At 45.6% G+C, this 288,358-nt stretch overlaps 1 protein-coding gene across 3 annotated transcripts; it reads left to right on the forward strand.

Moving 5' to 3' along the window:
* The first annotated feature begins 13,047 nt into the window (after positions 1-13,047).
* LOC147702567 (uncharacterized) lies at positions 13,048-198,909 on the forward strand. Of its 3 annotated transcripts, XR_015297538.1 has the most exons (7): positions 53,804-54,110; positions 72,064-72,408; positions 138,453-138,541; positions 140,620-140,821; positions 186,482-186,530; positions 196,916-197,891; positions 198,287-198,909. XR_015297538.1 is itself a non-coding variant. In XM_086931234.1 (6 exons), exons 2-6 carry the CDS (start codon positions 72,162-72,164, stop codon positions 197,007-197,009), a joined length of 681 nt encoding a protein of 226 aa, XP_086787360.1. In that variant the 5' UTR covers positions 13,048-13,130; positions 72,064-72,161; the 3' UTR covers positions 197,010-198,909. The 3 variants fall into 3 exon arrangements, 2 of the variants coding, with proteins under 2 accessions (XP_086787360.1, XP_086787359.1); XM_086931234.1 differs by lacking the exon at positions 53,804-54,110 and adding an exon at positions 13,048-13,130 and having other exon boundaries at positions 196,916-198,909; XM_086931233.1 differs by having other exon boundaries at positions 196,916-198,909.
* The last annotated feature ends 89,449 nt before the right edge of the window (positions 198,910-288,358 follow it).

The raw sequence follows: 288,358 nt of genomic DNA on the forward strand, positions 1-288,358 counted from the left end.
TCGTGAAAATTCAAAAGTCTCGCAATAACGGGCCACGGTCGGGCCCCCGGTGGTGGTTTTTGCATAAGGGCTTGGACTTCACATTCAATTATAAAGCACTGCAACAGGGACAACTGAGGGATCCATCCCCCAATCCACTATGCCAGGAATTGTTCCATATTGTTACCTTCGCAGCCCTCCGCAAAGCCTACGAAGCAAAGGTTGTTTGTCCGAGCTCTTCCTCCCACATCCTCCGCCCTGATCACCAGACCCTTCGTGATGGGTTCCAGGGAGGCCACCCTGGCATGGAGGGACGCAGTTGTATCTTCCACTGTGGAGATGTGGGTTTCGGCCTTGGTGATCTTATTCCTGCTCTACGCAAGTCCTGACGGATAAAGGCGATATCAGCCCCCACCTCGCCAATTTTGGCCTCAAGCATCTCACGGGAATGGGTTATCGCCGCCATCAGAGCTGCATTATCTGGCCTGGACTGGGCTTGGCTCAATGATTCAGGCGCTTGGGCCGCGGTCCCGTGTACTGATCCAGGGTGCTCTGCTTCGGTACCTTCTCTCTGGTCATTGTGATGGTGGCAAGTGGGCGATGACCTGACGTTGAGGGTTGCAGCACCACCAGGTATGTCTTGTCCTGGACCAACAGCTGTGGTCAATCTGCGACAGGGCGTCCACCTCTTCGTCTCGTATCTAATTAGAGGGCAGACAGGCCCGAGGTGATCTTCACACAAGCCGCACCAGGACTAGCCTGGCCGCATCCGTGCACAGGTACCTCTGCACTCCCCTAATGGGTGCCGTCCAGACGGTGGATTGGCCCCTCACCGAATATCCTCCGCCAAATAAGGGAAAGGGTCCATCTTTTCACTCGTAGTCAGGTCTTTAGCCTGCGGAGAGCCCCAGCCAAGCCAACGAACCCACAGCGCTGCACAATCCTGAAGCTCCTGATCAACATACACCCCACTTCTTTCACCGCAGGCCCCAGCGCACTCGCTGAGCCCCGCCTGCTGGCAGTGAAAAATATGGTGGTCGCGAGTGACAGCTGAGGTCCCAAGAATAATATTGAGGGGGGAGGAGGAGGAGCCCCACCCCTGCTGTCCCAGTTGCAGGTGCAGACAGGCCTCGCCAGCAGCCTCCATGCTGCCGATGCCAGTATTGGGCCCAATACACTCACCAGCACATCCTCCAGGGCTTCTGCTACTTCTGCCGTAAAAAAAACTGCATTGGCATCCTGTACCAAAATGGATTCTGTTCAAGTCAAATTCTACATGGTTGGCCCTGTTAATTTGTGGAACAAGTTTAATCTCTATTGCCCTGTACGATTTTTGGGTTCTTCTAAGGCTAATTTCTTGTTGCAGCCTGAATTCACCTCTGGAACAGCCTGCCTATTTCTCTAAGGTGAACTGCTGACCAAAGCCAATTCGGGAAGTTACTTCAAAGTTGGTTGTTCACGCTGTAATTTAGTATCTAGATGGGAGATGGGTCCGTAAGCTCAGTGCCAGGAGGGCTTCTTAGTCAAGCACTTTAGAAATTACATATTATTATTGTATTATAATTAACAATGTTTGTCAAGGGTTCACCAGTGCCCAGGCTACTCCTAATGCCCATGGATATTAGTAGGGTACAGGGCTGCTGGCAGTGATGCAGAGAATTGTAGCGAAACATTCTCTGAAATGGTTGGATTTTTTTCGTGGTCCCAGAAAAATCATTCTTCACAGGCCTTTATCAAGAAAACTCTGATCACAGTCAAGACTTTAGTGCCCTGGTGGTGGGGTTTCTTGGGAGGTCAGTTGGAGATGCTTAGGCTCACCGCTAATAGTCTGCATTCTGAGTAGCACAGGCACAAAAGTGCAAGATGAGGTTAGCAGCTTCCTGCTGTACCGGGCCCAAGTGCATATACTTGGTTTTGGAGAAAATTGAAGAGGAGCCCATCTTGGCGGAAGCCAGTCAGAGACAAAACTGGATTTACTTGGTTTTCCTTGAGCTTGCAACACAATATATGGTACTTTCCAAAAGCCAGACATATGCAAAACTCTTCCGGGTAAAGGGAAGGACACAGGAAGCAACGGTGCTCTTCCTGAGCTCTGGAAGAACCACAACATGAGCCACTGCACAAGATGACAGACGGAAAGGTGGTCCCTCAGAGGGGAAACACAGTCTCCATACTCACATCTCTGATACAAGTGGTTACAAGCATGAAAAGACTTCAGCCCATCTTCCACAACAAGGCCCTCATCCCCATGTGCGGGGGGCACAAACATGGGGTTATTTCTGGATCGCCGTTACCAGTAGAAATCAAATTTTACACTGACCTGGTGGTTTTTCCAGCACTGATCCTGTCAGGCGCAGGCCCAACAAAATACCCAACACACAGTTGGTCTCTTGGTCACAGACCACGGTGTGAAAATCCTTGCAGACAGGGTAAACACCAAACATCCAAGGATGGTACAGCTGAGACAACATAAAAAACAAGCACTGGCATAGCCAATAGGTCTCACCTTTGGGACCTTATAAGTGTTTATCCAGTTATATTGACTTTGCCTATGTCTTTAAGCTGTGCTGTACAGAAGTCTACATCATGCTGAAAAGTTATAATAAAGAAGTGTCAGAAGCATTTTTGTTACCTTCTATATGACCAAGAAAGCATTATGTACAACTGAACAACCATATTAAAAAGTAGTAACAATAAATATTGTCTTGAATTTTTGTTGTCCTTTCAATGCTGGCAACTTCTATCTGCCTGTCCCAATGGTTGCTTGTTATGTTTTTTTTGTTATGGGGGGGGGGGGCATAAATAACAGGAGGGTGAAGGTTGGGAAATAGTAATTTTATAACAGTCAGTGAGAGAGTCAGTCAGTCAGTGAGAGAGTCAGTTAGTTAGTCAGTCAGTGAGAGAGAGAGAGAGTGTCAGTCAGTCAGAGAGTCAGTGAAAGTTTCAGTGAGAGAGAGAGTCAGTCAGTGAGAGAGAGGGAGAGAGTCAGTGAGTGAGAGAGAGAGCCACAGAGTCAGTCATTGAGAGAGAGAGTGCGAGAGACAGTCAGTGAGAGAGTCAGAGAGTCAGTCAGTGAGAGAGAGAGTGAGAGAGTCAGTTAGTCAGTGAGAGAGTCAGTCAGTCAGTAAGAGAGAGTCAGTGAGTTAAGCAGTCAGTCAGTGAGAGAGTGAGAGAGTCAGTTAGTCAGCCAGAAAGTCAGTGAGAGAGTCAGTCAGTCAGTGAGTCAGTCAGTCAGAGAGTCAGTCAGTCAGTGAGAGAGAGAGTCAGTCAGTGAGTGAGAGAGAGAGAGTGAAAGTCAGTCAGTCAGTAAGTCAGTGAGAGAGTCAGTCAGAGAGAGAGAGAGTGAGAGTGTCAGTTAGTCAGCCAGAAAGTCAGTGAGAGAGTCAGTCAGTCAGTGAGAGAGTCAGTCATTGAGAGATATTGAGAAAGTGAGTCAGTCAGTCAGTGAGAAATTCATTGAGTTAGTCAGTCAGTGCGAGACAGTGAGAGTGTCAGTCAGTAAGAGAGAGAGTCAGTGAGAGAGAGAGTCAGTCAGTTAGCCAATCAGTCAGTTAGTGAGAGAGTGAGAGAGTCAGGTAGTCAGTCAGTGAGTGAGTCAGCCAGTGAGAGTCAGTCAGTGAGAGAGAGAGTGAGAGAGAGTCGGTCACTCAGTCAGTGAGAGAGGTAGTCAGTCAGTCAGTCGTTTCAATGGGATTCAAAGTGTAAGGTCCCAGTAGAGGGGTAGTGTCCTTTCTGGCAATGCTGAAAAGCTGGACAGCCCCCGGTGCTTGGGGGGGGGGGGGGGGTTAGGGCATGCTTTCAACAGATGCTGTGGCTGCAGAAACATGCGCTGAGTGGGTTTGCCATCACTGCAGTGGGGCTGCACAGAAATGTTGGACGCAAAGGCTTGGTGGAGCCCATGGCGTATTGGGGGTTTGGGAGAGGGGTTTAGCAGCTTAGAAACAAGCCATATCATTTGCTTAGCTATCTGATTGCCCACTTGTGTATGTTCCCTGCAATACATTCTCCCATTGTGGGTAGCCACAGCCATCTAAAAAGGTCGATGGCAGGGGCATAGGAAAAAGTGAAAACACAAACGCAAAAGCTTGTTAATTGATGGTCCTTTGAAGATCGGTGAAACACTTTGAATTTGTGTGAGGCATCAGTCTCAGCTCAGGCAAGCCCATGACAGCTCATGAAGTGCGTCTGTCCTGGAATCTGAAGCTGCACCTGCCCAGGCTATGCAGACGAAGGGGAGGGGAGGAAGGGGGAGGCTGAGCGTCTTTCTTGATGGATACAGTGCATTCCTTGCCACTCTCCATTTATCGCAGCAAGCCTTGCTGCTTCAGTCCCTCATGCACCTCCCTTGTGGTAGTCCTAATCACCGCTGCCCCTGGTTGAATTCAGCTCGGCTGCACCACCGTCATGGTAGCACGGGTCATCAGTGTCCCTGGTACAATCAGTTCCTCCTGCACCTCCCTCATCACCTCATCATGGTGGCACAGGTCGTCTCTGGTACAATCAGTCCCTGCCGCACCTTGCTTGTGGTAGAAGGTGGCTCATCACTGCCTCCATGACCACACTCCTCCTGTCTGTTCACATGGCTGTAATATTTCCTCCTTTCCCCCAAGAATAGTCCGTCTCACCAAATAAAACAAATTTATTCTTGGTTTACTCTGCTTTTTGAAATATAATAAATCCAAGCTAAGACTAACTATTTTTGCAGCTCTTTAGTAATCAACAAAAAAAGGGTACAATGAAGTGCCTGAGAACGCCTAATATCTCATAGGGCAGTTGGCCAGCAAGAACCAGGAAGCAACAATATATGTTCTTGTCAACAAGTTTACAAACTTCTCCCTCCACCCCCAATTTTGAAAGCAAACATTTCAAGCTAACCTGACGGACATGGATGCCGCACCTTGCACATTGTTTTATACCACTACATTACCTTCTGTAGTAATAAACGTTATGCGCGATATATATGTTAAACCAGCAAGTGTGAGGATTATTATGAGACCGTAAATAATTATCACATAACACGGCAGTCTCAGTGGGACTGTGCTGCAGAGAGCTGGTGGTACTTACTTGCTCGACATTCTGGCGTGCATGGAAAGTAAGTGCGCCTCCAGCAGGTCCCTCTTCAGCATGCGAGTTCCGGCGCGGCCTTTAGCTCAGTATTTATCCAGATTCAGATTCTAGTGAAATGAATAACAGTCTTAACAACCCCAGCTGTCCAGTGAGGGACGTGGATGCTAAAAGAAGTTATATTCAGGGCCGGAATCCTCTTGGACCTCTGCTTTTATTACCTCATTTCTTTATGCGCAAGGTCAGCTTTGCAAAGCTCGAGAACTCTAAATCCGATGAACCCACAAAGAAATTACAAAAAAAGAAAATGCTGATTTTAGTCATGCATTATGTAACGTGCTCCCAAGAGGGGCACTTTACAGTAGCAGAGCGAAATTCAGCCCCAACGAGGCGTCCTCTGCAGGTAGAATAAAAACAAGCACGCACACCCTGATAAAAAACAGATGGTCCAAGCGCGCCGCTGCTGGCTCAAGAGAGCAAAACGCTCTGGAAGTAAACATTTGACAAGAAGCTGGGACCTCCACACGCCTTTGGCTTATTGCTTACTAAAGCCAGATGCAAAGGCCAATCGCGTTTGAGGACCACAAGCACGAGCTTCTACTGAAGCTGAAGTGATTCCAAGAGGTCAATTTCCCACGCAGCGCATGCGCGCTGCCATAGGCTCGACCTAATAAACACATAAAGTATTATAAAGTCTATTAGAAATTCAAAAAGTGTATTTCTTTAATATTTGGAAGTTTTTACATTAATAGGTCACATTATAGCACAGCACTGAGAAGTACTTTTATAAAGTGTTTGTTTTGTACAACTGGTAGTCTGAACTCACGTATTTGCAGCGGTTTATCCAGTTTTCTGATTTTACTTTGTACAAATCAGCCAGCTGGTCGAGGGAGTGCTGCGGGCGGTGGGGTGGGGGAGGGGCAGGGTGGAGGGATAGTGGAGTCCGACCTATGACGGACAGGAGTAGGGTAAATAATTAAATAAATAAACTAATTTACCTTACGCGCGCTGCATCGCTGAGTTGGCGATGCAGTGTGCGCAAGGTAAAATGTTTTATTTATTTAATTACTTACCTTACTCCTGTCCATCGTATGTCGGACTCCAATACCCCCCCACCCTGCCCCTCCCCGGCCCGCCACTCTGCAGCACTCCCTCAGCGAGCCGCCACTGAAATCAGCCAGTAAATGAGCTTCTATTTGTCTTTGCGTATGTTAAGACATTGTTTCTATCTCTTAATGAACTTTTTAAAACATTGCACCAACTCAACCAAAGGTATTGGAGTGCTCTACATGAGCACCAGTTACAGTGCACAAGGTCACATGCATTATTTATAGGCACAGGGAGATTCAGTGATTTGCCCAGAATCACTGGATGTTGAGCAGATGCCAGGACTCGAACCCGTTTCCCAAGTTGGGAGCTCTGAACATAAGGCCACATCCTGGGTAGAGGAAAGTCACGTGAAACCCCTGCTCGATATAGGCGTGAGGTTCCAACAAGACCTCGAGCTGAGCCACACCCAGGCTTCAGGCTTGAACCTGACTCGGGCTTCCTGTAGCTCGCCCACCTCTAATTACAAGTATTGGTCAAAGTGGGCGGGATGTGCAGGGCACGGCATGCCCCTACATCTTTATTTATTAGTTTCCTTTCCTCTGATTTTTTATTTTAAAGATGCGTCCCAGGATGCCAGAAATCGTCAAGGCCTATAGATAAGGCTCGGCATTCGGAGACGGGCGGGGCGGGCAGAGAAGGAAAAGGATCAGCCAGGTTCAACAAGCGAAATGCGCTCGCAAAAGGGCCAGATTCTGAGAATCTGGCCCTTTGCGAGTGCAATTTTTGCATTTGGGATTCATCATCCCAAATGCAAAAATCGCTAATAAAGAATTCGCAAATTTGCGAGGATTAGCATTTAAGGAATCTCTATTAGAGATTCCTTAAATGCTATTCATGAAACATTTAAAAATTGCGAATTCGCAATTTAGGAGTGCTATTTACCACGAAGTCAAACCTCGTGGTAAATAGCGAAAACTTAGAAAAATGCATTTAAATGCATTAAGTTGCATGTTACACACACACATGTCCTTTGGACATGTGTGTGCACAACATCAGTGTAAATTCACATTTCAGGGGTGCTACAGGTTGTCCTTTGGACACCCCAGGCACCCTTGAAATTGCATCCTTATTTGCGATTAGCTAATTGCTAATCGCAAATAAGGATTAGCTCCCCATTCATTTCTATGGACCTTTAGGCCCATAGGAACGAATGGGGAGTTATTCCTTATTTGCAATTAGCAATTTGCTAATCGCAAATAAGGAGGCTGAAGGAATTGCAATTTATTTTGCGATTTCTACATGAATCCCGATTTGCAAGTCCTTAATAGCGATTCCTTAATAATCGCTATTAAGGACTCGCAAATCGGGACTTTGATTAATCTAGCTGTATGTCTTTTCCTTCTTGCCCAGAAAAGACTAGGGCAGTGTCCACTTCTGCTCTGCCGCTGACAGCTGCCTCCCGTATCTTTCTTCCTCTTATTCCCTCTCTTTCTGTCTCGCTCCTCCTCACTCACTGAAAACCATGACTTCAAGAAACTGGTATTACCCTGTCTTTCCTCCTTTCGTTTATTTGTCCCCTTGTGAAATGGATCCAAAAAAGAAAAACACTTTTGCTGGAAACGTTGTATTTTTCTGCCATTTTCAATTTCAAATTGCAGCCTTGGGATGGAGAGAAATAAAATGTTAAAAATATGACAAATAAATAAAAAAATAACTAACGCGAGATAGAGGGGTCGCAAAGTGGCCAGAATGATTTTATTCACACCCAAACACATTAGCGCCACTTTACAGTGTTTGCCAGTGAAGCTCTACTTTTCCGTCTCTCTTTGAACAGCATTGTTTTCTCTGGGTGGGAAAGTGCACCATTCCTGGAGGTACTGAAATACCTGCTTGATGGGTGAATTGGAAAACAAAGGGGCATATATACAAGCCCCTATCGCCCCTACAACATCCCTTTTACTGACGTTGTTGTGGAGATAGGGGCTTAGCCTTATTATCAAGGCAGCATAAGCCACTTAACGTTGCTTAACGCTGCCTTGTAAATAAGGCCCCCTTTCACACTATGCTTGGCGTGAAAGGGGTGGGCAGCAGGTGTTGCGGTGGGCGTACCACCGCTTTTGACGCTGCCCCCTATGTACAAGGGTGGTGTATATAGGAGGCAGCGCCAAAATTAAGACCAGGGAAAACCTGGTCTTACGTTGGCATAACAAGGAGAAATGCATTATTTCTCCTCGTTTTTGCCTTTTCAATGTGTACTGCCTTGTGCAGCACACATGGAAAAAGCAAAATGCCTTGTTTATGAACAGGAAGGTCCCCCTTCCTGTACATAAACAATCTTTTTAAAAAATGTAATTTTGTGACTTACATGTGTGCTGCTTAATACATGTGTGCTACATTAAGCAGCACACATGAAAGTGACAAACTGGCATTTCAGGATTGTTTATGTGCAGGAAGGGACACCTTCCTACACATAAACGATCCTCCCCTGCACGCATTTGGATAGAATTCAATTTGTGTGATGCAAAGTGCTCGGACACCCTACACTGGTATTAGTGGCACTGTAAATGTTCTGATATTTTATTATTATGAAATTTTTACCCATGCTAACAGTCTCTGCAAATATGTTTCCTTATTAGTACCAGCGTAACATTCAAATGGAGTAGTGAGAAAGGTGACAAATCAACCTTTGCAAAGGGCCTTCCACTTCATACCAACACAAGTCACATTTTTCTTAAACTTTTGATCTGTTTGAGCTACAAACAATTTATTAGTTAAAATTATCAGATTATGCAGCAAATGATGTATTATGTGGCAAATATGGCAGAGCCATGATTATATGGAAAACATTTGCAAACTAGGATATTTTGTTATTCATGTTTGAACTGCTCTTGTGGAAAAAGGGAGAAGTGCTGATGACAGAACCTCCATGGCTCGGAGACAAATGGCTTGTGATTCCACTTTTAAGTGTATTTGTGATGTTTTGTGATGGAAAAATATTTCACTTTGTAGATGTATTGTAATGTCAATAACTCATATTAAACCTTACATAAACATGTGTATCCACTGGTTGAATTAAATACCATAATAAGCAGTAACCGGTTAGTGAAATGGGAAACAAATACTAAAAATTGGGATATTTTGCTATTTCTGCCACACCTCTGACTCCACCCACTGACCCAATCCTCGGGTTATTCTCGCCTTCTGATTCCCTGCCCTCAGTTCCCCTACTTTTTCCCCCCACTTCAACCATTGCGTAGAAGTGCTGTACTAATAATATTCCTAAAACTATTTCTACGTTTTTTTTTACTACTGTGTAGTCATGTTGGTCCCCGTTCCCTGCAATGCCTGTGCAATACACGAAAAGGACAAAACAAAATCTAGTAACATAATAGTGCTAGGGTAAATGTGGCACCGGTGCGCCGGGGCTGCTTCGAGGGATTCTACTGTAGATATTTCCAGTGCTTTAAATGGGCCAGTACTGTCCGGTACTGAGTACCGGCACTTTTTAGGCTTCGGCTGGCGATTCGCTGCGCAGCAGCGTTCGCGCAGGCGAAAACTTTTGTTTACCAGTATGGGGCTTTGTCCCGCCTCTCTGTTCCATTGGCTAGCTCCATAAATGGAGGCTAGCCATTGGAACAGAGATATGTCCGTCATTGTCCGAGGCTATTCGTGGGCGTTCCGTAGAATTTTTCTCTTTTTGCCCACGTCATGCGGCGGTGGGCGTTTTCTTTTTCTTTTTTTCTTCGGCATCCTTCGTCACACCAGCCGGACGGCTCTCCCTGTGAGGACGCAGACTCGACCCGTTCCCACCGTGTACTGCAGCAGGAAGAGCAATCAACGGCAGGGTGTGAACATGCGCTGTGCGACCCTCTCCTCCCGCTGTCCGTGTGCCCGTTCCCGCCTCCCCTCCTGCTGTCCGTGTGCCCGCGAATACCCTACTAATCAAGCCATACCTTCAGATGTCCATCTGCTCGGATAATCTTAGCCATAGTTTTCCAGCGCTATTAAGATACAGTTGATAACACCTATCAGTTTAATACCTAACCAATATTACGAGCACCCACAAGTCTTTCCTCTTCTGTGAAGAGAGACTCGAGAACCGGCAGGCATTTAGCTGCTGCCTGCTGCAGGACGTCACGCAGCGCCCAGCATGATCCCATCTCACTTAAATAGATGCCCTGTTTGAAGCGGCTCGTTCTCACCATTCAGAGAGGAACGCCCTGCCGCTTCGGGTAGGTCCTTTTGACGAGTTAGGTATTCTTAGACTTTGAGTGTTTTGGCTCGTACACACCCCTCGGGGTCACTATTAGCTTTCAGTTTAGAAATAATTTAGGACTTGTTTTAAATGGCACGAGTCTTATCATTTTGCTGGTTACACCCACATGTATGGTTAATTATATCTCACTCTGGCAACCAAAAGAGGCACGCTGTTAAGTATTCACGGCAACGGCGGCTGCCCGACAATGCATTCATTAGTTATACCGATGACCCCGGACTCCACTGCCAATTACTTTGTTTAACTACAGTTGATTAGGCACTGGCAGGCGCTAGTAACCGCTCACAATGCTTAACAGTAGGATTTCAGTTCAGAACTCTCGTTTTCACTTGGTTTAAATGGCATTGGTCTGTATAATTTTCTCCGACACCCGCATGAATGGACAATTGTATTTCACAAAGGGCGCGCTGTTAGGTATCTGCGGAGACGGCTGCTGCTCGACAATTTATTCAGGAGCTATCCCGATGACCCAGGGATTCCGCTGCCAGTTACTTTGTTTAACCACCGCTGTTTATGCACTGGCAGGCGCTAGAAATCACTAACAATACACAACAGTTTCCACAGTAGGATTTTACTTCAGGTTTCCACCAGACGGCACAGGATCCTGTTCATGCATTTTGTAGCGCCATGACCCAGGCACTGATTCTTCCGTAAATAAATACTTTCGTTTGCTCACTATCATTAAGAACTATGATTTCTCTCTAGGCATTCAAGCCTTTTTACTAGGCGTTTCTGCATGCAGCATGCCACCTTCCATTTAGGCGCTGCTTTTTAGGTTTGAAACAATTTGGCCCTGCAGTTTGCCAAGCCCGCATTTTGATTAAATCTCCCAAAGCCATCTGACCTTGAGTTGTCATCTCCGATAAAGCATGCGCCTTCTGATTTTCATGAAAACAGACAAAAGCAGGTACAACATCCTTTCAAAAAGGGCTTCAAGCCAACTGTAGTAGCTATGGCGGATTATTCGTTGCCAGGGCAACAGCGTATCGCTACGTGCTAATGGCCTGTCCGACTTTCATTAGCTTCATGTAGGTTTTCATGTACTTCTGCCTGATGACTGCTTTGTTGTCCCCCAGGACTTTGACCATGGCGGAGATGACGGGCCGCAGGTACTGTCCAGTGCTAGTGGGAGTTCAAGCGAAGGATTCCCTATATGCCAAGGAGCTCCAACAGGTAACTGTGATTTCTTTCATTATTTAGTTGTAATGTATTGTATATTCGATGTTTCAAATTTTGAGCCTGCTTTCAGAACTAGAAGCTGCTAACGGAGAGGCTTGTTTATCTGTGAGCACCAACTCTTCATATTTTAACATTAGAAATGCCAACACAAATTGCAGTGCCTCTTTGTCGTAAACCCAGGGCAGTGCTACCACTCATGCTGTTACAGATTCTGCATGTCTGGGCTGGCTACTTTCTAGCTCTGATCGATTTACGTGTGACTGGTGGCAAAGCAGCTAAATTGTGCATACAAAATCCACGGCAGGTGACTCACACTGCTCCTCATCACAGACCAAAAATAAAATATCCATATTGATTAACATGCATCTATTTACATTTTGTAGCAAATGTTTTAAATGCGAAAATAGCATACTGGAAACCTTCTCTGTATACCTGGGCCCACATCCGTGTTTGCCTGCTTAGAAACCACACTACTGTGTTGAGTTAATTAGCACGGTGCGGCCGGCAAACAAGATAACCGGGTGTCACACTTCAGCTGCTGCCTCTTTTGAATAGACTGTTTGCATGATTTATGTCAACATTTATCGCAGTTAGCTTTTGCTCTGGGTGGGTGTGTGTGGCTCTGGGTGGGTGTGTGTGGCTCTGGGTGTGTGTGTGTGTGTGTGTGTGGCTCTGGGTGTGTGTGTGTGCGTGTGTGTCTCTGGGTGTGTGTGTGTGTGGCTCTGGGTGTGTGTGTGGCTCTGGGTGTGTGTGGCTCTGGGTGTGTGTGTGTGGCTCTGGGTGTGTGTGTTTGGCTCTGGGTGTGTGTGTGTGTGTGTGTGTGGCTCTGGGTGTGTGTGTGTGTGTGTGTGGCTCTGGGTGTGTGTGTGTGTGTGTGGCTCTGGGTGTGTGTGTGTGGCTGGCTCTGGATGTGTGTGTGTGGCTCTGGGTGTGTGTGTGTGGCTGGCTCTGGGTGTGTGTGTGTGGCTCTGGGTGTGTGTGTGTGGTGCTGTCTGCTGAGCTCGTCCGTAGGGTATAATAGGTCTCACATTTGCGAGAGATTGAGCTAATGGCAATGTAAATGGCAATGCCATTTATTTATCTGTTTTCAAAACCAACACATAAATACAAATGTTGTCATTTACAATGCCAATAGCTCTAACTTTTCCAAAGGCGAAACCATTGCATTGTAAATGCTTGTTGATTTTGAGAGGGAGAGGACAGGCACTTCTGGAGAGAAATGTAATACTTTTAATTGGAGAGTACCGGCATTTATCAGAAACAAGCAGGTGCTCTGTTACGGAGTACCTGCACTTCTATTTTTCCATTTAAAGCACTGGATATTTCATTCTCTATCTGAACTTACGTCTGGGGTCCCCATGACTTTTGAAGTAAGGACCTTTCTCAGAAGCGGTTCAGTCTTTGTCGCTGGGCTCAAGTCACAAGCCTCAGAGCTTCCTGGGGGCTTGTAAAAATAATTCAGTGTGTTTCCCCAGCGAGCGACACTTCCTGCTTTTGGTATCGTTTCCGCACTGAAGTTCTCACTGCGGGTCGTACGTAAACCAGTCATCTGAAAAGGCGACGAAATGGACGGAAATTAGAGGTTTTTAAATGTTCTTTAATTTTTTAGAATACGTTGTTATTTTTACTAATTGTTCATTCTAGCAAAGTCCTCACGCTTAAAGTAGTTTCAAGGTAGCATTTACTATAACATACTCCTTCTGCCCTCAGTTCTTTTGATAGAGGATTTTTGTGAAATATTTACTCACATTAACAATGCGAACTAGTCAATTAAAATCATTTCAGTATACCGGCCTTCCTCTGGAAAAATAGGAATTGCAGACGCCTTTCTTTGCGGTTGTTCTGCCTGCATCCAATGGCACAATGTATCTTGACCCATATTACTTATTTTAAATCTTTGCAAAGTACAAATTGCGAGCATGGAACGCGCGGAATAAAAAGAGGAAGTACACAGCTGTAAGTGCAGAATTTGTATTTTCATATTATATTAAGAAACTCGTGAACTTTATGTTGTACATACAGACTCGGGTTGTGCAGGCTATTATGACATTTAGGTATTGATATCTTTGTGACGGTTATGGTTAGCCACGAAAATAATTAACGAAATAGTGACCTCGGAGGAAGTGCCATTGTTTATACTGAAGGACATTGTAGTATCTGTCTCATTTCTTATTAAGCAGAATTATGCAGACCAATTTTCAATTTGAGGTCAGCAACCCACAAGGGCTCAGACCACCGTTTATGAAAGAGGGTATGTTTTTATCTTTCTCTTTCCAAGGTTTGGCAATGGCTGAATCAGTGACAAAACAGAGGTACCTCTGTGACTTCTTATCCTTCACCGTAGATAATTCATGCATTTACTTGACAGATTCTTTCCCAATTTTAATGTAAATTGGTAGCAAGTGGGGGCACGTGGAAACATCTTTGAGGTTGCCCTGGAGGAATGAATATCTATGAGTTGCAATGGTCTTTAGATTCCTGTACTAGCAACTACAAAAAACACCTCTACTAGCACCACGCATCTTCGGAACAATACACAATAGTTAATTAACACCCTAAATTATCAAAAAAATTCCCACAAAGTAATTTTCCGTGCCCTTGTTTTGGAGACAAGAAGACTGATCATGTGTATATGTTTTACATGTTACTCTTAAGGAAGTTTCTTGATTCAAAGGTTTGCCTTTTGCAAGGACACAATAGAGATACCATTCTCAGCTAACTGCACAAGTAGGCTTTTTGGGGTGGAAATATAGCTTCCAAATGAAACTTCGTTCAGAACATAGGAGTTCCTGCAGGGCGGTGACGTGGGGAGGGGGAGGGGCAGGGTGGGGGTAGTAATATATCGATTAGGGAGTTTATCAGGTAAGTAAACATATAAATAAATAAAACGAATTTAGTTGCGCGCACTGCATCGCCAAATGCGATGCAGTGCGCGCAACGAAATTGGTTTTATTTATTTATATGTTTACTTACCTGTTAAACTCCATAATCCATACATTACTACCCCCCCCTGCCCCTCCCCCTCCCCACGCCACGTTGTTAAGCTGCTTTACCTGGGTGTGAGTGCTAAGGTTATGCAAGAAGGGCTGTGCCACCTCATTGTGGGAAAAGGTACATGACTTCTTGTTGTGACAGACTTGAAATTTCACAAGATTCCAAATTGATGCATAAATGCCCAAGTCCATTAACTGCAGGGATGCTTCCGAGAACCAGGCTTCCTTAAAAGTTTTTACATTTTCAATAGGATGGGATTGTTCTGGAAGCTGGTGGAACAGACTTTCATATTTGGATGAATTCACTGAGAAGAAATGTTAAAGTGTTTGTTATTGACAGAATGTTTAGAAGACCAGTCTCACAGCTCTAAAATTGCATTGTCCTGGCATCACCAAGATGATAACTGGTGGAGAAGATGCCTTGTAAATCAAGAGTAAAGTAGTTTGCAGGTGACATAGCCTACTTTGAAAACACTTATTACCTGGCCAGGAATCCATTTTAGAGTGATGAGATCAGTGGTTGAAGTGGGAGGGATCAGCAGGGCCCACTTGACAGAGTTTGCCAGTGGAGCACTACTTTCTCGTCTTTCTGTGAACCACATTGTTTTCTCCAGGTGGGGAAGTGCACTGTTTCTGCATGTACTTCAATACCTGGTTTATGAGTGGAGTGGAAAATGTTTAATGTGACCCTTTTCAGCTGTTTTCCTTATTTTAGTTTATAAATCTATGTTCAGGGATGTGGTCTTTTTAAACCATACTGATTATGTTTTGTAAGGATATAGCAATGGACATTGAAAAGGGTCCCATCCGGGCCCTGTAGTCATGCCCTTTCTTTTCCAGCAAAAACTCTAATTGAGTTCCGAATAATGAGTGTAAAAGCGTTAAGGTAACCATGTTGTTCCCGCTTACATTTCAGAGACTTTACTTAACCTTGCATTCTCTGTGAGTGTTTGCTTTTTCCAAGATGTTATTACTTTTGTTTTTCAGGGAGCATATTACTCTTGTCTGGTGCATGATTTGAATTATGTCGCATTCAGGTGTTTCTAGCGGGGGCACAATTGGGTTGTAGCTGAAGGCAGTGAGAATTTCTCCCAGTGGGGCAGTATGGTGATCAGTGCGGGAGAGGATGTGGCACTATGGCCAGAGCTGCAAATTTGGAACTGGGGAGCCAGGTTCAGCCTTCTTGACCAGTGCACCAGACCACTCTCTAGAGGGAGCACATTCCCATCCTAGACCGTAGACGGCCATGATAGACCTTAGAAGCCCTGGTGTCTTAGCACCAGTAGGTGTACCCTAGCGGTGGCAAGTGTGGGTTAATCTTGAAGACCGGTCGACCACAATCCATTCTGAAGTTCACCTCCAGTCTTGCGGTCAGGCCTACGAAGCAGTACACCCTAGAGTGACAGTGACTCTGTCACTGAGGTTACAGGACTCTTGAGGCCAGTCTGCCTCACCTATTGGTACCTCCATTGACCTTGTTTCAGTAGTAGTACAACTCACCAGGGATCGGCAATGCAGGATTTGCACACACACCAAAATACGTTTACAAAGTTCATGATCTTTCTGCTTCATGCACAAGCATTTTAAACATGTGCTGCCTGCTTTGTGGCCACAGGAATCATGTAGCAATGGAGGACAAAATGATGTCGCAGTATTGACTAAATTATGCAGCAAAAAAAGGCTGCAGCGTAATGCGATACATTTTCTGATACTTTATTATTTTTACATTTTTTCATATACTAACAGGTCTCTGCAAAGATTTTGCCTCATTAGTACCAGTGTAACATGGAAATACAGCAGTGAGAGAGGCGACTAGGCAACCTTTGGAAAGGGCCCTCCACTTCGCAGCAACACAAGTCAAATTTTTTAGTAACTGTTGATCTGTTTGAGCCATAACTAAGTGCCGCCAAAACAACTCATTTAAATATAAATAGAGCCTGTACCTTTTAGGTAGCTCTGTGTGTAACTGCTCTGTTGAATTTTAAATGATATCACCCTAATATCAACATTCTACGGGTTCCTTTCCTCCAAACACCGACATGGTCACAGTGGCAGACTAAAGGGTGTTGGAAAGTCTTACAACAATCGAAGGTGATTTATCAAACTAGATACATAGAAATTAAAATTTTATATGCTCTATTCTTCACAGTAAAAATTGCTGAAGGAAAAGTGACTCACACCTGGAGTCACCCAGAAACCTAGCAGGGTTTGGACCTCTCGACTGGTATGCGCCAAGGTGGTCGACTGAGGGTAAATAATGGTTTGTTGTGTGTGGTTTGGGATCTCTCATACTTTAAAGCCTCTCCCTTTTTGGCTTTTTTATATGGAAGGATGACAACTACGTGTGTTTTTTTTATATGTTTATTTCAGTTGTGAAGACAACGCATGTCCTAATGCAGTGGCTTAAAAATTTGTGACGCCCTGAAGAAATTGCCTAAATTGGAATTGGCAATGAAACATGTCGGCAAGTGGAGTATGGCTAGATAGGCAGTAGCCATTCTCACTTTTTGAACATTCCGCAACCAACACGAAAGTGACAGAATAAAGCTAAGTTCCGTGTTGTTTGTGGTTTTTATATGTTTGTTGTTTGACACGGATTGTGTTTTTCGTTGTTCCTACACACTGCATTCACTCACAGGACCCGAATGCCTCAACACACGACTGTCCTTCTACACACCCACCCGCCAACTAAGATCCTCCAACCAAGCGCTTGCCACAGTTCCGCGCATCCACAGATCCACCATGGAAGGAACATCCTTCTCCTACCTGGCAGCCAAGACCTGGAACTCTCTCCCCACTCACCTCCGCCTCACACAGAACCACATTTCCTTCAGAAAGGAACTTAAAACCTGGCTATTCGATAAATAATGCACCCCCTCCCACAAGCGCCTTGAGACCCTATGGATGAGTAGTGCGCTATACAAATTATAGAACTTGAACTTGAACTTAAACACTGTTTTGTTTGTTTTTTGGGCACCAGTCTTTCTTTTGAGCTTGATGGTGCCAATGATGAGATCAGCGGTACAAAAGGGAGTGGTGATGGACGGAGCATCTGAATCAATCAAACACTCACACCCAGTCAAAAGATCTGGGTTTAATCCATCACCGTTCTTTAGCCCACTCTGCCACCCCAGTTCAGACATGGCTATATGCAAATCAGTCTGACCCTGTGCCTCATGGGAACAGTCCAGCCCGAACTGCCAAGCCATGTCTTCCCTGGACCGGAAACAAGCTTCCAAGGACCGGTTTCTGGCATTCCAGCCGTCTTCAGCCCGGCTTGCTTGAATCCAGTGGCAAAGTGAGCAAGGGACTCACGTCTGAGCATACCCTGCCACACTTATGGCGGCCAAAAGCGGTACAAAAAGGGGTGGTGATGGACGGAGCATCTGAATCAATCAAACACTCACACCCAGTCAAAAGATCTGGGTTTAATCCATCACCGTTCTTTAGCCCACTCTGCCACCCCAGTTCAGACATGGCTATATGCAAATCAGTCTAACCCTGTGCCTCATGGGAACAGTCCAGCCCGAAATGCCAAGCCATGTCTTCCCTGGACCGGAAACAAGCTTCCAAGGACCGGTTTCTGGCATTCCAGCCGTCTTCAGCCCGGCTTGCTTGAATCCAGTGGCAAAGTGAGCAAGGGACTCATGTCTGAGCATACCCTGCCACACTTATGGAGGCCAAAAGCGGTACAAAAAGGGGTGGTGATGGACGGAGCATCTGAATCAATCAAACACTCACACCCAGTCAAAAGATCTGGGTTTAATCCATCACCGTTCTTTAGCCCACTCTGCCACCCCAGTTCAGACATGGCTATATGCAAATCAGTCTGACCCTGTGCCTCATGGGAACAGTCCAGCCCGAACTGCCAAGCCATGTCTTCCCTGGACCGGAAACAAGCTTCCGAGGACCGGTTTCTGGCATTCCAGTCGTCTTCAGCCCGGCTTGCTTGAATCCAGTGGCAAAGTGAGCAAGGGACTCACGTCTGAGCATACCCTGCCACACTTATGGCGGCCAAAAGCGGTACAAAAGGGGGTGGTGATGGACGGAGCATCTGAATCAATCAAACACTCACACCCAGTCAAAAGATCTGGGTTTAATCCATCACCGTTCTTTAGCCCACTCTGCCACCCCAGTTCAGCCATGGCTATATGCAAATCAGTCTGACCCTGTGCCTCATGGGAACAGTCATGCCTGAACTGCCAAGCCATGTCTTCCCTGGACTGGGACCAAGCTTCCGAGGACCGGTTTCTGGCATTCCAGCCGTCTTCAGCCCGGCTTGCTTGAATCCAGTGGCAAAGTGAGCAAGGGACTCACGTCTGAGCATACCCTGCTACACTTATGGCGGCCAAAAGCGGTACAAAAGGGGGTGGTGATGGACGGAGCATCTGAATCAATCAAACACTCACACCCAGTCAAAAGATCTGGGTTTAATCCATCACCGTTCTTTAGCCCACTCTGCCAACCCAGTTCAGACATGGTTATATGCAAATCAGTCTGACCCTGTGCCTCATGGGAACAGTCCAGCCCGAACTGCCAAGCCATGTCTTCCCTGGACCGGAAACAAGCTTCAGAAGACCGGTTTCTGGCATTCCAGCCGTCTTCAGCCCGGCTTGCTTGAATCCAGTGGTAAAGTGAGCAAGGGACTCACGTCTGAGTATACCCTGCCACACTTATGGCGGCCAAAAGTGGTACAAAAGGGGGTGGTGATGGACGGAGCATCTGAATCAATCAAACACTCACACCCAGTCAAAAGATCTGGGTTTAATCCATCACCGTTCTTTAGCCCACTCTGCCACCCCAGTTCAGACATGGCTGTATGCAAATCAGTCTGACCCTGTGCCTCATGGGAACAGTCCAGCCCGAACTGCCAAGCCGTGTCTTTCCTGGACCGGAAACAAGCGTCCGAGGACCGGTTTCTGGCATTCCAGCCGTCTTCAGCCCAGCTTGCTTGAATCCAGTGGCAAAGTGAGCAAGGGACTCACGTCTGAGCATACCCTGCCACACTTATGGCGGCCAAAAGCGGTACAAAAGGGGGTGGTGATGGACGGAGCATCTGAATCAATCAAACACTCATACCCAGTCAAAAGATCTGGGTTTAATCCATCACCGTTCTTTAGCCCACTCTGCCACCCCAGTTCAGACATGGCTATATGCAAATCAGTCTGACCCTGTGCCTCATGGGAACAGTCCAGCCCGAACTGCCAAGCCATGTCTTCCCTGGACCGGAAACAAGCTTCCGAGGACCGGTTTCTGGCATTCCAGCCGTCTTCAGCCCGGCTTGCTTGAATCCAGTGGCAAAGTGAGCAAGGGGCTCACGTCTGAGCATACCCTGCCACACTTATTATTATTATTATGCTGTTTTATTACGCGCTCAATTACTGCCGGAGTATCCTGGCGCGAAAGGAAAAAAGAAAACAGAAAAAGAGGAGTAGGCTATACAGAAAACTAAAAAGCTAACTTGAACAAATGGGTTTTCAAGGCTTTTTTAAATGGACCAAAGTTTGGGGTAGCTCGCAAAAATAATGGAAGGTCATTCCAGGCAGAAGCGGCCTTAACCTCAACCGACTGCCCTCCCAGCCGAGAGCGCTGAAAACGTGGGACCTGCAGCAGATGTTGGGCGGCAGAACGCAAAGGTCTGTTGGGAGAGTAACAGCTGAATCGTTTCATCAAGTAGGCAGGACCATGGCCGTTTATAGCTTTATGCGCCAGTGTAAGAATTTTAAAAACAATCCGTTGTGGCACTGGCAGCCAGTGCAATCTCTGCAAGTGGTTCCTTACACTCACACGGCTAGAGATATTGCATAGAAGTCTGACGGTAGCATTTTGAATTACTTGGAAACGCCTCACCAGATAGACCGGAGAGCCACTCAGCAAGGCATTGGCGTAATCAAGACGCGAGAGAATTAATGCCCTCGCTACTGACTCTCTTGCTGTGGAAGGAAGATAAGGAAAAAACTTCTGTAGCGCTTTAAGGGTCCCAAAGCAACACCCTGTCAGTTTCTTAATGTGCGCCTCGAACCGGAGGTCTTCTCCAAACCAGACTCCTAAGTTCTTAGCAGGAACATTTACTGAACAGGGCTTCGGAAAGCCAGCTGGCCAGAGTAAATCTCTAAAACTAGGGGGAAAGTGGCCATACAACAAAATTTCTGTCTTATCCTCATTACATTTCAATTGTGCAGCGGCTAACCAATTGAAAACTGAGGAGAGACAAGACTGAATCAGAGCTGTGTCAAGAACATCACTAGGCCACGTAAAAAGCAGCTGCGTGTCACTTATGGCGGCCAAAAGCGGTACAAAAGGGGGTGGTGATGGACGGAGCATCTGAATCAATCAAACACTCACACCCAGTCAAAAGATCTGGGTTTAATCCATCACCGTTCTTTAGCCCACTCTGCCACCCCAGTTCAGACATGGCTATATGCAAATCAGTCTGACCCTGTGCCTCATGAGAACAGTCCAGCCCGAACTGCCAAGCCATGTCTTCCCTGGACCGGAAACAAGCTTCAGAGGACCGGTTTCTGGCATTCCAGCCGTCTTCAGCCCGGCTTGCTTGAATCAAGTGGCAGTCAAGCTATCCAGGCTGAAGAAGGCTGATAGCCAGAAACCGGTCCTTGGATGCTTGATTCCGGTCTAGGAAAGACATGGCTTGGTAGTTCGGGCTGGAGTGTTTCCATGAGGCACAGGGTCAAGACTGATTTGCATATAGCCATTGTCTGACCTAGGGTGGTGTGGAGTGCAAAAAAAGATGGATTTAGGCCCAGATCTTTGTACTGGGTGAATGTAAAACATTGTTCTGTATTCTGTTCATCAACTGTGTTTTTTGCAATTTTCACCCCGAGTGGGCTGGGTATGCTCAGACGTGGGTCCCAGGCTCTCCACATCACTGGAGTCAAGCTATCGAGGCTGAAGAAGGCTGATAGCCAGAAACCGGTCCTTGGATGCTTGATTCCGGTCTAGGAAAGACATGGCTTGGTAGTTCCGGCTGGACTGTTCCCATGAGGCACAGGGTCAAGGCTGATTTGCATATAGCCATTGTCTGACCTAGGGTGGTGTGGAGTGCAAAAAAACGATGGATTTAGGCCCAGATCTTTGTACTGGGTGAATGTAAGACATTGTTCTGCATTCTGTCCATCAACTGTGTTTTTTGCAATGATGAGATCAGGGCAATCCTGGTAAGTACCTGCCAGGTTCCCGTTGGTGGTTCGCCCGTGAGGCGCCATCTCGCTCACACACACTTTTTTCTATCTACCTGAATTGGGCACGTAGGTGTGTGTTATTTGTTGTCTCACAACTGTTTTCATGTTTCTCAAGGGATTGGGCATATGTTTTTAAACATGGCATAACATGGATGTACCTCCTACCTCACTAATTAAAAGAGAGGAGTTATTTGCAAAAGTTTTGCATGTGATGGTACACCATCAAGTGATTTATTGTTAGATGCCTTTGTGGTCTAAGTCTTGTTTTGTGAATACATAATTGAGTGGAGGGCGACCTATGACCATTGTTCCCTCTAAGCTCCTTGTTGTTAACTATAGTGTGGACGGCGGCTCAGCCATGAGAGCTTTTGCTTGCCCAAGAGCTTTTCTCCCTTGATTTTACACGTCATTCCTTCTTTTGTTTGAGTGTCCCTCCACATTTAACACCCATTTGACAATCGCTCTATACTATGGACAAAAATTGTCTAGCATTCACAGATGAACAGATAGCCGCAATTTTGGCAGGACCCTCACTCCTCTCTGATTCTCCATTATTAGGGAATACAACAGTCAGAGAGGAAAGGGAAAAACTTAGCAATCTTAAAAAGAAACAAGTAAGGATTGCCCTTCATGGGGCGTTAATGTCCGAATATTATACATCAGGGGCCTCACCAGCGAGTCTCCTGGTGAGAATAGAACCTAGGATTTTTTTGGATGATAAAAAGTTCAGGTTAGACTGGAGCTATATAGCCAACAAATGCACCAGGGATTGGCTAATCCTTATCATTAGCACAGCTCAACGATTGAGCGAGGAACTTTTGAAAGAAATCTTAGAACTAGAGGAAAGCATCAGTCGTGACAACACCCTTACTAACGCTAAAGAACATCTAAGCAAAATACAAGACGACCTGAACGAATACAAGAATTACATGAACAACCAAAAAATTAAGGGACTCCAAAGAAATCTTCAAAAATATTCACATGAATGGGCATTCCCCTACGTTACTGACACACACTACCAGTCAGGGCCAGAACAAGTCAACCAAAGTGGGCCACATAGAGGGTGGGGTGGCAGACAACAACAAAGACACACCCATGCAAACTGGACATTTGACAATACATCCAGGGAGGACGAACAAGATAGGCCTCAAACCAACAGAGTAAGGTTTAACCCCCAGGAACAAAACAACGCTGACCTAGGGGTACTACTACGCTCTTTTTTAGGCCAGGGCCAAGGGGCCAATAGGGGACAGGACAAGCAGGAAAAGGAAGAGGGCGTGGCAATCGACCTCCACCTCAATGGCAGGCATTCTCCCCACGACAAACCCGGAGCAGGGGCAGACAACCCCTATAAACAACATAGTGGTAAATTTGTCAAACCACACCCTGTCTGAAAGTGAATTAAGAGTGCTAAACAAAGGACTAGGCTTTGTCCCGACCCCCACCCATGATTCTTTTAAATGCAGAGTTGAATTCTTCGAGACAGTTCGAAAGATCAAATAAAAAACATTCTTTGCTAATCAACCACAGGATAACCAAAAAGGGTTTAATACTAACTTAAGGAAAGCTTCCACATTTGTGCCATCTGGTGGGTCTTAGGGTCCGGAAATTGCAGTCTTTGAGTCTAAAGTGCTTCAAGACATAGAACTGCTAGAAACTAAAGAAATGAACACCAACCACAAAAACATGTCTAGGTCTGATTGGGACGCTGTCAAGAGCTTGCAGAACAATTGCGATCTGACTATAAAAAACGCGGATAAAGGGGGAGCGGAAGTTGTGCTTAACACGTGTGATTACGAAACAGAGGTCTACCGCCTACCTAATGTCCGTGCAAATTACCAGCCATTAAATAAAGATCCTACCCCTGAATTACTCACCATCATAAAAGGGATGGTAGGAGAAGCAAAAGGAAAGAATTGGATCTCTAGGAAGGAAGCAGAGTTTCTGGTGAATACCAGCCCCAGACCTCCTGCGTTCTACATCCTTCCAAAAATTCATAAGCCTGCCCGGCCCCCCTCCGGGCAGGCCCATCGTGTCTGGGATACAGTCAATCCTGGAACCGCTATCGCAATTCGCAGACTACTTCCTACGAGAATCGGTGGTCACACAGAAATCCTTTGTTAAGGACACCATGGACATCTTAAATGTCATCAAGGATATGTCCTTTGATCCATCTACTGAGATATTGGTAACAATAGACATTGAGTCCTTGTATTCCTGCATTCCTCAGGACGCCACGCTTGTGGCAGCAGTGCGCGCCCTGAGGTCGCAGGAATGGTGTTAATGATGCACCACAAACTTTTGTTTTACAGTGCATTGAACTAGCCCTAACTAGAAATTTCTTTAGTTACAAGGACAAGATGTTTTTGCAGACTACAGGGACTTCTATGGGGGCTACCATGGCAACCAGTCTGGCCTGTATATACGTAGGCCAGTTTGAAGAGCACGTCGTCTACTCCTCCACCAATCCCTTCAGAGACCATGTGCGTCTCTGGAGGAGATATATACTGGGGAGGAACCCAGACTCCTAGAATTTCTCAACTGGCTGAATGTGCAAGACCAATGTCTGCGTTGCACGTGGTGTCACAGTCGGGAATCGGCAGTGTACCTTGACTTGGACATTATAGCCAAGGACAGTGGTCTCCTGACTAGTGTCCATCTCAAACCCACCAACAGGAACTCTTTACTGGCATACGATTCATACCATCCAAGGGCCTTAAGAGATAACCTGCCTGTGGGTCAGTTTCTCAGATACCGTAGAAACTGTTCAACTACGGACATGTATAATGAGCAGGCACAAGTTTTATGTGAGCAATTTGAGAAAAGGAATTACCCTGTGAAGATTATAAAACAAGCCAAAAAAAGAGCACTTAATACACCTAGGAGTGCTCTTCTTGAGGTTAACCAAAGAGAAAAAAGTGACTGTCTCCCAGTGGTAATGACCTTTGATCCATTGGCCACGAAAATAAGGCAATTCATACGTAAGCATTGGTCCTTATTGTCTAGCGGGGATTTTAAAATGCCACTGCCGAGGTTTGCTTTCAAGCGTTCAAGCAATCTAAAAGATAAGCTAGTTCACACTAGGACACAAGTCAGCAATGCGTCCAAAAACAGTACAGTCCCAAATGGACATTTTCCCTGTGGGGGTTGTTCTGTTTGTCCATTGACATCGAAGACGACAGTGGTCACTTTGCAATCAGGTAAAGAATGGTTTTTAATCCAGTTCAGCAATTGCAATACCACGAATGTGGTATACAGGCTTGAGTGTAAATGTGGTTTACACTACATCGGACTTACCACCCGCAAGATTAAAAGGCGGATACAAGAACATCTCAGTACAATTAGGTCAGGTAAACTCACCACTAAATTGGTTCAACACTGCCACACCAATAAACATTCTTTCAAGTGGGTGGTGTTGGAGAAAGTAATAGGAGATTCCTGCACGGTAGAGCGGCTGCTCACCACCAAGGAGGCCAGATGGATCTATCAAGAAAAATGTGAAAGGATAGGTCTTAATGACCTCCTTGAATGGAATAAAGTGCAATAAGTTCCACCTTTACAAATAATATGCTATGTGTGGGTTTGTGTGCACATACACATTGAGACACAGTATCCCCTGCGTTTACCCCTCTGTAGCGCAGATATGACAGTCTATGATCCATTGGAGCGTCCCTTTTGTTCCTCAATGGACCTGTCCCATCATTATACAGGTTTTACCTGTTTATTGATCTTCCCTTAATCTCTGTTAAAATGTTGGGATTAAACATCTTCATTATATCTGGGTGCTGAAACAGAAGTTCGTGTTTAATATCACATTTCTTTCAACAGGTTTTCCCTGTAAATAGTACCCTTTTCATAATATGACCATTAATATCTGCATTGTTCCCTACTGCACCTTTACCATTAAACTCTGTCCCGGCGCTGCACATATAACAGAGCTTTGCTGTGTTTATGAGCAGTCCGCGAGTTCCCGTGTGATCTCTTGCCCTCCCTTGAATTGCCTGGGTTTTTGCCCATTTCAAGATGGATGACCCGTTGTCTCGCGAGACTACGCGAGCCTTCCGTGACGCTCAGGAACTATTTTTAACTGAGGCTGACGTTCCGGGTGCTCGCGTGTGCCGAGTTAATGCCGGCTCAGAGTTCCTTACCGGTAAGATGTATATTATCTGAACGGGGGGTTTGGCAAGCCTAGAAAGGGAATGGTGAGAATAGAAACCTTGGCACATGGTCTAGTGTGACTTTTACCGCGTTTTGGGATCGCGATGCACCATTACTAAGTGCCGCCATAACAACTCATTTAAATATAAATAGAGCCTGTACCTTTTAGGAAGCTCCGTGTGTAATTGTGAAATTGAAGGGTGGGAATAGAAACCTTGGCACAGTGGTCCAGTGTGACTTTTACCGCGTTTTGGGATCGCGATGCACCATAACTAAGTGCCGCCAAAACAACTCATTTAAATATAAATAGAGCCTGTACCTTTTAGATAGCTCCGTGTGTAACTGCTCTGTTGAATTTTAAATGATATCACCCTAATATCAACATTCTACGGGTTCCTTTCCTCCAAACATCGACATGGTCACAGTGGCAGACTAAAGAGTGTTGGAAAGTCTTACAACAATCGAAGGTGATTTATCAAACTAGATACATAGAAATTAAAATTTTATATGCTCTATTCTTCACAGTAAAAATTGCTGAAGGAAAAGTGACTCACACCTGGAGTCCCCCAGAAACCTATCAGGGTTTGGACCTCTTGACTGGTATGCGCCAAGGTGGTCGACTGAGGGTAAATAATGGTTTGTTGTGTGTGGTTTGGGATCTCTCATACTTTAAAGCCTCTCCCTTTTTGGCTTTTTTATATGGAAGGAGGACAACTATGTGTGTTTTTTATATGTTTATTTCAGTTGTGAAGACAAAGCATGTCCTAATGCAGTGGCTTAAAAAATTGTGACGCCCTGAAGAAATTGCCTAAATTGTAATTGGCAATGAAACATGTCGGCAAGTGGAGTATGGCTAGGTAGGTAGTAGCCATTCTCACTTTTTTAACATTCCGCAACCAACACGAAAGTGACAGAATAAAGCTAAGTTCCGTGTTGTTTGTGGTTTTTATATGTTTGTTGTTTGACACGGATTGTGTTTTTCGTTGTTCCTACACACTGCATTCACTCACAAACACTGATTTGTTTGTTTTTTGGACACCTGTCTTTCTTTTGAGCTTGATGGTGCCAATGATGAGATCAGGGCAATCCTGGTGAGTGCCTGCCAGGTTCCCGTTGGTGGTTCGCCCGTGAGGCGCCATCTCGCTCACACACACTTTTTTCTATCTAACTGAATTGGGCACGTAGGTGTGTGTTATTTGTTGTCTCACAACTGTTTTCATGTTCTCAAGGGATTGGGCATATGTTTTTAAACATGGCATAACATGGATGTACCTCCTACCTCACTAATTAAAAGAGAGGAGTTATTTGCAAAAGTTTTGCATGTGATGGTGCACCATCAAGTGATTTATTGTTAGATGCCTTTGTGGTCTAGGTCTTGTTTTGTGAATACGAGTCATGAGTGAAGACAGGACCCACTCTGAGTTCACGGAGTCCGATGAGAGACAGGAAGTAATGGGAGAAAAGGCTACCTTGGGAATGTAGAGAGAGATTGAAGACAAATACAATAAATCTAAGGGAGAATAAGAAAGAGGGATAGTCAGGAAAGAGTGAGGGATGAGGAAAGAGAGATAGATAGAGATAAGAGAGAGAGTGAGAGAAACGAGAAGTTGCTCCTAGTACTAGCATGAATACAGACAAAAACACTTCAATCGTTTTTGGTTGTTGTATGATGGTTATTATACTATGATATATGTATTAGAGCACACTAACACCAGATAGGGTATCCTGGCACTGAGCAGGTGTGTGCGCGTAGCCTATCCTCAGTCAGGCGGTATTCTTGTGGAACGCAAGAAGAGAGGAGAAGGTTCTGGTGTGCATTGAGATGTCGTTCAATGCTTTAGGAACAATGTACGAGAAGGCCCAGCCTCTGGATCTGTTTGTATGTAATCGTGGGATACATGCAAGTAGGAGACCAGCAGAGCGGAGGTGTCTGAGTGTTGGCGGAAGTTGATGAGATTTTTCAGGGTGGTGGGGCCTGTGTTGTGTAGAACCTTAAATGTGTGAGTGACGAGTAGACCTATGCATGTTTGTGTATCAGCAGCCCATCGTGTTCCCTGAGGTGTGGTGTAAAATGTGATCTGGGTGGGAGGTTGGAGAACAGTATAGTTGTCACATTCTGGATGGTTGACAGTCTTCTGGTAAGTAGCTTAGTGATTTCTGTACAGAGGAGGTTCACGTAGTCCAGTTTGCTGGTGACAAGGATGTGAATAAAGTGTTTCTGGTGAGTGCGTATGAGCCATTTCAACATTTTCCTCAACATCTTTAGTGTGTAGAAGCAGGTTGCTGGGATGGTGCAGACTTGTGTAGTATTGAAATATTTGCTATCAATAATGATCCTGAGGTTCCTGGTGTGAGTGTTGAGGGTGGGTGCGGGTCCAGGGGTGGCCAACCACTAGGTGAAGTCCCTTGGTAAGGTGTTCTTCTCGAAAATCACTATTTCTGTCTTGGCGGTGTTGAGTTTGAGAAAGCTGGGCTTATTCCAGTTGGTGACTTCGGTCATGTAGGCACTTGTCACATGTCACTTGTTTTGGGAATTTTGTCTGAGAAGAGTTTGAGGTACATGCCATTGGTGTAGAAGAGGATGATGAGGCCGAGAGCGCCTATGACCTTCGCCAGTGGATTTATGTATACATTGAAGAGAATAGGACGGAGGGACAAACCTTAAAGCACTCCACAGATGAGTTTATGGGCTTGAGAGGAGCATGGTCTCCCATGTCCCCTTAATCCAGGACCATGCAGCTAACATTTGTTGTGGCAATTGGAGCTGTTTCTGTACTGTGGTTGATCTGAAACTGAAATGTATAGAATCGATGAGCTGGATGTTTGCTGGGGTGGTTGGCAAAATTTCTGTTGATAAGACCTTGGCTAGGTATGGTAAGAGGGAGATTGGTATGTAGTAGGTGAGTGCTACTGGGTCTGTGGAAGGCTTCTTGAGCAGGTGAGTGACAGTGGCATGTTTTCAGTAGGCATGGAAGGTAACTGAGGCGATGGAGTCATTGAGGAAGTGTGTTAGAGCTTCACTGAATAGTAGGAGTCTTTGGGTGATGAAGTGGTGGGCAGAGAGCCTTGCCTGGCCCAGGTCTAGATGGACTTTATGAGTTGGTCTCATTCATGGTGATGACTGGTCAAGAAGTTAGGGTTCATTAGCAGATATGGGAAGCTGCATGGTGAAGGTGATGGCATCTGGTTGAGGGTCAAAATTGCAGTTAATTGGAGGTGATTTTGTTGCAGACAGAATAGTTCAGAGAGCTTTAGCAGAGAACCTGTCATGTTATGTTATGTTATGTTATGTTATGTTATGTTATGTTATGTTCTGTTAGAGAGTATTTATAGAGTGCAACTGTCACTCCAAGGAGTATCATGGCACAATAGTCGATTGAGTTGGGGGTATAACGTAGCAGCAATTGAGAGCTGGACTGAAGGGGTTAGTTCAGAGCTCTACATAGTGCATCTGAGGCAGTGAAAATCCAGGTTTACAAGAACTTCCTAAAGAGGGTTTCTGATTGAATGACAGGTGCCCAGTGTAGAGTTTTAAGGGCGGCGGATGCAGAAGATTTAATAGGCCATTTAAGTACTAATCTTGCTGCAGCATGTTGTACCATCTGGAGTTTGTGAAGGACTGATTTATTGGTACCTGCATAAAGGCTTACAATAGTCGATTCTAGAAGTAATCAAAGCTGTTGCAACCATCTGCCTCGTCATAATGGGAAGTAGGTCGAAAAACTTATTTTGTGATTTGATTAAGCAAAAGCAGGTGCCTGCCGCAGAAAGCGCTTGCTGATGGAAAGACAGGGCAGAATCGAATCTACCCCCCAGGTTTCTTGTGGCAGTTATGGTGTTAGGGGGAGGAGGGGTGTCAGCCGACCTCCATCGGCTAGGACAGACATTATTACCCTTCCCTAATGGCATGATTTCCTTTTTTTCAGAGTTGCATCTTAGATGGTTGGTCTTCATCCAGTAAAAAACAGCTGTGAGGCATTGGCAGAGGTTTTCCTCAACCAGTGTAGTATTCTTGTCTAGGACAAATACCAGCTGTGTGTTGTCCTCATATGAGATGGTCTCAATGTTAAAGGATGATATTAACCAAATCAGTGGGGCCAAATATGCATTAAAAAGTACTGGGCTGAGGATAGAACCCTGTGGGACCCCGGAGAGCAGAGGCTTTTCTGCAGACTGATATTGCCCGAAGGTAATGACTTGCCTTCAGCTTTGGAGGAAAGATTTTAACCAGGCGAGGGCAAGATGGGAAATGCCATAGACTTCGAGGCGGTCGAGAAGAATGTTGTGCGAGACCATGTCGAAAGCGGCTGATTGGTCCATTAGAACCAACACAGCTCTTTTTTCCTGGTCAATAGCAGTTTTAGGGATTCTACTGTATACAAAACTGCTGATTCAGTGGAATGCTGTGATCTTAAAACAGATTTGGGTGTAGGATATTTGCTCCTTCCAGGTAGGTCATAAGTTGTGAATTGGCCAATTCTTCCATGATGTTACTTAGACAAGGAAGGAGGGGGATGGGCAGAGATTAGAGAGGGTGGTAGGATCGGCAAGCTGTTTCTTTTGCAGAGGTCTAACTGCTGCAAGTTTCCACTCATTAGTAACCTCCCCAGTACGTAATGAAGTGTTTATTATGTTGTGGATGATTGGGTTGACAGTATCTATCAAGGCGTGTTGAATCAGAGGGGGCAGGGTTCAAAAGTTGACCAACATTTGACAGCCAGAATAGATTGACGTGTTTGATCTAGACTGAGATTTTGAAACACTTGGATGGATGGTCAGTCACTGTCAAGGGTGATCTTGAAGGGGGTAAGGGACCAAAGGGGGGGTCTTTTTTCAGCAGCTGTACCTTTTTCTCAAAGAAATCTGCAATGCGGTCACAGAGAGCCTGTGAAGGGAGAATCTCTTGTTTGAGTGACGTGGAGTTTAAAAAGGAACTCATGATTTTAAAAATAGTTTTTGGGTTAGAATTTGCCTGTTTGAGCATTTCAGTGAAGTACGATTTCTTAGCAATTTTTATACTTTGATGATAATTTTTAAGAGCGACCTTGAAATTGCTACACACTTTCTGATTAAATTTAAATCGCAATCTGCGTTCCAATTTTCTGCAGTGGCTATGCATTTCTTTTAACTCTTTGGTATACCAGGGGGCCGAGGGCTTCTTTAGCAAACAATTTTTTTCAGGACCAGAAGCAGTGATGTGATCCTTCAGGTTGGTTAGCTATGATGTGAATCGTTTGTTGTCTTCAGTTGGGTCTCCTGTTAGTATAGGATGAGTAGCCTTATCCTTCCCTCTAGACTTTGGAGTTAAGTTGTTATATGCGTGGCCTGAATGTTTTGTCATAGGCTCACTTCTGATTTCCAAATGTATCAGATTATGATCAGACCAGGCGAGGCTGGCTGGCTCCTTAACAATAAGGGTCGTGAGGTTTGAGCAGATATCATCCAAGGTGTGACCTGCATCATGCGTAGAGGTCAGTATGTGCTGCTTTAGGCCAAGCGTGGCCATGGTTTCTCTGAACTGAATTGTCCCAGGGTCACTGTGGACATCTAGGTGAATATTGATATCTCCTAGTAGGGTGAAATTGGCAAATCTAAGAGCGAGTGCACTCACAATGGCACCTATGCTTTCTAAAAAAATATTATTGGGGCCTGGTGGGCGATAGACCAAGGCTCCTGAGAAGGCAAAGGAGTCCTCTAATTGGAAACAAAAAACAATAGTCTCTGCTCCTTTAAGGTCAGATATCTCAAATACTCAGCATTTCAGTTATCTGTGGTAAATGATAGCCAGACCTCCACCCCGATGTTCAGGTCTGTCCAGCCTATGATAAAGGTAGTTGAGGGTGCAGACAATGTCTGGATTACACCCGGTTTTTAGCCATGGTTTTGTTATGAAGAGACAGTCTAGGTTGTCTTTAAGAATAAGATCATTAGTCTGTTGGGCATGTTTACATAGTGAGCGGGCATAAATCAGCCCTCCTCACAAGTAGGTCGGTTTGAAATTGTTACTTGTCGGTGTAGTTTGAGTAGGTTCAAGAGTTGTACTGCAGATTCTACAGCAGATGGGACCACTCCGTTTAGCCACATCGATGGAGTATTTGCAGTAATGAGGGCTATTATGAAGAGAGTTGCTCACGTAAAGCATGCCCTTTGTGTGAATTGGGCAGCATTTCTGGCAATGGACGTGTTCCGGCCACGGACGGGTGCAGACGGGCTTGCCTTTGGGAAGCCTTTGGCGCACTAGTGGTGCGCCCGCTGTGCACATCCGCTGCGCGTCGGGGCCATCCCTAATTTAAATATTGGAAGGGAGGTGCTCGGGTAACGAGACTAGACCGTCTCCTTTCCGAAATGGCGACAAAACGATGGCCTTCCGGAAGTGAGGAGAACGAGAAACTAATACTTTCCTCCACTCAAACAGCCCAGGAAGCTGTGGTGGACCAGGGGAGATTGCAAGGGGCCAGCAAGTACTCAGGTAGCATTTTAAAAGATTATGGCATGTTTAGAGGTCAGCACAGTTAAGAATACAATTCATTACACTTTGCCAAACAGTATAACGGAATCAGTGCAAAATCAGATTTAAAACAATTTAAGATTTTTAAAAAAACAGATAATCCGGTTCCCAAATGCAGTACCTGCCTGCAACTTATCTGTGAGTGAGTGATGCTGCTGGAAGTGGCTACTGGCACAGTCAACTCTTTAATGATGATAAAGATTTCTTTGCTACATTAGTGTCAGCGTTGATGTGGTGTGTGAGTGCCATGCGCTGGGTAGTCCGGATCTGTTGGTGGTATCATCTCAGAGCTGTTTTGACAATGTATTTGTCTGCAGGTCTTGGCTCATTCTCCACTTGTGCTCCAGTTGCTAGCAGTGATAATTCATCAGCCTGAATTGCTCTGTGTGCCAGCTGATATGCAGATGAGGGGAATCGGCACATATAGTGATCCAGGTTTCAAGTTTTTGATGGCTTCTGGCAGGCAGTTGGCATGCTTGGGCTGGTGCATGGAAGGCTTGGGAGTCCAGTATTTTCAGCTGCGGTGGGCACTGCCAGTGGTGGTAGGTCTGTGGTGGTACGGGACGGGATGCTGAAACTGATGAGGGCATGGTCTGTCCAGGTGATTGATTATGGCTTGTCAATTTGATGTCGTCAAAGGAACAAATAATTAGCTCTAGGAGATGTCCAGCGGTGTGGGTAGGTCTGGTAGCATGTTGGGTGAGGTCAAAGTTTCTAAGGTTATCGAGGAGGTCAATCGTGTTTGTGTTGTACTCCAGGGGAAAATTCAGGTCTCAGAGGAGGAGGAAGGCGCTGGAGTCAATTACAAGGGGTGCGACAAAGTCTGTGATGTCCAGAAAGACCTTAAAGGCAGGGCTGTGGAATGAAAAAACTGGGGGGGTCCCTCCAAGGTACGTGACCAATGTAATTAAGGGCAAGGTTTAAAAACATGTAAGCTAAAAATCTGTGCTAAGGATAGTGTCGCACCCAACTGGTATCTTGCTGCTTCTGTCACTGCATCCAGATATATAATACAGCAAGTAACATTACACCTACTACAAGCCAGAACTATTGGCTTTGTCAATGGTTGTTAGTTGCCTAAGATAAATAAGGAAGAACTATAGCTCCATTGTATGGAACATTGAGAATGCTTCAGTTTTGACATAATGAGACTGAAAAAAGATAACGAGTCTCTTTGAAGCTACCGCAAAGGCCGTGAAGGGTGGTATTGCTGTAGAGTTAAGATTTCTTTTTCACCCTGAGGGTGAGGGCAAAAATAGAGAACCCGTCCCGATAGAGTCCCTTCTCAGGACCTGCTTCTTAGAACTGATGGTGCTGAGCACCGGCAGGACCTGGCCCACTTAAAGCCCTGGTTACTGGTAAGTCTAGGAGGAGGTAGTTTTATGCACCTGCTTAATGGCTGGTCAGTATTGCGGCCGCCATTAAGTAGATGCGTCCTGGGAGGCGGGAGGAGAGCAGGCTCACTGATGGGTCTCGGAGTGCACAGGAGGTGGGAAGCAGGAGAGCGGGAAACAAGGTATGGAGAGCTGGGGGAGAGTAGATTGGGAAAAACACACAGCCACAGAGTCATTGACAAAACAGCAAAGAAAAGGCACAAAAACAAGCAAGAGGCACAAACAAGGGAAAAAGACAGAGCGAAAGAGGCATCAAGTAAGAAAGAAACAGAGCAGAAAATAGAGCAACAGGGGTACAAATCATAGCAAAGAATGGAGCAAAGTGGCACAAAACAGGGTGAAACAGATGAGAAAAGTGATACAGAACAGGGTAAAAACAGAGAAGAAAATGGAACAGAAAGGCACAAAACAGAGCATAAGAGCCCAAAATAGGATTAGAACAGAGCAGAGCAAAAAACAGAACGCAGAGAACAAAAAGGCAGAGAGAGAGAGATTGCGAGAAAAAGTCTAGGGGAGGAACAAGGCAGGAGCCTCAAGGTGCAGGACCTGGGTCCAAGAGAGCCTTACAGTACGTCCTAGAGGGGCGAGGACGGGCTCAAGTCCTAAAAAAAGAAATTGGGGGCACTCACCAACTTAAGCACAATGGGTTTGACATCACCGCACATGGGTGACATCAGAACCCATGACCTCACAGGAAGTGACATCAGATTTTAAGATCTCACATATGTTGACCAGGTCTATTATGAGTACATTTGCATGTGTTACAATATTTTACAAATTGGATTTTGCATTGGGGTTGTGCCAAAATATTGATGCAACCCCGGCGCAAACTTTGGGGCTCAACTTATGCATTTATGTGTTTTTTAAACCCTGCCAAAAAGAAATTGTTAACAAGGATAAAGGTGGCAATACATCTGTTCTGCTTTATTGATTGAAATGTCTGTATTTTAAAATATCTTAAAGGGTTAAGGCACCTGCTGTAGAGATCTTTGTGTGCCAGCTAAATCTCAGGGAATAATGGTAAGGTAACTCTGTAGGATAACTTATTTGCTGGAGAGATCTGTGTTTTGCCTAGTCCTAGTTTGAATCAAAGTACCATAAGTGTTCATGTGTCTGCTGCAAAGCACATTATGTAACACACAGATGACATATTTTTATTGTATTGAAATGGAGAAGTGGGTTAGTGCTTTTAAGACAGAGATCCTATTGTTAATTGCAGTTCATAAATTGTCATCCTTCTAATACGATTCAGAAAAGGGAGTGGTGATGAACAGAGTGTCTGAATTAAGCAGACCACTCTTACCCAGTCCAAAGATCAGGGCTTGATCCATCACCGTTATTTATCTCACTGCACCATCCCAGTTCAGAACCTGGCTATATGCAAATCAGTCTGTCCCTGGCCCAGTGCATCATGGGAACAGGGCAGACTAAACTACCAAGCCAATTCTTCACCAGAAAAGAGACAAGCTACCGGGGACCGGTTTCTGGCATTTCAGCCGTCGTCGGCCCGGCTTGCTTGAATCGTGATGGTGAAGTGAGAAAGGAACTCATGTCTGAGTATACCCTGCCACACCTATAGTGGCCAAAAACGATTCAGAAAAGGGGGTGGTGATGAACAGAGTGTCTGAATTAAGCAGACCACTCTTACCCAGTCCAAAGTTCAGGGCTTGATCCATCACCGTTATTTATCTCACTGCACCATCCCAGTTCAGAACCTGGCTATATGCAAATCAGTCTGTCCCTGGCCCAGTGCATCATGGGAACAGGGCAGACTAAACTACCAAGCCAATTCTTCACCAGAAAGGAGTCAAGCTACCGGGGACCGGTTTCTGGCATTTCAGCCGTCGTCGGCCCGGCTTGCTTGAATCCTGATGGTGCAGTGAGAAAGGGACTCATGTCTGAGTATACCCTGCCACACCTATAGTGGCCAAAAACGATTCAGAAAAGGGGGTGGTGATGAACAGAGTGTCTGAATTAAGCAGACCACTCTTATCCAGTCCACAGATCAGGGCTTGATCCATCACCGTTATTGATCTCACTGAGCTGGGGTGGTGCAGTGAGCTAAAAAACGGTGATGGATCAATCCCTGATCTTTGGACTGGGTAAGAGTGGTCTGCTTAATTCAGACACTCTGTTCATCACCACCCCCTTTTCTGAATCATTTTTGTCCACCATAAGCGTGGAAGGGTATACTCAGATGTGAGTCCCTTGCTCATTGCACCATCAGGATTCAAGCAAGCCGGGCCGAAGACGGCTGAAATGCCAGAAACCGGTCCCCGGAAGCTTGTTTCCTCCCCAGTATAAGAATTGGCTTGGTAGTTTGGTCTGCCCTGTTCCCATGATGCACTGGGCCAGGGTCAGACTAATTTGCATATAGCCAAGTTCTGAGCTGGGGTGGTGCAGTGAGCTAAAAAACGGTGATGGATCAAGCCCTGATCTTTGAACTGGGTAAGAGTGGTCTGCTTAATTCAGACACTCTGTTCATCACCACCCCCTTTTCTGAATCATTTTTGTCCACCATAAGCGTGGAAGGGTATACTCAGATGTGAGTCCCTTGCTCATTGCACCATCAGGATTCAAGCAAGCCGGGCCGAAGACGGCTGAAATGCCAGAAACCGGTCCCCGGAAGCTTGTTTCCTCCCCAGTATAAGAATTGGCTTGGTAGTTTGGTCTGCCCTGTTCCCATGATGCACTGGGCCAGGGTCAGACTAATTTGCAAATAGCCAAGTTCTGAGCTGGGGTGGTGCAGTGAGCTAAAAAACGGTGATGGATCAAGCCCTGATCTTTGGACTGGGTAAGAGTGGTCTGCTTAATTCAGACACTCTGTTCATCACCACCCCCTTTTCTGAATCATTTTTGCCCACCATAAGCGTGGAAGGGTATACTCAGATGTGAGTCCCTTGCTCATTGCACCATCAGGATTCAAGCAAGCCGGGCCGAAGACGGCTGAAATGCCAGAAACCGGTCCCCGGAAGCTTGTTTCCTCCCCAGTATAAGAATTGGCTTGGTAGTTTGGTCTGCCCTGTTCCCATGATGCACTGAACCAGGGTCAGACTAATTTGCATATAGCCAAGTTCTGAGCTGGGGTGGTGCAGTGAGCTAAAAAACGGTGATGGATCAAGCCCTGATCTTTGGACTGGGTAAGAGTGGTCTGCTTAATTCAGACACTCTGTTCATCACCACCCCCTTTTCTGAATCATTTTTGTCCACCATAAGCATGGAAGGGTATACTCAGATGTGAGTCCCTTGCTCATTGCACCATCAGGATTCAAGCAAGCCGGGCCGAAGACGGCTGAAATGCCAGAAACCGGTCCCCGGAAGCTTGTTTCCTCCCCAGTATAAGAATTGGCTTGGTAGTTTGGTCTGCCCTGTTCCCATGATGCACTGGGCCAGGGTCAGACTAATTTGCATATAGCCAAGCTCTGAGCTAGAGTGGTGCAGTGAGCTAAAAAACGGTGATGGATCAAGCCCTGATCTTTGGACTGGGTAAGAGTGGTCTGCTTAATTCAGAAACTCTGTTCATCACCACCCCCTTTTCTGAATCATTTTTGTCCACCATAAGCGTGGAAGGGTATACTCAGATGTGAGTCCCTTGCTCATTGCACCATCAGGATTCAAGCAAGCCGGGCCGAAGACGGCTGAAATGCCAGAAACCGGTCCCCGGAAGCTTGTTTCCTCCCTAGTATAAGAATTGGCTTGGTAGTTTGGTCTGCCCTGTTCCCATGATGCACTGGGCCAGGGTCAGACTAATTTGCATATAGCCAAGTTCTGAGCTGGGGTGGTGCAGTGAGCTAAAAAACGGTGATGGATCAAGCCCTTATCTTTGGACTGGGTAAGAGTGGTCTGCTTAATTCAGACACTCTGTTCATCACCACCCCCTTTTCTGAATCATCCTTTTAATACAGCACAGTGAGTTATGAAGGGCATGTGGCTCCTACACCCTGTAATCCTCATTGTGTCATGTAATACCTCCTTTATATTGATGTAAACACATATGATTTATTGTAAATGTTTAATCTATGTTTGATGTGAACTGCTCTGACACTGCATTGGGAGGAGTTGCAAAAGCACTATATAAGAAATAAAATATTGGTATATACATTATTATTTTGTGTAAATACTGGGACAGAGCAGCACATCTAACATTCTTACAGTGCCTGCATATCGCTTATATATAGGGACTGAACGAAGTCAAAAGCATTTCTCTCTTAAGTACCAGTGAAGTGATAACTGTGAGACTTTATTTCCCCTCTATTGCATCCTTTTCTGAATCATTTTTGTCCACCATAAGCGTGGAAGGGTATACTCAGATGTGAGTCCCTTGCTCATTGCACCATCAGGATTCAAGCAAGCCGGGCCGAAGACGGCTGAAATGCCAGAAACCGGTCCCCGGAAACTTGTTTCCTCCCCAGTATAAGAATTGGCTTGGTAGTTTGGTCTGCCCTGTTCCCATGATGCACTGGGCCAGGGTCAGACTAATTTGCATATAGCCAAGTTCTGAGCTGGGGTGGTGCAGTGAGCTAAAAAACGGTGATGGATCAAGCCCTGATCTTTGAACTGGGTAAGAGTGGTCTGCTTAATTCAGACACTCTGTTCATCACCACCCCCTTTTCTGAATCATTTTTGTCCACCATAAGCGTGGAAGGGTATACTCAGATGTGAGTCCCTTGCTCATTGCACCATCAGGATTCAAGCAAGCCGGGCCGAAGACGGCTGAAATGCCAGAAACCGGTCCCCGGAAGCTTGTTTCCTCCCCAGTATAAGAATTGGCTTGGTAGTAGGGTCTGCCCTGTTCCCATGATGCACTGGGCCAGGGTCAGACTAATTTGCAAATAGCCAAGTTCTGAGCTGGGGTGGTGCAGTGAGCTAAAAAACGGTGATGGATCAAGCCCTGATCTTTGGACTGGGTAAGAGTGGTCTGCTTAATTCAGACACTCTGTTCATCACCACCCCCTTTTCTGAATCATTTTTGCCCACCATAAGCGTGGAAGGGTATACTCAGATGTGAGTCCCTTGCTCATTGCACCATCAGGATTCAAGCAAGCCGGGCCGAAGACGGCTGAAATGCCAGAAACCGGTCCCCGGAAGCTTGTTTCCTCCCCAGTATAAGAATTGGCTTGGTAGTTTGGTCTGCCCTGTTCCCATGATGCACTGAACCAGGGTCAGACTAATTTGCATATAGCCAAGTTCTGAGCTGGGGTGGTGCAGTGAGCTAAAAAACGGTGATGGATCAAGCCCTGATCTTTGGACTGGGTAAGAGTGGTCTGCTTAATTCAGACACTCTGTTCATCACCACCCCCTTTTCTGAATCATTTTTGTCCACCATAAGCATGGAAGGGTATACTCAGATGTGAGTCCCTTGCTCATTGCACCATCAGGATTCAAGCAAGCCGGGCCGAAGACGGCTGAAATGCCAGAAACCGGTCCCCGGAAGCTTGTTTCCTCCCCAGTATAAGAATTGGCTTGGTAGTTTGGTCTGCCCTGTTCCCATGATGCACTGGGCCAGGGTCAGACTAATTTGCATATAGCCAAGTTCTGAGCTAGAGTGGTGCAGTGAGCTAAAAAACGGTGATGGATCAAGCCCTGATCTTTGGTCTGGGTAAGAGTGGTCTGCTTAATTCAGAAACTCTGTTCATCACCACCCCCTTTTCTGAATCATTTTTGTCCACCATAAGCGTGGAAGGGTATACTCAGATGTGAGTCCCTTGCTCATTGCACCATCAGGATTCAAGCGAGCCGGGCCGAAGACGGCTGAAATGCCAGAAACCGGTCCCCGGAAGCTTGTTTCCTCCCTAGTATAAGAATTGGCTTGGTAGTTTGGTCTGCCCTGTTCCCATGATGCACTGGGCCAGGGTCAGACTAATTTGCATATAGCCAAGTTCTGAGCTGGGGTGGTGCAGTGAGCTAAAAAACGGTGATGGATCAAGCCCTGATCTTTGGACTGGGTAAGAGTGGTCTGCTTAATTCAGACACTCTGTTCATCACCACCCCCTTTTCTGAATCATCCTTTTAATACAGCACAGTGAGTTATGAAGGGCATGTGGCTCCTACACCCTGTAATCCTCATTGTGTCATGTAATACCTCCTTTATATTGATGTAAACACATATGATTTATTGTAAATGTTTAATCTATGTTTGATGTGAACTGCTCTGACACTGCATTGGGAGGAGTAGTGCTAAAGCACTATATAAGAAATAAAATATTGGTATATACATTATTATTTTGTGTAAATACTGGGACAGAGCAGCACATCTAACATTCTTACAGTGCCTGCATATCGCTTATATACAGGGACTGAACGAAGTCAAAAGCATTTCTCTCTTAAGTACCAGTGAAGTGATAACTGTGAGACTTTATTTCCCCTCTATTGCATCGTTTAAGGCTCTGAATAGCTCCCACCCAGGTGCTCCAACTAAAAGAGGGATAATGGCCCCTTAACCCCCGCTTTTGTCGTGGACCAGCTGGAATCTGATAAGCCTCTCCTCCGCACTTTGCTGCTCGGAACAAAAGCAGAAATCAGGCTGGTGCTGATGAAAGTGTGCCAGTGTCACCAGGACGAGTTCAGCATATTTCTGTGAATTCCGGGAGAAGTTGGAAAGGAACATGACATTCCCCTGATAGTGACCAGCTTTGCAGCTGGGTAGATGGTGTCTACCCTCTGAAATTAGTATGTCCATTGTGTGTGCCTTTAAAAGATGATTCAGAAAACCTGACACCTACCCATATTTGTGGAGTTTACCAGACAGGAAGCTAGGTCTTGCTGTCTTTTGCATTAGGCTGGATTTAAAACCTGTCTGGTCTCTTCTGTTTTTTTCCTTAACTAAACCTTATAACGTTTTGTGCTCAGGTGGCTTGAATGTAAAAGCTGACATAAAGTATATATGTTAGATTGTAGTTGTCTCAGCTTTGGCTGTAAACTGGTATTGATGCCTACTGACTCCCTTCTGTAAATTCTCATGCAGTACCCTATAATGAATCCTTAATCTCTTACGAAGGCGCAATTTTCTTTAATGTATAAAGAAATGTCATTAAAAGGCTAAATGCTTCCTGCGTCTACAGAGAACCAGGATCATGTGGACATTTTCCTTTTCCCATAAGACACAGCTGGAACCAGCAGTGGGCATAATAGAAATTGTTTTATGTGGGCTGGAGGACCTTCTTGAAAAGCACTAAATAGTATTATTGAATGAGCTCCCTCTAATTCAAACGGCAGGAAGTAACAAATAATGTAGCCTTATAGTCCTCTGTTGAGGGCTAGAATGGTTGTCAAAGGCCCTGAAACCGAGATATAAGCCTGAGCCGCAGGTGAGGGCCTATAACAAGGGTGAGGGCATTTAACAACAGGTATAGCCTGAGGCAGAAGGGCTATAAAACTATTAGAATAGGTCACACACTGAGGGTAGAAAGTTCTAAGTTAAAAAGGGAGAAACAGAAAGAAAAACCTTAAAATGTTGGAGCAGAAGGCTTATACCAGCCATAATAAGCCCACAGCCACTCAGTGGTCTTCAATGGAGCTCTCAAAATTCCAATGTGCTACTTCGCCTACCTGATTCAGGGCTGTGCTCTTCTCCCCACACACAGCTCCAAAACCAGTGTAACTATTAGACGTCTCAAACCAACACTTTACTTCACCTGAAGAGTGCAGAGGACCTGACCATACCTCCAGAGGGTTGAGCCAGCGAGGTAACCACTCTCTTTCCATAGAGGAACAAACTGCATAATGACCATTCCCTGGACCTTGCCCTGCCTCTTTTCCTATCTGACCCCCTACCTGCCTACTTTTCACCTGTGAGAACCCCAGTGAAGGTAGAAACTAAATACAGCTCTGAGCACATCTTCTGAGAACCATGGAAATGCTGCTGACCAAATGAAAGTCGAACCACAGAAAATATTTGACCAGCTGGAAGACAACATATGCTGCAAATGCAGGCTAGCCAAGGACAATGAACCAGCTTTGCAGACTCAGTCTCACCTGCCACATAGAACCAGAACTTTTCCACCACAACCACCTTTGGTGAAGCACTACCTCAATCTTGGAAGGGCTTGTGGAAGTCTGTTGTCATCATTTCCACCATCCCAGCCTTCTAACAAGAACACTTCCTTGTGCTACATCCGTAGCACATATTTGCCACTAGCCATCTGCATGATTTTGAGCAGAGGCCCAAAAGCCACCCCTTGAGTGGAGATGAAAGCTCCAATTCATCTGCATTGGGTCGCATCACGGTTCCACATGTATGCCCATGCCACCAGATTAGAATTTTCGAAGATTGAATCTCCAGCAACCATGATCCTCGGCAGTTCTACATCCAAATATATGAGGGACCTATGGTGGAAACAGGGCCGGCTTTAGGGTGGTGCGACCGGTGCCACTACACCAGAGGTCAAGCTCGGGGAGGCGACATTTGTGCTCATAAATCGGCACCATTCACATCGCACAAAAGCTTGCACTACGCACCGTTATCCCTCTTTCATTTCCATAACATGGCTCCTCGTGGAGATAAAAGGACACCTATGTTCATGAATGCCATTGAGAGAGCGCAAACTGAACGAATTGTAGCAGTGCATCACATTTACACGTAGTACGCACTATCATGAAGAGAAATGCCATGAGTGCTAACATTATATTCACTTATATTCCGAAATGTGTAGTTAATCCAGAGATTTATGTAGAAGTGGAACTAATGCAGAAATGTATACACATGTATAACCTTATTAGACGTGATTAATCCTGAACCCATGTCGTGTGGCTGCTAAATTGAAAGAATGACATGCTGTAAGCACAGAACGGAGTAGGCCTCAGGGCCAGAGCAGAAAGGGTTTGGGAAAGGTATTCATTTTTTCACGACGTAGGTTGCACTAAATGATATTTAGTAGTTAGGTATGTAATAGGTTTATATTATATAGATGTGTTTATATAATCATAAAGCAGACTATTAACATGATGTTGATTAATGAAGGATTTGAAGAATATAATCACTATGAGAAATGTTGTAGGCCTGAAATGTTTAGCCATGTTTGATTTACACGTATTAGTATGAGCCAAGTGCGCCGAGACGAAATGTTGCAAACTTCTGTTAGAAGTTTATGAGAATTGGGATCCTGGCTGCAGATGTCTGTCTACAAATGGGAAGGGGGATCCAATTATATGCGGAATGAATAGAAGGTTGTTCAGGGAAATGAACCAGACCTGGAGGAGGGTTTAGGAATGTTTGAGGGGTATCAGCGGGCCGGAGAAGAGTCTGAGAAGCAAGGTCAACTCTAACGCACGAGGCCTCAATGAAGAAACCCATGGAAAAAGCCAGAAGCTACATCACGTGAGGGGCGTCTCTCGAGGGGCGTCTCAAATGAGATTGTGTTTTTGTATTAGGGACAGCACCCCTGGGTGGAGTTAGAGCAGACGCCTGAGGACCCTTTAGAGAGCGGATGGGTAGGCAGAGAGGGGTCATGACCGGCGATTATAGGTTTTCATCTAAAGACTAAGAGTGGGTGATCTCCCTAGGGAGTCATTCACCGCTGACACCTTTTGGTAGGTTGGGATTCTGTTAAGTAGGTATACCATCCAGAGCAGGGTAGGGACAGCCTAACCTGACTTTTTACTCCGCCTGTAAATGATTGAGAGATCACAATATGTGTCCATGCTTGCAGCTCTATTAATATTGGAGCTAGTTTTGGTAGTTTTCTTTGCTCGTCTGAGGGTTTTCAGAGAGCACATGTATGTAATCGTACCCATGTATCGGGTGAATATTATGCTGAGATGCTTGTACTTACAACTTACCCTTACTTTATAATAAATCCTTGAAAGCTAGAAGTTGTTTGTGGTTCTTCCGAGCGGAGTCCATCATTGATTGAACTAACCTGGTAAGAGATGCACCTTCTTTCCTCAAAGACAGGCAACAAAGGTTCAGTCGACCAGAACGGGGTTTAGATCAAACGTGATAAGATAGCGATCAAAATCCCGCCCCCGCAGTTGGTAGCTATAGAGGATGGTTGTCTTCTTGAGGAAGGTGACCTAGGCCAGGTTAGATTACCCCAAGGTCCCTAGAGATCGATGATCGGAAGAACCGCCCGCCGAAGAAGGTCCGGATGACGTAAGACAGAAAAGCAGCAGTATCGGTCGAGAGTGAGTATAAAGGGTCATGCGTGTTAGATTGCGGTGTTTTTGTGCTGCATCTATGTTGTAATGTCTGGCGGAGTTGAATGCCTGTAGAGTGATTGTGGAACAGGTTGTGAGCGCGCGCAACCGGTGAAAATCTTAAGTTTAAGGCGAGCTTAAGTGGTTCGGGTGTATCGGACATCCAGAGTAATTGTCAAACCAGAGTGAAGGGGGTCATGAGGTACCATTGATCGCCTGCAGGACCGTGATAGGGGGAACGTAAGAGTGAGTGTGTGAGTAACGGACGCTGGTCGGAAGTTACTGTGTGTAAGCAACCTATCAGAGAGACGGAGGACGTTTCGTCAATTGGTATGACAATTACAGATAGACTGTGGACGTACAGTCAAGAGAAGTGACGGCTTGGTCGGAAGTAGTCATTTTTCGGCGTATGAATGGGACGCATGCATGACCGGGAGACGAGTTGAGAAAGGAGGGGTGCTGCTGCAAAGCGGAGACGAGTGACGTCAGGAAGTGCCGCGCTGGGATTGGCCGGCCGGAGCAAGACCGCGCTGTGATAGGCCAGCTAGCAAAGCCGCGCTAGGATTGGTGGATTGTCATCAGGAAGTAAACAGAATAGTGAGGCTGGAAATTGTGCGTATAATCATGAAGTGTTTTAAATGGTTAAGAGCGGTGTTTAAAAGAGAGAGGCGGAGATCTTATGAAGGGGAAGAAGCCCCGCCGGAGGGTACGCCGGCTTATTATATGGCGGCAAATGTTGGGCTCCATACGATAATGTGGATATCAGAATGGAGTAAGATTACAGAGGGAAATGAGGAACTGACGTTTCCAAAGTATGGGACGTTCAGATTAGAGGTGCTACATAGATTGAAAGCAGTCATGACCTCAATAAGACCCATGCCTAGACCAACCCAGTTTGAAGCTCTCAATGCATGGATTAGGGCAGCGCATGAGAGGAACCTGAATAGACGACAAGAAAGGGTGAAACGATCGGTAAGAGCAGTGCAGGATGCCAAATGGGATGCGGATGCTAAAAGATGGAGAGTGCATAACATTGAAGTAAATAAACTGTACCCAGTGTTAGAAATGCCAGAGAACAAAAGTCCATTAGAAGAAGATGAAGAGAGCGAGACAGATGACAGCCTGATAAATAGGTTACTGACAGATAGGCCACCCCCGTATCACAAAGAAACAGGAAAAGACGAGACAGAAAAGGAGGGGGGGGCCAGCATAGGGGAGAATGGACCGCTTCCCAGTACTGATTGGGATCCCACTGCAAAGAAGGACCTGCCCCAACCTAGTCCGGTGCAGCAGGTGGTCGGAAGGTTTGTGGTACAACGGCCGGAAACGGAGTGTGCCACATCTTACGCACTACCAGATGCCCTGCAAGTACCTGTTACTATAGGCCCTATAGTATCGATTTATGACCCAGAAAGAGCTAAAAGGGAGGAACAGGTACGGAGGGACAGGGAAAGAGCAGGGATGGCAAGGAGGAACGATACGATCAACTCCCCAAGTCAGTTGCCAAGACCGAGAGAGTGGAGCACCCCAGTAAATACGGCAGGAGATCAGACAGGAGATCCGGGGGGCCCTAGATGGCCGGAGGATCTGAGGGGATCAGGACGAAAATCCTTCCAGGAGCTAAGTGAGTACATGAGGAAGTGGGACGAGGCCGTAGAGGCTCACAAGAGCATCATAACAGCGGAAGCTGGTAGGGAAAGCCAGGATAGTAGGACCCGGACTCACTGTGGGGCTGGTGAAAGCAGTCCAGAGTGGGACGGGAAGGAACAGGACAGGAGAGGGGACACTTGCCCTAGCAGAATAAGAGGGAGGTCAGAAATGGAAAACAGGGGCCCCGAGTGTGGGGGGGTGTCTCGCGCAATACACAGTGAAGGAGACCGGAGGACGCAGGAGTATAGAAACAGTTTCAAGTGCACCCACTATGTGTCTGGGAATAGTGGACAGAACGGGAGTTGCGAGAGGTCTCGCCAAGATCCCTGTGATTACGGACAGGAACGCAGTCCAGGTAGGCATGGGCGGAAAATCCGTTCCGCTCGCGGATTTTGCGGATTTTCGGGAAATTCGCAATCCGCGAGATTCGCGAATCTCCCGCAAAATCCGCAAATCCGCGAGCAGCGGATTTTGCTCGCACTGCTCGCACTGTTCGCGTGAGTTCGCGCCCCGCGAATAAGTGCAAAATTGCAGAAATACGATCTTAGCAAAACTGAAAGTAACTACTTACCAGGTTCAAAAGTTCAGGCTCATCATTAGTAGCCATTTCCTGTAGTGCTTCCTGAGGGGCCCCTCCAGAGTTCAGTTGCCAGTTGAAACTATTATGTGACCCTGCTCTGAACCTCAGAATAGTTACACATATGCCACAAAGGTCCTGAATTACAGCTAAGGGAGACAAGCAGGAGCCAGGCTGGAAGTTAAAATCCATTAATCAGCCCCTAATTCATTATTGTCAGTTGGGGCAGGGCAGGTGTTGTAACTAATTTTGCAACAATGAAAGCACTTAGCAAGTGCAAAAGATCACTAATCAGGGCGCACTAAGGAAGCAGGTGCCAGCTAAAAAAATATTCTGTGACACATTAATCAGCCCCAAATTAATTCAGGTCACTTGAGGCAGGGAAGGTGTGCTTTGCTTTGCCGAAAATAATGTACACTGGACAACCAGAGGGTGTGGTGATGAAACAGAGGGTGGCATGGGTGGGCCAGAGGGTGGCATGAGTAGTCAGAGAGTGGCAGTGGTGACAGAGAGTGGCAGTGATGAAGAAGAGTGTCCCAAACAGGCTGGACACGTAGAAACAACAAGTTCGCAAAACTTGCGACCCGACAGGTAAGTTCGCAAATTGCGAAATTGTAAAAACCCTCGCGAACTGGCAGAAACACGGGCGAACACAAAAAAAAAAAAAATCCGCAAATTCGCGGGAATTCGCTGATTTTGCGGATTGCGAATCCGCAAATCCGCAAAATTCGCGAACGCGAGATCCGCAAAATTCGCTCATGCTTAAGTCCAGGGGATATGGGGAACCGGGAAGGATCTTACCAGATACTGAGTGACACTAGACTACGAGAGAATGAGGGCAGGGTAGAGAACCACGGTGAACCTTGCCATGAAGGAAGGGGAGCCAAAGAGAATGGACAAAATGGGATAGGGGGAAACAGGCCTGTGTTTCATCACCTCCCCAGGCAGGATGGCCGAGCGTGGGATTTAGAGAGATGGGAGGAAGGTAGGGCTCTCCTTAACTCTCCGGAGCCCAAGCGTAGGGCTCGGAGTTGGGATGGCAGAGAGGCCAGTGAACCCCCTTCAAAAGACATACTGCGAGCAGAGATAAAAGCCAAGAGACTCGATGTCGCCAGCTTAAAGTCAGATCTGGATGACATGGTAGATGGTATCTTGCCCCTAGAAAGAATGGAGATGTATGAGCAGGATGAAATACTGTTCATGGCAAAGGACATCACCCGGAAGGCGAGAGCGATCCATGAGAAATTAGTTGAACTAGCAGGCAAATATATGGTGGACCTGTCACGGACTAAAGCGTTACAGGGTAACCACAGGCTACATTACTCAGATCGAGACTTAGATGAGAGAAGAACAATAGGATTGAAAACACACATAAGGGAACTGATCACGGGAATAAGAACGTGGAGGGCACTGGATAAGTGGGAGGAAAGGTGGTCCAAGAAGGGGACCGTCAGGAGAAGCATGCTTGGTATGACACCAGGAGGATTACAAAGAGTAGAGGCATACCCTTTGCGTGAGGTTGCAAATGGGAACTATGTGCATGTGCCATGGAGTAGGGGGGACTTAGCAGCCTTTACTAACTCTTTCCCAAAATTAAGGGAGAACCCCGTTGAGTGGTATAAGCAAGTGGAGAGGTTCGTGAAAATCTCCAAGGTACTGTGGATAGATCTGAATACACTATTTGATATAGTGGTACCGGGAGATCTGTGGACCGCATGTAAGGTTAGCGCCGAGTGGCCCACAGCAGAACCAGAAAGGGATGCAAAGACTAATGGGCCGTCCGAGACAGTAATGGTAAAATACGAGAGAGTGATGACTTGGCTGAAAGACAAGGGTACCAGATGAGAAGTCTGTGGTGACACCAAAACCCACTGTTGCTGGTGGGAAAGGAGAAAGTATACAGGAAAAGGCGTTATTAGCAGCAGAAGCCCGCAGATTACATATGGATGAGTCCCAAGGTGACTTTAGGTCAAACGCTTATGCTAAACTTCTGTACGAATACGTGGATGCCATGGAGGTTAAGGACTGCTATGTTTGCATGCAGTTGCCGGCGTCTGTAGATGAAGGCATTAGATACCATCACCTCCCGCTGACTTATGGCATTACATGTAGCTTGTTGCTTAGTATATTTTATGGGAGAGATAGTTTTGAATACTATTTCTCCAATTATGATTCAGTGTTACCAGAAGTCCCAAATTACAAACAAATGAATAAATGGGACTACTGGAAGAGTGAAGAAAGATTGGCCAAGTTTTTCATTCCTTGGATTACCTTAGATACTTCACATGCCCGCAGAAATAATTTGACATGCAAGGTGTCAGAGGTCGAGAAAAAGTTTATAGGGCAGGTGGATGATCGATACAGAAGGCAGAAGATTTTGAAAAAATCAGGACAATGGAAAACAGATTGGACCGAGGAAGAGAAGGCACACAAGAGAAAGGGTAGTAGTGGTCCAATAGCTTTGGATAAAGCGCAGAGAGGAAAGTTATGTCTTCACAGAGCCAAAACGTATTATGAAAATGTATACGTAGGAGAAGTCAGTTGTGAACATGCTTTCAATTTAGAATATTATACCAAAGATTTCTTGAAAGGAATGCAAGTGATTCCAAATGTATATTTTGTGTGTGGAAGAAATGCTTACGTGAGACTGCCTGACAACTGGTATGGCTCATGTTATTTGGCAATTATCTTCCCCAAAATATACCATGCCCAAGACTTAGAGATCATCGAGGGCAAGGCTTCAGTAAGGGGGAGAAGAGACCTGGGAGATGCGGAAATGGTTGGAGATGTATTTGGAGCCGTATTTCCTCTTTTAGGACTGATCCTCAATGATGTCAAAATTAGACGACTGGCAACAGTCGTAGATAGGTTGTCTGCTAGCACTGCAAGGTCCTTAATGCTGGTGGAAGGAGAGATGCAATCGATAAGGGCCATGGTACTCCAAAACCGTCTTGCATTAGACGTCCTGCTAGCAAAGGAGGGCGGAGTCTGTAAGGCTTTGAAGGTCCAGGAATGTTGTACCTACATTCCAGACAATTCAAAGCCCCTGGAGAAAGTTATCATGAATATAACTAATATCCACAAGGAGATCGAAGACCTAAGTAGAGAAAATGTTTGGGAAAAGGTGGGCCATGGAATGGGTGCCGTTGGAGGTTGGTTCGCCAACTTGGGAAAGAGCTTCGTGTGGTATGTGCTGAAACCTATCATCATAATATTGATCTGTGTGATCATGTTGTGGGGATTGGTGAGGGCATACAAATGGTATAGATCAAAGAGATTGGAGAGAGCCCAGAGAGAACAGCTACAGAGATTAGCTGCAATACAAGACAATCAGTATAGGAGCCTGAGGGCTCTGGAAACACAGAAGCGAGGAACATTAGCAATTAGTTCAGTTTAAATGTTAGTGATGACCCCTGGAGGTCATCAAAGGGGGGAACTGAGAGAGCGCAAACTGAACGAATTGTAGCATTGCATCACATTTACACGTAGTACGCACTATTATGAAGAGAAATGCCATGAGTGCTAACATTATATTCACTTATATTCCGAAATGTGTAGTTAATCCAGAGATTTATGTAGAAGTGGAACTAATGCAGAAATGTATACACATGTATAACCTTATTAGACGTGATTAATCCTGAACCCATGTCGTGTGGCTGCTAAATTGAAAGAATGACATGCTGTAAGCACAGAACGGAGTAGGCCTCAGGGCCAGAGCAGAAAGGGTTTGGGAAAGGTATTCATTTTTTCACGACGTAGGTTGCACTAAATGATATTTAGTAGTTAGGTATGTAATAGGTTTATATTATATAGATGTGTTTATATAATCATAAAGCAGACTATTAACATGATGTTGATTAATGAAGGATTTGAAGAATATAATCACTATGAGAAATGTTGTAGGCCTGAAATGTTTAGCCATGTTTGATTTACACGTATTAGTATGAGCCAAGTGCGCCGAGACGAAATGTTGCAAACTTCTGTTAGAAGTTTATGAGAATTGGGATCCTGGCTGCAGATGTCTGTCTACAAATGGGAAGGGGGATCCAATTATATGCGGAATGAATAGAAGGTTGTTCAGGGAAATGAACCAGACCTGGAGGAGGGTTTAGGAATGTTTGAGGGGTATCAGCGGGCCGGAGAAGAGTCTGAGAAGCAAGGTCAACTCTAACGCACGAGGCCTCAATGAAGAAACCCATGGAAAAAGCCAGAAGCTACATTACGTGAGGGGCGTCTCTCGAGGGGCGTCTCAAATGAGATTGTGTTTTTGTATTAGGGACAGCACCCCTGGGTGGAGTTAGAGCAGACGCCTGAGGACCCTTTAGAGAGCGGATGGGTAGGCAGAGAGGGGTCATGACCGGCGATTATAGGTTTTCATCTAGAGACTAAGAGTGGGTGATCTCCCTAGGGAGTCATTCACCGCTGACACCTTTTGGTAGGTTGGGATTCTGTTAAGTAGGGATACCATCCAGAGCAGGGTAGGGACAGCCTAACCTGACTTTTTACTCCGCCTGTAAATGATTGAGAGATCACAATATGTGTCCATGCTTGCAGCTCTATTAATATTGGAGCTAGTTTTGGTAGTTTTCTTTGCTCGTCTGAGGGTTTTCAGAGAGCACATGTATGTAATCGTACCCATGTATCGGGTGAATATTATGCTGAGATGCTTGTACTTACAACTTACCCTTACTTTATAATAAATCCTTGAAAGCTAGAAGTTGTTTGTGGTTCTTCCGAGCGGAGTCCATCATTGATTGAACTAACCTGGTAAGAGATGCACCTTCTTTCCTCAAAGACAGGCAACAAAGGTTCAGTCGACCAGAACGGGGTTTAGATCAAACGTGATAAGATAGCGATCAAAATCCCGCCCCCGCACCATCGCTGATTACGTAGATTTACTGCCAGCTTCCACCCTTACTGCTCTGTATTCTCAGAACAACTGCTTGGAGCTGTCTGGGAGACAAAAAAAAGTTGTGTTTCTTGTCGTGGTTTAGCAGTGGCACACAAAGTGAGCTTGTTCTTGGTAGTGCTGTGAGGACAGTTTGGTCACATTAATTGTTCCTTCAAAGAGTTTTACGTGACGTCCTCCTGTCTCATTTTAAAAATGTACAAATGAAAATCATTTCGATAAAAGCCATATAGTAAGTAACGTTTTACTCGGTACGTTGTTTAAAAGCTATACAGACCGCAAAATTCAACTTGTTGCATTGTTTCAGATTTGCTGCATGCTGTAAAAGGTTGGACCATTGAATTAAAGTCACACAGAACAGGAAGATTGCAATTACATAACTGAACTAAAAACAATAACTTTTCTGTTTTGATGAATGGTATGGTGACATCAAGTTTCGCTTCCTTTACTTTCAAAAACATTTCAATAAATATGAACTCCCAAACACCAATAAAAGTTTGCTTCTTAAAGTTTATTTTTGCTAGCTTCAGGACAGGAGAATATGCCTGCAGCAAAGAATCATACAATGCAGATTACTGACCTGTATTTAAGGCAGCTAGCTCAGTGGGTTATTGCTTTTGTCACAGAGATCCTTTTGTTACTTGCAGTTCATGGGTTACAATCCTAATAAAGCACGGTGACCAATAAACTGTCATCGAAGAGTTGCATGGTATAGGTTAAAACATTGTTTTTTCCACCAGTCTTTTATTATCCTAATGTTCCTAAAAAGAGTTTGTTTAGGTAGAAATAATTTCTCATTAGTGAAGCCAACCCCATTCACTGCGTAATGTTTAAATCTCTAGACCAAATGTCCTTAAAATATGCTGCTTACCGGTATGGATCACATGTGATTCCTGCATCTTGTAATCCTCATTGTGTTATGTAATGTTTCCTATTGTCTGAATTCCTCACATACAATTCATTGTCTCTATATAATGTGTGTGTGATGTAAAGCGCTCTGGCACCCTACACTGGTATGAGTAGTGCTATAAAACAAAATGTATGTAAGAGAGGTGCTATGGAGAGATGAGGGGCAATGTTGTAGGGTGGTAGTACGAGAATCTGTGGAGCAGGAGGTCACAGGAGGCGACAAAAAAGTCTGACGCACCGGGCGCTAAAGCCAGCCCTGGGTGGAAAATGACAATTCTGAAACCCCAGATTCCTGGGATAGGTCTACATTTGTCTCTAGGGTAGCATTTAACCATGAGGGGCCCAACCCTCCCAGGAGCACTGAAACATTATGACTGTTATTGCAGTAACCAAGATATGCAGCCTTTTTCCTTCCCAGTGGTCCTTAAAAATAATGTTGAGGTCTACACCCTCGGGATCCCAGAGACGTCCAAACAGCTGATCTTGACTATTGAGAACTGAGATATTAGACAGTTTTGTTGTTTCTTTGCCCCAACACTGTGCACAATGGCCAACCCTCAGAGGATCCCAGAGGATCATAGAAATCTGTCTGTGGCTCCTGGGTGGCTAGTGATCTTTAGAAGTTGGGGGTGTGATATCTTCCCAAAGTAGCTGTGAGTGGGCAAAGTGAAAAAAGTCTGACTTTCTCTGCGGGAAATGTATGAAAAAATATGATTAAAACGTGCACTATTCAGCGAAAGTTTTAAATGCTTTGACTGAAAAAAACCCATAAGCTATGAAAGGACATTCATGCATTATCCTATTCATTTTTCCACAGGAATCTTGCAGGCTCACCGGCCATAACATAATTATGAAAACAATGCTTACAAATGCCATTATTTTTCGAGAATGTTTTCAATAAAATGCCTAAAAATGTATTGGTGACAGCCAGTCCACAAACTGAAATTACACACACCCTGCAATTTACATGGCATGTGCTTACACTTCTGTATTTCAATTCCTTTCATATTTCCATCTGGCCCCTGCCAAGTCGATTCTCAAACATAGATTGTGACAGACAAACTCGTTGGAAGGGGCAGGGTGCAAAACACACAAATCTCCAAATCGCAGGCAGTTCAACAGAGCTAAACAGACACTACAGCTCATGCAACACTGCTGATCAGCCAGCAGGGAGTTACACAAATGCTACAGATTAGGATTTCCAACAGAGCTATTGATTATAACACCCACATCTCCTTAATATATATGTTAGGAAATGTAATCATGTTGTCCCTATCACCTTGTTGATTTATGAAATACGTGCTTTTTTAGGATTACATTTATTATGAGAAATCAAACTGAGTTCCTGCAAATTCTATAAGAAAAAAATCTTATTCTGAAATACCAGGTATTTATTTTTTAGTACATGCATGTTCAATGTCAATTCATCGTTCTATAATTTTTAACAAGTAACGCACTTGCAATAATGAAACATACGGAGAGTTTCTGTCTTGTGCCACCGTTTCAAGCGATAGATGCCCACAATTTACCGACAAGACAAACAGCACACTTGCCTGCATATGGAACATTTTGCCAACCATGTTGTAGCAGAAAAAGAAAGAATGTATTTTACTTTCATTTGCCTGCCCGTTAACCTTAATGAGGAAATAAAATATTTTGAGCAATAGCAGCTTTTTTGAAAAATAATACGAAGTCTGTCTCCTGGTCAGTCAAGAGTCTATCTTTGAGGCGCTTGCAGAAACTTCAGTCTACAGAAAGTTCGATCGTGTTCTCGCTAAGAGAGCAAACACGTCTCTGACGCGCGCTGCAGTCTGGCCACCGGGCAGAAAAGAACGCTCATATAGACCGGAAGGATGAAAAGTCATTCAGCAGAGAGCTCTCTCCAGGAGGCAGAGGCCTCAGACACATCATGTGGTCCTTCTCAGGCTGCTGAAAGGTCGCGGAGACGAGTCACTGGCCGCAGCTGTGCGAGGAAACCCCTCCTTCCATTCGGGGGTCTGACCGCCTTCAAAGTCTAACACAGACAGTAAACTCTGTTGAAGGCGCCCTCGCGGCCTCTCTGCGCGCCCTCGTCCGGGCGGCTCCCGCACCATGCTGCGCCTCCTCTGCCTCCTGCTGCCTCTCGGGACAGGTAAGAGCATCGACGGATGGACAGGCGGGGGGATTCACCGGCATATATGGAGATAACGTGGCTGGGGGTCACAGACGCATATGAAGGACGGTAAAACGACCTCTGGCAATGCGGGGTGGAGGGGATCACGGATGAGCAACGCTAGGGCGTGGTGGATGTTTGGGGTTTTTGTCTTTTGAAAGGTTATTTTGGACTAGCAAGCTCATCTAAAGTGGGCCAGAAAACTGCCGCCCCCTCTTAGAATAATAAATCACCTGCAAGCAGCCAGGTGTAATTGAGCCACCAGCCCCCATCGTGCCCTCTGGAGCCAAGACCCTGAGAATCGAACATGATTCTCAAACTCAAGTGGGTGCTGGCTGCCACTGTGCTGAGTGTCACACGATAATCAAGGGTTTCCCACTAGAGAGCCCAGTAACACTGCAGGTTGTCACACAGCAGTGCACTCTAAGACTGCGAGGGTGTTACAGCAGAGTGCTGTCCAAAAGTGTCGTGGGAGCCAAACACGGCTCCCGGGTAAAAGCAGAGTATCTGCTAACAGTGTTCGGAGTTTTACACTAGTGTCTGTTCGGGATCACACTAGGGTCTATGGTAATGCTCACTGTAGGGTCCTGCTAACACTGTGCTGGGTTTCCCACTAGTGTCTGCTCGGGATCACCCTAGGGTCTATGGTAATGGTTACCGTAGGGTCCTGCTAACACTGTGCTGGCTTTCACACTAGTGTCTGCTCGGGATCACCCTAGGGTCTATGGTAATGGTTACCGTAGGGTCCTGGTAACACTGTGCTGGGTATTACACTAGTGTCTGTACGGGATCACACTAGGGACTATGGTAATGGTCACCGTAGGGTCCTGCTAACACTGTGCTGGCATTCACACTAGTGTCTGCTCGGGATCACCCTAGGGTCTATGGTAATGGTTACCGTAGGGTCCTGGTAACACTGTGCTGGGTATTATACTAGTGTCTGTACGGGATCACACTAGGGACTATGGTAATGGACACCGTAGGGTCCTGCTAACACTGTGATGGCATTCACACTAGTGTCTGCTCGGGATCACCCTAGGGTCTGAGGTAATGGTTACCGTAGGGTCCTGGTAACACTGTGCTGGGTATTACACTAGTGTCTGTACGGGATCACACTAGGGACTATGGTAATGGTCACCGTAGGGTCCTGCTAACACTGTGCTGGGTTTCCCACTAGTGTCTGCTCGGGATCACCCTAGGGTCTATGGTAATGGTCACTGTAGGGACGACTAATACTGTTCTAGGTTTCACACTAGTGTCTGCCCGGATCACACTAGGGTCTATGGTAATGGTTACCGTAGGGTCCTGGTAACACTGTGCTGGGTATTACACTAGTGTCTGTACGGGATCACACTAGGGACTATGGTAATGGTCACCGTAGGGTCTTGCTAACACTGTTCTAGGATTTACACTAGTGTCTGTTCGGGATCACACTAGGGTCTATGGTAATGGTCACTGTAGGGTCCTGCTAACACTGTTCTGGGTTTCCCACTAGTGTCTGATCGGGATCACCCTAGGGTCTATGGTAATGGTCACTGTAGGGTCCTGCTAACACTGTGCTGGGTTTCCCACTAGTGTCTGCTCGGGATCACCCTAGGGTCTATGGTAATGGTCACTGTAGGGTCCGACTAACACTGTTCTAGGTTTCACACTAGTGTCTGCCCGGATCACACTAGGGTCTATGGTAATGGTTACCGTAGGGTCCTGGTAACACTGTGCTGGGTATTACACTAGTGTCTGTACGGGATCACACTAGGGACTATGGTTATGGTCACCGTAGGGTCCTGCTAACACTGTTCTAGGATTTACACTAGTGTCTGTTCGGGATCACACTAGGGTCTATGGTAATGGTCCCCAAAGGGTCCTGCTAACACTCTTCTGGGTTTCACACTAGTCTCTGCTCGGATCACACTAGGGTCTATGGTAATGGTCACCGTAGATTCCTGTTAACACTGTGCCTGGTTTCACACTAGTGTCTGCTCGGATCACACTAGGGTCTACGGTAATTGTCACCGTAGGGTCCTGCTAACACTGTGCTGGGTTTCACATTAGTATCTGCTCGGGATCACATTAGGGTCTTTGGTAATGGTCTTGGTAGCGTCCTGCTAACACTGTTCTAGTAGGGTCTTGCTAACACTGTTCTGGGTTTCACACTAGTGTCTGCTCGGATCACATTAGCGTCTATGGTAATGGTCCCCGAAGGGTCCTGCTAACACTGTTCTGGGTTTCACACTAGTGTTTGCTCGGATCACACTAGGGTCTATGGCAATATTCCCTCTAATTTTTCTTTCTCATGTGCGGCAATAGAATGTTGGTGTGCACACTTTTCTAGCTTGTGTGCCCAATTAAGTGATAAGATGTGCAACAAGGCAAGTTGACCAGCTACCACTTTAAGGTAAATAACACGCATTGGCACTGTAATAGGTCTTGCTTTTAATTTAAAGTTACTTCTTAGTCACTGATTGGTTTAATCACTGAATAAGTCATCACACATGTCACTCATCCATGCACATGTGCATCCATAAATTACTTATTCATTTTTGCATTCACCACTTAAACATCCACAATACAACACATACTCAAGTTATCCACATATGCAAAATAAATTGAAAGAATAAAAGTTGAAAAATTAAAACATGCTATTGCCTGAAAATGGCAAACGCAAGCTTGCAAATTAAACAAAGCAGCAGGTGGACATCTTGCAATGGCATAGTACTTAGTGGAGGACGTCCTGCAATGGCATTGTACATTGAGCCAGATTTATCTTAGTGTTGCAATGCCCTGGCACCACGCAAGGGGTACAAGGGTGATGCAGTACTAATGTCATATTTATCACGCCATGCAACTCCACCCCGTATGGCTTGATAAATATGGAGTAACGCAAGGCAGCGAAAATTGCTGCCTTGCGCTACTGTGCCATGGTAGGCATTCCATGTGTGGAGCGTGGGTGTTCCTATGCACCACCTGTGGATTTTGGCGCATTTCCAGATCTACCATTAGCAGTGGCAATGTTCATGAATCAAAATGCTATGCCTCCCCAGAGGAGTAACGAGGGGAAATATGTTTTTGCCCCTCGTTTTTCCTCTTTCTACATATTCTGCAGCACATGTAGAAAGAGGAACATAACTCTGAGGATTGATCTTGAGCAGGAAAGTGTCCCTTTCTGCACAGAAACAATTCTGCCTGCAACATAGTCATCCATGCAACACTTCAACATCTTGGTCATTATTTGTTCACTCACTCACTTCATTCTTCACTCACTCACTTGCTTATTCACTTGTGTGTTAACTTACACTCACCAAGTCACTCTCATCTGTTCAGTCACTTACTCATTTGCTCACTCCTTCACTCACCTCATTCAGTTACATAATCGTTCAGTCGCTTACTGATATCCATTCTCTTTTTTTCTTGCGTTCCCACTCACTCACTTACTTGCTGCTCACCCTTTAATTGATTTTTTGCATGCTTATTCACTCATTAATTTGCACACTTGAGTTCCACTCCATCACTGCTTCAGCCACGTACTCATTCACACATTCAACTGCTCGCCAACTCACTTGATCAATCACTTGAACACTCACTCCTCCTTCATTAAGTCGTTCAGCACTGTTTTACTTATGTACTCACTTGTTCATTCCCTTACTCGCTTTGATAGTCATATGCTCATTCCAAAACCCACAAATCCATTCACTTGCCCATTCACTCATGCATTCACTCCATTTTTTATTCTTTCACCACTCGCTGTTTAACTTGCATACTCACTAATGTATTCACTCAAATAGTTACTTTATAAAGATTATGATTACTTGAAATATTCTGATTTGCAAAGTTTCTAATTGAAAGGATAAATGCAGTATGTATATATGGTTAGCTCTTAATTTTCATTCCCGAAAAGCAAATTTTGGGTTAAAAAATCTATTTAACATGAGTTCCTAGTATTTTTCATAACTCTGAGATTCCAAGGTATATTTTTTCCATTTGAATGTTAATTTCCAATTTAAGTATTGTGTGTAAGGCCTATTGTTTGGGAAGTCCGCTGTGAGTCCTTGCTTTCAGGCTCACGATCCAACGTACTTGCAGTTTTGTTTTTATAATCAGGTAATTCATATTCGGAAATCACTCCTCAAATGCCCCTGAATGCCTGGTGATCTTTCAAGTACTAAGTGCCTGGGCATGAATTTTAAGGCGCCACTTAAAGTGTACTCTCTGCTAAGCCTCAAAATATTTGCATTTTTTGTTCATATTTTTTATTTCACTGTTTACTGTTGGCAATAATCTGTTGCACCAATAAAAGAAATGAAAAGGTGCACTTGCATGTTCCTTAACTAACCTGGGCCCCACAAACCCTAGAAAAAGCCATGCTTCTGTGTCTGTAATCACTGTTCAGAAAGGTGCTGGTTGGAAAAACATAGCAGTTTCTGGAGGGGGAGACCAATATGAATGGCAGCACGCAGTAGAGAGCGTTTTACAGTCACTGCAGAGGTCACTGACCAACAATAACAGCTGAATGTGCTGTACTGGATGAAACCAATGTCAAACTGAGATCTTTGAAAAACACATGTGAAACCACAGCCTGGAGCTAGTGACACCAAAGTGGAACAAATTTAGAAGAACTGGAGAAAGCAAGAGGTGGTCTGGTGAGAGGCAGTGATGTAAATTGCAGCATGCAATGTATAGTGTTTAGCGAGTCACTGCAGAGGTTCATGGCCAGAACAATAGCAGACAGTACTGCTGAACTGAGACCAGCCTGTACCATAACCCTCGCATGTGCCTATTCAGTGGGCACCAACACATACTTACTCGCCGGTCTGCATTCTGCATACCTTTCCTGCCACTACTAGGAAATAATGTCAGCCAACAATAGCGGTTCTTAGTGGTGGTCATTGTTGGCCGCAGATTTATTAATATCAAACACATATTAAAAACATACTGGTTGTGCAATCTTCCATTTGCGAACTCTAGCCATCAATCATGCACATCAAATTACAGATTATGACACCATCTTATGATAACAGGTGTCTGTCTTTTTGTGCACTCCTCAGTTCGTAAATGGCACTTGTACACAACCAGTTCCTTGTCAGTCTATTGGTGTTCCAGTGGTTGGTTGGCCACGCCCTTCTGCGTGTCGTGGAGGGGAGCTTATCTGTCTGGAGTTAGGTCCCCAGCTCGCTACCATTTGCGCCCTGCCGTCCGGCCGGGTCTGGGCCGCGAGTGCCGTCTCCTCCTGTTACTCCCCTCCATTGTGCGGCCACGTCACCCTGCCGTGCGGCATTCAAAAGTGAGTGGCCCTCCTCCTACACACCGCCCGCCGGTGTGTTTGGTTAGCCAACCATTGTAGGATTTCCGCCACGCCGCAGGGAGGCTTACGTCTTTCTGCGGCTCCCCCCCTGCCCCTGGTTCGCGGCTCCCCCCTCTTTTTTTTTTTTTTTTTTTAAAGACAACCTGCGAGCGCCATTGCGCCCCACAAGTTATCCCAGAACACCTCCATTCCCTTGTCAGAGAGATGCACCCCATCTTGTCCATAAAGTTCCGGGCGGCCCGGGTGGATGAGGCCGTGCCGGATTGATTCCAGGCCATTGGTAGAGCAGAACTTGTGCATAGCGATATTCAATTTGCGCCTCGCATTATCCACCGCCTTGTTGGAGTCAGCACCTCTCCAGTGCCTCCTGCTGATCATCTCTGACCAGACCACTGTCGTGGGGCCCAGCCATGCCGCTGCTTTGGTGAGATCCTTTTGAATGGCCTGACCCACTGCCTTGCGTCCCAATCGTGTTAGGTTGTTACCCCCAAGATGTATGAGCAGGACATCGGGCAGTCACGCTGAGTCCGCCATGAGGCCGTCCAGGGTCGGCAGTAACTGCTCCCATCTCATGCCGGGCTGTCCTATCCAGCGGATGTACGTCGCCTTGGGTCTGCTTGCCTTGTGCCCCGATCGCCGCCACCACGACTCCATTCTGGACACAAATGAATGTCCCACCACCCAGACAAGCCGCGGGCGTCCCCCTGTCAAGAGAAAGCGTTCCATTAAGGTGGCTTGCTGCGCACCGGGTGTGGTCGAGGGGGGGCAAGAACCCTGCCGTGCGGCATCCCAAGGTGGCTGCTCCCCCCCGACCCCCCCCCCCTTTTTTTTTTTTATACGAGGTGTGGGCGTATATATGACTTGTAGGCCCTGGAGCGCCATCTGCCCACGGCCTGGATCCTGTCCTCCGGCATGCCAAGCTGCGATGCCGAGGTCGCTGCGCCGATCCTGAAGGAGTGAGGGGCAAGTGATGATGCCTGGAACCCGGCCTTACCAAGACCCTGGCGCATTACAGCCGTGAATTGGAACCTGCTCAGGTTCCTTCCATCCTGATGTATGAAGAAGGGGCCCTCGCCAGCCGGGCGGGCCGCCATGTATTTAAATAGCCAGCATACAGCGCAGAGCCCAGCCTCTGGAATGCAATGGAGACGTATCGTCGACCCCTTTCGTGCCCTGTCCGTCTTGGACTGTCTCAGCGTGAGCTCCACGGCCCTTACCATTGGTTTGATGTCCCTAGCTTGTAGGCAACGCTGTGCCGGGCCTGATTTGCTGGGTGCCACTATCTCACTTATTCGGAATGCCCCAAAGAATGCCGTGGTGAATGCTGCCCTGAACAGTAGTAGCTCGTATTTGTCTGAAATGATGCTTGTTAGGGCACCCAGTAGCTGCCCCAGCTTGCCGAAGTCGATGGGGCGCCTGCTGTCCTTCCTAGTCCCTTCAACCCTTCACCAGCCTTTCAAAGCTGTCTTTAGGTAGGCAGAGGCCGTGGGGTCCTCACCTGTGTAGAGCCTGGCAAAGTGGGCAATGGTGGACAGGTGCGCCTGGGCCCAAGATCTTGTTTTCTTGGCATTGAATGCCCATTGCACGAATTTTTCAACTGCTGTGCGAGCCTCTGCCTTGTCTTCAAGTGACTTTATGCCCCCAATTCTCATTACTGTGCCCACGTATTTCTTGTATCTCCTGTTTGCTCCAGCGGTGACCGAGTGCCCTATTAATCTGGACAGGTCAACCCCCCCAGGTCCCACAGGTATGGTGGAAAGGGGGTCATCTCCCTGGTCGCCCCGGGTACAAGTTCTCTGAACCGCTTCATTTGGGACCGGGACAGTGCATCGGAAGCCGTGTTCTCTGCCCCTGGCACATGGTGAGCCTTCAGCTCCAGGTTCCCATCCAGCTGTAATTTAACCAACTGCCGCATTAGCCTCAACATGTCAGGGTAGCTCGCTGCGCCTCTGTTAATGGCCTGCACTACTCCCTTGTTATAAGACCATAGGGTGAGTTTCAGGTTTGTTATCTCCTCTTTCCAAATGGTCAGAGCCACTATGATTGGGAATAGCTCGAGGAAAGTGATGTTTTTTGTGAGCCCCTGCGCATGCCACCTGTCTCGCCACTGGCTGGCACACCATCTGTTTCCCAGGACCACCCCGAAACCCAGGCTCCCTGCCGCGTCCGTGTAGAGGGCTATCTGCTTGGCAGTCACCCACCCTTCTCTCCAGATCAGAACACCATTGAACTCCTGCAGGAATTCGTCCCACACTTGCCTGTTTTACACCCGCACTCAGCCGGATGTGATGGTGTTTGTGGGTGACGCCGGCTGTCAGCGCAGTCAGGCGCCTGGAAAAAACCCTAGCGGGCGGGATTTCCCTGGCCGCAAAATTCAGTCTACCTATCACTCCTTGGATATCCCTGAGGGTGGCTTTGCTCCGACCTCGTAGTTTGGCAATTTCGTCCCTGAATTCCTGTACTTTGTCTGCGGGCAGCCTGGCGGTCCCCGCCATGGAGTCCAGCTCTATGCCCAGGAACGTAAGTCTCGTGGTTGGGCCTGTTGTTTTCTCTTTTGCTAGGGGGACCCCAAGTGACCTGGTCAAAGCTTCAAACGCTGCCAGTGTACTAGCACACATCGTGGATCCTGCTGGGCCTGTGAACAGGAAATCGTCCAGGTAGTGCAGCTTTCCGCCTTCCTGGTGTCTGTCATGGAGGGCCCATTCCAAGAAGGTGGCGAATTGCTCAAAATAGGCACAGGATATGGCACAGCCCATGGGCATGGCCTTGTCGAAAAATATGTCTCCCCCCCATTGGAAACCCAGCAGATGGAAACTGGCGGGGTGGACCGGCAATAGGCGGAAGGCAGATTCAATGTCCGCCTTGGCCATGAGGGATCCCTTTCCTGACGCTTTAACTAATGCGATCGCATCGTCAACTGATGCATAACCCACCGAGCAGGCTTCGGGGTCAATTCCGTCATTCACGGACGATCCTTCGGGATATGGCAGGTGGTGCATTAGTCTAAATTGACCCTTCTCTTTCTTGGGGACCACTCCCAGTGGAGAGACAACTATACCTGCGTGTAGTTCCTTTGGAAGGGGGCCCTCGATTCTACCCAAGCTCTTTTCCTTCTCTATTTTAGCGCTTACCACCCTGGGGTGTTGCATCGCTGACTTCAAGTTGTTCGCTCCCTCCAGTGGTAACGGGCCCTGGAATGGGATAATGAAACCTTCCTCAAAGCCTTCCACTAGCACCCTGGCGTCCACTTTGTTTGGGTATTTGTTTGCTAATCTGCGCAGCTGTTGTGTATTAATGGGGGACCTAGCCAGCTGGCAATATTGAATGTCTACTAGGGCCCCGCCTCCACCAGCCTCGGGGCTAGTGCTTCTTGCTCTTCTCTTTCTTTTGATTCGCGCTTGGAGCCTTTGCACGCCGCAGCGGCGTGCCTGCCCCCGCAGCTCAAGCATGCGTGCTGGAACTTGCAAGAGGAGCCCCATGAACAATCCCCTGCATCGTATCTCCAACATATTGCCTTGGTTGTGGGTGGGGAGTAGGATCTCCCCGAGGAATGCTTCTGATAAGATTTGTTCTTTCCCTTTTGGAAAGAGCTCCGAAAGGACTGGTCATTTCTGCCTGTCCAAGCTCTCACTTCTTTGGCTGCGAGCATCTTGTGTATGAACCCTGAGACATCCTCCTCATTCCACTCCATCTCTGGATGCCTCTGCATCTTTAATCTAAACCCTTTATCGTATTCCAACCAAGCGTCCCCAGGGAACTGCCTCTGTGCTAGGTGGATGTTGGCCTCGTATAACCATAAATCAGCAGCGCAGTGGGGGAACCTCTCTACTATAATACATGCCATAATTCTGAACGCGTCCAGCCAGTTCTCAAAATTACGCTCCTTTCTGGCCCCGCGCCTTTCTCTCTTGTCATCCTCCTTCCTGTCGCATGTAGTCAGATCGAGGCCCTCTAGCTGTATTTCTAGCAGTGAAAATATATCTATAAACTCCTTGCGCCATATCCTTTCCTTTACTGCAAGAGGAATAAGGCATGCTAGCCCAGTGGCTTTTGTCGTCAAGGAGGCCGGACCGGGGGACGGCCTAACATAAGGGTCAGTGCCTAGCCCACCCAGCACTGGTCTCCCAGCCGTAGTACTGTACCCCCAACCGGGTAGCGGAGAGACCTGCTCACCCTGCGCAGACAGGCCCACCTGCTACTGCACCCTTGTCTGACGTGCCCACCCCGGGTCGACCATGTGCCATGTCATGCCCCCTGCTTCCTCAGCGCGCTGTTCCCTAGGCCCTGCAGCCCCCTGCCCTGTGCCATTAAGTAAGGCTGGCGCCAGCGATTTCAAGCATTCTTTTACAATGGTACTAATATGCTCACCATTTACTCCTCTGCCGGTCATCTCGCCCTGGTTGGCGTCGTCCAGCCTCGGCGGTGGGGGTTTCTGGCGTACCTTCTTTGGGGGGTTTCTCTTGTAAGTCTTCTTCAGCGGCGTGGTCTTGGGCTTCTTGGGCGCTGAGGGGCCTGCTTCTTCCTCCGCCTGGCCCTCTGGCCTATTCTCCTTCCCTTTACTCAAATGAGGTTGGAGCCAGTCGTCGCCGTGAATTGCTGATATCTCGCGGATTCTCTTTAACACCTCCGCTACTTCCTCTGGCTGATCCTCCGCCATGGTGTCTTCTTACGGCTGTGCTGCCCCCTCGCGTCTGCGTCAGGCCGTTTGCAGTGGCACCGCGCAATGCGTGTGCTTTCCGAGGGCTCTGAGCACGTTGTACCCCTTTTGTGGTCTGCACCGCCTGATGCGTGAGCTTTCGACGGGGAGACCGAGCGGGCGCGTTCGCGCTATGCGTTCAGCTCCCCCACGTGGTCGGCAAGGAGGTGTGGCTTGCTCCGGTTGTGAGGCGTCTTTAGCGGGCTGTTTTCTGCGCCGCTGGATCGAGTCGATGGGCCCCGGACTGGTTTTGCGGGCTGATTTCTGCGCCGCTGAATCGAGGGAGAAGCTCTGGGGCCGGCTAACACGGAGAGGTTGGTCTAGACCTCCAGCGCCTATCGGCCGCCGCTTTCCACCCTCTATCCCACTTTCCCCTCCGCCCGTTGGTGTAGCGGCTCAATGCGCGCTATGTGCGGGGGGGGTGGGAAAGCCGGGGGAAAGTTGAGTCACTTACGCTGCGGTGGAGCTTGGCTGGGCTGCCGGGCTCGTACTCCGACTCCGCCGCCTCCTAATCTTCCGCGTTGCAGTCTCACGGAGCTGGGCGAGAGGCTGGAGCGGCGCGCTACTCTGCGGTGCCGTCCAGGGCGAAAACCGACGACCGGGGGGGGGGGTTCGCCTTCCTTCTGCTTCGGCTGTCACCTCGTCGTCTCCTGCAGCCGCCGTTCTTCGGTTCCTCCTTCCTATTCAAACGATGTTGTTGTCGCGCCGCTCTCCCAGCTCCTCGAAGACGTTGTGCTTCTGCTGGGGAGCGGCGGCGCTTAAATCCTCACGAAACCCCTAGGGGGGTCTCAGGTGTACCCCCCTGATTGGGGGGTTCAAACATAGCTTGGTTGACCATTGGCCGCCCCTTGGGGGCGCCCGGGTCACGGGGTCACTTCCTGTCGGGGTGGCTGGTGCGCACCCCGCTTCCGCTGGTTCCTGGCCGCTTCTGGGCGCCCAGACCCAGTTCACCCCCACTGCTGGCACCGCGTGGGTTATGGCGCCGGCCCTCGAGCCTCCCCCCCCCTGCGGGAGGGTGCGGCAGCCTCTGCCATACCGCCTCAGACAAGCATGCGTGACCCACACCACGAGGTGCAAAGACAGAGAAGGTGAAAACAAAAGGTGGGGGAGCCAGAGGTCTGTGTATGTGGCAGACTCTGCCTGGGCTGCAGGGAGAGCTTTAGGAATTCACTCCTGCCGTTTTAGGCCTGCCCTGCAGGTATTTAAACGACTTCCATTTGCATTTCTAAAGACAAAAAACACGTCTGTAAAAAAGCATTTGGAAGCGCAGTGTCATCACCATCAGCCGCACTTCAAAGGCTCCAAGGAAGCATTGAATGAATGCAGTGGAATCCTCTGTAGAGCGCGCTGATTTTAGGTGTTTGCACGGAGGGAAACTAGGCTTGGGCGCCCACTCAGGCGCGCAGTTTACAGGGAACCATGGTGTATGGTAATGGTCACCGTAGGGTCCTGCTAACACTGAAATGAAATGAATGAAATGAAAAGGGGTTTTGTTGAGCGCGACTACTGCCCTAAGGTGTCCAAGCGCTAATGTGCTGGTTTTCACACTAGTGTCTGCCCGGATCACACTAGGGTCTATGGTAATGGTCACTGTAGGGTCCTGGTAACACTGTTCTAGGATTTACACTAGAGTCTGTTCGGGATCACACTAGGGACTATGGTAATGGTCCCCGTAGGGTCCTGCTAACACTGTTCTAGGATTTACACTAGTGTCTGTTCGGGATCACACTAGTGTCTATGGTAATGGTCACTGTAGGGTCCTGCTAACACTGTGCTGGTTTCACACTAGTGTCGGCTCTGAATCACACTTGGGTTTATGGTAATGGTCACTGTAGGGTCCTGCTAACACTGCCCTGGGTTTCACACTTGTGTCTGTTCGGGATCATACTAGGGTCTGTAGTAATGGTCACTGTAGGAACCTGCTAACACTGTGCTGGTTTCACACTAGTGTCTGCTCAGAATCACACCAAGTTCTGTGGTAATGGCCACTATAGAGTCCTGCTAACACTGTGCTGGGTTTCACACTAGTGTCTGCTCGGAATCACACTTGGGTCTATCGTAATGGTCACTGTAGGGTCCTACTAACACTGGTCTAGGTTTTACACTAGTGTCTTTTCCGATCATGCTAGAGTCTAGGGCAATGGTCACTGTAGGGTCTGGCTAACACTGTGCTGGGTTTCACACTAGTGTCTTGTTGGGTTCACCGTAGGGTCTATGGTAATGGTCACTGTAGGGTCTTGCTAATACTGTGCTGGGTTTCACACTAGTGTCTGTTCGGGATCACACTAGGGTCTATGGTATTAGTCACTGTAGGTTCCTGCTAACACTGTGCTGGGTTTCACACTAGTGTCTGCTCGGATCACACTAGGGTCTATGGTAATAGTGACTGCAGGGTCCTACTCACACTGTGCTGGGTTTCACACCCGTGTCTTGTTGGGATCACCCTATGGTCTATTGTAATGGTCACTGTAGTGTTGTGCTAACACTGTGCAGGGTTTCACACTACTGTCTTCTCACGATCACACTAGGGTCTACGGTAATGGTCACTGTAGGGTCTCGCTAACACTGTTACAATTTAAAAAAGTATTTCTATAGCAAGCAGAAGTGTCTCATCTTAAGACATAAGAATATTTTTGTACAGTGCACACCCTGAATTCACGTATTGCAAGTTGCTTTCATATCTGATGAGGAAGAAAATGGAGACTCTGCAAGCTAAAATATTTACCTAGGATAACAAAATTTGGTCAAGCAGGGAAGCCGGGACTGGTCCCAGATTTTCTGGTTTAACATTTTGTAATTTACCCCTAGATGGCTACCACTTTCTTTCAATTTTAATGCCAAAGGTTTATGCTTGTTGCAAAATGCAATGCAGAGCGCGCAAATGAAATTTGTTTTAGTTATTAAATTGTTTACTTACCTCCGTTCATCCATATTCCGGTGTTTCCTGCCCCCCCCCCCCCCCCCCCCCCCCAAAACTGAATAGAGAGCTTTTCTTCTGACACTGCGTTGTCTCTGTACTGTGGGGCAAAGGGCATGATGCTTCACTCCTTCGGCTGTTCGGGTTGTAATGGAAATGGCCGGCCATAGGTGGCGCTTCTGCAGGCTGGGCTGGTTGTGAGTTCACATAAGGGCTTTCTCTCCGATTATAATCAGATGAATAAAGACTGACATGCCCATATGTGGGTGATTGCAATCCCATAATTGCAGTTAAGAAAATAGGTGTCGGGGGGCGGAGCCAGACCGGCGGCCAAGATGGTCGCCCGGGCTCCCGGCTCCGCCGGCTCTCCTCTCCCGCCGCCTTATCTCTTCGTCCACCCCGCACAGCTCTGGAGCTCCCGTGTGTCGGAAGGGGCGCTGAGCAGATGCGTCCGACCCGAGCGCTTTCCGTGCCTCGTAAGCGGAAGCGGAGTTACGGACCTCCATGATTCTGGCCTGCGCGAGACTTCCAGCCAGGACCTAGCGTGACTACGCCGCCGCCAGCGAGAGCAATGACAACGGCTGCATGGATCCAGGAGATATCGGTCAACCACTGAGCAGGTCAGCCCGCCCCTGAGAACTTGGCTCCAGCGCTACCCCGTATACCGGGAGGTCAGAACACATGCTATTTCTCAGCGCTGGTTTGGTGTCTCCCCCCCCTTCTCCCCTTGATGGGCTTGCTCGTCCACTACCTGCCGCTGGCTACTCGGATGGAGCGCTGTTTGCCTGCAATGTACTGCTTCCTCCCCGCATTTCAGCTACGTGGGACTGGCTGCGGCGCAGTACCATCGTGGCGCCTTTTGACTGTGGGGGCCCGAATGTGCCATATCTGCCACGCAGTGGGACGAAGACACTAATGTGTAGTAACGTGGGGGTACTGACGACACCATTCCCTCTTTATCGGACTCGGGGCGGGCGGCTCTGACATTTGCTTAAGCGGCGTTAGGGTTGGGGGTCCCCCCCTGTGAGTGGTGCTTTGGTATGGTGAGTCCACAGACGGCGTTGGAAGCGTGCACGGTGGATTGAGGGGAGTGGAGTGAAGTTTCCCGTGCGCTGCAAGGACGGAATTGGAAACGGACTGCTACAGGGGGGGGGGGGCCTGGTGTCATCAGAATGAGGAGAACACTTTGCCGCAGATATCTTGGTTGTGAGACTCTGTTCATGTGGCCCCTGCTCGGCCTTTGTTGAACAGGTTTTGTGGTGGGACCCTGCTCAGTCTTTCCTTGGCGGCGTGGAAGAATGCTTCACGCAAGTAAAACTCCCTGTATGCTTTTAATTGATTGCTTTTTTGACACCTGATTCCACAGATACGTCATTTAATTGGAGCGTCCACCGGCTATGTTTGATTATTTTCCCTTTTGCTCGCCTTTCCTGGTGTCGAGCTTTGAAACTGCGAAATGGCTGCCCTGGTTCTCCTACACATTGTTCTTTGGATTGCAGACGGTTAAAATGGCGGCGGATGCTCCTGATGGTGCTGCTACTCGGAACATTGCAAGGCATCCTATTCCTTTTGAGTTGGTCTGCCCGATCACTGTGTTGTTCTACTTGCTTTCTCCCGCTTACAATGTTTACGATATGTTTCTGACTCGGGCCATAGAAGTGCATGTACATCAATGACACTCAGTTCCTTGGTTCTAGCATGGGAGGTTTCCATCTTGCCTGGGTGGCTTGCGGGGGTGGGCTGTAACTGTGATTTTGAATCAATCAATCAATCAATCAATCAGTGACACTTGTAAAGCGCGCTACATACCCGTAGGGTCTCAAGGCGCTGGGGGGGGGGGGGGGGGGGGGGGGGGGGGTTCCGCTACTGCTCGAACAGCCAGGTCTTCAGCTTCTTCCTGAAGGAGAGGTGGTCTTGGGTCAGGCGCAGGTCGGAGGGAGGGAGTTCCAGGTCTTGGCGGCCAGGTAGGAGAAGGACCTTCCTCATGTAGTCGCTCTTCGGATGCGGGGGGACGGCGGCGAGGGCGTGGTTGGCTGATCGGAGGTGGCGTTTGGGAGCGTAGAAGTTGACTCGGCTGTTGAGGTAGCTCGGGCCTTGGTCGTGTAGGGCCTTGTGTGCGTGGGTGAGGAGGCGGAAGGTGATTCTTTTGTTGACGGGGAGCCAGTGAAGGTCTCTCAGATGTCCGGAGATGTGGCTGGTTCGTGGGATGTCGAGGATGAGTCTGGCTGAGGCGTTCTGGATCCGCTGGAGTCTCTTCTGGAGCTTGGCGGTGGTACCGGCGTAGAGGGCGTTGCCGTAGTCCAGTCGGCTGGTGACGAGGGCCTGGGTGACGGTCTTCCTGGTCTCGGTGGGGATCCACCAGAAGATCTTCCGTAGCATGCGTAGGATGTTGAAGCACGCCGAGGAGACGTTGTTGACTTGCCTGGTCATGGAGAGGGAGGAGTCCAGGATGAAGCCCAGGTTTCGTGCATGGTCTGTCGGTTTGGGTGCGGTGCCCAGGGCGGGAGGCCACCAGGAGTCGTCCCAGGCGGAGGGTGAGGAGCCCAGGATGAGGACCTCCGTCTTGTCCGAGTTCAGTTTCAGGCGGCTGGTTGTCATCCACTCGGCTACCTCTTTCATCCCTTCGTGCAGGTTGGCTCTGGCGGCGGCGGGGTCGTTGGTCAGGGAGAGGATCAGCTGGGTGTCGTCGGCGTAGGAGATTATGCTCAGGTTGTGTTTGCGTACGATGGCCGCGAGGGGGCTCATGTAGACGTTGAAGAGGGTGGGGCTCAGAGATGATCCTTGGGGGACGCCGCAGATGACTTCGGAGGCCTCTGACTTGTACGGTGGAAGGCGGACTCTCTGTGTTCTTCCGTCGAGGAAGGAGATGATCCATTCCAGCGCCTTGTCCTGGATGCCGATGTTGCTGAGGCGCCGTACTAGGGTGCAGTGGCAGACCGTGTCGAATGCCGCGGAGAGGTCTAGGAGGATGAGGGCCGCTGTTTCTCCCTTGTCCATCAGGGCTCGGATGTCATCGGTGGCGGCGATGAGGGCGGTCTCGGTGCTGTGGTTGGCTCGGAAGCCGGACTGTGAGGGGTCGAGGGATCTGTTCTTCTCGAGGAAGGCGGCCATCTGCTTGTTGACGGTCTTCTCGATGACTTTGGCTGGAAACGGGAGGAGCGAGATGGGGCGGTAGTTCTTGAGTTCGGTGGGGTCCGCTGTGGGTTTCTTGAGTAGAGCGCTGAGTTCGGCGTGCTTCCAGCTCTCAGGGAAGGTGGCGGTGTCGAAGGATGTGTTGATGATGTCTCGCAGGTGGGGTGCGATGACAGCGTCGGCCTTGTTGAAGACGTGGTGAGGGCAGGGGTCGGTCGGTGATCCGGAGTGGATGGAGTTCATCGTGCGGATGGTGTCTTCGGTGCTGATCGGGGTCCAGGCGTGGAGGGTGGTGTTGGGGGGCGGTTGTTCGGTCATGGTGTGCGTTGGTTGGTTGTTGAAGCTGCTGTGTATGTCCGCGATCTTGTTGTGGAAGTATGAAGCGAGGGAGTTGCAGAGGTCTTGCGATGGGGTGATGTCGTTGTTTCCTGCGCTGGGGTTGGAAAGCTCTTTCACGATGTTGAAGAGTTCCTTGCAGTTGTGTGCGTTGTTGTCCAACCGGTCCTTGAATGCTGTTTTCTTGGCGGCGCGGATCAGCTGGTGGTGTTTCCGGGTGGCGAGTTTGAAGGAGGTCCTGTTGTCCGGCGTCGGTTCCCTTCTCCAGACTTTCTCGAGGGCTCGGCAGTTCTTCTTGGAGCTCTTGAGTTCGTCGGTGAACCATGGGGCCTTCTTGCTGCCGGGTCTGCTAGGCGGGGTCCTCAGTGGGGCGAGTTCGTCCGCGCAGTTGCTGATCCACTTCGTGAGGTTGTCGGCGGCCTGGCTGGGGTTCGCTGAGCTGGCAGGAGGGTGCTGGCTCAGGGAGGTGGCGAGCTGGTCTGCTGTGATCTTGTTCCAGCTTCTGCGGGCGGCCTGTTGCTGGTGGTGGTGGGTCGTCGTTCTCTTGAAGAGAATCTGCTTATGTTTTTGACATTTCACCATCCACTGAGATATTGATGCAGGGGTGCGAGGCGGCGGGGGGGGGGCGGGGCCGGGGGCCTGTACTGGGGACCCTCCATGTTTCTTTTCCCCTTTCGTGGGGTTTCCGTTCATTTCTTTTCTTTTCCTTCTCTTACTTCGTGTGGAATATTGTCTCTTTCTCTCCTCTTCGTCTCTTTCTTCCTACAATTCGGGTTTAGATACTGGGCGACAGGCACGCTGCTAGGCGGGTAGGCCGTAGCCGTATGCAGGGGTGCAGGGTGGGGGGATGGGGGTGGGGTATTGCTTTTTGATTCACCTTTTAGTTCTATGGCAATTATTTTTCATGTTAATATTTTGGTTTTTCTTTCCTTTCTTCTTTTCTTCTTCTCCTTTTTTTTTTGTGGGTGTGATTAGAGGTAATTCTCCGTGCGTTTTCCTAGTTCAGTAAAAGGGTTTATGTTTTAATGCTCTATGACGTGGCGGACAGGTACTGTTTGGGTGGGGATATGTAATGTTTGTTGAATATCCTGATTTTATGTCCTGATACGAATATCCTGCCTATGATGGTCCTGCCGTAAAAATCCTATTTCAGGTGTAACCCTAGCATTGGCAAGGTCTAACTGTGCGACATCAGATCCTGCTTTCTCTTAATTTAAAAAAACAAACCTTCTTAATCCTGTGACCATGTTCTACTAAACTCTCCTGAGCTACGCATAGATACTGTGAGGTGTACTTTGCATTGATCCTGCTCTATATTGTTTGCTGCACTACCTCTGTACCTTTGTTCAACCATGACGGTTGGTAGACTTTGAATGTAACTGTGAAATGCTAATAAAGGTTTACCAAAAAATAAAAAATAAATAAAAGAAAATAGGTGTCTAGGTACCCCGTACAAATGAAGAGAATAACTTAAATATAATGTGTTTCTCTGGTATTGTTTATCGCTGTGATCTAGCCCCTCTAATCCTTCATTATGTTATGTGTTTTTCAGGATTGCCTGTTTCGGGGTCACCAGCGCGAGCAGTTGTGGGTCAGTCTGTCACTTTGCCCTGCACATACCCTGTTACAGGACACTCGGGTGTCTACTCCATGTGCTGGGGTCGTGGGCGCTGCCCTAATTTGGGGTGCCCCAATGAAATCCTTCGCACCGATGGCAGGAGAGTGACACAGAGTGAACCCACCAGATACCGGATGAAAGGGGACATCCCAGGCGGGGACGTGTCTCTGACCATTGAAGATGTGCGCCCTTCAGACGTGGGGACCTACTGCTGTCGTGTGGAGATCTCAGGCCCGTTTAATGACAAAAAAGACGAGCAGACGTTGGAGGTGGCTGCAGGTGAGCTCTGAAGGGCAGGTATGAGAACCACACTTCATGACTCAAGTGGCCACGGGGCCAGCCCAGAGCCTTGTTCAAGAATCACTCTCTGGTTTGCGGGTTTAGGGAGTCGGCGGTAATTAGTGTTTTTTTATGCCAAACGGTTGGTGTTTTGAAGCTCTTCAGAGGCCTGTTGTTGTAGATTATTGGTGTGAGTTGCCAATTGTGGCATCTCACTTCGGGGGTTGAAGACAAGAGACATTTTAAGGGTTGTTCCCCTTTAACTGTGGCTTGGGCTTGTCCTTGAGGCTAAGCGTGGGTGTGACAGTCAGTCTGAGCTTCCGGCAGATCTACGCCGGCCCCACGGTCCTCAGTCCCATTCCACCGGCGCGAGGGCAGGACAGGCAGAGCCCGAGAGGAGGGATCTGTGGCAGGTGGATTCTGGAAGCACATATCTGGCGTTTAGCCGAAGAGCATTGACCTCATAATCCACAGAGGATTTTCTGCCATTAGGCAATCCTGCCCAAACCTCCATCAAGCTTCGCTTTCCTGGCGCAATGGAGGGTGCAGCAATGATGCAGGAAGTATATAGTACTGGGTCAGTCAGTACAAGATGGATTGGGGATAATTCCTGCCTTCGTGACGTGTCTCTGGCGCACTCATGTCCTCAGGTCTCTGGTAACTTTGCTTCCTTTGTGTTGTAGGGGAGCGTCTGAGGGCAGGCAGCCAATGTTTAGCACAGGGTCCAATAGAGGAGGCAACAACATACCAAGCACATTGTTGCAATTAACTATTACTGATCCCTGACATACGTCTCCTCCATGCACCTGAGCAACTCCCTCCGGCATAAGCCTCGCCAGAAAGTCTGTTCTGCTCAGATCAGCATTTAACCACTTTTGAAATAAATACCATTCTCGTACAATGTCCAGTTATCGCGAGCAGGGTTTTAAGTGGTCTGGTTCCCGCCGTTCAAAAAAGCATGTGTCGAGATGGGTCCCTCTCGGGTTCTCCATTTTTGCCATCACCCTCAGGGTGGAAAAATAACATCTCAATTCTGCAGCAGTACCATCCTTCACTGCCTTTGGGGTCACTTCGAAAAGACTTGTTAAAGTCCTTTCGCAGTCTCATCATTTCAGAACTGAAGGATTGCCATATTATATTTAACTAAGTGATAGTTGCTGCTTATGCAACTTAAACCATTGACAAAGTCAATGGTTCTGGCTTGCTGTAGGTGTAATGTTACTTGTATTATATATCTGGATGCAATGACAGAAGAAGAAAAATACCAGAAAGGACGGCACACTATGCTAAGCACAGATTTTTTGTTTACGGTTCTTGAAGCCATGACCTTAATTACATTGAGCCTGCCGCTGCTGCCGCCCGTTCTGGCTGGTATCCCGCTACTGTATTATTGTACCCCCTCTGTTGGTTTTGTGCCTTCTGTCCCATTGTACACCCCTATGCCGGCCTTCTCTCTGTTGTCCCTTTTTTGCCTTCTGTGCCCCCTCGGTTTGGTCTTTGCACCTTTTTCTCCATTGTACACCCCTGTGCCCCCTTCTTTTGTTGTCCCTTTTGCCTTCTGTGACCTCCACCCGCCCCCACCTCCAGGTTTCCCACCGCTGCGTCCCCTGCGGCTTGGCCCCCTGCAAACCCATTCGCCACCCCGCTCCTGCCTCTCAGCTGCTCCTCCCACCCACATCCCCTCATATGGAGGCCACGCAGCGGCCGCGCAGCGGGCCTGCTTCTGGCGCACCAAAGGCACGCCTAAGGCAAGCCCGTCTGCACCCATCCGCGCCTGGACCGCGCCCAGCACCCAGCGCCAGGACCCCTGGCCCCGCACACACCATGACGCTCGCCTCCGCTATGACTCCAGCACCCTCCACGCACTCAACACCGGACGATCTCGCACCTGCTGCCAGGCCGCCCTGAAATGCACCCCAGAACACTTCTCCTGCCGGAACTGCATGTTCACCATCGGCCAGCACGCCAGCCCGCCCTCCGAAGAACCCAACTCCCTCAGATGCATCCTGCTCAACACTCGCTCCGCCCGCAAACACACCGTCGTACTCTGGGACCTACTCAACACCAACGCCCCAGATGTCGCCTTCCTGACAGAGACCTGGCTGAACCCCTCCTCGGCACCCAGCATCCCCATAGCCATCCCGGAGGGCTACAAGATCACCTGCAAGGATAGCACCAACGGAACAGGAGGAGGAATTGCCATCGTCCACAGAAACACTCTCAAAATCTTGACAGACGCCGAAGACACCCTCAGCACCGCCGAACACCTACACTTCCAGATCCACACCGACCCCAACACCACCCTCAGAGGAACCCTCGTCTACAGACCCCCCCGGATCCCAACCACAGTTCAGCAACTCCATCACTGACTTCATCAGAACACACTACCTCCTCCTTGGGGACCTGAACTTCCACCTTGAGAACAACAACAATGCCAACTCCTCCACCCTGATCGGCAACCTCGGACTCAGACAACTCGTCACAACACCCACTCACTCCGCCGACCACACGCTTGACCCCATCTTCTCAGTCAGCGCCCACGTCTCCGCACCACCGAACTCCACTCGACCGACCACCGCTGCATCCACTTCACCTTTCGGAAACCTACCACACACCACCACACCCAGCAGATACCTCGCCGCAGCTGGGGCAAGATCACCAAGGACCAGCTAACCGCCGCCCTCGCCCAGAACCCACCCGCAGCCCGAAGCCTCAAAAAATGAATCAACGACTGTGCCAACACCCTCACCCCGCTCAAGAAGCCCCAAAACACCCACAACAGCAGGAGAGCCAGCTGGTTCACCGAAGACCTCCAGGCCTACAAGCGAGCCTGCTGTAAACTAGAAAAAAGCTGGACCGCGAAAGAACACCGGATAGCTACACAGCCCACAGAAACGCCACCTGCCGACACACCCAACTCATCAGATCCGCCAAAAGCACCACCCTCAGAGAATGCATAGACAACAACGCACACAACAGCAAAGAGCTCTTCAGCATCGTGAAGGAACTTTCCAACCGCAGCTCCAACACCAACGACATCCCACCATCACAAGACCTGTGAGAATCGCTGGCCACCTTCTTCCATCGCAACATCGCAGACATCCACGACAGCTTTGGCGCGTCACCATCCCGGCAACCACCGACACCCCGGCTCCCACGACCACCACCCGCACCAACCGCCTGCTCTCCTGGACCAACATCAACGACATCATCAGGATCATGAACACCATCCACTCCGGATCCACGGAAGACCTCTGCCCACACCACATCTTCAGCAAAGCCAGCAGCACCATCGCACCCCACCTCCGGAAAACCATCAACATCTCCTACGAAACAGCAACCTTCCCGCAGAGCTGGAAGCACGCAGAGATCAACGCCTTACTAAAGAAACCCAAGGCGGACCCCAAGGACCTCAAGAACTTCTGACCCATCGCCCTGCTCCCGTTCCCGGTGAGGGTCATCGAAAAAGCCGTCAACAAACAACTGACCAGCTTCCTCGAAGAGAACAACATCCTGGACCCTTCCCAGTCCGGGTTCCTCAGCAACCACAGCACCGAAACTTCCCTCATCGCCGCCACCAATGACATCAGGATCCTGCTTGACAATGGAGAAACTGCGGCCCTCATCCTCCTTGAACTTTCAGCAGCTTTCAAAACAGTCTGTCACCGCACACTAAGAACACGCCCCCACGACACCGGAATCCAAGAGAAGGCCCTGGACTGGACCACCTCCTTCCTCTCCGCAAGAACCCAGAGCGTCCGCCTCGCCCCCTTCCGCTCCGAAGCCACCGAGATCAAGGCTCATCCATCAGCCCAACGTTGTTCAATGTCTACATGGCACCGCTCGCCCACGTCGCCCGACAGCAGGACCTAAACATCATCTCCTATGCCGACGACACCCAGCGGATCCTCTCGCTCACCAAGGACCCCCACACCACCAAAACCAACCTCCACGAAGGTATGAAGGCCGCCTACGACTGGATGAGGAACAGCCGACTGAAACTAAACTCTGACAAGATGGAGGTCCTCATCCTCAGCTCCTCGCTCTCAGCCTGGGATGACTCCTGGTGGCCAATGGCACTAGGAGTGCCCCCTACACCCACTGACCACACATGAAACCTAGGGGTCATCCTTGACTCCACACCCTCCATGACAAAGTAGGTCAACGCCGTCTACTCCTCCTGCTTCAACACTGTCTGCATGCTTCACAGGATATTCAAGTGGATCCCCTCTGAAACTAGAAGGACAGTCACCCAGGCCCTCGTCAGCAGCAGGACTATGAAAACGCACTCTAGGCAGGAGCCCCAGCCAAACTCCTGAAACTGCTCGGAAGCATCCTGAACACCTCCGCATGCCTGATGCTCGACATCCCCCACTGCAGCCACATCACACCCCACCTGAGAGAGCTGCACTGGCTCCCCAGCAACAAGAGGATAACCTTCAAGCTCCTCACCCATGCGCACAAGGCACTCCACGACACCGGACTAGCGTACCTCAACAGCCGACTCAGGCTCTACACCCCCGCCCGCCAGCTCTGCTCCGCAGCCCGCACCCTCGCCATGTCCCCCGCATCCGAAGAGTGACTGCTGGTGGTAGATCATTCTCCCACCTCGCCGCCAAGACATGGAACACCCTCCTCATCCGCCTACTGCAGACCGAAGACCTCCTGACTTTCAGGAGACTCCTCAAGACCTGGCTCTTCAAACAGTAGCAGCGCCCCCCCACCCAGCGCCTTGAGACCCTCACGGGTATGTAGTGTGCTTTACAAATGCTATGATTGATTGATTGATTGGCCAAGCCACTTTGAAAGACACCCCCCTAGTTTTTTTTATCCCATTTAAAGCACTGATCGTGAGAGACCGACAAGTAACAGAATAGGGTGACCAACTGTCTGTAAATTTCACGGACCGCCCGTTATTTTAGTATGATGTCTGCAAGGCATCCATAATTTGGGGCCCCCAAACTACAGACATCATACTAAAATCGAAAACGTAAATTTCAGTAAGGAATGCTGTTTCCCTGCATGAGACCCCATTAGTTTAAAATATTTCACTTGGGGCCTCTTGCACTTATCTTTTAAACTGAAGAGGCTGCCTGCAGCGGCCCCTCCAGGACCTTGCGCAGACTGTGGCATGGCCCATTGTCATTCTGAGACTGCAGCTGATTAGCACTTACAGAATGACAATGGGCCCTATTGTAGTGACAGCATGTGGTCTGCCTTCTCCTGCATCGGACTAGGGCAAAGCATTCTGCTTTTGTCTTAGTGCCATGCTGGAGAAAATAAAAATAAAATAACTAGCAGCGTTTTCACTGTAAAAGTCAGATTTTAACATACAAATAAAAAAATACTATTTAATGTTTATTGTTACATTAGCAGAAATCTTGATTGCAGAAAGGGCCTGATGTCGCTTTGCAAAGCTGCGCACATACTGAAAAATTGTAAAGTGCATGATTGTCTCAACCTTATATAAACGTATTTTGACTTTCATTTATTTTGGTTGTCTATTTACTTACTTATATATTATTGTGGCACCTCCTCTGATATGCCTGTAAAACGTATGTTTTGTCCCACATTTTTGTCCTGAATTTTGACCTTCTGTCCTGAATTTGTGTCCTGAATTTTGACCCTTTGTCCTGAATTTTTACAAAGACCGTCCTGAATTTGCACCAATGCCACAGTTGGCCACGCTAGAATGTGAGCCTGTCATTGGTGCAAAAGATTAAGATGATTTTAGTGAAAACATTCTCTCATTTGCTCTGGGAATGAGGCCCACTTCATGGTACATGAAGTTAAGAGCCTGAGTTTGAGTCTACATTTTTATAAGACATGGCTCTGGCATACGAAGAAGTTTCCACTCATGCTGGAATTAGTAGTGTAAGCAAGGCATCTGTAAGACCTGAACTCAGCATTTGGTAACATCTAACTTCTGCCATACTCTGCAGAATAAAAATAGTGGATGTAAATTAATCAATCTGAGAGACTGGTAACTACCAAGGGCACATTCCATTTACTTTGATGTCTTTAGGTTGTCTGTAGCACTGCAGTCAAGAACCACCTATATGCAAATCATTGTAGATCCAAACTTGAAAAGGGACAGTCCCACTTCATGTGAATGGAGGCCGGGTAATAAAAAAACGTGTTGAATCTCACAGAGGCCACTGGGCAGGAGAAGTGCAAGTATGCCTCAATGTACAAAACTAAGGCACTTTGTGCCAACACACTTTTAGGACGAGTGCAAATGGTGCAGATTGAGATTTATGTTTTTCCTTATGAGCCTGGTCTTGAGGTGATCACTCTAGACGAAAGGTATGGAACCACTTTTTATGCCCAGGGAGTTTTAGAAGAGAGGTGGCGTGGGGTGATTCCATTATCATGTGAAGGGCGCAGCAGGGTCATTATCCAAGAAAGCAACATGGATGTCATCAGCTGGCATTCCGTCCAAGATGAATGATGATCATGCCTTCCCATTCCATGAGCAGCAGGTAGGCTGCCACTGATTGTTGCTGGGTGCCCCCGGGACATATGGGCAAGTTAAGAGGCCTAAATTGGCAGAGTTTATGATGGTCCTGGAGGCCATTCCTCACATGCAGCTTCCTCCAGCGTCAAAGAGGAGCAGTGAGGTGATTCTTAAATCTCAAACTTTGGGTGTAATCATCATACAAGCTACAAGCTTGCGGTTCTTCGCTGATTGCTTGACCATCTCCTCGAGCTGAGGGCCGAACACTTTGGAACCCCCAAAGGGCAACCTAAGGAGGAGCGACTTCTGGGAAGACTCAGCCTTCCTGGAACGCATCCAGATATGACGTTGTGCAGCAATTGAAGCACCAGATGCAGTCACAGCGACACTCAAATTGTCAAAAGAAAGATCCGACAAGTATCGCACCTGCAACTCCATCAGAGACAAAACAGGGGAGGCATCCTCACCCTCTTGCAACAGAAGGGACAGGGACTAAAAATCCTTGAGGAGGGACTGGGCCATGTAATTTGAATAGGCAGTAGCAGGGACAGAAAAATTGAAAGCAGCAAAGGAACGCTTCACCGCCCCTTCAACACACTTATCCACAGCATCTGCAGGAAGGGCACCACCCAAAAGGACCAAACCTTGAGAGGAAAGACCAGTCATCAAATTGTCGACCTTCACAGCGTGAGGAAACTCAACAGCAAAACCCTCCAGACCGTACCGCCTAGACAAGAAGCGAGGGAAGGCAGATTTATCCACTTCCTTCCACTCGTGATCCAGCACCTTGCGCACAGCACCATGCAATGGGAAGAAGTCAGGAGCCACCTGGTGATACTGCGTAAAGAAGTCATCCTCCAGAACATCCCCCACAGGAGGAGTGAAACCCAAACTGTCCCGCACCCTGAACAAAGCGCCTCGGACACCCTCATCCTCACCAGGACCCATCTCATTATCAGGAGCGGCCTGATGATCTAAAGAACTATGAGGATCCTTGGAAGGAGGTCCAGCAGCGTCCCTGGCCTGGAAAGCAGCAGCCACCGCCTCATTAATCAACAGGCGCAGGGCATCAAGAGGAGCAGCAGAGGAATAGGTACTCGAGTCCATAACTGCAACAGCAACGTACCAAAACAGGCAGTCACAGAGGACGAGTGAATGAAAAGAAGGACCCCATCTTAAAGCAATGACGTCCCAAGGACCAGAGGACTCGAGCTCCCGCAGGACCAGAAGAAAGGGGCCAGCTTTAAAAAAACAGCCGGCTGCCCGAATTTTGTACCCAGGATCCATCCCGCAGAAGCGGGACCACAAAGAACCACATGCGCCGTCAAGAACACCTCCGCAACCCCCGCCTGCTAAAGCAGGGCTCCCCGGGACCAGCAAACAGGAAAACGGCCGCTAAAGCTGGCTGCCACCCAACAGGTGAGCGCACATGGCAGAAGCAGTCGCTAAAGCGAACCGCGCACAAAACCGGAACATCAGGCAGCACAGGAGGGCACAAAGCATGAAGACAAAGGGGGCCGCTAAAGCAGGCAGACGCAATTCAAATAAAAGAAAAGGGAACACTTACCCATAGCTCAGCTAGGCACCAGGGCAAACTGCAACGCAGCAAAAAAAAGAACAGGAAGTTTCTCTACTGCACTTCTCCCTTTATTGTCACACTAGCAGCCCGTCCCGACGTTGTCCGGGTATGAATTGCTGCCGGCCAGTAGTATATTGTTTTGCAGGATTTCTTTTTGATAGCATTTCTTATCTGTGACAGGCCTGTGAAACGCTCCGATTCACAGTGCACTGCTGATGCACTTAAGAGTGCGCGTTCAGTAGTGTGTGAACTCAAGTTTCCCTACTTTATTTTTCCTTGCAATATTATATAGCGCGAACTTGACAACATGGCATGAGCACAATATACATTACAGAAGAACACATTCATTTGTGATAGGCACGGGGAGACAAAGCGATTAGCCTGGAATCACAGGATGTTGAGCTGATGCCGACATTCGATCGTAGCTCCCCAGCTCTGAAGTTCGCAATTCTAGAACTTGTGGTGGGAGGTGTGTCTAAAAGTGTATGTCGTGCTGGCCATCAATGAGAGACACCTGTGCATTTTTCAAATGGGTGGCGAAAAAATCTGAGTATGTTGCTGGAGATGTGGGCCACCGTGCCACCAATGTACTTACCGGGGAGGGTAAAAACCCCTTATTCCACAACTTTCTTTCCGCATACCATCACTCGCATACTTCCATTACGAAAGTACCATGACTCCGCAATGCCATTATAACGCATGGCATTACATTTTATATGCTTTTACCACGCATACATTTACAACGAAATTCGTTGTAAATGCATGAATGGTAAAAGCATGTTTTTTTAAATGTTTGGATAAGGTAAGTATGGTTATAGGGGTATATGTTTTGGGGTACTGAGGTATATGTTTTGGGGTGTTTGGGTATTTTAAGGGTTCAGATATAGTTTTGGGTTATGGGGTACAGGGGTAGTTTTAGGGTTTAGGTATGGGTTTTGGGGTACAGGGGTATTTTTAGGGTTCAGGGCTAGGTTTGGGTTTTGGGGTATAGGGGTATTTTTAGGGTTCAGGTGTAGGTTTGTGTTTTGGGGTACAGGGGTATTTTAAGGGTTCAGGGATAGGTTTGGGTTTTGGGGTACAGGGGTATTTTTAGGGTTTAGGGCTAGGTTTGGGTTTTGGTGTACAGGGGTATTTTATGGTTCATGGGTAGGTTTGGGTTTTGGGGTACAGTGTTATTTTTAGGGTTTTGGGATAGGTTTGGGTTTTGGGGTACAGGGTATATTTATAGGGTTAAGTTGGGTTAGTGTTTAAGGGTGTTGGGGTATTTTAAGGAGTAAGGGTGTGTTATGATTATGGGGTGCAGGGGTATTTAAAGGGAGCAGGGTGGGATTAGTTTTTAGGGTGTAAAGGGTAATAAAATAAAATAATAAATAACAATAATATAAATAATGCAATTTAAAAGAATAAATGTTTTAATTAAATTAAAAAATGTGCATCTATCTATCTATCTATCGATCTCTCTCTATATATATATATATATATTGGTCATGTGATCAAGGCAGGGATCTGCCGAAACACGTCGTGAGGATTTTGGTGGCGTTCTAAGAAAATAAACTAAATAGCACCAAGTTGGGTCTGCCTCGTCTTCTTATGCGAATCCGGCTGGAATTTGTGGTTGGAGCGAGCGTTATCGGAATATATATATATATATATATACTAGCAGCCCGTCCCGACGTTGTCCGGGAGCAATCAAGCTCTCAAACATCACCGCTCCTCCCCGCGCTCAGGCTCTCAAACATCACTGCTCCTCCCCGCGCTCCTGCACACTGCAACCCCACACTCACCTACCTCAGCCCACTGCGGGCGCCGCTGCTCCTCAATTCACCGCTTCAAGCCGTCAAACCACCGCTCCTGTCCACTCCACGCTGCCAAACTTCACCGCTCCTGTCCGCTCCACGCTGCAAGCCCACTGCGGGAGCCGCCGCTCCTCAGCCTCTGCAAACTTTACCGCTCCTGGTTGCCGCTCCTCCCCACGCTGATGTCAGCACGCACGTCGTTAGCGCACACGGCCGGCGCTACTTCCAAGGGACTACTTTTTTTTATCGTCAATTTTTTTAATAACATTTTTTATTTATTTATATAGCCTATGTCCATCTGCAGACCCTCACGATTCCAATGATGTATCGTGTGTGTGGATTGGCGCTGTGGTTCCCGAGTTTACCCGCCTCAAAGGTTCAACGTTCTTGCTTTATTATAGTAGTATAGATATATATATATATACACATATATCCAAACATATATTTGATGTTTTAATAATGTACTTTTACAATGTATATGACTTTACCACACATGCATTTGCGTTATAATGGCATGCGTGATAGTCATATGCGTTGTAAAAGTTTTAGAAATGATGTCTTTGCGGAGTAATAGTCCTGCGTTATAAAAATTACGCAGTGATGGTATGCGGGATGTTGGTTTGCGGAATATCATCACATATTCCTGGGAGAGGGATAGTCCCTTTCTTGCTATTTCCGTGGAGGCGGGCCTTGTTTCCCGATGTGCATGGCGCAAGGCCTGTGCGCAACAGAAGTGGAAAATCTCCAGTGTGCGCTTCAGGCGTCACCCGAAGTTAAGGGAAGATTACATTTCCTGCACAATGGCCCCTGTTTGCGCTCCTTCCGGCCCTTGGGAATAGCGCCATGCCTGACCTCCATACAGTAAAGCAGGTGCACGTCACTGGGAGCGCGGGGCAAGCACACCTGGAGCTGGAACGTACAGAACCTGGGAAGAAAAAACAATGAAATATTGGGCACAATGCTCGCTTTTTTTTTCTCCGTAATCCCGCGCCCCACACACGCCCCCAGCACACGCCCACAGCACACGATATGAGACATAGCTTGAAGGGCGGGACGTACCACACGCCCCCAACACACGCCCACAGCACAACGCAGACACGCCCACAAGGGACTACTTTGCTGGCACGGTTCTTTTACCTTTTAAATGTATATGGTGGGCGTCTGCATAGCCTATGTCTTTCTGCTGCAACTGCCCTTTCCAACTCTGTATTGGGTGTTGTGATTGGTGCTGTGGTTCCTGAGATTACCCGCCTCAAATGTTTGGGCCCTCTCTTTATTATATTAATATAGATGATGGTGACGCCATGTTGGGGGAAGTGCAAAAGCTCGGCTAGGTAATAGGTTTCTGTATAGCAGGCTAACTGCTCACTGTTAAGGAATGGGACGGGGAGACAGAACAAGGAGGTAATGGCGCTGGGTGTGTGGTTCGAGACACGTATTAAGGTGTCAATCACAAGAGCATGTACAATAGAAGGGGGTTCCCCAAAGAAATATATGATGTAGGCAGGAAAGGAGAGGATCAAAACAGAAATAAAGAAGAACACCCTGCCAAAATAAGTACCCAATGGTCCTTCAGAGGATCCAATTCTGTTAAAGAAGGAGCAACATTACCAGGTATCAGAGCCAAAGATTCAAATCATACTATTTATGAAAAAATACATTTTTATTGATTTTTGTGTACCTATTTATAAAAAGACATTCAGGGATAGGATATTCAGGGGTTTAAAAAGGCAATCAATGTGATATTTCATATCAAGTCAGGAAGAAATTACAAGAGAAACATTTCATATACATTATAACATTATCATAATGACAAAAAACACAAGTGTGTTGTTAATATTAACACAAACAATGAGAGAAGAGAAAAAGGGTACACTTTGCCATTAAAAAACACATTTGTGTGGAACAGTATATCGAATGAATCCCTATAAGTTGACACTCGTTTGGTATCTACCATTCCAGTCCACTAAACGAACTGTGTGACAGATGCGTTGACGCATTTCGATGGTGTTGTCCAACTTTATACCATCTTTATCAAGACATTAATAAAACTCTCATGGCTGGGCATATAGTTGATTCTTATCATAATCCTGTCCACTTGTACACTATTGGTTGTCATGCAGGGAGGCAGACGCACTCCGGATAACAAATACTATTGTCTGGTTTCTAGTATCAAGATGAAAAAGTTTGATAACTTATCTCATTAGCAGTAGGTCCAATGCTTACAATTACACATCTTCAAGGATGCCACGGTTTCACTTGGCAATTAAAAACCTTTTTCTAAAACTCTGAAATAATCTGCTTAAAACTGGATATAGGTTAACGCTGGTTGCGATTATCCAAATTTCAATAAATAGATTTTTGCATTATTGAATGTATGCCCTTCATAAATTTGGCCTGCAAAACCGGACTGAGAAGTTCCTTCTCGCTCTCCCTGGCTTCTTCGATAACGTAACAAAACTAAAGCAGTTTTTAATGTTTCTGGATGTACACTTTAATGGCTGTAAAAACTGCATAAAGAAAATATATGGATATTCAACACAACAAGAGTGATGACAGTGGATACTCAATACCAGCCAGCACCTCTGTTTTGTTTGCACATCAGTCAGGTAAATGCAATCTATTTCAGGCGTGCTCTATGCCTCTACACCATGCCACCCACAGTGCTAGTGATCATATACAGAATCCTCTATATATAGACAGCTATACAAAACAATGACAGAGCACAACCAAGACAAGTATATGCTTGACTATACACAGTCAAGGAAATATTTAATATACAAAAATGAAAGTACATGTAGCACTTTGTTCAGCATGTAAATCTTCACCACTCTTGCCTAATTGTTTCAGCAATGGAACAGTGGTGAAGATTTACATGCTGAACAAAGTGCTACATGTTGTTTCATTTTTGTATATTAAATAATTTCCTTGACTGTATATAGTCAAGCATATACTTGTCTTGGTTGTGCTCTGTCATTGTTTTGTATATGGATATTCAACAAGGCATTAGTTTGCAACATTAATGCTCATTCTCACTCTTGGGAGGTAATAATTTTACTTTAGACTCTGGGAGCAGGTAAACTCTCCACTTTCTCAGGGCAACAGAATAGTCCATGCATGATAATGTCCTTGAGTGGTTACACTGGACAGACGGTCAGATACAGTCAGCTCTACCCACGAGTCGTGCCCCATAATGGCATATTCTGCTTCTTCTGATGAAAACCTCACCATCAGTCATCTAATACATAACAATAAATGTATTCACAAGCTAGGAAGGACATCTGAAAAGCACAGCATCTTCAGTGGGAAAAACATAACGTGCAAAACAACAGAAATTAAATGTGAAGGCCTGTTAGCCTTTAGCGTGTAAAATACGATATTCAACATGGCCGTAGAAATGTTGCTAACTATAATTTACATGTTAACTCGGGTGTGACTCATAATGGCTAAATACGGTCACCTAGTACAAATTATAAGATTAATATGCATGTGCTATTTAACAATATAAATTACACTTTGGTAATTAATGTTGTTAATTATGTAAATGAAAAAATAGTGTTCCTCCAATCCCCCTGATAGATAGCATGCCATCACATCAAACACAAATGAATCTCCAAGGAACACTTTATAACTCAGCCGATTCCTTCATTTTACCCTTAGAGTTCTGCAACACCTTCATCTCTTTGTTAGCCTTACATGTTTCTCTTCCATCTCTTTTTCTGCCTTCTTTGACCTTCTTCTTTCTTCCCTTGCTTGCAAACTATACAAAACAAATTAACAAATTAAACTAAAAAACAATAATCAAAATAGGCCTTAATACAATGACTAAAAATCCATTACTAATGCTTCAAGGCCAGCTACCTATGACAGAAACCACTTTCCCCCAAGTTCCAAAAACACTAGTTGTTTCTAAAGTCAGAAATGTTCTTTCCAAATCCCTCTATCTCTTTCCTCTTGTCAGGAATATACGCACAGCAATGCTGTACTTTCAATGTTTTACAGACGCCACCTTTCTCTGCTAACACTATGTCAGAAGTTGCTCGATCTTGCAAAACCGAAGACCTAAGAGCTACCAAGTCTGTATCTACTGCTAACAAAGCACCAGATTTTCTAGTTGCTAATTTGTCTACTGCAGTAGAAAGCTTTCTAATCTTATCACCATTTAAGACCACAGCTACTGAAGGAATAATAGCACCAAAGACAAATCCCACTAAATTCGAACCATCATTATTACCACATCCAGTTCTATGTGGTGAATTCCCCTCAAAAACCTCTAACTTATTCACAAGATACATATTTGGGGGTACTAAAGTTAAAAAGCATGTACCTTCCCAATCAGCGGGCAGTTGAGAATAGCCATCCTGTCCACACACAAAGTATACTCCAGGGATAAAAGAATCTTCCCCAGTAATAATCTGAACAGGCCCTCCAAAGATTTCAAATGTGTGATCACATTCCCATGTGTCGACTTCTCGTGTAGGTCCCTCTTTTGTAAATGCATAACTTTCTATTCTGCCGTCTGTTAGTTTCAATCTAGGATGCACCCTCTTATACTCATCATCTTCCTTTTTCCACACATTCCTTAAAGCATCTGACTTTTCTGTTGCCTTTTGAAACACGTGAGCCCTCCTTTCTTCTAAAGCCTCAATAAACGTCTTCTCTGTTAGACTCATAGAACACATCACCTTGCGTTCATATGCTTTAATTATAACTATTCTGGTAGGGGGCCTAAGGAAATACCATACTGTTTCTATCTCTTTATCTTGTGGTGGAGGTGTTTCATTCTCTTATGAAGGGAAACTTCTGAAAGGATAAAATCATAGTTGGAATAATAATACTCAAAATGAATCTGCCCATAAAATAAGCCAAACAATATACTACAGGTGAAGCCATATGAAAGTGGAATGTGATGATCGGTTACATCCTCAGCAGCTGAAGCATGTAATGTGTGCAGACATAGCAGTCCTTACCATTTAGGGCATATGTTTATTCTTGCACTAATCTAGAATAAACATTTGATGTTTATTCTAGATTTCAATCCCCTTCTGAACCATCTAAATGTGAAGCTTTAAGTTTTATCAGATCTATTGAATGTGTAGGTGATATAGGTGTTGATGTAGACCTACGGGTACCTATCTTAAGAGTAATACTCATAATAACTAAAAGGGTTATTATTACCAGCAAAACAACTGTTAATGTCACAGCAATCACTGTCCTACATCTAGTTTCGGTAAGGAAACACATGTTTATCTACAATCAGACCTTAAGTAGAATATAGCAGCCAGCATACTTGTAATATTCTGCAATTGGTTCTACTTGTGCAAAACGAGCAATGCTCTTTGTTGTTTATTTGCAGTTATTTCATTCAGTTATATATATAGCAGTCTTCGTGAGACATCCATAACCCTATCTTCTTCTAAAATGATAACCCTACTCTTCTACTGCACCATTGGCCCTAGGGAATCTACTTAATTATACATATTTTTTGTTTGTTAACTTTTCTTTAAAGAAATAATTGTAAAGTTAATTTGAAGTCAATTCAGTTTGTATACCGTTAATCAATGACAGGATAATACTTAATGCCAAAGTTTGATTAAGTTCAGGAATCAATCACTATTAATGTGGCACATCATGGGGGCTCAATTGGTTCTGTTCTCAGTTCATTCGGGTCATAAATTGGCAAGTCGGGCATACTGTCTGTGCAATAAGTCAACTCAGGTGCTGAATAACTGCAATAAGGTTCTCTTGCTCTCTTTGATCTTCTAGGTGTTTGTTGATCTCCCTCAGTATCACTCACACCACCTGACTCTGTCTCTTTGATGGTTTGTGGTCTGCGTTTAATGGACACACTAGATTTCAGTCTCTCTCCTTGGCCACTTCTCTCTCTCTCTCTTGGGAGCTCCCTCTAGTCGCACTCATTCCTTCACTGGGGCCACTCGTCTTAACCTGTGGTTGTTCTGTGGCATTCCCCCTCTCTGGTCTCATCTCTTCCTTCACTTGAGGAGCTTCTATACCACTCTGAGATGTTATGGATTTGGTCAGCTGGGAACTCTTGTGAACAATTCCCCATTCCGGTCCTTCTAGACGGTCAGGCACAGGAAGTTGCAAATTTGCTTTAGGCGTTACCACTTCTTCGAGCAGGTATCTTACTCTCTGGGTGTGGAACGCATCTATCCAGTTAGGCACTTCAGTGTTGGTGATCAGAATCACCTGGTACGGTCCTTTTCACCTCGGCTCCAAACACAACTTCTGAACGACCACTGAATGAGCTTTTTCACCAGAACATAGTGCAACAGCCAGTCCTTTGCAGTGGTGGTTAAAAACCATATCATCTGTGATATTTAAAAGCATATTTGCAGGCACAGCAGGCAGTCTCATGACACGTTCAATGAGAATTGCATGAGGTGACAATCCTGTTCTTATGTCAGGAGTACTTTGAAGACTCATCAACACCAAAAGCAGGGCATCTGGCTATTTTAAAGAAGTAGATGCATATACATTGGCTAAAAAAGACTTAAGTATCCCAATAATCTGTTCAACAATCCAGAAATCTTCTGGTCTGCAGTTACAATGAGATTCCACTTGTAGAGCCACACACAGCATTCCATGAATCTCATTTTAAAAATGAGTCCCACAAGCTGGCTCCATAGAGACCGGAAATCCAAACTGTGGATGAGTTCTGGCAACAATAGTTTGGCTATAGTAAGACTGTCCTACCTCCATGTTGGGTCGGCTTCCACCCATCAAGAGAAAATGCACACTATAGCAAAACCAAAGGGGATGATGGACAGAGTGTTGAACATTGCAAGCACTCACCCTCAGTCAACTGATCTGGGTTTAATCCATCATCATTCTTTAGCTCACTCTGCCACCCCAGTTCAGACATGGCCATATGAAAATCAGTCGGACCCTGTGCCTCATGGGAACAGTTCAGCCCAAACTGCCAAGCCATGTCTTCCCTCGACCGGAAACAAGCATCCTGGACCCATGTCTGGGCATACCCTGCCAACTTAGGGTGAACAAAGCAAAACCAAAGGGGAGGCACACTATAACCAGGACATATATCAGCCCATTACAGACAGGCATATCATAGGTGTCCAACTGCGTCCTGTCAAAGGGTCTGCCTGATCTGCACGTGTGACTTATGTTTATTGGTGTCCTTTTCTCTGCAATAATTTACTGGCAAGTCACACCTCTAGGACACAGATCGGCAGCCATGACTCTAAATCAGGAGTTGAATCACTTCTGTTTTAAACAAGTTGACCGCAGCATCTCTTCCTATGTATGCGGGACCATGAAAGTGTCTAGTCATTGGGAGCAGCAAACTATCAGGAAATACAGGTCTTCCATCAGCTGAAACAAAGATTTAATTTGTATTTTTTATACATCTTGCTTGACCCGCTTCTGACACTTCCTCCTGTAATTTATTAACTCCCTCCCAAGTATCAGCTACAGAAATTGGTGTCCTCATCAGATTCGTTTGCACACTCCCCGTTAAATGCACACACCACAATAGCCCAATACTGAGGAACTTTGCTTGCATATCTATTGCCAGACGTTACATAATCATTTCCACTCCTGAAGGCTACACATTTATCTACAGCAACGTCTTGGGGCAACTGTAAAGCCTCCAACAGTTGCATCATATATTCTCTAATCTAGATAGAGCATCCGGATGAGGTCATGAATCCTCTTTGTGACCACATCTGTCCAAAGTCTCTGTCCACACCAAATTCAAAAAATATGTCACAGCTCTTTAAGAGTATCCATGCAACCGAGAAAGCACCAAAAGGGAACAGGCCTCCTTCTCACTGCGAAAGTGAACATTTTCATGTCATCAGGCATTCATAGTTCTGGGGCCTGAACAAAGACTTTCTTTCAGCTCCGGGAAAGCTTTTAAGCAATTGTTGTTCTATGGACTGGGATCAGGCACATTTTTGTGCATCGTTCTCAGTAAAGGCTTGGCTACTATGGAAAAGTTGGGTGTCCACTGTCTACAGTATCTCACCAGTCCCAGAAGCATTCTGACTTCTCTCTGCATTTTAGGTGGAATCATTTTCATGGTGGCAATAATTCTCCCTTGTGACACCTTCCTTGCTCTGTTCTTAATAAAATGTCCTAGGTACAGCACCTCTTTTTGCCAGTACTGCAATTTGCTCAGGGACACTTTATGTCCATTCTCAGCCAGATGATTTACCAGGGAAATTGTATCCTGTTTACAGGTTTCTAGTGTATTTGATCCCACTAACAGGCTGTCAGTATACTCAACAAATACAGAATTACAGTTTAATTGTAAAGACTCAAGATTTCTCTTTAGGATCTGATTGAAAATTGAAGTGCTCTCTGTATACCCCTGTGGGACTTGGCATCATGTCAGAACTTTGTTCTGGAATCAAAATGAGAAAAAAAAATGTCTTTCCTCATGTAAGGGGTTAGAGAAAATGCCTGACACAAATTGACCACTGTGAACCTCTTAGAATCACATGGTATCTAAAACAATATCGTAGCTGGATTGGGTACCACAGGACAACATGGAACAACAATATTGTTAATCTTCTTTAGATCCTGCAAACATTCTATACCAGCTAGCCGCTAGAAAACCCATAATTGGTGAGTTACATGGGCTTTCTACTATTTCTTTCAAAATTCCCTGTTGTATCACTGATTCAATCACTGGAGTAATACCAGCCACTATCTTGGTATGAGAGTGTATGGTGGCTTTCCCAGATATTCAGCATTAGGTCTATGGTTATTTAGACAGGTTCTACACCTTTAATACATCCAATGTCTTTTCCTGAGAAATCCCACACTTCAGGTTTCACAGTCTCTCTTAAATCGGGAGGTAAGTCCTTTGGCATCCTAAATCGGGAGGCAAGTCCTCTAATGTTCTCATAGGCAACAGCTCAACGGCAGTATCTTGTCTGACCATTTTGAATTCAACTTGCTCATGATATGTTTGAAACACAACACCATCAGGTGCACAGTAAATAGTGTAATTTACATTGCACAAACAATCTCTCACTAACAGTTTCACTGAACTTGAATCACATAACAAATTTGTGGTCCTCTTCAAATTTCCCTATCTGAACAGGTACATTCTTAGATACAGGGTTAGTTATTTGTGTATGTATAACACTTACAACTTGGATCTTCTTTCCTGAAAGTGGTAGGTTAGGGACGTCAGCTGTTCTAACAGAGGCATGGGTAGCACTATTGTCAATCAAAATGGACAATTGGTGGCCATTCATCTCACCCTATGTAAATAGACCACTCTGGTCTCCTTCCGAGACTGCTCCAAGCATGCAACCTTCCTCCCTCCTCAGGCATCGTTATTGTGACTGATATGAATTAAAGCTCCTATTCTGAAACATGCAGTGATGGCTGGCAGGGAAAGGGGGCTGAGGGCGGCAGCGTGGGGGGGAATATCGAAAAAATACGTACTTCCTCATGCCATTTACGCCTCTCCCTCCTCTGTCATTGCAGAAGAGTCCAGAAGCACACAGGCTCCCCTAAGCCAATCACAACAATGCAATGCAGAGTTGTGGTTGGCTCCCCATAGCCAATCACATCGCTGCAATGCAGCATTGTGACTGGTCTGAGTGCCGTGGATCAGCAATCAGATGGGGCCTGGGGGCCTGGGCATGTTCTCCACCAGGCTGTGTAATGCAGCCTGTTGGGGAGCATGCAAAGTACGCATGACAGTTTGGCCGGGGCTAGACGGGCAGCCAAGCAGTCATGCACACTTACTGTTCACTGTCCACTCCTCTTCCCTGAGGCACCAGATCGGCCCTGCCCTAACCCAGCCCCGCAGCAATGAAAAAAGAAATGATCATCTTTCAATTATCATTTTATTGTTTCCTTTTCCACTGTTCTGAGAACAGTGGGGCGTCGCTCCTCCACCTTAGCGGAGGTGCCGCAACTGGAAACATTGGATACTGTTCAAATGGGTTCTGCATTTGGAAAGGATTTGGGTTTGCTCTTGGGACTTGATTCGGGTTGAACCTGGGTTTGCCCATATTCTGAGGGGAAATCGAAGCCTGTCGGACTTGCATCACTTGGGCTTGTGAGTGATTTGCACTCGCTGGGTCGGACCGTTCTGCATTTGCTCATGTTGACATTTTACATTTGCCGTTCACCAACTACTCTATTCAGGTTTTGATGACACTCTCTCTTCCAATTACCAAGCTTGTTACAATAATGACAAGGAGTTGATCTCTTCAATGTTGCTATAAATACTCCAGAATTTGGATCAACTGAGAAACAGTGATCTCTACCTTGTGGAACACCATTCCTACCTTGCATCATTTCACCTCTACTCTGATAACCAATACCATGCATTCCACCAACATTTCCCACATACGGCTGATTTTGAAATCATTTCTGTGCCACCTACATCTGAGCAAGCATGAACCTTTCTTTAAGTCTCTTCTGATTAGTTACTTCTTCATCACTGCAGTCAGTGCCTAGCATATCTCAATATGTCATCTAATAGCTTGGTTTGCCACCAACATACATTCTGCTGAATATGCATGCTAATCTCTGGGTGCAATTGAAGAACGAACGGTGACACAAAGCTCCCCCTATCTTCCCAATCAGGGTTCTCCTGACCTTTGTGTTATTAAAACACCTGCAACAATAATTCATAAAAGGTACACACTGATTCTTTAGCTTCCTGAGACATCATGTTGATCTTAATCCAATCAATATCCCTTGCCAGGACCTTCCCCTTCGAAAATTTAATAACTCATTGTACTTTGCCATCACTGTAGGAGATGGTGCTTGAGGCCTTGCATCCCTTGAAGCTTCCTATAAGAGGCCATTGTATGGCTATCTTACACTCAGGCCATAAATCACTTGGTACCACAAGTCAAAAAAAGTATTCAAATATGTACACAAGTCCTTCTAAATCTTGACAAACCTTTCAACCTGAGTATACCATTGAGCAGGATTCTCTCTCAATTTGGAGAAATTGATCATGAATGTCGCAAGATCATCTTGACTCCATGGGACATGAGCATGCCCTTCACCTGGTGTCTTTCTCATAGGGAATGTCTGAGCCTTATTTTCATCTGGGGATACTGGAGGGGGTTTCCCATTCACCTCTACACTGTCTGATTGCTACTTTTTCTTTTCCTGTTCCTGTGCTAACTTGCTTTCTAACCTGTCAAAATCACTCCATTTCTGAATGCATTTAACCAATGCAGTAATATGTAACTCATCCCTGAAGATGGCGTAATGATAATCTCATCGTCATCTAGTTGTGCTCTGAAACGTTTCTGCAAGGGAAGACTTCTGGAAAGGTCTACATCATATTTTCATGCTAATTCTGATAGTTTCTCGTGTGTCATAGCTGCATGCTTAGTGATCTCTTTACTCAAATATATCAGCTCATGTTCCTGGTATTGATTCAAATCTGAAAGATCTAAACATTCCCTGATAATTCTACCTTTATCTTTGATACATCTAAGGGTCATGTTCAAACTGGAGTCGTGGATGGTTACTCAGTTCCATTTGTACCTCTACTCTTGGGTAGACAGTCACAATAATGGGATAATTTTAATTATCAAAATGCCCGTCCCACTTTGGGCAATTGATGTAATGAAAACAATTTTCCCTCCTCTCAGTATGTTTTGTGTTGGGCTCCAAGCAGTAATCTGTGAATTCTGCAATGTTAGGATAAAACGTGTCGCAGTCACTCCTTGTACAGTCTCTGGGACTTCAGGATTTGGGGCAGTGGTCTCTGAGACAGATACAATGTGAAGGACATGTTGCATTCGTGCAGAAACAAGCACAACAGGGGCCGGAACAACTGGGGCAACTACAGCAGTAGCTGTCTGAGTAGATGCAGCTGCAACAGAAAGAGTTCGAGGTGATCCCCCATATGAGTTGCTTTTGCGTCAATAGGGGCTGTGGCAACAGGACTACTGCCAGCGCTAACTTAGTCTTTATCTACAGACTCAGCAGCATTAGGCAGTGGACGTGCAGACAACAAGGTATCCAAGAGATCATCACTACAGTCAATATTAGTGCTTTACTTTTCTGCAACATCAGTATCTTCGTCTCCCAGCTTTCTTTTCTTTTTAGACTTTTCGGTCATCAATGCAGGGTACTTGCTAGTTCCCTCAACATCTCCTCCACATATGCTGTTCTTCATCCCACTTAGCATCTGCATGATTCACACTGCTTTTGAAGCACTATTCTGGAGTTTCCCTTTCTCCTTTGCATGTGCAGCACACTCCCAAGCATTTAAAGCCTCATAATGTTCTGGTCTAGGGGAGGTTTAATGTTACACAATAATCCCCTCAAGTTCCCAATGACTCTTAAATCAATGGTACCATATTGTGGAAATCCTAAAGGTTATTCATTCTCAGTGATCTTATGCCATTGAAGCAGCTACAAACACATGTCAAGCCCTACATTGTTGCCATGTAATGACATGGTGTACCTTCTGGTGGAGCTTCCTCACCCTCATGGACAGGAACTCATACATCACCCCTCATCAGATCTCTAAGGGCTCTGAAACATTTAATGATTCCAACAATTTAGCAATGCCATGAACAACTCTCTATTCAAATATGAAGTGTTTTAGTCTGAATCACATTTCAGTACAGATCAACACTTGCATTCAATCCCCAAAAAGTTCCTTTCTCCCTGGAACTATCACAGCGCAACACTGAATGATGCAGCAGCCAAACTTAGCGTGAGACTTCGCACCAACTGACCTATCCCAGTGCCGCACTCTCTGACACAATTTTCAATCCTTGCAGCGGTTCACCCTCCTTTGCAATTTTCTCATACCTCTACTTCAACAAACAGTAAAGCAAGAACAAATAATAAATACCTCATCTGCTCTGCTAAACAATTCAAATTAATCTCTTACTCAAGAAACAGACAGAAATAACACTAACCAGCTTCAGCAAGCACACAGGTGAAATCTTGACCAGCTAGAAATTTCCCTGACTAATGATGCTTTCCCTCTATGCAAATAGGTTTCATAGGATAATCACTATTAATGCATTCATAACAATCGATTACAAGTTCCTCTCTGAATTGTGTGATCAATGGTTCCTCATGAACCAACCCTACAAAACCTAGCAGACAAGTTATCTATCCCAAGATCTTGGATGGAGATGAACCCGATAACGACTTCAACTGCTTATTATCAAGTGCATGTGCACATTTACACAATTAGACTGTAGGCATCACTACAAGACAAAACACAAAACTTTGACACTATGAAATCTTTTTCTATTTCTTCTATTTCTATTCTTTCTTATCTCTCTCTGCCCTTGTAGTATCGGGTTCCCAAGGCCTACATGCTCCGAAGATAACTCACTTACATTCAAGAACTGTTGGCACGGAAACTGAAAAATTCAAAGAACAAGTTTATTAAGACCCCATGGGGTGGGGGTACATTCCTACAGCACCCTTCAGTAATGCAAGAAGTATCACACCGAACATCGGTGTGACCCATTCTTTTATACAGTTTGCAGGTAATAAAAAGATAGGCGGCACAAAGTTACCGAGCGTTATGTACATATAAGGTCATCTTTTGGAACACAGCCAGCTCATTGGAGGGTTACAACCCCGCTGGTCAGTTTGGCGGCACATTCCTGAGGGATGACTGGTCAGTGGGGACTGCGCATGTACGGGTTGACCAGTACTAAAAATAGCCTGTTGCTGGGCAAACTCGAGTGGTCAGTGGCACGGACAACAGACTAAAGGGCACGCTAGCCACGAGGCCGCTTATGATCTAAGATGGCCGCCGTAACATACAAAATGGCGTTTTCAAGTATAGCCAATTTAAGCGGGAAAAATGTGTAGCACAGCTAAGCGCTAACTCGGCCATTGTCAAATTACGACAGACGACCCTTTTAGCGTTTAGCTGAAGCTACCTCATAGTGGACATAATCAGGGTGCTCATCTTCTATATCGATTAGCATTATTTGGGCTACTTCTTTATGAAGCATCATTTTGTCATGAGCAAGAACTCGTCTTGATGGTATACAAGCTGATAAGCACATTGAACATAAAGCTGGGCCACATTGAATACATAAGCATACAGAGAACAGTATCCCTACAATGATACATAGAATCGTTAACAGTTTCCAACCCCAAGCAGTAAGCATTGACCAAAACCACCCTGAAAGAGTCCACGTTCCATTGTCCGGGTGTATTTCAGCAGCTATCTTATGCAATTTAGAGATAGCATCATAAACGGATGGTGAATTGTCAGGTACGTAAACACAGCAGCTACTTCCGATAATTCTACATGCCCCCCCACGGTCAGCTAGAACTACATCTAACACCATTCTATTTTGGAGTGTAACAATTCTAGAAATCTGGAGTTCTTCCGTAATGTTCCCAAGTGCAATGGCAGTGTCATTAGCTACAGCCTCAACAACACGGGTCAATCGTCGTATTTTCCGACTATTCAGTGCGGCCCCCACAAAGGAAAACAGTCCCAAATTAAAGTCCACATATTGCTGTAAGGCAGTATCGGTTTGGTCGATATCGTCCAGAACAACAGTCCGTTTGACACGATTCAAAACAAAGTCGTGGTACAAAATATAATCATTATGGTACATTGGTGGGGCGATGAATACAGGGGGTAGCACAAAAGATACATAACAAGTGCCTAACCATCCCAACAGAAGCTGATGATAACCTTTCGTTCCACAAATGAAATAAGTATTGCGGGATGCTACAAATGATATGCCATTCGGACTATCAAAGGTGAGTGTGGTGTTGCATTCACTTTTCCCCACCGGAATTGACCCTTTATTTCGTATACACAAATCAGCTTTAGTAGCAATGACATTAATAACATGTGAGCTGGATACATTGATATTCCGTTGATTGCTGTACACACGCGGGGCAGACACATTATCGGGGCGGTACTCCTCCCATTCAAATCGAGTACCCTCAGCCCGTGGAAACCCATCCCTGTCGTGATAACAAATTTTATTCAAACGGAAAAGCACCCCCCTTTTGTTGGCCATCTCAGAGTGAAGAGGAGAGTGTACCAGGCATTACAGGATCCATTATGTGAAAACGGGAGAGGAATGAGTGGAGTGCCCCCTTTCTTCTGGTGCCCAGGCAACATCCCACACACCCAACAATTAGACGTATTTGTCATGTTATGCGTATGATGCAGTATCTGAATAAAGCTATTGTTCAAATAAGTCTGTCGGTGCCGTTCTTCATGATAGGGCAATGTAAAGTGAAAATGTTCAGATGGAGCCGGGGTAGTCGGCAGTAAATGTTCACGTACAGGCACCACAAGTTCAACTACTCAGGCTATCACAGCTATTACCACAATTGTCAAGACGAAAAGGATGTCACCAAGTATTCTTTTATCTCGTGATGCAGAAGACGCCATTGTTCAAGAAGTTCTTAATGTCTCAGATAGTTCAAATTGTTCACAAAGTCTCAAATATACATATGTATATACCTAAAAAAGAAAAATACGGTGCTGAGCTCCGAGGTAGCCGTTGTTTTCTTCTCCGGGGTCAAGACGGGTGTCGCTACTCTTGGCAGAACTGATCCCCCCCCCTTGAGATTCCCGGTTTCCGTTTCACAAACCCCAGAGCGGTAACCAACCAGTCTCGAAAAACCAAAAAATTTCTTCTTTATCGTGGCCGCAGATTATAGCGCTCTCGTCCAGAAACAGTGTGGTCCGGGAAGGCTCCCTCAACTTCGGCCGATGTCACAGCTGGGCTCTTTTCTTTCTCCAAAATTTCCTTGTAGTCTGTTAGCACAGCAGGATTCACCAGATCAGGAGAGACACGACGGCAGTGAGTTGAGTGCACCCACCGCTTCCTATTGGTCACTCGTACAGCTGTCCGGGTCGCCAGAAGGACCTGCTCAGGGCCCCGCCACCTCGGTTCCAAGCTGCTCGCCCTCTCAAACGATCTGATCATAACATGATCACCAGGGCGAAGATCATGGCCCTCTCCAGTAGAGTTGTCAGGGAGCGCTTCTCGAACCTGTTGATGAATAGAAAGCAAATCATTTGTTAATCGTGCCAAATAATCGTTCATCATTATACAAGGCACATCATGTATTAATCGCGGCTTGGGCACCCCCCAAATATTCATAGGCCTTCCAAACACCACCTCATACGGTGTGAGGCCAGTTCGCGAGTGGGGCACTGATCTGAGAGAGAGTAATGCTAGCGGCAAAGCATCCGGCCACTTCAACGATGTGGATGCCACAATCTTAGCCAGTTTAAGTTTCAACGTGGCATTGTACCGCTCAACAAGACCCGCCGACTGAGGGTGGAACACAGCGTGAAACTTCTGCTGAATCGCTAGCCCCTTCAGCACATACTCCACAATTTTCCCAACAAAATGAGGCCCATTATCGCTCCACAACAATTTGCAAACTCCGAATCGAGGGAAAAACTCCTTAAGCAACACCTTAGCTGTTGTCAGAGCTGTATTGTCTTTCGTGGGGAAAGCCTCTACCCATTTGCTAAAAGCACATACCACCACTAAGACATACTTCAGATTGTTGCAACGCTCAAGCTGGATATAATCCATTTGGAGTACCTCGAATGGTGCAGAAGGTGGAACGAACCCTCCTTTCGGAGTATGGGTCCCCTTTGCAGGATTGTGCTGCAAACAAACCAGGCAGGTCTGCACTACTCTCTTGGCGGTATTAGCAATCTCGGGATGTTCCCAAACTCGTGTTAACAGTCGAGTGATTGCAAGAGCTCCCACATGCGCCAACCCATGTGTCATCTGGACCATCGCTTGCAAGTAAGCCGCAGGCAACTTCCATTTCTCCATGTCCTTGCTTCTCCAACAACCTTCATCATCTAGCACCCCATCTGCTGCCCATGCCGCAAGTTCTGATTCAGTAGCTGATTTCTGAATATCTAGGATCTCTGCTCTAGCATCGCTCCATCGCTCAGCCTGTGATTGTGTCACGTACATGGGGGAGTCAGTTCGGGACATAGCCGTTTGTCTCGCTATGCTGTCCGCAAAGGCATTTCCCTGACCCACTTTATCAATGATCTTTTTATGGGCACTACATTTTATTATCGCTACTTTCTTTGGACAAAGCAACGCGTTTAGGAGATCACGCACTAGTTCTCCGTGCATAATGTGTACTCCGTGAGAAGTCAAAAACCCGCGTTCTCTCCAGAGTAGCCCAAAGTCATGTGCTACTCCGAAGGCGTACCGGCTGTCTGTGTATATGTTCACACATAGGCCAGCACTCAATTCGCAGGCTCTTGTCAAGGCTATCAGCTCCGCTGCTTGAGCCGATTTCTGTGGTATTCTAGCTGTTTCCACCACTGTCTTAAGTGTCGTGATCGCATAGGCTGCGGAAGTCGTGCCATCTGGCAGCCTCAAACACGATCCATCAACCCACAGTTCCCCATCCACATCTGGAAGCGGCATATCCTGTAAGTCGACACGACCCTTTGTCTGTTCCTCGGTCAGAAAAACACAGTCGTGTTGTTTGTCTTCCTGACCCTCCTCGACCGGATAGGGCAATAAAGTGGCAGGGTTCAGGGTAGCGCATCTTTTCAGTGTGATATGTGGCGCCAAAAGTGTAAGCTCATATCCTGTTAACCGTGCACTCGTAAGATATTGAGTCTTTGTTTGATTTAGCAGGGCATCTACTGCGTGGGGAACTAGCACCAACAATTTGTGCGATAACACTATTCCCTCACTCTGCCTTATGGCTACTGCTGTTGCTGCCACTGCTCGAAAACACCCAGGCAACCCTCGTGCTACAGGATCAAGAATGGCAGAGAAATACGCACATGGCCTCTGCTTATCCCCGTGTGCTTGCACTAACACTGACAACGCGCACCCATCTTTCTCGTGCACGTACAATGTGAAAATCTTCGTGTAATCTGGTGTGCCTAATACAGGGGCAGAGCAAAGGGCCTGTCTCAATTGTTCAAAAGCATTTTGACATTCATCTGTCCATTCAAGGGGCATTGGTGTAGCTTTGGACAGTAACGCTAGCAAAGGTTTTATAATGTACGAAAACCCCATGATCCACTGCCTACAAAAGGACGTTAACCCTATGAAGGCACGTACATCTCTCTGTGTGCGGGGGACTGGTGTGTCTAAAATCGCCTGAATTCGGTCTGATGTTAATGCACGCCCCTCCTTAGACAAAAGATGACCGAGGTAGGTCAACTTGGGTCTACAGTATTGAAGCTTTTTCTTAGAAACCTTGTGATTATTCTGTGCCAGAAAAGAAAGCAACGCAATCGTACTCTCCTCACATTATGCATAAGAGTCTGCAGCAAGCAGAAGGTCATCCACGTATTGGATAAGGACAACCCCCGACTGCAGCTCAAAGGAATCAAGCTGTCTTTTCAGAGCCTGGCTGTAGATACTAGGGCTCTCAGTGTAACCTTGAGGAACACGACAAAATCTATACGATTTATTATTTAACGTGAAGCCAAACAAATATCTGCTATCAGGATGGACAGGGATGGAAAAGAATGCATTTTTCAAGTCAATTACACTAAAGGTCGTGGCCGTTGGTGGCACCAATGTAAGCAAGGTCGTAATGTCAGACACCACCGGGTATTGGGGAATGACAATTTTGTTACTCTCTCTCAAGTCAATAATAAACCGATAGACTTTGTCGTCAGTATCTCTCTTAAGAATCGGAAGAATAGGGCTGTTACAAACATTATAAGGAACCTCCTCCACCACTCCTGCAGTTATCAAATCTTGGACAATATGTGTCAGGGCAATTTCACCTTCCCTCGAAATCTTATACTGTGGTACCCGTGGCAGAGAGGCCCCCTCCTTAACAGTAATATGAATCGGTGGAATACGCATCTCTCCGACATCCGTGTCTGAGGTCACCCATAACGTGTGCGGGAGAGAGGCCAAAGCTGGAATGTCTAGTATAGTACAAAACCTGTCTGAGTCAGGATATTTGTCATTCAGGATGACCCGCACTCCCTCAGGAGCGCACCGTATCGTTGCTCGAAAATATTTAAGCAAATCAATGCCCAGGATATTATCTGGTGTATGGGGCGATAGCAAAAATTGACCAAAACTAAAAAATTTGTCAAGACAAAGTGCAAGGGGCTTTGACAATGGGCTAGGGGAGGGTGTGCCATCGAACCCTACACATGTTATCATTTCGCCAGACAGGGGAGCCCTCGGAACCAAGTTTTTTGACAAAGCGCTACGAGTAGCTCCTGTGTCGACTAGAAATTGATCAGTAGAACCCAAAATGCCCGCTGTTACATATGGACCCTTCTGATCTACCGGCACTTCAATTGATTCCGCACCCCATCCTACGCAGTCCTATGCATGCACATAATCCTGGTGCTCCACATTCTCACCCTCCGATATCTGGTATTGGTTTCGTCTATCAAAAGTATTTCGTTCATCCTGGCCACGGCCCCTCTCCTCAGCCCTTCCACGATCACCTCCACCTCCTCTTGCTCCCGTATAACTTCCTCTTGACCTACCACCTCCACGACCACGCTGACTACGTTGTTCACGAAGTACCGGACAATCGTCAGCCCAATGCCCAAACTCTTTACAGTACGCACATTGATCCTCCGCTATATCCGTACGACCATACGACGTAGTGCCTCCACCTCGTCTACCTCTATCATACCCTCTACCCTGTGTTCCACGAACCTGTGCCAACATCACCTTTGTTTTCAATTCTTTCGCTTTCTTATCAATACTTTCTTTAGCCTCCAACTCCTGCCGCTCATAATACTGAGCCATAGTTAACAAAGACGCAGGGGTCGCCGTGGCCCAGGAACTTTCACTCGATTTCAATCGCTTTGCAATCTCCGGTAGGAGATTAGCCACATACTTATCAACAAACAGATGCCTACCCGTATCCTCTGTTAAAGATTGACCACTGTAATCATGAAACGCCTCTTCGAAGCGTGTAAAGAAATCTGAAACCGTTTCATCTGGCTTTTGTTTGCACGAAGCTAACATAGTCCAATCAATCTATTTAGAAGGTACGAGCGTTTTTAATTTATTCAAAATAGCCGCCGGGAGGTCCAAAATCAACTGGCAAGGCTTACATGCCGGTTCCCTGTCTAAATCAGCTGCAGTTATTTCTTTCCAAGTTCCCCCAAGTATCGTTTCATCATTATTTTTACGAATCTGTCTCCACATATCAGGCGGAAGAATTAACCCAAAAAACAGATCTATGTCAACAAGAGTCATCACACAAGACGAAATAGCCCCTTCCACCCCTTTATAGAATGCCGCTGGATTTTTACGGAGATCAGGTAAAGAATTTTTCAACGCCATAACATCTGCTCTGTTCCAAGGCGTATACACCCAGTTATATACAAAATATCCCTTTGCATCCTTTGACAATTTATCATCATCTGTACCTTCCCCTTTAGGTGGAACATACAAGGGTGCGGCTTCACGCATAGGCATAACATGCATCGCAGAACTCTTATCTGAACCCCGGAGAGAACACTCCTTAGACTGCCCATTAGACTCCGGCCCGGACTCCTTATTCTTTTTCCGCTCGTCCCGCAATCTGGTAGTCTCATCTCGCAGCTGGATCAGTTGCTTGTAAAGGGCATCGACATCTGCAAGATCAAATAAACCTTTATCCAGATTCTCACAGTGAACTGACACAACCTTAGGTTCTAACGTATCTGAAAACTGACGATATGCGGAAACAACTTCATCTGCCAAAGTAGCCAAAAAATACAGTAATTCTTGATTTGTCCAATTACCCCTTTCAGTAACAACTTCAGACTGAGAAACAAAATTCGTATTCACTTTACGAGCCCAACTACGTAAATGTGCGGATCTCTCCGCAGAAAACCTGAGACCAGATACACCCTTCTTTCCCGGCTTATCCCGTCCGTCATCATCCGAATCTGCAGCTGGAGCCGTAGGCGAAACGTACGGAGGCGGTGATCGATCTAGCAATGAAAAATCATCAATTTCATTATTAAGGACAGGATAAAGCGGTCGACGAATAGGGAATTGACCAGTCGTTTGCAATTTACGTTCACGTTCCTCCCTCTCTTTCTTCTCCTGAGCCTCCTTTTCCTCAAGCTGTAAAGCCTTATCACGAGCAGCCTTGCGCTGCTCTTTGTCCGCCAAGGCAACTTCACGTTTCATTCGCTCACGCACCGCTTTCTCCCACATTCGTACACAATCAAACATATTTTGTCTAGACCTTCGTTGAAACAAACATTGCTCCACAAACTGTACTTTACGCAAATCGAACGACCCATGTAGAGGCCATTGCAATTCAGGATCCGATTTAGTATACTTATTCCATAATTTACTGTACATTATAGGGGGAAGGCCAAATTTGATATACATTTCACGATTTGGTGTACCTTCTGGGGGAGCCGGCTGTGCTTCCGCTAACCTAATTGTGGTACCATTTCCAAGACAGCACATCCCTCGGAGTGTGCTTAAAACAGGCATGTTCAAAAAGTATCACGAAAGCGCGATACCGTATAAAATGGCACTTACAGTACTTCACACAAGCGTGCCGCTCAAAGGGAAAAAAACAAAATTAGAGAAACATCTCTACATGCCTGCCTATGTGAAGTGCACTACACATATAAATTCAAAGTTCACAAATTCACAAATGTTAGCTAACTCAAATCAAAGTCATAGGTCATAGAACTTCGGCAAGCGTCCGAGGACTACCTTACCGATCACAAATCATAGAACTTCAGTAAGCGTCCGCAGACTACCTTACCGATCACAAATCTTACCCAAAGTCTCAAAGGTCCAGATTCCAACTGCCAAGGTCTTTTAATCGAATCAGCCAAACGGCACTTTATCCAGCAACGCAGACGATCAAGATCTCAGTCGGAGACCGGCGCCACCTGGAAGGTCAGATCAGAAGGAAAGGAAGAAACACCGCGGGTGCCAAGACTCGGGTCACTCGGTGGCAGCGTACGCGTCCATGGCGAGTTTCCAAACCTTCGTCACGACCTCTCCTTCGGGCATCCGAGTCGCCGATGAGTCCCTTCGTGGTCGCCAATTTGTAGTATCGGGTTCCCAAGGCCTACATGCTCCGAAGATAACCCACTTACATTCAAGAACTGTTGGCACGGAAACTGAAAAATTCAAAGAACAAGTTTATTAAGACCCCATGGGGTGGTGGTACATTCCTACAGCACCCTTCGGTAATGCAAGAAGTATCACACCGAACATCGGTGTGACCCGTTCTTTTATACAGTTTGCAGGTAATAAAAAGATAGGCGGCACAAAGTTACAGAGCGTTATGTACATATAAGGTCATCTTTTGGAACACAACCAGCTCATTGGAGGGTTACAACCCCGCTGGTCAGTTTGGCGGCACATTCCTGAGGGATGACTGGTCAGTGGGGACTGCGCATGTACGGGTTGACCAGTACTAAAAATAGCCTGTTGCTGGGCAAACTCGAGTGGTCAGTGGCACGGACAACGGACTAAAGAGCACGCTAGCCACGAGGCCGCTTATGATCTAAGATGGCCGCCGTAACATACAAAATGGCGTTTTCAAGTATAGCCAATTTAAGCGGGAAAAACGTGTAGCACAGCTAAGCGCTAACTCGGCCATTGTCAAATTACGACACCCTTCCTCTCTTTCTCCTCCTTCTAACTTTGCTCTATTCTAGAATTCTATTCTATGTTCATTCTACTCTTCAGCTCCGACTGTTAGTAGCTCACCGCTGTGGGTCCTGGTATTTAAATCTTGAATAAAGAAGATTATCTACCTGAGAGAAGCAGCCTTTTTTTATCTTTCCTCGTCAGTACATATTTTGGTACCAGGAGTGGGGTAAAAGAAATTGCAACATTTCTTCCTCCTACCAACGGAAATCTACATCACGCACATCGGCTGTTTTTATTTCTGTTAATGTTAATGTTACTGCCATTTGTAAAGCGCACTGTTACCCTACGAGTGTCCTGCTGCTGAAAGATCAAATGTCCTACTGAGGTCAATACAGAAGAGGAGGCCGAATTAACTGGACTGGAACAGCCATGTCTTAAGGGCTTTCCTAAACTCCAGATGATTAGTTATGTGCCTGAGGTACAGTGGCAGGTCATTCCATGTCTTAGCTGCTCCGACCATAAAACGTCTACCTCCCCAGTTTGATTTTCTAACCAAGGGCACCCGAACCAGTTTCCCTTCAGATGAGCGCAGGGTTCTCCTCGGCACATACCAATGGAGGTTCTGTCTAAGATGCATAGGGCCGAGTCCACAGAGAGATTTATGGACTATGCACAGAGTCTTGAAGCTAACCTGCTTCTTTACGGGCAACCAGTGCAGTTTCTTTAGTTCCGCTGATATTGAAGCATATTTAGGTGTTTTAGTCAGTAATCTAGCTCCCGCGTTCTGCAATAGCTGAAGTTTTTTCAAAGAACCTTCCTGTATGTTTAAGTAAAGAATGTTGCAATAGTCCAATTTGGACATGACTAGGGCAGTAGCAACGGTTTTCTGACTATCCGATGGAAGGAGAGGGAGAATTTCTTTGAAAGATCTTAAAATAAAGAATGTGGATGAAACCACTGCATTAACCTTGTCCTTCAGACAGAGTTCATTATCGATGTAAACTCCCAAATTCTTTACCTTCCTCACAGGTTGAGGGAGAGGGCCCATTTTATCCGGCCACCAGCTAGGTGACCAGAAATTCACATTGTTGCCAAATAGAACCACCTCCGTCTTACTCGTATTGAGCTTAAGACAATTTTGGTTCATCCAGCAACCTCCAGCTGTTAAGCAGTCCTGGAACTGGGTGGCCGTATCATGTAACCTGTCTGGGAGCAGCAACACAACAATTTGTGTGTCACCTGCATATGATGTTAAATTGAACCCAAAGGATTCGATCAAAGGCACCAATTGAGCAACATAAACGTTAAAAAGGGTAGGACTAATTGAAGATCCCTGGGGGACCCCACATGGTAGCGAGAAAGGTTTAGATGTATACCTGCCCAAGGCAACCGCCTGGACCCTGTCCGAAAGAAAAGATTTGAGCAGCATCCAGGCCGCCCCTTCTACCCCGATCTCTCGCAGCCTGTCCATCAGTAGTCTGTGATGGACAGTGTCAAAGGCCGCAGAGAGATCCAACATTATCAGCGTGTCCTCCCTGATCTAAGCTGGTTCTGATCTCGTCAGTGGATTTTAGGAGGGTGGATTCCGTACTATGCCCACCCCGGAAACCGTATTTAGTAGGGTCTAGACTCTGAGAGGCATCTAGGAACGTACTTAGTTGAGTGTTCATAATCTTTTCAATGATTTTAGCCGGTAAAGGAAGTCTAGAGATAGGTCTAAAACTATTGGAATCCTTGGCATCAAGATTGGATTTCATCAATAGGGGCATTATAGATGCACTTTTCCAGGTCATGGGGAAATAGACTTCCTCAAACAGTGTGTTGAAAATAGGTGTTAAATGGAGGGCAACTGGTTCCGCCACTAATTTGAGGGTAGATAGTGGGGAAGGGTCAGTAGGTGAACCCGATTTGGCTGACATGATCATTTTAAAAATCTCCTGGACTGAGACTGGAAGGAACTTATCAAATTGGACGGACGCGTGAGCTTTTAAAGAAAAATCTGAATTGGCTGTAAAGTGAGGCTTAGTCGTGGAACCCGACAGCGAGATAAAAATAGTGTCCACCTTGTTGTAGAAAAATTTGGCAATGGAGTCGCACAGCTCTTGACTAGCCTCAATAGGAGGGGGGCCGGATATGCCAAGTCAGTGACCGTTTTAAACAGTTCCCTTGTCGAATTCTTTGCCTGGTTGATTTTATTTACAAAAAAATCCTGTTTGGTTTTAGCTAACAGCAGTTTATATTGAGCCTGGCTCTGTTTATATTCTGTTCTCGCTGTTACATTGTAATCCTTTCTCCAAGCTCTTTCAGAGCTTTTGCAGACCAATTTTTTGTCTCTGAGCTCTTGAGAATACCAAGGAGAGGAGGGTGAGATCTGTTAGTGTGTCTGGGTTTATACGGAGCCAGTTTATCCCCAGCTGATTCAAGCCAGTTATTGAACGTCATAGTTGCCATGTCAAGATTTAAGGGCTGTAAGGTAGTGAGGAAGACAAAAGGTCCACAAGGTCATTTGTTTTTATCTTGTTCCAGGCTTTACAGTAAGTGGGCTTCATTATAGGTTTTTTAATAGTCCTATATGGTAAAGCTACACTAAACAGCACCGCCTTGTGATTTGACCAGACCAGTGGGAGCAGCTCTAAAAACTCCAACTTAGCGTTGTTGGAAAAGATCCCATCCAACAAATGTCCAGCTTTATGAGTGGCCCCCTTACCTTTCTGTGTGAGACCTACACTATTCATAACAAGATCCAACAGGCCAGATGTATCTGGGTCACCATCGCTTTCCAGATGAAAGTTAAAATCGCCTAATAATGTATATGAGTCGGAGCATAATTTGTTTTCCAGCATATTACATGCTTGAGACAAGAATCTGTTCCTTGAACCTGGTGGCCTATAAATGAGGGTCCCTTTAAAAGAATGCTGATGCGAAAACTGGAAACAGGATTCCAGCGCTTCATAGTCTTCCATGGTGGAATTGGCAAAGAATGCACTAAGCGACCTTAAATAAATTATTGCTAGCCCACTACCCTTTTTATGGGGTCTATTTAAGGTGTGCACTATAAAGTTCGGTGGGGTCACTTTTACCAGGTCCGGCCCAGACGCTTGATCTCTCCAGGACTCTGTAATAAAAGCAATGCTAATTTGTTCATCCTCAATTAAGGTGGCAAAGTCGATACTATGTTTTACCAAGGAACTAGCGTTTACCAAGACACATTTGAACACCTTAGTATCCCCCTGCTTCTGAGCTCTACAGTTGTTAGCCAAGTTCGTTCTACTATGAAAAAGGGCTTCTGGTAATTGGATTTTACAGCCCTTACAGACTAAAGTGCCCTGAGGGACCTCTGTGCTGGGGATGATACAGATACAATTCTGTTGGGTAAACAAAGTATTAAGACTATGAAGCTTACCGCTCGAATAAGGCTCCAGTCTGACAACCTTTTTAACCCAACGGGCAGGGGGGCTGGCGCTGTGCCCGGGCCGTGTGTGGACGGGGGCAGACGGGCTTGCCTTCGGCGCGACTGCGGCGTGCACGCTGTGCGCGATCGCTGTGCGCTTGCGCCAGGTCTGCTTTTTACGTGCAGTTAGGGAGAGCGACTAGCGCGCTGACCCAGCCTCCTCACAAGATGGTGGGTGAACAACCTTTACAACAAAACTTTTACAACGCACTACCATTACAACGCGGTCATTACAACGCAAACCATTACAACGCATTGCGCTGGGGGGCGCTCTAGGATAGGGAATAAGTTTAATTTTCTATCCAACACCTTCCCTAGTGTCCACGGGGACTGGAGTTGGAATAGAAAATTAAACTTTTCACTATCCAGCACCTCTAAGCGCTATGCGTTGTAAAAGTATGCGATGTAAAAACCGCGTTGTAAAGGCAGACGTTGTAATAGCCTGCATTGTAACGTCATACATCCAGATGGTGGACGCCAATGCCCAGCAAACCCCAGAGAGTCCGGCTCCAAGCACTGAAAGCAGAGCTCACAATAGCAGGTAAAAAAGATTAAAAAACAGTGTTTTTCAATAATTTTAAAAAACTGCTACCAGTACAATCGAAACGGTGCTCTATCCCGGCTGTGCCTCAGGAGGACATCAATCTATGAGGTGCGCTTGCGCCATGTCTGCTTTTACGTGCAATTAGGGAGAGTGAGTAGCGTGCTGACCCAGCCTCCTCCCAAGATGGTGGACGCCAATGACCAGCATATCCCGGAGAGTCTGGCTCCAAGCACTGAAAGCAGAGCTCACAATAGCAGGTAAAAAAGATTGAAAACCAGTGTTGCTCCAAGCAAAGTATTTTACAATAATTTAAAAAAACTGCTACCAGTACAATCGAAACGGTGGTCTCTCCCGGCTGTGCCTCAGGAGGACATCAATCTATGAAGACGTGACATCAAGAACGTCCTGCGGTATTTCTTCTGTTCTATTTTATATTGTATCACTTCATTGAAACATTTGGACCCACAGCTTTCAGGTCTGTCAAATCTTTTTTTAAATAGAGGCACTGCTACTTTGTAACTGTTGCATGCTCAAGCCAGCGCGTTTAAGCCAGCGCGATCATGAGCGCGAGTTGCGTTGATGTTCCCTTAGCAACCAAAGCGTTCCCTACGCTGCCTTTACAAGCGCGAGCTCCCAAGCGCGAGTTACCTTGTCACGCTACATTTCATCTGCAATTGAAGAGCTCTTTTGTTTCAGCGCCGTCTACCTTACGTCATAAGCGCTCACTATTAAACATTCTTTAGCTTCCAGCACCACCTGCCTCTCATCATTCAATTTACATACTGCTTTATTACGCTCAAGTGTTACAGTATCAGCTTTTATACAGCATTCTTCTCAAACCTATTTATGATATTTTAAGGTTCTACGCTTCAACAATCCTACTGTGACTCTTACAGGCTCATTATCTCAACATTCTACCATTCTGCAAGTTTTATTTATTCAATTTCAGCAAAGAAAAAACATTATTTAATATTCTAATACTTTGAAGCTCTACTTACAGACTGTTTTTTACCAAAGTTTGATACTCTTTAACCTGTGACTGTCGTATAGATTTATTTCATTTTGGATATTTTACAAGAAACTATGTCATCTACAGACAGCGCTTTACATCCTTCACCTTTTCTACAAAAAACAGGCAAACCTGAAATTGAATGAAGACAATGGATTCATATTTTTGAAAATTATCTTGTCGCAATTAATGAGACAGAATTTTCTCCTGCAAGGAAAAACTCTCTTCTCTACAATCACTTGGGAGTAGCTGCACAAATGTATTTTAAGAACTTACCTTCTTTTCCTAGTCCTTCTGGTGATAGTGCCTGGAATGTTTACATTGAATCCAAAGAAAGGCTCAAAAAACAGTTTTCAGATTAACCAAATGTTCTATTGGAAAGACACTGCTTCTTTAAAAGGAAACAAGCCAGCGATTAATCAGTTGAGGAATACATGGCTGCTCTTCGTGTTCTTGCCTCAACATGTGATTTTGAGAACTATACAGATATTTTCCATCAGGGACCAATTTGTTTTTAACTGTTTCCCAAAGAAAATGCAAGAACATCTTTTAACATATCGTAACCCGTCTCTTTCAGAGGTTATTGATATAGATTTAAGTATTTAACGCTCTATAATTTCATCCCAAGCATTGTCAGGTCAAGAGGGTCATTCTCCCATTTCTTATGTTTCAGATAATTCTGAATTCTCAACTTCTATTTCAGCTATAAAAGTTAACAAAGATATTAAACATAGCTTTTGTTTTCGCTGTGGTTCCAAAAACCATATCGCAAATTTTCCCTTTTGTCCTGCTCTGGGTAGGAAATGTAGTAAGTGTAAAAGAACAGGTCACTTTCAAGAATTTTGTAGATCTCGACGTTCTTTTCCTAATGTTAGAATTCACAACATAGAACTAGAATCTACTTCCACATCAAATTCAGCTTTTTCTGTCTCTGAATGCAACAACACATTTTCTAATCTCCTTCTCTCCATAGATGAACCTTCCAATTCCATTGAGTATGAACGTCCCCTCTGCCAGGCTTTTATTAATGACAAATCCTTACAAGTCATGGCCGACTCTGGAGCTCCACTTTTTATAATATTTGGGGATACTCTATTTCTCTAAAACGCCCCGATATCTCTCCCAAAAGCTTTTGGTGAGAAAGATATTGATCTTGTGGGTTTCTTTATTGGCTCTTTACAAATTCTTGGAAGGTCTACCGAAACAAAAATTTATGTTGCAATCAGAGGAAGAGATTTGGTAGGTTGGTGAGATCTAGCCAGATTGGGTATTATATTGAAACCTGGTCATAAAAATCCCATAGTTTTGGGAGATACACCTATTCTTGCTATTGACAATGTTTTTTTTTTTTGTGAAAACCTTTATTGACCATTCTCAACCAGATACAAACACGGGCCTACAATCCCCAGGGCTGGCCGCTAAGCAATTGCAACACAGTACTACAGTGAAAACTTCAGACCCAGCCTCCCGGGGGCAGAATCATTACTCCCACAGTATTTACTGGTTGGAAGACCTACCAAATTGGAATCAGGATACAAAAGGTTTCATTTTATAATATAAGATAGAAGGATCAGGTGCCATACAATATCTCAAGCTACAAAGTGGGGGCGAGCGAAAAAGCAATGTGTCCATAGGTAATCCATTTTCATGTAAAGCAGTGGCGTTTAAACAAACGACATCCAGGATAAACAAGCATACTATTACGATTCGCGCCAGCAGTTATGCCCGCCCCTCGGCCCTGAAACATCGCGAACGTTGTGGCAAAGATGTGAAATAGAAATGGACCTAACAAGGAACCCATTACACTGACCCGGAAAAGGAGAAAAGAAAAGGCCTAGGAAAGATAAGTAAAGAAAAAGACCATAGAAACAAAGAAAAACATAAAACCCATCCCCCAACCCCCCACCCTGCACCCCTGCAGATGACTACGGCCTACCCCCCTAGCAGCGTGCCTGTCGCCCAAAAACCGAAACCCGAAATATAGAAGAAACAGAGAAAAAAATGAGAAGAAAATAAACCCCACCCGAAGAGGGGAAATGGAGGAGGGCTTTATACTACGCACTCCCGGTCTCCCGCCCCCGACCCAACCAACCCCGCCCCGGACTCCGCTAAATCAAAACAATCCCGTTAACCACAATATCACAGTGAACCACCCAGAAAACAGTCTCAGCCTTGGCCCCGTCAATGAAATTTGCGAAGTCCGTAAGGGGAAGAAAGCCCCGTCCTCAAAGTGTCGAATAGTACACAGAAGTTAATAGAACAGGGGTCCACAGATGAAAAAAGGACTGCAGGTCCCGAGGTAGTCGGCTGGTACCAACGATGCCCCTCCCCATCTCCGAAGCCATTCTTCATCCCATCCGCCATCTTGAGAGACCGACTGGGGAGGGGGGTCGACACAGTCCAAAACAGTTCACAGTCCCAATTAAAAGGAACCGAAGTGGGGGCAGCATTCAAGTGTTCCGACAGATGCAAAGCCCGGGATCCCAACGGAGTATTTGAGTCACAAAGCACAGTATTTACAGGTAATTCCACTGCGATGGGGACAACTACAGCTTCCAGCGCCGGGGCGAAATACGCCGCCGGGGCGTCAATCAGGAAGCGAGCTGGCCGCCGGGTCTCGGGCGTCAGGTCAGGGTCCGGTCTCAATCCTTTGATTCCATCCGCCGCCAACAACAGGCTGCGGGTCCGAGCTTTAACCGTCTCCTGAAGTGTCACAAGAGCCTCTAGCACCGTCCGCAATGACGGGCCACTCTGAGCCTGCTCCGTCAGCCCCCATTTTCCTTCAGGCATGGTGATCCCACGGAGAGGCGCCTTCTCCGGGGCACGATTTAGGCGGAGCGGGTATTAGCCATGAGGGTTAAACTGTTAGCGTGCAGTAGCGCGTAGCGAGACTCCAACCCAAGGGGCGCCGGCGGTATGAATGCCGGACCCCCGGATCGGGACCCCCGCGACCCAGCACAGCGTGTCTTCGTCACCTCACCTCCTATAGAGCAGCAGGCAGCAGACGGCAGCAAAGCAATTCCGAAATTTTGAATGTTCCAGAGACTGGACCCAACCTCTTCCAGCAGTCCGTTGTTGTTCAACTCGGACCCGGCAAGGCCAGCACTCGAGACCCCGGCTTCTCGGCTAGGTTAGGCCTCAAATCAATACTCGATGTTACTTCGCTTCACGATGTCGGAGAAACTCCGGGAGCACCTCATTGAAGTGTAAAACGAGTCACACACACGGATTGGGGCAGGAAATCAGGATAGCTGGCAGGATATTAGAGCGTAGGACGGAGGTCAGCGGAGCCGGGAGACTATGCGGCCATCTTGGTTGGTGTCGTGGCTCCTCCCCCCGCTATTGACAATGTTGATTTATTCATGTTTCTTCCTTTGGTATTCAGCAGCAGCATTTGAATCATCAAAGGTTTTGAACATGTCATTAGACTTAAGGCCAATGCAGTACCTGTAACCCCTATAGGCAGACCTGTTCCCATTAGTGTCAAACCTAATCTTAAAAAACAAATGGAAAAACTTACAAAAGATGGTATTATTACTACTGATTCCTCAGAATGTGTTTCTCCCATTGTCCTTGCTAAAAAAATGGTGATCTTCGCCTCTGTGTTGACCTCAGGTCCCTTAACCACAACATCATTGTGGATTGCCATCCCCTCCCTCATATCCAAGAAATGCTTTCAAATATCAGTCACTCAAAATATTTTTCTACCATTGATTTGCACGCCGCATATCATCAAATCCCCTTAAATTTTGATTCTCAAGAACTTACTACCTTTATCACTCCTTTTGGAGCGTACAAGTACTTGAGGTTGCCTTTTGGCTTAGCCTTGGCAGCCACAGTATTTCAAAAAGCCATGGATGTTCTGTTTAAAGATGTTGCTAAAGTTCAGGCCTTTCAGGATGACATTCTTGTTTTTACTGAGACGAAAGAAGCACATTTGCACACTTTACATAAGGTCTTTTCCATTTTAAATACCAGAGGAATCACTATATAACCGGAAAAATGTAAATTTTTGGTTGATGAAATTGACTTTCTAGGTCACACCATCACTCCTCAAGGTATAAAACTTAAAATTTTCCAATGTAGAAGCCATTATAAAAGCTCCTCCTCCGTCTGACAAGGATGCTCTTAGATCTTTTTTAGGTCTGTGCGAATATTATGTTAGTTGTGTACCTGATTATGCCTCTTTTGTTCAACCTTTAAGGTCACTTCTTAAAAAAGGCACCACTTTTGTTTGGACCAATGATATCGATACTGCTTTCACTACCATTAAGAATTTAGTGGTTAATGCTCCTGCTCTTAGTCCTTTCGTCAATGGTCATCAATGATCCATCACTGTAGATGTCAGTTTAACTGGTCTTGGTGTTGTTTTTGGTCAGCAAGTCTTTGATAAAGATCATTCGGTCGCTTTTGTGTCTAGATCGTTATCCAATGCTGAATCCAAATATTGCACAATCGAAAGAGAGGCATTAGCATATGTCTGGGCTGTTTCCAAATTAAAGACTTATCTTTGGGGAAATTCCTTTATTTTATACACTGATCATAAACCTTTAGTTTATCTCCTGCAAGGTGATGGATTAGGCAAAGCATCCGCCCACCTTGTAAGTATTCTTTCTAAATTACAAGAATATAATTTCACTGTTAAATATATACAAGGTGGGACATTTTTTAGAGCAGATTGTCATTCTAGTCTACCTTTACCTTTTTCTGATAACACTATTGATGAATTTGATTGTGTTGTAGCTTCTATAGATGCTTCTTCTTCCTCTAATGGCATTATATCTGAAAAAGATTGGCTTGAAGCTACCTCAACTGACCATATTTTAAAAAAGGTTTCTGAATATATTGTTAAAGGTTGGCCTCCCATAAGTGTCTCATGACTTAAAACCATATGCTCAGATTTCTTCAGAATTGTCTTTGGAAAATGAAATTTGCACTAGAAATGGTTGTTTTGTTCCTCCATACTCTCTAGGAAACAAACTAATTTCTATTGCACATGATGGACATCTTGGAGTTACGGCGACGTGTAAAACAATCAGAGAAAACTATTGGTGGCCCTCTTTGAATGCCCAAGTCTCTTCTTTCATTGATCTATGTCCTCAGTGCATTGTTTCAGACGAAACATTGGAAGACCACACATAATCTTCTTCGTCCAGTTCCTTTACCTGATAATCCTTGGACGAAAGTTTTTTTTGTTTGTAAAATTACACAGAAAAGCAATCCAATCATTACAAACATTGAATTATCTCTCACATATATGCAAAGTGTTCGGTGGTAAAGCCGAGAGTGCGGCACAGTACAGTGGGATTGCAGACTGATCAATTGACTCATAACAATAATACATTTTTGCTTTTTAGGAATACGAGAAAGTAAAAGATAAATCATAATAGAAAGAAAGAAAAAGTGGTCACACATGTACATACGATGATGGATATCAATAACGCTGCGAGCTGTATCGAGCAGACCAGTCAGCACAAATTCGTGATTGGTATAGAGCATGGCACATATCAAATGAAGCAACGTGATTTTAAGTCCCAGATCCAGCATTTGTCAAATATCACAGAGATGATGTCGGAACCTCCTGGTGTGAAAGGAAACAGTCAATGCGACCATAGATTGTACACCCAATATGACCGGAGCAGACAGCCACGTGGCCCAGTAGTGTCGGTCAGGCATGCCCTGGTGCCAAATAGTGCCAGGAGGAGTTATCAGGTGCCGTTGTGACACTGCTTACCCCACCCCCGCAGGGACAAAGGAATTATTGGATTGGGATTGCGTCTCTTGAGCTACTTTCGCGATGTATTTCCGATATGGTCCCCAGATGTCAAGCAGTCGGGAGGCTGTAGGAACCGTATCAGAGTACTCAACGCTGTTTACATTGCAGTATGCCATGCTGCGAAGCCAAGTGCGAACAGTAGGAGCCCGCCTAGCACACCAGAGCAGCGCCACTTCTCGCTTAGCTAAGAGGAAGCCAATGGATGCCAACTTCCATATCGGGCGTGGGAATTCGGCGACATAGCCGAGCAGCGCAATTTTGGGAGTGGGCTGGAGGACCATTTCAAGCATCTCACACAAAACCTGATGCACCTGAAGCCAGTAGGTGTGCAGTTTTCTGTGATAGTGCCGTTGAGTCGTATGCGGGCGGTGGGAGCCGAGTACAGCAACTCAACCGTCGCAACAAACATAGCAGGCATCCCCATTCTCCTCATAATAGATAGAAAAAAAGGCCACTCCAGGGTGTCGAACGCTTTCTCCGCATCCAGGAACACTGCTGCAGCCGGTGTGAGGGGTCTATCCTGTGTAAAACCGAAAATAGTGTCCGAAGGTTTAAAGAAGTGGATCAGTGAGGTACGAATCCGGACTGAGCCGGTGAAATTATAGTTTCCACTAGAAGTGCCAGCTGAATTGCCAGGACTTTGGCCAGAATTTTGTAATCGAGGTTCAAGAGGGACAGGGGTCTATATGAGCTGCACAACGAGGGGTCACGGCCCTGTTTGGGAAGTAGAACAATGACCGCTTCCCGGAGCGTGGGTGGAAGAATGCCCGACTCCAATGCTTCTGCGTACATTTCGACCAGTTTAGGCACTAGTTCCTCTTTGTACTCTTTATAGAAGTGAGCCGTGTAGCCGTCAAGGCCAGGAGCAGAAGAGCTGCGCAAGGAATCGATCGCCTCATTTATGAAATCCGGTGTAATGGGCATGGCTAAAAACTCCTGCATGTTTTTTTCCAGGTATACCATGGCGATTTCATTCAAGTAGGAACCCGGATGACAGTGCTCCCCCGTGAGTGTGGAAGTGTAGAGAGTCTTGTAATATGACAGGAAGGTGTTGAAAATCTCTGGAGTGGAGTGTTATAGTGTACCCTGCTCGTCAAGTACCTCCGTGATGTAAGCAGCTTGGCGTGGTGGGCGAAGCATTTGCGCTAGTAGTTTGCCTGGCCTATCTCCCTCACCGTATTGTCGCGCTGTGTGGTATTTGCCCATGAACTTCACCTCCCTATCCGCCGCATCTCTAAATTCTAAAAGCAATGCCAGGCGTTTAGCCTCGTGTTCTGCCGAAGGATCCTCGAGGACCTCTTTCTCCACTTTAAGGATATCCGCCTCAATGCGGGTCAGGGTGGAGCGAATCTCCCGCAAGGAACCCACACTTTTGGTGATGCAAACCCCACGTAATGTGGCCTTAAAGCCCTCCCATAGCGTGGACCAGGAGGTAACAGAGCCAGTATTAATGTCAAAGTAGTCGTCGATAGCAGTTCGTATGTCCTCCTTGAAAGTCGAGTCTAACAGAGCCCTGCCAGGGAATCGCCACTGTCTTTCGTAACCTCCCAATCTGGGGATTTCAAGGGACAAAACAATGGGAGAGTGATTTGAAAGGGTACGAGGCAACGTGGAAAGGCCTACAACCCAACCTGCGACACCCGGGGACAGGAGCCAATAATCAATTCGAGTGCTTGTGTTATGAAAGCCCGAGTGATGCGTATATGCTGGAGTGTGGTGGTGCAATCTAGTCTCTATGTCCACTAAAGAGAAATGGGAACAAATTTCCGCCAACACAGCACGTGACCTTGGTTTGCAGTCAGGAGAGAGGGAGGTGCTGTCCCTGTCGGGATTCATCAATATGTTGAAATCCCCACCCAGGACCAACAAGTCAATGTCAGAGTGAAGCAGTGTCAACTGTAAATCCTGAAAAAAAGCAGGGTTATCCACATTCGGACCGTACACACCCACCAATGCAATCCTGTACCCGAACAGCACACCCATAACAAGTGCATATCTGCCATCCCCATCCGTTTTGCTGCCAGTCATTACAAACGGGACCCGCTTGTGCACAAGGATCGCAGCGCCTCTAGCAAACCTGCTATAGCAGGAAAACACTCTGTGTGACCCCCACCCTCTAGCCACCGATGCCACGTCCTGCTGTGCCAAATGAGTTTCTTGCAGAAAGAGGATGTCCACCCCATGTCGCGCCGCATAGGACAGCACCTGTTTGCGTTTCCTTGTGGTGTTCAAGCCCCGGACATTCCAAGACATCAAAGTTAGTTTGGAGGGACCAGTTTGTAGACCTATCCTGGCCATAGTTCCATTGTTGATGTAGTCTGTAGCAAGCGTGCATGTGACTGAATGCTCAAACGACACTCGCAGCTAGTTTTGTTCCTACATGACCAATAAAATAAAACAAACCCCACCCGCATCCCAGCCTCCCAGGACCCCACGAGAGGCAATCCCCGGGCCATCGCTGAAGAAAATGCAAAATAACAAAAGTGAGAACCATTCAAAGAAACAATAAAACTGCAAATAAAGAAAGGATAAAACCCCAAAAAATAGCAACAACATGGTCCGCACCATTGGGGGCGGCAATGCCACTCCATACGGGCTACCGAACAGGCGGCCACCGAACCGGAGACCTAATCATTTAACATTGGTAAATCCACATTAAGACTACAGTAGATCGACGAGGGTGCAAACGGAGACAATGCAGTGTGGTCAGCCCTGGCCAGTTTCAGCAAATAGGCCAGCGCTGGACTGAGTGTCGTTTGGGGGTGGAGAGTTGGGAGGAGAACCGGTTGATGCCGCCGAACCCTGCTTCTTGTAGTTGTGGCAGAAATCTTGGGCCTCAGCTGAAGAGTCAAAAATGCGAAATCTACCATTCACATCCACCTTCAATCTAGCTGGGTACAGCATACCATATTTCAGGCCTAGGTTTCGAAGGGCGGATTTAACTCTGTTATATTTGCTACGTGCCTCCTGTACCAATAATGTGAAGTCTGGGAAGAAGAACAGCTTGCTGCCTTGCCACTGTATCTCTCCAGCCTCTCGTGCTGCGTGCAGCACAGCGTCGCGGTCTCGAAAGTTCATGACCCTGGCGATGATGGGTCTTGGTAGTTGGCCAGGTTTGGGTTTTGGCCCCAGAGACCTATGTGCACGCTCAACAACAAAGCCTGTGGTAAAGGTGTCTCTGCCAAACAGTTCTATCAACAGTGTTTTGACAAAAACGTCGAATCGACCCGTGGCCGTTGTTTCTGCCACGCCGAGGATGCGAATGCTATTTCGCCTACTGCGTGCTTCCAAATCTTCGTTTTTAATGGCCATGTCCTTCAGAATTTTCTCGACCCGCTCCAGTCGCTTAAGCGATTTCGATGCGCCATCTTCGATGTCTGATATTTGCGATTCAGCCACATCGAGCCTTCTGTCATGGGCCTGCACCTTTGTACCCATGTCCGCCAGTTTCTGTTCCAGACTGTCGAAGCGGATGTCGAGCGCTTTAAAGCCTGCGCGCATTTCACCCATCATGGTGGCGACCATAGCAGCCGCATCTCCAGAGTCCGTAGCGTTGGAGGCCCCGGCTGCCGAACCAGGCGGAGGGTCCGTTGAGAGGAGGGGGGTTTTGTCGAAGCTGAGCTTTCTCTGGTTTGGATCCCTCTTCCCCATCGCCTTGGCCGCCCGCAGGACGAAGCTGTGCTGGGAGTGGTGGCGTGGAAGTTTCGGCAAAATGGGAGAGCGGTAAAGCAGCACCAAGCTCCAGAAAAACAGTAGAGGTTCAGCGACCAGGCAGCGTCAGCCCAGGTGAGTGAGGGCCGGGGTAGACACTGCTGGCCCAGGTCCGATGTACGGTTCGATGCGTAGATTGCACCCTGAGGATGTGGTGGGGTGGGGAGCGGCCTTCTCCCGTCTAGTAGAGCAGGAGGAATGGAGGGGTCTGATAGTCCCACGAGTGTTTAGGCGGGGCTGCCGAGAATCGCGTAGCTGTGAAACAGTGAAGGTATCGGATCCTACATCTGACCAGCCCGGATCTCAACAATAGGAAAAACGGAGCAAGGTGGCTGGACAGGATTATTCAAAAAACCATTCCCCAATCACACAGCCAATATGTACCGTGTGACCACTGGATTTGTATTCCAAACAAATTTATTTTCTTTTTCACATAATTTCCACACACTATTTAAGAAAAACAGGCACAAACAGAACCACTGTCAGATCAAAAGGTTCATAGATAGAGTATCTACAAACATACACATTTACGAATTTGCAACAGTGAATTAAGCAGAATTGATTGAACACACCAAAAAAAACATTAGAATATATAATGGTCCAATTGAATTGCAGTTATATACAGTGCAAAAAAATACATGAACAAAGAACAAACACCAGTCCTAGGAACTAAAAAACCAAGAGACAAGCGGGTTTGAGATCGGAAAACCAAGCCTGCCTGTCTACAAAAGCCTGTGGTGTGATGTTTCTATGGGGTTGCTTTAATATAAAGAGGCCAGCAAGGGGTTTTATTTATATGAAGTTTCAGCACTGGTTAGGACTTGTTTAGGGGCAATCGAAGTACCTAAACCTGGATTCAATCAGCGGCTGTTCAGTTGAATTAAAAATCAAAAGGTTCTAACAATAAGAAACAGAAGATGTTACCACACTAACATCATAGGTACAATAAATGAGTAATAAAACATGAAACCAGGATAATTTGTTTGTCTGAAAAGTTATTATTTTGAATTCAAGACAAAAGATATTTCTGTACAAAAAATGAACATAAACTTAAGACAGGGTACATACATAGATATACTATGGATATTTAAGGTATTGGTTGCTTTTCCTATAACATATCCAAGAAAACAGTCCAGACTGCTGGGAAAAGATAATGAATTGATTTCCACTATTAATCAGGAGAAAATCAAAAGCTGATACAAATCATACTATGCAGAATTGGACTAGGTAAGTCGACGTTTCGGTCTTATCTTGATCATTTACAAGACCATCATCAGGACGAAGTGATAATATATACAATTGTTGACCCTTTTTTTGATTCAGAATCACGACACTTTAGACTATGTGTCGGCATCCGCTTATTTCTTTTGAGGCGGGCAATGTGCAAAGTCAATTTTAAGTAGCAAGCACTTATGCATACAGCAGTGTTGCAATGAACAGGTTCTGGTGATTTTTCCAGTTTGTATCACTGTTCCAAGGCGCTCACGTTTGTTTGTCGGCTTTGATCACAGGACGTCAATTACGAGCAGGACTGCTGAAACTTCATATAAATAAAACCCCTTGCTGGCCTCTTTATACTACACTAAACTCTGCCCGAGCCCGCAAGGGTATATTGGGTTACTCACCTTCCTATACATTCTATGGGGTTGCAGCACTAGGGTCCACAATTGTGATGTAATTTATATCCTAGCGGCACCCTTTATTGTTGCCACAGGGTGGTAGTGTCGATGCGTTTCGAACCTGGATGTTCTAGGTTCTCTTCAGGACAGGGACTGGGGGAAAGATTCTGCAAGAGAATACAGAATTGGTGTCAAAGGAGTACTTCATAGTACTGCAATGAGCCTACTCAGACTCCAGTGAAAAACAAAGAATGGTTACCTGCACGGGGGCACAAAGGTTGCCGTAGTGTAGGTATAGTGTAGTTCGCAGTCAACCCTAAAAGACATATAAAGAAGTGCTCAATGGGGGGATGATGGTCATTGGGTCACACTCGAGTGGCGCAGGGTCTGAACTATGTATAAATCATACCTGCAGTATATGCAGAACAGAACTGAGGGCGTGTGCCTTCGGAGAGCGTTCAAATAGGGAGGCAGCTCACATTATTGGCGCAGAAATGAAGGACTGGAAGAATAAAAAATGAAGAAATGCTTATGTCAGCGTGCATCCAAGGTATGTGCCACCCCCAGCTCACCAAAAATATGTGGCGCTGGACAGGATTCCTACCTGAATCTGAGACGCGCAGATCAGGGAGCACTCGGACACTGAACCCAATTCAGGCCGGTCGGAGGAGTTAGCTCGCTACAAAACAAACGTGTTTGTATCAATACCACTTTTCACAAAGCAATATGGGAGCTAATGGAAAACCTCTGCGCGCAGGTCACTTACTTGTTTGAAAGGATTATTCCAGCCTTAATTCAATCGGGCTAGTCCTGAATCAATCGCTCTCTCCAAATGACATGTAGTCTGTAGGAGAAGCGCCGAGGGAGCATAGAGTATTTAAAAAAACCGGGTCAGAGTGTCAGGGGGTGTGGTCAAAAACGGAACAGATCCCTATGGAATGCTGGTATCTGTAGTTTGCTGGCATTCATCGACCAAAAAAGTTTTAACATGTTGGGAGATTTCACAATTGACATTAAGAATGATCCCAGCACAAGGATAATACTCAAACAATTTCTCAAAATTAAAACAAAAATTGATTAAAAACATCCCAGCACAGGAGCATATTCACAAAGCCAATATGAAGTAAACATTAGCATAAAAGTGAGTATGAAACATTTTCACCAAACAAAATATATATCCCCACAACGTAATCTATCTAGATTCATTGTACAATCTGATACAAAGATGTTTTTTAACAGATCCCCAGACTGGACTGTCACAGAAACTCCGATACATTGCAATAATGGTGATACAATTCCGTTACGATTTTTGGCATGACCATGAATCTGTGCACAGGGCTGATCACGGTACCAGTCCATTGGTGAAGCCCATCGTCAATATGCCATCCCTTGGTATGTATATTTGACCCCATGGCTTAAAGTCAGAGTGTTAAACGTGTGGAGCCCAATGGAAAGGGAGCAGTATTTTAGAGTTAGAAGAGCACAGAAAAAAGTGCGGAGCGAGTGAACAAACGAAATTATGAAAATGCAGCACAGCCAAACTCAACGTCATATATCAAAGGAAAGTTCATAAGTTGACAGTTTCGGACATTTCGTTCAAACCAGAATTGGATGTATCAAACTTCAGTATAAGATACGCCTCTTTTTGAGAAAGGCGAAGGTCAGGATCTCCACTGCCACCCCTGATAACTGCCAAGACAGTCCATCTTATATCCTGACATGAATGTTTCTGTTCCAAGAAATGGGAGACAAGAGGAGCAGTCAAGTTCATTTTTATTGATTCGTGAATCGCGTAGCAGCGCCCCACGGTCGCCCGACCCCGAGCACGTACACCCCTGCCGTCTCACCGCGAGTGTCCCCGCCCGCCGCCCAGCATCCGGCCCAGGCCCGAAAATCGAGGCCCCGGTCCCGGCACCCCGCAGGCCCAAGGGCTGCGAACATATCGGGAACCAGGAGCCCCCACCCGGGTGCCCGAATCGGACGGGCGGCGCGCGAGAACCACCGCAGCCGACGACTCAGGGGGGCGAAGGCCCAGCGGCCAGGCCCCGCGCGGCACTCACCAGCAATCTGGCGCAGTGAGAGAAGATGGCGCCGAGGTCCGAAGGCCCCGGTTCTCCTCCGCCGTACACTCTCCTCAGGCCGTCTCCGCGTTCTCCAAAGTCACCCAGATGGTCAGGGCGACATCAGTGTTCGGATCCGTACGGATGTGGGGAGTTGGAACGTCGGCTTACATCTCAGCCGCCGCCGTCAGGAGCCCGCGTGGAGGAGCTTCACGGAAAGGCAGCCATTCCAATCGCCGCCGTGGCCACGCCCCCATCCTTGGACGAAAGTTGCACTGGATTTTGCTGGACCTTTTCATGTTTTACCTAGTTCTAAACAAAATTACTAGTACTTATTGACTACTTCTCGAAATGGATATATTTTTCTTTTGTTAAGTCAGCCTCCACTCAGTCAGTTGTACTTTTCCTTAAGAATGTGTTTTCTCTTGAGGGTCCTCCAAATTAATTAGTTACTGACAATGGAACTAATTTTGTTTCTAATGTCATGCAAGAATTATTGAAGAATATGGACATTATGCATCTTCAAGTAGCTTTATACAGTCCCTCTGCAAATGGTCTAGTTGAAAGGGCTAATTGCTTTCTTAAAGAAGGTAGTCAAAAAGCCCTTTCTTCTGTAATAGATTTCAATCTTTTTCTCAAAGACAAGGTCAATGCTTATCATAACTCACCTCACTCTACTACTGGTTTCACTCCTTTTGAGTTGTTGAGAGGCAGGAAGTGTCGCACTAAACTTTTACCATCTTGGTTGGACGACATTCTTTGCATTCCAGCAATCCAGATGCCAGTGTCATGCTTCGTCAATCTGTCTCTTTAGCACAGGGTAAGCAAAAAAGTTATTTTGATCTAAGAAAACATGTTCAGACCAAAGAATTTTGTTGTTGGTTCTTGGGTAAAAAAGGAGAATCTTCCTTTTCTTCTCCTTACAAGATTACTAAAGTTGGACTAAGTGCTTGTTTGTTGCAAGATGGGAAATGGTGGAATACAGGTAGCCTGGTTTCCATCTTCAACGATCAAGCTATCATTCACATGAAAACTTCTGTAACTTCTGATTTAGATGATTCTATTTTATTTGAAACTCCTCATGTCAATGTTAAAAAAGTTTTGCATCCAGCATACCCCATCCTCTTCTCATTGCAATGTTGTTACCTCTCCTGTTCCTCCCGTTACTTCTTACAATGACTCTATTTTACCTCCTAGAAGAATTTGTAAATTACCCACACACTTTAAAGATTTTGTCATGTCATAATATCTCCATAAAGGAGAAGATGTTTAATGTTCTTATATTTCTTCTATTTCTATTCTTTCTCTGCCCTTCCTCTCTTTCTCCTACTTCTAACTTTGCTCTATTATAGAATTCTATTCTATGTTCATTCTACTCTGCAGCTCCGACTGTTAGGAGCTCACTGCTGTGGGTCCTGATATTTAAATCTTGAATAAAGAAGATTATCTACATGAGAGAAGCAGCCTCTTTTTTTCTTTCCTCGTCGGTACACACAGCACCGATACGTAAGCTCCACATAAACAATTGCGATGCACAACCCTATTAATACTCACTCCTTCACCACTGCAAAAGCCCTTGGAACCTCCAAAACCTTCGATCTTCAAAGTTGGGCCATAATCTTTAGGTACATGGACAATTTTGAGCTTGGTTACGGTCCAATCAGGTCTAGATTTTCTGGCCATTTCTAGCTCCTTTTCTCCCATGATATAATCACCACTCTGCTACCACTTGATAGAGCAGGGATTTTTAAACCTCAAACGCCAGGTGATATCCTCATACAAACCCTGCCACTGGTCATACGGATGTATGTCGTTACAACGCATGCTTTTTCCACGCATGCCTTTACAACGCAGGTTTTACAACGCAAGTCGTTACAACGACTTGCGTTGGGGGGCACTGGATAGTGTATAGTTTAATTTACTATTCCAACTCCAGTCCCCGTGGATAGTAGGGAAGGTTTTGGATAGTAAATTAAACTATTCCCTATCCTACAGCGCCCTCCAGCGCCAGTCGTTGTAACGACTTGCGTTGTAAATCCTGCGTTGTAAAGGTACTGCGTGGAAAAAGTTTTGTTGTAAAGGATGTTTCCCGGTCATACAGATGAGGAGAGAGTCATATAAGCAATCATTTACATTCATTTACATAAACAGTGAAGAGTTTAAAGGATTTATTAACAAAATTAGTAACATCCAAGTTATTAATTCATTACATTTCGAGAATTTGTATGTGCTTGCCACACAGTGCAGGGATGTTTGTAAACATCAATTTTTCTATGGATGCTTATGCTGCAGGCATTTTCCACCTGCTGCACAGTGTCCCATAGAAAAATGTATGTTTCCTACTGCATTGTGTGTCGTTGCATCCTAATCAGGTGTTTGGAACCGCCAACCTATGGTTATGCGGTTCCCTCACCGAAATGGTGTAAGTGGGAGGCTACTCTGACCGACATCATAATGCGGGCCATAGTGTTTAAATGTCTGGTGCTACTTCAGCATGATTGTGCACAACTCTCACTGCTGGGGAACAGGCTGTAGCTAGAGAAAATGAAAGAGACACTGGAAGGATGGAGAAACAACCTGCGAAATGATGTTATGGGAGGACAGAGAGAACACCATCATGGAGCTTTTTTCTGGTGGCAGTGTAGGGTTCCAAGAATGGAAATTTAGATAAGCAGCATAAGGATTACTTGAGGAGGAATGGAGAATCAAGAGGGTAGGCCTGATTCTGGAGTTGGCAGGCTCGACAAACCAAGTGAAGTGACAGGAGACAGGAGTTAGAGTACAGGATGGACTTAGGACGTAACATTAGTTAAATGTTTATTGCTGATAATAAAGGGAGTGGGAGCTATATGAGTAGAAAATAGTTTAGAGTGTATGGGAAATAATAGTAATAATTTATAGATTGTGCGGCTCAGTTGAAGGATGCAAAGATAGATGTGAGTCCAAGTTTTTCCCAATTGCGCATCAGAATAGGCATGGCTTAAAACATTCCCCTCACAATGGAACAAGTCGATAAGGAAACAAGTATTTGTAAATCAATCCATACTATTGGGTGAAGGTTTAAGTGCTAATGTTTTTCTATGACTCTATTCTGTCAGTGTGCTCATCTTTTTTATTTTGAAAAATGCTTTTTGTGTTTTCCAAGCATAGAAATATAGAAAACACAGTGGGACAGTAGTAGGTGACTTCATCGATCATGCCCAGTTCAGTAAATGTTATTGTAAATATTTAGTGTTTTAGGAGGCATATTATGTACACATGTAAGGCATGATCCTACTCCAGTGCCTGTCAATACCTCGCACACACTGCCTCATCCATCACTGTTATATCAGATGATCCTTGCCACCCTCAGTCAGCAAAATTATAATTCTCTTCCAAGAGTCACATCCGCCTCCGTAAACATGTCTTCAATGGCGGCTCCTCCGCTATGGCATAGGAGCATCGCCCACTTTTTTACAAGCAGTGCAAAGTAGAAACGTAAAATGATAACTTTAGATTATTATCATTTTATGCTTTGTGATGCTTTGCGAGCGGGGTGGGTGGGTGGGATGATGCTTAGCTCTTGGAGCAGGGCAGGGTAAGAGTGGTTTGGCCACTCCTAAGTGCTCAATGACTGTTTGGTTGGCCCTAATGGGCCTCCCAAACCAGTCATGTGCACTTTCCTTGTTCTCCATGCAGGCTGCATTACAGCCTGCGTGGAGAACAAGCCCAGCCACCCATTACCTAGTTGAGCGTCGAACCAGGATGCTCACAACCAATCACAACGCTTAACTTCAGTGTTGTGATTGGTCAGGGGAGCCTGGGTGCTTACCAATCACAACGCTCAGTGGGGCCTGCTTCCTGTTCCAAAAGGAGAGCAGGAGCAGAGACATGGGACCTGCCGCAAAGGTATGTTTATTTATAATTGTTATGTTTTTTTTATCTGTGCCCCCTGTGTTGAAGCACTCCGTGCCCGACCCTCCCCGCTTAACCACCCCCAAGCAACCCACCTGCCCCTCCCCGCCACCCGCAAGCCATGCGGACCGCCACTGTTTGTCATCATAGTACACTCTAGCCATGTGTAAATAAATCTTCAGCAGCCGCCTTTCCTCCAGCTCTCTTCAATGCCTCTTCAAGGACGAATCACCAAGCGGCAGCCAATGCACAAACTAGATGTTGTTTCAAAACAAAGCATTGCATTATCCTTTCTTTGGTCATGGGGGCAATTTGAGAATACAGTGCTTTAATGTGAGTTTTAATTGTGTTTCCACTGGCCCTTGTGGGTGTAGTACTATGTTCCAAAAATACTGGCACTGTGGGTCATATATTGAACATCTGACCCCCTCTGGGCTAGACTGGGGAGCCAGAAGCAGTCCTGGCAAACATCTGTCCTGATCCTTTCCTCCCCTTTCTCACTCTCTCTCCTTCTCCATCTGTCCATTCACTCTCTCCTATTCTGGCTCTCTTCTCCCTCTCTGGTCGTTCTCCATCCCTCTCTTCCTCTGCCCTTCTCTCTTGAATCACTCTGTGTGTGCTGCAATTATTGTCTGGGAGCTTGACCACCAGTGGTCCTGGGCTTTCAAAACCAGCCTCCAGGGTATCCAGCTGACATTAAAAATGCCGAAAAGAATAAAAGGCCAGTCTGGCCCTGGCTGGGACCTGTGGCCATGTATATTGCAGTGCACTACCATTCCCACGGGATGGATAAGTCTTGTTTAGAAGCACAAGGTGTCTGTGCAGAACCTTGTACTGGGTAAGGTGAGACCTGGCATTGCTTTCACCACCCTATTATATTAAAGTGATTGAGTCCACACGCTGTCCCATAGCTGTTCCCCATATCTTTCTCCCACTGTGCCCTGACTGGAATTATCATAATAGTTTGCACGAAGTATCTTATAGAGCACTGACACAGCTCTTCCATGCACTTTGCCCCCATCAGAAACTACATCAAGGAGATTTAAACGTGTGCCGTCCACCAGGAACACCCGCCCACCGCTACTGTTTTTTGGGTGTGTGTTTAGTATAAGGGTGTCCCTCCCCTCCCTAACCCTCACTCTTATCTTCTGTTAACCCCACCGAGTCCCCAGTTCTCCACACACTAAAGATTGGAGAGATGAATATGGAAATCTCCACACTTTGGTTTGTGGATTGCATTCAGAGTTCGGAAAGTGGTGCTACTGGAATACTAATTTACATTCTTCAAAATACCTTATGTGAAGTAAGCCCTTCATGTTTGCTCCCTAATTACTGGAACGGATAGAGTGTATGTAGACACAACTATGAGTTGTTCTATTTTGAAGCTTGCTTGAATTAGGGATAGCACATCGGTATAAGGACTGGATATTCAAAAACAAGCATTTGCAATGCAAATGATCTCGCCTGTGGGACCTTATAGGTATTTAGCTATGCAGCACATTAGCCTAGGTGCTGAAACATCTACTGTTCTTTAACCTAGAAACTGCGTGACACGCCACGTATGGGAACACATGGAGAGAAATATTGCCTTCCACGGGAAATGGTATGGATCAAAGCTGTTTTCAATATAAAATCAGGGCCTTCATACACCTATAAGTATATACTAAAGTATATACAAGAGTTCTCCAATGCTCAACCTAAAAATCTATGGGTAAAGATGCTGTTGGGCAGTGGTTCCCAACCTTTTGACTTCTCAGGACCCCCCCACCTAATGATTACTGGAACCTGCACTGCTCCCACTAATCAATCTAGGATACTAATGTAATTGTTTATCTCCAATTTCAAATTCCTTCACATTTACAGTACATTTCAAATGTTCAATCAGCTTCTTTATTGATATACACTTTATTAATCTTAATATTATTTAATTTTCAAAGTAGTTGTTGACCCCCGGCGGAGGCTTGAGGACCTCAGAGGTCCCTGGACCACAGGTTGGGGATCATTGCTGTAGGGTACAACACTAGGCGAGATGTCTGTAAGCCCAAGGTAGTTCTGGTGTAAAAAAAGGGGGGGGGGCACCCACTACTTTGAAATCCACTGGTAGATTTGTTTGTGATTGGTACCATGAATACAATGCCCAGTATCTATGCGCTTGAGAGAGGGCTGTCTGGGCCAGTGAGGCGTGAAGCGAATTTCATTGCCAGTCTCAGCAGTTTGAAAAAGAGAGTATGGGAGTGCTGGAAAGACAGAGGCTTTGAGGAACGAGTCCGGGAGACAGAGGCACTGTGCTCCATTTAGAGTGCTCTATGCGACCCCTCGGCCCCAGCAATCCTGAGCCCAGACGTGATTAACTACCTTCCTGACAAATGCCAACTGCAGGAAGCAACACAGCTCCAGCTCGTCGGTCCTGAGAAAGTCTACCTGCTATTGGCTACAATCTGTCCAACAGGTGAAGGCCGCCTAGAAGTGCTGACTCGAGGTGCTGCCGTCCTATGAAGTGGGGAGATGATAGTGCGTGAAGGGGCAGAAAGGAGGCCATGGCGCCTGACCTGGCTGCAAGTAGGAACAAGCATTTACAATGCAACGGTCTCGCCTTTGCCAAAGTTAGAGCTATTGGCATTGTAAATGACAACAATTTTATTTATGTGCTGGTTTTGAAAACATAAATAAATGGCATTATCATTTACAATGCCAATAGCTTAATCTCTTGCAAATGCGAGACCTATTGCCTTTGCACCTGCCCACACACTCACAGAGAGCCACAAACACACACACAGAGCCCCACACACACAGAGCCCCCCCACACACACAGCCCTATACACACACACACAGCCCTACACACACACACAGAGCCCCCCACACACACATAGGCCCCCCCACACACACACAGAGCCCCACAAACACAGAGAGCCCCCCCCCCACACACACAGAGCCCCCCCACACACACACACACAGAGCCCCCCACCCACACACACACAGAGCCCCACACACACACACACAGGGCCCCACGCACACACACATGTGAATGGTGCAATGAAGACGTGCTCATGAGGGCAGTGAAGCTGTAAGAAAGGATGTTACTGAATAATGTAGGTAAATGCAGTGTTCTGTATGGTGTCATAGAAGACATTTTACGCGAGTGATCGGCCAGCGAGGGGGTAAGGCAGTGATGTAGAGGAGATGTTTTCTTTCGTCGATACTTTGACCAGGAATAAGATTGCGAAACTGTAGCTGGTCCAAGAGAAAGGGTTTTCAATTACAATGAAGAAAACAAATCAAGGATTTCTTCACCATAATATCAGTTATTTCCACTGTGTGAGTGGATGCTGAATGTGCCTTTAATGGCATGAACTATAGCAACGTTTTATGGAAAACCTGACCATGGGCTGTAAAGGGGAAGTGTGCACTGTGGACAGAAAGGTCACATTTTCTGAGTAATGTCTTTGTAGTGATATGGAAAACCAGGTTCTCAGGGATACAGTGGAGGAGTCTGGAAGGCTGGGCAGACTGAAGCATACTTCTGGTTATCTGCTATGGGACACACTGGTTCAGATCAGGTCCAGTCCTATGCCACTGCTCCATCTCCTCAAATTGGTCCAATCACGAAACAGCAGGCAGGCGAAGATGGGCAGCCCGTGTTCATGATGTGTTTTGTAGTTGATTATATTGCTGGACAATGAAATAGGGTTTTTGGTTTGGTTCAGTAGGGGAATGCATTGCGGATGTGCAGGTGTTCTATGTATGTAGTTTAAATCTGTACGACATCACACTCACGGTATAGGGGTGCAGGAGTATTGTGCTCAATGTCCCTATTATTGTACGAGTTTAAATGGTATGTAGAGGACAGCTGGCTAAGAGATTCAATTGGTAGTGTTAGTTGTGTGCATGTATGGTTAATCGAATTGGGAACCACTGGAATTAGTTAATTGATCATGAGGCCTCAGAGATAGTCAACTCAGCCCATGGAGATCAAAACAGTAGGAGCTCAACCACAGGCAGGGTAAGGGCGTTTTATTAGTGGCCACGGATAATACTGATACAGAAAACATGGCAAAGATGTGTGGTAAACTCTAAGTATTTTTTACAGTCGAGAGCCAGTGTCACACCCAGTTATAATCCTCCCTAATCAAGGGACAAGGCTGCCTTGGCACCCACCTCACCATTTACCTTTTTGGATGGTGGTTTGTGGTGCATTAAAAAGAAGTCCTTAGTGCATACCTCAAGGCGTTCAGAGATGTGGCCTTCTTTCTCACAGGTCCCACAGGTTTTCTTTAAAATTTGGGCTTGCCCCTATACCGATTGTATATATTTATGTTGTATAGTTGTGTAAATGCCTACGACTCTCCACTGAGTTGCAATCAGTATTCAAGAAAATACAAATGATCTACAACAGCGTAGCAAAATTCAGAAAACTATAAACGGGTCAGAAATCTTCCTTGGGCTGTGCTCTTAAAATCCTGTTGTGTTGATTCTAGCTAAACAGCATTTAGTTCAATAGAGCGAGACGAGGAACAGGGGGGTGGGGGGGCGACAAGCAAGCGGGACGAGGAACATGGAGGTGGGGGGCCGAAAAGCGAGCGGGACGAGAAACAGGGGGGTGAGGGGGGCGAAAATCGAGCGGGACGAGGAACAGGGGGGTGGGGGGAGCGAAAAGCGAGCGGGACGAGGAACAGGGGGGTGGGGGGGCCAAAAAGCGAGCAGCGAGCACAATGGAGGAACAGGGGGGTGGGGGGCCGAAAAGCGAGCAGTGAGCAGAACGAGGAACAGGGGGGGCAGAAAAGCAAGCACTTACCGGCTGGGGCAGAGGACTCGGCGACTTCTTCCGGCGGCAGTCAGGCAGAAATGGCATATGAAAAGCACCGCCATTTTCGCATTCGGGCGTGGTTTTGCAGTTGAGTGACAGATGACGTCACAGAGTTAAAAACTGCAAAAAACACGCCCCCGAATCCAAAAAAGACGGGGCTTGAATGGAGTGACACCCCTCTCCTCCAATGGATGGCCAGAATTTACGAGGCCAGCCAATGGAGAAGAGGGGCGGGTTCAAGCTCCATTCTCTGAAAACATCAGTTTCTCCCAGCGAGACTGCGCAAGCGCAGCCTTCGCTAGGCGAAACCTAAAAAGGTGGCTCCATACGACAAAATATTTGACTAGGATCACAATTTGAGACCAGTTCACAGGTCAAGTAAATTACAGTTAGGTAGAGTATATTATTAAAGTCACTAGACCTTATGATTTTGAGTCCTGCTCTGTTGCTTGATATTTTAATGAATAGTGTTGCTATCAATCAGATCCTACTAATATTTAAGTGGATGTTCCAAGTTTGGGTGTCAGTTCTATACTTCAATGGGCGTTCTTTCACTAAAATGCCATAAGTAGTTGGAAGTGACTTCACCCACTTTCATCACCACTTTCAAAACAGGCTAGCCGTTTGGCACACATGTTGCTCTTCAACATCTAAGTATTTGCTGACCAGTTTCTAGGTGGAGGGAAAGGTATATAAACTAAATAAAGATACGGAGCTTTTAGAGTGTTGTTTACTTTTTGATGCTGCAACTATCATCGTGACTCCTGAAACAATTTGCAGGAAGAGGGGTATCATGGGTGGTAACCTATCAATTGCCACACCTGGTAAAGCCTAATGGAATTCCTTGTATGATGTGGAGGCAGCATGGCTTATCTTTATTGAGGTCCTATTAGGTTGATGCACTGGCCTAGTCTGGAAATAATAGTTTGTCATAGATTAACGTGTGCAGTAGAACCTGGCATTCTACACCATACTACATATAATATACGAAATATGTAACAAAATAGAACATTTGCTAATCATTGTGCTACAATTAATGAGAACCCTAAAGTTGGTATTACACCTTGATATACTGAAAGCAATATTTCTTACCCAGTATACTTTAAAATGCTTACTAGCCACCTTTAGTCCTGTGTTATACGTTGTCCCACAGCAACATGAGCCAACCAAAGGAAATGTTGACAGGAATATAGAGATGTCTCCGCCGACACTGCTTGACAACTCGTTAGCCTCCTCCCTCGCCCCCAACAACAAATATGTCTAATTCCTGCAACACCTAAAAGTGATTTCTCCTGACACGGAGAATGTGTTCAGTTGTATTTTCCCTACTGACATACAACTGGGGATATTACTACTTTCAAAAGAAGAAATTGAGAATCAAAGTGAAACATTGCAGATTTGATCTTCGAAGCGAGTGTGGGTCTTACACAATAACGCCCCTAACCCCTTTCATCCCTTGCTCTCATGACAAGGCTCCCGTCCCTCTACCTCCTTTTGATCTCTCCCGCCCACAACAGGAAAATCCCCCTATTTAGACTTCCCGCTGTGGGCATAAATTACTTACTCACTCCTCAAACTCCGTGACTGCCCTTGTTCTCACTCACCGCCAGCTCACGGGGTTCAGCGCCACTCATGCCACGCCTGGTCCCGCGGTGCCAGCCCGCTGCCCAAGCTCCTGCGGGGGCCCTGTGGGGGTCACCGGGTTAGAGTCCGTGAACAGTAGGAGTAGCGGCTTCCCTACCGGGGAGGCAATAGAGTGCGGGGGCGAGAGAGAGCGCCATCTATGACCATAGCAAGAACCGCAAGGTATAGCGCCGCCAATGGGCGAGGTGGGCACAGTAGGGCAGATGCCTGTGGTAGTGCTTTGTGAAGACAGCACCGAAAGCGGGCACAGGGGGGCACTGCTTAACAGAACGCTGCCTCTAACCATAGAGAGCGTGGCCCGAACAGAGCGTCGCAGGAGAAGCGCGTAAGGGCAGAGGGCCATACAGCGACCATAGAGGCATTGGTGGGCTAGAACGTCTTATGTGTTCCTTGATTTGGATAATATTAGTCAGATCGTTTCCAGCGTCCAGGAAGATAATACTTTGTACTGACCTGCAAGCCAATCGAGTGTTACTGCAATCAATACCCTATATTCAGAAGCTTTCTGCATTCGTTTTTTTTGCGACGGACATGATCCTATCGTCGGTCTTCCAAACCATTCACTTCAATTCTGTTTTGTTTTGCGTTTGAGTGGTCAGAGAGGTTTGGCACGATTCAAAAAGGTGGTGGGCTACGAAAATTACACTCTAAGGGCCTGATGTGTGAACGTTTGCGAGTCTGTAAACAGTTGCAAACTGGTTAGCGAATGCTAAATAGGCTGTTTGTGATGTTCTAAGACTCTTTAACCTCATAGGAGCGTCGAACGTTCAGCGCCCAGTGCTGAACGTTCGAAGAACGGGTGCTGGCCCGTCGGCCAACGGTCGTGCGCAGCACTGGCAAGGTAGTGCTCTCGACGACCGTTGACCGACGGCAGCACTTAAGGGGATAAATTAGTATTGGACGAGGAACAGGGGGTAGAACGAGTTGGCCATTGTGTCGGCTGCTGGGGTGTTCAAGCGGAACACCATCTTCCTCCGAGTCGAAGCAGAAATGCCTAGGAGGAAGGCAGCGTCATTTTGGGATTGAGGGGCGTGTTTTCTTTCTCTCCTCTTCCCATTGGCTGGAAGGTAAAATTCCAGCCAATGGGAAGAGGAGGGAAAGAAAAGAAAAAGAAAGTAAAAAACACACCCCTGAATCCCAAAAAGACGGGGATTGAACTGAGTGACGCCCCTCTCCTCCAATGGCTGGCCTCCGTTTCGGAAGCCAGCCAATGGAGAAGAGGGGCGGGTTCGAGCCCCACTCTGAAAAACATCAGTTTTCTCCCAGCGAGAGCTGCGCAAGCGCAGCCTTCGCTAGGCGAAACCTAAAAAAGAAGGAGCTATGATGATCTAGAATAAAATCTTTGAAGTAATACAAACTCCGCTGACTACCTGGGGCAATCGTAATTTAATTTACTGTTGTTGAAGAAAAATCAAGTTCACAGGGTTCCTTTTTTAATGTAATCGTTTAACTGATGTGGGGCTGATAGCACAATTTAGATTACAATACAATGTAAATAAATAAAATATAACAGCAGATGACTATAGGTACAGGTGAAAGGAGCTGGGGAGGGGCAAGTCGAAGAAGAGGGGAAGTAAAATGTCAACGGGGAAGTGAGGGTTAGATCACACAATTCACCTCTTCTTAAGCCCAAGCCTTAAAGCTTCAGTCAGTTGAATATTAAAGTATCACACAGCCAGACTGAGTGAGACCACTCGTAGACGTCCATACCGATGCAAGGGAACCCGTTTCACCTGATTAGAAGGTTTATGGTCCGAATCACCAAACATAAGGGAGCCCTAAAAATAAAACACAGACATCTGAGGGCGACTAGCATCCCAGAGGACCATGGCAGCCTTGCGGTGCTAGCTTGCTTTCCCCGCAACACTTTGTTTTTTTTAGGGAACACAAGTGCTTTAAAAACGCACGCGCTGCCAACCCTGCCCTGCCCCTCTGATTTGCCGATTATAACTCTCCGAAGGACTTACTTACATAGACAGCCTTCAAGCTTTAGTCAGTTCAAGATTAAAGTACTAACTATTGCAGAAGTCAACAGTCACCAAACAGAATAGAATAACAATGGTGTCCAAATTTTCCACAGCAAGTCAAAAGATGAAACATGTCATAAAACGGCATTGCCCAAATACGAACCTTAGAACCAGACTTCAAAAATCTCTTCACGGATTTACCAACCTTTGCCTATACCAGGAACGAAAATGTAAGGGAAATGCTTAAACATTCCATGACAGACGACCAACAAACATTTAAAGGAACGATAGCCTGCCACAACTGCAATAATTGCAACAACATCATAACAGGCGCAATAGTGACGCACCCCAGGAAGGGCCACAAAATAAAACTAAAAGTCACGGCAACATGTGACACCATGAACATTGTCTACCTATTGAAATGCCCATGTGGCATTGTTTATGTTGGCAAAACTGAGAGAAAAATTAAGACACGTGTCAATGACCATAAGTCCAACATACGCACCAAGAACCTGCAATCGACAGTGGCCAGCCATTTTCTTCAGAACAATCATAACATCAGTCAACAAAAATTCTTAATCCTAGAAGTGGTTCTAAAAAAAAGAAGGTTGGGACAATACCTTCTCCAGCGTGAAAACCTTTGGATAAAAACATTGGACAGCATACATCCATTCGAAATGATTGAACGTATTGAACTGGCTTGTTACCTATAATCAATTTTCCAATTTCAAGATGTTGCTTTGATCCCATAATATAGCAATAGAATCATGTTGCTTTCCTATTTCAGCAATGTTATCTATAATAACCATATAAACACCATGTTACCTATAATCAATTTTTTAATTTCAAGATATAGCAATAGAATCATGTTGCTTAACGTATACTAATATTTTTTTCCTATTTCAGCAATGTTATCTGCAATAACCATATATGCATCACACGTTTTAAGATGGCCACCATAGACACATTTTATATAGTCCTTTTTTCATCACTACAACCTACAGCCAGACACTATTCACAATCACGTTTTTAGTCCCTTATTTAGTTTTATGACTATTAGATTTATAATCACAACATGAATAGCATGCTGCTACACATACAGCAGATTGCGAGCAGGGAGTAACAACGCGTAGTAAGGTACGTGAAATGCATGGCACCATGAAGATTAGACGAGCAGCACTTTCGCGTATTATACTTTCCAAACCGAACGGTAAATCAAGATTGATAACTAGCTTTAGCCGCTCACGAACCCCTTTATAAAAATAACAGCAGGTTATGTGCGTAAACTTCATTACACACCACCCTATCACTATGAAAAATGGTGAGCACAAAACTCGACTAAAGATCTGTTTTCACCAGACACCAAACACCTCATGTGGTAAAGCCCATCTTGTTTTAACTTTTCACGCCAATTAAACGAGTTTCACCAAATCTTTTCATATATCGCCACGTATTGCACTTCGTTTTTGTCGTCTTAATGTCCACTTTAAGACAACACACGCCAAATATCGGAACTTAGAGCATTTGCTTAAGAAACACAATGCACAATGTTTTTTTAAACTGCACGTAAGAACAAAATTTTATTTAAAAACACTCAAGCATGACTCACGTTAATATAATAGATAACATACATGAATGATATTTGATTTAGAAAACAGTTCCTCATTTTGCTCATGTTGATCCTAGGACTAATCCCTGATGAAGGGTATAGGAATACCCAAAATGCATTGGAAGTAATAGTCCATACACTATGAGTTGTGAAAGCAATTTGAAATAAAGAAACAAATGCATAAATATGTATGAATAAAATACATGAATTTATTTGAATTCAATAAACAGCCGACTACCATTCATTTCAAAAAGAGAGCCTTTTAGAAGTAGTGTCCGGGGGGGGGGGGGCACATTCCATGAAGGAAGTGCAAATCTGATTTTAAATAAAGACACCAAGAGTGAAGACACCGACCCGGAAGCACACATTAACAACTACAAACCTAATAAACATATTTATGAAAAATAACGTAGTAGCGCGTATTCTCACCAAAGAATCAAGATTAAAGTATCACACAGCCAGACTGAGTGAGACCACTCGAAGACGTCCATACCGATGTAAGGGGGTCCAGCTTTACCTGATTAGAATGTTTACGGTCCGAATCACCAAACATAAGGGGGCCCTAAGAAACCCCACATACATCTGAGGGCGACTGGCTGCGGCTTCTCAGAAGACCGTGGCAGCCTTGCAGTGCTAGCTTGCTTTCTCCGCAACACTTTGCTTTTTTAAGGAACACAAGCGCTTTAAAAACGCACACGCTGCCCACCCCGCTGCAGCTTTCATTTTCATTCGCACTGCGATTGAGCGCATTCATGACCTTGAGGACAGCATACCAAACATCGCTCAAGACAAAACAAGCGCTCGCCATTCTTGCTGCGTGGATGCAATTGTCTGGTAAACATTACCGAGCAATGAGCCCTCAAGTGCAAAATCCAGTCTGTGAAAATAACATGCTCGTAAAACGCGGCTCAGTAAAGCGGACGCTGGACTTCTAAAGAAAAAAAGCATTGCATAAGCACATGATGTATGTGAAGCGGGCGCCCTAGCAAGTAATTTAAATAAACACATGATGTACGTGAAGCAGGCGCCCTAGCAAGTAATTTAAAAATCAAGTAGTCCCTAAACAAAACTAACAAAGCCAGACAGTGCAATAAAAGACTAGTTGGTCGGTGCTGCTTCCAATAAAAACGGAAGTGATGCATCGGATCAACAGCCAACAGAAACAAAGATAACAAAAGCAATGCCAGACTTAGACAAATCGCAAGGGGCAGGAGAAATTCCACGAACTTTGAGCCAACATACAGATTACTTTATGTCTCGCTGAGACAGCGCGTGCGTGCTGCCAAGGTGAGACTTTACCAGTGCTGTTCAGCCTTTCACCTGGAGAACCACAAAGGCCTTGCCCTTGATAACACCTCCAATTCATCTTTTTCAAAAGTAAGTTTTAGGCACTCTTTCCCATTTTTAGAATCATTGGTTGTAGAGACCCCCAACAATAAACTTTTATTAGAGAGTAAGCTCATCTAATCATTACTAAGATAGTTAGTAAGTTAATCTTTATGACCAGGTATTTAAAGTGTCTCCAGAGATGCTTCTCCTCAGTAATAACATTCCTTTATGCATATCTATTTGCTTAGGTCCATATACATCCACCTTGACATACAGCACCAGTGCCGGTGTCTACAAGGGGTCCACAGCAGGCTACATTGATACAACCCAAGTGTCAGTGAGTATCTTAAGTCTACTATTATCCAAATTGATATTTAAAATGCATCCAGTGGACCTGCTGTGATCCACTGGTTTCTCTTCTGCACAATAATGTTGGTTGCAGCTCTATGAATTGTTGGTTACCTGCTGACACACTAGGGTAATGTCAGTAAATTTTACTGTGGTAGAGCTGGGCGGTTGCCCTGCTACTGTAGATCATGGTGTCATAGAATGTACACTCACCAGAACAGGGCATCATATTGAGTTGACCACAGACTATTTAGATAGATGGTGTTCTCCAGATAATGTTTAGATCTGGTGCTTCTGTCACCAGACTTTATGTGATCACCAGAAAAAGAGCTTTATGAAGCAGTACTGAGAAAGGAAATTAGGAGCCATGATCTTTCTCTCCACAAGCTTTTGCCTTGGCCAAGTGTGTGTATTGTCACTCATAAAGACTGCTTGTTCCACGTTTTTTCAAAGCTGATGCTTATCACAGTATGCCTCAGTTGGTTATGGTGACAAGCCAAAGATCAAACCATTGATCCACTGAAAAAAGTGATGCAATTAATCTGATGTGTTTAGGTTAGTTTTACACTGTGTAACCCCATGCAGACCAACTGCTGTTTTGGTACATGTGATCGCACAGATTAAAGTAATAGTTAAGGTTTTTATGTTGGTTACTGCCTTTGACAGACCTTTGAGGTAGAAGATTTGCACTGTGATAATCCTTGTTAACTTCACTTACAAGGGATTGGGTATTATTTTACAGACCATAAATATGTTTATGTATTTGCCATTGTACGATTGTGTGCCTGATGGTTGCCTTAGGGAAAAGCTAATGCGCAATGCAGGAGGCTTGAGTTGGTTATGGTGACAAGTCAATGAAAAAGGTTACAAGCTTTGTTACTTCATTGGAAATAGTTATATTGGATACCATATGTTTGATGTTTGTAATGAAAAGTTATGACAAAGGAGTAGGTCTGGCTTATTTATTGTGAAAAGCACCTGTTTACTATATTAGGTCTCTAAAGGCAGATTGTTATTATACAGTGTTATGGCCTGTAGAAAAGTATTTCTTTACATGAAATCTCACAGATCACAGTATTAGTCAAGGGGTTTGACACTGGTTACCCTCTATGACAATCCCTGGGTATGAAAAATTGTTCATTGAGAAAGGGAGTAAACCCACCTCAGGGTCAGCCTATCTCAGCCACTGGCTCTATTGCCTTGTAAGTGATGGCATTTTGCCTAATCACATGTGAACATCTGCCTAAAAAAGAGGGCGCTACAGTGCCAGGGCTGGTGGGCAAGTCTGTTATTCTTTAATTTACTTCTTTTACAGGACCTTTTTGAATGTATTTATTTCTACTTTTTTAACTTATATTTTACAGTGCACAGCAGCACCCTAGACATTGCCATTTGACCACCTACTTTCTGCTCATTTTGCCTGTAGTGTGCTGCATCCTGCATGTTCATTGCATCTAAACTGGGTGGCCATCTTGAAATGGCAGTGTCCATAATGTATCATTTTACCATATCAAGTTAACGGCTATGTTTAAAGCTAACACATTGGCCAACTTGGATAGGTAGACTAATGATAGACAGGTCACAATATTCCAAGAGCCCAGAGAGATGTTAGTGACTGTATTTGTCATTAATATAACGTTTTGATTGCAAGCATATGCCTGCCACGTTTAGGCCAGGACTTTTTCCTTTTTTCTACTTGTATTCCTTAAATGTATCTTGCTTATGCTTGTTAAGTTAGTGGATGGGTGGGTGTGTTAATGCAAGAATGAGTCAGTAGATGAAAGAATGGATGTATGAGTGTGAGGATGAGTGCATGTTATATGAGTTTTGGTTTGTCTAAATGCATCAGACACCGAAGAGCCAGACAAATTACAAAGAAATGCTTGTGTCACACAGAAGAACGATACAGCTGCATTTCCTAGTAATGCCATGCTATTAGGCTACAGAGCCTTTTCATATAAAGGTTTAACTTGAGATGCAAACAGATTTTAAAGTTGTATTTGCTGCACAGTATACAATCAGTATTTTTCTCTGTTTTGAACCTCCGTTCCCACTATGCTCCTGCAGGTTTCAGCTGGCACTCTTTCACAAGATGTTAATGCACAACAACCAGAAGAGTCAGACAGCTCTCCTCTGACCACAGACCAACCCAAACTGACTTCAAATCACTCTCTAAAAAACATCCAGGAGGAGTACCTGTGGAAGAAAAACACACCTATTTATGTAGTGGTGCCCGTCCTTGTGCTCACACTGACTGTGCTTGTTGCAGGTATGTTTACTTTACAGAAGGTCTTTAAATATTCACAAATCAAGCAATTTCATAGGTGGTGTATGCGTCATTTCATGTGGTCTCAAAGCTTGAGAAATATGAACCAATGAGAGTCACTGAGAAGGCAGCCATCCAGAATAGAAGCTCACTTATGTGAGACAAACTGTGGGACATTTTCCGGGGTGCAGGAATGGTGAACAGAGGCAAAAGCAGGCACGGCCTGGTGCCTGGAGGAGAAAGCTTCATAAGAGTTGACTGAGTGTCTGCTTCACAGGAAGGGTGCTTGCTTGTTCTTAGACGTAACCGAGGTGTTAGTCACCTACTCATTTTAGTCCGATTTTGAAAGTATTAGTTACACTATTCTAAGGAGAACCCAATCCCACTTTAATTGAACCCAGTGGGTTCCTGTGCTGCCCATTGCTGCCCATCGCTGCTTTATTTGAAACCAATTGAAACTCATCACTTCTTGTAGGTAACCCAAATCATCTTTTAATTTGAGCTCCAAACTTGTTTATGGTATGTTATTTGTGTACTTGTTTAGTGCTTATGCAGTTCCTAAATGAGAACTTTTGCCTCTTTGGGATGCTAGCATCGAGGGAGACTGAAGGATAAGAGAAACGGGCTTGCAGGTGTACAAAACAAGTAGAGATGGGACTCCAAGGAGAATGGGACGAGGGACGAGTTGAAATAGCCCGGGACACAAACACATTTCCTTTCATAGCTGGGGAGACAAAACCAAATTGCTTGTATAGCAGGGGAGACTTTACAAAGTTCTTTACGTAGCTGGAGAACAAGACAAAGTTCAAGGCTGCTGTATGAACTAGGGAATGACCTTCTGCACCAACTACATTTATATGCACATTGTGAGGTTTGATAACGTAACACAATCATAAATTTCATGTATTTGCCCATACCATATGCAGGACCTGGCAAATACTTGGAAAATGGGAGGCTTAATTACTAACCATGACTGCACAATAGTGTTGAAGGTCTTAGAATGATCTTCTCATATTTCAGGAAACAAAATCCACGAAACCTCCATGTGTGTCCTTTAGATTGTATATGCAAGTCCCGCGGATGCTAGGCTGATTTTATCATTGTATTTTTATATTATTGTTCTCACAATTTGCATAATAGAAATTGTGTCAACTGCAATAAAGAATAACTGAACATTAAAGAACATGTAGGGAGTATGAGAGCAGGCGAAAATGTCAGGTCTGATTGGCAAGAGCTTTAGAGAGCAAAAGAAAACGGAGAAGGAGAGGCAGAGGGAGTGTGTGTGTGTGTGGGGGAGAGAGAGAGAGTGAGAGTGAGAGAGAGAGAGGCTTGAGGTAACGAAGGAGAACATAGATGGATACAGGTACAAAACCTTCTGTTTGGGGTGCGTAAGGATGGGGTTCAAGCACTCTGCAATGGTATTCTAACTCCATGGAATATTTTTGAAGTGTTCAAAGAAGGGTTTTGGACATGAGATCTTGATGAAATGCCACAGTGACCCCAAATGTAGCCTAGTACCACTGAAATGAAAGCCTGTGGTGGTTCTAATTAAATTAGATGTAATTCCAATGTTGATTTTATCTTTTAAATGCCACTTAGTGTGATGTAAGGCCAATGCCATGGATCCTCAATGTTTAGGTCTTTCGGTCCTGAGGGCAGCCTTGGAGTTGTGAATGTAAGACATTGTTCTGCATTCTGTCCATCAACTGTGTTTTTTGCAATTTTCACCCCGAGTGGGCTGGGTATGCTCAGACGTGAGTCCCAGGCGCTCCACATAACTGGAGTCAAGCTATCCAGGCTGAAGAAGGCTGATAGCCAGAAACCGGTCCTTGGATGCTTGATTCCGGTCTACGAAAGACATGGCTTGGTAGTTCGGGCTGGACTGTTCCCATGAGGCACAGGGTCAAGGCTGATTTGCATATAGCCATTGTCTGACCTAGGGTGGTGTGGAGTGCAAAAAAACGATGGATTTAGGCCCAGATCTTTGTACTGGGGTGAATGTAAGACATTGTTCTGCATTCTGTCCATCAACTGTGTTTTTTGCAATTTTCACCCCGAGTGGGCTGGGTATGCTCAGACGTGAGTACCAGGCTCTCCACATCACTGGAGTCAAGCTATCCAGGCTGAAGAAGGCTGATAGCCAGAAACCGGTCCTTGGATGCTTGATTCCGGTCTAGGAAAGACATGGCTTGGTAGTTCGGGCTGGACTGTTCCCATGAGGCGCAGGGTCAAGGCTGATTTGCATATAGCCATTGTCTGACCTAGGGTGGTGTGGAGTGCAAAAAAACGATGGATTTAGGCCCAGATCTTTGTACTGGGGTGAATGTAAGACATTGTTCTGCATTCTGTCCATCAACTGTGTTTTTTGCAATTTTCACCCCGAGTGGGCTGGGTATGCTCAGACATGCTCAGATGTGAGTCCCAGGCTCTCCACATCACTGGATTCAAGCAAGCCGGGCTGAAGACGGCTGGAATGCCAGAAACCGGTCCTTGCATGCTTGATTCCGGTCTAGGAAAGACATGGCTTGGTAGTTCGGGCTGGACTGTTCCCATGAGGCACAGGGTCAAGGCTGATTTGCATATAGCCATTGTCTGACCTAGGGTGGTGTGGAGTGCAAAAAAACCGATGGATTTAGGCCCAGATCTTTGTACTGGGGTTAATGTAAGACATTGTTCTGCATTCTGTCCATCAACTGTGTTTTTTGCAGCCTTGGAGTTGTGGCATAGGGTGAGACTCAGCTGGGCGATAGGCTATTATTCGGATTTTGTCCCCGTTTGGGATGCACACGGAACCCCGGGCTGCCTAAGAGACAGTTTGGTGTTGCCTATAAAGAGGGCGGGCATTACCATTTGGACAGAGCTGGTGGATTCCAAGGGGATTCACCCCTGGGAATATCTGAGAGCTAAGATTGGTTCAGGGTTCTCTAGATTCAAATATCTACAGTTAGTGTCATGGTATGATGCAGAAAAAGGGGAAGTGAGAGGGAATGGGGAGATCGAAAGGTTGTGTCAATCCACCCTCCCAATAAGGAAGGAAATTTCAGTGTGGTATCACCATTTAATGGAAGCTGAGGATCCAGAGATTCCTCCCTTAGAGATGGTGTGGAATCAAACCCCTCTTGGGCCCTCAATAGAGTCCCTTTTTGAGCACTCATTAAAGGTATTATATAAATACATCACACCCGCTTGTTTGAAAAAGAACCATTTCTTTGTTATTAATAGACTCTATTACACCCTCCCAAAGATAGCCAGATTCGCTCCAGTACCACCTCCCAACTGTCCAAGATGTCTGTCACTCCTAGCCAACGATCTACATGTCTTTTTTGAGTGTCCAGAACTGGACATTTTCTGGAAAGAGGTGGGTGACTCTCTCCAAGATATTTTTAAAACCAATATTGATATCAACTTGTCATTAGTCTTTTTTGGGGATGATGGCCTGTTTTGTCAGACGGCTTCACAGGTACATAGAGGTCTATTAATGTATTCGGTCTTATTAGCACGAAGAGAGATCTGCAAGAAATGGAAAGACCCCCTACCACCAACAAGCATTTGCAATGCAATAGGTCTCGCATTAGGAAAGTTTGAGCTATTGGTATTGTAAATGACATTTTTTTTATTTATGTGTTCGTTTTGAAAATAGCCAAATAATTAGCTTTGTCATTTACAATGCCAATACTTTTACCTTTTGCAAATGTGACACCTATAGCATTTGTAATGCAACATGTTTTGTATTTACGTGATTTATCAAAGCACCGTGCAAGCTTTCACGCAGTGCCATAAACTGCTGGGACTATCCCATTAACAGCACTACTAGCCGCCGTAAACAATAAACAGGGACATGCTGTGGGAGATGATAGCAGGGGAAGGGCAGTGCACGGCCCCCCATATTTAAATATAAACAGTGGTGTGGAGGGGGGCTGCGAGGGAGGTGACTCACGGTGTTGCTCACAGGCCGCTGCAAGGGAAAGGGTGAGAGCAGCAGACACAGCAAAGCGAGTTTCACATGGTGCCTGTCAGTGGGTTGCAAAGTTTTCAGAATACCTGGTCATTCAGTACTCTCTCTACGGAATGCAGGGAGCAATGCCTTGTATAATGATAATTGCGATTCCATGCGAAGCATTGTGAGCACTAGAGGGTAGCATAGAACCAATGCGTCAGCCCAGGGGTCCTCACATTGTAAATACTCAAGGAGCCGCGGGACAAGCCATGAACTGCTGCGTCTTAAGCCCCAACTCACTGAACTGTTTGTTTGGGTAGTGGGTGTGAGGATGGAGCATGGGGGGGGCTGGGATTCGAGAGAGGATGGGGATTGCATGGCTAAATATATTTTTTTTTAAAGCACAATTGAAAATGTGTATTAGCACTTTTTAAAAATTATTTTTTGCCACCCTATACAGAATGACTACAAGTTTATGGCAAGTCTGCAATGCCCATTCTGTAAAGCATTAACAAAAGCATTGGTAGGTCTCAAAGGCACACCCTGTTGGCTTTGCCAATGCTTGTTTTGTTCTGTAGTCTTGCAAAAGTTAGGTGGTTACCGAAGTGACATTTATGGCAAGGGCGTTTCCACATTTTTGTAAAGATCACAAGACACGGACAGATGAGCATTTTTCTGGAAAGGAATGTTCTCCAGAGAACCCCGGTGACACCAGGGTCTCCGAGGCTGCAGATAACATTTTAAGATTAGCAAGAAAAATAAACGATGGCTCCAGCAATAGAGGGCACACTGGATGACCGAACAATCCTAGGCATTCAAGGTCAGGAACGCTGCAAAGGCCGAGGGCGCCTTCAATTTAGGGAAAGATGGCTTCTTTATCACCCAGACTGATGTTATCGCCTGAGCAAGCACGGCGCTGACTGCCGCTTCCCCCGTGACCCTGGGCAAAACCATGAACCTCGCTCTGCAGATTTTTGCAATCAGTAAACCTTCTTTAAAAAAACATTTTTGTGGTCGAAGACCCCAGACTTATTTTAAGATGATTGAGGCTTTAAGTTTAGGTTTGGGCACCTCTGCTAAAACATTGTGGTGAAAAAAATGTGCTACGGGTTCAGGCTGTGTGTGGTGTGTTAACGACCTTAATCTAAATAGGCGCCGCCGCGCTGCCCGCGGCGACCCGGAAGCTCTTGGCCGGCCGGCGAATCCGCTTGCGGCCGACCGGAAGTCCCGCCTCCCGAGGTCCGCGAGCTGCCGGCGCATGGAGCGCCCTGCCGTCCGGGGTAGCCCGGGTCCCCAGGAGGGGGCCGGGGAGAAGGAGTAGTGTGGCGCCTGTTGCGGGGCTCCTCTGACCTGAGGAAGCCCCGATTTACATGAGGAGACGCGCCGCGCCGTGAGGAGCCCCGCCGGAAGAGCGCAGTCGGTGAGTGGGGCCCAGGGCTGATGTGAAGTGCGTGCGTGCCTGTGTGTATGCCTGGGGGGGGTGTCGGAGGGGGGGGGAGTGTGTGCGCGCGTGTGTGCGTGTGTGCGCGAGGGAATGTGTGTGCGCATGCGTGACTGTGTGTGATTGAGAGAGAATGCGAGGTAGGGGATAGTGTGCCTGTATGTGTGCCGTATGCCTGCGTGTGCATGCGCGCGCCTGTGTGTGTGTGCGTGCGTGCATGCAGAGGGGTGGGGGCTGCCTGTGTCTGTGTGTGAGCAAGGGCTTTGCACCGCGCATGCGCAGCTACCAGACGCTCGCTCCCGAGGTGAAATCTGACCTCGTCAAAGCGCGCGTCTGGTAGCTGTCCACATTCCTAAATACGGGCCACAATAGGTCTGAAGCAGACACCTTTAATGCTCACGCATTGAGGGTAGGTCTGCTCGACCTAAAAACACACATTTCATATAATAGCAAAAAAGAAAAAACAGGCCCAGCGCTCTGAAGTTGGCCCCAGCCTGGACCGTTTTTCGGGGCGAGGTTGGAGGTTTCTTTGCACAGATGTTCTGCTGGTGTCTAGATTGTGGGTGACATACCTCGACGCAGGGCTGCAGGGGGCGGCGTGGGTGTAGGTTTACATGGGTGTGTCTCCCAACTACTGCATGCTCACCAGATGTTGAACTTGAAGAGTCCGTCCGGTGCCCAGACCAGGCTAGCGGCCTTTGCTTCTAGACGCCTCTCCGGCTTGAACAAAGGGATGTCCTATTCCAGCTGTGGTGCCAGCGCTGGCCCGGGCCGGTCATCTGAAGAGGGGCCCCACTCCCACGGGACCGGACCCCTCAAGGCTCAGAGGACACAGGCAGCTGTTGTCCTCAGTCCCGACGCGCTGGGGCGCCTCGAGACGGGCCGCGCAGCGCTACACAAAGGATGCGTGTCTGTTTTAGTGACTGGTTATTTGCATTTCATCATATTTTTACTGCCGCGTTTGAAATCTGGTCATGGTGAGAAACGTTCACAGAAAGGAGAAGGGAAGCGCAGCGGCTCTCACTGCTTAGGACTGGCTGCACGCCGCGGGGTTCACCAGATGGTGGCGCTCTGAGCAGTAGTGATCTTTTTTTCTGGATAAATGTGCCACATTAAGCAGTTTAGACCGGGGTCTAGACTCTGAGCAGAGCGCTTCAAACGTGTTAGTTTCCTTTAGCGCCTCAAGTTTAATACTGTTGTTCATTCCTTTTTTAGTTTTTTTTTTGTAAGGCATTGCGCGTCCTCGTGGCGGTCACTTCACTGCATCCAGATATCCTGAGAAAAGAGTTTGGCAGCGCTTTGGCCGAGGGCAGCTGACTTCCAGGCGGGTGACACTGATGTCATCCGTCGACATCCCTTGCTCGTCCCTTCCATCCAATAACACCGCCTGGACAGCTCTGCTTTGAAAAGTGTCTCGAGACGGACACTGGACGCTCCAGATGTTGAGGGCCCTCTGCAGTTATTCCGGGGTTTATCCTTAGGGCTTGTGCTCGATGCGCTGTGTTTTAAATGTGATCTGAGACTCAGCCGGGAGTTTCCAGGGGTGGCCTCAAGTGCTCGTGCTTGTAGTAGTTCAGGCACGTGCAGGGGTTCACCAGCCTCGTTTAAAAGGCACAACACATCTGTTTTCAGGATGTGCTTGAATCGGTGGTGAGTGTGGGGTGGCTGTAATAATTTCGACCTCTTTCCCTTATGACCAGTGTCTAGGAGTAAAACATTCTACAGAACGCAGAGAGTTGCCTTCTTAAACCCTGGCTTGACCGGGCCTAGATTTGAGGAGGGAATATGATATTTCCTTCAAAATGGGTTTGCAGGTCCTTGTGAGTTAGCGCGTGTCGATCCCTGAGTATCGGGCAGGTATTTATTTATTTATTTATTTATGTATTTATTTATTTATGCGTTTTATATAGCGCAGACTTTACCCGAAGGCCTCACAATAGGAACATAACTGATACATGAGTAGATTGGAGTGTGGGGAGGTCTGCTTCACCCATCCCCTTGTCTGACGTCTCAGGTTTGCCTCTAACGGGTGGGGGAGCTTTCCACCCCCCAGCGAGGGACTGTGGTGTCACCATCTGATGTTAGAAAATGGCTCCCATGATAGGTGTTCATTTGAATGTGGATTTGGGCTTTATGACCTGCAAATAATGGATAAAATACCCATTGCTGTATATTATATATGGATTATATGCAAGTCAAAGAGTGCTACTGTTCAATGGTTGCACAGTTTCCGAGTACCACCGTTTCCTGCGAGCGAATACTTTCTTGCCTTTCCATTTCATGTGGGATTGTTTATTAACTCTTTAATGAGTCTGTGTGCGTGTCTGCCTGTGTGTGTGTCTGTGTGTGTGTGACATTTGCAATGCAGTAGGTCTCGCATTTGCAAGAGTTTCGCCAATTACCATTGTAAATGACAATGCCTTTTAATTATGTGTTGGATTTTAAAACATAAATAAATTGCATTGTCATTTATAATGCCAATTGCTTAAACTCTAGCAAATGTGAGACCTATTGCATTGCAAATGCTTGTTCTACTGTGTAGACGGCCCTTGACATCACGTGGTCACAAGTACACTGTGTTAGTGGCCCTAGTGCACCAGGCACTTCCAACATTGAGGTAGCCATCTTCCCAGTATGCCTTGCCCACAGTTCCCGAGGTATGTCCACTTTTCCACACCATCCCGTACCCCAGGGCCCAGGCATAATGTGATTTATAACCTCTGCAATTTCATCATAGTCAATGACCTCTGTGATGTCACTTTCTGTAAATGCCATCAGGGACAAAGGTCATGTGATGTGATGCATGAGATTATGAGTGGTCAAGGAGCGGGTGCGTGTTACCAATCTCTCGCTCTCCCTGTGATTTTGGTGGAATAACGTCACTGACTTGATCTGAATCATGTGACCTTTGACCTGTATAGGCACTTCTTGCATCCTGCCTGTGGTACATCGTCTTGCATAGAACTTTCCCGAGTTCACTGGTTCCAGGCATCATATTAGTCAGACCCCCCAGGATATAGCAGCATGGATTGGCAAATTTAGCGGCACAAAAATGAAAATTTAGCGGCACAAAAATGGAAATTTAGCGGCATTTAGCGGCATTTTATTTTGGGTTTTTTGCAACACCAAACACAGATATCTTACTGTTTGAGTTATTTGACAACATGGAGCTATGTACATTTTGTTTATTTACAATTCAGCCCATTTGTTTTAGTTAAAAGTCAAGTTAATCTTGGCCATGTACGTTCAGTTCTTCTGAGCCCCCACAGGTTTCAGACTAGGCATGCTGGAGGCAGAGACAGGTCTCGGAGCGAGTGGGACGGGTATGCCCCCACGGAAAAAAAACAAAACAAAAAGGTTGCTGGGCCTGCAGGTAATGTCCTGGGGTGTTTTCACATCTCTTGATGGACATCATCTGTTTACAGCCTCCAAAGAAGAGCTGAAAATCCGGATTCTTCAGAGGTTTCAGCGCCTCTTGCCTGCCACCATGTGATTTCGACTTCTTACCGGGTGACCGTGCGAAGAGAACCGAAATCGTGTGACACACAGTCACGCCGTGTGAGCTGGCAGGTCTGCATTTATAGCCAAATATCGAGAAGTTTAGGCTGTGATCGTAAGCATAAGTAACCTCATGATCATGACAACGTGAGAGATTAAACGGGTAAATAACGCAAACATCAAAAAGTAGATTCTGCAAATGTCCTCTGATGGTCACCCTAAAAGTTTGTCGCACACTATTATCTACAAAAGCAAGTGCTCACAGGTAAACCAAATTCCGTCTTGCTAAAGTAAGGGGTGTTCAGTCGGGACTTCACTTGATACCAACCATCAAGATCAACACTGCTCAGCCTGAGGTGTAAGCAAGTCTGTTTGAGTATTTTTGGGGTGGACGACGAGTGTGACTATCGTGTAATAAAAGTATTGTTCTGCCTTTCTTTTAAACAAACCCATGAATGGTTATTCTCCCATTGACCTTAGTGCAGCTAAATGTCTTTCTCACACGAGGTTCTGTAAAATTTTCCAGTAAAACGTGCGTTAAGCTGGTCCGGGTTTTGGGGGGACTGGACGCTTTCAGTCCTGCCAAGCGTCACGCAACAGGTGTGACGCTCACGCATTTCAGTGCGGTGATCCGCATCACCGCACTGAAATGCATTGTCACGCATTTTTGCCAAGTGCCAGGCGTGCCACCAGCGGCGTTTGTGCCAGCCTCTCTGCTGCTCCGAGAGAGGTGCTAGTTGCTGAGCCGAGTTCGCAAATAGTTAACTAGAGCGCTCTCAGCTCTCTGGAGTGGCCGGGATAATCTGGATGTGCCGGCGGATGTGTGGAGGAACTAGGAAGTAGGCAGAAGCGGCGGGGGAATCTGAGAGAGTGCAGGCGAGACTCTAGTTTCGCTCGTGCCATGGCCGCCCGCCGTTGCGGGCCGCAAGAGCGAGCTGGGGTCATGAAAGATCGATTGCCCCCCCCCCCACTAAACCTTGTTGACCAGGCTGCATCATCATTAACTGACAAGTTAATGCCAAGTACTATGCATTGTCATTAACTGATGAGTTAATGACGATGCATGATACTTGGCAGGTCTACCAAATACAACAGCCGACAGAGTGACACAAATGGGTGCAGTACATTTAAGTGTGGAATGAGCTGACCTTGAGGTAGCGCAGGCGGGAACACTACTGCAGTTTGCACCGCGTTCTGCCTGGTGACTAGGCCAGGGCCCCGTGGCGTAAGGATTTGGAGATGCTCCAGACCGTCGTTTACTGATAGCTACAAGTGGGGTCACTTTACTGAACAGATAGCCCTCTCTCTGTGACACAACCAGCTGCCACCCGTCGGAAGGTCATAAGAGGAAGGGGTCCCAGTAATCAAGGAACAGTTTACAAAATAATTACAAATAAATCAACCAAGAAACAAATCTGTCCACATTGTTTTAATCACAATGTGAATGTATATACCAAATATATAATTTATCTCAGAACGTGAACATGGTTTCGCAGTGCCCCAGGTATAGTAGAGAAACAAGGGAGGGGGGAGTGATCCTGTGAGGAAAAAGTGGAGGGAAGGAGGAAGAAATTCTCAGGTGACAGTTTAATCAGTAGATATACATCATTTGTCCATACTACACAATGTGTGTAGAGATGGGGACCACAAGGTTCAAATTGTTATTTACACAAAACAACATACTCCACAAGGTTCAAAGAATGAAAACAATGGGGCGTGGAGTTGATAATGCGAATAGTTGTCGACGTTTCGACCCTCTAGTGTGCAGGTAGAGTTGCTATCCTTGCTGTGGGGTCTTCATCAGGACAGGGGTGGGGACACACCTATTTAATACAAATGTATAAATTAATGGAGGGAAACAAATCCATATATTGTTCCAAAGGAAATGCACATCAGTACTGGCATGAAGTGGTAGGGGACAGAGTCATTACTATGCCATAAAATTAGTGTGAGTTAAATAGTACGCCACAAGGTTAGTGTGCGTTAGGATAATTGGCTAAATTAATCATAAGCGCATTTCGGATGAAGGACAATAAAATAGCGCTAAGTGAACAGATTAAATCTAATGGTGTTAAGAAAGAATAGGAGAGCAGCCAGTCCGGGGTGGAAGGCAGCAAACGGACATCTCAATACCCATTAACTGTGGGATATGGTAGGCTCAAAGTATGGGCAAGACCGAGCGCTTTCTCGGTATTAGCAGATAAATTAAACTTACCACGAAGTGGTATTCAAAAGACCGTGGTACAGTCTACCGGCGCGGTCCGAATATGTCGTCAATACTGGCGATGCTGTTAATATGCAATAAAGGCGAACAATTAGACCTGGTTGAAGATAGACCAATTGGTTAAAAAATCTAGAATAATCAGAAAGGGGAACTTACCACAAAGTGGTATAGGGACGACCCCAATTCAATCTATTAACATGGTCCGAGGTACCGTCAATTCAAGCGGAACTGGAGAGTCTAAATAAATAAGGGGGACCAGAGTTTAGCACAGAGGGGCTGGGTAAATCATAACAGTCGGAGTTAGATAGGGATTACACTCACCTAAGAGACTAATGAACGCGATCAAAATAAGATCGTGTGGAGGTCTGGTCAAGTCAGACGAGGGCTTCGTAGTTATTCTGAGGATAAAGGTAGGAAATGCTGTTGAAGAACGCCCATCAAAGGGTAATCATTTCGGCGAGTGCGTTTGCACCGCGTTCTGCCTGGTGACTAGGCCAGGGCCCCGTGGCGTAAGGATTTGGAGATGCTCCAGACCGTCGTTTACTGATAGCTACAAGTGGGGTCACTTCACTGAACAGATAGCCCTCTCTCTGTGACACAACCAGCTTCCACCCGTCGGAAGGTCGTCATATCTGCCATTCCGAGGGAGGCGGAAGAACATGGCTTTTGTACGCACCAGGTCTTTACTCTTCTGCCACAGAGGGCTGTTGTGAAGATATGCATTGCAGCATGGCCCAGTCGGGTCAGCTGAAATCTTTTGACAGCCTGTATGTATTTCCAGACACTCGGCAGGAAGCTTTCATTGAGGTCGTGACTCGAAGTCATTAAACTGTGCTGTTGCGCACTATTTGAAGTCAATGGGGCCCGCTGCGGATTGGTGCCAGGTACCAGCAGTCTGGCTGCCCGGCCACTGCAGTCCAGCGCAGCAGCTAAGTGAGAATGCTGCTATGAAAGTTCCTCGAGTCCTCTCCTCTTAAACCGCGCTACCCATTGCTATTCGCAGATGTGCCCGTCCTCCATGCTCCTTGACCATCTATTGGTGTTTGCTAACAATCAGCGAGCAGTGACACAACCCAGCCCTGGCAAGTACCAGCGTCGTTGGCGTTTGCAGAGGAGAGCTGGGGGGCATCACACCCATGAGAAGTAGACCACTGAGCGGGCAATGTGCTGTCTGTCACCAGTCATGAGTGAAACTCTGTAAGTGGAATGAGGGGGGCAGTGACATCGACTATGCATTGTTGGGGTAAGTGTCACTAAGCAGAAGTTACATTACACAAGGTCACTCATTTTTTCAGTTTCTGCCTTTCTGCCCGTGTTTGTAATGGTCAGTGCCAATTCACCCATACCTTTATGCCCCATTCATGTGTACGTTTTGTTGTGAGTTTCCTGTGACTTTCTACCCCGTATCTGCCTTAAGTTGTAGGGTTTCTCATTTGTGACTGGATGTAGTTTGTGATATTTATGTGTTTCCCTTGTCTTCATTACTTCATTTTGCTCGTGAAAAAGTGTCACTCATATTGGTTGAAATGTCACTCATAATAATACTGAAATTATGAAAATGTCACACATGGCAATGTGAAACCTTGGCAGCTATGCGCTTTCCCTCACGCCTCGCCCATTTTTCCACATGCCGTGCCGAGTTTTATTTTGCCCTTGATAAAGGAAAAGGTGTCACTGCTCTCGGCGCAGGAGGGTTGAGAGGTATGGTAAACAGCTGTTATGAAGTCATTTCCGACCCACAGAAATACTAAAAATAAAAGATTAATGTCCCCCGAAGGCCGCCGCACACGGGGGACGCGGTGGGCCTCGGGGGACATTAATCTTTTATTTTAGTATTTCTGTGGGTCGGAAATGACTTCCGAACAGCTTCTTGTTCCCTGCTAACGGGATCCTGGCAGGGACGGACGTACCTCCTGTCTGTGTTCACCGGCCGGCTGTTCTCCTGCTCCGAGTCCGCTTCCCTGGAGAAAGAGGAAGAGTCTTCGTGTGTGTGTCGCTGCTGCTTCTTGCTGGTCTTCTCCCTCTCTCGGCCGCCGTCCTCGACCTCCTCTCGCGCTCCTTCTCTCGCCGCGAAATCCTGGCTGGGGAATGGAAAATGGGTGCGCATTTTAAGGCGGAAACGGGCGGAAAACGGCGGAGACGGCGGAAACGGTAAATTTCGCGGGCTTTAGCCCAAATATCGCGGCATTTCAACAGATCGGCCGATTTCGCGATTTTTTTGCAAATCGCGAAATCGCGATAAGCTGGAGGGTCTGATTAGTGGTTACTCTTCATTAAAAAAAATCACTAATTTGTTCTTGGTTGATAAGGAGATTGCATATTTTATTTATGAATCGTATAAGGCACCCGCTATAAACCTAATCACCTTTAGGTACAGGTCAAGATGCTTAAATGGAGAGATGGGGTCTTTATTAAGAGATGGGTGAGTTCTTTGGTGTAGGGATGGCTGAATACACAGTTTCAGAGTATCCACAGATAGAGACCTCTTCTAGGAAATCTTGACCTGTAGAAGACGCTGGTGGGAATCATGCGCGCTTTGAGGTTACATGTTGGGCAGTATCATTGTGGTCGGAGACGGCCATCTGAAGGATGAATATTATTATGGGTAATCGTGAGAATGGGGTGTCCTTTCATGATATGCATGTTGGAGGGAAGGACGCTTAAAGGACGCTTAAAAACAGCATAAATGTCTGATTAAGAGCACAGCTCCGTTTGACCCCCCTCTTTTCTGAAAGGGCCACGCGCATAGTGTCCACCTGCCGCCTGGGTCGCTGGCTCTAGGCGAGCTGGGGCTGGAAGGCTCGTCCTGCAGCAGTCATGCAGCCTGGAGGGAGCAGTGCGGAGGGCGGGGTGGCCTCACCTGCTAGACCGGCCCGCCCCGCTCCCCTGCCGGGGCCCGGCCCCCTGCCCGCCTTCTGCCCCTGAGCTGCGTCGGATCCTGTTACCAGGAAAGCACCGGGCCGAGTGTCGCCTTTCTTCAGCCCCTGCAGGGTCCCCCCCGCAGGCCTGCGGCCGGGTGTCCACCCATCGATGCATTACTGTCCCTGCGGCTCACCCCTGAGCAGGCGCTGCTTTGTGTAAATAACGCGGGTTGCGCTGTGATGAATCATTCAGGCGCACTGTGAGAGCCAAAAATGTCGCTTGACTGATCTTTTAAGTGCCTCGACGCTACACACAAGCTAACAAGGCGCTTGTTAAGGCAGACACAAGTCCCTTGAATCGTAAACACACAAAGCACATTATTTCAGATCCTGTGTTTTCTTTTACAGATGCTAGTTACCTAAAATGCATTCATGTTCAGAAATTAAAAAGTACATTTTATATTCCTTTTACATTTGTGTGGTCAGTAGTTCATTCTTTCATGTCACCCCAGTGTTATCGCCTGAGCAAGCACGGCGCTGACTGCCGCTTCCCACGTGACCCTGGGCAAAACCATGAACCTCGCTCTGCAGATTTTTGCAATCAGTAAGCCTTCTTTAAAAAAAATTTTTGTGGTCGAAGACCCCAGACTTATTTTAAGATGATTTAGGCTTTAAGTTTAGGTTTGGGCACCTCTGCTAAAACATTGTGGTGAAAAAAATGTGCTACGGGTTCAGGCTGTGTGTGGTGTGTTAACGACCTTAATCTAAATAGGCGCCGCCGCGCTGCCCGCGGCGACCCGGAAGCTCTTGGCCGGCCGGCGAATCCGCTCGCGGCCGACCGGAAGTCCCGCCTCCCGAGGTCGCGAGCTGCCGGCGCATGGAGCGCCCTGCCGTCCGGGGTAGCCCGGGTCCCCAGGAGGGGGCCGGGGAGAAGGAGGAGTGTGGCGCCTGTTGCGGGGCTCCTCTGACCTGAGGGAGCCCCAATTTACATGAGGAGACGCGCCGCGCCGTGAGGAGCCCCGCCGGAAGAGCGCATTTGGTGAGTGGGGCCCAGGGCTGATGTGAAGTGCGTGCGTGCCTGTGTGTATGCCTGGGGGGGTGGGGGAGGGGGGGAGTGTGTGCGCGCGTGTGTGCGTGTGTGCGCGAGGGAATGTGTGTGCGCATGCGTGACTGTGTGTGATTGAGAGAGAATGCGAGGTAGGGGATAGTGTGCCTGTATATGTGCCTGTATGTGTGCCGTATGCCTGCGTGTGCATGCGCGCGCCTGTGTGTGTGTGGGTGTGTGCGTGCATGCAGAGGGGTGGGGGCTGCCTGTGTCTGTGTGTGAGCAAGGGCTTTGCACCGCGCATGCGCAGCTACCAGACGCTCGCTCCCGAGGTGAAATCTGACCTCGTCAAAGCGCGCGTCTGGTAGCTGTCCACATTCCTAAATACGGGCCACAATAGGTCTGAAGCAGACACCTTCAATGCTCACGCATTGAGGGTAGGTCTGCTCGACCTAAAAAGGGAGGACTGGCTCAAAGCTTCATTTGCTATGGATCGACTGGAATACGAAGGTGTAGAGGATAAGCCTTTAAACATCTGGCATCCTTTTATGAGTTGGGGTCTCAATTTACAATTAATATAATTGGTCCTATGATTACACCAAGTTCTCTCACAAAAGGTAAGCCGGGAGGCCCACAGATTGTAACAGCGGCTTTGTAAGACCCGCAGAGGCTTAAAAGGAGAGATGAGGACTAAAAATAAATAAATGTTCAGGTCTGTCAGTATCTGACTTCATAGAGGAGTCCTGTATCCGTGAATGACTAAAATGGTTTTTAACCAATGGAAAGAATAATAAACTTACCCTTTACACTCATTGTAATTTGCTCCTTTCCTGGCAGTGTTAGTCGCAAGGCAAACAGTATTATGTATTTTCGAATAACTGTTCCAACACCACTAGGACACCCAAGTAATGCAATCTAACCATGTCAGTGCTGTAACTTGAGGAAAATCAGTTTCCCTCTCCCAAGTCCCCTAACAGCATCTAATGAATCCAACACAAATTCATTGGAAGGCCAAACTCTGTAAAACTCACGAGTGCTGTGAAGTAGCCAGTAGGAACAGGTGTGAGCTATACAAATCAATCAACTAAATACAAAAAAATCACATACTTGTTATTGACCTTCACCTATGCTAGATTGTTTTAGCTAAAATATAATCATAACTATGCTCATTACATTATCTTGTGGATTCATATCCACTTTCACTTTTCATTCTCATAGTCAATATAGATGTGTAACCCATGCTTTCTGTTTATGCTCATGATGTCTCTTAAGTGATCTGAACCATGGTCATCTTATCTTCCCTTCACAGCCGCAATCTATTACAAGTATATAATCCACCTGCCCCTGATATTTGTAAAATATAACATATTTAGATGATTTTTATGTGTCTATTTTGGTTAATTTTTACAACTGTACATGTAGGCGATCCGTTCTGTCTTGCTCTATCTTACGACTGCCATTATCTCCAGCAGATTCCCTTTGAAACAGGTTTGTCCTTCCACATTCTGGAAAATAAATCCTGCTACTCCGGAGGCAGAAAGGAAATGGGGAGACACGAATGTACGATGTTCAGACAAAACCTTTTACTCCTTAAAAATGGATAAGAAACTTACAAAAACGCAATTACAACTTCTAGCTACATTGTCTAAGCTGTAACATAAACTCAGTAAAAATAAATAAAATAACTATTTGAAATGATAGCTGACAACTAACCCCACCACTTCGTCCAAACAATATGAGATATTATGAGTTTGCTTCATTTTGCCCTATAAAATGACTACAACTGTTTCAGAGTAAAGCTTGACGATTTGCCTCGGATTCACTTCCAGCGGCTTTGATCAGAACTTTCTGCCAAATCCTCCTTCCACTTTGGCTAAATTGAACTGTCTCCTCCCTTGCCCCACACCAGAATCCAGGTCATTGCCAGACTGGGAACAACAAACTGCAAGAGAGAAAAGGAGAAGACAACCCTTTTCCAACCCTGCTCCCGGGATCACCAATATCATCCACATTAACATCAGAATTCCCTGAGCCCTTCTACATTTATTAAAAAGTAGCCGAGGGCCCTCCTTTCTGGACATGTTATGTTATGTTGCCTGTATTTGTGTTGCTAAAAAATAGGGGGATCCCCAATAATCACTCCACCTCCTGGGCTAGCAACCCATACAAACAAGCATTTGCAATGCAATAGGTCTCGCATTAGGAAAGTGTGAGCTATTGGTATTGTAAATGACACATTTTTTTAATCTGTGTTGGCTTTGAAAATATCTAAATTAATAGCATTGTTATTCACAAAGCCAATAGCTTACACTTTCCTAATGTGAGTCCTATTGGCTATGGCAATGCTTGTTGGTAGCAAGCAAGGACAGTGCTGTTGTGGTGCTGAGTGATGATGTGGTTGGGCTGAGTGATGTGGTGGTGTCCCAGAGTGATGTGGTGGTGTCCCAGAGTGATGTGGTGGTGTACCCGAGTGATGTGATGGTGTTCCTGAGCGATGTGGTGGTGCTCCTGAGTGATGTGGTGGTGCTCCTTAGTGATGTGGTGGTGTTCCTGAGTGATGTGGTTGTGTCCCTGAGTGATGTGGTGATGTCCCAGAGTGATGTGGTGGTGTCCCAGAGTGATGTGGTGGTGTCCCTGAGTGATGTGGTGGTGCCCCTGAGTGATGTTTGGGTTGCTAGCCCAGGAGGTGGAGTGATTATTGGGGATCCCCCTATTTTTTAGCAACACAAATACAGGCAACATAACATAACATGTCCAGAAAGGAGGGCCCTCGGCTACTTTTTATTAAATGTAGAAGGGCTCAGGGAATTCTGATGTTAATGTGGATGATATTGGTGATCCCGGGAGCAGGGTTGGAAAAGGGTTGTCTTCTCCTTTTCTCTCTTGCAGTTTGTTGTTCCCAGTCTGGCAATGACCTGGATTCTGGTGTGGGGCAAGGGAGGAGACAGTTCAATTTAGCCAAAGTGGAAGGAGGATTTGGCAGAAAGTTCTGATCAAAGCCGCTGGAAGTGGATCCGAGGCAAATCGTCAAGCTTGATGCCGATCTTCGGATCAAGCATAAAAACCTCCTTAAGAGCTATAAAGCAGCAGTGTTAGCCGAAAAACAAATGTACTTCTCTAAGCTAACGTCATCTCTCTCCTGCCCCAGTGATCTCTTTAAGGTGGTAGAAACCTTATCCCATGTCCAACACCCTGATCCCATAATACCTTCTCAAGAACTCTGCGATCAGATTGCCACTTTTTTCCACACTAAAATCTCGGATATTTATACAGCTCTCCAGAGTCATAATCTTACCCATGTCCCATATCCCTCCTTAGATCATCCCTCAGCCTTCAAAGATATCTTGACCAACTTTCCTCTTCTCTCGACTGAGACACTGGACAAATTACTAGACTCAACCAAGTCTGGCTCCCCTCTGGATCCCTGTCCCCTTAAAATCCTTAAAAATTGCAGGGACACTCTACTTCCCCCTTTGTTGGAAGTTATGAATAGAGCCATCTCCAGTGGTGAGTTCCCAGCCCCTTGGAAGACTGCCATCGTTAAGCCTCTTTTAAAAAAGGCCTCCTTGGAGCCTGGGATTCTGAAGAACTTTCGCCCTATTTCTCTTCTTCCCGCTCCAGCTAAGATGTTGGAGGCTCATTTAAACCACCATCTTAGCGCTTTTTTAGATAAGACCTGCCTGCTTGACCCATCCCAGCATGGCTTTCGAAAGGCACACAGTACAGAGTCAGCCCTTACAGTGGTGGTCAATAATATCCGCGCCAAGGTTGATAGTGGTCAGACCACTCTTCTGATCCTACTTGACCTTACGGCAGCATTTGAAACCCTGTCCCCCACCATTCTGGCCGCCCGCCTCAGTGAGACGGGGGTGAAGGGGCTGGCTCTCAGTCTCCTCACTTCTTTTCTTAACCATCGGGAGCAAAGGGTCAAACTGGGTGACTTCCTTTCCAATGCCAAGCCTTTGCAATGTGGGGTACCACAGGGCTCCGCTTTGAGCCCCACATTGTTCAACATCTACGTGGCCCCACTTGCTAGACTTGTAAGAACTTTTGGACTGGAAGTGCTCTCATACGCCGACGACACCCAGATTATGGTCTCCCTGTCCCACTCTGTCGAGACCACGGCCCTAAATTTCCGAAACTGTATGGAAGCTGTGGCAGGCTGGATGGCCTCGAATTTTCTTAAATTGAATGGGGAGAAAACGGAGATCTTGATCTTCGGGGGAAATAGGGAGATCTGGTCAGATGATTGGTGGCCCCAGACACTTGGATCCTGTCCCCAGCCTTCCTTATCTGCCCGTAACCTGGGAGTCATTTTTGACACCTCACTTGCTTTTGATAAGCAAGTAAGTAGAACTGTTGCAACCTGCTGTGGGGTCTTAAGGATCCTAAGAAAACTTACTCTTTACCTTTCTCCTGATGCCCGGAAACAGGTGGCAGTTACCCTTCTATCCTCGCGACTGGACTACTGCAATGCTCTTTACCTTGGCATGAGCACTAAACTACTCCATCGCCTGCAGGTCATCCAGAACGCGGTAGCAAGATTCGTTGTCAATGCCCCCAGACGTTCCTCGGGGACCAGGATCAGGAGAAACCTTCACTGGCTCCCGGTGTATCACCCACAAGGCTCTTCACGGTGCTGGCGCTGAGGGCATCAGGACCTTAGTGTTGACCTATATCCCAGGCAGGGCACTACGCTCCTCTGGTCAGTATCTGTTGTCTATTCCCCGAGTTGCCAAGGCGAGATGGGGTGGTAAGGCATTCTCCTCACTAGCCCCCAGACGAACGAGCTCCCCCTGGAACTCAGGGGCCAGGATTCCCTGCTGCTCTTCAGAAAGGGCCTCAAAACCCTGCTCTTTACTGAAGCCTACACTTAGGTTTCCTCTCACCTCCTTTTCATTTCAGTACCTGGCTTTTTTATTCCATCTTTTGCGCCTTGACGCCTTTTGGCAAAGTAGCGCTTGTATAAATCGCCTTTCAATGTGGTGGTACCCCTGGGTGATGTGGTGGTGCCCCTGGGTGATGTGGTGGTGCACTTGGGTGATGTGGTGGTGTCCTCGAGTGAGGTGGTGGTGTCCTCGAGTGAGGTGGTGGTGTCCGCGAATGTGTGGTGGTGTCTTCGAGTGATGTGGTGGTGTCCCCGAGTGATGTGGTGGTGTCCCCGAGTGATGTGGTGGTGTCCCTGAGTGATGTGGTGATGCCCCTGAGTGGTGCCCCTGAGTGATGTGGTGGTATTCTTTTAAATATACATAAAAGGCATTGTTATTTATAATGATTGAGTGAAGGAGCAGTGCTGTGCGCCACAATTATTAGATGTTTTTCGTGAAGTCTGGGTGGTCGAGGGCAAGGAGGTTTTAGTGTGCAAGACATGTTTTTGATACAGTGGTGTGTGCCTGTGTGCGTGCAGTGGACCTTGAAAATTAGTGACATGCACGCACATGTATATGTGCCTAAAGGCTGAGTAGGACGTGTTTATTATTAACTACAGTGCATGTGTATTGACCCCAGAAGGATGAAAGGCACGGTGGCCCACCGGGATTTGAACCTTTGGCCATTAGGTCAAACACTTGTGAAGCAGAGGCATTACTCCACAGCATAGATGCCTACTAATAGCAGGTGAGATTCCCCAGTGTACCACTGTATGAGTGGGTGTGCAGACCAAGAAAAGGAGCATTGTTGTGCGCCCTGTGGCAAGGGGTGTTATCCGTGGAGTGTATGTGTCCGTGTGCTGCTATGAGCATGCAGACTGAGTGACAGGAGCAGTGCTTTGCGCCACAATTATTAGATGTTTTTCGTGGAGTTTGGGTATTCGGGGGGAGGAGGTTTTAGAGTGCGGACATGTTTTTGATACAGTGGTGTAAGCCTGTGTGCGTGCAGTGGACCTGGAAACTGAGTGCCATGAGTGATGATGTGCGCCTTGTGGCGTGGGGTGTCATCCATTGAGTGTGTGTCCGTGACTGGCGTGGGTGCCAACTGCGGACTTAAAAGATGTAAATAAATATATTGCCCAGGTAGAGAGGACCCAGATGCCTGTCTGAAGCAGGACCGGTGCTTGTTATTTCAACCGCACAGTGCTTTTGACTTTTACCCATTCTGTGACTAGGGGGAAATGCATTGGTACATAAGGGCCTTGCTAACAGGGCAGACTTAGGCACAATTCAAACACATTCTTTGCATCGACCTGAGAATAAAGAGAGACAAATTAAAGCCCAGCCAGGTCCTATCCTGTGGTCTACAGGTTAAATTCACATACCTGCAGCAAGCGCAGGGTGCCGCCAAGCTATCTCACAGAAACGGGATATTACAATTGAAAATTAAAAGCGGAAAGGAATAGGAACAGAATTGTGGTTTGACAGAGGGCACTACTTCCAAAAATCTCGGCAGCAGGGCCGCTCGCGTACAGTCACTCCACTCATTAGCGCGCCCCTCGCCGGAAGTTCGGCAGTGTGAAGCCGGTTGTGGGGCGGGACTTCCGCCTTCTGCGTGAAGCCCACATCCACGGACTGCCAGAGAGCAGCATTGGTGACGCGGGCAGGGCTCCCATGCCTGAGGTAGAGCCCCGCGGTGGCTGCCAAAGTCAGGAGTGGCGGGGATGCGGTGAGTGGGGCTTAGTTTTAAGGGGGGAGGGGTGTGTGTCCGTGTGTGTGTGTATGCAGGGGGGGTAGGGGGCTGCGGCGGGTGTATGCATGCGTGTCTGTGTGTGTGCATGTCTGTATGTGTGTGTGTGTGTGCAGGGGGGGTGGGGGGGAGGCAGCGTGTGTATGTGTGCGCACGCCTGTGTGTGTGTGTGTGCAGGGGGTGGGGGCTGACTGTGTGTGTGTGTGTGTGCACCGTGTTTGCATGCAAGCCAAGCGAAAGCAGGGGCTGTGTGTGCGTCTGCGCAAGCGCGTCTCAGAGGCACGCTCCCACGGTCAAAACTGAGACTGCAAAAGCGCGCGTCTGACTCGTGTCTTCATACCTAGAAACGGCTGACAATAGGTTCCGAGCAGACAGCAATCAATGCTTTGCATTTAATGCAGGTCGAGTTCGACCTAAAAAGGAGGAGGGTGAGCGCGGGAATACCTTCCTAGCACCATTTATCATCCCAAACACATTAAATGTTTCTGCACTGTCATTTAAATTAATTATAACGACATAAATATTCAAAAGAATCATGAAACCATATATTTCCAAACCCAATTGTTGGCTTGAAGTAGGTGACGGAAAGAGTGGTGTTCAAGAACCCTATCCTCCTTGTGATCTCGCGGAATTTGTTGGCTGGTCTTTACTGTTCTAATAAGTCTACAGCCGACATAGTACTGTGCTGCGTCTCAATGGTAAAAGCAGAGGACTCATCCCATGTTACCTGGTTGCCCCCTATATCATCTAATTTGTCCAGCTAAATGGGACAAACATCATGCGTTGTGAATATTACCTAAAATTAGAGAATTATTTTTTCATCCCTTACCTTGGGTCTTGATGAGACCTTAAATACTTTGAAGGCCGAAATGCGTCGACCATTCCTTGTCTGTGAGAAGTAAAATCCACAGATAGAAATGAGGAATTAGTCTTTAATGGCGAATTAAATCAGGAATATAAGGAAAAGACTGTGTGTCCCCATACATTATTTTGTGGTTAGGTTTCAAACCCGTGCAAAGGACAAATGAAACCAACATTGTATATGTTAATTTTGACATGAAAACCATTTACGGGAGAGGCCAAGATTTACCGTAATTTTGTGTTTTTGTGAATTTGAAAATATATGTATATTGATGATGTTGATAAATGTCTGTTAAAAATGTTGTTTAAAAAAACAGTAAAGGAAACACCAATGATTGGGTTTGGAAATATATGGCTCCTGAGTCTTCTTGGATATATGTCACTGTAATTAATTTAAATGGCATTTCAGACAAATGTTGGGCCTGATTCACAGAACTAACTTAAGACAAAATCCAAAACTTACTACCATTTTGGTATTCACTGAAGGCACTCACTCATTTTGGTATTCACCGAAGGCACATACTCATTTTGGTATTCACAGAAGGCACTTACTCATTGATGAGTGAGTGCCTTCTGTGAATACCAAAATGAGTAAGTTACTCAAAATGAGTAAGTTACTCATTTTGGTATTCACAGAAGGCACCTACTCATTGATGAGTAAGTGCCATCTGTGAATATAAAAAGGAGTAAGTTACTCAAAATGAGTAAGTTACTCAAAATGAGTAAGTTATTCATTTTGGTATTCACAGAAGGCACTTACTCATCAATGAATAAGTGCCTTCTGTGAATCCCAAAATGAGTAAGTGCCTTCTGTGAATACCAAAATGAGTAAGTGCCTTCTGTGAATACCAAAATGGTAGTAAGTTTAGGATTTTGTCTTAAGTTAGTACTGTGAATCGGGCCAGTAGTGTGTTTGGGATAATAAATGGTGCTAAGAAGGGATCACTGAAATAATATCGACTGACAAAATATCGACTTGCCAAAATATCGTGGACAAAATATCGACAGTCAAAATATCGAGTTTGTATCTACAAACAGGTAAGTACAAAAATATCGAGTACAAAATATCGTTAACAAAAATATAGATGTAAAAAATATCGACTTTATTAAAAACAGTGTTAAATTAAATTAATATTAAATTTTAATTACTAAAATATACTTAAAACGACTTAAATTAAATTATAATAATAAAATAATAAATGAAAATAATAAAAATAATTTTTTTAAATCTTATTTTTTGACCCTGAACCCTAAAAATACCCCTTTACCCAAAAACCCAAAACTGACCCTGAACCCTAAAAATACCCCTTTACCCAAAAACCCAAAACTGACCCTGAACCCTAAAAATACCCCTTTACCCATGACCTGAAAACTGACCCTGAACCCTAAAAATACCCCTTTACCCATGACCTGAAAACTGACCCTAAACCCTAAAAATACCCCTTTACCCATGACCTGAAAACTGACCCTGAACCCTAAAAATACCCCTTTACCCATGAACTGAAAACTGACCCTGAACCCTAAAATAACCCCTTTACCCATGACCTGAAAACTGACCCTGAACCCTAAAAATACCCCTTTACCCATGAACTGAAAACTGACCCTGAACCCTAAAAATACCCCTTTACCCATGAACTGAAAACTGACTCTGAACCCTAAAAATACCCCTTTACCCATGAACTGAAAACTGACCCAGAACCCTAAAAATGCTCCTTTACCCAAAATTTATCCATATTATTTAATTACCAATTACTTATTAATTAACAATAACAATAAAGTAAATATATTAGAACATAAGGTGTAATTATTTTAATAATTAATATTATATTTTCAAAATTAATTACTTAAAAATAACACAAAATTATATATATAAAAAATTTACTCTAATTAATGTAATTAACTAATTACAATTAATTAATTAACAATTATTTACTAATACAAAATATATTCAAAATTATATTAATTAATTAACTAATTAATATTAATTAATTATCAATTAATTATTAATTAAAAATATTAACAAACATATATTAATTAATTAATTATTATTAAATTACTTCCCACCCTATTCCCCTATAAACCCACAACCCGCTACAGAATTACATTACGCAATTATTATCAAAACAAAATTCATGTAATAAAATATTTTTTAACATTAATACACACTATTCACACATATTATTACATACAAATACACTATAAAATATTATATATTATTAAAAAATCGATATTTTTGCTATCTATATTTTCTACAGTCGATATTACTTCACTTACCTGAAAAACGATATTTTTGTAGTCGATATTATGTCCAGTCGATATTTTGTCCAGTCTATATTTAAAACTCGATATTATGTCCAGTCGATATTTTGGAGTCGATATTTTGTCTCTATACCGCTAAGAAGGAATGCCTTTATTTTTAAGCACGCTATCACTTGTTAGGGTATACTGGCGCTGTAACAGTGTGTGAGGCTAGTCTGGGGAGGGATTATTAAACAGCCATGTGTTCAGCTTCTTGTGGAATTCAAGAAGGGAGCAAGAGGCTCTGGTGTGTTGTGGGAGATCGTTCTAGGCTTTAGGAGCAATGTATGGGAAGGCATGACTTCCTGATCTGTTTTTGTGTATGTGTGATGTGTGCGCTAGTGAGATTCAAAGCAGAGGTACCTAGAGTGATGGTGGAATTGTATGCACCTGTTCAAGTAGTCAAGACCTGTGTTGTGAAGTGTGTGTACACGTGGGTGAGGAGCTTGCTGTGTGCTCTTATGTATCTGGAGCCTATGGACTTCCCTTAGGTGAGGTGTCATATGGGCCCAGCGTGGGACATTGAGAACCACCCTGACCGCTGTGTTCTTGATGGTCTGGAAGCTTTTTGTGAGTTGGTTAGTTATTCCTGAGTATTGGGTGTTCCCGTAGTCCAGAGTACTGGTGATGAGGGCTTGGTTGGTCAGCATCTTCGGGGTGTTGAAACAGGATAACACAACTGAATTGACTTGAGTGGACATATCCAGTTTGCTGGACATGATACGATTCACCAACCATGAGTATGATCTTGAATCATAACTCAGGCTGCCAGTCCTTGTTCAGCACTCTGCTGCTCTCTAGCTGGCTTTGCACACAAGAACTACTGATACATACATACTTGGATACATAGTATGATACCTGACTGCCTAAAAGTGAGGTATGTAAAATGTAAATCCACTTCTAAAGAAACCAAGCCTACATCCAATTCCTTCTGAAGACTTTCTTCCTATTTTCCGCCTACCTATTTGGCCACGGTCATCAAGAGGGGTATAACAACTTAACTAAAGTACTACATTTTTATTAATGACTTTCTTGGTATCCACAAACAGGTACCAGTTCTGAATCAATTATTTTAACAGGGATTGATGACATACTAAACGTATTTGATGGGGGCCATCCCTTCCTCTTATCCTTTTGGATTTGATTCTGGTTTTCAACACTACTGGTCGTGGATCCTCCAAAACTCTTTCATACCAAATTGGGCATGGATGTCTCCGTCCTGAACTGGCTCATACCATATTTATAAGCAACATTAAACTAGGCAAAAGTAGTAGTTCTGTATATGATTCTAGGTTCTTGCATTTTTATATGCCTATTGGCTCAATGCTGGTGCCTCCTCTCTTTAATCAGTGTTTAGATCAATTTGGAAACTATTTATAGATCATGGGGTACAGCACTGAAATACCCCTGAAGATAAACCCTGCAGAATCCATTAATAGCCCAAAAGCAAGTTTAGAAAGCATCCATGTTTGGATAACAAAAAGACATTTAAAATGTAATGTTCTAAAAATGGAGTTCTTCTCAACACAATATCTAATATAGGATGAGACAAAAGTAAATAAATGTAATCTAAAGCCCAAGATTCACTCCCAAATTGACAACATTAAGAAAATTCCTCGGTTTCATCCTTAATGAAATCCTCCACCTAAGTTCCTACATCTAGTCAAGTGCTAAATTAGCCAGATTTCAAGTGTGCCAACTCAAGAAAATTCAAACATCTAATAACTTAACATGATCTCAAGATAACAGCGGAAGCCCTAGTAATTTGTCTCCTTCAATATGGTGCTTCACTACTAACATGTCTCCGAAAACTTCATGCAGCTCCTTTAACCGCATCGCTGCGGCGGTTAATTTTCCGCTGCGCTGCTTTTTTCTAAAAGCCGCGTTAGATGACGAGCTCAGCTCGTCATCAGCACACGACCACCGTGGCTGATGACGAGCTGAGCTCGTCATCAGCATCGAAGGGGTTAAAAGCAATATCTGCATCTGCTGCCAGTAATTAACTAAGAGTAAAAAATCTCCCTAATTCACACCTGCCCTCACTGTCCTTTAATGCATACCTACTGAGCGCTGCATTGCTTTAAAAGCAGGGGGGCAGATTTACAAGAAAGTGCCGCAGCGTGGCACCGTAAGCCATTTGGCCGTGCCACGCTGCTGCACTTTCAGAGCACAGGAATGCAACATATTTAGAATGATATGACACATTCCTGTGCTCTCCCCTGCGCTGGCGAACAAACAGCTGCCATGCGCTGGCACAGGCACCCTTGCACCATGGTGCAAGGATGCCGGCGTCATGGGGAGATTGTTTTTGTGCAGGAAGCGGCACCTTCCTGCGCGAAAACACTCACTACAGTCATTTTCCTCCTTCAATGCGTGCTGTAGAATGCAGCACGCATTGAAAGAGGAAAAAAACTAGAAGAAATTAAAACATTTCTCCTCGTTGCGCCTCGCTACGCCACCCATAGGGTGGCATAGCATACTGACGCATTTCCAGGTTTATGATTCCTCGTAAATCTGGAAATGTGTCTGGTACCAGGGGTGTTGCGTGGGAACTCCCACAGCAACGCCCATGGAACGCCCCTTTCACGCAAGGTGCTGCCGGTAAAGGGGCCGTATTTACAAGGACAGGAAAAGCCACACAGGCTGGCTTTTGCTGTCCTTGTTAATATGGGGCAGAGAAATGCGCTGCCAGTGCGTCACAAAAAGTGACGCACTGGCATCGCAAGGGGCTTGTATATCTGCCCCAGCATGTCTTATGTATACAGCCCTTAAGCTTAACACCCATAAATATCTGGCAAAAAAAACCTGTTAAACTGAAGGATTCATGAACCTAAGAAATTCAAACAACCTCCTCCTTGAAATACCTTTCTTAGAAATGAGAACATCTCAGCAGAACTTTATCTGGAAAAGCTCCCAAGATTCCTCAAAATTCTGCCTAGTCAAATCACAAATGCTCTGTGCTCCCACATTTACATTTGCACACACAAATTCCTGATATCTTCAAGCTCCTTATCTTGTTCTTGCTCATGTATATTCACATGAACTCCTGTAACTCCTATCTCAAACTCACCATAGGGTCTTAGTCACAATGTGTTACACCTTTCTTAAATTAACCGATTGTCCAATTACACTGGCCCCGAATTTTGAATTACTTCCCTCAGTTATCATATTCGAAATGTGTATTTCGACCCAGGATGCTTGATTCTGGTCCAGGGAAGACATGGCTTGGCAGTTCGGGCTGGACTGTTCCCATGAGGCACGGGGTCAGACTGATTTGCATATGGCCATGTCTGAACTGGAGTGGCGGAATGAGCTAAAGCATGATGATGGATTAAACCCAGATCAGTTGACTGGGGGTGAGTGCTTGCAATGTTCAACACTCCGTCCACTATCCCCTTTGGTTTTGCTTTGTTTGCCCTAAGTTGGCAGGGTTTGCCCAGACCTGGGTCCCTTGCTCAGTCTGAGGATGCTTGATTCCGGTCCAGGGAAGACATGGCTTGGCAGTTTGGGCTGGACTGTTCCCATGAGGCACAGGGTCAGACTGATTTGCATATGGGCATGTCTGAACTGGGGTGGCGGAGTGAGCTAAAGAATGATGATGGAATAAACCCAGATCAGTTGACTGGGGGTGAGTGCTTGCAATGTTCAACACTCTGTCCATCATCTACTTTGGTTTTGCTTGGTTCGCTCTAAGTTTGCGGGGTATGCCCAGACGTGGGTTCCTTGCTCACTTTGACACTGGATTCAAGCTAGCCTGGCTGATGATGGCTGATTAGCCAGAAACCGGTCCCAGGATGCTTGATTCCGGTCCAGGGAAGACATGACTTGCCAGTTCGGGTTGGACTGTTTGCTGCTTCGAGTAGACTGCTATTCTCTGTTTGTGACGGGACCGCGTGATTGCAGGTATTGAGTGCCTGGGTTTCTTCGCACTTTTAAACTTAGTGGACTGTTGACACTACTTTACATTATAAAAGTAGAATACAGCTACGTAAGGGTTTAAGGGCCATTGTTGGCAAGGCAGCAGTGGGCTAGGTCCCTGCCAGCCGTGTGTTTTTCCTAGAGAGCTAACATCCCATTCAGAAGTATTGAATCCCCTGTCCTGATGAAGCCAAAAGGAACCTCTGTCTGAAACGTGACTGCACCAGCGTCGACATTTTTCAAAGGAGTCCCATCACTTAGAGTTGTGTGAATGAAGTAAAGCGCCACTTTAATAGCTTTTGAGGTGTTATTCCTCAGGCGCAATAGGGACTACCTTGTAGTGTATTGCTCTGATTTGAGAGTGTACACGCTATTTGTTTTGTTCTCAGTAGGGGAACCAATTATTGATCTATTGTTTTTTTTATATTTGTATGTGTTTGATATATGTTGTACATGTTGTATATATTGTATATATGTAGTGTATTCTATATATATATATATGAGTGTGATTTAAATGTTTGTGTAATGAAGTGTACCTTGTGTATATATGATAACTTTATATGTATAGTTTGTTGTGACTATACTGTGTTTTCCTTCCGGTCACTTGAAACGTACACAAGCTGTAATAGCAGAAATTAATTTATCTTTAATAATAATAGTGACTAGCAAGAAATGGAAAGACCCCCTACCACCAAAAAGGGAGGACTGGCTCAAAGCTTCATTTGCTATGGATCGACTGGAATACGAAGGTGTAGAGGATAAGCCTTTAAACATCTGGCATCCTTTTATGAGCTGGGGTCTCAATTTACAATTAATATAATTGGTCCTATGATTACACCAAGTTCTCTCACAAAAGCTAAGCCGGGAGGCCCACAGATTGTAACAGCGGCATTGTAAGACCCGCAGAGGCTTAAAAGGTGAGATGAGGACTAAAAATAAGTAAATGTTCAGGTCTGTCAGTATCTTACTTCATAGAGGAGTCCTGTATCCGTTAATGACTAAAATGGTTTTTAACTAATGGAAAGAATAATAAACTTACCCTTTACACTCATTGTAATTTGCTCCTTTCCTGGCAGTGTTAGTCGCAAGGCAAACAGAATTATGTATTTTCAAATAACTGTTCCAACACCACTAGGACACCCAAGTAATGCAATCTAACCATGTCAGTGCTGTAACTTGAGGAAAATCAGTTTCCCTCTCCCAAGTCCCCTAACAGCATCTAATGAATCCAACACAAATTCATTGGAAGGCCAAACTCTGTAAAACTCACGAGTGCTGTGAAGTAGCCAGTAGGAACAGGTGTGAGCTATACAAATCAATCAACTAAATACAAAAAAATCATATACTTGTTATTGACCTTCACCTATGCTAGATTGTTTTAGCTAAAATATAATCATAACTATGCTCATTACATTATCTTGTGGATTCATATCCACTTTCACTTTTCATTCTCATAGTCAATATAGATGTGTAACCCATGCTTTCTGTTTATGCTCATGATGTCTCTTAAGTGATCTGAACCATGGTCATCTTATCTTCCCTTCACAGCCGCAATCTATTACAAGTATATAATCCACCTGCCCCTGATATTTGTAAAATATAACATATTTAGATGATTTTTATGTGTCTATTTTGGTTAATTTTTACAACTGTACATGTAGGCGATCCGTTCTGTCTTGCTCTATCTTACGACTGCCATTATCTCCAGCAGATTCCCTTTGAAACAGGTTTGTCCTTCCACATTCTGGAAAATAAATCCTGCTACTCCGGAGGCAGAAAGGAAATGGGGAGACACGAATGTACGATGTTCAGACAAAACCTTTTACTCCTTAAAAATGGATAAGAAACTTACAAAAACGCAATTACAACTTCTAGCTACATTGTCTAAGCTGTAACATAAACTCAGTAAAAATAAATAAAATAACTATTTGAAATGATAGCTGACAACTAACCCCACCACTTCGTCCAAACAATATGAGATATTATGAGTTTGCTTCATTTTGCCCTATAAAATGACTACAACTGTTTCAGAGTAAAGCTTGACGATTTGCCTCGGATCCACTTCCAGCGGCTTTGATCAGAACTTTCTGCCAAATCCTCCTTCCACTTTGGCTAAATTGAACTGTCTCCTCCCTTGCCCCACACCAGAATCCAGGTCATTGCCAGACCGGGAACAACAAACTGCAAGAGAGAAAAGGAGAAGACAACCCTTTTCCAACCCTGCTCCGGGATCACCAATATCATCCACATTAACATCAGAATTCCCTGAGCCCTTCTACATTTAATAAAAAGTAGCCGAGGGCCCTCCTTTCTGGCAATGTTATGTTATGTTGCCTGTATTTGTGTTGCTAAAAAATAGGGGGATCCCCAATAATCACTCCACCTCCTGGGCTAGCAACCCATACAAACAAGCATTTGCAATGCAATAGGTCTCGCATTAGGAAAGTGTGATCTATTGGTATTGTAAATGACACATTTTTTTAATATGTGTTGGCTTTGAAAATATCTAAATTAATAGCATTGTTATTCACAAAGCCAATAGCTTACACTTTCCTAATGTGAGTCCTATTGGCTATGGCAATGCTTGTTGGTAGCAAGCAAGGACAGTGCTGTTGTGGTGCTGAGTGATGATGTGGTTGGGCTGAGTGATGTGGTGGTGTCCCAGAGTGATGTGGTGGTGTTCCAGAGTGATGTGGTGGTGTCCCAGAGTGATGTGGTGGTGTACCCGAGTGATGTGATGGTGTTCCTGAGTGATGTGGTGGTGCTCCTGAGTGATGTGGTGGTGCTCCTTAGTGATGTGGTGGTGTTCCTGAGTGATGTGGTGGTGTCCCTGAGTGATGTTGTTGAGCTGAGTGATGTGGTGGTGTCCCCGAGTGATGTGGTGGTGTCCGTGAGTGATGTGGTGATGTCCCCGAGTGATGTGGTGGTGTCCCTGAGTGATGTGGTGGTGTCCCTGAGTGATGTGGTGGTGTCCCTGAGTGATGTGGTGGTGTCCCAGAGTGATGTGGTGGTGTCCCAGAGTGATGTGGTGGTGTCCCTGAGTGATGTGGTGGTGCCCCTTGGTGATGTGGTGGTGCCCCTGGGTGATGTCCCAGAGTGATGTGGTGGTGTCCCTGAGTGATGTGGTGGTGCCCCTGAGTGATGTGGTGGTGCCCCTGGGTGATGTGGTGGTGCCCCTGGGTGGTGCCCCTGAGTGATGTGGTGGTGTTCTTTTAAATATAAATAAAAGGCATTGTTATTTATAATGATTGAGTGACAGAAGCAGTGCTGTGCGCCACAATTATTAGATGTTTTTCGTGAAGTCTGGGTGGTCGAGGGCAAGGAGGTTTTAGTGTGCAAGACATGTTTTTGATACAGTGGTGTGTGCCTTTGTGCTTGCAGTGGACCTGGAAAATTAGTGACATGCACACACATGTATATGTGCCTAAAGGCTGAGTAGGACGTGTTTATTATTAACTACAGTGCATGTGTATTGACCCCAGAAGGATGAAAGGCACGGTGGCCCACCGGGATTTGAACCTTTGGCCATTAGGTCAAACACTTGTGAAGCAGAGGCATTACTCCACAGCATAGATGCCTACTAATAGCAGGTGAGATTCCCCAGTGTACCACTGTATGAGTGGGTGTGCAGACCAAGAAAAGGAGCATTGTTGTGCGCCCTGTGGCATGGGGTGTTATCCGTGGAGTGTATGTGTCTGTGTGCTGCTATGAGCATGCAGACTGAGTGACAGGAGCAGTGCTTTGCGCCACAATTATTAGATGTTTTTCGTGGAGTTTGGGTATTCGGGGGGAGGAGGTTTTAGAGTGCGGGACATGTTTTTGATACAGTGGTGTAAGCCTGTGTGCGTGCAGTGGACCTGGAAACTGAGTGCCATGAGTGATGATGTGCGCCTTGTGGCGTGGGGTGTCATCCATTGAGTATGTGTCCGTGACTGGCGTGGGTGCCGACTGCGGACTTAAAAGATGTAAATAAAGATATTGCCCAGGTAGAGAGGACCCAGATGCCTGTCTGAAGCAGGACCGGTGCTTGTTATTTCAACCGCTTAGTGCTTTTGACTTTTACCCATTCTGTGACTAGGGGGAAATGCATTGGTACATAAGGGCCTTGCTAACAGGGCAGACTTAGGCACAATTCAAACACATTCTTTGCATCGACCTGAGAATAAAGAGAGACAAATTAAAGCCCAGCCAGGTCCTATCCTGTGGTCTACAGGTTAAATTCACATACCTGCAGCCAGCGCAGGGTGCCGCCAAGCTATCTCACCGAAACGGGATATTACAATTGAAAATTAAAAGCGGAAAGGAATAGGAACAGAATTGCGGTTTGACAGAGGGCACTACTTCCGAAAATCTCGGCAGCAGGGCCGCTCGCGTACAGTCACCCCACTCATTAGCGCGCCCCTCGCCGGAAGTTCGGCAGCGTGAAGCCGGTTGTGGGGCGGGACTTCCGCCTTCTGCGTGAAGCCCACAGCCACGGACTGCCAGGGAGCAGCATTGGTGACGCGGGCGGGGCTCCCATGCCTGAGGTAGAGCCCCGCGGTGGCTGCCGAAGTCAGGAGTGGCGGGGATGCGGTGAGTGGGGCTTAGTTTTAAGGGGGGCGGGGTGTGTGTCTGTGTGTGTGTGTATGCAGGGGGGGTAGGGGGCTGCGGCGGGTGTATGCATGCGTGTCTGTGTGTGTGCATGTCTGTATGTGTGTGTGTGTGTGTGCAGGGGGTGGCGGGGCGGCAGCGTGTGTATGTGTGCGCACGCCTGTGTGTGTGTGTGCAGGGGGTGGGGGCTGACTGCGTGTGTGTGTGTGCACCGTGTTTGCATGCAAGCCAAGCGAAAGCAGGGGCTGTGTGTGCGTCTGCGCAAGCGCGTCTCAGAGGCACGCTCCCGCGGTCAAAACTGAGACTGCAAAAGCGCGCGTCTGACTCGTGTCTTCATTCCTAGAAACGGCTGACAATAGGTTCCGAGCAGACAGCAATCAATGCTTAGCATTGAATGCAGGTCGAGCTCGACCTAAAAAGGAGGATGGTGAGCGCGGGAATACCTTCCTAGCACCATTTATCATCCCAAACACATTAAATGTTTCTGCAGTGTCATTTAAATTAATTATGACAACATAAATATTCAAAAGAATCATGAAACCATATATTTCCAAACCCAATTGTTGGCTTGAAGTAGGTGACGGAAAGAGTGGTGTTCAAGAACGCTATCCTCCTTGTGAACTCGTGGATTTTGTTGGCTGGTCTTTACTGTTCTAATAAGTCTACAGCCGACATAGTACTGTGCTGCGTCTCAATGGTAAAAGCAGAGGACTCATCCCATGTTACCTGGTTGCCCCCTATATCATCTACTTTGTCCAGCTAAATGGGACAAACATCATGCGTTGTGAATATTACCTAAAATTAGAGAATTATTTTTTCATCCCTTACCTTGGGTCTTGATGAGACCTTAAATACTTTGAAGGCCGAAATGCGTCGACCATTCCTTGTCTGTGAGAAGTAAAATCCACAGATAGAAATGAGGAATTAGTCTTTAATGGCGAATTAAATCAGGAATATAAGGAAAAGACTGTGTGTCCCCATACATTATTTTGTGGTTAGGTTTCAAACCCGTGCAAAGGACAAATGAAACCAACATTGTATATGTTAATTTTGACATGAAAACCATTTCCGGGAGAGGCCAAGATTTACCGTAATTTTGTGTATTTGTGAATTTGAAAATATATGTATATTGATGATGTTAATAAATGTCTGTTAAAAATGTTGTTTAAAAAAACAGTAAAGGAAACACCAATGATTGGGTTTGGAAATATATGGCTCATGAGTCTTCTTGGATATATGTCACTGTAATTAATTTAAATGGCATTTCAGACAAATGTTGGGCCTGATTCACAGAACTAACTTAAGACAAAATCCAAAACTTACTACCATTTTGGTATTCACTGAAGGCACTTACTCATTTTGGTATTCACCGAAGGCACGTACTCATTTTGGTATTCACAGAAGGCACTTACTCATTGATGAGTGAGTGCCTTCTGTGAATACCAAAATGAGTAAGTTACTCAAAATGAGTAAGTTACTCAAAATGAGTAAGTTATTCATTTTGGTATTCACAGAAGGCACTTACTCATCAATGAATAAGTGCCTTCTGTGAATCCCAAAATGAGTAAGTGCCTTCTGTGAATACCAAAATGAGTAAGTGCCTTCTGTGAATACCAAAATGGTAGTAAGTTTAGGATTTTGTCTTAAGTCAGTACTGTGAATCGGGCCAGTAGTGTGTTTGGGATAATAAATGGTGCTAAGAAGGAATGCCTTTATTTTTAAGCACGCTATCACTTGTTAGGGTATACTGGCGCTGTAACAGTGTGTGAGGCTAGTCTGGGGAGGGATTATTAAACAGCCATGTGTTTAGCTTCTTGTGGAATTCAAGAAGGGAGCAAGAGGCTCTGGTGTGTTGTGGGAGATCGTTCTAGGCTTTAGGAGCAATATATGGGAAGGCATGACTTCCTGATCTTTTTTTGTGTATGTGTGATGTGTGTGCTAGTGAGATTCAAAGCAGAGGTACCTAGAGTGATGGTGGAATTGTATGCACCTGTTCAAGTAGTCAAGACCTGTGTTGTGAAGTGTGTGTACACATGGGTGAGGAGCTTGCTGTGTGCTCTTATGTATCTGGAGCCTATGGACTTCCCTTAGGTGAGGTGTGATATGGGCCCAGCGTGGGACATTGAGAACCACCCTGACCGCTGTGTTCTTGATGGTCTGGAAGCTTTTTGTGAGTTGGTTAGTTATTCCTGAGTATTGGGTGTTCCCATAGTCCAGAGTACTGGTGATGAGGGCTTGGTTGGTCAGCATCTTCGGGGTGTTGAAACAGGATAACACAACTGAATTGACTTGAGTGGACATATCCAGTTTGCTGGACATGATACGATTCACCAACCATGAGTATGATCTTGAATCATAACTCAGGCTGCCAGTCCTTGTTCAGCACTCTGCTGCTCTCTAGCTGGCTTTGCACACAAGAACTACTGATACATACATACTTGGATACATAGTATGATACCTGACTGCCTAAAAGTGAGGTATGTAAAATGTAAATCCACTTCTAAAGAAACCAAGCCTACATCCAATTCCTTCTGAAGACTTTCTTCCTATTTTCCGCCTACCTATTTGGCCACGGTCATCAAGAGGGGTATAACAACTTAACTAAAGTACTACATTTTTATTAATGACTTTCTTGGTATCCACAAACAGGTACCAGTTCTGAATCAATTATTTTAACAGGGATTGATGACATACTAAACGTATTTGATGGGGGCCATCCCTTCCTCTTATCCTTTTGGATTTGATTCTGGTTTTCAACACTACTGGTCGTGGATCCTCCAAAACTCTTTCATATCAAATTGGGCATGGATGTCTCCGTCCTGAACTGGCTCATACCATATTTATAAGCAACATTAAACTAGGCAAAAGTAGTAGTTCTGTATATGATTCTAGGTTCTTGCATTTTTATGTGCCTATTGGCTCAATGCTGGTGCCTCCTCTCTTTAATCAGCGTTTAGATCAATTTGGAAACTATTTATAGATCATGGGGTACAGCACTGAAATACCCCTGAAGATAAACCCTGCAGAATCCATTAATAGCCCAAAAGCAAGTTTAGAAAGCATTCATGTTTGGATAACAAAAAGACATTTAAAATGTAATGTTCTAAAAATGGAGTTCTTCTCAACACAATATCTAATATAGGATGAGACAAAAGTAAATAAATGTAATCTAAAGCCCAAGATTCACTCCCAAATTGACAACATTAAGAAAATTCCTCGGTTTCATCCTTAATGAAATCCTCCACCTAAGTTCCTACATCTAGTCAAGTGCTAAATTAGCCAGATTTCAAGTGTGCCAACTCAATAAAATTCAAACATCTAATAACTTAACATGATCCTCAAGATGACAGCGGAAGCCCTAGTAATTTGTCTCCTTCAATATGGTGCTTCACTACTAACATGTCTCCGAAAACTTCATGCAGCTCCTTTAACCGCATCGCTGCGGCGGTTATTTTTCCCCTGCGCTGCTTTTTTCTAAAAGCCGCGTTAGATGACGAGCTCAGCTCGTCATCAGCACACGACCACCGTGGCTGATGACGAGCTGAGCTCGTTATCAGCATCGAAGGGGTTAAAAGCAATATCTGCATCTGCTGCCAGTAATTAACTAAGAGTAAAAAATCTCCCTAATTCACACCTGCCCTCACTGTCCTTTAATGCATACCTACTGAGCGCTGCATTGCTTTAAAAGCAGGGGGGCAGATTTACAAGAAAGTGCCGCAGCGTGGCACCGTAAGCCATTTGGCCGTGCCACGCTGCTGCACTTTCAGAGCACAGGAATGCAACATATTTAGAATGATATGACACATTCCTGTGCTCTCCCCTGTGCTGGCGAACAAACAGCTGCCATGCGCTGGCACAGGCACCCTTGCACCATGGTGCAAGGATGCCGGCGTCATGGGGAGATTGTTTTTGTGCAGGAAGGGGCACCTTCCTGCGCGAAAACACTCACTACAGTCATTTTCCTCTTTCAATGCGTGCTATAGAATGCAGCACGCATTGAAAGAGGAAAAAAACTAGAAGAAATTAAAACATTTCTCCTTGTTGCGCCTCGCTACGCCACCCATAGGGTGGCATAGCATACTGACGCATTTCCAGGTTTATGATTCCTCGTAAATCTGGAAATGTGTCTGGTACCAGGGGTGTTGCGTGGGAACTCCCACAGCAACGCCCATGGAACGCCCCTTTCACGCAAGGTGCTGCGGGTAAAGGGGCCGTATTTACAAGGACAGGAAAAGCCACACAGGCTGGCTTTTGCTGTCCTTGTTAATATGGGGCAGACAAATGCGCTGCCAGTGCATCACAAAAAGTGATTTAGAAAAGGGGGTGGTGATGAACAGAGTGTCTGAGTTAAACAGACCACTCTTACCCAGTCCAAAGATCAGGGCTTGATCCATCACCGTTATTTATCTCACTGCCCCATCCCAGCTCAGAACCTGGCTATATGCAAATCAGTCTGTCCCTGGCCCAGTGCATCATGGGAACAGGGCAGACTAAACTACCAAGCCAATTCTTCACCAGAAAGGAGACAAGCTACCGGGGACCGGTTTCTGGCATTTCAGCCTTCTTCGGCCCGGCTTGCTTGAATCCTGATGGAGCAGTGAGAAAGGGACTCATGTCCGAGTATACCCTGCCACACCTATAGTGGCCAAAAACGATTTAGAAAAGGGGGTGGTGATGAACAGAGTGTCTGAGTTAAACAGACCACTCTTACCCAGTCCAAAGATCAGGGCTTGACCCATCACCGTTATTTATCTCACTGCCCCATCCCAGCTCAGAACCTGGCTATATGCAAATCAGTCTGTCCCTGGCCCAGTGCATCATGGGAACAGGGCAGACTAAACTACCAAGCCAATTCTTCACCAGAAAGGAGACAAGCTACCGGGGACCGGTTTCTGGCATTTCAGCCTTCTTCGGCCCGGCTTGCTTGAATCCTGATGGAGCAGTGAGAAAGGGACTCATGTCTGAGTATACCCTGCCACACCTATAGTGGCCAAAAACGATTTAGAAAAGGGGGTGGTGATGAACAGAGTGTCTGAGTTAAACAGACCACTCTTACCCAGTCCAAAGATCAGGGCTTGATCCATCACCGTTATTTATCTCACTGCCCCATCCCAGCTCAGAACCTGGCTATATGCAAATCAGTCTGTCCCTGGCCCAGTGCATCATGGGAACAGGGCAGACTAAACTACCAAGCCAATTCTTCACCAGAAAGGAGACAAGCTACCGGGGACCGGTTTCTGGCATTTCAGCCTTCTTCGGCCCGGCTTGCTTGAATCCTGATGGAGCAGTGAGAAAGGGACTCATGTCTGAGTATACCCTGCCACACCTATAGTGGCCAAAAACGATTTAGAAAAGGGGGTGGTGATGAACAGAGTGTCTGAGTTAAACAGACCACTCTTACCCAGTCCAAAGATCAGGGCTTGATCCATCACCGTTATTTATCTCACTGCCCCATCCCAGCTCAGAACCTGGCTATATGCAAATCAGTCTGTCCCTGGCCCAGTGCATCATGGGAACAGGGCAGACTAAACTACCAAGCCAATTCTTCACCAGAAAGGAGACAAGCTACCGGGGACCGGTTTCTGGCATTTCAGCCTTCTTCGGCCCGGCTTGCTTGAATCCTGATGGAGCAGTGAGAAAGGGACTCATGTCTGAGTATACCCTGCCACACCTATAGTGGCCAAAAACGATTTAGAAAAGGGGGTGGTGATGAACAGAGTGTCTGAGTTAAACAGACCACTCTTACCCAGTCCAAAGATCAGGTCTTGATCCATCACCGTTATTTATCTCACTGCCCCATCCCAGCTCAGAACCTGGCTATATGCAAATCAGTCTGTCCCTGGCCCAGTGCATCATGGGAACAGGGCAGACTAAACTACCAAGCCAATTCTTCACCAGAAAGGAGACAAGCTACCGGGGACCGGTTTCTGGCATTTCAGCCTTCTTCGGCCCGGCTTGCTTGAATCCTGATGGAGCAGTGAGAAAGGGACTCATGTCTGAGTATACCCTGCCACACCTATAGTGGCCAAAAACGATTTAGAAAAGGGGGTGGTGATGAACAGAGTGTCTGAGTTAAACAGACCACGCTTACCCAGTCCAAAGATCAGGGCTTGATCCATCACCGTTATTTATCTCACTGCCCCATCCCAGCTCAGAACCTGGCTATATGCAAATCAGTCTGTCCCTGGCCCAGTGCATCATGGGAACAGGGCAGACTAAACTACCAAGCCAATTCTTCACCAGAAAGGAGACAAGCTACCGGGGACCGGTTTCTGGCATTTCAGCCTTCTTCGGCCCGGCTTGCTTGAATCCTGATGGAGCAGTGAGAAAGGGACTCATGTCTGAGTATACCCTGCCACACCTATAGTGGCCAAAAACGATTTAGAAAAGGGGGTGGTGATGAACAGAGTGTCTGAGTTAAACAGACCACTCTTACCCAGTCCAAAGATCAGGGCTTGATCCATCACCGTTATTTATCTCACTGCCCCATCCCAGCTCAGAACCTGGCTATATGCAAATCAGTCTGTCCCTGGCCCAGTGCATCATGGGAACAGGGCAGACTAAACTACCAAGCCAATTCTTCACCAGAAAGGAGACAAGCTACCGGGGACCGGTTTCTGGCATTTCAGCCTTCTTCGGCCCGGCTTGCTTGAATCCTGATGGAGCAGTGAGAAAGGGACTCATGTCTGAGTATACCCTGCCACACCTATAGTGGCCAAAAACGATTTAGAAAAGGGGGTGGTGATGAACAGAGTGTCTGAGTTAAACAGACCACTCTTACCCAGTCCAAAGATCAGGGCTTGATCCATCACCGTTATTTATCTCACTGCCCCATCCCAGCTCAGAACCTGGCTATATGCAAATCAGTCTGTCCCTGGCCCAGTGCATCATGGGAACAGGGCAGACTAAACTACCAAGCCAATTCTTCACCAGAAAGGAGACAAGCTACCGGGGACCGGTTTCTGGCATTTCAGCCTTCTTCGGCCCGGCTTGCTTGAATCCTGATGGAGCAGTGAGAAAGGGACTCATGTCTGAGTATACCCTGCCACACCTATAGTGGCCAAAAACGATTTAGAAAAAGGGGTGGTGATGAACAGAGTGTCTGAGTTAAACAGACCACTCTTACCCAGTCCAAAGATCAGGGCTTGATCCATCACCGTTATTTATCTCACTGCCCCATCCCAGCTCAGAACCTGGCTATATGCAAATCAGTCTGTCCCTGGCCCAGTGCATCATGGGAACAGGGCAGACTAAACTACCAAGCCAATTCTTCACCAGAAAGGAGACAAGCTACCGGGGACCGGTTTCTGGCATTTCAGCCTTCTTCGGCCCGGCTTGCTTGAATCCTGATGGAGCAGTGAGAAAGGGACTCATGTCTGAGTATACCCTGCCACACCTATAGTGGCCAAAAACGATTTAGAAAAGGGGGTGGTGATGAACAGAGTGTCTGAGTTAAACAGACCACTCTTACCCAGTCCAAAGATCAGGGCTTGATCCATCACCGTTATTTATCTCACTGCCCAATCCCAGCTCAGAACCTGGCTATATGCAAATCAGTCTGTCCCTGGCCCAGTGCATCATGGGAACAGGGCAGACTAAACTACCAAGCCAATTCTTCACCAGAAAGGAGACAAGCTACCGGGGACCGGTTTCTGGCATTTCAGCCTTCTTCGGCCCGGCTTGCTTGAATCCTGATGGAGCAGTGAGAAAGGGACTCATGTCTGAGTATACCCTGCCACACCTATAGTGGCCAAAAACGATTTAGAAAAGGGGGTGGTGATGAACAGAGTGTCTGAGTTAAACAGACCACTCTTACCCAGTCCAAAGATCAGGGCTTGATCCATCACCGTTATTTATCTCACTGCCCCATCCCAGCTCAGAACCTGGCTATATGCAAATCAGTCTGTCCCTGGCCCAGTGCATCATGGGAACAGGGCAGACTAAACTACCAACTACAAAAAGTGACGCACTGGCATCGCAAGGGGCTTGTATATCTGCCCCAGCATGTCTTATGTATACAGCCCTTAAGCTTAACACCCATAAATATCTGGCAGAAAAACCTGTTAAACTGAAGGATTCATGAACCTAAGAAATTCAAACAACCTCCTCCTTGAAATACCTTTCTTAGAAATGAGAACATCTCAGCAGAACTTTATCTGGAAAAGCTCCCAAGATTCCTCAAAACTCTGCCTAGTCATATCACAAATGCTCTGTGCTCCCACATTTACATTTGCACACACAAATTCCAGATATCTTCAAGCTCCTTATCTTGTTCTTGCTCATGTATATTGATATTCACATGAACTCCTGTAACTCCTTATCTCAAACTCACCATAGGGTCTTAGTCACAATGTGTTACACCTTTCTTAAATTAACCGATTGTCCAATTACACTGGCCCCGAATTTTGAATTACTTCCCTCAGTTATCATATTCGAAATGTGTATTTCGACCCAGGATGCTTGATTCTGGTCCAGGGAAGACATGGCTTGGCAGTTCGGGCTGGACTGTTCCCATGAGGCACAGGGTCAGACTGATTTGCATATGGCCATGTCTGAACTGGAGTGGCGGAAGGAGCTAAAGCATGATAATGGATTAAACCCAGATCAGTTGACTGGGGGTGAGTGCTTGCAATGTTCAATACTCCGTCCACTATCCCCTTTGGCTTTGCTTTGTTTGCCCTAAGTTGGCAGGGTTTGCCCAGACGTGGGTCCCTTGCTCACTTTGCCACTTTATTCAAGCTAGCCTGGCTGATGACGGCTGATTAGCCAGAAACCAGTCTGAGGATGCTTGATTCCGGTCCAGGGAAGACATGGCTTGGCAGTTTGGGCTGGACTGTTCCCATGAGGCACAGGGTCAGACTGATTTGCATATGGCCATGTCTGAACTGGGGTGGCGGAGTGAGCTAAAGAATGATGATGGAATAAACCCAGATCAGTTGACTGGGGGTGAGTGCTTGCAATGTTCAACACTCCGTCCATCATCTACTTTGGTTTTGCTTGGTTCGCTCTAAGTTGGCGGGGTATGCCCAGACGTGGGTTCCTTGCTCACTTTGCCAATGGATTCAAGCTAGCCTGGCTGATTAGCCAGAAACCGGTCCCAGGATGCTTGATTCCGGTCCAGGGAAGACATGACTTGCCAGTTCGGGTTGGACTGTTTGCTGCTTCGAGTAGACTGCTATTCTCTGTTTGTGACGGGACCGCGTGATTGCAGGTATTGTGTGCCTGGGTTTCTTCGCACTTTTAAACTTAGTGAACTGTTGACGCTACTTTACATTATAAAAGTAGAATACAGCTACGTAAGGGTTTAAGGGCCATTGTTGGCAAGGCAGCAGTGGGCTAGGTCCCTGCCAGCCGTGTGTTTTGCCTAGAGAGCTAACATCCCATTCAGAAGTATTGAATCCCCTGTCCTGATGAAGCCAAAAGGAACCTCTGTCTGAAACGTGACTGCGCCAGCGTCAACATTTTTCAAAGGAGTCCCATCACTTAGAGTTGTGTGAATGAAGTAAAGGGCCACTTTAATAGCTTTTGAGGTGTTATTCCTCAGGCGCAATAGGGACTACCTTGTAGTGTATTACTCTGATTTGAGAGTGTACACGCTATTTGTTTTGTTCTCAGTAGGGGAACCAATTATTGATCTATTGTTTTTTTTATATTTGTATGTGTTTGATATATGTTGTACATGTTGTATATATTGTATATATGTAGTGTATTCTATATATATATAAGAGTGTGATTTAAATGTTTGTGTAATGAAGTGTACCTTGTGTATATATGATAACTTTATATGTATAGTTTGTTGTGACTATACTGTGTTTTCCTTCCGGTCACTTGAAACGTACACAAGCTGTAATAGCAGAAATTAATTTATCTTTAATAAGAATAGTGACTAGCAGGGTAACTAATTGTACTCTGGCTAAAAATAAATGTTTTTGATTGATCCCTCCATACCATTTATTCTTTGATTCTACATCGTTGATGTTTTTGCTCAGGTAGATGAGGGTAATCTGGGCATGACCCCTATCATTTATATACCTAGACCAGAGGTCTTCAAACTTGTTGATGCCGAGACCCCCTTGTAAAACTTTTATAGGCGTAAGGACCCCCTTTCGAAAAAAAAATTCGAGAAACTGGTACTCCTCATCATCAACTTTTGACAACCATAAATGCACCTGTTAGACCCCATCACATCCATCCATCATCATTCATCCACCCACACTTTCACACATCCATCCATCTATCCTTCATCCATCTACCCTTTCATCCTTCCATCCATACTTCATCCATCCACCCTTTCATCCATACATCAATAGTTCATCCACCCACCCTTTCATCCATCCATCCACCCATCATTCATCCCCCACCTTTCCACACATCCATCCATCATTCATCCATGCAACTTTTTATCCATCCATACATCCATCCACCCTTTCATCCATCCATCCTTCATCCATCCGCCCTTTCATCCTTCCATCCATCCATCCATCCACCCTTTCATCCATACATCCATCCTTCATCCACCCACCCTTTCATCCATCCACCCACCTATCATTCATCTCCCCACCTTTTCACACATCCATCCATGCATCATTCATGCAACCTTTTATCCATCCATACATCCATCCACCCTTTCATCCTTCCTTCCATCCATCCTTCATCCGTCCACTCTTTCATCCATACATCCATCCTTCATCCATCCACCCTTCATCCATCCACTCCTTTCATATTTAATACAATTCAGATGGTCATCAATACCAAAAAACAGCTGTCTTATCTCAGTGTCAGCCTGTATATACCTTTTTGCTCTGTAAATTAGAAATGAATTTTGTTGTAAAAAAAATGTTACACAAGTTTGGTATTTCAGTTTTGCAATGAATATGCATTACCTAAATTAATGACAGGAGTTTTTCGATCTCTGAAAAACTTAGCTGGGATCTGCCAGCTGCACATTTATCACTCCTCCCTACCAAATTGTTGCTGCTGGCTGGTAACATCCTGTCGCAGGGTTGGGTTGTCTCCCGTGTTCAACAGTACACGTCACAAGAAGCGTTCTGCTGACCGTAAAAAGCCCGGGATCGGTAGAATGGACATTGTGCCCCTGTTCCTGAAACTTATGGGATCAGAGGGCAAGAGCTGCGAAGCGTTTTTTTTTTACAGCAATCGGAGGTAAGTAATCTGTGGGGGTTTAGGAAGGCATACCAACACCCTCGACCATGACCCCCCCTCCCCCTTCAACACTCTAAGGGCCGGGTCAGACGGCACAGAAAGTCTGCACATGGCGGCGCTGAAAAGAAGAACAAAGATGCCGCCCTGCGTCATTCTGTCTATCTGGGGCCAATATGCGAATTGTGTGACTCCCCCAGCCACCCCACCTCGCCCCCCCCCCCCCTTGTGTATGTGAGGCTGGCTGAAACAGCTTCAGAGACACACCAAAGCCCAAGCCCGAGTACTTCACATTACTTGTTAATGAGGCTTGGATGTTTTTTCACAACTCAGTGTGAATTAGGCCTCCACCGTGAGCACCCTCAATTAGCCCGACGCCACTAAGGCAAAGGAACTGCACGCTCTAACAGAATGTGGGACCCCCTTCCCAGGACTCCACGACCCCCCTGGGGGTCGCACCCCACAGATTGAAGACCTCTGACCTAGACTGTTCCCATGAGCCACAGGGTCAGACTGATTTGCATATGGCCATGTCTGAACTGGGTTGGTGGAGTGAGCTAAAGAATGATGATGGATTAAACCAAGATCAGTTGACTGGGGGTGAGCGCTTGCAATGTTCAACACTCAACCATCATCCCCTTTGGTTTTGCTTTGTGTAGTTGTGGGATCAATCTAATTTTATTCATTGTAATAGCACACAATGCACCGTGAAATGTTACATCATCATAATAAGAATAAAGAAAAACTGAAGTAAACCTGGAAAGGTTCAAACTTGTAGGCTGCACGGACTTCTTTGAAGCAGGCAGATAACTCTGGGAGTTATTTTATCAGGACTGGAACTTGTAACAGGAGCAAAATAATTCAGATCACCAGGCAAAGCCAGTCAAACATATCACGAGGGACTGATGACACAATGACTCTGAGCAAAGTAGAAAGATAGAGTTATTCTTCGGGAGCTGTCCCGCGTTAGGGTGGATGTGAACTCACAGGGCTGCTTGTAAGTCAAAGACAAAAGTGTACTCACTCTGTTGTCCTCGGGTCAAGGATCCGTGTGCCTTTGCAAAGGTCCTCGTAGCAGAGCTGTCCCTTGCCTAAAATAAAGGAGCTGCTTCACAGCTGCTTCTAAGAAAATATAAATATGGTTGTTTGTGCCTTTTTCACGTTTACTTGTTTCATATAGTTACAACTTTATTTTCCTGTTTTGTTTTTTAGGGTTATACATCAAAAGACTGAAGACAAAGAAAAATGCTAAATGTATCAGGTAATGCAAACGTGTGGGAGAATTGAACTTCTGTAGATCACCCCAAGATAAACTCCAACCCGACTGTAATGAAGGCATTGTGACCGTATCATGAACCATGTGTGAATGTGCAAATATTGGTGTGTGCATACGTACGCGCCTCCATTTGCACGTGTGCAGCCTTGTTTCTAGGATGTCTGCACCTAATCATCAGTCTGTGCACATACCCCCTGCTGTGCTTAGCTCCGATGAGCATACTGCTATATTCTTCTTTAGTTCTTGCTCATTTTATGAAGTTGTTCCTCCCAAAAAAAGATGGTAAAAAACATATTTTATACTAATTCAAATGAGGGTTTCTTCAATCAAATAAACGTATGAATGCTAAAAAAGCTAAGGAACGTGCCTAAAATAAACAGCAGTACCGATGTGTGATTCTAATTAAATGTTATCATGAGTGCATCCATTCATAATTCTACTTGATTGAAAAACAGTACTTTAAATGGGTGCAAACAAGTTTTTTTTTTGCATCATGCATCTGTGCCCTAATCGCAACAGACTGCTAGGGCACAGACTGATGATCTAGCATATAAACTAGAGAAATGCTTCTGCACTATTACAAATATGAGAGCAAACCAATTTTAACAAATTGTTTATGATATGGTTCCTAAGTTTTAGAAAATATTTATTGAAAGAATTGAAACAAAGTAATCACATTAGCATCATAAAAACATGGTACACGGCATTAAAGCTCTAAGTAACATATCAGAAGAAAGGAAGAGATGTATAAAAATAAAAAGAGAAAAGAAAGGAAATCAGAAAGAAAAAAAAAAGGAATAAATAAAGCATGATAAAAAAAAATATGGAATTATACTATAATCATGAATAATAAATATACCAAAATGCACCTGAAAAAAACACATAAAAGATCAGAGACTCGTACTAGAACAAGCGAAAGTCATTAAAGCAAAATTAGGCATGTGACATGAAATAATAAAAACATTATGGAATATGAAGAAGCCTTCATGGGGGTTTAGGAACCTCTTGTTGCAAAGGAGAAATTGGCAAAGAGCGTCTGGCATAGTCATCGAACAAGGAAGTCACAGGTTCCCATAATTCTCGTCTCTTGGTCGCCAGGGACATAGGGTAAACGAAAGTTGTGTCCAATCTATGATTATAACAGACTGCATACCACCAGGCCTGATACGATATTTTGGTAAAATCCTTCCAATTTTTGGTAATTTTCTGAAAAGCAACCGCTAATAATAAATCTATAATCCTAGTACCCATGGTACACTGTTTCCAAATAGGAGAAACACTCCCCAAGAAAATGTGTATAACAGAAAAGGGATGTGCGGATAAAAAAACGTTGTTAATCTGGGACCATACCCGTAACCAAAAGGCATGCACCAGGTGACAATCAAAAAGCATGTGAAAAAGATCTGCACCTGACTTGGAACAAGACCAACATGAGTCCGTGGCAACTGGAAACTGCTTGCTAAGAGCAAGTGGGGAAAATAATAAACGATTATAGATAAAAAATAGTGTCTGGGTCGCATTAGCAGCTCTAGGGGATTTGCGCAGTTTCAGCCAAATCTTGTCCCATAAAGCAATGGGCCAGGAAACCTGGAAATCCTTTTCCCATAACTCCTCTGTTTTTGTTTTAGGTCTTGGAGAGGAGGGTGACAAAAGAGAGGCATAAATTTTGGAAGCCTTTACACGTTTGAGAAGTAAAGAATATAGGAAAGGCATGCTGGAGGGCAAAGGAAAAGCAGGAGAAGAAGAAACCAGATAAGCATTACGAGCCTCTTGAAGAACAGACATTAATAAGTCAAATCTGGTACCAAAGGAAGAGGGAAAGTGGAAGAGAGAAGCGACTGAGGAAAAGGTATGAGGCCGGCCATGATGATATAATTGGTGTATCCAAATAAGACCATGTGTTCTCCAAGCCTTCCAAAAATGGTCTTATTATTGATCAAAATCAAACCATTATTCCAGATGGGTTGATCAAAAAAGGACGGAATCGGGAGACTAGGGAGAATTCTGAAAGTGTGTTTAACAATAGGAGTAGTCACACATTGTGGTTTGCGAGAGAACATAAGATATTCTTTAAACTGAAATGGAGATATAAAAGATTTCTCCAAATCTAACCAAAGAGGAGAGAAAGCATCATCTTCCAAAAACCACTTAGAAACATGATGCAACAAAAAGGATTTATGATATAAAGGAAAATTAGGAAAATTCACTCCACCTTCCGATTTGGGGCGAAACAACTTATTCAAGGACATACGAGACTTTTTGTGACCCCATAAAAATGCCGAAAGAAGAGAGTTGATTTTTGTGAAATATGTGGAGGGGATAGAGACCGGGATGTTGGAAATAGTAAAGAGAACAATAGGCGATAACATCATTTTAATCGTGTCAAGCCTCCCCCACCAGGATAAGTAAAGCGGATGTCATTTAGCAGTAAGAGTGGTTAATTTTTTAACACAGTCATCAAGACAACGAATAACCGTACCTTTTAGGGAAGCCGTGAAGTTAAGACCCAGATATTTAATGGACTGAGAATTCCAAGAAAAACCAGAAGCTGTAAAATCATTTTTAAGAGTAAATTTCGTAAGGGGCAGGATTTTGCATTTATCCCTATTTAATTTGTAGCCAGACACAGACGCAAAAGAATCCACCTCATTTAAGAATGCAGGAAGTGAAGAACTAGGATGGGAAAGAAATAAAAGAATATCATCTGCATACGCCGCCATCTTAATTTGGGACTGCTGGAAAGTAAAGCCATGAATGTCTTTATTTTGACGAATTCGTAATAAAAAAGGTTCCAAAGCAAGATCAAATAAAAAGGGGGAAAGAGGGTAACCCTGACGAACCCCTCGCTTGAGAGAGAAATAAGGAGAAATACCCCCATTCGCCGATATGGCCGCCCTCGGGTGAGAATATAAGAGGGAAATCAATTTGGACATTTTTGGACCAAAACCAAACCACTTCAAGGTTTGAAAAAGGTATAACCATTCAACTCTATCAAAAGCTTTCTCAGCATCAAGCGCAATGGCAGCAAGAGACTGAGAAGAGCGGGAAGATTTAGAGATAATATCGAAAAATAGCCTGGTATTATCTGCAAGAAATCTGCCCTTAACAAAGCCAGACTGCTCCTTGCCCAAAAGATCAGGCAAGTGCGATTCCAAACGCAAAGCTAGTGCTTTCGAGAAGATCTTGTAATCAATATTAACCAATGAAATTGGACGATAATTCTTACAATGCTGCGGATCCTTACCAGGCTTGGGAATAATACAGATAAGAGCGTCTGAAAAGGAGCCAGAAGCGGAACCAGATTCAAGAAAAGTAGAAATAAGAGCATGCAATTTAGGGATAAGTAAGTGAGAGAAGTGAGAAAAGAACTCAACAGTAAACCCATCAGGACCTGGAGCCTTCCCAGGTTTCAAAATCCGCAGGGATCGCAAGAGTTCCGATGATGTTATATCCGATTCTAAGGAAGATAGATCAGGAGGGAAAACAAAAGGAGGCTCAAGGTGAGAAAGGAATTGGGAAATGGAGTCCTCAGACGAAGTAGACTCAGAGGAGTAGAGCGTTTCATAAAAATGTTGGAACTCCTGCAGAATGCCATTATCTTTATGCTTTAGAGAGCCGTCCAGACCATGAATAGTGTCTATGTTAACCCGATTTTGTTTAGCTTTTAAGTAATTGGCCAGCAATTTACCAGCTCTGTTTTGGCCGCCGTAAAATTTTGCACTAGACTTTAGTAAATAATTAGAGGCATTGTTAGTTGTGTCTTGGTTAAATTTAAGCTTGGTAGCAATAAGTGCGTCTAAACAGTCTTTGGACTTTGAAGTATAATAGGAATGCTCTAGACTTTTAATTTTAGAAAAAAGATCTTTGGTGACTTGTTGCGCCTTCTTCCGTTTACGGGATACAAATTGAATGATAAAATCTCTAGCAGAAGCTTTAAAAGCATCCCATACTACCGGGAATTGAATCTCGTCAGACTGATTTAGCAAGAAAAACTCATGGAAGAAAGAAGTAAAAGACGAGACAAAAACAGAATCAAGGAGAAGGGAATTATTGAATCGCCATTTTTTGGTCGAATTAGGTTTGCATAACACGTCCAATGAAATGGAAACTGGGGCATGGTCAGAAATTAAAATAGAACCAATTTCAGAGGAAATAAGGGACTGAGACAGATGATGCGAGAGAAAAAAATAATCCAGTCTCGATTGAGTGTGATGAGGCGGGGAAAAAAAGGAATATTCTCGCAGGGTAGGATGGCATAATCTCCATGCATCGAGCAATTTAAATTGGTGGATGAGCTGTGTAAAAGATTTATGTGATTTGTGGGGAATGTAAGCAGTAGCTGACTTTCTATCCAAGAATGGGTCAAGAACCTCGTTGCAATCTCCAACTAGAATGAAATTATCATTGTAATTTTGTGTGATCTGAGGGGCCAGGGAGGACCAAAAAGAGGCATCACCAGTAACTGGAGCATAAACATTTAAAATAGACATAGGGACCCCATCTAAAGTAAAGTTAACCAAAAGCCATCTACCTATTTGATCAGTACAACTTGTAACATCTTTAACAGGAAGCGACCTACGAAATAAAATCACAACTCCATTTCTTTTACCATCCCCCGGGGAAAAATGAACCTCTCCCACCCAACCTCTCTTCAGTTTGACAGACTCTTCAGCCGAGAGGTGAGACTCTTGTATGCAAGCTATATCTGCGTTAAGTTTAGCAATATGGGATAATACTCTTTGCCTTTTAATTGGGGAATGAAGACCTCTAACATTCCATGTAACAATTGTCAACGGCATACCATAATAAGAGCAAAGTGAAGCATGGAAAACCATTCATGGTGCGTACGAGTAAAAATTGAAATAATCATGCATGTGTAAGGCATATAATAAGATAACAAAAACCGTACTATAGACATCAATAATAAGTAAAAAACAAAGTCAAAGAAATAACGAGAAACAATTAATGGAAGGCATAAGCTAGAAGAATATTGAAAAAAGGAGATGAGAAAGGAAAGTAGTGAAACAAAAGAAGAAGGAAAGACCAAACTAACAGTAGAAGAAAATGGAAAAGTACAGAAGAAACAGACATAATAATACCTAGAGAACCATACAAGTAGGTCGAGGAAAAAAATAGAGGAATATAACCTCATCAGACAATTCAAATCAGGAGTAGTGAAAATAGATGAAGAAAATGAAAGATCTAAGGGAAAAAAGTAGAAGAAGTATAAAGGGAACCTGAAAAAGGAGTGATAAATAACAAAGAAATCAGAAGCATCTGAATAAGAGAAAGAAAAGGGAGAGGGAAGGTCATGAATAAGAACCCAAGAAATATATCTCGACCAAATAACAAAAAACACTAGGAAAAAGGGTAGGAGAAAAAATTTACATAACATCCGGAACAACACCAAACAAGGGGTGGGAGGGTGGAAGCCACTTGAACGATGGGGCGACCATAGCTCAAAAGGGAGGACGAGGGACGGGAAAAGACCCAACGGACCTCACGAACATAGGAAAGGAACCAAAGGAGCCGGGCAAGAATCTGTAAAATAGAAAAGAAACATGAGATCAAACATAATAACCCATAATGTCTCACAAAAAGTAGAATATGAAAACCAATCTATTGTCATAACTTCAACTGCAGAACAATAAAGCAACACCACTACAATAACGGAAGACTACTTGGAGCTTGACGCAGATGCAGTGTCCATCTTCTCGCTGGAGTGGGAATATAGGAAGCTTTTCAATTTCAAGGGGTCATCATAAGTGGTAGTTTTGTTATTAATAGTCACCTTGAAAAGGCAAGGGTGGAACAAGCCATATTGTGCTCCCAAAGAACGCAATTGAGGACGAAGGGACAAGAACTCCTTACGTCGGTCAGCTGTTGACTTGGTATAATCCTGTGAAAAGAATAAAGGATGACCAGACCATGTGATTCGATTCATCGCCCTTGCTGCAGATAAGACTGTAAGTAAGTCAGTATACTCAAGGAAGTACATAATGACACCTCTAGGTTTCCTCAGTGAAGCAGCAGAAGAGAGAGTACCTCTGAATGAGCCTAGACGATGCGCCCTTTGAATGTTAAGGTTGGTGTCCTCCGGCAAAAGGAGAAGCTTAGGCAAGAAAGATTTGAAATATGCAATGAGATCAGAGCCCTCCAAACCCTCTTCAAGGCCATAAAGACGTAGGTTATTACGTCTACTCCTATTTTCCAAATTCTCGATCTGCTTATGGAGGATGGAGACTTGTGCACAGACTGGATCTACCTTGGATATAGAGGACTCCATTGAGGCGACATTCTGTTCAAGAGCAATAATCCGTTCATCAACCGAAAGCCATTTGTCTGACAACTGTTGTAGCGTGGACTTAGTCTCTTCAATGAAAGGACGCAGTGCCCGTATCTCGTCCAAAAGTAAGTCAATGGTGGTAGCAGAAGGCGCCTGCGTAGGAGGCGAAGGAGGATCCTTTTTTAATCTTTTGATTGTGCCTTTTTTTGCAACAGGCAATGATGCCACAAAGGATGACGATGACCCCTTAGCAGGTGTGATGTCAGGTAAGTCATCCATCGCAAGACACTGGTAGCGGGACCCCGTATAACCAAAGTTCTTTTTAACAGTGGTGGATGGTTTGCGCAAGTCTTTGTGTAATCTCCCTATATAAAAAGTGCACAGGTTCAAGAAAGCAGGAGTTAGTGGCAGAAATGAAAATGAAATAACCAAATTGCAAATGTCATGCAGAATGGAGGAGGAACACTCAAAACATATCCAAGCCACAACCCAATGAACCTCACAATATAATACTGCAACCCATGCCTTATAAAAGTACCTGAGCAAATGGGGTTAAGTGGATTGTGTTAAACATGCTCCCCATACAGAATAGAAATAGCAGTATAATTATCAGAAAATTATGAGACATGCACAATAAACCACTGCAATAAACAGTACATCGTCAAGTTTCATTAAATGGTGCAAGCTGAAAATCAAAACCACCTACTAAGAAAAACGTTATGACATTATATGCAAGGAAAGGTGGCTGACCAAAAAGAGTGAAAAAAGAAACAGCATGCAGTCAAACTGGATAGAAAGAAGCATATAACACAATGAAGGTAGCCAGGAAACCTTGTGGATCAAAGCCCTAATAGTGAAAACATTTTGTATAAAAACTATGTAGAGCACATAAATTAAAATGCAGCATAAAAAAAATGAGAGAAATGCTATGAACCACTGGCTAGGAGATAAAACATAAATGATGCAATGTTTCTGAAGCGATTCCCACACATAGAACTGTTAATTAGAGGAGGCAGTTCAAGGGGCAGTTCAAAGGGCACTTGTTGATGAAGAGAAATACCTCAGAATGCAGGCTGAGGTGACGCAGTTCATTAAACTGTCGAGGCTGCGAAAACAAAAGCGACCAGAGCTTGAGGTAAAAGCTCACATTTCAGCAATATGCGTGGGGCAGGCAAAAAACCAGCTGGCAGCAAAAGCGAAGACTGTCATAAAAGCATTTCCATTATAAAACAGACAGTTGCGCAAGAAGCCTTCACCGCTAGAAGCAGAGCTCCGTCAGCGGTATGACGAAATGGCGCCTGCAGCCTCTCATAAAGTCTCGTCACTCACTTAATGTGGCAGGAGCACGAAAAAGATGAAACGTGGTCCAGGAAGGACACCGAACGACGCCCCTCACATTCCGCCGGCCTCTCGGTCAGGTCCGGAGTGGAAAGTCGTCAGTAGTGCGCCGTCAGGACTCCCATTACCCGCGCCTCCCGAGGAGAGCTACAGGTATGCCGCCATCTTCATCAGGCGTTAGCCACGCCCCCCCTATGATATGGTTCCTGTTTCCTAAAAAAGTAGCCCTTGGCCCCATTTCTCAATTATTTGTGTATGTTTGTAGTCTTTTATGTATGCTTTTTTATAGCGCATGACTGGGACTTGAAACACTCTTTAGGCGCTGTGATTGATCAATCAATCAGGAGAATTGTAAGCGCACTACTCACTCGTGGGTGTCTCAAGGCGCTCGGGCGGGGGGTTCATATCTCCGTTCAATCAAAGCTGATAAGATGGATGCTAGTGAATCAGGCACATAGAAGATGAGTTTAGCAGCAGATTCTGGTATTTTTTTTTTTTACTCCGCTAGTTCTTAGTGTAAGTAAGTAAAAACTTATTGTTTTTGATTAATTAAAACCATTACAAAAATACATTATGATAAAACATTTTGGTTAATTAACTTTTCAGTCAGTACTCTATTAAAATTAGTATGTATTAAAACATACAAGAATAATTCGAAAGTGCAGAGTGTCCATGATTGCATTTTGCTCAGAGCCTCCGGAGTCTATACACAGGTTACAGTTTGTGGAGATTTAAAGTTTTTGTTGTATTTGTGCTCCCACAGGGTACCACTGGTCCTTGTTAGATACTACGAGAAGCAGGAACTTAACAAGCTTCCATTTAATTGTGGGTCCCTTGGGTTAAAGCATGTAAGTACTGCTTGTCTCCGGGTACGTATGCCTCGCTCATTAAAATGAGTTTTCAGGAGGCCTACCCTTTCCTCTTTTAGCTTAATGCAATGCACACTATATGTTTAATATCCTCATTTCCAACACTGCATAGCCTGCATAAATTCCCACAATTCTCTCTCAGCCATGGTGGAAGATGAGGAATGGCTGGCAGGATTCCTAACCTGTATTTTAGAAAGGCTTCTTTTGACTTCCTGGAGTACCCCAGTTCAAAGAATGCCTGCGACCCAAATGATTTGTAGCTGCACAAAGTCATCCATCCGTGGCTCCTGTGTGCAAAGGAGGCTTTATCTTCTGTGGGAGAAAGTTTCTTAATAACCATATTTACGATGTGCTTAAAGTGCAGGTGGGTTGTTAGGATGTCCCATAGGTCGGCTAGTCTGATGATTGCCAGTGATTCCTCCAGGTATGCCTTAGCCGGGTAGGGGGATGTGCTCCACAGTTCCTGCCAGAGCTGGTGATTCAGTGTATTCCTGGCCGAGTTCTTGATTGTGTGCCAGCACTTGATGTTCAAGCCTCACCTTGCGAGGAGTTGCTTTGTTAATCCAAACTCGACCTGAATCTGTGCTGGCGAGGTGTATGGCGGGAGGTTTAGCATTACTCTGTATGCTTTTGCAATGGTGGTATCCAGTAGTGTAGCGTCACTGCCTTTCAGAACTTCGCTGCCATAAGTAATTAACGATGGAATTTCTGCTTGCGCAACATGGAGCAATGGTGAAAATGTTGGTCCAGTCAGTTTTGTTTTAAGATGCCTTAGCGTTGTCGCAGTCACTATCCCTTTCCTCTTGATGGCCCTAAGCTGGTTTGAGAATTGGCCACCCTTATCAATCATGACGACATCTATGTATTTAGTCTCAGAGCAGTTGGCAATTGCTGTTTTTTCAAGAGACTGAAAATGAGACCGTTTTTTCCCATTATTTGTCAGAGTTTTAATTTTGTCAATGTTAACTTCCAGATAGTTCTCGTCTGCGTACCCATGCAGTGTGTTAAGTAGCCTTTATAGACCTACTTGGGTGTGGCTAGTTAAAACAAAATCGTCCGCATAAGACATGCTGGAAATGGTTTTTCCTCCTATTCAAGGGGCATGTTAGTTCTTAGTAAATATATCATAAATGGGATAGTCAGACATTCCATTGTGTGGAGCCAACTTCTCCATATCAATGTACTTCAATCTGTGCCCAAAGCATGTCATCCGATCTCTCCTTTTTGCTTCAGATCAAATTGTTGCACATTTTGTGTAATAGTTTTTTGCTTTAAGTTGCTGTTGTTGAATAGCTCCAACGTTTACTGTATAGTCCGTAAAACTGTCGCTCCTTGAGATTCACATAGCGATTATGCTAAAGTGTGACTGCAGGAAAAGGGCGGTACTGAAAGCTTTGGTAAATATTGGTTTAAGAGAGCTAATGCAGTTCAGTGAGACAGGCTGTCTGGGGCCTACGGTAGAACTTACCCAGAACTCATTGCCCTCCTGAGAGGATCCCATTGTCACTGTTTAACACCTATGATGAGCCCTGTTCAGAACAAGTGGTTTCACTGCTGACCTCTGAGTAGTGTTCATTTGTTGAAGGATCACTGGAGAAGGGGATCTCGGGGTGACTGCTACTTAGGATGGAACAAGTGCCTTCATTCTTGGAAAGGGAAAGCCCGAAGGTACACAGAGGGTCAACAGAAATGCTTTATAAAACTATAAATGCACTGAGGACCAGATTTAAGCCCCTGGCATGCTACACGGGCAGCAATGATCGAAAAGTAGATGGGGTTACAGTATTTCCCACACATTTGAAGATGGGGGACAGCCGGGCCAAACGTTTTTCAGAAGGTCTGAAAGTCTTATGTTTTCTTTTTGAATCTTTCCACAGCTCCCTGCCAATGAGAGCCTATGAGCCTGGAGGCTCCGTATCTACCCAGGGTGGCCATGAGCATGCAGAGGACAATTTCTACATCATAGAGTAACTCAGCTCTCTGCATTGATATGCGCATTGGAGGGAAAATCTCCAAAGGACATAGAACCTACTGGGAGAGGCTGGGTGCACGACTCGGACTTTAAGCATGTGCCTGGGATTCCGTGGCATTTTAAAACTTCAATATTTGATTTCTTATTGAAAAGGAAAAACATCAAAGAGGCTTTCTGCAATCCACCATGATGGACCGATCAAGTGACCAATACCCAGTGCGGGGAGATATCTGAAGTTGCAAAAGAGAACGAGGCAACAGCTTTTCATTTCCATCAGAAACCACCCTCTACCATGATACAAGCATATGAGCAGGGGAAAGGATGTCCCTAGAGTATTAGCACGGGGTAAGGATAAAAAACATCCCAGCATAATGAAACTGGGGGTGGGGAAGCATTTGCCAACAGTTTGAGCAAGGGAAAATTACCACAGTACATTCCAACAGTATGAGCCAGGGAGAAGGACTACATTACATCCTGACTATTAACCAGTGAGAAGGACAGAATGATCTCCCACTACTATGAGCCAAGGATAAGGACAGAATAACACCAGACAGTATGAGCCAGAAAAAAAGACCGAAGAACATTTCAATAGTATGAGCCAGTAACAAAGACTGAAGAACGTTCCAATAGTATGAGCCTGTAAGAAAGACTGAAGAACGTAGGCTGGAGAACATTCCAATAGTATGAGCCAGGAAGAAATACTAAAGAACTTTTCAATAGTATGAGCCAGGAAGAAAGACTGAAGAACGTTCCAATAGTATGAGCCAGGAAGAAAGACTGAAGAACGTTCCAATAGTATGAGCGATTAAGTAAGACTGAAGAACGTTCCAATAGTATGAACCACTAAGCAAGACTGAAGAAAGTTCCAATAGTATGAGCCAGTAAGAAAGACTGAAGAACGTTCCAATAGTATGAGCCTGGAAGAAAGACTGAAGAACGTAGGCTGGAGAACGTTCCAATAGTATGAGACAGGAAGAAAGACTAAAGAACGTTTCAATAGTATGAGCCAGGAAGAAAGACTGAAGAACGTTCCAATAGTATGAGCCAGGAAGAAAGACTGAAGAACGTTCCAATAGTATGAGCGATTAAGTAAGACTGAAGAACGTTCCAATAGTATGAGCCAGTAAGCAAGACTGAAGAAAGTTCCAATAGTATGAGCCAGGAAGAAAGACTGAAGAACATTCCAAAAGTATTAGCCAGGAAGAAAGACTGAAGAACGTTCCAATAGTATGACCCAGGAAGAATGACTGAAGAACGTTCCAATAGTAAGAGCCAGGAAGAAAGACTGAAGAACGTTCCAATAGTATGAGCCAGAAAGAAAGGCTGAAGAACGTTTCAATAGTATGAGCTAGGAAGAAAGACTGAAGAACGTTCCAATAGTATGAGCCAGGAAGAAAGACTGCAGAACGTTTCAATAGTATGTGCCAGGGTGAAGTACTAAATTACATCCTGACTATCAACCTGTGACAAGGACTGAAGGATCTCCACTAGTATGAGCCAAGAAGGACAGAAGAACACCAGACAGTATGAGTCAGGAAGAAAGACTGAGGGACATTCCAACAGCATGAGGCAGGAAGAAAGACTGAGAACATTCCAACAGTATGAGCCAGGAAGAAAAACTGAAGAACATCCGATCAGTATGAGCTAGGAAGAAAGACTGAAGAACATCTCAACAGTATGCGCCAGGAAGAAGGGCATCTGGACAGATTGATTCATGGGTAGAGGGAAAGGAGGGCAGAAGGAGATCTCAACAGTATGAGCTGGCTAGAAGAAAGAGAAATTAGCCAGTAGTAGGAGCAAGGTGGGGGCCAAAGTTCTTCCAAACTATTGGCAAAGACCGAGCAAAGGAAATCCCAAAAGTGTGATCCTGGAGAATGTGAATAAAGCAGAATTGTAATAGCTGGGAGTTTGTTTTAAATATTTAGGAATGAGACGCAGGCAGTGAAGAGCCACCTGAGGTACAGTCATCTTTTCTTGGGTATTGCTTCTAAAGCGAAAGGGGTGCTATGACACTCAGACACCCGTACACGAGTTATACAGTGGACCAAAGTAAATGTTTCTTCACTCTTATTTGTTTAATACACTCGGTTGAAAGTACCTACACTACTGGGAACCAGTCCTCATAGTGCCCTGGTCCTACCTACACTACTGGGAACCAGTCCTCATAGTGCCCTGTTCCTCACAGCGATGGTGTTTGAGTCTATCATTGTTTACCAACACTATAAAGACTGTTCTGTTCCTCGTAGAATGAGTTATACATTCCTATACACACACACGCAAGATGCCCACACACACATATCCATTGCTCATCCACCAAAAGCTAAAGGAGAGACCAAGAGTACACAGTGAGAGGCCGTGAGTCTCAACAGAGAACCAATAAACCGCAAAGTATCACAATTCATCATCACAAATTGAATGATCCCCTTTTCTAGGGAGATTCCTTATTACAGGATGGCTTCCGATAGCTCAAGTGGTTACCGGTGCTGTCTATAAACCCACCAGCCTTTAAGATCAAGGACAAATGAGAAGTGTGCGACATGCATGAATGTACTGCCCTTGAATAAGTGTGGGGCCTTGGTAAGGTGATTAGGTGTGTGTTGCTATAGAGGAACTTAGTTTAGGGTCTGACTAGAAAGTAGATCTTTGGGAAATTTCCACTGAGTGCTCGTCATAGAGCCATGTTCAGGAAGCTGTTGTTGAGATCCAGCCCTAGGGCCTATGAGCAGCTCCACTGAGGTGAGATGCTTAGAGCAGCTCACAGGTTGCCCTGACTCATGACCCTGGTGGCCAGTGGAAAAGACCTGTGAACAGGCCCACACCTCAGACTTCAGAACCATAGATAATCTGCTCACTTATGGCTTTTATATAGTGACAACTGGGGAGTGTGTGGCACCCAGGTTACCCTGCCTTGAATGCGGAATGCAAGGAACACATACAAAAATAGAGGAGGGACTGAACAACATATGCAACAATGTCACTTCACCATAGGAAGGGCATGGGATCATTATTATGTGCTTCAGTGCATTCACAGCCAAGGTATCAACCATCGTTTTCTTTATTATATCCAGAGGCAAATACAATATGAAAGGTTTCTTTTTATTTTTAAACCACACATTAAGGTCCATCCTTCAATTCTAAGCAATGAATGATTGAAGCAATACATAAGTTTACATTAAAAAATAATGTGTGTACCTGTAAACATTCTGTTATACTTGCCAAGCAGCAAATCACAAACTAAGTAATGTAAAGGATGACTTGAGAAGTGCTCAGGCTTGTCAGAAGATTTTGTGAGGCCCAGGTCACCAACGTGATGTGGGGCCCTTCTCTGCTTTTAAAGAGACAGTGGTGCTTACCATATGTCTTATTGAGAATATATCACAAAGCAAGCTAAGGCTGCTTTTGTGATATGTAAGTAGATTTAGAAGTAGCAACACAGGGCCCTGAAAAGAGCTTACCCTGGGACATAAAGCCCGGGCTTCTCCCTCCATATAATGACCCTAGAAACAATGCAGTGCTCTTATCCTTTGAACCACTCCCAGACCTCCTTTTCGACCACACAATGCATCCTCACCCTCCTTCAAATCACTTGCGGAACAGCAATTTATGGTGCATAAAGGCTGCAGATTATATACAAAAAAATGGATATTATATTTTGTAACTTATTGGTTGGTCATTTGAAACCCCATGTTCGCTTGTTAGACATCACACTTGTCAATATCAAACATTGTCCCAATTGTTGACCTCAATCTCCGGCTGACAGCACCAAACCTGTAAGATGGCCCCTTTCGCAGGTGTCTCAGTGTTCTGCGGATTCTAGGCTTCCCTTGCAATCGGTTGTGGGCGGCCATCAGTTGCAATGCAGTTTCAGCCTGCCCTGGGCCCTTGCTGAACACTCGCCTGCTCCCAGTGCCCCTGTCGTGTGGCATACCAAGGACACTGCCTGAGCAGCTCTTCTGTTTTCTGGCTGTCATTGTACGCTGTGCCTGCTGCTCCCAGTGCCCGTGTCGGGAGGCATACCAAGGACACTGTCTGAGCAGCTCTTCTGTTCTGGCTGTCATTGTGTGCTGTGCCTGCTGCTCCCAGTTCCCGTGTCGGGAGGCATTCCAAGGACACTGTCTGAGCAGCTCTTCTGTTCTGGCTGTCATTGTGTGCTGTGCCTGCTGCTCCCAGTGCCCGTGTCGGGAGGCATACCAAGGACACTGTCTGAGCAGCTCTTCTGTTCTGGCTGTCATTGAGTGCTGTGCCTGCTGCTCCCCGTTCCCGTATCGGGAGGCATACCAAGGACACTGTCTGAGCAGCTCTTCTGTTCTGGCTGTCATTGAGTGCTGTGCCTGCTGCTCCCAGTGCCCGTGTCGGGAGGCATACCAAGGACACTGTCTGAGCAGCTCTTCTGTTCTGGCTGTCATTGTGTGCTGTGCCTGCTGCTCCCAGTGACCGTGTCGGGAGGCATACCAAGGACTCTGTTTTATCAGCTCTTCTTCCTTGGTTACTCTTTTCTCTGGGTATCTTTCTGTGCTGCCTCCACCGTGCCCTCTTCTACTGTCCTTGCGGCTGCAACAACCACAATTTTTGGTGTGAGTGGGCTCAATGACGATAGTCAGTTATGATCAAAGGGGTCCCGTGCCCTACCTTTTGACACCTATACTCGCCTCACCCTCCTTCTACCATTGGGCAGTTCAAAGTTTCAAAACATGTGCCCAAATCACTGCGCACCTTTTCACGGGCTTCCTCCCTTGCACTCCTGGGGCCTTATTTATGAAGGCCTTGCGCCACCGGTGCGTCACTTTTTCCCATTTTAAAAGTGGCGCAAGGCCTTCATAAATAAGGCCCCTGGTGTTCCCGCTGATGGTATGGATTCCCTGCAGCCCCTATGTGGTCCGGCTTTGCCTCCCTGGCCTGTGTCACTAATTAGAGCTCACCAAGATACTGTCATTGATAAGGTATCAAGTCATATGAACCTTTTCGTCACAGATCATAGAAAGTGTGCCATAGGATATCACTTCACTTTTCCATGGAGAGGTCTCTTGTGATCATGTTCTGTTTTTATCAGTACTGTGAAGTGGCCTCCTGATTGTCAAAGCCCTATACAAAAACAACAACAAAGTACATGTAATCACGAATGGCAACTGACAAAAACATTTACAAGTTACCTTATCCATTGTAAATCACCTACCAACTGTTAAAGTGATTTAGAAATGAAACTGAATTACATTTTAGAGCAAAATAAAATTAAGCTTGTTTGAAACATTTAAAAAGAGTTGTATAAGTAAAGTAAATGTATGAACTTTTGAAGTTGTAATGTTGTGCTAGGCGTGGAAGGTGGCTTGCAATTATAGTCTGAGTTGTGTCCCTGACTCCCAATAGCAGCCTTAGCTGTGCTAAGTTCCCATTTAACTCCTTCAGACTTTCTGCAGCTGTCTGACAATACATCAGCCGCCCCTTCCCCTCTGCTCTCAGTACAGGAGGGCATCTCTGTTTCCTAGCTCAGCCTCAGGGGTAGGATAAATGAAGAGAAGGGTGGCCTACCACCCTTCAAAAATGCACACGGGCTCCGTGTACAAGCTTTTGCATATAGATACTGAATTGCAGCACAGTATTAAGTCAGCGTCCAACCATTACGGAAAACATGATACGTGGACAGGAGTTGTAGACTTTACTATGTTCTTCTTATCAGTACATTATGCATTGGGAATATACTTTACTTGAGTGAGCACCAGTACTCACTGTTTACATCTAAGGGCTCAGATCCATCTTTTACACTGTAACTATACACCCTGGAGTATAGTCGGGCATTTTTTAGCCTAACATCACATTTCAAATCTGAGAATATCTAACTACACTAAGATCAATTATTGCTCTCAATGGCAGTCTATTTGCACTGAGAACCTCTATAGATTGAATTGGCATCCATGCTCTCTCTCTCCCTGCAGTGCAGTCACGCACCAAATGGCATCATGGCACACACGAATTACAAGCATTACGATCAAAATGAAACCTCTGTGCGTTGCATTGACAGTGTTGTCCTTCTTGTAGACTGAAGCGACAGCAGCTGGGATTAATCATTCTTGGTTTTGCATACAGCACTTTATCCATAGGGGCACCGTGCCCACGCTTCTGGTTTAAAATACTACTTTGATAAGTATGTGTTTACCCATTTTATTGTTCAATCCCTTCATCTCAGATAAACTACCATTGGAGGGGGGTGGAGGGGGGGGGGGGGGGGGGTAGGAAAAGTACTGAAAATCACCAAGGTGTTCTGGTACCATACAGCTGAGTTCCTATATAAGGTCATGGAACACTGAAGTGATGGTGATTTGCAGTATCCTTAAAGTGTACGGCAGAGCGTATGTATACCTTATTACACAGCATCACACTTTCCTCACACCACTTAAGTCCCTTGGTGTCTTGCTGTTTTATAGAGAAGAAGTAGCTTGGTTGCAGAAATGAAGACAACAACGGATCCTAGTATGAAACTAAATTTGAAAAACAGTTGTTAACTTGTTATACAATGATATTAGAATCAGTTTAATAGCAGTCAGATTAAAAAAGTGCTACGGCTGAGGACGAGTAGAAAAAGACATAGGACTTCTATTGCTTGAATTAACTTTAGTGTACAAAAATAAACATGTTTTTGTAAATATCTCCTTTGTGCTCATAACTGTTTTCTGAAAAACAAATTATACAAAAAAGACCAGTTTTCTTTGCACTGTTTAACTGCAGCTTAATTATGCAACAAACCCGCCAGCGGGGCCCTGTAAACACCCTGAAAGGTGTCAAATTCACACAGTGAAAATAGAACCCAGGTTAGAGGACGCGGTTTTGGTTACAAGGGAAAATCCGTTTTTATTTAGGAATGCTCGCAGGGGAGGCGTGATGAAACAAGAAAAGGAAGGATTAATCTGCAGACCGCTTGCAATCTGTCTCTAGTGCACCGAGCAGATTGTGTCGCTTTCGACCTATCCTGGCTTTGTAGGCAACAGCACATTGCATGATGGGACTTGTAGTTTTGATCCTTAAAGGACGCGTTATCGTCCAATAAGTACTAGAATGACTGCTTGAAGTAACCCTAATTGGCAAATATGTTCAGTGTGTGTCTGTGTGCGAACCCTAACTAGAATCTTCAAGACGAAAGAAAACAAAAATAAAGTGAAAGCAAGACATCCTCATTTCACGTTCACGTGGTCAAGAAGAATGTTGGCATGAGGACAGTGATTGTAGCAATAGGATCGGATATTTCCAGTCACCCTGCTCCATCCCCTCTGCATGAATCCCTTCAGATTAAGATTAGTGTGCAGCAGTGCCCTCTTGTGGCTGTTTGATAGACACACCTGTATGGTAAAACCAAGTTCAACCACCTCAAATTACAATTTACAGCGTTTAGAGCAGGGCTAATCCCGGCACCATAGCCAAATATTAAATTGGGCAGAAACCGACATTTAGATAAGAGGCGAAATTCCCTGGTGGTGAACAGTGGACTACTGAACAGAAGGCATGGGGCATTTATTCAACTTTTAGTCACACTCTGTGAATTGAATGTACACAAGGCTCACTACACAACTGATCTGGTGGGAAAAAGTACAATATCTGACTTCAGAATTGTCAGCTGCAATAAGATAGCTTGCAATGGGTACAAGGAGTGCCTGACATAATTTAAATGACTTTTGGGTTCTCAGTACAAGATGAGTCTGCACCACTTATATTATTCGTGGTAGCAGAACCATATTGAGGAAGCCTGGACAAGCCTTAATAAAGGCCAAAGGATATGTAGGTGTTTAACAAGAAAACCGATTAAGGTGTTCCCTGTACATAAAACACTGGCGGCATTTGGTGCAAAACATGGAGCCTAGCTAACGGGCAATGAAACCAAAATTGTGTCACATGCACTTAATGGAGCACACACAGGAGCAAAGGGTGAATGTACTCCCAGTAGATGAAAGTTGAATGGGACATGTGTAAAGGTCACCTCCCTCCGCCCCACATGGCAGACAAGAAGTGGGAATGGACATTAAGTGGAGGTCAATGTCTGAAATGGATGAAATGACACCAAGACAAACTGATATGCAATTAAGTCAATGTCCAACGCATTGGATGATGCTCAACAAATGGCAAATCTGACAGCGTGCTGGTTCACACTGACAGCTAGGACTCACACACCCCAAAATCACTCAGACACCCACTTACACACCCATACAGCCACTCTGTTTTAATTATATTTCCAAACTACAGCCACTCTCACATTAACTCAGTGATCCACATAGCCACTCACACACCCACTCACAGACCCATACAGTCATTCACACACCCACTCACAGACCCATACAGCCACTTCCCACACTCACTCACAGACCCATACAGCCATTCACACACCCATAAAACCATTCGCACATCGACTCACAGGTGCATACAGCCACTCGCACACCCACTCACAGACCAATACAGCCAGTCTCACACCAATTCACTGACCTATACAGCCAATCATACACCCACTCTCAAAGGTTACAAGTTACAGTTAGGAAATACAATTTAAAAAACCTTAGATATTCACTGAAAAAACAAAGGTTACTGGGATGCTATAATTAGGAAATAAAATTAAAAAACCCTTAGAAATTCGTTTAAAAACCCATAGGTTACAGGTATGTTATAGATAGGAAATCAAATTTAAAAGAACATTAGAAATTCACTTAAAAAATCTAAATGTTAGAGGGACATTATAGTTAGCTAATAGAATTAAAAAAACCTTAGATATTCACTTAAAAAATAAAGGTTGCAGGGAAATTGTGGATAGGAAATAGAATTTAAAATACCTTAGATATTCACTTAAAAAAACAAAGGTTACAAGGACGTTGCAGTTAGGAAATAGAATTGAAAATAACCTTACAAATTCACACAAAAAAACAAATGTTTCAGGGACATTATAATTAGGCTTAGATTTCAAATGCACAAAACCACAGAAATTCAGCAGTTATAGTTACCGGAGCTAACAATAACTTACGCCTCCGCAATGCACTGATTATGACCTCACATAATACATCAGTCATGGCATGGTCAGTGACATCACTGATGAAATCTCAAATGACATCACTGATTACATCATCCAGCAAGAGCGAGTGTTTCCTAAAACTTTGTTTGATTTAAAGCCAGTGTGCAGCCCTTCGACCTGCATTCCCACCATTATGTAGTACTCGCCCTACACCCCTCGCCGTGCAGCCCTCCGCTCTCCATTCCCCATCACTGTGCAGAATTCCACCCACTCTCTCCACCATTGTTCAGTTTCCTCTCCATCGTTCAGCCCTCCAACCTCCATCCCCCGTTCACTGTGCAGCCCTCATCTCTCCCTACCCCACTAATATGCAGAATTCCGCCCTCTTTCTCAACCATTATGCAGCGCTCCACTTTTCATCCACTATCACTATACAGGACTCACTCCTTCTGTGCCATCATTGTTCAACACTCCCAAATGCACAATGTGAAGCACTCCTACCTCCATCAACCACCACTGCTCAGCTCCTATGTCTACATCCCCACCACTGTGCTGCACTCTTCCCTACATCCCCACCATTGTGCTTTATTCCACCATCTATCTCTGCCACTGTGCAATGCTTCCACCTCGATTCCCGCCATCGTGCAGAACTAATCTCACTTCCCAAGACTATACAGCACTCCTGCCTGCACCCCACCACTCTACAGCACTATAACCTCCATTCCCCTCCTACTTTCATCCTCGCCACCATAAAGTGTTGCAGCTAGGTTTGCAGTAGAAATCCCTATTCCTAGATGAAGGGGTCTGGGGATTGAACGCTGGCCTGCTTCCACCTCCAGGCCCAGCAACCTCCCTGTGTGTAGTTTCAATGATCTCTGCACCAGGTGTCTTAACCCTGTAAGATATTTTAAAGTGAAGCCTCTTTGTCGCCAATTAAGTAAACTAGAACAGATTTGCTGTCACATTTGCCGTTGTTGCCAAATTTTTTTGATAGCAGATTAAAAAATAAATTAATGTGTAAGTGGACTGTCAAAAACACTGCTTTTACAGCCCGCGCATTGTGACTCCACCCCCTTTCCTCTGCAACACCTTGTCCCCCCCCCAATTTATGGGTTCCTGGAGTAAAGATTTTTCCAATTCCAGCACCCAGTGTAACTTGAAAGAAATCATAACGTGGGTCAGGACAAGGTGTGGTATGGGTGGCAGCTTGAAAAGCAGCATGCACCGTCTCCACAAAGATCACGCAATCCCGCCAGAGGTTTGAGTCCTTGTAGCGCTGCTCCTCCTTTCAACATACTGAATTTAATTCAAGGAGTCTAATGAATTTGGACCAGTAATATCACTCACTGTTTGTTGAATGCGGTAGTAATGAGCATGGTATCAACATTACATATTTCATCTCCAGTGTGATTAAACTGTGAACAATCTTCCACAGTCTATGCGTGAAAAGATGCGGAAACTGTGCATTTCAATCTCTGAGCAGCAGAAAATGATGTATTCTTGCAAATAGCATATGTCAATTTTGGTTATCTGCTTGCACAATTCTATGAGCTTTCTGTGCTGAATTAGCAGTATGCAACACTCTTTTTTGTTGTTGTTTGCAACAAGTATGTACCTTCAGTGGTGCTGAACTGAGGATGTGGTTGCAGGAGCATGTACTATAAGTGAATGCGGTTCAGTCAAACTTCCAATAGCTCCTCGGTTGAAGGCAGGTTGCTTTGTCCTTATTTTCATGTATAGGGGTTGCATTAACTCAGTTGTCACCTTTTGTTAATAACCTAGTTGTGGCAGGGCGACAGTGTCTCACTTTAGGAAAGTTATGATAAGTTATGATTCTAGTAGCACTGTAATGCAATACAAGCGTGCTGGCACCTCTCGAGTACTTCAAATTTACATTAGTAGCGTAAACTGCTGGCGCAAATTATCCCCTGCAGTGATAAACTTAAACCCAAAAGCCTTCCCCATTATTCCTTCACCGGAGGCTCGAAGTAAAGGCAGAATCTTTTGGAGTCGTACATTCTTGGCTTTGCTTGCTTTAATAATTTAGAGCAAAAAAAGTGGACAGCCGTCCTTTTCTAAAGACAACATCACTAAATGTGACTCCCGCAGACTTAGATTTGAACTAAAACTGTTCCTTAGGAGAAGATTTAGAAAATGTGCTTGGACTTTTGGAAATCAAAAAGTTGGTCACCCGTGGCAGTGAGAATGTGCACACTCGCTGTTTCTGCATTACATTGTCCTTGGTAGTGGGGTGTAGAAATGTGCACTCCCACAGAATGTGTGCCCACCTTTGCACTGGGGTTGAAAATACACACTCCTACAATGTATTGATTCGCCTTGCTTCTTGGGTGTGAGACTGCGTCTACGCAAAGTGCCAATGTGCACATTTGTCCTTGCATCTGAGCAGGAGCATGCCTACAGCATCCAAATGAACACGGGCACCAGAGTGTGACTCAGCACGCCACCAGAGTCTGGGTGTTTACGGATTCTAGCACCCAGTGTGGTTTGATGGGCACTGTGGGAGGAGCCTCAAGGCCCTGCGCTCCCAGTCGGCTACTCGCCCCCTGCGGGAGCTGTCATTGCTATTGCTCACAGGGAGCTTCTGGACATGCAGCTCCCTGTGTGCAAGAGCAATAGTTTCATCTTTTTCTCTGCTTGCAGGTCTACGGACAGGGAAAGAGATGAAACCGCCGCTTCGAGCAAGCAGGAGCATTTTGACAGTTCTCGCTTGCTGGAAGAGGAGTGTTCGCTCTTGCTTGCTGGAAACTGTCAGCAATTGGGACATAGCAGGAGCCATCCCTGGGGTTTGGTGGTCCCCAGGGCCCTTATTGGCTCCAGGAGGGCTCCCTCCTTTCACTTTTATGGGCTTGCCCCACGGAGGTGGTGGTACCCAAGGGGCCCTAGGAGGGCAGGCCATGCGCCCCCTTCCTTTTCCTTGTTGAATGGCCGCATGCCCCCAGGACCTGGCCCATTCAGGGGCTATAATGTAAACAAGTGTGGAAGCCCGCACTTGTTTTTTTAAATGATTTTTGGTGTAAATTCGCAGTTTCGTCACAATTTTGGGGCAAAGGATTTCATAAAAAAATGCTTTTTTCCCCTGGTGGTGTCCTTTTGGGACCCCAGGACCAGAGCTAAGAGGTGAGGGTATTCCTACCTTGCCCCCTTTTCTATATTTGTAACTTTTTTGGGAAATTTGAAGCCGAGCACAAGATGGCTGCCAACACTTCCTGGTTGAAGTGTTGTCAGCCAATCAGATTGCTGCACAAGATCTGGAGGATTTGCATAGGGGTTGTGTCCCTCAATATGCAAATTTGGTTTTCCTTTAATATCTCCAAAACTATAGAATGGATTTACACCAAATAGCAAAAAAGCACACTTTATTGACCAAGAGCTAGCTTTCTGCCAAATTTGGTGTAATTCCATCCAGCAGTTCGGGCTGTAGCGGTGTTAAAAAATCCTATGGTAATTAAAATGGGGAATGCTCTTTTTTTCTGGCACCAAAGATATAGGCAAGTCAATAAATGCTTTCCTATGGAAAATAGATCCTGTAAATATATGTGTGTATATATATATATATATATATATATATATATATATATATATATATATATATATATATATATATATATACGGGATAGCTTACAAACAGATTTATTTGAAAGCCACGAAAATCAGGTAATGCGTTTCAATTGTCTCCGCAGTCTTTGTCAAACTTGAATCGCCACCATTTTCTCACCAATTTGTAGCCAGTGCTCATTTTGAAATGTTAAAGTGACAGTGCAAAATAATAGTGCAAAGAGTTTGAACATTATTTCAGAGTTACAATGCATCAATAGTATCAGTTGCTTTCACTGTTACTAACAATCGCCACTTATTGTAATTCATAAAGTGCCTAAAATTAATACAGTACTTTTGAATAGTAATGTGCAAAATGTTTTCCTCAATTAAAGTGCTGATGTGCATAAAATATTTTCCATATAAAATCATTACTGGAAATACCTTAAAACACTGACAAGTTACAAATGTGTTAAAATGTCTTCTTTTTACAACTTTTTTTCACTTACTCAGCCAATGCCTTACTGATGTCAAAATTAAAGCCTCTCCAAAGCTGCACAGGTTTCAAAATTACTTTCATCCTGTAGATGTATATTATTTGTTGACAATCTTTGGCCAGTGCCTGCGGCAATCGCTTCACAGGACCAAACACAGGCCTAAACGTTAAAACACACATCATAGTATATAGTGTTGAAAACAACTCTTTTTTCTTTTTCTACTTGGTGAACACACGTCCAGTGCCCTACTGTTCAACCGATGTCACACCAGTAACTCACATTATTTCATAACTATTCAAACTCATATTAATGAACATGCACATCACTATGTTGCCTATGCTGAGTCATTAATCTACTCAATAAAAGTATCACACATTCATGCCTCTCAACTAAAATATGGGAAGGGATCTCCCCAATATTATCTCACATTAATACATGTATATTTTAATTCAAATATTACTTCTATGTTAATGGAGTAAGGCAAATGCCTGATCCCTATCTTGGACAACATGTGAAGACATGATCCTGAAGGTGCTAAAAGTGTAAAGTGGCAAGTGAAAAAATGAAACAATGTTTGCTTATGTTAAAAAAGAGAAATGCTGAAAAAACCTCTATGCCAATTGATTGCAAGTGCAAGTGAGAGCTATAGAAGAGAGATCTTTCTACGTTCTTAGTCTGTATGCACTCAGTGTTACATACCCTCTCGGAACTCTTGGCAGATTTACAAATGTATATAGAGCTCTTCTTCTGTATTATGACCATTAGGTATCTTGCAGTTAAAACGTATAATGTGTCGAGATTCAAGCTATCTCAGGCATCTCTCTCTATTCCCTCCTCTCAATCTTGTTGGCACTTGATCTATAACAAAATATTGCAGGTCCGCCACGTTATTGGCATGGAACTGCTGAAATGCCTCACCATGAGGTATGCCTGATCCCCATTCTTGATTGCTTGCACATGCTGCAAGATCCTCTGAACCACAGGCAAGATGGTACTTATTATGCACAATTTCAAGCAGCTGCACCTAAGTATGTACACTACGAATTGACTTTTACAATTTAGTGGTTTATTGATATACCACTTATTCTCAGAAAATGGCTGGGGTACTTCTGTGGTATTCTCACCATGGGTACATGCCTTGCACTTGTGGCATTTCCTAAAACCCTTGCTCTTGCTTAGCCAAGTTGATGCTTAAATTCCTGGACTATTTGTTACCAGTTCTTCCGTTAGGGATGTTATTAGAGGAACTTCCCCTAACTTGTGTTTTAGAAAATTGTCTCCACGTAGAACATGCTAATGTTTCTGCATTATGAATCTCAATTCCCTGTGCTGCTTGCTATACCCAATAATGAAGTGTAACCGTTGTTCTTGAATAGGTGGTTCCTTTATAACAGATCTATTTGCAAACAGCAACTGCTCTCTCGGTTTACTGTTAGCCTTAACCATTGCTGTATTCAAAATAGACTTGCTGTACCCCCTCTGCTCAAACCTCTTCATGAGTTGTTCTTGTGTTTGGGACAGTTGGACAGGATAGCTGCAATTCCTCTGCATCCTCAAATTTTCAGCATAGGGAATGCTGTTAATCAATTTTGGAGGATGGAAGTTGCGGGCATACAATATTGTATTTCCCGCAGTCTCTTTATGGAAGGTTTTGGTGTTAATTTTGCATTCCTCAATATATACTGTTAGATCTAGAAACTGAACTTCATTACTACTTATACTCGATGTAAAGCTGAGATTCAAATTGTTCCTACCAATGCTTTTAATAAAAGCTTCGGCTGAATTTGAGTCACCCCTTCTGATTATAAAAAGATCATCAATATAACCAGTCCAAAAGACCACGTTATCGGACATTTCCCGGGCATATTGAGCAGCAAGCACCTGCCCCTCCAACCAGCCCAAATGTAAATTAGCATAGCTGGGGGTGAAGCAGGTGTCCATTGCAGTTGATGATATTAGTCCTTACCAAACAGGAAAATGTTGTTTTTTGGGTACCACCCCAACATGCTAATTAGCATTTCAGTGTGCCTGTACAATGACAAGGGTCTAGAGTTTAAAAAGTATTTCACTGCATTAAGTCCATCTTCATGTGAAATACTAGTGTATAAAGAGGTGACATCCAAAGTTATCATAATAAAACCCACCTCCCAATCAATATCATACACTTTTCTTTAAAAAAAATCCCAGTGTCTTGTAAAAAAGATGATACATTTTTCACATATTCCCGTAGGAACACATCTAAAAACCTGGAAGTGTTTTCAAATAAACTCCTGATCGCCGATATAATCGGACGACCAGGTGGCTTCAACAAATTCTTATGCACCTTAGGTATCTGGCGTCACAGGAGAATCAGTTTTAAGACATGTGTGTTCCGATTGCAAAATTTAATTTGTGGCTCTCCATTTATCTAATTGCAAATGATAACCAATGGCAGTTTGTCCTAGAATACCTTCATCCACCCTTTGATAGCAAAGCCTGTCTTTAAGTTGCAATGTAGCTTCTTCTTGATACAAGGCTAGCAGCCTTGACAACTATGTCGGGCCTTACTTTTAGTTTCTCAACCACATTCCCATAACCTATGTTCCTTGCTTTCGTAAACTTGTTCATGAGCTGCTTAATATGTAAGTCCTTCAAATCTTGAATGACTAACTCATTAAAGGAATCAATCGAATCCTTTGGCACCATAGGTAAGAAAGCGGATCATGGTCTAAAAGATGTGGTGGGTTTATCATGAATTTGGAGGCTTTTTTCGATTAGAAACACATCATCTGATATCTCCTGTGTACTGCCCATAGCTAAGTATTTCATATCTCTCAATACTCCTAAGTCTGAAAGCTACAATGCAGTGCTACTTTTTGCATGTTCAACTGTCTGTATCTCTGTAGGTTTAACAACTGAAAAATACTTGGCAAGTCTAAGTTTGCGTGAGAATTTAAAACAGTAAATTCTGGTTTGCTCATAGTCCATATCTTGGGAGGTACAATACGAGAGGCCACGTGATAATATTTGTAGTTCACCAGTATTTAATACCAAGTCAGACAAGATGATGATATTGATTGCATCATTCATTTCCTCCTGTTGACTGGTTTCTTGCTCACAGCCACTTCTTGTTCTTACTGGTCTGCGGCTCTTCCTCTTCCCCGATTCCTCTTCTGACTGGTCCTCCTTGCCCCCTTAAGGGCCTTAAGCTGCTGTTGCGGTCCCACCATAAAAAATACAGAGGCAATGCTGCTAACTGATCTAGATTCATCACCGTCAGTTTCTACCTCAGAGCTCAACTCATCATTACGTTTGGCAGTAATACTGACTAAGCCAGTGGACATTTTTTGCTGCCTTATTTTCTCAAATCTTTTAGAGAACGTACAAACGTGGCCCCTTTGGTAATCTAACTTGTCCCTTCGGAACTTGGTAGCCTTGCGGTCTTTAATTGTCTGTTCATATTTTGTATTGTTTTCCTGCATTTCTTGTTGCATTTTCTTTATTACTTCCTGATTTGGCAGTTTACTTATCTGCTCAGACAGTACTACAATTTCTTTTAGGAGGGCCTCCCTATCGATGTCTGCATATTTAATCAATATTGCCAGCATGCGTTTGGATGATTCCGCATTGTTGTGAGCCCACTTCCTGAGCATATCAGTATTTGGATGCTCATAGGTGGGTGCGATTAGGATCCACAAACCTTTCAGACCCGTCCCATTTCCAAATAACGTGACAGGGACTTACTTTCCCACCACTTTGAGTTTTCGCGTTTCACCAGCTTTTCTTGCACTCTAAACACTTCCTTCGCATCATTACTGTTAACAGGTCCCCCCTCCTTTCCTCTTATTGTGCTCTCCTCAACTATTTCAGGGTCGCTGAAAAGTTTTTCGGCTGCAGTGTCCCGTTCCTTCAACCAATCCATAATGCTTATGCGGCTTTCAAATATATATATATACAAGCAACTACAAAGTCCCATCTGTGCCTCCCTCCCCGTAGATTGCGGCGCGGGTGTGGGAGCAAATACGGAAATGCTGTTGAGTATGTTAGGATGGTGCTGGCGTAATAACATTTTACTTTTTTATCCGGATTTGTACCAACAAATGAGGGATACAGCCATGGGCACCTGCTTAACCCCCAGCTATGCAAATTTGCATATGGCCCTGTGGGAGGAGCAGGTGCTGGTGAAAGATTTTGCTTTTCAGATGTCTAGGAATGTGATTCTGTGGTCGCGCTACATAGACAATCTTTTTGTTGTACAGTGAGGCGGCAAATCATCAGCGTAGAGAGGCTGAACCACAAAGAACTCAACTTACATTTCACCTCATATATCAGCGAGAAAGAGGTAGATTTAACCATCTATGTGGCAGATGGAACGATACAGACAAAGTCTTTTAAGAAGAGCACTGCTGGCAACACTGTGCTGCATGCTTGGAGTTTCGATCCAACTAAGCTAAAGAATAGCATACCATACGCAGAGAATCTCCGTATGAGAAGGAACTACAGTGATGTTGAGCAGCTCCATAAAGCAAGTGCAAAGTGGGACTTGTATTTTTTAAAAGAAGGTCACATGCCTAATGCGATTTAAGGCCTACATCACTGTGCACTAAAACTCAACTCACCTTTGAACGAGGCTGATTATACAGCCGAAACACATCAGAGAAAGAAATGCTGCCAGCCTGATAGAAAATGAATACCAGTATTCCACAGATTGGGGCTTCGATACAATCTTTGCTGTGTGGTGATTTGAATCACAGGACACTCCCTACCTGTGTTGACGAAGATATATATATAAAACTGATTTTGATTATATAAAACTGAATTTGGCACTGTAATATTAGAGACCTCGAGCAGATGCACTAGAAAGCTGGTCCCAAAAAGCGGTTGCAAATTGTGCACTGACTTTTTGTGACCAGTAACTTATGTTGCAAACTGGCCTTTATTTAAATAGGTTGGTGTGCAAAATAAAGAATCATACTGGGTTGCATACAGACCTACCTAATGAATACTAATTAATCAGGACACCAAAGAAGCCAAAAGGATGGTGGAACCTTCTTTACCAATGCACCTGACCACAATAACCAAAATAATATTTTCCCTTTAAATCTGAGGAAGGGAAGAGTGTGCCCACTGATATCCACCCACCATCACAATGATAGTTCTATACAGAAATTGAACACTGTTAGATTTATAAGCACAGGTGCACCACATATAGGAATTGTGCAAACTAGGACACAAGGGAAACCAAGAATCAATACCAAAACGGTTTATATCAAAAGGGTCTTTTCCATTTGTCAAAGAAACACAGCCGACGCGTTTCGTCCCATACGGGACTTCTTCAGGGCTGTATTGTAACAAAAAACAAAACATATAAACAGATCATTAAAATTATGAATCATCTGTCAACTCAGCCGAGTTACGAACAATTACATACTTAAAAACATCCGAATGTCAGTGTTACTTTGTCTAAATCATATCTTCTACATCAAGAAGGAGACATATGACATCAGGCCCAGCTAATGGCCAAAGCTTTCACAAGCCCCTTGTGAAAAAAGTGCAGACTAGGAATACCATTAACTATTACCATCATTCACAGGGCATTGAGTTGACAGATGATTAATAATTTTAATGATCTGTTTATATGTTTTGTTTTTTGTTACAATACAGCCCTGAAGAAGTCCCGTATGGGACGAAACGCGTCAGCTGTGTTTCTTTGACGAATGGACTAATAAAGAAAAGACCCTTTTGATAAAAACCGTTTTGGAATTGATTCTTGGTTTCTCTTGTGTCAAGCTTGTGACCTAGTTTGCACAATTCCTATATGTGTTGCACCTGTGCTTATAAATCTAATCAGGACACCACTACAATGAGCTGCAATAACAGAGATGGTGTCTTGCAAGGGGCTGAAAGGAGCCAGCATCCCTGCAATTGCTTTTCAAAATTGAAAACTTTTTTTTAAGCTGTACGATTTCTTAAAGGAAAAGAGGCTGCTTTACAAAGAAAGCTTCAAGTTTGAAAAACTTCAGAGAAAGTTGGCAGTGGCTCCCTCGACAAGTGCCTAATCCCTCTCCGGCTGCCACTGTGATTCTGAATGGGGAAGGTGCTCAAAATGGTCGCCTTTCCCTTTTTGAATCAGTCACCAATCCAACTTGGGATTCTACCAGTGATGAGTGATTAGTGATACATATAGTACCTAATTGGAATTTGAAAGAGATGCCAATAACGGGCCCTTCCATACTGTGATTTTCTTTTCATTTCTAGTCCATTTTATGAATCAGTAAAAACATTTTCAACTCTTAAAAATTGGTGTTATATATATATAGCAACCATTTTTTTAGCGGTTGTAAAAGTTCTGATGTTTCGTTTTTGAGGATTCACAACCACTAATAAATTTAATTAATCTAGCATCAGATTATAAAAGGGACATAAAGAGAAGTGGAAAACTGTATTGCATTACATTTCTCCATGATTGTAATTGCTTTGAAGATGCATTGACACATAATGCACTCCAGCCAGTTGTGGGGGGAAACTAAGTAGAAAATTGATTGGTTAAGAGAATTTTGTTTCAGTTTTTATATGAATTCATAGCAAATGTGAGTTCTGTTATGAATAATAGTTCAAGGTTAAGTTTGTTTGTATGTCACCTCACACAACTGTTAGAAATATTTAGTAGAAATCGGCATACACTAAAGAAAATGTGCATCATGATTAGAATTGAAAAATCACTTGTCAAGATTAATATAAATTGTATTTTCGAATATACATTTAAACAAGAGAAGGTTCTTCAGTTCTCATTGCACAGCATTCATTTTAAGACATACCTTCCCCTCACTCCTCATATTTCATTCATCAACCCTTATCCATCATTCATTATTCCTATTCCATCATCCCTCATTCTCATCCATCATTTCTACTCCGCCATCCATCTTCCATCATTCTTCATCTGTCACCAATAATCCATCATCCCTCAGCCACCATTCGTCATCCAGCATCCCTCCTCTATCATGCCTCATCTGTCATACATCATCCTTCATCCATCATTCCTCATCCATCATCCCTTATCAGATATTCCTCGTCCATTATGGGTGAGGAATGAAGGATTAGGGTTGAGGAATGACGGTTGAGGGATGAGAAGTAAGTAATGAGGATTGAAGAATGAGGATGTCCTCAAATGGACGCTGTACATCTGAGATATGGACTACCCCCTGTCTGTTCTTTCAATGTTACTTTGCAGATTTGGTATAACTCAGCTAACTGAAGCATTTCTATGGACTCTGCGTCTGTATTCATATTCAGGTTCAGACTGGAAAACATAATCAGCCCTTGCATAGAAGCTCAAATTAGGCCCTCACTGCAGATGGTCATCCCTAGACAATGACCACGGGGGCTTTTATCTTTGGGCACTGGTCCTGTAAGCAGTCTCCTGGCCTTCAGCCCACAGAGAACTGATAAAGTATTAAAAAGAAATAACAGTCCGGCATTGTCCATATTATTTTGTATTTAGCAGGTATCTTCACTGAATCCTTTCGAGAACCCTCCTCTCTGTAAGAGAATTCTAATATTGTACGAGATGCACAGTGATCTTTCAACAGAAAAGTGTGGTTTTACAGCTGAATGTGTCATCAATAAAGCGTCTGTGACAAAGAAACAACAGCAGATAGTCCTTAGAGACCAGATGATATGTAGATATAATCACAAGATTTATTGATAGGTTGATAACATCAATATCTTTGGGAAGATGGTAAGTCCAAGTATTGCCCCACCAGGAGCAGCCTCTGCCCTGCTCAGCCTGCACACTCCAACTGCCACTCCACAACTCCCAAGCACCCAACATTCCACGACATCATCATGCATCCAACATTCCAGACATCCTCAGGCATACCAACACTCACACTGGCTGAGCAGAAGAGAAGGAAACCATAGGCAAGGGAAATGCAGCAATAGATTATAACACAGACCTCAACCAAAGAGCTGCTCCAACACATAACGCAACAGTTCCAGGTATTCTTCCATTCTTAGTCACAGGCTGCACGCAGGGGCACTTGATTATATAAGTTTGTGCAGGCAGCATGAAAGGAAACCCCAAGACCACATTTCCTGCCTCATCATCTTTCATCATTGGGTAGGGCTCGGAGTTCCCCAGCGCAGCCAAGGTTAGTTTCTACCGCCTACATGGTGCTGCTACCCTCTGCTGTGCACTGACTATGAAGGTCAGTGGAGACTCACAAGTATCCACTGGGCTGTCACCTCTACTCACTCCTGGCGGCTGGATCCCACCGTACAGCATGGCATCATAATCTCTGACAGTCCTCATCACACCTCATCAAAGGTAGTGGTTAAAAATCTTGGGGTATGGATGGGTTCATCTCTTAGTTTTCAGGCCCATACTGGGAAAGTGGCTGGCATGTGTTTCGCCCTTCTGCGGGGTCTATAGCCCCTTCTGAAGTATTTTGATCAATCGACACGTCAGCTGGTTGGCCAGGCGACCATTCTTTCTCGCCTGGACTATGCCAGCTCTCTTCTGATGGGGGGAAATAAGGCGGAAATACTTCGGATGCAACAGGTTCAAAATGCAGCAGCCAGAATCATGGTGGGACTCCCGCGATTCCGCCCCGTTGCTGGCATTATCCGGAGGCTCCACTGGCTTCCTCTGGAGAAGCGTATTCAATTCAAGGCGCTGTGTCTATCCTTTAAGATTGTGAAACTTGCTAGACATAACTTGTTGAGTAACTTGCTTACTCCCTATGTCCCCTCCCACTGGCTGCATTCGGCGGGGCAGCACCTGGTTGTTGTCCCGCAGGTCAAGAGCTGCCGGGCGGGAGGGCGGTATTTTCGCTGCCTTGCAGCTAGATCATGGAATTCCCTGCCTGAGCAGATTCGCAGCATAGAGTGTCTGCCTGTCTTTAGGAAAGCTATTAAAACTTTTCTCTTTCCTTTAGTTTAGTTCCAGGGGTATGTTGGTCGTCAGAGTTTCAGGTTGTTGTGTTTGTTATACCTCTTTGCTGAAAACGCCGGGACGCCCCTTTGCTGGGGCAGCTGCGCGCTATACAAGACTCGATAACATAACATAACATCTCTTGCCTGAGTACTCCGATGCACCCTTTGTGCCAGTCATCCTCTGCTCTGTTCATTTCCTTGTTTTCAACTGTTCTTCCAAGACAAATGTGTCTAAGAGTAAGCAGGGCTCTCAGACATGCAGCCGAGTGTGTGTCCCGGGTGTGTGCGCCTGTGCAACGCAGACTGTTTGGGAGGCACATTTGAGCTGCATCATGGCGAGGGCAGCCATGAGGCAGCAGGGCCATGTTTTTGCGCCAAGCGCGCACAGAAGTACTTTTTCCTATGTCGCCAAGAATTGAGAATGTGCTCATTAGGGCTCCCTCAGATGTAGTGGGCCTTGGCGGTCCTGCGTGCAGCAAGCCTCCTATTGCCACCGCTGCCACCACTGAAGGAGAGAGGCTACGCCGGGGTCCTGGTAGTGGTTTGCTATAAGAGGAGAGCCACAGCCTCCCCACAGGATATGTATGACATGACGGGCAAAAAAAATTAAAAAACAGGACTTGACACTATGGATACATTTTTCGAACACTACAATGGAATAACATTGTTGCTATAGGATAACTGCTTGAGATAGATGGTTGTGATCTTTCTGGATGCATCTGGTGTGGGAGGTTTTGCTGTTTATTGGAAAGGGCACTGGTACATAGAACGGTGGTCACAGGAATGGAAGAAAAAAGGCCATAGCTTTGCCTTTTCAGAATTATTGCAAGTGGTGCTTGCTGTGCGCTTGTGTGGCCGGAGATGAGAAACAAGAAGCTGTTTTTGAAATTGACAACCGAGCGTGGTGCTTGTTGTGAAGAGGATGAAGACGAATAACGAGCACATGTACATGTCGAGGCTGCTCGGGGTGCTGTTGTGTTTAGAAGGTCACATCTTGGTTAGAGCCAGGCATGTTGCGCATCTGTAAAATGGCATGACTGATGCTCAGTCTCGTTCACAGTGACAAGTTTTTGTGGTTTAGCCCCTGGAGCAGGTTCAAGAGGCCTGAGAGTTTGAGGATACCTGTGGGAGATCAGAGTGTGAGAGCAATGCTGGTGCCTGAATTCTCACTGGTGGAATCAACTAGGAAGACAGCTGAGCTTATTGGGTAATGGCTGCAACCAGGCATGGTGGTGCTGCACCTGTGGGAGAATGACTGAGTTCAGTCCACGACTAGAGTTGATCAAGATGATGAAGAGAGATCTGACAAGCCTGACAGACAGCTGAATTAAGCTGCAGTTAACATGGTCCCAGTTCTTACCCAGGAGACCATGGAGGGAGCCCCGGAAGCCAGCTACGATTAACAGTGCCAGGAGAGAGGCTAACAGGGACATCTCAGAGTTTGCACGACCAAAGGAATGAGGGTTATCAAGCACAAGGAGATAGTTTATCAATTCCCAGTGTTCTGAAATGGTGGGGCTCATCTTTCTATGGTTGGAAATAAGGTGTATCTGGAGATGCTGAGGGCGATAATGGAAGATTAATGGACTGAGTCTAGAGCCAGGAGATGAACAAAAATAACTCCTCAGGGAAGGGTGTTTCAGCTGGCTGCATGAAGGGGCAAAAGGGGAGAGATGGTTAACTGGGGGTGAGGGCAGAGAGGGAAGTTAAGAGTTGAGATGGAGCCTGGGCCAAAAACGGGAAGCCGCATCAAACAAGGAAAGAAATTGTCAGAAAGGAGAACACATGAGATTGTAAAGGCATAATACTGGAGCTGTCATTATTTTTGAAGGGCACTTGGGAGGGAAATGTTGGGGAGGTAGTCATTTGGGCGGCGGGTAATCGGGTTAGGAACTAATTTTTAGAACGTTGAGCAGGGACCGAAGGTTGTAGAATGCACAGCTTTCTCCAAATAAAAGTGACTTCTAGAACATGTGACATAAGTGAGTAGTTTAATGATTGGCTCTAAATCCTGTGTTTTTAAACATCTGCCCCAAAGGACACATTTCTGTAAATGCATCACATGCATTTACAGACCACCCTTCTTGTGCACCCGTGCAGAGATAGTTAGCAGCTCTCACTAGGAAGCAATTTAATTGACAGAGAACTGTGTGTGTCAAAGTTGTATTTACATTTCTTCCCGTTAGTAGCACACAAATACCAATCTTGGTATTTTTGTGGCGCTTGTCATCTGTATGCTATGTTAAATGTACATACCGTCAGCTCATTCTGTGCAGGCTCGCCAGCAATTTAGAGGTGCCGGGAGCCAAACATTTTTGCTGGGCCCCTATTTGATTTCTGATCAGATCAGCAAGTCATAATTAAGAAAATAGTTTGCTGGGGAAAAGGTTTGGCGTCATCTATTATTATTACCCCATTAGCTGCATTACAAAGGGCCAGACCATGGCTGCCTTTTTATTCGTGATATAAACTGAAGCAAGAGCGCTGGGCCTCAAAAAGTGTGGGACCCTTAGCAAACAGCATTGGCTTCTCTCCTCTTGTGATGGCCCTGATTCCATGCTACACAGTTACTACAAAGCTGTAGTCCGACATCTATGTCAGTAGCATGTTCCAGTTTTTAGTTTTCAAACTCTTGTCACCCTGTGCAGGATTTCATTCTACAAGGTCATGGGGAGCTTTGAGCCTCCATCAATAGGATAGTTATCACCAAGCTTCTTGTTTTTTTGGATCATTTGTGGTCTGACTGTACAAAATCAACAATAAATAACACATTCTGTCTTAGAAACTGGAGATTCTCAGCTTTTAAAGACAGAGTGTTGGTATCTGACATTTACCGATTGAATCCGGGCGCATAGGAGGCTTTTTCAGATGCCCCTTGTGAATGCCACGCCAGCAAGTATTCTGAGATCTGTACCGGGGTAGCATTGTAGACATCATCACCCCTCACCCTTGTCACAGCAGTAGTGACAATAACAACACAGCCCCATTCCTGAACCTCACCAATATTAGCAATGTACACAAAGGGACATTGAACCAGTACATCTCTTCCCAAGAGTTCCCTCCAGGAGAGATAGATCAAACTGCTTGATGAAGTTACTGGTGCTGGAGCAATGTCCAAGGTGAGAGAGCTGCAATCAATGTTACACCACTGAAATCATAGAGGTTGTGAAAAATTCACGCATCACACAAAAACTAAGGTTAGCAAATGAGCAGCATCTATTCAGCATGACTAATAACTCATACCCAGAAGAGGAACACGGAGGCTCTTAGGATCAGACAAAAACGACCTCAAGAGTAAGCAGGGTCTTCCCCTTTCCCACCGCAAAACCATAAAGCAAGGACAGGCTAGGTGTAAGGTCAGGAGATGAGGTAGTCGTGCACAAAACAATTTTTTACTTAGATCTGTTATTCTTATTACAGACAAGCCAGCTTGTTGTCCTTAATAAGAATAAAAGATTTAAATGAAAAAAAAATTGTGCAAGACTACCTCATCTCCAGACCTCACTTAGTCCGTCCTTGTTCTATTCAGCATGAGAATGCTAAATTCGTAGTAAATAAGTATTGTTGCTTTTTAGAGCACACTTGGACAAATAAGTTCCTAAAGCATGGTGAGGTAGTACACTGTTGTTTATGGGCAGCAAATTTCTCATTAGTATGGCCACTAGATCTGCCCAGACCCGAAGTTAAACTGAAAAACACTATGCAGTGCTCAAAGGATAATGTGTCAAAATCGGGTTCTCGTGAATATTTATCATTTGAGCATCACAAGGCAGAGAATCTTGTTTTGATCCCATTTAAATGTTTGTTTCCATCGTACTTCCATAATTACAAAATAAAGTGCTTCATTTGTGTTTTATTAACTGCTGATATTATAAAATATTTGCACAGTGCATTTGTTGGTACTTAAGTTTTGTTTTGTTTAAGAAAATAAATTACTTCCTACAGCCTTTCCTAAGACACTTCCTTTACCCCAGGAAGATTGTCACATAGTTCACTTTTCACAACCCTATCACATCAATCTCCATGTTAAAAGAATAAGCAGCAATTTGTCAGAAGATGTAGCCTGACATTTGAACTCTGTGACAAGATAATAAAAAACAACAAGCATTTACAATGCAATAGGTCTCCCAATAGCGAGATTTTGAGCTATTGGCATTGTTAATGGCAAGTCCTTTTATGATATTAAAAGGCATTGCAGGGGGAGAGAGGGGCGAGGGGTGAGAGGGGCGAGTGGAGGGTGGTGAGTGGGGAGAGTGGTGAGAGGGGAGAGTGGTGAGAGGGGAGAGTGGTGAAAGGGGAGAGTGGTGAATGGGGAGAGTAGTGATAGTGTAGAGGGGAAAGAGTGTTGAGAGGGTAGAGTGTTATCGCATTTGTAATGCAACATGTTTAGTATTAAAGTGACTTAGATGTATTGATATAACAAATAACAATTGTTTTTTCTAAAATAATATTTAATACTTAAATAAAAGTAATTTTAATTTATAATGGCAATATCTTAAACTTTACTAAAAAACTTTCGTGAATGTTATGTTCAGTGTGTTGTGGTGGTGTCCCTGAGTGATGTCGCTGAGTGGTGTGGTGGTGTCCCTGAGTGGTGTGGTGGTGTCCCTGAGTGGTGTGGTGGTGTACCTAAGTGGTGTGCCGGTGTCCATGAGTGAAGTTAGGGTGTCCCTAAGGAATGCGTTGTTGGCCATGAGTGTTGCCCCAGAGTGATGTTTGTCTATAAAGTGATTTGTAAAATGTGAATGAGAATGTGAGCATGTTTACATAAAAAAGTAGAAACGAGTTTGAGCGCGTAAATTTCAAATTAAAAAAAAAGTATTGTAAGTAAATAAATGTAAAGCACATGATAAAAGCTTAAATATCAACTTTTTCATAAATACCCAGTGGCTAATGCAGGTGCAGAGATGGTATTATTTACCTTTCACAGATTTCAAATGTGACATTTTGCATTTTTTCTATGGAAGGGCTCGGTATTATTTCCCACAAAATAATAGTGTCTATTTTTAGAATGAGCATGTAGTGTGCTGAAATGCTCTTATTCCGTCTGAAAGTCGAAGCCCCCTTTCCCCGTGGCTGCAAACCTGAGCACTTTTCAGAAGGTGCCCCCCATCCTCTGTGGCGCCCGTCCCCCCTCGCGCAGATATGCAAGGCAGGGCTTCTTTTGTCTTGCAGGTGTACGTGGAACAGGTGTGAATTGGCGATTGCCCAGGCAATTCTGCATGAAAACGGGCCTAGACCTTGACACTCCCAGCTCCAGCCGAGTCACTTCCAGCCCCTCGCCTAGGTGTCTCCAAGTGAACTGCTGTCTGCAGTTTCAATAAACACACTCACCCGACAAAAGCATAGCATACAGGGAATGCCGTGCATTGAACGATAAAGGTTATCAGATCTGTATCCTTCACCATCCTTTCACTCATGTATAAAGGCGCAACTTGCATTTGAAGGACTGTTAAGGATATGTCCTGTTAAAAAGGGTTTCAAAGACAACCAGTAACCAAAGACCCTTTTATGTTGCCCGGCGGTATCGCCTCTATGACCCACCAATGTTAATCAATGAAGAAGCAGGCGCTGGAGACTGGAAGGCAGGAAACGAGGATTTTATTCTCTCCGGAGGAGAACACATCAATTCAGACAGCAAGTATCGTCACGAGGTGCTCTAACCACATCTCTGAGGCCTGGCCTCTTATACTAGGGTTTATGACCTTTATTGCACATAACACATTCTCGCAACATTTTGATATTTGAAAGAACATCCTCGGAATCTCCCCTTCAGGCCCGTTCCCACATATATTTACAGTGGGATTCCCCACCCCGGTCACAACAGGTGATGGTTGTCGCACAGCAGGGCATTCCGCCGATTCACGGAATGCATGGGGTTGATCGGATCTCATAGGGTGGGGGCTTTGATCGGCTCGAGGGTCTTTTGATGGGGAGGGGAAGCTTCCTACTGTACGGGGTAATAAACAGTATCCGCAGGGCCAGGTGGCGGCCTGGGAACAAGGAAGACAAACGGGGACACAGGAAAAGGGGGTTTGCATCAAAAGGATCTGAGGCCATGAAAGGAATGAGGGGAGGTGTCGCGCTGGGAACAGGATGGGATTCTGTGGTGAAGCTGCGCTGAAGAGGGGTTTATGACCCAAGGCATGAGAGAGCGGGGGGTTGTCAGCGTGCGGGGGGATGCTTGCGAGGTTAAGAGAGAGAGAGACGCGCTGGCTATCAGCGAGGGGCAGGGAGGCCATGGTGCTCAAAATGGCTGCCGCTTACGCGCACGAATGGGCTCGAAAAGGGGCAAGATGGCGCCGATAATGTTGACGTTTGCAGTCTAATCTTTAACAGTCCTCCCTTTTCAACATATCTTAGCCAACTTGCTTACTCAATGTCAATCTTCATCAAATTCCTAACCTCGGCATCATATATTGCTCTCATATGTTCGTTTCCAAAGTCCACAGTCTTAGGGCAAATACAATTTACGCATAATGTACACAGAGGTGGTAGACATTGAATTCCTAAGCATAAACCGCATATTACAACCACTGGAATCAGGATAATGGTGAATAGTCTCCAGCCCCAGTTCTTAACGGTGCTCCAGAACCACCCACCAAGCGACCATTCTTCTTGTTCTTGGTGGACTTCTGAAGAGAGTCTATGAAGATGTTCGATGGCTTTGTACACTGAGGGTGAGTTGTCCGGTATGTACGTACAGCAGCTGGACCCAATAATGCGGCATGCCCCACCACGATCCGCAAGAACCACATCTAGGACAAGGCGGTTCTGGAGGGCCACCAAGCGGACCGCTTGAAGTTCAGCGGTGTTGTTAGCAAGGATACCAGCCGTGATGTTCATTGTTGTCTCAACTGCTTGAGTCAGATGTCGGATGGCACGGCTGTTTGCCATCGGGCCCCAGAGGGGGACAAGTCCTTTCATAGCATCGATGAACTGCGCTCCTGTTGAGTCGGCTTGTTCAATGTCCTTGGCTCGTTTTTGTCTGTGATGATTTGCTGGTGCCACATAAGTCGGAGGAAGGATGAAGGAAATGAAACAAGTGCCCCCCCAGCCTTTGGGGAGCCAGGTGTAAGCCTTCGTGCCGCAGACGAAATACGTGTTTGGAGATGCCACAAAGGAAGGAGGGTCGGTGGAGTCCAGAGTTCTGGAAAACCGGCAAGCACTGTGGCCTACCAGCTGAGTCCCAAGCCCTTCCATGCACATGTGGCCGGTGACGTTGATGACTGACAGGGCCACAGTCAGAGTGGCAGCCGTTCGTTTTCGCAGGTAGGAGAAGGTGGTTCTGGTTGGATTATTGAACACTTGCATTTCAATTTGTTCTTTAGCAGGGATGTCCAAGTGGATTGTGTTGTTGGTGGTCTGCGGGCAGAAGTGTGTCTTTGTTCTGTTCCGCCAGACCCCTTGGTAGAAATGCGTTACGGTTTTGCTGGAGGTGGCATTGTCCTTAAAGCTTTCTTGCAGAAGCATCAGCCACGCAAGACAGGAGCCGTGAACTGAGAAAGGTGAAGGGATGAATGGTATCGAGTGTCCAGTGGCGTGGGGTAGCAACCCACAGATCCAACAGTTGGTGGCATTGGTGGCAAGGTTGTGCTGGTGAAGTAGTTGTACGAAGGAGTTATTCCAGAATTCCTTTCGCCTCTCTCTGAGTTGGGGAGAGAGCGAAATCAGATAATGTTCCTTCATGGTGGTAGGCTGGGCAGTGGTCAGGAATGTTTCGTGAGCAGGTGCATTTTCTTCCACAATCCAGAGTGTGGTCATGAGGAGAAAGCAGAAAAGGATTGTGATGAAGAGTGCGATTGTCTTTGAGCAGTGGAGTCTGTCTGCTTTTGGGTTTCTGTGGTGGGTATTTCCTGTTGCCTCCATCATCTTCTTATTTGGCGCTTCCATCATCTTCTTATCTGGCGCTTCCATCATCTTCAAGGTGCTCGGTAGCGGGCAGAACCACAGACTTTGTTTTGCTTCTCTCCGGGTAACCCTTGGTAGTGTTTAGGTCACCGTTCTGAGATTTAACTCAGTCCGTGGTCTACTTAGCCGAGGCTCCCTCCTTTCGACGCAGGAAATACCCTTCTTTCGATGGCACTGTGGGATCAGAGAATTTTGAAAGTTCAAGTGTTTCGGTATCAGGATAGCAGGTTAGTGACGGTCGGTCCTTGTTCAGGAGCTCTTCTTGGTTGTCGATGTTTTCGGTCGAGGTCAGGGTCGAGGAGATCTTCTTACAGTGGTGTGCATGCAGCCAGTTGCGTTTTCCCTCCACCCGAAGTGCTGTTCGGGTGGTGATGAGGACTTGCCAGGGGCCCGTCCACCGGGGTTCCAGACTCTTGGCACGCTGGAAGTTCCGGATCAGGACGAAATCCCCAGGCTGGATGGTGTGTCCGGGACCCCTGGAAGTGTCAGGGATGGCATGCAGCACCTGTTGATGGATAACAGACAGTGTTTTAGTCAACTGGCATAAGTAATCAGACATTAGGACGTCCGGGACGTCATGAATGGAAGTTGGTTTCGGTGCAGACCAGACATTCATAGGCCGGCCGAATACAACCTCGTATGGCGTCAAGTGGTGTTTGGTAGGGGTGGAACGCATTGAGAGCAATGCCAGGGGGAGTGCGTCTGGCCATTTCAGTCCCGTGGTAGCTACTATTTTGGCCAATTTTAGTTTCAGTGTGGCGTTATGTCGTTCAACTAGTCCAGCAGATTGGGGGTGGAAGACTGCGTGGAACTTTTGTTTTACACCCAACCCCTTCAAAATGAGTTGGATAACTTCGGCTACGAAGTGGGGGCCATTGTCGCTCCACAAAATTCGACAAAGGCCGTAACGGGGAAAAAACTCCTTTAACAGTACCTTTGCCGTGGCCATAGCAGTGTTGTCACGGGTTGGGTATGCTTCCACCCATTTGCTAAATGCGCACACCACAACAAGTACATATTTCAGGCCTTGACATCTGTCTAGTTGGATGTAGTCCATCTGCAGGACTTCAAACGGGTGATTTGGGACCCCAAACCCTCCCCGGGGTACTACAGTTCCTTTCCCGGGGTTGTGTTGCAGGCATATCAAGCATTGTTGGACCAGACGCTTGGCGGACTCTGTGATCTTATCATTGTGCCAAACTCTGGAGACAAGTTCAATCATGGGGGCTGATCCTATGTGGGCAGGGGAGTGTGCCATAGTCAGTATGGGAATCAGATACGAGTCAGGTAGCAACCATTTGTTTGTGTCTTTTGTCCGCCAGCAGCCTTCGTCATCTTTTAATCCCACCCGTGTCCATTCAGTCAGTTCGTGTTGGGTGCTAGCCATTTGAATGTCTCTAATAGTGTCCCTAGCGTCAGACCATTTTTCTGCTTGTGACCTGGTCACGTACATGCGTGTTGTCGTCCTATTTTCAGCTGTCGTTCGGGCAGTGGTGTCGGCTAGTGCATTTCCCTGTCCAACAATGTCTGTCACCCTTTTGTGTGCCTGGCATTTGATGACTGCAAGTTTTTTGGGGAGAAGGACGGCTTCGATCAAGGCGGAGACTAGATCCCCGTGCAGAATGGGGGTGCCGTGTGAGGTCAAGAATCCCCTCTCCCTCCAAAGGAGCCCAAAATGGTGGACCACCCCGAAGGCATACTGGCTGTCGGTGTAAATGTTTGCTGTGGTTCCTGCTGCTAGAATACAGGCTCGTGTCAGGGCAATCAGTTCCGCTGCCTGGGCAGATCGTTGCGTTATGCGGGCTGTCTCGACTACAGTTCGAGCCGTGGTGACTGCATAGGCAGCTGAAGTGGTGCCATCGGGGAGTTTGATGCAAGAACCGTCCACCCACAGCTCTCCGTCGGGGTCGGGAAAGGCCGTGTCTCTGAGGTCAACCCTACTTTTGGTCTGTTCGTCTGTGAGGGTCACACAGTCGTGCACAGGGTGCGCATTGGGATCGTTTTCTGGTAAGGGCAGCAGGGTTGCTGGGTTCAGTGTGGTGCATCTCTTCAGAGTGATGTGGGGTGCGAGCAGAGTCAGTTCGTATCCAGTCAGTCGTGCACTCGTCAGGTGTTGCGTTTTGGTTTGGTTCAGGAGGGTGTCAACTGCATGGGGTACCAGTACTGTGAGGGAATTCGAGAGCACGATCCCCTCACTCTGTCGGATAGAGATCGCAGCAGCAGCTACAGCTCGAAGGCAAGCAGGCAGGGCTCTGGCTACAGGATCAAGGGTGGCTGAGAAGTAAGCGCATGGTCGTTGCTTTGAGCTGATGGACTGGGTCAGGACAGACAAAGCGCACCCCTCCCTTTCGTGAGTGTAAAGGGAGAAGGGCTTTGTGTAATCGGGGGTACCCAACACAGGGGCCGAGCAAAGGGCATCTCGTAGTTGCATGAAGGAAGCCTGACACTCAGGGGTCCAAGGGAGTGGGAAAGGGATATCCTTAGCTAGCAGCGAAAGCAGTGGTTTTACTACGAGACTAAAGTTGGGTAACCACTGTCGGCAGAAGGAGGTGAGGCCTAGTAGGGAGCGGACCTGTTTCTGGGTCCTAAGGATGGGGGTGTCGAGAATGGTTTGGATCCGGTCAGGAGTCAATTTCCTTCCGTCTTTGGACAAAAGGTGGCCTAGGTAAGTGACCTGGGGTTGGCAGAATTGCAACTTCTTCTTAGAGACCTTGTGGCCATTTTCTGCAAGGAAATGCAGGAGTTGAATGGTGGCTGTGACAGCTAGTGGAGTGGTGTCGGACGCCAAGAGGATGTCATCGACATATTGCACTAACACCACTCCATCGGGTAACTGGACCTGATCCAGTTGTCTCTTGAGGGCCTGGCTGTAGATGCTAGGGCTTTCTGTGTAGCCCTGGGGTGCTCGGCAGAACCTATATGAGCGGGCTTTTAGGGTGAAACCGAAGAGATATCGGCTGTCTGGGTGGATGGGGATGGAAAAGAATGCGTTTTTGAGGTCAATGACAGTGAAGGTGGTGGCAGTGGAGGGAATCAAAGTCAGGATGGTAGTAATGTCCGAGACCACAGGGTACTGGGGTACCACCACTTTGTTGATCTCTCGAAGGTCAATGATGAAGCGGTATGCTTTCTCATCTCCCTCTCCCTGTTTCTTAATGATGGGCAAGATTGGGCTGTTGCAAACGTTGCTAACCACTTCCTCTACCACTCCTGCGTCTATCAGTGATTGGATGATTTCTACCAATGCCTTCTCGCCCTCGGGCGATATCCGATATTGTGGAAGTTTTGGGAGTGTTGCATCTGGTCGAACAGTAATGTGCACTGGGTCGATCATCATGCGTCCTACATCCGAATCCGTTTTGGCCCACAGATACGGAGGCAGAGTGTCGAGCAGGGAAGTGTCAGCGTCGGTGATGGAAAACATGCGTCTGGGGGGGCAATGCCTAAGCAGAACGGGATTGTCGTAAAGGAAAACTCGGACTCCATCTTGGGAACATCTAATCGTTGCTCGGAAGTGTTTCAATAAGTCGAGTCCCATAATTGCGTCAGGGCTATTGGAGGAAAGCAAAAACGTGGTGTCAGTGGTGTTGTTTTCTAAGTCAAAGAGGATCGGGGCGGACAAAGGGTTAGTGGAGGGCGTTCCATCGAAACCTGTCGATGTTATTAGTGAGCCAGACAAGGGTGCCCTTGGAATCAGTCGTTTAGATAATGCACTACGTGTTGCGCCAGTGTCTACCAGGAATGGTGACTTTGTACCCAAGACCTTAGCAGTGACATAAGGGCCTTGCTGGTCAACATGGAGCTCGACTGGATCCCTCCCTTGCCCTAGGCAGTCCTATGCAAAGTCATGAACATCATCGTAGTCAGATTGCTGGCATTGGTTCTGTCGGGGTCGGTCAAATGTGTTTGGCCTACCTGATCTATCATTAGTTGCGTCGTTTGGGGGCCCTCGCTGTGGTCCCCTATTTCTTGGTCCACTTGCTGTATCCCTAGGATCTCGATTTCTGATGAGTTCCAAAAGAACTGGGCACTGAGATTTCCAGTGGCCCGTTCCTTTACAGAAAGCACACTGGTCCTCCCTAATATCTGTACGTCCAATGTGGGGAGTCGAAGTACGGTCCTTGGGAGGTGCAGTTTTAGGGACGTTCAGCTGATGGTTTCCCCGGTATTGGTCTCGTCCCATAGTCACCCCTTGCAATTGAGCCATCATCACCCTCTCCTTTAAGTCTTTCTTCTTTCTCTCTGTTGTTCTATCGTTTTCGTTTTTCTGATGTTCATAATATTGGGCCATCTGGAGGATAGCCGTAGGTTTGGAGGCTGCCCAACTACTTTCGCTGGCCTGCAGTTTCTGCGAGACCTCCGGTGATAAACCCTTAACGTAATTCTGGACAAACAGATGGTGTCCGGTTGCAGTGGTCAGGTCCTGGCCGCTGTAATCGGAGAACACCGTTTCAAACCGGGAGAAGTATTCCGATACATCCTCCTGAGGTTTCTGGCGACAGGCCGTTACTATCGACCAGTCCACTTTCTTTTCTGGAATCAGGTTTTTTAATTTCTGTACGATTTTATCCGGGAGGTCTAAAATGGCTTTCAAAGGCTTTTGCCCGGGTTCTCGTTGTCTGTCTATGCCATCGAGTTGTGACCAGTTATGTCCAAACAGCTCAGAGTGGTCGACTTTCCGGATTTGCTTCCACACATCAGCTGGTAGACATAACCCGAAAAACAAGTCGATGTCAGCCAGAGTCATAATCGTCGATCCTAGGGCTGTACCCAACTCAGTATAGAAGGCAGTGGGGTTTTTACGTAGGTCAGGCAGAGATTTCCGGAAGGTCAGAATCTCTTGCCGGTCCCATGGTTGGTAGACCCAATTGTACACTACCCTTCCCTTTGCATCTTTGTTGTTTGCGTCATCGTGAGTCCCTTCACCTCGTGGAGGAACCCAGTAAGGGGCAGCCTCTCGTATCGGCATCATGGTGTTAGATCGTTCAGTTTGTGGTTCGGTTGCTACGGATGTTGTGGATTCGATTTTCGGCTTTTGTTCAGTGAGGTGGCGGAAAACCTCAAGCGTACGCGTAAGGAGGTCCGTCACATCACTCTCACTCTCATCCCCGATATCGACCTTCCGGTACAGAGTCGTTAGGCTCTGGGGACCTTTTTCTTGATATCGGTCCTCGTATGCGTTTAAGACGTGGTAACACAGTTGTACAGTAAAGTGTCGTCTGTGACTCCCTGTATAAGAATTAAACACATCCGTGACGGACTCTTCATCTTCCCTCTTCTCTACCAGTATCTTTGCTATCTTATCGACCCCTGCTCGCTCATTTTTGCTTAGTCTGTATGTTCTGGCAGGACCAACCCTTCGGGCCTCTGGGCCGCCCAACGTTGTCGTTTGCGTAGCATCTAATACAAGGAGTTCAGCCGGCACAGAGGCCATGGGGGCTGAAGCCGTGGTGCTACTCTCGCTTGTACCTGGGGGTAGTGGGTGCTGTGCTAAGGGTTGGGAAGGGGCATATGGAGGGGGCATGTGGATGATCGGAGGACCTAGCAGCAGATCATCGTTGGTTCGCTGTTTCGAGTGTAATTCAGGGTAGAGCGTGGAGGGTGTTCTAACCAGACACTGGCTTGACGTTTCTATTTCTAGTGTCTGTTTGGTATCCTCTCTTTCTTTTATCTCTTTCTCTAGTTTCTGGGCCGCTAGGTGGGCTGCTTTCCGCAGCTCTTTTCCCAACCTACTCTCAGTTCTCTTTTTGCGTTGTTCGGCTTCTTTTCGCCACATGCCGAAGCTGTCAAGCATAGTGGGCGTCGTCTTGTTTTTACCAAGGGCTGTTTCTAGTGCGTTTATTCTATCGTCTTCAAAGGATCCTATCAGTGGCCACTGACTTTCTCGATCCTTTTTCGTATATTTATGCCACAGCTGGCTATAGGCTATAGCGATTAATCCATGCTTCATGAACATGTCCTTATTAGGGGTGCCTTCCAGCGGAGCCGGATGGTTCATCTCTAATAAGCGGTCCGGGCTAAACAGGCTACTAACCAGTGGGGAGAAGACAGGCATGACGGATCACAATGGGATAATAGTCAGCACTACCTATCTTATCGCTGCGTGCAAAGACTAGACAGAATATTTCTATTCTACGTTGTTTGTACGTAGTGAATACCTCATGAACCAATCTTGAGCAATCAATGTTAGGTCAAAAATAAAAAATCAATATGGTCAATGGGGAGAATAAGTAGGCTCGCAAAGGTTCGCGTCACCTACCCTTTCACTATCTGCAAAGAGGGGACCTATTCTTCCCTGTTTGCAGACAGAGAATCTCCAGAAAACAATCTATAACAGTTAATCAATGGGGGGGGGGGGGCAATTGTTCAAATGGGGGAGAAAGATAGGTCCGACGGGTGCGTACCTATCCTTCGCTGTTTATAAAGGGAGAGCCTGTTGTTTCTCCGTTTGCAGACAGTGAATCTCCAAATAAATTAACAAAAAGTAATACTAGTATTTTCTCATCAATTATCAATCTCTTTCAATTATCAATCACTTTCGCAATTCGTCGTGTTTACACGACCTTACCCGGACCGCATGGACAGTTTCTTGTCTTCCGAATCCAGCGCCCGATCGTCCTCTTCTCTTCGTACTTCTCGTGGCACTCCTGATGGTTCCCAGTCAGGACCGCAGATCACTCGAGAGAGGTCTGTTCGGAACCAGTGAAGTTCGGATGATCGGCTGTCAGACGAGGGTCTATCGGACAGGGTACCTTCCGATCGTTGCAGTCGTTCACTCTGTCGTCAGGACCTCTCCCACTGGATCCACGAGTCGCTGATGGGCCCCACGTTTGGGACGCCAATTGTTAAAAAGGGTTTCAAAGACAACCAGTAACCAAAGACCCTTTTATGTTGCCCGGCGGTATCGCCTCTATGACCCACCAATGTTAATCAATGAAGAAGCAGGCGCTGGAGACTGGAAGGCAGGAAACGAGGATTTTATTCTCTCCGGAGGAGAACACATCAATTCAGACAGCAAGTATCGTCACGAGGTGCTCTAACCACATCTCTGAGGCCTGGCCTCTTATACTAGGGTTTATGACCTTTATTGCACATAACACATTCTCGCAACATTTTGATATTTGAAAGAACATCCTCGGAATCTCCCCTTCAGGCCCGTTCCCACATATATTTACAGTGGGATTCCCCACCCCGGTCACAACAGGTGATGGTTGTCGCACAGCAGGGCATTCCGCCGATTCACGGAATGCATGGGGTTGATCGGATCTCATAGGGTGGGGGCTTTGATCGGCTCGAGGGTCTTTTGATGGGGAGGGGAAGCTTCCTACTGTACGGGGTAATAAACAGTATCCGCAGGGCCAGGTGGCGGCCTGGGAACAAGGAAGACAAACGGGGACACAGGAAAAGGGGGTTTGCATCAAAAGGATCTGAGGCCATGAAAGGAATGAGGGGAGGTGTCGCGCTGGGAACAGGATGGGATTCTGTGGTGAAGCTGCGCTGAAGAGGGGTTTATGACCCAAGGCATGAGAGAGCGGGGGGTTGTCAGCGTGCGGGGGGGATGCTTGCGAGGTTAAGAGAGAGAGAGACGCGCTGGCTATCAGCGAGGGGCAGGGAGGCCATGGTGCTCAAAATGGCTGCCGCTTACGCGCACGAATGGGCTCGAAAAGGGGCAAGATGGCGCCGATAATGTTGACGTTTGCAGTCTAATCTTTAACAGTCCTACGAAAGGAATTATATTGCAATTCAAAGACAAAACGTATTTCCTGAAAAACTGTGACAGTGTAACATTATCTTAAATGCGTGTTCATACACAAATGCTGACTGTCACCATGCCAAAGTTTGTGTGATTTTGGAGCTTGACCTTTCCAAATGTTGCCATCTTTCGTAAAGAACTCTTTTAAAAGAGCACTCCGCAAGCAGCATTTCTTTTAGTAAAGACTTTCAGTGAGCTGATCTTTGCATGGGAGCCAAAAGGAGCAGGGGAGTGAGCGAGTGGGAGGGAAGCCTGGTGACAGGGGGCTGGGGAGGTGATCCCTTTGAAGGCATTGCACAGAGGGGGCGGGGAGAGGAGGCGGGGGAGAGCTCCTTTGAAATGCGGCTGGGGAGCAAATGGCAAGCTCGTGCACGAGCACGTGCGCTTGCCGAAATCCGGCCGCCTGGTTCAGCTCCTGTTTTGGCCACTATAGATCGACCATCTGCAATGCACAAGGGCATTGGCAGAGGTCCACCTAAAAAATATTAGCATCTTTATTGCACTTTCAGTTTCAGTTTCAGCATGGTTGATTTGGGGCTGCTGTAGCAACCCTGCACCCTTACTTCCAGCACCTAAGGACATAACATTGACATTACTACAGCAACTGACACCCAATTGTGACATCAAATTAGGAATCAAAATATGTATGACAACATGAGGAGCCTGAGATGTTTGGGAAATGTATGTACCGCTGTCATAGTTCCGGTACCTTGACATCCTGATATTAATGATTTCATCATAGAAAGGAGTCTACTTTCAGATTACTTTTTTAAAATTTCTTTTTATTGCACAGTCATCGACATAAGATATACAATACAGAGGAATCAAGTATATTCCGAATAGCGAAGGCAATGATAGACAGAATTTCACAACAGTACATTGCAAGGCCATTTTATGGGGTGGGGGAATTGTCTAAATCAATGCTATGTGGAGGTTGCAAATATTCCCTCGGTAGGAGTTCCAGGGACTCCATATTCTGGACCATTTTTTAGGGCATCCCTGGGCTGTATAAACTTTCTTTTCTCAATACATACACCAGTCTAGGTCTTCTTTCCAGGCCTCTACCATAGGCGGTTGTGCTGTACCCCACAATTGTGCAATATTTCTCATTGCCACCATTAATCCCAATGTGACCAACTGTGTGTGGTGACTAATCAGGTCTGTAGGTTTCCATATATTCAAGAGACATCTGCGTGCTTCCAGGCGAAGGACAAGCATGAGCACCTCACCTAGTATTTCGTGTATTTTGTGCCAATATGATCGTATGTAGTCACATTTCCAAATTATGTGTATAAATGTGCCTTCCTGCCCGCATTGTCGCCTACAATCTCCTTTCTCAGCCCTACCCATGCATACCAGACAAAGCCCTGTAGCATAAAAAGTGCTCAGAGTCAGCTTACTCATGCTATTGCTGAAAATAGGCAAATGTTTTTACTTCTCCCACATATCCTTGGTTTGCGAGATCCCAATGAGTTCCCACCTATCAAACCCTTTCAACCTCCACAAATTACCCAACTTTTCGGAGTCCCATTAGTTGGTTGCCAATGTGAGTGTCGCGCCCACCCTACAGATTTGGTGGAGGTGTGCCAAATTTAGACAGAGTGTTTGGTTGGTCCAGTTAAAGGGTACCGTTTGGGTTTTGAATAGAGTGCCCTATTGTAATTCCCTCCCAGCAGGAACCACCTGTCCATGGTATATCCCGGATCATCCGGGCGACCATAGGTGCCATGATTGATGGCCGCGAGATGTGCCGCCCAACAGTATTTTTTGATATCCGGGAGGCTAATCCCTCCATCTTACCAGTTCCTTTGTCAATGCTATGTGAGGTTTCCCATCCTACAACAAGTCCCTCTGTAGGCTTTCAATCTCATTAAAGTATGTCGCTGGGACAGGATCTAGTGAGTTCTGTAATACATACTGATTGCATGATTACAGTACTACAAGGAGATACACTGGGTGAATTTATAATTGGTTGTATTTTACTGCAATGAATGGATTAGCACATGGTGCTGAAAGGGTCACTAAAGGAGTGCAAGAGGAGTAACAGACTGTTTGCAGGAGTGTATGCATACTGACTTGGGAATTGTAGGCCTGAAACCCAAGTGTGTACATGCATACTGCATAGAAGTTTGTACCAGTCCATGTGCTAAGTCCCTGAATCACTGCATTTGTACTTAGGTACTGATTGAATGATTACAGTACTACAAGGAAAGACACTGGGTGAATTTATGATTGGTTGTATTTTACTGCAGTGAATGGATTAGTACATGGTGTTGAATGAGTCTCTAAAGGAGTGCAAGAGGAGAAAAAGGGTGTTTGCAGAAGTGTATGGATACTGACTGGGGAATTGTAAGCCTGAAACACAAGTGTGTAGGTGGTTAGAGGACTACATGCATAGTGCATAGGAGTTTGTAGCAGTGCATGTGCTAAGGCGGTTGCCAATGTGAGTGTGGCGCCCACCCTAGAGATTTTATGGCGGTGTGCCAAATTTAGACCGAGTGTTTGGTTGGTCCAGTTAAAGGGTACCGTTTGGGTTTTGACTAGAGTTGATAGAATTCACTTTTCGATGCCCTAATTACCCTATGATGATGTGCGAGTTAGCATCATATGACTAACTAATGCAGTTCGTATATGCACTTATGCTGAATTTCTATTCTCACTCATTGCTTATATTCAAATGTATGTGTGACCATATTAGTTTCTTAGCTTAGCCTGTGTGCCACCATTTTGTGTAACCCTCTGTGCCTGCGGGCTCTGCTCGCTCATGCCCCTCCCGCAGGAATACAGAAATATACTAAGACAGCAGTTTTCGTTTCTCGGCTTACTGTGGCCGAAACTAACAAGTCTCGTTATCAGTAATGTTCTCATGCCCAGAGACGCCGAAGCCTAGCTCCATGGCCCTGAGCAGAGATAATAATGTATCCCTTGCAGGTGCAGATGCCTGCTGTATGAGAGCATTGTTCACTGGTCTGAGGCTCGGTAACTTTCCACAAGGGGCGTACCCCTCGTTACTGTATTGCATTATAATGTATTGCTGTGATGCAGAGAGTCAGTCCTCTCGTTCGCACTCCTAGGGGTGAGGTCGGACAGGGCCCTCTCATATGAGTGTTGTTTGGCCTAATAAAGACTTTTGTTTATTCTTCTCCACTGTCCGGCTGACTTCCTATATGGTGATTATAGGTGAGTGCGGTAAGTCACTCGGGTGGATTTGAGCCACGCTTATCAGATGGCGCCCGAATAGGGACCCCGCGATAAGGATCTTTCTCACCCGTAAGTGGGTAGCAGAAGACCGGGGACCCGCTGGTCGGCACGGTGGGCCCGGGTACCCATCTGATGCCGAGCTTGGTTCTCGCAGCGCTGCCCCACCCTGCTGATCGGGAGAGGTCCCGGTTCGGATCTTACGCCGGGGTCCAGAAGGCGGAACGTGAAGCTGACCGTGTTGGTCCTGGCAGCCGGAGGTGGAGAACGGTAGAGGTCGGTGCCGCCTACGGAAGGTGAGTGGTCCACCTGTGATTGTTGCAGGAACGGGAGTGTTCCGGGAGACTAGAGTGTCTCCAAAGGTTTGAGGAGCCGGTGTGCTCCTGGGGCTAGTGTGCTCCGGGGAACTCAGAGTACGAGTTGGTGCTCTGACAGACTTAACGAGGTTGGGGATGCATTTAGAGGTAATTGTTTGTAGCGATCCGACCGAATGGTACTGTGGTGAAGGCGTGGCTCATTGTGGGCAGACTCCGGCACTTACCCTGAACTCCTAGTGTGGTGGTTCAGTGGAGGTGAGATCTGGGTTTCCCGCGGTAAAGTGCGCAGTGATCCATAGTGCCGCACGGGTAGCGGATCTATTCCCCGTCCTCAGAACAGTTAGCGTACTGTTCGGGCTGCGGTAGAGTCCAGGTTCCCCAGGACTTGGTCGATGGGCCTTGTCCCATTTGGTAACACGTGTTTGGAGATATTGTATTTGTGTATGCGTGGGTTTTTTCGACGTATGTCTAGATGTGTGTGTGAACGAGCTCGAGTTTGTGATTCAAGGTAACGTAGTCTGTGGAGAAGTGCTACTTTTACATCGAAGTAAAGATGCCGTGTTTTAGCAAGTTACGATGTTTTGGATGCTGTTGTCGACCCTCAGATACTAGACTGGCCGAGAGCCAATCTGCACCCCCTGAAGGGACACCGAGTTTTGATATGTATGTCAAACATGGACTGGTCCCGATTTTGTTTGGTACTTTGTGGCATCGGTACACTGCTGATAATGTGGATTTACAATGGCCTTTGACGGGTTCTTTCGATGAAGCTAAGTTGGATTATTTGCAAGACAAACTGTTTGCTAGGCGTAGCCGTCAGAGTATGTTTGATTCTTTGCGAGTGTGGCAGAAAGAGGCCAGGAAGCGCAAGCTGAGAGATGAGAAAGAGGCTTATAAAAAGTCCACCCAGACTATGGCGCAGAAGGCGAGAGAGCAGGTGGGAAATGAGAATGCGCTACGTATGGAGCGCGCAGATAGACTTTGTAGGTTGAAAGAAAATAAAAGTTATGTAGTGCGAGAGGACGACCCAGATGAGATGGAGGACATTTTGAATACCCGACCCCCTCCCCCTTATGCCCCACAGCCCTTGTACCCCTCCTTGCCACTTTCGGCCCCTAGTAGTGAAGATCCGGGTCCTTCAGCAAGTGCCCCCCAACTGTCCTCGCCCTCGACGCCCCTCATTTCTCTACTCCAGACCACTTCACCTACACCCTCACAATTTTCTTTAGCACTCCCTACTGTTTCAGCTAGTACCACCCCCAGTCAGGAGATGCTAACGCCGAGTCGAGGCGCAGGGAGCGGATTACTCTCGCAGGTACGGAAGTTGCTTACGCGTTCTACAGTTGGTTTAGATGAAAAGAGTATGGTGGCTAATCAGGCATGTCAGTGGGCCAGGAATAATATTTATTCGTTTGAAGATATTTGGTCCACTATGAAAGATTTTGAGCCCTTGATGCAGCAGCACGCTTTGTGGCACATGTCCAATGTATTGATACCGCTATGGGAGCAGGGATATGGAGGTGTGGCCCCGGCGGTTTTACGAGACATGCAGGCTGGAGCATATAGAACGAATACCGGGGTGAAGGAAGTGATGAGTAGTTTGCGTGCACTATTACAATACAGGAATGAATTACCCTCTGCCGGCGCACCCCATTTCCCAGGTCTCCACCCAATGCGCGAGGTGCACCCTATTTTTCATCCCGAGGTCCCCGAGTTGCTAGATCCAATAACGAGAGCTGTTACCAGGAACAGGATAGATGCGCATTTCCAGGAGCAATGGGTGTATACGCCATGGAAGAGAAGTGAGGTATTATCCTTGAAGGCCCAGCTACCGGATTCTAGAAAGAACCCGACTGCCTATTACAAAGAGCTTACAGAAGCGGCGTCTTCCACTGTGATGACGTTGGCTGATGTTGAATTGTTTTTCGGGCTTTTGGTCCCGGTTGATGTGTGGCGGCAAGTGAAAGGTACTGACCATACGGAAGAGTTAGGAGGTACGTGGCAGGAGTTGCAGGATTGGGACAAGGAGCGTAAGCCAGGGGAGAAGCCGAAGGCTGAGATATTAGCTTTGCCAGGGCGCATTATAAAGTATATGCATTCTCTCATTCCCCCGAAAAAGGTTGATTGGGACAAGTTGACGGCTTGTAAGCTGAAAAAGGATGAAGTGGTTTCTGATTTCTTTACGAGGTTTGAGGAAACGTTTATAGATTTTAGTGGGCAGGATGTGTCACAAGATGGCGGATTGCGGCTTTTTGTTAATAGGTTCGTCATGAATTTATTGCCTGAAATTTCAGCTAGACTGCAAGCGTCGGAGAGCACGTGGACAACGTCCTCTCCTTCGGGAATACTCAGTATGGCGCAATATTATGAACACAGAGAAAATGAGAGTAAGGACAAGCAGGAAAAGAAAGCTAAGGATTTGAAGACAAGAGTTTTGTTGCAGCAAGTGGCTAGAGGCAGAGGAAGGGGTGCAGCGCCGAGTCGGGGGGGCGGCTTTGGGAGAGGTGAGAGTAGGGAAAGGCTGGGACCGAATCAGTGCGCCAAGTGTAAGCAGGAGGGGCATTGGTGGCGAGATTGCCCACTGCTTCAGTCGGGAGGCGGTCCAGGAAGGGGACGAGGACGAGGTGGTGGTGATTTTGGGAGACATGCTGCGCGGTCAGAAGGAGGCGGGAGACCGGGAGGCAATTACTTTGACAATGGGGCAGACAGACAACAGTCACAGAGGGGCGGTGGTCAGTACTACAACGATGATTACTCAGTGGACGATTTGACAGGGTTCTCCCACAACTAGGACAGAGCATGGGACCAGTACTTATGGAAGTTGATCAGAGGGGACCTTATGTCGAAGCTGACTTAATGGGGTCTCAGCAAAAATTTCTAGTGGATACGGGTGCAATGAAAAGTTCAGTGGCTCGTTCTCGGGTCCCAGGGGCGGCTCTGTCTGGCAAAAATAACATCTCTGTGGGTTTTGCAGGAACTCCGGTGATTAGCCCCATTTCTAAACCTCTTTTGTTAACGATTGGCCCTTTTACTGTTGATTCACCGTTTCTATTGACATCAAATTGTGGAGAAAATTTGTTGGGTTTAGATTTATTGAAAAGATTACATGCCACCATCTATTGTTCTCCGGATGGCGTGTACCTTACTTTGGGCCCGAATGTTGCCCGCCCATTGCAGTGTTTTTCGAAAGACGACCCATTACCACCTGAATTTCAGGGCATACCCGACAGCTTGTCAATGATACAGATGTAGGTAAAATGGATATTGCCCCAGTGACCATAAGAGTGAAGGTGGGAGCGAAATTACCCAGGATACCTCAGTACAAGATTCCTAGGGAGGGGGAGAAGGCCCTGTTACAAATTATAGAAGATTTGATACGGTCTGGTGTAGTGGAAGAGACAGATTCGAACATATGTAACAGCCCTATTTTACCTATCCTTAAAAGACGATCACCTGAAGCTACTGATAATACCCCTGATGTTTATAGATTTGTGATCGATTTGCGACATGTAAATAAAGTAGTGGAGCCACAGTACCCGGTGGTCTCGGACATCACCACAATATTGACTATGATCCCCCCCTCTGCGAAATATTTCTCTGTCCTAGATTTAAAAAATGCTTTCTTCAGTATTCCGGTACATGAAGAAAGCCGTTATCTCTTCGGATTCTCATTGGCTGGCCGAAGCTTCCGCTTCAAGAGAATTCCTCAGGGGTACACTGAGAGTCCGAGCATATATAGTCAGGCTCTAAAGGCACAATTGGATGAACTGGAGCTTCCACCTGGCAACGTCAGGTTGTAGTATGTGGATGATATCCTGATAGCATCGGACGACGAGCAGGGTTGTCGGGATGCTACTGTGAAATTACTGCATCATTTGGCCAAAAGAGGGCATAAAGTGTCCCTTCCAAAATTTCAATACTGTCGAACGGAGGTCACCTACCTCGGTCACCTCCTTTCGAAAGTGGGGAGGAGATTGACGCCAGAGCGCATAAAAGCGATCACTAACATGCAGGTACCTAACACGCAGCGAGAGGTGCGCGCGTTCTTAGGCATAACATCGTATTGTCGTCAGTGGATACCTAACTATGCGTTACTAACAAAACCCCTATTGTATCTGACTACCAAAGAAGTGCGCGAGCCCCTACCCTGGACCCCTGCATGTCAAGAAGCATTTGAGTCACTAAAAACGTCTTTGTGTTCTGCGCCAGTTCTTGGGACACCTGATTACCAGAAGTCTTTTGTTCTTTACGTACATGAGGCGGAAGGTTGCGCGTTGTCTGTCCTAACTCAGTGTTTTGGGGGGAAGCAGAGACCTTGTGCTTATTTCTCTGTCATGCTCGATAACGTGGCGAGAGCGCTGCCGAGCTGTCTGAGAGCCACGGCGGCTGCTGCGGTCTCTATAAGACAATCGGCAGGGCTCGTGCTGGGATCAGACCTCACAGTAATGGTACCACATGCTGTGGACATTTTGCTGAACAGGACACAGACGCAGCACTTAACTAGTGCTCGTCTTACGGGTTATGAGATGACTCTTTTTGCACCCCATGTTACGATCAAAAGGTGTGCTACACTGAATCCCGCCACCTTGTTACCTATCCCCACAGATACAGATACAAAAGACGATGACATACATGATTGTTTGTTCAGGACTGAAAAGGAGACAAAGGGGAGGGTGGACCTGACAGACAGGCCCTTGGATGAACCGGATGGGGAGTTGTATGTAGATGGGTCCTGTTTTAAATTACCAGACGGTACATCGACAGCAGCATATGCAATAACAACATTACAGACGGTGGTGGAGACTTCTAGGATACCTTACAATTCTGCCCAGGCTGCGGAGATTATTGCCTTACTGAGAGCATGTGAATTGAGTGAGGGGTTGGATGTGAACATTTATACTGACAGCCAATACGCCTTTGGCGTGGCTCATAATTATGGGCGACTTTGGGCAGAACGGGGATTTCTGACCTCTCACGGACAACGCATACAACATGGTCCACTGGTATTACGACTACTAACGGCACTGACACTACCCAAAAGATTGGCTGTGATAAAATGTAGCGCACACAAGACGATAGTGGATGATGTGGGAAGAGGCAATGCTTTTGCTGATGAGACAGCGAAGGAAACTGCTAGAGAAAAATTACCACGGATGTTTGTGGCAGGGCCAGCTAGATGGGTCCCAGATGTTCATATGTTCGCAGACACTGTACAGAGTGTCAAGAACATACAGGGAAAAGCGACAGACGAGGAATTGAGAGCATGGAAGGATGGGCAGGGACGACTGGATGCGGATGAATGTTGGACAGATGCGACAGACAAGAGACGATGGTTGCTACCGAATGCGTATGTTCTTCCAGTAGTGACGATGGCGCATGGGCCTGCCCATGTGAGCGCCAAGGGCATCTGTAAGCTGTTAGACCCGGTGTGGAGTAATAAAAATATCTCTAAAATGGCCACTAATTTGGTTCGTCAGTGCATGGTGTGTTTGAGACACAATCCTGGAAAAGGTACTCCTGTCCCAACTGGAAATTTTGCACCCCCTTCTTTCCCTTTCGAGGTGATCCAGATGGATTACATCGAAATGGAAAGGGTTAATAACTTGAAGTACGTCCTTGTAGTTGTATGTGCCTTTAGTAGGTGGGTGGAGGCGTATGCTACGAAAGATTGCACAGCCATTTCCACTGCAAAGATGTTGATAAAGGAGTATTTCTCCCGTTTCGGATTACCTAGGGTGATCTGGAGTGATAATGGTACGTCCTTTAATGCAGAATTAGTGAAACAAATATGTAAAGGTTTGCATATATCCCAGAAATTCCACTCAGCCTTACATCCCCAGGCAGCAGGACTGGTGGAGCGGTTTAACGGCACGCTCAAGCTAAAGATGGACAAAATATGTGAGAGTACAGGTCTCCGTTGGCCAGATGCACTTCCCTTAGCTTTGCTTTCAACGAGAGTCACTGTAAATGCAAAAATGGGCGTCTCCCCCCACGAAGTGGTATTTGGCCGTCCGGCCAATATTTGGGGAGTGCCCAGGCCTAAATGTTTTTCTGAAGTGCCATATCCTCTGTTGACAGATTATCTGTATGCTTTGACTAAAGATCTCCGTTCTATTCATCAGCAGGTAGCAGACACTCTGAAGCCGCTGCCGGAGGGGCCTGGACATTCCATCCACCCAGGGGACTGGGTCGTCGTGCGAAGATACCAGCGGAAGTCTTGTCTGGAGCCAAGGTGGTCAGAGCCGCGCCAGGTGCTCCTCACCACGCGCACCGCACTTCGGATCGACGGCAGGAAGGCGTGGACTCACGCCTCACATGTAAAGAGAGTCCCGCTCCCGTTGCCCTATGACAAATGGGTACAGGATGGCATCGCTGACCAAGAGCATGAGTCTATACCGAGGTATGCTCCTTTCTCGGATGCTTCACTGATTGGAGAAGAGCGTAGCGGAATAGAAAATTCAGTGAGCTCTACTACTCCTGTTGCTACTAGTGAAGAGACATCAGAAAGTCCAGCGTCTGCCACAGATACACCTGTTTTGTTCATTGACCCCGAAGTGCCAGAGAGCACTCGCTATAATTTGAGGCCCCGAAAAAGAAATAACAAGTAACAGTGCTGAAAATGATGGACTAGACACCGGAAGAAGGGCTTAGTGGATTTCCTGAATAAGAAGATTTAGTGGTAGGGATGGACTTATAAGAGCCCTGGTGTTTAGCCGAAGATTGTGTTCTTTGAAACTATAGAGTGGTGCGGGGCCCGAATTAAGTGCTTCCCTTGTTTAAATTGTTGAATAACATCGTTGGAGTCAGGTATGGACGGTAAAAGCCTGCCTGTGAGGCTTTGAAGGACACAGGGAGAAGATCCCTTTTTAAGGGTTGAAGAACCCCTCTGGCCGGTTGAGGATTGTCTGGGACTATTTTTCTAGTAGTAGTGTGATTTTTATTTTTGATTTTCCGATAGGGGCGGGGCCTGTCGCGTCATCGGGACGTCTTGCTGTGTTTATATACCTGACTCAGCACCGACTGTTAACTTGGCAGTACAAAAATTACATAGATTAGCGACTGAACTACATCAGGATAATGGGACATGGTCCCTACAGGGGTGGCTCTGGGGTGCCTTCTCTTCCTGGGGTTGGAAAATATTGATGGGTCTGGTTGGTGTGGTAAGTGTAATTCTGACTTGCTGCCTTTGCATTTATTGCCTTCCTCCATGTTGCTCGATGTGTGCTGCAAATATACGTCCGAAAAAGAAGTTACATGGTCAATATGCCACTTCTATGATTACTGAAATTCCTGCTGATGCAAGTTGGTTAATGTTTATTGCAGAAGATGTTCTAGACTAAAGAAATAAAGTCCTGCCCCTAGAATGGATGTCGGCACTACCTTTTGCAAATAAATGAGGCTATAGTTAGCCAATGATGCTAAAAGGAGGGTCTGATAGAATTCACTTTTCGATGCCCTAATTACCCTATGATGATGTGCGAGTTAGCATCATATGACTAACTAATGCAGTTCGTATATGCACTTATGCTGAATTTCTATTCTCACTCATTGCTTATATTCAAATGTATGTGTGACCATATTAGTTTCTTAGCTTAGCCTGTGTGCCACCATTTTGTGTAACCCTCTGTGCCTGCGGGCTCTGCTCGCTCATGCCCCTCCCGCAGGAATACAGAAATATACTAAGACAGCAGTTTTCGTTTCTCGGCTTACTGTGGCCGAAACTAACAAGTCTCGTTATCAGTAATGTTCTCATGCCCAGAGACGCCGAAGCCTAGCTCCATGGCCCTGAGCAGAGATAATAATGTATCCCTTGCAGGTGCAGATGCCTGCTGTATGAGAGCATTGTTCACTGGTCTGAGGCTCGGTAACTTTCCACAAGGGGCGTACCCCTCGTTACTGTATTGCATTATAATGTATTGCTGTGATGCAGAGAGTCAGTCCTCTCGTTCGCACTCCTAGGGGTGAGGTCGGACAGGGCCCTCTCATATGAGTGTTGTTTGGCCTAATAAAGACTTTTGTTTATTCTTCTCCACTGTCCGTCTGACTTCCTATATGGTGATTATAGGTGAGTGCGGTAAGTCACTCGGGTGGATTTGAGCCACGCTTATCAGAGTGCCCTATTGTAATTCCCTCCCAGCAGGAGCCACCTGTCCATGGCATATCCCGGATCATCCGGTCAACCAAAGGTGCCATGATTGATGGCTGCGAGATGTGCCGCCCAATAATATTTTTTGATATCCGGGAGGCTAATCCCTCCATCATATCAGTTCCTTTGTCAATTCTATGTGAGGTTTCCCATGCCACAACAAGCCCCCCTGTAGGCTTTCAATCTCAATAAAGTATGCCGCTTGCACAGGATCTAGTGAGTTCTGTAATACATACAAAAAACGGGGCAGCGCCATCATTTGGAAGAGGGCCACTTTGCCCAGTAGCGAGAGTGGAAGTGTTTTCCAACTTGCTATGTCATATTTAAGCCTCTGCAATGGAGGGAGAAGATTGTGATTAAAACTGAGTGTTTGATCATCCAAGGAAACAAAAATACCCAGGTACTGAAAGCCTACTGTGCTAATTTGGATTAGGCAGCCCTGTGGTGGAGCGGGTGGATCTCCCTTGAGGACGTACAGGAGGGATATACCTCAGTTAATGGAAAATCCAGAGTATCTGCCAAATATTACCAAGATGTCCAGTGACATCTTTGGGGAGGCTAGAAATAGCAGAATGTCATCTGTGTATAAAGATATTCGGTCTTCCCAATCGGGGGACCAATGCAGACCTCGTATTACTGGGTCCATACGAATCCATGCTGCCAGCGGTTCCAGGGTGAGGGGGAATAGAAGGAGGGGGAGAAGACATCCCTGATGGGTCCCCAAGATCAGTGTGAATCTGTCCGACTTCTTGTTGTTGACCACAACCTCTGCAAGGGATTTAGAATACAAGATCCGAACCCACTGGGTGAAGCCTGGAACAAACCTCATTTTCGGAAGTACCGTCCAGAGGTAGGGCCCTCGATGGTGTTGAACGCCATGGTTGGGTCTGATGACACAATGATAGCTGCTTTCTGGATCGTAGCTACTCTCCCCAGTACCCCATGTACTCAGTGTAGGTTTAACGACGTATTGCGGTGTGCCATGAAAACTGACTGGTCAGGATGGACTAGGCCACCAATCACCTTGAGTAGGCGGTTTGCCAGGCGCTTGGCTAGAATTTTGGGTTATGTGTTTAGTAAGAAGATCGGCCTATATGAGGCGCATTCGGTCTTGGGTTTACCCTCCTTATGTATTGTGACCAGTGTAGCCACTCTTTGGTCCAGCTCCTTGCTCTCCTCAAACATGGCCTTGAGGTATGGGGCTAATTTGTCAGGCCTGAGTTTGTACAATTCAATGGGTATGCCATTAGGGCCAAGGGCCTTCCCTGAATGTAGTGATCTAGTAGCCTGGGCTATTTCGTCATTTTTCAATGCACTTACTAAGAAGCGCCGGTCTTCGTCTGACAGAGTGGGGAGCGCAATATCTCGCAGGAGTTCATGGGAGTCATCCTCCTTGTACGGTGCACTAGTCAAGTATACCGCACTGAAGGTGAATGGCAAAGTGATTTGCAATGTCTTTTGGATCCGTCGTGGATACGCCATCTGTACCTGTTATTTCCGGCACTAGCCTACTAGCCAGCTCCTTTTCATCAAGCCATGCAATAAGTTTCCCTGCTTTATCTCCCAGATCATATATTTTGCCCAGCTTTTCCCTTCCCAGACTTTTGGCCCTGTCAGTTGCCAGAGCTTTGTAGTTGTCTTGCTTGAGGTGTAGTAAGTGGAGTTTGTCTTGCGTAACCCCACTTTCTAATTCTTCCACCAGCTGGCGGATTCCCGCCTCAGCTTCAGCAAGTTCTTTCTGCCTGTCTTTCTTTATCCCAGTGATTATCGACAGTGCTTGCCCCTTATTACTGATTTAAATGTCTCCCACAGGGTCTGGGAGGAGTTTACCGATCCATTGTTTTCTTGGAAGTAGCTGTCCATGGCTTCGAGTAATGCTTTGTGGACTCCAGGGTCTCGGAAATGCCACGGATTGATGGGGGCAATTTTCCCCACTCTTGCCTGGCTAAGGACTTTCTGCACCCATATCGGGGAGTGATCAGAGATTCCCCTAGCTAGATGGTTTATTTCGTGGATGTTAGTAGCTTGTGAAGCGGGGACTAGGATATAGTCTATACGGTAAAGGCTATGGTGGGCCCAGAGTGGAAAGTGTGTTGGATTCTGTCTGGATGGTATGTCCTCCACCCATCGACTAGTCCTAGTGCCTCCAGTGTTCGAATCCAATTTGCGATGTCAACATTATCGGCGCCATCTTGTCCCTTTTTAGGCTCCTTCGTGCGCGTAAGTGGTAGCCATTTTGAAAACCATGGACTCTCTGCCCACTGCCGGTAGCCAGCGCATCTCTCTCTCTCTCCTAACCTCGCTAGCATCCCCCGCGCACTGACAGCCCCCGCTCTCACATGCTAGGACCATAAACCCCTCTCCAGCACGACCCTGCCTCAGAGCCCCATCCTGTTCCCAGCTCAACACCTCCCTTCATTCCTTTCAGCGGCATCCCTCCTTTGATAACCCCTTCCTCTGTGCCCGATTGTCCGGGCCGACCCCAGGCCGTCACCTAGCCCCGCAGATGCTGTTTATTGCCCCCCCATACAGTAGGAAGCTCCCCCATCAAAGGAACCAACTGATCAAAGCCCCCACCCCATGAGATCCGATCAACCATACGCTTTCCGGGAATTGGCGGAACACCCAGCTGCATGACAATCGTCACCTGTTATGGCCGGGGTGGGGACTTCTACTGTAAATATGTGTGGGAACAGGCTTGAAGCGGGATTCTGAGGGTGTCTCTCGGTACATCAAAGTATTAACAAGAATGTGTTTCATGCAATAAAGCCATAATCCTGTGTATAAGAGGCCAGGCCTCGAGGATGCGTTTAGAGCACCTCCCGAAGACATTCTGTGTGTGTGTCCGAAATGACAGGCTCTCCTCATGAGAAATAAAAACCTGTTCTTGCTTTCCAGCTTCCAGCGCCTGTCTGTTTATTTTGTTAACTACTTCCTATGGGAAATTAGAGGCGTCTTGCTCCAGCAGCCAGGGCACTCGATATTAATTGGCTGTTTTTCCTCAATTGGCATCCCAACGCGGGGCCCATCAGCGACATATGGGTTCAGTAAGAGAGGTCCTGACGACGGGGTGAACATCTAAACAATCGGAGTATACCTGCCTTGAGAGGACCCTCGTCTGGCTGCCGATCGAATGAACTTCACCGATTCTGAACGGACCTCTCTCGAGTGAACTGCTGTCCTGACTGGGATCCCACAGGAGTGCTGCGGTAAAATTGGAGTAAATGGACAATCGGGCGCTGGAAGGGGAAGGCGAAGAACTGTCCACGTGGTCCGGGTAAGGTTAAGTAGGACGTTTATACGTCTGATTGCTAGGATGGTTTTATCCATCTGATTGATTAATCGATTGATTGTTTGTATTGGAATTGTTTGGAAATACTAGTATTATTCGTTGGTTGGTTCGTTTAGCCTTGGTCGCTACTTGATACATTGGTTGCTCTTGGAGAATTCTCTGTCTGCAAACGGGGAAGAATAAAAGTATTCTATCCTCCTTTGCAGATAGTGAAGGGTAGGTAACGCAGACTTTTGTCTCCTGTTGTAACCCGTCGTGCCTATTTTTTCTCCCCCACTGATTGATTGTTTGCCCGAACATTGTTGTTCGCGGATTGGTTCTTTCTGGAGATTCTCTGTCTGCAAACGGAGAAGAACAGGTTCTCTCTTTGCAGGTAGTGAAAGAGTAGGTAACGCAGACTTTTGTCCCCGTTGTAACCCGTCGTGCCTATTTATTCTCCCCATTGATTGTTTTCATTGACCGAACATTGACTGTTCGATATTGGTTCTTCGGAGGTATTCTCTGCTTACAAATAACGTGGAATAGAGATATTCTGTCTTTGCAAGCGGTGAAAAGATAGGTAGTGCAGACTTTTGTCTCCCGTTGTAACCCGTCATGCCTATCTTCTCCCCACTGATTGGTAATTGGTTCTACCCGAACCATTTATTAGAGGTAGCTCATCCGGCTCCACCGGAGGGCACCCCTAATAAAAAGGACATATATATAAAATACGGATTAGCCGCTGTACCTTCCTAGCAAATTATGGCATAAAATTTGCTAAGAAAAACAAAAGGAATCGAGCAAGATCAGTAGGCCACTGATGGGATCCTTTTGACCCCGCTAAAATAGAAACACTATGAACAGCCCTTCACGAGAAATATGAAACTAGTGGGAGGAATTGAACTCGACACTGTGATGGCAGCAAGGTAGCTCGGCTCCGCCGCCCACCCCGCCCAATAACAACAAACCCTATACAAATAAAAGTCTACTGATACTCGGTGTTGCCAGATTGGGCTAGATCATGCACAATTGGGCTATATTTTTCCCTGGTTACGCTGTAACATTTTTGTGCTAATTGCCAGATTATAAATATAATACAACACTCCAACAAAGTAGTATGTCAAAATGCTTTATTAAACAAAACAAATATTTACATGGCAGCCCACTGCAACATCAACCCCAATGCATTCACCGTCTGCTTGACGCTGTCCCTACCCCTCCTTCCTTAGGGTAGTAACATTGGGCTGCTTTTGGGATACTTTTTAGTCAGCTTTGGGCTATAGAAAGCCTACAAAATCCATCAACCGGCGAGGTGGCATCAGTGGTGGCCTAAGGTGGAGGACCGTTGTGCGAATAGGCCGGAGGCAACACAACGCGCTGAGGCCCGTCCCCGGATAGCCCAGAGGTGGTGTCCAGCAAGGTGTGCGGGGGATGCCTTGATGCTGGCTCCCCCCTTCGTTGCCCGGTCCGGCCATCTATATACCTGCGCCAGGAGATGGCGTGGGGCGCCTCTCCTGGTTCCTCCAGGTTCCTCTCCTGCACCAAGATTGACCTTAGTGTTCCACTCAGAAGCCCCCGCGGTTGGCTGGCCGGGGGATCCACTCCGGTGGCCGGGGTGAAGGGCAGCTGCTGCGGGACTCTCAAAATGGTGGCCGGCTCCCCGGATTCGGGCTTGGGCCACTAGGATGGCTCTGAGCTACCATGAAACTCGGACGCTTGCCTGCTCGGGCATGGGCCCCACTCTTGGAGACGTTCTCTCAGCTTTGCGGGGTCTACGGGAGTCATTGGCCCTCGACTCCCGCGGACTTCCGGTGGGGGCAACCGCCACAATTGCTCGATCATTCCCCATTGACTTGCCTCTGCCCCGGGTGATCGCCGCCTTATCCCCATCTGGTGCCGTGAGAGAGGCTGATTCAGTGCATCAGCGTTCAGTGCATCGGCGGAGGGATACGCCTGCCGTCCCGCTCTCCGGAGTTACCGCGAGATGATGGTGCTTTCATGCTGACGCCAGCTTCTGTCTGAATTACCAGGAGACACTGTAGACTACCAACTCAATCGGTTCCGGTGGAACCTCAGCGTGACCCGGTAGGGAAGATTTTGCTTTCCCCACCTTTGAGTCACGGCTCATGCTGCCTGTCCTTTCTGTTGACGTTAATGAAATTTTTGAACTGCCAAAAGGAGTTCTGGTCCGGCCGCTAGTTGTTGGAGGCATTTGGACAATACTCCGGACCAGCCTGGCCTCGCCCCAAAATGGCGCCGATGTAGGCGGGACCTGCAACTCATGAATGTTAAGGGATATGTACACGGTCTTTTTGCACATGGCGGGCGGGGGAAGGGTACTGACTGGGCATGCGAGCAACCCTATTGATGTTGGTCTTTCATTATTGATTATTGTATTATCGTAGCTTCAAAGTGGTGTTACCCATGATAGTAGCCATGGGTGTTTATCTGGATGACTGTATTTCAGCTGATCCCGTTATACTTTCAATTATAAAATTAACGTTCACGGATCCTACAACTGTTGGTCACATTTAGTTTATCACAATTAAATGACTCGCCCGTTACGTATTCTTATACTACAGTGTAATCTCTCCTTACCTTATGTGCTTCCAGTATGCACCGTGGCCGGCCTATATGGTTGCAGGCCCATATTTGAATACTGACATTCTCACAATAAAGGTTTTCAAAGAAATTGTGGAATCAGCATCATAACAGTCGTCTAGGTTGGTAAGGTTTTTGAATAATGGCTGTTATTACCAAATAGTAAAGAACAGATAATGCAGACCCTTTGTCTGAATTTAGGATTGAATGAGATTTTTATCCATCGTGCCTGTCTTTTCCAGAGTTGTTCGAAAATGGTTGGCTTTAGCTTAAATTATTTGCCGAATATAAGGTATGGTATTTTGTCCCATAATGTACGACTAATTGAGATACAGATACACGAAGGAGAAACTCGAATTTAGGGACAAGTAAAATGAGGCATTTCTGATTATAAAAGGAAAAAGATATAGTACGCAGAAAATAATGCGAGAAGGATAGTCAAGATCCGTTGTATTCTACCTTCTTGCAGCATCAGCAACCGGTAAAGATCCTGATATCTATATATATCAATGAATAGGACAGTAGATCGAACCTCTTTCTTAGCAGCCCCCTCGTGGGTCAAAAGCGCCCCCTTTTTTTTCAAACCAGGAATCTCTAATTACGCTACAATAAGTAAATTCCCCGGAAGCACGTAATAAACGGCCTATCGTTGGTTATCTCGGCCACACTACCAGTTCCTCTGGCCTTCAAGGCCGAAATGCTGGGAACTGCATCCCAGAGAGATAGGTTGGGTACGTGGTAAGTAGAACTTTTTCGTGTTTATGAGCGCCGATGTGCTTTGAATGCTGCCCCCTCCCCCTCTTTTCTTTTTCTACAGGTTACATCGGAGTTCCGACTGCAGAATGGAGTGGACATGGACCGCACTGTGTTCCATGCGGGGAAAGATATAGACTAGCGCTGTGAGATGGTGCGTAGAGTGCAGAGACTATCTCTGGGAGCGTGAAGAAAAGATTGTATGGTATGACTGTGCGTGCGTGCCCTGATTGTACGGTATGAATGTGTATGTATTGCATATGTCTGGGTCGATGAAGAGAACGTTTTTGTATGACTGAAGTGTTGATCTAACGGTCAATGGGATGGGAAAACAAGCCCGAACATGGTAAATCATAACTTAAAGAAACGACTCTCCATCTCCCGGAAGCTAGTAAATAGGAGGGTGGCTTACACCAGAGAGTTGAAGGGTCATCGCAGTACGACGAACCCGACTCCAACTGATATCACAAATGTACAACCACCGTAATGCGCACCAGCGAGTCACGTTATGTGCTGACTAAATAAGAGAAGTTAAGAGTACCCCGGGTTGGGGTTCATCCGAAACCCCCCCTCAACCCAGAAATTAGGAATGTTGTCATGTTTTAGATTTACTCCTTCTTCCTCTATCCTCATAGAGAAATCAGAATTGTGCCAATGCACGCCCGACTGACACCCCTCCTTTACCTCAGCTTGGATCATCATTTTCCTAGAGGTTGGGAGACCCCAACGTGAGTATAAGCACGACTGGACTAGTGTCCGAACAATCAAAAGGGAGTGAGTATTTTTGAAATTATACCACCAACAAAATGCCTACTATTAGGAAGGAAGGAGAATAAAAGAGCTCGATCCCCAAATGAATTAAGTAGAATACTGAGAATGCGCAGCACGCATGAAAAAGTCCTTTTGCCCGAAAAAGCTCTGTGTTTTGTCTTAGGTTCTCGTACTTGATGTATGTACTGTCACATCCCATCCGGTATTCAGGTGTACGTAAACGTTGAATTTGTGTTTTCCCTCAACTTGTGTTCCTATACGTGAAACTGACCCGTGCTGTTCTATGTTGTGTGTGCACTGGGTAGCCTATTATCATACACGTTTCTCTCTCTCTCTCTCTCTCTCTCTTTATGTTGTACGTGTACCGAATAGCCTACCTGATGCGCACGACTCTCCCTCTCCCCTTGAGGGCTCCCTTGCTCTCTCTCTCTCTCTCTCTCTCTCTCTCTCTCTCTCTCTCTCGCTCTCTCTCTCGCTCTCTCTCTCGCTCTCTCTCTCTCTTGAATAAATGACGACACTGTACCTCGCCGGTACATGTATAATTGGCCTAAACACGACAGTGTTTGAACAAATTGACAGAAACAAAACGATCGTATTTTGCCATGTTACTACCTCTCCTTTCTGTAAAATGATGGAACTTAATTGGCTGGGAAAGAAAGGACAGGTAAGACGACTGATGTCTCCTATTCTGGCCCACCCAGGGAGCTACATGTCAGTGGTTTTTTGTTTTAGTATTAATAACACCACCTTCACCGTCCAGATCACCCCACCCATTGCACAAGAGTAGAGTGTCTGAAAACGTCCCTGTTTTTCCAGAACAGTCCCAGTTCAGTACTGGCCGTCCCAGAACATTTTAAGAAATATAGCTGATGACCTTATTTTCAAAGATAAATCATCTACATACTTCTCATAAAATTAGCAGGCCCTGAAAAAAAATATGGCTCAACAGGATTTTTTTTAGAAAAACGAGTCTTTACCTGAGGAACTGGTTTAAACTTGATAGACCATGTAATTGATAGATATAAGACTTCTTGCCACAACATTAAGGTAGCAGGAATCAACACCTAACAAACATGATGATGGAAATTTGTAGAAATGCTTGCAAACCGGCACCACAGCCCTGGTTTATGAGTGAACAGCAGACCCCGATGTAAGGATTAATGGACATCCACCCTAGTGTGACCGATAAATGTTCCCCCGATTACTTGGGGTTGGGAGAGAGATCGAAGTGTGAAACATATTCCCCTGCCAGTTCCCTAAGTCTTGTTTTTTTGTACTTATTTAAAGATAACATACAGTCGTCGGAGGAGAGGGGTCGGACGTGACGCACAGCCTGGCTGCAGATCATGGAACATCTATAACTTCGACCAAGGTGGAGCCACGGAGCAAAGAGGTACGGGATGAGGCACCATTCTCAACCTGGAAAGTGATGGAAAGAAGGGATGTCCAGAAGCCCCCTGCTTATTGATCACCTCGTGCCGGAAGTCCCAGCCCATTGAGCCCGATTGATGGGCCCACTTGCTTGATGTTTCTGCTCCCCTTGGTCCATTTCAGATCTGATCCCACTCCACCCTCTCTTCCCTCGGCCTCCCAAAGCACGCCCCCCATCCCCCCTTTTTTTCCATGCAGAATATTGAATTTGACTTGAAGAAGAGACACAGCACAAAGATAGAATAGGGTTTGCCACGAAAGAAGAACGGAATGCGGGTACCCCGCCTAAAGGTACCTATGATAAGATTAGTTAGGGAACAGGACGAACGGGACTGTGGTCCGAGAGCAAAGATTGGCCACACCCTGCAACGTGGGATTAGAGCTGGACGCATAGCTCCACCGCCGGTGCTCAACAGTGCCAACGAAAGAAAAAGAACTATGAGAGCCTACCAGTGATGGCTCGCTGTAATAGGACACTGGAAAGAAGAACTCATTTTGAACATTACATCCCCCTGACTGTCACTTGTACTGTATTAAGTTGAATTCCTCTCCCAACCACCTTGTATTGACTATCACCCAATCGAGTTTTCGAAACCGTGCATCGGTCACTTTCAGCCGTACGTGGATAACTGAGAAAAAAAAAAAGTTAACTCTGTATAATAATGATTGTAGAACGCCAGTCATGCACATGAATATACTGTCTAGTTTGACCCCCACGGAGCCTAGAACTCAAACGATGTACTTAATAGCCCTTATTCTGCCAGAACACTTTTTGTATGACATCATGTTTGTATTCGAACGAGCTTCCTTCACCATCTAAGTAAGGTCCCCATCTCCGGGTCTAACGTATGACACAGCTAATGTAATTTTGTATGCACTGCCTCCTCGCCTATCACATTGACTACATATGGTTATGTACGATTCTGTCAGCATTAATAGCAGGATTATTTCCATCTGCCCTAAGACTCTGAACTTGGAAAGAGAACGCCTGAAAGAATTATACGATATCGAGGTTAAGAATTTGATGAGGATAGATATCGGCTAGGCAAGCTGGCTAGATATGTTGAAAAGGGAGGACTGTTAGAATCTGGTTTGCGATGTCAACATTATCGGCGCCATCTTGTCCCTTTGTAGGCTCCTTCGTGCGCGTAAGTGGTAGCCATTTTGAAAACCATGGACTCTCTGCCCACTGCCGGTAGCCAGCGCGTCTCTCTCTCTCTCCTTACCTCGCTAGCATCCCCCGCGCGATGACAGCCCCCGCTCTCACATGCTAGGACCATAAACCCCTCTCCAGCACGACCCTGCCTCGGAGCCTCATCCTGTTCCCAGCTCAACACCTCCCTTCATTCCTTTCATGGGCATCCCTCCTTTGATAACCCCTTCCTCTGTGCCCGATTGTCCGGGCCGACCCCAGGCCGTCACCTAGCCCCGCGGATGCTGTTTATTGCCCCACCATACAGTAGGAAGCTCCCCCCATCAAAGGAACCAACTGATCAAAGCCCCCACCCCATGAGATCCGATCAACGAAACGCTTTCCGGGAATTGGCGGAACACCCAGCTGCATGCCAATCGTCACCTGTTATGGCCGGGGTGGGGATTTCTACTGTAAATATGTGTGGGAACAGGCTTGAAGCGGGATTCTGAGGGTGTCTCTCCGTACATCAAAGTATTAACAAGAATGTGTTTCATGCAATAAAGCCATAAACCTGTGTATAAGAGGCCAGGCCTCGAGGATGCGTTTAGAGCACCTCCCGAAGACATTCTGTGTGTGTGTCCGAAATGACAGGCTCTCCTCATGAGAAATAAAAACCTGTTCTTGCGTTCCGCTCCCAGCGCCTGTCTCTTTATTTTGGTAACTACTTCCTATGGGAAATTAGAGGCGTCTTGCGCCAGCAGCCTGGGCACTCGATATTAATTGGCTGTTTTTCCTCACCAGGAAGTCAGGCAGCCACCTATTAGACATCCCAAGTTCACGTGGGGATGCCGGTCTAACGCGCCAGAGGCCACTGAGTTGAAGTCACCCGTGATTACTAGGAGACCTTCTGGCAACAAGAGTAAGACAGTGCCCAGGTCTTTAAATGTGGTGCTCTAAAGGCCAGGCGGTACATATACTGATATGAGTGTTATAGTGTATCCTACCTATAAACCGGTTACTCCTATATACCTGCCCCGGTGATCTGTCCGTGTGTAACTCACAGTGAGGGGAAAAGAGTTTCTCATCATAATGCCAACTCCTCGTGAGCTGGCCGTGAAACCTGCATGCACCACCAATTTGTAGCCCCACCTGTTTAGTGCCTTGCAGGAGTTTCCCGCCAAGTGTGTTCCCTGAATAATGTCAGGGGCCTTCAGTTTAATATATTGCAGGATGACACTACGCTTGACTTTATCTCTAAGCCCGTTGACATTACAACTCAGTATTTTTAGCACTTTTGTCCCATTGTGTACTCATTGTGCCCAGAGTTAGCCTTCATTTCCTCTGTATAGATGCCAGCTAGTCTTGTTGATGTAACAACCATAACATTCAACAAATGCAAACCCCCAACCCAACATCCCCCTCCCTGCTTCCCTGCACTCTGGACGTGGAACTGCCCATGTAGAAACTTGCAGAGTGCCTGTCACCCCAACAAGTTAACTATAAAAAGAAGTGTATTGGGTGCAAATACCCTCTGTCCGCCCTCCCCGTTACTGTTATAGAGTCCCCAAGAAGAGTCAAGTCACAAAATTATGCGTTTCTATCACTAGGAGAGGACCCCATCAGATCAAGTCTATTGTAGTTCCCAGGTACCTGCTCTTGTCACAGTTGAAGACCCAGCTCGGCCGGAGGGGACCCCCCTGGCTCCTGGATCCCCCTAATTCCTTTGATTGATTGTCCGTCTGATCGCTGCGGCCATGGTGGTTATAGTCTTGCTCTCTCCGACTCTCAAGCCATTAAGAAGCTGTTTCCGGTTGATTAGAAAACCAGGCCCTCCCCTCCACCTCCATCCAGAGCCGGGCTGGGAACAGCATCAAGTATTTGATGCCCCTCTTTCTGAGTTTCTTTTTAACCACCAGAAAGGATCTCCTCTGTTTCTGCACCGCTTGTGTAAAGTCCGGAAAAAAGGTTATCTCAGCGTTGTCGTAGCGGAGTGTGGGGGCTATTCTGGTGTTCTGGCGTTCTGGCGTTCTGGAGTATCATGTCTGTCTCGAAAATTAAGCACTTTTGCCAGTATTGAGCAGGGGAGCCCCCGGCCTCGGCCGGCCCCCAGGGACTCTGTGCGCTCTCTCTATGACAAAGAATTTTCTCAGGCCTTTAGGCTGCAAATGATTCAGGATTAGATCTTCCACAAAGAGGTCCGGCAACTGCCCCTCTGCCCTCTCTGCCACTCCCAGTATACTTATGTTGTTCTTTTGGAGGTGTCCCTCATAATCATACAACTTGCTTTCAGTGAACTTGCGGAAGGTCTGCAAAAATTCCTGGATGTCCTCCTGGAGTTGTGCGGTATCATCCACTAGGCTCGCCTTTGTGATTTCCACTTGCTTAACCTTTTCACTGATTTTAGTGAGTTCAGCTCTAATGAGGTTCACCTCAATCGAGATTGAGTCCATCTTGTGCTCCAACGAGGTCTTAACCCCAGTGACCGCCTCCATTATGTTTTTTAAGGTAACCTTGTGACACAAGGCTTCCCCACCAGATTTGTCCCTGGGGTATGAGCCTGCAGCGTTTCTTTAGAGAAAGTATAGTGATCTAATTTGTTAGTTTGTACAGCTTTGGCACCCTTCATGGCAGCCGTCTTGGTCTTCTCCATAACCACTGCATAAGCACGAGCATGTGGGTCCTGGGCTCCCCTCCTCCCTACACCACCGGCGTGTGTTACAGTGCTGAGCCAGGTCCTGTCTCCTGGATATTGCGGGCATGCAGGGTTGTTGGATTGGGGGAGAGGAAGGGAGGCCACGATTCGCGGCCCGTAGTCCACACTCTCTGGGTCGCATGTTGTTGTCAGGAGTTATGAGCAGTCCCCTCCCGATGGTGTCTCAATTTGCTCAGCTGCGTCTGTCCCACACTATATAGCAAACACCAATGTCTGCCACGTTAATCTATGTTGCCGGTAGCTGTAGCCGCTCGCTGCTACTCTTCCCAGGAAACCAGTCTCCCCTGGTCTTCCGCTATGGGCTCGGGCAGCTGTTAAGCCTGTCTCGTGCTGCAGGGCACTGTCTCTCCAAGGGGAGTATGCCACCAGGTCCTTTATAGCTTTGATGCGGGTGGGAGAGAAGGAGATGAGAAAAAGGAGGGCCCTCACACCCCACCATGGACCCCGGGTCTCTTTCACACCGCCTCCACAATGTAGGACCCAGCACCACTGCGATGACGCCCGGTTCTGACTGGTCCCTCTCACCGCCTGATCGTGATCCGTCACTGGTAGTTTTCCACTTTCAGTGCTCCCCTTTATCGCCCTGTTAGTCGTCGTGCAGTGCTGTGCGGCCGCAGCTTGCTGCATGTCCCAGAGCGGCCACTTCCGTCTTTGTAGGCCGAGGCCGTGGGTCCGCAGCAGGATCCGGCCCCCTCTACACAGCCACTTTCATGGCCTCCGCCGTCATGCCAGGTCCCGGCGCGGGCACTGACGCAGGCCACAGATCTTCCTGTCCCGTAACTTTGGCTGCGGGCAGCCGTCAAACTAAATTGTTCCTGGGTGAGGTTCTGCACTTTCTCCGGTCACATATTATCCTCTCCGGTGTCGGATTTATGGGTCGGATAGACGTGGGGGAAACAGTTGAGACAGAGCGACTTTACTCAGCGGCCATCTCACTACGCCGCGAAGCCACGCCCCCACTTTCAGATTACTTGAGCTACCTCATTGATAGAGAAGTGCTTTCATGTATGTTTGTTTGAGGGTGTTTTGTAACAGTTTTGTCTGTGTAGTCGTATGTCTTTACCAATTCAGGTAAGTGCTTTCTGCGATGATTGGTTTATGCACTTTCCAACCAGAGGTACGAGTCTGAAGTAAATGAAAGCATGTCACCTTGTTATTCCCCACAGTATCCCTTTAAACTAGAGTTTCTGTGGGTTGTTGGTGGGTATTGTTTTAGAGTATTACGTATTATCATAGAGTGATTTATTACTTCCTGTATAATAGAGTGCGGTTTAGTGTTTGTGTTGGGGTCGAACTAGATGGTGTTTCTTGGCTGTGTAGGATGTGGGTGCAGTTTTGATTAATGTGATCTGTCAGGAGGCGTGATTATTTATTTTTGGTAGGTACTGCTATTGTGCTCTTTTGGCTGTTGTTGCCTAGTGGAAGGTGCTGTAAATGTGCAATAGTCTGTAGCACTGTGTGGCTCTGCTCTCATGTTTGCTGCCTTTCAATGTCTGCTCTACTGGGAGTGTTTTTATTATCTGGCATGCAGTTGTGGGCTCATTGATACCCCATTGGCACCCATCCTGTGTTTGTCCTTAATGCTGTTTTGTCTCAAATATGAGTTTCCACCCAGAACATCATTCTGGGTTCTGCAGTGTTAGGGCCTTGATTATTACCGCCTGCTGTTGTTCTACCGGACTACGTCTACTCTATATGAGGGACCATATAGAGTATCTGAGCTGAGGCGAATGGATGTGCAGGGTGCTATTTGATGCTGCATTTATTGTTTGTGTGGCTGCTTGAAGGAAAGTTCAGTGTGGACACCCAGATCCAACGGGGCACCCAGATCCTACAGAAGTAGCCCAGCCAGGTCACCCAGATCCAGCGGAAGTAGCCCAGCCAGGACACCCAGATCCAACAGAAGTAGCTCAGCCAGAACACACAGATCCAACAGAAGTAGCCCAGCCAGGAAACACAGATCCAACAGAAGAGCCCAGCCAGGACACACAGATCATCTAACAAAAGTAAAGGTGGGCATAGTTGGCAGAGTACCATTACTCGGAAAACTCTGTAAACTCTGCTCCAGAATGGAAAACAGAAACATCACATACCCTTGCTAAAACAACAAGTAACTCTAGCTTTACATGCAAAAATGCAAATAGTCATCTCACAAAAGTGAAAATGAAAATACAGTAAGCAGTGAGAGAGGTGATGATTTTGTTGTACTCCCTAACCTAGGGAGAGAACCAGCATATGCCTTGAACACAAAGAGCACATCATGCTGAACGATTTGGTGGTGGTCCCATCCTCCTAGGACTCCAAGCACAGTTATGGCCTAAAATACAATCCCAACCAAAGGCCCTGCAAAGCATTATGGGACGAGATTATAAAGTGCAGTGAATATTATAGTATCCAATATCAAAACATTCCTCAAGGGGCAGGCTCTCGGGCTTAGCTGAGAGCTAATACTATAATAATCACTGCACTCTAGAATCTCGCCCCATAATGCTTTGTTGGCCCTTTGGATGGCATTGTATTTTTTCCCATAACTTTGCTTAGGGTGGTCCTAGGAGGATGGGAATACCACAATCTTGAGCAGGACATGCTCTTTGTGTTCAAGGCATCTGCTTGTTCCTCCCCTAGGTTAGGGGGGACCCAAAAATCATCACCTTTCTCATTGCCTGACATTTTTTAAAGCTTTCTTTTGTGAATTGGTTATATTCTTTTTAGCATGTAAAGGTAAAGTTGTTTTATAAAAGGGTTGTCGGTGTAATAGCTTACTCAAGAATTTATGCATGAATTTCGTAAACAGAAATCCTGTGTTTTCAATGTGATGGGGATTTATAAAACAAAAATCTCAAATACATTTATGTAAAACTTCAAAAAACTATCTTTACATGCTAAAATACATATAGTCATCTCACTATAATAATTCATTCTTCTTTACATGCTAAAACGCATATAGTCATCTCACAAAAGTGAAAATGAGAATATAGCACGCAGTGAGAGACGTGATGATTTTGAGGTCCTGCCTAACCTCGGGAGAGATCCAAGCAGATGTCTTGAACACAAAGAGCACATCCTGCTGAACGATTCGGTGGTGGTCCAATCCTCCTAGGACCACCCCAAGCACAGTTATGGGCAAAAATACAATCCCAACCAAAGGCCCTGCAAAGCTTTATGGGATGATATTTTAGAGTACAGTGAATATTATAGTATCCAATATTGCCTGGTGTTTTTCAGAGTTCACTTTTGTGAATTGGTTATATTCTTTTTAGCATGTTATGGTAAAGTTGTTTTATCAAAGGGTTGTGGGTGCAGTAACTAACTCTGCTATGTGGCGGAGTCGAAATCGGAATTATGTTTTCAATGTAATACCTGCAGCCTCTGCTAGCGAGATCATTGCCCACCACGCAGTCAAGAAACACAGATCTAACAAAAGTCACCCGGCAAGGACACACAGATCCAACAGGAGCCGCCCAAACAGAACACACAGATCCAACAGACGTAGCCCAGCCAGGACACCCAGATCCAGCAGAAGTCGCCCAGCCGGGACACACAGATCCAGCAGAAGTCGCCCAGCCGGGACACACAGATCCAAAAGAAGAGCCCAGCCAGGACACACAGATCCAACAGAAGCCGCCCAGCCAGGACACCTAGATCCAACAGAAGCTGCTCAGCCAGGACACACAGATTCAACAGAAGAGGACAACCAGGACACACAGACCAAAAAGAAGCTGCACAGACAGGACACACAGATGTAAATGTAAATTGATACTTGTATAGCGCACTACTCACCCGCAAGGGACTCAAGGCGCTTGTACGAATACCGCCGTGGAACCCGTCCTGGCTTTCCCTGTGAGGCGTCCACACCTGGGCACCCCCAGGGTGAAGGCCAGGCATCCTTAGCGTTGTGGGGGCCGTTGTGGAGATTAAGCAAGCTATTGCCCAGAGTTGCAGAGTGGGACTCTATGAGTAGAATAGGCACCAAGGCGAGAATTATCAGGTCTGTGGAATTTTGAGCCCAAGACCCGCCGAGGCGGGGAATTGAACCCTGGTCCCGGGCTAGACCTCTGCATCTGTCAGGATTCACAGGTTCCGTGCCTTCTTTATGCCTAATGTATGCCTTCCTTTTGCCTTTACTTATGTCTTGTGGTCCTCTGTACCAATTATGCCTTGTTATCTAATACATTCAGTGAATTTCGTTTCAGGTACCAGTGCTTGTTATTTTCAGTACACTACTTGTAGTTATTTCTAGACCAATGCTTGTTTGAATCTAGATACTGCTGAGGACTTTTTGTTCTTTCCCAGCCACCGTAGTTGTGATCCTGGGACTATAAATAGGACCACGCCCAAGGAACCGTGCGGATTATTCTAGCCTGTTTTGCTGATGAGAGAAGATGCTCCGCTCCGTTTCCTGAGGCTCCGGTCATCTCTTGAAGACGTCCTTTCAGTTTCCTGTTCATTGGTGGTTTCCTACCACAGAGTTTCGAATGAAGACACCGCAGGTAGGATCCATCCACTGTTTATTATTCTGCATCGTGGAAGGAACCTTCATTCTGCGTGTCTTGGTGCAATCTAAATTGAAGACCTTCATTTTGCGTGTTTTGGTGCAGCAATTATTTCATTACAAGCGTCTTGCTTGTACAGGGAGTCTTTCGGCTGAAAGCTTCAACATTTAACTATTTGAGTTCTGAAAGGTCACCACTCTTAGTATTTGAGTTCAGAAAGGTCACCACTCTTAAGAACTAATTCTTTTTGAAGGTTTTAACGGAGACAATACAACATCATTTTGATGCTCAGTTTAAAAAACGATCTTTTGCTAACAATACTTGCTTCTTTGAAACAGTTCTTTTGCTGAATTATATTTTTGCTAACAATATTTACTTCTTGAAAAAGTCCTTTTACTGAATAATATATATTCTCTTGAGGTGTTCTGTGCAGATAGGTTTTAGTAAAGTCCTTTACTTAAAGACAGTTGAATAGCATATACATGAGTAAGAACTGAAGGAAGGGGACAGATGTATCTCTTTTAACTCATTCGGTTATTTTGGAACTTCAAGACGGATGTTTGTGTTACCTATTGCATAAACCTATATTGTTGATTTATTGAACTGTATTACAGAATACTCTTATCCACAACATTAGAATACTGAATATAAGTATTAGTCACACAAAGAGTAAGGTCTTGCTATTGTGTCTTAATTAACAGTTTTTCTTTTAGGTATCAGGAATTCAGTGTCGTGGGTCCAAAGGTGTTTACTTCTGTGGATCATCACTCACGTGTTCCTGTTGTTCATTTCTTCTCGTTCCAGATCTCCCTCCCCGCAGTACCCTCCCTTACCTCCCCTCGTCTAGCCACTTCGATCCTCTGCGGAACTTTTTAAGTGCAGAGACGAAGCTGCTGGAAGGTGGGCTTTTGGGTACTGCTCCTGAGGAACGTAAACTGAGACATAAAATTAGGTCTCTGACAGAATAATCCGCCCAAGAATTTAGTTCCTCCCGAGCAGTACACAAAAGATGGCCACCATGAATGATCTTTGTGCTATGATAGGGAACCTGCAGAAGGAGTTAGTCGCTAGTAGACAAGAAACTGCCGCTTTAGCTAGTAAAGTCACCCAATTACAGACACGTTTGGACTCAGGGCCACCATCTAGTCAGACTCAAACAAATGGTACTGGTTCTAGTCCATCAGTTTCAGTCACAGTACCCACGTCAGTTCCTTTAGCTCAACCTGAAAGGTTTGCTGGGGAGCCGAACAAATTTCAGACATTTTTAACTCAGGTACAATTGCATTTTATGGTTAAACCAGCTTCCTTTCCAGACGCTCAATCTCGTATCGCCTTTTTGATCTCTTTTCTGAGTGGAGATGCAGCGATGTGGGCGGTTCCTTTAGTACAATCTGATGATCCTTTATTATATAATTGGGTACAGTTCAAACGTGAATTTGAAAGGATCTTTGATAGACGGACTATCACTGGATCAGCAGATAGAGAACTATTGGAATTAAAACAGGGAAATAAGGAGTTGATCCACTACCTCACACAGTTCAATCGCTTAGTGGCTGAGACCGAGTGGCCCGAAGCAAAAAGAGCAGCCTTATATTACCAAGGACTAAAAGATGAGCTGAAAGACCTAATTGCACCGATTGATCCTCAACCACGGTCATGTGCTGATTTGATAGCACTTAGTCTTCGTTTGGATCATCGGGTTGCAGATCGTAAAGGTGATAAAAGAAGAACGGACGTCCGAATATTTACTAGAGCCAAAGACAAGTCACACACAAATTCCCAAGAGACCGGAGAACCCATGGAAATCGGAAGTTTGAGGAAACCTTTAACCTCCGAAGAAAAAGACTCTCGGCGAAAAAATGGTCTTTGCCTGTACTGTGGGAAGAAAGGCCATTTTGTTAGAGACTGTCCTCTTAAACCAAAAAATTCTTGGTCACGTGAAAAGAAAGAGAACAAGTCGGAAAACTAGCTAACTCGAGATTGGATCAGGAGACTTTTTCGAGTTGGCAATATCCTCCTGAACAATCAGTAGCAAACACTCTGCAGTTAACTGTACCACATCTAACTTTAAACGTCCAGTTCATTTTGCCGGATCAGAAACAATTAATGGTAGCAGTTATGGTAGACTCAGGGGCTACCGGAAATTTCATCGACACTACGTTTGTTTCAAAGACAAACATACCAATAACCACAAAAGCAAAACCTGAAATAGTTTATGCAGTAGATGGGACTCAGTTAACTTCAGGAATGATCACCCATTGTACCAATTCTCTTTTAATGATCTGCGATACAAATCACAGAAAACATCAAGAAACCATTTCATTTGATGTAATCGATGCACCTCAATTCGGAGTAATTCTTGGTATACCCTGGTTAACCTTACACAATCCTACCATTGATTGGGTTAAGCGTTCTATTGAATTCCCATCTCTTTGGTGCAAACAAGAATGTTTTTGTACAAAGCAAGAATTGAAAGAGTCTCCAAGTTCTTTTCTTCACAATGCTTCTGCTCTTTATGTGTCTACTGCCGCCGAACAAGATATAGACTTACCACCTATTTATGAACCTTTCACTGATGTTTTTTGTGAACAAAAAGCTGAAATTTTACCACCACATAGGGATTATGATTGTGCTATTGATCTAGTACCAGGAGCCAAAATACCCTGTAGTAGAATTTATGCGCTAACTGATCATGAAAATCAACATCTTCGAGAATATCTTGACAAATTTTTGAAAAATGGTTTCATCAGACCCTCCAAATCTCCTGCAGCCTCGCCTCTTTTCTTCGTGCCCAAAAGTAATGGAGAATTGCGCACTTGTATCGATTATCGGGCACTTAATAATATCACCATTAAGAATCGGTACCCTCTACCATTGATCCCAGTACTTCTTGACCAAGTGCGATCTGCTACAATTTTTACTAAGCTAGATTTGCGAGGCGCCTACCACTTAGTGCGCATAAGACCCGGCGACGAGTGGAAAACGGCATTTCGAACTCGCTTCGGCTTGTTTGAATATTGTGTAATGCCCTTTGGATTATGCAACGCCCCGGCCGCTTTTCAATTTTTTATTAATGATGTCCTTCGGGATTATCTCGACAGATTCGTCATAGCTTACATTGATGATCTTCTAATTTTTTCTTCTTCAACTGAGGAACATGTTCAACATGTCAAGACCATTTTAACTACCTTGCGAACCCATGGTTTGTTCTGTAAATTGTCTAAATGTGAATTCCATACAACAAATGTTGAATTTTTAGGCTTCATACTTTCTCCATCAGGTATCACTATGGCCCCCAGGAAAATTCAGGCAGTTCTAGACTGGCCTACACCAACTTCCGTAAAAGATATTCAACGTTTCCTAGGGTTCGCAAATTTTTATCGTAGATTTATAAAGAATTTTTCGACCTTGGCTACTCCTTTAACCCAGTTACTGAGAAAGAACGTGAAATTCGCCTGGTCTTCAGACGCTGAATCTTCCTTTCAGACTCTTAAGAAAACGTTTACTCAGGCACCTATTCTGCGACATCCAGACACTGAAAAGCCTTTCATAGTGGAAGCTGACGCTTCAGATTTCGCTATAGGAGCTATTTTATCACAAAAAGATCAAAAAACCAATGAATTACATCCCATTGCTTTTCTGTCAAGAAAGTTTTTACCTGCTGAAGCCAACTATACTATAGCAGAGAAGGAACTTTTAGCAATTCGTTATGCCTTCAAAGAATGGCGTCACTATTTACTAGGAGCGAAATATACAGTAACTGTTTATACGGACCACCGAAATTTACAATTTTTAAGATGTGCAAAGGCGCTGAGTCCAAGACAACTTCGTTGGACACTGTTCTTTGCAGAATTTGATTTCATTATAACTTTCAGACCAGGCACTAAGAACAACAAAGCAGACTCCTTGTCACGCTATGACTTCAAACAAGATGACTCTCTTCTTATTCCCAAGCCTACGAACATGCTGTCTAGTAATCAAATCATTGGTGCCACAATGTCGGATGTTTTCTTTCAGCAAATAAGACAAGCCATGCCGATACCTAAGCTGTTATCCTGGGTTCAAGAAGGTCCTGATAGAACTATCCATCAAAATCTACCGTTTTTCTCGAATTTACTGTTTGTTCCAACAAAGAAGTTACAAACGCAAGTTTTACAGTGGTGTCATACCAGACAGTTAGCGGGCCATCCAGGGATCGCAAAAACAAAAGACTTAGTACAGAGAAGTTTCTGGTGGCCAACTTGGAAAAAAGATGTGGTTTCTTTTATTCAATTTTGTGACATTTGTGCTCAAGCTAAGGGAGAACATGGGAGCAAAAAAGGCCTTTTACTTCCTCTTCCAACACCAACACAAGTTTGGGAAGACATTGCAATGGACTTCATTACCGATTTACCGGAAGATCAAGGGATGACTACCATTCTTGTAGTAGTAGATCGTTTGTCTAAAATGGCTCATTTTGTTGCTTGCAAGAAACTTCCTACTTCTTCCCAACTTGTACAACTCATCTTACAACATGTGGTACGTTTGCATGGTCTTCCTCGGTCCATCACTTCAGACCGGGGTCCACAATTTATTTCGCAGGTTTGGAAGACCTGGTGTAAGGCTCTTAACATTAAAAGTAACACATCTACAAGTTTTCATCCTGAAACGGATGGACAAACGGAACGAGTCAACCAGATCTTGAAACAATATTTAAGATGTTTTTTGTTCAAGAAACAAGGGTCCTGGACTACACTTTTGTGGGAAGCAGAATTTGCATTCAACAACTTACAGAATGCTTCCACTGGAATGTCACCGTTTTTTGCTGTGTATGGTCGACATCCACATTTCTCACCATTACTATTGGCTCAACAGAAAACTAATATACCATCATTGGATTCACATTTCGGAAACATGAAACGTGTCACTGAGACCTTACGAAGAAACGTTATGAAAGCAAAAGCTGCATATAAAAAATTCGCTGATAGGAAAAGACAAAAGGGCCCAGACCTCCAAGTAGGGGACGTGGTTTGGCTTTCTACAAGAAATTTCCAGTTTAGAAAACGTTATAAATTCCATCCTAAATTCATCGGACCTTACAAAATTGTTCAACGTGTAAATCCAGTAACATATAAATTACTTCTTCCGAAATCCATGAAAATTTATCCAGTATTTCATACCTCTTTGTTGAAGCGAGCTACTACAAAAAGAAGGTCTCGTCCTCCTGCAATACAGATTGACAAACAAGAGGAGTTTGAAGTTCGTTGTATTAAGGACAGTAAGCGTGTCAGGGGGAAGTTATGGTATTTACTGTCTTGGAAAGGTTACGGACCTGAAGAAGACTCTTGGGTATCCCAGGAGAACGTACATGCTCCCCGTTTGGTACGGCAGTTTCATGCACGACACCCAGACGCTGTAACCTGAACCTCTTGAGGAAGGGTGTTTCCATTTTTGTTGGGGGGCACTGTCAGGATTCACAGGTTCCGTGCCTTCTTTATGCCTAATGTATGCCTTCCTTTTGCCTTTACTTATGTCTTGTGGTCCTCTGTACCAATTATGCCTTGTTATCTAATACATTCAGTGAATTTCGTTTCAGGTACCAGTGCTTGTTATTTTCAGTACACTACTTGTAGTTATTTCTAGACCAATGCTTGTTTGAATCTAGATACTGCTGAGGACTTTTTGTTCTTTCCCAGCCACCGTAGTTGTGATCCTGGGACTATAAATAGGACCACGCCCAAGGAACCGTGCGGATTATTCTAGCCTGTTTTGCTGATGAGAGAAGATGCTCCGCTCCGTTTCCTGAGGCTCCGGTCATCTCTTGAAGACGTCCTTTCAGTTTCCTGTTCATTGGTGGTTTCCTACCACAGAGTTTCGAATGAAGACACCGCAGGTAGGATCCATCCACTGTTTATTATTCTGCATCGTGGAAGGAACCTTCATTCTGCGTGTCTTGGTGCAATCTAAATTGAAGACCTTCATTTTGCGTGTTTTGGTGCAGCAATTATTTCATTACAAGCGTCTTGCTTGTACAGGGAGTCTTTCGGCTGAAAGCTTCAACATTTAACTATTTGAGTTCTGAAAGGTCACCACTCTTAGTATTTGAGTTCAGAAAGGTCACCACTCTTAAGAACTAATTCTTTTTGAAGGTTTTAACGGAGACAATACAACATCATTTTGATGCTCAGTTTAAAAAACGATCTTTTGCTAACAATACTTGCTTCTTTGAAACAGTTCTTTTGCTGAATTATATTTTTGCTAACAATATTTACTTCTTGAAAAAGTCCTTTTACTGAATAATATATATTCTCTTGAGGTGTTCTGTGCAGATAGGTTTTAGTAAAGTCCTTTACTTAAAGACAGTTGAATAGCATATACATGAGTAAGAACTGAAGGAAGGGGACAGATGTATCTCTTTTAACTCATTCGGTTATTTTGGAACTTCAAGACGGATGTTTGTGTTACCTATTGCATAAACCTATATTGTTGATTTATTGAACTGTATTACAGAATACTCTTATCCACAACATTAGAATACTGAATATAAGTATTAGTCACACAAAGAGTAAGGTCTTGCTATTGTGTCTTAATTAACAGTTTTTCTTTTAGGTATCAGGAATTCAGTGTCGTGGGTCCAAAGGTGTTTACTTCTGTGGATCATCACTCACGTGTTCCTGTTGTTCATTTCTTCTCGTTCCAGATCTCCCTCCCCGCAGTACCCTCCCTTACCTCCCCTCGTCTAGCCACTTCGATCCTCTGCGGAACTTTTTAAGTGCAGAGACGAAGCTGCTGGAAGGTGGGCTTTTGGGTACTGCTCCTGAGGAACGTAAACTGAGACATAAAATTAGGTCTCTGACAGCATCAGGGTCTGCCGCTCTAACCATTGAGCCACACAGATCGAACAGAAGCTGCTCAGCCAGGACACACAGATCCAACAAAAGAGCCCAGGCAGGACACACAGATCAAACAGTAGAGCCCAGGCGAGACACACAGATCCAACAGAAGAGCTCAGGCAAGACACACAGATCCAACAGACGCCGCCCAGCCAGGGCACACAGATCCAACAGAAGAGCCCAGCCAGGACACATAGATCCAACAGAAGAAGCCAGCCAGGACACACATATCCAACAGAAGAACCCAGCCAGGACACACAGATCTAACAGAAGCTGCCCAGACAGGACACACAAATTCAACAGAAGCCGCCCAGCAGGGACACACAAATCCAATAGAAGAACCCAGACAGGACACACAGATCCAATAGAAGCCACCCAACCAGGGCACACAGATCCAACAGAAGCCACCCAACGAGGACGCACAGATCCAACAACAGAGCCCATCCAGGTCCCACAGATCCAACAGAAGCCACCCAGCCAGGACACACAGATCCAACAAAAGAGCATAGTCAGAACACACAGATCCAACAGAAGCCGCCCAGCCAGAACACACAGATCCAACAGAAGCCGCCCAGCCAGGACACAAAGATCCAACAGAAGCCGCCCAGCCAGGACACACAGATCCAACAAAAGAGCCGAGCCAGGACACACAGATCCCATTGAAGCCGCACAGCCAGGACATGCAGGTCCGACAGAAGCCGCCCAGCCCGGACACACAGATCCAACAGAAGCCACCCAGACAGTCAAAATTAGTAAATACCGAGGGGCAGATTTACAAGCCCCTTGTGTCACAGTTGAGCCACCGTTGCATCACTTTATTGATGCAGCGGCGGCGTAAAAGTCGCGGCCCATTTACAACGTGATGCATCTAGGGAGATGAGTCACGTTGTAAAGCCCTGCGTTACATTATACCTGCATCAGGTATAATGTATGCAGGGTAGGCATTCCCATGCAACAAGCCACGTAGAAAACTGGTGCAGTAAAATGTACAAGATTTCACTGTGGTACTACGCCTTCACTACGTCAAAATGCCTACACCCGCTCAGACCAGGCGTAAGGATTGACGCAGGGCATTTTACATAGGACCTACCTATGTTTTCTGGTGCATTGCTGGAGTTGCATTACTTTTGTGACAACCTCCAACAATGCGTCACTTTTCTTCCAACAGATGCGTCAGAATTTCTAAAGCATTTGTAATTACTTGCACCATGGTGCACTGTATTGTAAATACAGCTCATCCATTGTGGCTCAAGGACATTTGGAGGTGACGCAAGGAAACTGACGCATCTATGCAGATGCGTCAGTTCGTTGTAAACCTGCCCCTGATTGTGCATCCTCCTGACCACGGCACATTTAAGCCAAGGGTCTCAATCCAGCGTGTACAATTGACTGGGCTTCTGACGACTGATACCCATCGACCACCATCCCGCTCCCATTACCTGGGTAGAAGTCTGGGCTGGGCCTGTCAGCAGCTCAAGTCACGAGAACGTCCTGTAAACCGATGTTGGATCAAACTGAAGAGCTCTGTTTCTCTCTTTGTTCACCCATGCTTACCATTGAATGCTCAAAGTCGCTCCACTTCTATCCCAGCACTCTACTCGGTGACCATAGAGTGCTTTCCAGAATGGGAAGGTCAGCACAGAAAGGAGATATGGGGTGACACACAGCTGCCAAGTTTTCATTATGCATATGAGTGACATTTCTTTGTTTGTAGTGTGTGTGCCTGACATTTGCATGCCTCCCATGTGACACTTTGAATGACCTTCCGACCCATGCCGTTAGACCAGAAGTCTGGTGCAACGCCGAGATCTATACTGCTATCTTTTTACTTTTTGTTCAAGTACTTATAGTTATAAGTTCATGGTAAAAATAGCAAAACTACATGTGCAAGGATGCAGGGGAAAAGTCAGTGGTGGCCGCTCCATTAGGGTGTTAGGGTGCCGCCCTACTGCCTTCTCGCAGCGCCAAAGGCAGAAAATAAAATGGTATTTAAAATACCATTTTATTTCCTGCTTCTCGCGCTGCGAGAAAGCAGACGTCATGGGTATGCCTGGTTGGGGGCGGGTGGGAGGGATTGCCTGGATGGGGGCGGGCGTTTGGGCGGGTCAGGGAGGAGTGACTTGCATCACTCTAAGTGCCCAGACTGCTTGGTCGGCCCTGGGGCTGACCAAAGCAGTCATGTGTACTCTACATTTTCTATATGTAGACTGCATGTAGCCTCCATAGAGAAAATGGCGTCCCTACTGTTGCCGGGCTGGGCGCTGCCCGGGACTCAGCACCAATCACAACGCTGCCAATGCAGCGTTGTGATTGGCTTTAGAGGAGGGGAGGGAGCATCATGCTGTTCCTGTGTTGGGAAGCAGCAGAGGCGTCGCAGGACCGGCCGAACAGCAGAGGCAGACCCGGTCAGGTAAGTTACTTTTCATTTTCTTTTTACATCTACCCCCCGTGACACCCCCGCGATACCCCCCACCTCCCTCCCGTGAATATTAAGTGCCGCGACTGGAAGAGATAACATTTACATACAAGATCAACCTATTAATGCCATCTCTAAGCACGTACCGAGAGACGTCCTCAAACCTCAATGCAGATTATAGTGTTAGTGTACATACGTTGCTCAGTCTGCATCGATGTGCTCGGAGGCCGCTTTTTTTTTCTGTCTGCACATACCTACCTCCCAAGCTGACCGAATATAATAAATATCCACGCACTAAAATATGGCCACAGCAGTGACCATTGTAAGTCGTCGATGTCCTGCAGCAACCAAACGATTTTTAAAAAAAACAGAAGCACAATACTTTTGAAATTCAATTAATTGAAAAAAAGCAGATAAAAAGGTGCACATTCTTTTTTTTTTTTAGTTTAGAAAGCTTTATTGAGCGAGATAAACAAAGTAAAACATTATTACAGAATCACAATCAATAAAGGGAAAAGGCATTATATAATAAGAAAGTGAAATATAAAAGGAGCAAAACCCCCAAAAAGGGGGAATATAAACAATATACTAAGGTAAAAAGCTTTTTTTGAAATTTTATGGAAATGGACAGGAAAGAGAAAGGGGAAAAGGAAAGAAAAGGAAAAAGGATAGGAAAGAAGGGAGGAAAAGTAGAAAAAGAAGAAGAGGCATATTAGGGTAAGCGTCTGGAAAGAAAGTCAGTTAAGGGTAACCATAACAGATCTCTTTTGATTAAAAGGGAGGTAGTTGTAGCATATGCACGATCAAGTCTGTGATGATGACATAATAAATTCCACCAGGCAGTAGAAGAGATCTTTGAAGTGTCTTTCCAGTTAGATGTGATAATCTGCAAAGAAATAGCTATAAACAAATCTATAAAGTTGCGAACATTGCGTGGAACACTTCAAATAGGAGAGGAACCACCTAGAAAAATGTAAACAATATCAAAGGTATGATTTGAGTTAAGAGTTTAATTCAGCTTGCACCATATATGTTGCCAAAGGGAAGCTACCAAGGGACATTGAAATAACATATGAAGAGCATTACCAACAATGGCTAGAATCTAGGACCTTGAACTTAAAAAGGTCATGTGGAGTAAAAAAAAAAGTCTATTATAAAAGAAAAAAAAGGGTCTGAGTGGTGCTAGCGGAACGAGAAACTGTGTGGATTTTAGACCAGATAGATTCCCAAATAGGAAAGGAAAAATCTTGTGCTAGATCCTTTTTCCATGCAAGTTCAGATTTGGATTTGGGGCGATCAGGAATAGCTCGGGAGTGGATCCTATAAATGGCAGCCGCTTTGAGTGGGGAAGTGAAAACTAAAGGAGTGGAGTCAGTTGGGACAACATCAGATAAGGTGGCATGAAATGAGGAGAGTGTAGTTAGAGCTGTGGTGAGGTCAGAAAATTGAGAAGAAGGAGTGTTAGAAATATGAGATGAGGTGCAAAGAGTGGGTAAATCCAGTACAGAACCATCGACAAGGAGATCATCCAGATACATAATGCCCTTGTCAATCCATTCCTTCCAGAAGAGGGCCTTGTTATTGATCTTTAGGGAAGAGTTATACCATAACGGGGTAAGGAAGTGTAAGTGCGCCTGAGAACATGTAGAGTGAAACAATGAAAGAGAAAGTGCCCTAGAGAGCTTGTAGATGGGAGAAAAAAAACGTTTAGGGGGTTGAGACAAATGAATAGCAGCAGAAAAAGGGAAAGGCGATAATTTGGCTTGCTCTAAAGCACTCCAGGCAGTGGGAAAAAGGGGAGGCGAATCTGCGAGAAAAGGCCAGATTTGTTTTAAAGTGAAGGAAGAATGAAAGCGAACAATGCTGGGGAAATTTACACCACCAAGATGCTTTGGCTGCTGAAGGCGAGAGAGGGAGAACCTGGGTTTGCGGTTATTCCAAAGGAAACGAGTGAGAACACGATTAATCTGAGTGAAAAAATAAGCCGGAAGAGAAATAGGCAACATAGAAAGGTAAAAGTTGATTATAGGGAGAAGCATCATTTTAACAGTCGCCAGACGACCCCACCACGATAGGAATAAAGGGGACCATCTCTCTATTAGAGTATCAAGCTTGGAGATAATATCTTTAAGATTAATCTTAACAGAATCTTTAATGGACAAGGAATATAAAATACCTAAACATTTAATACTAATAGGGCTCCATGCAAAGCCGGAGCCATGAAACATATGAGGAAGAAATAGCTTATTTAGGGGTAATACTTCAGATTTATCTATATTTAACTTATAACCGGAAACAGAAAAATATTCCGCGAGTAAAGAAAAGAGCGCTGGTAGAGAAGTAGCAGGATTGGACATATATAGTAAAATATCATCAGCATAGGTTGTGAACTTGATGTCTAATGATTTATAAACAAAACCAGTATGAGGTAGAAAGACAAACCTTCTCAAGGAGGGGTTCTAATGCTAAAATGAAAAGAAGGGGAGACAAGGGGCAGCCTTGTCGAGTACCCCTGTGTAAAGGAAAATAGGCCGACTGAGAACTATTGACCCAAATGGACGTGGAAGGGGGGGAAAATAATAACTGTATGAGTTTAATGATATGAGGGCTAAATCCATGCCAACGAAGAGCCCCAAACATAAAGTCCAAATTAACCCTATCTAAAGCGTTCTCAGCGTCAAGAGTGATAACTGCAAGAGGAGTTGTCATTTTGGAAGCAGCGTGAATAATATTAAGGAGAGCTCTAGAATTATCTGTGATTGACCTACCCTTAACAAAGCCTGACTGATAAACATTAATGAGGCCTGGGACAAACGTAAATAGACGAGAACCTAAAATTTTGACATAGATGTTACAATCAGTATTGATTAGGGAAATGGGTCGGTAATTCTTACAAAGAGAGGGTCTTTATCTTTTTTGGGAAGTAAACAAAGCATGGCCTGGGTAAAGGAGCCTTTAAATTCGCCAGCAGTAAGAAAAGAAGAGATCAAAGAGGAGAGGTGAGGTATCAAACAAGTCTTAAACTGAAAATAAAAACGGACAGTAAAACCATCAGGACCGGGAGATTTGTCTTTGGGTAAGAGAGTAATTGCTTGTAATATCTCTTTCTCAGAGATGGGAGCATCAAGAGAAGAACGGTCGAGAGTAGAGGAAGAGGATTTGGGTATGTTGAGAAAAAGGAATCAATTTGAGAAGGGGGTCGGTGTAGATTCAGGTGTATATAAAGTAGAATAATATTGAACAAAGCAATCAAGGATCTTGTCATCAGTACAATGACGAATCCCAGCAGCATCTGATATAACAGCTATTTTAGATTTTTGTTTTTTAATTTTAAGGTAATTGGCAAGCGATCTGCCCGCTTTATTACGACCGCCATACATTTTGGAATTACATTTTAAAAGATGATTACAGGCAGAGTCGCAAGAAAATGTATTGAATTGGAGTTTAGCTTTAATAAGAGAAGAAAGAACCTCAGGGGAATTAGATGTATAGAAAAGGTGTTCAAGGTCTTTGATTTGTTTAAGGATAAGAGACGATTTAGATAAGGCCAACTTCTTTTTACAAGAAACAAAATCAATAATGAAGCCCCTAGCCGTAGCCTTAAAAGCATCCCAAATGAAGTGGAATTGAGAGGTAGAATCTAGATTAGTATGGAAAAAATCGTCCATAAAAAGGGTGAATTGTTCAACAAACTGAGGGTCCAAAAGAAGAGAGTTATTGAAGCTCCAATGGCGAGAGCTAGGAAGAGGAGAGGGCAAATCAATGTCTAAAATGACTGGGGCATGATCGGAAACCAGAATGGAGCCAATTTCAACATTTGTCATGAATTGAAACATGTGTTGGGTGAGAAAGATATAGTCAATGCGAGAATGTGAAGCATGAACAGGGGAAAAAAATGAAAATTCCAAGGTGTCGGGGTGAGAGAGCCTCCAGGAATCAATTAAGCCTCTAGAGGAAATTGCACGATAAAAGGACTTTTGCATTTTGTTAGGAATATACCTGGTCTGGGATTTGCGGTCCAAAAAGGGGTCCATTAGCTGGTTACAATCACCTCCAACAATTAACTCAACATTAGTGTGTGAGGAGAGGAACTTAGAGAAATCATTCCAAAAAACAGGATCAATACCCTCTGGACCATAAACATTGCAAAAAGATAAATCAGCATCATTAACATTGACATCTAAATACAACCATCTACCCTGTGAATCAGAAATCTCTTTTTTTAACTGAACAGACAACGATTTATGGAACAAAATGAGAAGACCATTCTTATTATCAACTGATGGTGAACAGAAAACATCACCTACCCACTGTCTGCGTAAAGAGGAAAGATCTTTTTGCGATAGGTGGGTTTCTTGCAATAGAGCAACTTGGCATTTCAGTCTGGCTAAATGTGATAAAATCCGTTGTTTTTTTAATCGAGTTACGAAGGCCTTTCACATTCCAAGAAATAACTCGAAGACCATTCATTTAAAAATAAAAAGGAGAGATAAGAATGAATAACATAATACCAGGAAGGACACAAAAAACCCATAACGCAATGTGAAGAGAGAAGAAAACAATAGAGAATGGAAATAATTAAGAATGAGCACAAAAAAGATGCCTTGAAGAAAAGGAAAGAGAGGAGAATAGACAGTAGAGGAGAAGAGAAGTGGGAGTAATGTAATGTATGTAATGTATAGGCATTTATATAGCGCACTACTTACCCGGAGGGTCCCAAGGCGCTTCGACCGCTGCGAAACCCTTCCTGGCTTCCCTGAGAGATGGTCCCTTAATGGGTATCTCCAGGGTGAGACCAGGCATCCCCGGCGGTCTGGTGGGGCCGTTAGTGAAGATGAGGCAAGCTAATGCCCAGAGTTGCCGAGTGTGATCGCTGATCAGAGTGGGCACCGAGGCGAGAGAATTATCGAGTCCGCTGACCCTGGTCCAGAAACCTGCCGCACCGGGAATCGAACCCTGGTCCCGGGCCGTCCTCTGCTATCGGGTCTGCCGCCTCTAACCAGTGAGCCACACTACTTCACCAGGAGTGGGAGAACACGGCTCCCCTGAGAAAAAAAGAGAAGAGAAGGATAGTGGGAAACCAGAAGGGCTTCAGCCATACAAAATAGATAACGTGTAGAGCAATAGAGTGAGAGCGGGAGCAGCAGGAAAAGACAACCGTACAATAAAATAAGACGCCAGAGGCATGGTCTCAAGAACACTTAATAAGGAAATAAAAAGAGAAATAATACAATCAAAGAGGGAGACCAAACATGACGAAAAAAACAACAAATGAAGGAAAACTTACCAAACATTAAGCATGGGCGAATTTTGCGAATCTCACGTTCGCGAATTTTGCGGATTTGCGAACTCGCAATCCGCAAAATCCGCGAATTCTCGCGAATTTGCCGATTTGTTTTTTTGTGTTTGCGCGGGTTTCTGCCAGTTCGCGAGGGTTTTTGTACAATTTCGCAAACGCGAACTTACCTGTCGGGTCGCAAGTTTTGCGAACTTGTTGTTTCTACGTGTCCAGCCTGTTTGGGACACTCTTCTTCATCACTGCCACCCTCTATCACCACTGCCACTCTCTGGTTCACCCATGCCACCCTCTGGCTCACCCATGCCACCCTCTGTTTCATCACAGCACCCTCTGGTTGTCCAGTGTACATTATTGTGGCAAAGCAAAGCACACCTTCCCTGCCTCAAGTGACCTGAATTAATTTGGGGCTGATTAATGTGTCACAGAATATTTTTTTAGCTGGCACCTGCTTCCTTAGTGCTTCCTGATTAGTGATCTTTTGCACTTGCTAAGTGCTTTCATTGTTGCAAAATTAGTTACAACACCTGCCCTGCCCCAACTGACAATAATGAATTAGGGGCTGATTAATGTGTCACTGGATTTGAACTTCCAGCCTGGCTCCTGCTTGTCTCCCTTAGCTGTAATTCAGGACCTTTGTGGCATATGTGTAACTATTCTGAGGGTCAGAGCAGGGTCACATAATAGTTGCAAGTAGGCAACTGAACTCTGGAGGGGCCCCTCAGGAAGCACTACAGGAAATGGCTACTAATGATGAGCTTGAACTTTTGAACCTGGTAAGTAGTTTCAGTTTTGCTAAGATCGTATTTCTGCAATTTAGCGCTTATTCGCGGGGCGCGAAGTTGAACTGGGAAGCCGCGAACTCACGCGAACAGTGCGAGCAAGCCATAAAATCCGCTGCTCGCGGATTTTGCGGGAAATTCGCGAATCTCGCGGATTGCGAATTTACCGAAAATCCGCAAAATCCGCGAGCGGAACGGATTTTCCTCCCATACTTACCAAACATATCTGAAGGGAAGGGCAGCAAACTGGAACGAATAAGACGAACAACAGCACAGAACAGTGAGGGACGCAAACAAAACCAAAACACTTGGAAAAGAGACCTGGAAAACAAGATGAGAGAACAAAAGCACATTATATTGAGGAACAAAAAGACCAAAAGTCATACATCAACAAGAAAAAGACATTAAAACATTAAGAACTGCTATGGTCCATGGAATCTTCTTTGTGGGTATCAATGAATTTCCGAAGGTCCGCTGGATCGTCAAAGCTAAAAGTTCTTTCTTTATAAGTAACCTTGAAAAAGCACGGATGTATGAGGCCATATCTTGCATTCATGGAACGAAGCGTGGGTCTCAAATCCAGAAATTCCTTGCGTCGAGCAGCGGTCAGTTTGGAGACATCCTGAGTGAAAAAAAGTTTGTGACCGGACCAAAGAAGCTGCTTATGTTGCTTAGCAGAATGAAGTATGGTCATGAGGTCAGAGTAAAGGAGAAAATACGCAATGATACCCCTAGGTTTCGAAGAGTTGGAAGACGATTTATGACCAAGACGATGCGCCCTCTGAATATTCACATCAAGGTGTTTTGGCAATCCAGTGTTAGGCAGCAGTTGTGTTTTCAAAAATTGGATAATGTCAGACCCCTCCGAATTCTCTGGAACACCATAAATGCGTAGGTTATTGTGCCTATTTCGATTTTCCAAATCCTCAGAGGTTTTCTTGAGAGATTCAACTTCCTTAGTAAGGCTAACAACCTTGGCAGCAACATCTTGAACATGACTAATCTGTTGTTCAACGTCCGTTACCCTCTTATGCAGATTGGACCATTTATCATCAAGTCTCTGAAGAGTGGTCGTGGTGTCAGCCATAAAGGGGCGTATAAGGCGTAATTCCTCCATGATATCCTCAAGAGTGACAGGAAGTGGAGATTTAGTTGGTAAGGGAGGATCCTTTTTAAGGCACTTACCAGGGTCAGCAGAGTCCTTACACGTACTAGAAGCTGAGTTGGATGCCTTTGGGTGCTCCATCTTGAAAGATGTTGAGAGAAGCAATGGGAAACAAGAAAGGAGGCAACACGCAAAATATAAAGGTGAAGAAATGTCTCAAAAAGTCACAACGTTGAAGCAGAAAGATTCGCAATGAGAGATATGAGGCTTAAAAAGTCAGGCACCAACAGCGAGTAAAGTGCGGACAATACTGAGTGAAAGGATATGCCTAAAAAATCAGTGACGCACTTGAAAAGTTAAGCTGAGGTAAAAAAAAGTGGCAAATTCAAGAATACTCCATATCACAGGCGCAGAAAAGCCTCAAGGATCCATCAAAAGAGGCAAATCACAGAAAAAGGAACTCCAAAGGACCAAAATCAGGCATGAAAGGTCGAGTTTGATGAAAAAACGGGTAAAATTAAAAACAAAATGGCGGCCGTAATAAAGAAGTCAGCTTATTTGCATTTTTCAGATGCAAAAAAGCTGCGCAGATGAAGATAAGCATACACAAACTGGGAGCAGCATTTCCGCCGCTGGAAACAGCCGTTTGCAGCCACATTCGCTGCCTGGGAACGGGACCTTCGTAGGAGAAGCGCCGCCAAAATCGCAGAGCTCAGGGAGGAGCGGCCATCTTGTCCGCCGCGTCGCGCGCCCTCTAAAAAGGTGCACATTCTTAATGGTTGTAAAGCAACCCCGATGGATGTAATCGAACTGCAAATGCAGACTTCAAAGTCTGACAGGAATACTTACTGTACTCCCTTAAAAAGTATCCAGATCAGTGAATCAGTTAAAATCACTTCTGTGTTAAGCTTTCTTTTCATTTTCATCGCTGGATATGAGATGGAGAATGGCTCTCATTCCCGTGATACAAAAAGAGCCGTTGAAACCTGCACAAATGTACTTACAGCTAGTCTTCACTCAAAATTGGTTTTATGTATTTCTGACTGGCGCTAGAGGATTAAGAGGTATAGCGCAACATATAAGCAAAACGATAACACCTGCGTGCACCCCCACCCCTCCAGTTCAGCTGGGTGATGGCGTATATTATGCTAAGGTGTTATATATATATGTATATATATATATACACAATGTGGTTAAGGCAGGCGGAAGTGGCGTGGGCAGCCGCGTGGCTATCACTGCTGAAGTGGCACCGTGTCCCAGAGGTAGGAATGGACTCAGCCTATCCAGCATTGTTTACAGAAATGTAAGTGGCCTCACGCTCCAAGTTTATAAACACAGAGCCTGCCTTGGGCCTGGGTCTGTGTTTACTCTATGTGGATGGCATGGGGGAGGAGTAGGTGAGTAAGGGGAATAGGAAGGAGAGTGAGAAACGGGTTGAAACGAGGAGGTAAAGACAGAGTAGAGGAGGATAGAAAAATGAGTGAAAGGGATATTGATGAGAGAGAAAGAAGATGAGCACGAGCAAAAAAGGCAAGGCAAGTGGAAAAGAAAGATGCCAGAAATAAGGACGTTAGAAGGGGACGAGATAAGTACCAAGTAGAGACAGAAGAGGGTACAGAGACAGAGAGGAGACAGTAGAAGGAACGAAGGGAGCTGCAAAGGAAATACTGGTAGAATAAAAAACTTAGAGACCCATATGCAGGAACGCTAGTGCAGAGAGTGCAGTGAGAGGGAAGGGTAAAAAGAACAAAGGGAAGGAAGAAGGCTTCAATGGACCCAGTACATCTCCTGCTCCCTGTAGTCTCGAGGGGAAGAAAGGATTGACCTCCCACCCTGCAGAGGAGAGAGAAAAGAACAGACAATATTCAACTTCACCTACAAGCCCTGTCTCTCTGTGCATACCATATCATTTGCAACAACAACCCCTTCTTCTTTCTTACCCGATGAGGGATTCAGTAGTCCTTTGTCGGAGATGTCGTATTTTGTAACTGGACTTGAGCCTCCCTCCGCAGGAACCGTAGCTCGTACTTAAAGTTTGATCAATGACGAGCAGAAGGGGAAAAAAAATCCTGAGACTAAAAAAAACCCTTAATGGTTGCTGCGTGATAAGGTGTAACTCTCACTTCCCGTAAAACCCGAAAAACAGTGGCCACCAAACACAAAAAAAACAATCACCGACCGACTAACAGCCGGTCCGTGAAAGCACCCAAAAAACACACAAGGATGCCGATACAACTACAACACCCGGAAGTGACTACTCCGTCGGGTTTCTTCAGTCTGCACGCAGCCGCGCACAGACCCCAATGAATCCAAAAACAAGTCCCAAATCGACTCGCTTCACCCAGCTTACCAAAGTCCGGGTAAGTATCAAAGTCATTAGTCCATCTTCATCACGCACAGCGAAGCCTCGCTCTGCCCTCCAGAAAGGTCCATATAGAATACACGCACTCGGTGGGAAATCCAAAAGTCAAGATCACGAAGGGCTCAAAACATGAAAAACAACGTGACCGTTTAGAAACCAAGTAAGGAATACCCAGCCTGGCTCCAATATATACCGTCACATGGGGGAGGGAGGGATAGGGGTGTGACCAGTAGCATAAGCAGAGAGAGAGGACTGAGGTTCCCCCCTGCCTAATTCCCAACAAGAGCTGAGTCCATATTGTGAGGGGCCGACTGTACCCTAAATATGTCTTTATTTTTTATTACCAACTCAGGGCAAGGGCCTATTTTCCTCGCTTTCTAACAGAAAGTTTACGCCCACCACTTTCAAATGTCACCAGCCACCACTGGTAAAGTGCGAAAGGGAACACAACTTATTCCTAAAATAGAGTTAATTGAGATCTCCCAAGCTCTCCCATTTTAGAGTGCTGGCTAATTACTTATTTCTATGTTAGACGCTTTTTGTTATTGGGAACAGAAAAAAACACGTTCCAAGATAGAGCTAACCCTGATATTTTGCATACCATATATAATTCAGGCACCTCGGCTTGCTCTTCATTCAGTGTGTGTAGTTTACCCATTGTTTTCTATATATCCTGGTGCCTACATTTTTGCTTAACCCACTAGAAATGCACAAATGCAGAACTGCAAATCCCAGATCGTAAAGTACAAAACAAAATCATGGCTGGACGATCTTCTTACACCTGTCACGGAACAAGATTTCTATGTTTGTATGGTAAATATTTCTGAAAAATATATTTGCGAAAATCTTGGGAGATTTTCAGCCTGATTCATCAAGCTGAAATCGGCTCGCAAAGGGCCAGATTCTCAGAATCTGGCCCTTTGCGAGTGCGATTTTTGCATTTGGTATTCATCATCCCAAATGCAAAAATCGCTATTTAGAAATTCGCAAATTTGCGAGGAATAGCATTTAAGGAATCTCTATTAGAGATTCCTTAAATGCTATTCATGAAACATTTTAAAATTGCGAAATCGCAAATTTCGGCCGCTATTTACCGCGAGGTCAAACCTCGTGGTAAATAGTGAAAACTTAGAAAAATGCTTTTAAAAGCATTTTTCTAAGTTGCGTGTTACACACACACATGTCCTTAGGACATGTGTGTGCGCAACACCTGTTGAAAAGTGCATTTAAGGGGTGCTACAGGGTGTCCTTTGGACACCCCTGGCACCCTTCAAATCGCTATCTTATTTGCGATTAGCTAATTGCTAATCGCAAATAAGGAATACTCCCCATTCATTCCTATGGGCCTTTTGGCCCATAGGAATGAATGGGGAGTAATTCCTTATTTGCGATTAGCAATTTGCTAATCGCAAATAAGGAATCTGTAGGAATCGCAAACATTTTTGCTATTCCTATATGAATACCGTTTTGCGAGTCTGGAATAGCGATTCCTTATGATTCGCTATTTCAGACTCGCAAAACCTACCATTGATGAATCAGGCTGTTTGCCCTGGGCTCCTCGAGGTAAGTGAATTTAAGCTGCCACTAACATCCCCAACTCAGCAGTCCAAGCCAGCCCAGTCACCACTGACACCAACAACTTGTCCATCCAAGACTGTTACTCATCTGGGCTCATTCACACCATGTCTGGTAAAGGATACAGCTCAGTTCACATTAAGGACACTATCTCTAGTACTGAATGTTCCACCTACAAATCATTGATCTCAGGTGCCTGCAATGGTAGAAAAACAAGACTAACATGCCCAGAATGCATTCTGCTATAACCCAAAATGCTAGGACTGGAAAGAGTCTGTAATGGCATCGAGGTAGGTGGTCTCTGTAGCTGAAATTTTTAAAGTAATTAGCTGCAGTTGTAAGGCAGTTAGGCGAAGGATTAGGTGAGGATCTCACCTCCAGCAAATGTTAACTGAAAGAACTATGACTTCTCCTAACCAATGCCTGGGTCTTTGGTCAATCTAATGAGGGCTTGACCTACAACGATCCTCAAACTCTGTGACTCACAGCAAAAGTTCCCTGATGGTTCCATGTTACCCAGGAGCCAATGCTTCAGTCCATGATTTTGGTTTAACAGACTAACAATCTCTGCAGATTGTAGTCCTAATCCACATCAATCAGACAGCTGAACAGAATTATTTATTTGTTAAAAATGCGAAGGCCTTCAGCATTATGTGTTTGATCCAAGGAGTCATCTGGCAGCTTTACTCAGGCCTCGTGAGAGGGAAGCACCTCAGTAGATTGAAGGTGGCTTTCCGAGGAGTCACCCACATTCTTCCTTTCTACATCTTTGAATTTGTTTTCTCCCTTGGATTTTATCGGAGCCGCGTCTATGCCCTATCTGAAGCGCACAGTGTTCACCCGCCCCACCAGTTTCTTGCCTGTCACTGCAGTTTAGGAACCTCTGGTCGCAGTTTCTCGCAGGCTGCCATGTGTCTTTCATCTTGCACATATACTGGCCAGGCGTGGCCTCTTTCCTTTACTTCCAGAAGCCCCTATCTTTGTGTTTATTTTACCACATACAGTCATTTTTCCCTCCTAAACCCCACATTTGGGGAGAAGGCCTGCAGGGCGTTAGAGGAGCTGTAGCTGAAACCCTGCCAACACCCAAATATAGGGTGCACCCACATAAGGGCGCAAAATAAGTATAGCAAGAAATGCCCTCCTGACCGAGGGTGGGAAGCAAGGGTTGCGTAGAGCCCCAAAAATGAAAAAAGGGTGTAAACTCCAAGCGGCCAATTGAGGGGTAAGGTTATATTTTAATTCACCCCCTGAGGGTTTTTTGGGGGGGCTAGAGGGGGCTGCCATGGCATGGAGCCCATACATTCATTGGGGAAGCCAGGGAGTGCCTCAGAATAAACTTCCCCTTTCAAGGAAAAAGGGACCAGCAAATGTCGCTGTAGAGGCGGGGGTGAAGGAGTCTAGCACAGGATGATGGGTAGGCCACACCTGACACAGCAGGGCGCAGGCCAGGCTGCTTAACTTGGGATGCCTTACAGCAGGGTAAGACAATCAGAGGAGGGGTACGTTAAAGATGGCACTCGTAGCCCAGGTCCTCCGGAGGGCTGGACACAACAAATGATCAAAGGTAGCAAGTTAAGCCTTTAAAAGGGTAAAAGGAGTACCACCTCCCGACACACAAAGGGATAATACCAGCTCAAACACTTCATTTCCTCACAAACCTGATTTATGGCTTGCGGAGTTAGGTTGTATGACGTTACAACGCATACCATTACAATGCATGCCTTTACAACTCATGCCATTACAACGCATTCCGTTACACCACATGCCGTTACGCCGACTTGCTGTCGGGGTGGCGCTTGAAGTTGGAATATTATACTTTACTATTCCAACTCCAGTGTGTGCAACTGTAGGGAAGGTGTTGGAGTTAACTCCAACACCTTCTACCCCCTGCAACAAGCCTTTTGCGTTCTAACTACATGCGTTGTAATGGTATGCATTGTAACGCTTCCGTTATTTCTGACTGACAGGTTGTGATGTGATGATGCATGAAATTGAAATATGATTTGTATAGATTATGCATGCATCATTAAAACGTGAGAAGTGATAAATGATATTTATTTATTTATACGTTATTGTATAGCGCAGACTGTATCCGTAGGTGTCAGAGCGCTTTACAATAGAAGTAGATACATTACAGAAGGACTTCAGAGTACATGAATTATATAAAACATACGAAATAGTTAAACTCTAAACTCACATAAGAATGGTAGTAAGTACATACGTCTACTATAGATACTAGTGGTTAAAGTTACATATATACAAGTTACAAATCACTTAGATTACATTTTAAGAAGAATTTAACAGATTATGGTTGGACAAATATATATTACATATTTACAGAGCAAGAATTTTGCTAGGTTTTTTGTGGTGCTCATTTAGCCAGGCCTTCAGGGTGCTTTTGCACTCATGGGCGGTGATTTAGGGCCTGGAGGGATCCCCCAGCTGGTGATGGCCATAGGGGAAGAAGGACGGGTGGCGGTGTGCGAAGGCGGCATGCTGGAGCCTGGGGCTGTTCTTGAGCTCATGCTGGGTGCCAACTATAGGAAGGGGGGTTGCTTGGCGCGGTAGGGCATGAAGGGTCCATAGCTGGTGTAGGGGAGTTCGCAAATGGAGTAAAGGTAGTCATTGGTCCGGTGCTGTGGGAGAGAGACTAGAGTAGTGGGAGCCGGCCAGTCTGCGGTGCGCCCCGAAGTTACCCCCTGAGCGAGGTCCGCTGCAGGTATAATTAGTGAGCTCCCGGCTCTGTGTCGCACTCCCAGGGTTCTTTACGCGCCCCACCGGTGTCTTCCATATATCGGCATGCCTCCCCCATGGAAGCGGGGAGGCGATGGTTGCTGGGTGTGGCAAGGGAGATCGCGGGCGGCTAGGAGCTCCGTCGCCGCCCCCATCCATCGCAACCTGGAATGATAGGCATGTAATGAGTGATTTATGGCCACCAATAAAGCACAGGGAGGGGCACATGCTGTAAATCAATGTGTTTTAAACTTCAGCTAATACTGCCAACCTACCAAGAGACGTGTGTGTGTCATTAACTGGGAGTGGGTGTGCAGGAGTTTTAGCCCACATTCTGTCGTTCACATTCACTACAAATGACCCTCCTGTAGTGTTCCGGCGTGCGAGGTAGCGGTCTAGCATACCTGCGCCGCCGGAGTACGCCAGCGCTGACGCATGACGTCAGGCGCTGGATTGAATAAATAAAGAGGCGGGGCTACACGGCAGCAGTCGGGAGCCATGTGTAATACATAACGCCGGCTCCTGTGATAATTAGCGCTGCGGGCCGCAGATGTAAGCCCGAGCTCTGCACAATGCTACACTGGCGACAAGGGTCTTTTGAAACCCACCATGCTGTGTGCCCACCCCCCCCGCTGCTCTGATGGTGTTTTCTGCTGGGGCGACAGTATCCAGGCCAAAATGGTTCTTAAGGGCCTTGCCAGGAAGGTGATACCGAGGTGAGGCATGTGGTGCAATCACTGGCTCATAGCAGCCCGGCCCCTAGCCCTAAGGAGGACATGAGCTTGGAGTTCTGGACTTTTTGGTTCCGTCCAGAGGTGTCAGGGAACAACACCCGAAGACCCCGGAGTTCCACCTGTCTTGGTGCACAAATGAACAGAAACACGGGCTTCTCGATGGTGGCGTCAAAGACCAAAGGTTTATTACTGCAGGGACACAGAAGTCACAGAAACCACACATGGGCAGTGTCTAGGAGCCTGTTCAAATTGTACAAAAAGGGTTGCTCCTTATATACTGAATTTTAAGCTGGGGGCAAATTCTTTACATGTAATACATTCCCAAAACCTTTGTGTCTAAAATAATAAATATTTGGCGTTACACAGGAACCGTCGATAATATCTGATGCCAAACATTACGAAAAGGGGTTCCTAGTAGTTCATCACAATCCCTTGTCAATATTGCATTCAAGGGCCGGACCGCCTCATCGTAAATTTCGTTACCTCCCCCTAATAAAGGCCCAGCAGGAAAGGAGCAGAGCCAGGTGCAGAAGATAGAAAAGCAGGATTAGAGATGTTTGTGGGTCGTAAATGGGCAAGGCTACCAGCTTCGGCCGCCTAATCGTGATCAGGCCAACGGACACGAGAACCAGTATAGCAGGACTGGCCTCGGGCAGAGGAGGCAGCCTTTGTCGAGTCATGCAGCTACAGCGTGTTCTGTACTAAGGTGCACGTGTCTTTAGAGAGGTGAATCTCCGGCTAAGGCTACGTGTCCTTAATCGAAATGCAATGATCAGAGGTTATTGCTTATGTGAGGGCAAGAAACACAAAATGGCTGCCATGATCTAAGATGGATGCCATGGGTAGATCAGAAATGTGTCTGTTACAGGAGTACTCTTGCTCGTAGCGTAGCGAAAACATCAGGATATGCTAAATGGATCATTTGCGGTTCGCTGATACCAATATTATGCATTTCCGACAATATTGAAAACACGGGTTCAAATCATCACGGAACCTCAGACCCTCCTTTTGCCCTTACATAGGCAATTACTC

The sequence above is a fragment of the Lissotriton vulgaris genome, chromosome 7, assembly GCF_964263255.1.
Source record: "Lissotriton vulgaris chromosome 7, aLisVul1.2, whole genome shotgun sequence".
Taxonomy (NCBI): Eukaryota; Metazoa; Chordata; class Amphibia; order Caudata; family Salamandridae; genus Lissotriton; species Lissotriton vulgaris.

What these genes read in the sequence shown, in the direction of transcription:
- LOC147702567 (XM_086931233.1), top strand. Translation starts at nt 54,071, where the DNA reads ATGCTGCGCCTCCTCTGCCTCCTGCTGCCTCTCGGGACAG. An exon ending in CCTGCTGCCTCTCGGGACAG is followed by an intron (nt 54,111 to 72,063) that starts GTAAGAGCATCG and finishes TGTGTTTTTCAG; the next exon opens with GATTGCCTGTTTCGGGGTCA. An exon ending in TTGATACAACCCAAGTGTCA is followed by an intron (nt 138,542 to 140,619) that starts GTGAGTATCTTA and finishes ATGCTCCTGCAG; the next exon opens with GTTTCAGCTGGCACTCTTTC.